Consider the following 276,912-nt stretch of genomic DNA (forward strand, 5'->3'; position numbering starts at 1 on the left):
CTGGCGTCTGTAGAGCCCCACACTTGCTGTGCGGGGAAGGCCTAACAACCCAATCTCTGGGCCTGCCTTTCCTCCCTCAAAGGTGGAGAGCCGGCTCGGCCGCCTTCAAGTTGAAAGTAACATTGGGCTGGGAAGTGCTACCTGGGAAATCAGTTTTCAGGGGCCATAGCAGCTGGGGGCACGTGTATGTGTACAGCCCCGATACTGCCCGGGAACATCAAGGTTCCCTCCACACAGCTCTTCCGTCACTTTAGCTGTGCAGGAGAGAGCTCGCGAAACTAGGCCTTTCTCGGCTCGGGAAGTGAGTGCCTGTTTGCAGGCCTCTTGTACTGGCGTCTGCACAGCCCCACACTTGCTGTGCGAGGGAGGCCTAAAAACCCAATCTCTGGGGCTGCCTTTCCTCCCTCCAAGGAAGACAGCCTGCTCGGCCGCCTTCAAGCTGAAAGTCACATTGGGCTGGGAAGTGCTACATGGGAAATCAGTTTTCAGGGGCCATAGCCGCTGGGTGCTCGTGTATGTGTACAGCCCCGATACTGCCCGGGAACATCAAGGCTCCCTCCACACAGCTCTACCGTCACGTTAGCTCTGCAGGAGAGAGCTCGCGAAACTAGGCCTTTCTTGACTCGGGAAGTGAGGCCCTGGTTGCAGGCCTCTTGTACTAACGTCTGGAGAGCCCCACACTTGTTGTGCGAGGGAGGCCTGAAATCCCACTCTCTGGGGCTGCCTTTCCTCCCTCCAAGGAAGAGAGCCGGCTCGGCCGCCTTCAAGCTGAATGTAACGTTGGGCTGGGAAGTGCTACCTGGCAAATCAGTTTTCAGGGGCCATAGCCGCTGGGTGCACGTGTATGTGTACAGCCCCGATACTGCCCGGGAACATCAAGGTTCCCTCTACACAGCTCTTCCGTAACTTTAGCAGCGCAGGAGAGAGCTCGCGAAACTAGGCCTTTCTTGGCTCGGGAAGTGAGGACCTGCTCGCAGACCAATGGACCGGGCGTTTCCAGAGCTCCACGTTGCCTGCGCGCGGGAGGCCTGAAAACTCACTCTCTGGGGCTGCCTTTCCTCCCTCCAAGGAAGAGAGACGGCTCGGCCGCCTTCAAGCTGAAAGTAACATTGGGCTGGGAAGTGCTACCTGGGAAATCAGTTTTCAGGGGCCATAGCCGCTGGGGGCACGTGTATGTGTACAGCCCCGATACTGCCCGGGAACATCAAGGTTCCCTCCACACAGCTCTTCCGTCACTTTAGCTGTGCAGGAGAGAGCTCGCGAAACTAGGCCTTTCTCGGCTCGGGAAGTGAGTGCCTGTTTGCAGGCCTCTTGTACTGGCGTCTGCACAGCCCCACACTTGCTGTGCGAGGGAGGCCTAAAAACCCAATCTCTGGGGCTGCCTTTCCTCCCTCCAAGGAAGACAGCCTGCTCGGCCGCCTTCAAGCTGAAAGTCACATTGGGCTGGGAAGTGCTACATGGGAAATCAGTTTTCAGGGGCCATAGCCGCTGGGTGCTCGTGTATGTGTACAGCCCCGATACTGCCCGGGAACATCAAGGCTCCCTCCACACAGCTCTACCGTCACGTTAGCTCTGCAGGAGAGAGCTCGCGAAACTAGGCCTTTCTTGACTCGGGAAGTGAGGCCCTGGTTGCAGGCCTCTTGTACTGGCGTCTGCAGAGCCCCACACTTGCTGTGCGAGGGAGGCCTGAAATCCCACTCTCTGGGGCTGCCTTTCCTCCCTCCAAGGAAGAGAGCCGGCTCGGCCGCCTTCAAGCTGAATGTAACGTTGGGCTGGGAAGTGCTACCTGGCAAATCAGTTTTCAGGGGCCATAGCCGCTGGGTGCACGTGTATGTGTACAGCCCCGATACTGCCCGGGAACATCAAGGTTCCCTCTACACAGCTCTTCCGTAACTTTAGCAGCGCAGGAGAGAGCTCGCGAAACTAGGCCTTTCTTGGCTCGGGAAGTGAGGACCTGCTCGCAGACCAATGGACCGGGCGTTTCCAGAACTCCACGTTGCCTGCGCGCGGGAGGCCTGAAAACTCACTCTCTGGGGCTGCCTTTCCTCCCTCCAAGGAAGAGAGACGGCTCGGCCGCCTTCAAGCTGAAAGTAACATTGGGCTGGGAAGTGCTACCTGGGAAATCAGTTTTCAGGGGCCATAGCCGCTGGGTGCACGTGTATGTGTACAGCCCCGATACTGCCCGGGAACATCAAGGTTCCCTCTACACAGCTCTTCCGTCACTTTAGCTGTGCAGGAGAGAGCTCGCGAAACTAGGCCTTTCTTGGCTCGGGAAGTGAGGACCTGCTCGCAGACCAATGGACCGGGCGTTTCCAGAGCTCCACGTTGCCTGCGCGCGGGAGGCCTGAAAACTCACTCTCTGGGGCTGCCTTTCCTCCCTCCAAGGAAGAGAGCCTGCCCGGCCGCCTTCTGGCTGAAAGTCAAATCTGGCTGGGAAGTGGTAGTTGGGAAGTCAGTTTTCAGGGGCAATGTCCGCTAGGTGTACGTGCATGCCTAGGGTTCCCACACTGCCCAGAACACCAAGGTTCCCTCCACACAGCTCTTCCGTCACGTTAGCTCTGCAGGAGAGAGCTCGCGAAACTAGGCCTTTCTCGGCTCGGGAAGTGAGTGCCTGTTTGCAGGCCTCTTGTACTGGCGTCTGCAGAGCCCCACACTTGCTGTGCGAGGGAGGCCTAAAAACCCAATCTCTGGGGCTGCCTTTCCTCCCTCCAAGGAAGACAGCCTGCTCGGCCGCCTGCAAGCTGAAAGTCACATTGGGCTGGGAAATGCTACCTGGGAAGTCAGTTTTCAGGGGCCATGGCCGCTGGCTGCACGTTTACAGCTAGGCCTCCCACACTGCCCGGGAACATCAAGGCTCCCTCCAAACAGCTCTTCCGTCACGTTTGCCCTGCAGGAGAGAGATCGCGAAACTAGGCCTTTCTCGGCTCGGGAAGTGAGTGCCTGTTTGCAGGCCGCTTTTATTGGCGTCTGCAGAGCCCCACACTTGCTGTGCGAGGGAGGCCTAAAAACCCAATCTCTGGGGCTGCCTTTCCTCCCTCCAAGGAAGAGAGCCTGCCCGGCCGCCTTCTGGCTGAAAGTCACATCGGGCTGGCAAGTGCTAGTTGGGAAGTCAGTTTTCAGGGGCAATGGCCGCTGGGTGCACGTGTAAGTGTAGGGTTCCCACACTGTCCAGAACATCAAGGCTCCCTCCACACAGCTCTACCGTCACGTTAGCTCTGCAGCTGAGAGCTCGCGAAACTAGGCCTTTCTCGCCTCGGGAAGTGAGTGCCTGTTTGCAGCCCTCTTGTACTGGCGTCTGTAGAGCCCCACACTTGCTGTGCGGGGAAGGCCTAACAACCCAATCTCTGGGCCTGCCTTTCCTCCCTCAAAGGTGGAGAGCCGGCTCGGCCGCCTTCAAGTTGAAAGTAACATTGGGCTGGGAAGTGCTACCTGGGAAATCAGTTTTCAGGGGCCATAGCCGCTGGGGGCACGTGTATGTGTACAGCCCCGATACTGCCCGGGAACATCAAGGTTCCCTCCACACAGCTCTTCCGTCACTTTAGCTGTGCAGGAGAGAGCTCGCGAAACTAGGCCTTTCTCGGCTCGGGAAGTGAGTGCCTGTTTGCAGGCCTCTTGTACTGGCGTCTGCACAGCCCCACACTTGCTGTGCGAGGGAGGCCTAAAAACCCAATCTCTGGGGCTGCCTTTCCTCCCTCCAAGGAAGACAGCCTGCTCGGCCGCCTTCAAGCTGAAAGTCACATTGGGCTGGGAAGTGCTACATGGGAAATCAGTTTTCAGGGGCCATAGCCGCTGGGTGCTCGTGTATGTGTACAGCCCCGATACTGCCCGGGAACATCAAGGCTCCCTCCACACAGCTCTACCGTCACGTTAGCTCTGCAGGAGAGAGCTCGCGAAACTAGGCCTTTCTTGACTCGGGAAGTGAGGCCCTGGTTGCAGGCCTCTTGTACTAACGTCTGGAGAGCCCCACACTTGTTGTGCGAGGGAGGCCTGAAATCCCACTCTCTGGGGCTGCCTTTCCTCCCTCCAAGGAAGAGAGCCGGCTCGGCCGCCTTCAAGCTGAATGTAACGTTGGGCTGGGAAGTGCTACCTGGCAAATCAGTTTTCAGGGGCCATAGCCGCTGGGTGCACGTGTATGTGTACAGCCCCGATACTGCCCGGGAACATCAAGGTTCCCTCTACACAGCTCTTCCGTAACTTTAGCAGCGCAGGAGAGAGCTCGCGAAACTAGGCCTTTCTTGGCTCGGGAAGTGAGGACCTGCTCGCAGACCAATGGACCGGGCGTTTCCAGAGCTCCACGTTGCCTGCGCGCGGGAGGCCTGAAAACTCACTCTCTGGGGCTGCCTTTCCTCCCTCCAAGGAAGAGAGACGGCTCGGCCGCCTTCAAGCTGAAAGTAACATTGGGCTGGGAAGTGCTACCTGGGAAATCAGTTTTCAGGGGCCATAGCCGCTGGGGGCACGTGTATGTGTACAGCCCCGATACTGCCCGGGAACATCAAGGTTCCCTCCACACAGCTCTTCCGTCACTTTAGCTGTGCAGGAGAGAGCTCGCGAAACTAGGCCTTTCTCGGCTCGGGAAGTGAGTGCCTGTTTGCAGGCCTCTTGTACTGGCGTCTGCACAGCCCCACACTTGCTGTGCGAGGGAGGCCTAAAAACCCAATCTCTGGGGCTGCCTTTCCTCCCTCCAAGGAAGACAGCCTGCTCGGCCGCCTTCAAGCTGAAAGTCACATTGGGCTGGGAAGTGCTACATGGGAAATCAGTTTTCAGGGGCCATAGCCGCTGGGTGCTCGTGTATGTGTACAGCCCCGATACTGCCCGGGAACATCAAGGCTCCCTCCACACAGCTCTACCGTCACGTTAGCTCTGCAGGAGAGAGCTCGCGAAACTAGGCCTTTCTTGACTCGGGAAGTGAGGCCCTGGTTGCAGGCCTCTTGTACTGGCGTCTGCAGAGCCCCACACTTGCTGTGCGAGGGAGGCCTGAAATCCCACTCTCTGGGGCTGCCTTTCCTCCCTCCAAGGAAGAGAGCCGGCTCGGCCGCCTTCAAGCTGAATGTAACGTTGGGCTGGGAAGTGCTACCTGGCAAATCAGTTTTCAGGGGCCATAGCCGCTGGGTGCACGTGTATGTGTACAGCCCCGATACTGCCCGGGAACATCAAGGTTCCCTCTACACAGCTCTTCCGTAACTTTAGCAGCGCAGGAGAGAGCTCGCGAAACTAGGCCTTTCTTGGCTCGGGAAGTGAGGACCTGCTCGCAGACCAATGGACCGGGCGTTTCCAGAACTCCACGTTGCCTGCGCGCGGGAGGCCTGAAAACTCACTCTCTGGGGCTGCCTTTCCTCCCTCCAAGGAAGAGAGACGGCTCGGCCGCCTTCAAGCTGAAAGTAACATTGGGCTGGGAAGTGCTACCTGGGAAATCAGTTTTCAGGGGCCATAGCCGCTGGGTGCACGTGTATGTGTACAGCCCCGATACTGCCCGGGAACATCAAGGTTCCCTCTACACAGCTCTTCCGTCACTTTAGCTGTGCAGGAGAGAGCTCGCGAAACTAGGCCTTTCTTGGCTCGGGAAGTGAGGACCTGCTCGCAGACCAATGGACCGGGCGTTTCCAGAGCTCCACGTTGCCTGCGCGCGGGAGGCCTGAAAACTCACTCTCTGGGGCTGCCTTTCCTCCCTCCAAGGAAGAGAGCCTGCCCGGCCGCCTTCTGGCTGAAAGTCAAATCTGGCTGGGAAGTGGTAGTTGGGAAGTCAGTTTTCAGGGGCAATGTCCGCTAGGTGTACGTGCATGCCTAGGGTTCCCACACTGCCCAGAACACCAAGGTTCCCTCCACACAGCTCTTCCGTCACGTTAGCTCTGCAGGAGAGAGCTCGCGAAACTAGGCCTTTCTCGGCTCGGGAAGTGAGTGCCTGTTTGCAGGCCTCTTGTACTGGCGTCTGCAGAGCCCCACACTTGCTGTGCGAGGGAGGCCTAAAAACCCAATCTCTGGGGCTGCCTTTCCTCCCTCCAAGGAAGACAGCCTGCTCGGCCGCCTGCAAGCTGAAAGTCACATTGGGCTGGGAAATGCTACCTGGGAAGTCAGTTTTCAGGGGCCATGGCCGCTGGCTGCACGTTTACAGCTAGGCCTCCCACACTTCCCGGGAACATCAAGGCTCCCTCCAAACAGCTCTTCCGTCACGTTTGCCCTGCAGGAGAGAGATCGCGAAACTAGGCCTTTCTCGGCTCGGGAAGTGAGTGCCTGTTTGCAGGCCGCTTTTATTGGCGTCTGCAGAGCCCCACACTTGCTGTGCGAGGGAGGCCTAAAAACCCAATCTCTGGGGCTGCCTTTCCTCCCTCCAAGGAAGAGAGCCTGCCCGGCCGCCTTCTGGCTGAAAGTCACATCGGGCTGGCAAGTGCTAGTTGGGAAGTCAGTTTTCAGGGGCAATGGCCGCTGGGTGCACGTGTAAGTGTAGGGTTCCCACACTGTCCAGAACATCAAGGCTCCCTCCACACAGCTCTACCGTCACGTTAGCTCTGCAGCTGAGAGCTCGCGAAACTAGGCCTTTCTCGCCTCGGGAAGTGAGTGCCTGTTTGCAGCCCTCTTGTACTGGCGTCTGTAGAGCCCCACACTTGCTGTGCGGGGAAGGCCTAACAACCCAATCTCTGGGCCTGCCTTTCCTCCCTCAAAGGTGGAGAGCCGGCTCGGCCGCCTTCAAGTTGAAAGTAACATTGGGCTGGGAAGTGCTACCTGGGAAATCAGTTTTCAGGGGCCATAGCCGCTGGGGGCACGTGTATGTGTACAGCCCCGATACTGCCCGGGAACATCAAGGTTCCCTCCACACAGCTCTTCCGTCACTTTAGCTGTGCAGGAGAGAGCTCGCGAAACTAGGCCTTTCTCGGCTCGGGAAGTGAGTGCCTGTTTGCAGGCCTCTTGTACTGGCGTCTGCACAGCCCCACACTTGCTGTGCGAGGGAGGCCTAAAAACCCAATCTCTGGGGCTGCCTTTCCTCCCTCCAAGGAAGACAGCCTGCTCGGCCGCCTGCAAGCTGAAAGTCACATTGGGCTGAGAAATGCTACCTGGGAAGTCAGTTTTCAGGGGCCATGGCCGCTGGCTGCACGTTTACAGCTAGGCCTCCCACACTGCCCGGGAACATCAAGGCTCCCTCCAAACAGCTCTTCCGTCACGTTTGCCGTGCAAGAGAGAGATCGCGAAACTAGGCCTTTCTCGGCTCGGGAAGTGAGTGCCTGTTTGCAGGCCGCTTGTATTGGCGTCTGCAGAGCCCCACACTTGCTGTGCGAGGGAGGCCTAAAAACCCAATCTCTGGGGCTGCCTTTCCTCCCTCCAAGGAAGACAGCCTGCTCGGCCGCCTTCAAGCTGAAAGTCACATTGGGCTGGGAAGTGCTACATGGGAAATCAGTTTTCAGGGGCCATAGCCGCTGGGTGCTCGTGTATGTGTACAGCCCCGATACTGCCCGGGAACATCAAGGCTCCCTCCACACAGCTCTACCGTCACGTTAGCTCTGCAGGAGAGAGCTCGCGAAACTAGGCCTTTCTTGACTCGGGAAGTGAGGCCCTGGTTGCAGGCCTCTTGTACTGGCGTCTGCAGAGCCCCACACTTGCTGTGCGAGGGAGGCCTGAAATCCCACTCTCTGGGGCTGCCTTTCCTCCCTCCAAGGAAGAGAGCCGGCTCGGCCGCCTTCAAGCTGAATGTAACGTTGGGCTGGGAAGTGCTACCTGGCAAATCAGTTTTCAGGGGCCATAGCCGCTGGGTGCACGTGTATGTGTACAGCCCCGATACTGCCCGGGAACATCAAGGTTCCCTCTACACAGCTCTTCCGTAACTTTAGCAGCGCAGGAGAGAGCTCGCGAAACTAGGCCTTTCTTGGCTCGGGAAGTGAGGACCTGCTCGCAGACCAATGGACCGGGCGTTTCCAGAACTCCACGTTGCCTGCGCGCGGGAGGCCTGAAAACTCACTCTCTGGGGCTGCCTTTCCTCCCTCCAAGGAAGAGAGACGGCTCGGCCGCCTTCAAGCTGAAAGTAACATTGGGCTGGGAAGTGCTACCTGGGAAATCAGTTTTCAGGGGCCATAGCCGCTGGGTGCACGTGTATGTGTACAGCCCCGATACTGCCCGGGAACATCAAGGTTCCCTCTACACAGCTCTTCCGTCACTTTAGCTGTGCAGGAGAGAGCTCGCGAAACTAGGCCTTTCTTGGCTCGGGAAGTGAGGACCTGCTCGCAGACCAATGGACCGGGCGTTTCCAGAGCTCCACGTTGCCTGCGCGCGGGAGGCCTGAAAACTCACTCTCTGGGGCTGCCTTTCCTCCCTCCAAGGAAGAGAGCCTGCCCGGCCGCCTTCTGGCTGAAAGTCAAATCTGGCTGGGAAGTGGTAGTTGGGAAGTCAGTTTTCAGGGGCAATGTCCGCTAGGTGTACGTGCATGCCTAGGGTTCCCACACTGCCCAGAACACCAAGGTTCCCTCCACACAGCTCTTCCGTCACGTTAGCTCTGCAGGAGAGAGCTCGCGAAACTAGGCCTTTCTCGGCTCGGGAAGTGAGTGCCTGTTTGCAGGCCTCTTGTACTGGCGTCTGCAGAGCCCCACACTTGCTGTGCGAGGGAGGCCTAAAAACCCAATCTCTGGGGCTGCCTTTCCTCCCTCCAAGGAAGACAGCCTGCTCGGCCGCCTGCAAGCTGAAAGTCACATTGGGCTGGGAAATGCTACCTGGGAAGTCAGTTTTCAGGGGCCATGGCCGCTGGCTGCACGTTTACAGCTAGGCCTCCCACACTGCCCGGGAACATCAAGGCTCCCTCCAAACAGCTCTTCCGTCACGTTTGCCCTGCAGGAGAGAGATCGCGAAACTAGGCCTTTCTCGGCTCGGGAAGTGAGTGCCTGTTTGCAGGCCGCTTTTATTGGCGTCTGCAGAGCCCCACACTTGCTGTGCGAGGGAGGCCTAAAAACCCAATCTCTGGGGCTGCCTTTCCTCCCTCCAAGGAAGAGAGCCTGCCCGGCCGCCTTCTGGCTGAAAGTCACATCGGGCTGGCAAGTGCTAGTTGGGAAGTCAGTTTTCAGGGGCAATGGCCGCTGGGTGCACGTGTAAGTGTAGGGTTCCCACACTGTCCAGAACATCAAGGCTCCCTCCACACAGCTCTACCGTCACGTTAGCTCTGCAGCTGAGAGCTCGCGAAACTAGGCCTTTCTCGCCTCGGGAAGTGAGTGCCTGTTTGCAGCCCTCTTGTACTGGCGTCTGTAGAGCCCCACACTTGCTGTGCGGGGAAGGCCTAACAACCCAATCTCTGGGCCTGCCTTTCCTCCCTCAAAGGTGGAGAGCCGGCTCGGCCGCCTTCTAGTTGAAAGTAACATTGGGCTGGGAAGTGCTACCTGGGAAATCAGTTTTCAGGGGCCATAGCCGCTGGGGGCACGTGTATGTGTACAGCCCCGATACTGCCCGGGAACATCAAGGTTCCCTCCACACAGCTCTTCCGTCACTTTAGCTGTGCAGGAGAGAGCTCGCGAAACTAGGCCTTTCTCGGCTCGGGAAGTGAGTGCCTGTTTGCAGGCCTCTTGTACTGGCGTCTGCACAGCCCCACACTTGCTGTGCGAGGGAGGCCTAAAAACCCAATCTCTGGGGCTGCCTTTCCTCCCTCCAAGGAAGACAGCCTGCTCGGCCGCCTTCAAGCTGAAAGTCACATTGGGCTGGGAAGTGCTACATGGGAAATCAGTTTTCAGGGGCCATAGCCGCTGGGTGCTCGTGTATGTGTACAGCCCCGATACTGCCCGGGAACATCAAGGCTCCCTCCACACAGCTCTACCGTCACGTTAGCTCTGCAGGAGAGAGCTCGCGAAACTAGGCCTTTCTTGACTCGGGAAGTGAGGCCCTGGTTGCAGGCCTCTTGTACTGGCGTCTGCAGAGCCCCACACTTGCTGTGCGAGGGAGGCCTGAAATCCCACTCTCTGGGGCTGCCTTTCCTCCCTCCAAGGAAGAGAGCCGGCTCGGCCGCCTTCAAGCTGAATGTAACGTTGGGCTGGGAAGTGCTACCTGGCAAATCAGTTTTCAGGGGCCATAGCCGCTGGGTGCACGTGTATGTGTACAGCCCCGATACTGCCCGGGAACATCAAGGTTCCCTCTACACAGCTCTTCCGTAACTTTAGCAGCGCAGGAGAGAGCTCGCGAAACTAGGCCTTTCTTGGCTCGGGAAGTGAGGACCTGCTCGCAGACCAATGGACCGGGCGTTTCCAGAACTCCACGTTGCCTGCGCGCGGGAGGCCTGAAAACTCACTCTCTGGGGCTGCCTTTCCTCCCTCCAAGGAAGAGAGACGGCTCGGCCGCCTTCAAGCTGAAAGTAACATTGGGCTGGGAAGTGCTACCTGGGAAATCAGTTTTCAGGGGCCATAGCCGCTGGGTGCACGTGTATGTGTACAGCCCCGATACTGCCCGGGAACATCAAGGTTCCCTCTACACAGCTCTTCCGTCACTTTAGCTGTGCAGGAGAGAGCTCGCGAAACTAGGCCTTTCTTGGCTCGGGAAGTGAGGACCTGCTCGCAGACCAATGGACCGGGCGTTTCCAGAGCTCCACGTTGCCTGCGCGCGGGAGGCCTGAAAACTCACTCTCTGGGGCTGCCTTTCCTCCCTCCAAGGAAGAGAGCCTGCCCGGCCGCCTTCTGGCTGAAAGTCAAATCTGGCTGGGAAGTGGTAGTTGGGAAGTCAGTTTTCAGGGGCAATGTCCGCTAGGTGTACGTGCATGCCTAGGGTTCCCACACTGCCCAGAACACCAAGGTTCCCTCCACACAGCTCTTCCGTCACGTTAGCTCTGCAGGAGAGAGCTCGCGAAACTAGGCCTTTCTCGGCTCGGGAAGTGAGTGCCTGTTTGCAGGCCTCTTGTACTGGCGTCTGCAGAGCCCCACACTTGCTGTGCGAGGGAGGCCTAAAAACCCAATCTCTGGGGCTGCCTTTCCTCCCTCCAAGGAAGACAGCCTGCTCGGCCGCCTGCAAGCTGAAAGTCACATTGGGCTGGGAAATGCTACCTGGGAAGTCAGTTTTCAGGGGCCATGGCCGCTGGCTGCACGTTTACAGCTAGGCCTCCCACACTGCCCGGGAACATCAAGGCTCCCTCCAAACAGCTCTTCCGTCACGTTTGCCCTGCAGGAGAGAGATCGCGAAACTAGGCCTTTCTCGGCTCGGGAAGTGAGTGCCTGTTTGCAGGCCGCTTTTATTGGCGTCTGCAGAGCCCCACACTTGCTGTGCGAGGGAGGCCTAAAAACCCAATCTCTGGGGCTGCCTTTCCTCCCTCCAAGGAAGAGAGCCTGCCCGGCCGCCTTCTGGCTGAAAGTCACATCGGGCTGGCAAGTGCTAGTTGGGAAGTCAGTTTTCAGGGGCAATGGCCGCTGGGTGCACGTGTAAGTGTAGGGTTCCCACACTGTCCAGAACATCAAGGCTCCCTCCACACAGCTCTACCGTCACGTTAGCTCTGCAGCTGAGAGCTCGCGAAACTAGGCCTTTCTCGCCTCGGGAAGTGAGTGCCTGTTTGCAGCCCTCTTGTACTGGCGTCTGTAGAGCCCCACACTTGCTGTGCGGGGAAGGCCTAACAACCCAATCTCTGGGCCTGCCTTTCCTCCCTCAAAGGTGGAGAGCCGGCTCGGCCGCCTTCAAGTTGAAAGTAACATTGGGCTGGGAAGTGCTACCTGGGAAATCAGTTTTCAGGGGCCATAGCCGCTGGGGGCACGTGTATGTGTACAGCCCCGATACTGCCCGGGAACATCAAGGTTCCCTCCACACAGCTCTTCCGTCACTTTAGCTGTGCAGGAGAGAGCTCGCGAAACTAGGCCTTTCTCGGCTCGGGAAGTGAGTGCCTGTTTGCAGGCCTCTTGTACTGGCGTCTGCACAGCCCCACACTTGCTGTGCGAGGGAGGCCTAAAAACCCAATCTCTGGGGCTGCCTTTCCTCCCTCCAAGGAAGACAGCCTGCTCGGCCGCCTTCAAGCTGAAAGTCACATTGGGCTGGGAAGTGCTACATGGGAAATCAGTTTTCAGGGGCCATAGCCGCTGGGTGCTCGTGTATGTGTACAGCCCCGATACTGCCCGGGAACATCAAGGCTCCCTCCACACAGCTCTACCGTCACGTTAGCTCTGCAGGAGAGAGCTCGCGAAACTAGGCCTTTCTTGACTCGGGAAGTGAGGCCCTGGTTGCAGGCCTCTTGTACTAACGTCTGGAGAGCCCCACACTTGTTGTGCGAGGGAGGCCTGAAATCCCACTCTCTGGGGCTGCCTTTCCTCCCTCCAAGGAAGAGAGCCGGCTCGGCCGCCTTCAAGCTGAATGTAACGTTGGGCTGGGAAGTGCTACCTGGCAAATCAGTTTTCAGGGGCCATAGCCGCTGGGTGCACGTGTATGTGTACAGCCCCGATACTGCCCGGGAACATCAAGGTTCCCTCTACACAGCTCTTCCGTAACTTTAGCAGCGCAGGAGAGAGCTCGCGAAACTAGGCCTTTCTTGGCTCGGGAAGTGAGGACCTGCTCGCAGACCAATGGACCGGGCGTTTCCAGAGCTCCACGTTGCCTGCGCGCGGGAGGCCTGAAAACTCACTCTCTGGGGCTGCCTTTCCTCCCTCCAAGGAAGAGAGACGGCTCGGCCGCCTTCAAGCTGAAAGTAACATTGGGCTGGGAAGTGCTACCTGGGAAATCAGTTTTCAGGGGCCATAGCCGCTGGGGGCACGTGTATGTGTACAGCCCCGATACTGCCCGGGAACATCAAGGTTCCCTCCACACAGCTCTTCCGTCACTTTAGCTGTGCAGGAGAGAGCTCGCGAAACTAGGCCTTTCTCGGCTCGGGAAGTGAGTGCCTGTTTGCAGGCCTCTTGTACTGGCGTCTGCACAGCCCCACACTTGCTGTGCGAGGGAGGCCTAAAAACCCAATCTCTGGGGCTGCCTTTCCTCCCTCCAAGGAAGACAGCCTGCTCGGCCGCCTTCAAGCTGAAAGTCACATTGGGCTGGGAAGTGCTACATGGGAAATCAGTTTTCAGGGGCCATAGCCGCTGGGTGCTCGTGTATGTGTACAGCCCCGATACTGCCCGGGAACATCAAGGCTCCCTCCACACAGCTCTACCGTCACGTTAGCTCTGCAGGAGAGAGCTCGCGAAACTAGGCCTTTCTTGACTCGGGAAGTGAGGCCCTGGTTGCAGGCCTCTTGTACTGGCGTCTGCAGAGCCCCACACTTGCTGTGCGAGGGAGGCCTGAAATCCCACTCTCTGGGGCTGCCTTTCCTCCCTCCAAGGAAGAGAGCCGGCTCGGCCGCCTTCAAGCTGAATGTAACGTTGGGCTGGGAAGTGCTACCTGGCAAATCAGTTTTCAGGGGCCATAGCCGCTGGGTGCACGTGTATGTGTACAGCCCCGATACTGCCCGGGAACATCAAGGTTCCCTCTACACAGCTCTTCCGTAACTTTAGCAGCGCAGGAGAGAGCTCGCGAAACTAGGCCTTTCTTGGCTCGGGAAGTGAGGACCTGCTCGCAGACCAATGGACCGGGCGTTTCCAGAACTCCACGTTGCCTGTGCGCGGGAGGCCTGAAAACTCACTCTCTGGGGCTGCCTTTCCTCCCTCCAAGGAAGAGAGACGGCTCGGCCGCCTTCAAGCTGAAAGTAACATTGGGCTGGGAAGTGCTACCTGGGAAATCAGTTTTCAGGGGCCATAGCCGCTGGGTGCACGTGTATGTGTACAGCCCCGATACTGCCCGGGAACATCAAGGTTCCCTCTACACAGCTCTTCCGTCACTTTAGCTGTGCAGGAGAGAGGTCGCGAAACTAGGCCTTTCTTGGCTCGGGAAGTGAGGACCTGCTCGCAGACCAATGGACCGGGCGTTTCCAGAGCTCCACGTTGCCTGCGCGCGGGAGGCCTGAAAACTCACTCTCTGGGGCTGCCTTTCCTCCCTCCAAGGAAGAGAGCCTGCCCGGCCGCCTTCTGGCTGAAAGTCAAATCTGGCTGGGAAGTGGTAGTTGGGAAGTCAGTTTTCAGGGGCAATGTCCGCTAGGTGTACGTGCATGCCTAGGGTTCCCACACTGCCCAGAACACCAAGGTTCCCTCCACACAGCTCTTCCGTCACGTTAGCTCTGCAGGAGAGAGCTCGCGAAACTAGGCCTTTCTCGGCTCGGGAAGTGAGTGCCTGTTTGCAGGCCTCTTGTACTGGCGTCTGCAGAGCCCCACACTTGCTGTGCGAGGGAGGCCTAAAAACCCAATCTCTGGGGCTGCCTTTCCTCCCTCCAAGGAAGACAGCCTGCTCGGCCGCCTGCAAGCTGAAAGTCACATTGGGCTGGGAAATGCTACCTGGGAAGTCAGTTTTCAGGGGCCATGGCCGCTGGCTGCACGTTTACAGCTAGGCCTCCCACACTGCCCGGGAACATCAAGGCTCCCTCCAAACAGCTCTTCCGTCACGTTTGCCCTGCAGGAGAGAGATCGCGAAACTAGGCCTTTCTCGGCTCGGGAAGTGAGTGCCTGTTTGCAGGCCGCTTTTATTGGCGTCTGCAGAGCCCCACACTTGCTGTGCCAGGGAGGCCTAAAAACCCAATCTCTGGGGCTGCCTTTCCTCCCTCCAAGGAAGAGAGCCTGCCCGGCCGCCTTCTGGCTGAAAGTCACATCGGGCTGGCAAGTGCTACTTGGGAAGTCAGTTTTCAGGGGCAATGGCCGCTGGGTGCACGTGTAAGTGTAGGGTTCCCACACTGTCCAGAACATCAAGGCTCCCTCCACACAGCTCTACCGTCACGTTAGCTCTGCAGCTGAGAGCTCGCGAAACTAGGCCTTTCTCGCCTCGGGAAGTGAGTGCCTGTTTGCAGCCCTCTTGTACTGGCGTCTGTAGAGCCCCACACTTGCTGTGCGGGGAAGGCCTAACAACCCAATCTCTGGGCCTGCCTTTCCTCCCTCAAAGGTGGAGAGCCGGCTCGGCCGCCTTCAAGTTGAAAGTAACATTGGGCTGGGAAGTGCTACCTGGGAAATCAGTTTTCAGGGGCCATAGCCGCTGGGGGCACGTGTATGTGTACAGCCCCGATACTGCCCGGGAACATCAAGGTTCCCTCCACACAGCTCTTCCGTCACTTTAGCTGTGCAGGAGAGAGCTCGCGAAACTAGGCCTTTCTCGGCTCGGGAAGTGAGTGCCTGTTTGCAGGCCTCTTGTACTGGCGTCTGCACAGCCCCACACTTGCTGTGCGAGGGAGGCCTAAAAACCCAATCTCTGGGGCTGCCTTTCCTCCCTCCAAGGAAGACAGCCTGCTCGGCCGCCTTCAAGCTGAAAGTCACATTGGGCTGGGAAGTGCTACATGGGAAATCAGTTTTCAGGGGCCATAGCCGCTGGGTGCTCGTGTATGTGTACAGCCCCGATACTGCCCGGGAACATCAAGGCTCCCTCCACACAGCTCTACCGTCACGTTAGCTCTGCCGGAGAGAGCTCGCGAAACTAGGCCTTTCTTGACTCGGGAAGTGAGGCCCTGGTTGCAGGCCTCTTGTACTAACGTCTGGAGAGCCCCACACTTGTTGTGCGAGGGAGGCCTGAAATCCCACTCTCTGGGGCTGCCTTTCCTCCCTCCAAGGAAGAGAGCCGGCTCGGCCGCCTTCAAGCTGAATGTAACGTTGGGCTGGGAAGTGCTACCTGGCAAATCAGTTTTCAGGGGCCATAGCCGCTGGGTGCACGTGTATGTGTACAGCCCCGATACTGCCCGGGAACATCAAGGTTCCCTCTACACAGCTCTTCCGTAACTTTAGCAGCGCAGGAGAGAGCTCGCGAAACTAGGCCTTTCTTGGCTCGGGAAGTGAGGACCTGCTCGCAGACCAATGGACCGGGCGTTTCCAGAGCTCCACGTTGCCTGCGCGCGGGAGGCCTGAAAACTCACTCTCTGGGGCTGCCTTTCCTCCCTCCAAGGAAGAGAGACGGCTCGGCCGCCTTCAAGCTGAAAGTAACATTGGGCTGGGAAGTGCTACCTGGGAAATCAGTTTTCAGGGGCCATAGCCGCTGGGGGCACGTGTATGTGTACAGCCCCGATACTGCCCGGGAACATCAAGGTTCCCTCCACACAGCTCTTCCGTCACTTTAGCTGTGCAGGAGAGAGCTCGCGAAACTAGGCCTTTCTCGGCTCGGGAAGTGAGTGCCTGTTTGCAGGCCTCTTGTACTGGCGTCTGCACAGCCCCACACTTGCTGTGCGAGGGAGGCCTAAAAACCCAATCTCTGGGGCTGCCTTTCCTCCCTCCAAGGAAGACAGCCTGCTCGGCCGCCTTCAAGCTGAACGTCACATTGGGCTGGGAAGTGCTACATGGGAAATCAGTTTTCAGGGGCCATAGCCGCTGGGTGCTCGTGTATGTGTACAGCCCCGATACTGCCCGGGAACATCAAGGCTCCCTCCACACAGCTCTACCGTCACGTTAGCTCTGCAGGAGAGAGCTCGCGAAACTAGGCCTTTCTTGACTCGGGAAGTGAGGCCCTGGTTGCAGGCCTCTTGTACTGGCGTCTGCAGAGCCCCACACTTGCTGTGCGAGGGAGGCCTGAAATCCCACTCTCTGGGGCTGCCTTTCCTCCCTCCAAGGAAGAGAGCCGGCTCGGCCGCCTTCAAGCTGAATGTAACGTTGGGCTGGGAAGTGCTACCTGGCAAATCAGTTTTCAGGGGCCATAGCCGCTGGGTGCACGTGTATGTGTACAGCCCCGATACTGCCCGGGAACATCAAGGTTCCCTCTACACAGCTCTTCCGTAACTTTAGCAGCGCAGGAGAGAGCTCGCGAAACTAGGCCTTTCTTGGCTCGGGAAGTGAGGACCTGCTCGCAGACCAATGGACCGGGCGTTTCCAGAACTCCACGTTGCCTGCGCGCGGGAGGCCTGAAAACTCACTCTCTGGGGCTGCCTTTCCTCCCTCCAAGGAAGAGAGACGGCTCGGCCGCCTTCAAGCTGAAAGTAACATTGGGCTGGGAAGTGCTACCTGGGAAATCAGTTTTCAGGGGCCATAGCCGCTGGGTGCACGTGTATGTGTACAGCCCCGATACTGCCCGGGAACATCAAGGTTCCCTCTACACAGCTCTTCCGTCACTTTAGCTGTGCAGGAGAGAGGTCGCGAAACTAGGCCTTTCTTGGCTCGGGAAGTGAGGACCTGCTCGCAGACCAATGGACCGGGCGTTTCCAGAGCTCCACGTTGCCTGCGCGCGGGAGGCCTGAAAACTCACTCTCTGGGGCTGCCTTTCCTCCCTCCAAGGAAGAGAGCCTGCCCGGCCGCCTTCTGGCTGAAAGTCAAATCTGGCTGGGAAGTGGTAGTTGGGAAGTCAGTTTTCAGGGGCAATGTCCGCTAGGTGTACGTGCATGCCTAGGGTTCCCACACTGCCCAGAACACCAAGGTTCCCTCCACACAGCTCTTCCGTCACGTTAGCTCTGCAGGAGAGAGCTCGCGAAACTAGGCCTTTCTCGGCTCGGGAAGTGAGTGCCTGTTTGCAGGCCTCTTGTACTGGCGTCTGCAGAGCCCCACACTTGCTGTGCGAGGGAGGCCTAAAAACCCAATCTCTGGGGCTGCCTTTCCTCCCTCCAAGGAAGACAGCCTGCTCGGCCGCCTGCAAGCTGAAAGTCACATTGGGCTGGGAAATGCTACCTGGGAAGTCAGTTTTCAGGGGCCATGGCCGCTGGCTGCACGTTTACAGCTAGGCCTCCCACACTGCCCGGGAACATCAAGGCTCCCTCCAAACAGCTCTTCCGTCACGTTTGCCCTGCAGGAGAGAGATCGCGAAACTAGGCCTTTCTCGGCTCGGGAAGTGAGTGCCTGTTTGCAGGCCGCTTTTATTGGCGTCTGCAGAGCCCCACACTTGCTGTGCCAGGGAGGCCTAAAAACCCAATCTCTGGGGCTGCCTTTCCTCCCTCCAAGGAAGAGAGCCTGCCCGGCCGCCTTCTGGCTGAAAGTCACATCGGGCTGGCAAGTGCTACTTGGGAAGTCAGTTTTCAGGGGCAATGGCCGCTGGGTGCACGTGTAAGTGTAGGGTTCCCACACTGTCCAGAACATCAAGGCTCCCTCCACACAGCTCTACCGTCACGTTAGCTCTGCAGCTGAGAGCTCGCGAAACTAGGCCTTTCTCGCCTCGGGAAGTGAGTGCCTGTTTGCAGCCCTCTTGTACTGGCGTCTGTAGAGCCCCACACTTGCTGTGCGGGGAAGGCCTAACAACCCAATCTCTGGGCCTGCCTTTCCTCCCTCAAAGGCGGAGAGCCGGCTCGGCCGCCTTCAAGTTGAAAGTAACATTGGGCTGGGAAGTGCTACCTGGGAAATCAGTTTTCAGGGGCCATAGCCGCTGGGGGCACGTGTATGTGTACAGCCCCGATACTGCCCGGGAACATCAAGGTTCCCTCCACACAGCTCTTCCGTCACTTTAGCTGTGCAGGAGAGAGCTCGCGAAACTAGGCCTTTCTCGGCTCGGGAAGTGAGTGCCTGTTTGCAGGCCTCTTGTACTGGCGTCTGCACAGCCCCACACTTGCTGTGCGAGGGAGGCCTAAAAACCCAATCTCTGGGGCTGCCTTTCCTCCCTCCAAGGAAGACAGCCTGCTCGGCCGCCTTCAAGCTGAAAGTCACATTGGGCTGGGAAGTGCTACATGGGAAATCAGTTTTCAGGGGCCATAGCCGCTGGGTGCTCGTGTATGTGTACAGCCCCGATACTGCCCGGGAACATCAAGGCTCCCTCCACACAGCTCTACCGTCACGTTAGCTCTGCAGGAGAGAGCTCGCGAAACTAGGCCTTTCTTGACTCGGGAAGTGAGGCCCTGGTTGCAGGCCTCTTGTACTGGCGTCTGCAGAGCCCCACACTTGCTGTGCGAGGGAGGCCTGAAATCCCACTCTCTGGGGCTGCCTTTCCTCCCTCCAAGGAAGAGAGCCGGCTCGGCCGCCTTCAAGCTGAATGTAACGTTGGGCTGGGAAGTGCTACCTGGCAAATCAGTTTTCAGGGGCCATAGCCGCTGGGTGCACGTGTATGTGTACAGCCCCGATACTGCCCGGGAACATCAAGGTTCCCTCTACACAGCTCTTCCGTAACTTTAGCAGCGCAGGAGAGAGCTCGCGAAACTAGGCCTTTCTTGGCTCGGGAAGTGAGGACCTGCTCGCAGACCAATGGACCGGGCGTTTCCAGAACTCCACGTTGCCTGCGCGCGGGAGGCCTGAAAACTCACTCTCTGGGGCTGCCTTTCCTCCCTCCAAGGAAGAGAGACGGCTCGGCCGCCTTCAAGCTGAAAGTAACATTGGGCTGGGAAGTGCTACCTGGGAAATCAGTTTTCAGGGGCCATAGCCGCTGGGTGCACGTGTATGTGTACAGCCCCGATACTGCCCGGGAACATCAAGGTTCCCTCTACACAGCTCTTCCGTCACTTTAGCTGTGCAGGAGAGAGCTCGCGAAACTAGGCCTTTCTTGGCTCGGGAAGTGAGGACCTGCTCGCAGACCAATGGACCGGGCGTTTCCAGAGCTCCACGTTGCCTGCGCGCGGGAGGCCTGAAAACTCACTCTCTGGGGCTGCCTTTCCTCCCTCCAAGGAAGAGAGCCTGCCCGGCCGCCTTCTGGCTGAAAGTCAAATCTGGCTGGGAAGTGGTAGTTGGGAAGTCAGTTTTCAGGGGCAATGTCCGCTAGGTGTACGTGCATGCCTAGGGTTCCCACACTGCCCAGAACACCAAGGTTCCCTCCACACAGCTCTTCCGTCACGTTAGCTCTGCAGGAGAGAGCTCGCGAAACTAGGCCTTTCTCGGCTCGGGAAGTGAGTGCCTGTTTGCAGGCCTCTTGTACTGGCGTCTGCAGAGCCCCACACTTGCTGTGCGAGGGAGGCCTAAAAACCCAATCTCTGGGGCTGCCTTTCCTCCCTCCAAGGAAGACAGCCTGCTCGGCCGCCTGCAAGCTGAAAGTCACATTGGGCTGGGAAATGCTACCTGGGAAGTCAGTTTTCAGGGGCCATGGCCGCTGGCTGCACGTTTACAGCTAGGCCTCCCACACTGCCCGGGAACATCAAGGCTCCCTCCAAACAGCTCTTCCGTCACGTTTGCCCTGCAGGAGAGAGATCGCGAAACTAGGCCTTTCTCGGCTCTGGAAGTGAGTGCCTGTTTGCAGGCCGCTTTTATTGGCGTCTGCAGAGCCCCACACTTGCTGTGCGAGGGAGGCCTAAAAACCCAATCTCTGGGGCTGCCTTTCCTCCCTCCAAGGAAGAGAGCCTGCCCGGCCGCCTTCTGGCTGAAAGTCACATCGGGCTGGCAAGTGCTAGTTGGGAAGTCAGTTTTCAGGGGCAATGGCCGCTGGGTGCACGTGTAAGTGTAGGGTTCCCACACTGTCCAGAACATCAAGGCTCCCTCCACACAGCTCTACCGTCACGTTAGCTCTGCAGCTGAGAGCTCGCGAAACTAGGCCTTTCTCGCCTCGGGAAGTGAGTGCCTGTTTGCAGCCCTCTTGTACTGGAGTCTGTAGAGCCCCACACTTGCTGTGCGGGGAAGGCCTAACAACCCAATCTCTGGGCCTGCCTTTCCTCCCTCAAAGGTGGAGAGCCGGCTCGGCCGCCTTCAAGTTGAAAGTAACATTGGGCTGGGAAGTGCTACCTGGGAAATCAGTTTTCAGGGGCCATAGCCGCTGGGGGCACGTGTATGTGTACAGCCCCGATACTGCCCGGGAACATCAAGGTTCCCTCCACACAGCTCTTCCGTCACTTTAGCTGTGCAGGAGAGAGCTCGCGAAACTAGGCCTTTCTCGGCTCGGGAAGTGAGTGCCTGTTTGCAGGCCTCTTGTACTGGCGTCTGCACAGCCCCACACTTGCTGTGCGAGGGAGGCCTAAAAACCCAATCTCTGGGGCTGCCTTTCCTCCCTCCAAGGAAGACAGCCTGCTCGGCCGCCTTCAAGCTGAAAGTCACATTGGGCTGGGAAGTGCTACATGGGAAATCAGTTTTCAGGGGCCATAGCCGCTGGGTGCTCGTGTATGTGTACAGCCCCGATACTGCCCGGGAACATCAAGGCTCCCTCCACACAGCTCTACCGTCACGTTAGCTCTGCAGGAGAGAGCTCGCGAAACTAGGCCTTTCTTGACTCGGGAAGTGAGGCCCTGGTTGCAGGCCTCTTGTACTAACGTCTGGAGAGCCCCACACTTGTTGTGCGAGGGAGGCCTGAAATCCCACTCTCTGGGGCTGCCTTTCCTCCCTCCAAGGAAGAGAGCCGGCTCGGCCGCCTTCAAGCTGAATGTAACGTTGGGCTGGGAAGTGCTACCTGGCAAATCAGTTTTCAGGGGCCATAGCCGCTGGGTGCACGTGTATGTGTACAGCCCCGATACTGCCCGGGAACATCAAGGTTCCCTCTACACAGCTCTTCCGTAACTTTAGCAGCGCAGGAGAGAGCTCGCGAAACTAGGCCTTTCTTGGCTCGGGAAGTGAGGACCTGCTCGCAGACCAATGGACCGGGCGTTTCCAGAGCTCCACGTTGCCTGCGCGCGGGAGGCCTGAAAACTCACTCTCTGGGGCTGCCTTTCCTCCCTCCAAGGAAGAGAGACGGCTCGGCCGCCTTCAAGCTGAAAGTAACATTGGGCTGGGAAGTGCTACCTGGGAAATCAGTTTTCAGGGGCCATAGCCGCTGGGGGCACGTGTATGTGTACAGCCCCGATACTGCCCGGGAACATCAAGGTTCCCTCCACACAGCTCTTCCGTCACTTTAGCTGTGCAGGAGAGAGCTCGCGAAACTAGGCCTTTCTCGGCTCGGGAAGTGAGTGCCTGTTTGCAGGCCTCTTGTACTGGCGTCTGCACAGCCCCACACTTGCTGTGCGAGGGAGGCCTAAAAACCCAATCTCTGGGGCTGCCTTTCCTCCCTCCAAGGAAGACAGCCTGCTCGGCCGCCTTCAAGCTGAAAGTCACATTGGGCTGGGAAGTGCTACATGGGAAATCAGTTTTCAGGGGCCATAGCCGCTGGGTGCTCGTGTATGTGTACAGCCCCGATACTGCCCGGGAACATCAAGGCTCCCTCCACACAGCTCTACCGTCACGTTAGCTCTGCAGGAGAGAGCTCGCGAAACTAGGCCTTTCTTGACTCGGGAAGTGAGGCCCTGGTTGCAGGCCTCTTGTACTGGCGTCTGCAGAGCCCCACACTTGCTGTGCGAGGGAGGCCTGAAATCCCACTCTCTGGGGCTGCCTTTCCTCCCTCCAAGGAAGAGAGCCGGCTCGGCCGCCTTCAAGCTGAATGTAACGTTGGGCTGGGAAGTGCTACCTGGCAAATCAGTTTTCAGGGGCCATAGCCGCTGGGTGCACGTGTATGTGTACAGCCCCGATACTGCCCGGGAACATCAAGGTTCCCTCTACACAGCTCTTCCGTAACTTTAGCAGCGCAGGAGAGAGCTCGCGAAACTAGGCCTTTCTTGGCTCGGGAAGTGAGGACCTGCTCGCAGACCAATGGACCGGGCGTTTCCAGAACTCCACGTTGCCTGCGCGCGGGAGGCCTGAAAACTCACTCTCTGGGGCTGCCTTTCCTCCCTCCAAGGAAGAGAGACGGCTCGGCCGCCTTCAAGCTGAAAGTAACATTGGGCTGGGAAGTGCTACCTGGGAAATCAGTTTTCAGGGGCCATAGCCGCTGGGTACACGTGTATGTGTACAGCCCCGATACTGCCCGGGAACATCAAGGTTCCCTCTACACAGCTCTTCCGTCACTTTAGCTGTGCAGGAGAGAGGTCGCGAAACTAGGCCTTTCTTGGCTCGGGAAGTGAGGACCTGCTCGCAGACCAATGGACCGGGCGTTTCCAGAGCTCCACGTTGCCTGCGCGCGGGAGGCCTGAAAACTCACTCTCTGGGGCTGCCTTTCCTCCCTCCAAGGAAGAGAGCCTGCCCGGCCGCCTTCTGGCTGAAAGTCAAATCTGGCTGGGAAGTGGTAGTTGGGAAGTCAGTTTTCAGGGGCAATGTCCGCTAGGTGTACGTGCATGCCTAGGGTTCCCACACTGCCCAGAACACCAAGGTTCCCTCCACACAGCTCTTCCGTCACGTTAGCTCTGCAGGAGAGAGCTCGCGAAACTAGGCCTTTCTCGGCTCGGGAAGTGAGTGCCTGTTTGCAGGCCTCTTGTACTGGCGTCTGCAGAGCCCCACACTTGCTGTGCGAGGGAGGCCTAAAAACCCAATCTCTGGGGCTGCCTTTCCTCCCTCCAAGGAAGACAGCCTGCTCGGCCGCCTGCAAGCTGAAAGTCACATTGGGCTGGGAAATGCTACCTGGGAAGTCAGTTTTCAGGGGCCATGGCCGCTGGCTGCACGTTTACAGCTAGGCCTCCCACACTGCCCGGGAACATCAAGGCTCCCTCCAAACAGCTCTTCCGTCACGTTTGCCCTGCAGGAGAGAGATCGCGAAACTAGGCCTTTCTCGGCTCTGGAAGTGAGTGCCTGTTTGCAGGCCGCTTTTATTGGCGTCTGCAGAGCCCCACACTTGCTGTGCCAGGGAGGCCTAAAAACCCAATCTCTGGGGCTGCCTTTCCTCCCTCCAAGGAAGAGAGCCTGCCCGGCCGCCTTCTGGCTGAAAGTCACATCGGGCTGGCAAGTGCTACTTGGGAAGTCAGTTTTCAGGGGCAATGGCCGCTGGGTGCACGTGTAAGTGTAGGGTTCCCACACTGTCCAGAACATCAAGGCTCCCTCCACACAGCTCTACCGTCACGTTAGCTCTGCAGCTGAGAGCTCGCGAAACTAGGCCTTTCTCGCCTCGGGAAGTGAGTGCCTGTTTGCAGCCCTCTTGTACTGGCGTCTGTAGAGCCCCACACTTGCTGTGCGGGGAAGGCCTAACAACCCAATCTCTGGGCCTGCCTTTCCTCCCTCAAAGGCGGAGAGCCGGCTCGGCCGCCTTCAAGTTGAAAGTAACATTGGGCTGGGAAGTGCTACCTGGGAAATCAGTTTTCAGGGGCCATAGCCGCTGGGGGCACGTGTATGTGTACAGCCCCGATACTGCCCGGGAACATCAAGGTTCCCTCCACACAGCTCTTCCGTCACTTTAGCTGTGCAGGAGAGAGCTCGCGAAACTAGGCCTTTCTCGGCTCGGGAAGTGAGTGCCTGTTTGCAGGCCTCTTGTACTGGCGTCTGCACAGCCCCACACTTGCTGTGCGAGGGAGGCCTAAAAACCCAATCTCTGGGGCTGCCTTTCCTCCCTCCAAGGAAGACAGCCTGCTCGGCCGCCTTCAAGCTGAAAGTCACATTGGGCTGGGAAGTGCTACATGGGAAATCAGTTTTCAGGGGCCATAGCCGCTGGGTGCTCGTGTATGTGTACAGCCCCGATACTGCCCGGGAACATCAAGGCTCCCTCCACACAGCTCTACCGTCACGTTAGCTCTGCAGGAGAGAGCTCGCGAAACTAGGCCTTTCTTGACTCGGGAAGTGAGGCCCTGGTTGCAGGCCTCTTGTACTAACGTCTGGAGAGCCCCACACTTGTTGTGCGAGGGAGGCCTGAAATCCCACTCTCTGGGGCTGCCTTTCCTCCCTCCAAGGAAGAGAGCCGGCTCGGCCGCCTTCAAGCTGAATGTAACGTTGGGCTGGGAAGTGCTACCTGGCAAATCAGTTTTCAGGGGCCATAGCCGCTGGGTGCACGTGTATGTGTACAGCCCCGATACTGCCCGGGAACATCAAGGCTCCCTCCACACAGCTCTACCGTCACGTTAGCTCTGCAGGAGAGAGCTCGCGAAACTAGGCCTTTCTTGGCTCGGGAAGTGAGGACCTGCTCGCAGACCAATGGACCGGGCGTTTCCAGAGCTCCACGTTGCCTGCGCGCGGGAGGCCTGAAAACTCACTCTCTGGGGCTGCCTTTCCTCCCTCCAAGGAAGAGAGACGGCTCGGCCGCCTTCAAGCTGAAAGTAACATTGGGCTGGGAAGTGCTACCTGGGAAATCAGTTTTCAGGGGCCATAGCCGCTGGGGGCACGTGTATGTGTACAGCCCCGATACTGCCCGGGAACATCAAGGTTCCCTCCACACAGCTCTTCCGTCACTTTAGCTGTGCAGGAGAGAGCTCGCGAAACTAGGCCTTTCTCGGCTCGGGAAGTGAGTGCCTGTTTGCAGGCCTCTTGTACTGGCGTCTGCACAGCCCCACACTTGCTGTGCGAGGGAGGCCTAAAAACCCAATCTCTGGGGCTGCCTTTCCTCCCTCCAAGGAAGACAGCCTGCTCGGCCGCCTTCAAGCTGAAAGTCACATTGGGCTGGGAAGTGCTACATGGGAAATCAGTTTTCAGGGGCCATAGCCGCTGGGTGCTCGTGTATGTGTACAGCCCCGATACTGCCCGGGAACATCAAGGCTCCCTCCACACAGCTCTACCGTCACGTTAGCTCTGCAGGAGAGAGCTCGCGAAACTAGGCCTTTCTTGACTCGGGAAGTGAGGCCCTGGTTGCAGGCCTCTTGTACTGGCGTCTGCAGAGCCCCACACTTGCTGTGCGAGGGAGGCCTGAAATCCCACTCTCTGGGGCTGCCTTTCCTCCCTCCAAGGAAGAGAGCCGGCTCGGCCGCCTTCAAGCTGAATGTAACGTTGGGCTGGGAAGTGCTACCTGGCAAATCAGTTTTCAGGGGCCATAGCCGCTGGGTGCACGTGTATGTGTACAGCCCCGATACTGCCCGGGAACATCAAGGTTCCCTCTACACAGCTCTTCCGTAACTTTAGCAGCGCAGGAGAGAGCTCGCGAAACTAGGCCTTTCTTGGCTCGGGAAGTGAGGACCTGCTCGCAGACCAATGGACCGGGCGTTTCCAGAACTCCACGTTGCCTGCGCGCGGGAGGCCTGAAAACTCACTCTCTGGGGCTGCCTTTCCTCCCTCCAAGGAAGAGAGACGGCTCGGCCGCCTTCAAGCTGAAAGTAACATTGGGCTGGGAAGTGCTACCTGGGAAATCAGTTTTCAGGGGCCATAGCCGCTGGGTGCACGTGTATGTGTACAGCCCCGATACTGCCCGGGAACATCAAGGTTCCCTCTACACAGCTCTTCCGTCACTTTAGCTGTGCAGGAGAGAGGTCGCGAAACTAGGCCTTTCTTGGCTCGGGAAGTGAGGACCTGCTCGCAGACCAATGGACCGGGCGTTTCCAGAGCTCCACGTTGCCTGCGCGCGGGAGGCCTGAAAACTCACTCTCTGGGGCTGCCTTTCCTCCCTCCAAGGAAGAGAGCCTGCCCGGCCGCCTTCTGGCTGAAAGTCAAATCTGGCTGGGAAGTGGTAGTTGGGAAGTCAGTTTTCAGGGGCAATGTCCGCTAGGTGTACGTGCATGCCTAGGGTTCCCACACTGCCCAGAACACCAAGGTTCCCTCCACACAGCTCTTCCGTCACGTTAGCTCTGCAGGAGAGAGCTCGCGAAACTAGGCCTTTCTCGGCTCGGGAAGTGAGTGCCTGTTTGCAGGCCTCTTGTACTGGCGTCTGCAGAGCCCCACACTTGCTGTGCGAGGGAGGCCTAAAAACCCAATCTCTGGGGCTGCCTTTCCTCCCTCCAAGGAAGACAGCCTGCTCGGCCGCCTGCAAGCTGAAAGTCACATTGGGCTGGGAAATGCTACCTGGGAAGTCAGTTTTCAGGGGCCATGGCCGCTGGCTGCACGTTTACAGCTAGGCCTCCCACACTGCCCGGGAACATCAAGGCTCCCTCCAAACAGCTCTTCCGTCACGTTTGCCCTGCAGGAGAGAGATCGCGAAACTAGGCCTTTCTCGGCTCGGGAAGTGAGTGCCTGTTTGCAGGCCGCTTTTATTGGCGTCTGCAGAGCCCCACACTTGCTGTGCCAGGGAGGCCTAAAAACCCAATCTCTGGGGCTGCCTTTCCTCCCTCCAAGGAAGAGAGCCTGCCCGGCCGCCTTCTGGCTGAAAGTCACATCGGGCTGGCAAGTGCTACTTGGGAAGTCAGTTTTCAGGGGCAATGGCCGCTGGGTGCACGTGTAAGTGTAGGGTTCCCACACTGTCCAGAACATCAAGGCTCCCTCCACACAGCTCTACCGTCACGTTAGCTCTGCAGCTGAGAGCTCGCGAAACTAGGCCTTTCTCGCCTCGGGAAGTGAGTGCCTGTTTGCAGCCCTCTTGTACTGGCGTCTGTAGAGCCCCACACTTGCTGTGCGGGGAAGGCCTAACAACCCAATCTCTGGGCCTGCCTTTCCTCCCTCAAAGGCGGAGAGCCGGCTCGGCCGCCTTCAAGTTGAAAGTAACATTGGGCTGGGAAGTGCTACCTGGGAAATCAGTTTTCAGGGGCCATAGCCGCTGGGGGCACGTGTATGTGTACAGCCCCGATACTGCCCGGGAACATCAAGGTTCCCTCCACACAGCTCTTCCGTCACTTTAGCTGTGCAGGAGAGAGCTCGCGAAACTAGGCCTTTCTCGGCTCGGGAAGTGAGTGCCTGTTTGCAGGCCTCTTGTACTGGCGTCTGCACAGCCCCACACTTGCTGTGCGAGGGAGGCCTAAAAACCCAATCTCTGGGGCTGCCTTTCCTCCCTCCAAGGAAGACAGCCTGCTCGGCCGCCTTCAAGCTGAAAGTCACATTGGGCTGGGAAGTGCTACATGGGAAATCAGTTTTCAGGGGCCATAGCCGCTGGGTGCTCGTGTATGTGTACAGCCCCGATACTGCCCGGGAACATCAAGGCTCCCTCCACACAGCTCTACCGTCACGTTAGCTCTGCAGGAGAGAGCTCGCGAAACTAGGCCTTTCTTGACTCGGGAAGTGAGGCCCTGGTTGCAGGCCTCTTGTACTAACGTCTGGAGAGCCCCACACTTGTTGTGCGAGGGAGGCCTGAAATCCCACTCTCTGGGGCTGCCTTTCCTCCCTCCAAGGAAGAGAGCCGGCTCGGCCGCCTTCAAGCTGAATGTAACGTTGGGCTGGGAAGTGCTACCTGGCAAATCAGTTTTCAGGGGCCATAGCCGCTGGGTGCACGTGTATGTGTACAGCCCCGATACTGCCCGGGAACATCAAGGTTCCCTCTACACAGCTCTTCCGTAACTTTAGCAGCGCAGGAGAGAGCTCGCGAAACTAGGCCTTTCTTGGCTCGGGAAGTGAGGACCTGCTCGCAGACCAATGGACCGGGCGTTTCCAGAGCTCCACGTTGCCTGCGCGCGGGAGGCCTGAAAACTCACTCTCTGGGGCTGCCTTTCCTCCCTCCAAGGAAGAGAGACGGCTCGGCCGCCTTCAAGCTGAAAGTAACATTGGGCTGGGAAGTGCTACCTGGGAAATCAGTTTTCAGGGGCCATAGCCGCTGGGTGCACGTGTATGTGTACAGCCCCGATACTGCCCGGGAACATCAAGGTTCCCTCCACACAGCTCTTCCGTCACTTTAGCTGTGCAGGAGAGAGCTCGCGAAACTAGGCCTTTCTCGGCTCGGGAAGTGAGTGCCTGTTTGCAGGCCTCTTGTACTGGCGTCTGCACAGCCCCACACTTGCTGTGCGAGGGAGGCCTAAAAACCCAATCTCTGGGGCTGCCTTTCCTCCCTCCAAGGAAGACAGCCTGCTCGGCCGCCTTCAAGCTGAAAGTCACATTGGGCTGGGAAGTGCTACATGGGAAATCAGTTTTCAGGGGCCATAGCCGCTGGGTGCTCGTGTATGTGTACAGCCCCGATACTGCCCGGGAACATCAAGGCTCCCTCCACACAGCTCTACCGTCACGTTAGCTCTGCAGGAGAGAGCTCGCGAAACTAGGCCTTTCTTGACTCGGGAAGTGAGGCCCTGGTTGCAGGCCTCTTGTACTGGCGTCTGCAGAGCCCCACACTTGCTGTGCGAGGGAGGCCTGAAATCCCACTCTCTGGGGCTGCCTTTCCTCCCTCCAAGGAAGAGAGCCGGCTCGGCCGCCTTCAAGCTGAATGTAACGTTGGGCTGGGAAGTGCTACCTGGCAAATCAGTTTTCAGGGGCCATAGCCGCTGGGTGCACGTGTATGTGTACAGCCCCGATACTGCCCGGGAACATCAAGGTTCCCTCTACACAGCTCTTCCGTAACTTTAGCAGCGCAGGAGAGAGCTCGCGAAACTAGGCCTTTCTTGGCTCGGGAAGTGAGGACCTGCTCGCAGACCAATGGACCGGGCGTTTCCAGAACTCCACGTTGCCTGCGCGCGGGAGGCCTGAAAACTCACTCTCTGGGGCTGCCTTTCCTCCCTCCAAGGAAGAGAGACGGCTCGGCCGCCTTCAAGCTGAAAGTAACATTGGGCTGGGAAGTGCTACCTGGGAAATCAGTTTTCAGGGGCCATAGCCGCTGGGTGCACGTGTATGTGTACAGCCCCGATACTGCCCGGGAACATCAAGGTTCCCTCTACACAGCTCTTCCGTCACTTTAGCTGTGCAGGAGAGAGGTCGCGAAACTAGGCCTTTCTTGGCTCGGGAAGTGAGGACCTGCTCGCAGACCAATGGACCGGGCGTTTCCAGAGCTCCACGTTGCCTGCGCGCGGGAGGCCTGAAAACTCACTCTCTGGGGCTGCCTTTCCTCCCTCCAAGGAAGAGAGCCTGCCCGGCCGCCTTCTGGCTGAAAGTCAAATCTGGCTGGGAAGTGGTAGTTGGGAAGTCAGTTTTCAGGGGCAATGTCCGCTAGGTGTACGTGCATGCCTAGGGTTCCCACACTGCCCAGAACACCAAGGTTCCCTCCACACAGCTCTTCCGTCACGTTAGCTCTGCAGGAGAGAGCTCGCGAAACTAGGCCTTTCTCGGCTCGGGAAGTGAGTGCCTGTTTGCAGGCCTCTTGTACTGGCGTCTGCACAGCCCCACACTTGCTGTGCGAGGGAGGCCTAAAAACCCAATCTCTGGGGCTGCCTTTCCTCCCTCCAAGGAAGACAGCCTGCTCGGCCGCCTTCAAGCTGAAAGTCACATTGGGCTGGGAAGTGCTACATGGGAAATCAGTTTTCAGGGGCCATAGCCGCTGGGTGCTCGTGTATGTGTACAGCCCCGATACTGCCCGGGAACATCAAGGCTCCCTCCACACAGCTCTACCGTCACGTTAGCTCTGCAGGAGAGAGCTCGCGAAACTAGGCCTTTCTTGACTCGGGAAGTGAGGCCCTGGTTGCAGGCCTCTTGTACTAACGTCTGGAGAGCCCCACACTTGTTGTGCGAGGGAGGCCTGAAATCCCACTCTCTGGGGCTGCCTTTCCTCCCTCCAAGGAAGAGAGCCGGCTCGGCCGCCTTCAAGCTGAATGTAACGTTGGGCTGGGAAGTGCTACCTGGCAAATCAGTTTTCAGGGGCCATAGCCGCTGGGTGCACGTGTATGTGTACAGCCCCGATACTGCCCGGGAACATCAAGGTTCCCTCTACACAGCTCTTCCGTAACTTTAGCAGCGCAGGAGAGAGCTCACGAAACTAGGCCTTTCTTGGCTCGGGAAGTGAGGACCTGCTCGCAGACCAATGGACCGGGCGTTTCCAGAGCTCCACGTTGCCTGCGCGCGGGAGGCCTGAAAACTCACTCTCTGGGGCTGCCTTTCCTCCCTCCAAGGAAGAGAGACGGCTCGGCCGCCTTCAAGCTGAAAGTAACATTGGGCTGGGAAGTGCTACCTGGGAAATCAGTTTTCAGGGGCCATAGCCGCTGGGGGCACGTGTATGTGTACAGCCCCGATACTGCCCGGGAACATCAAGGTTCCCTCCACACAGCTCTTCCGTCACTTTAGCTGTGCAGGAGAGAGCTCGCGAAACTAGGCCTTTCTCGGCTCGGGAAGTGAGTGCCTGTTTGCAGGCCTCTTGTACTGGCGTCTGCACAGCCCCACACTTGCTGTGCGAGGGAGGCCTAAAAACCCAATCTCTGGGGCTGCCTTTCCTCCCTCCAAGGAAGACAGCCTGCTCGGCCGCCTTCAAGCTGAACGTCACATTGGGCTGGGAAGTGCTACATGGGAAATCAGTTTTCAGGGGCCATAGCCGCTGGGTGCTCGTGTATGTGTACAGCCCCGATACTGCCCGGGAACATCAAGGCTCCCTCCACACAGCTCTACCGTCACGTTAGCTCTGCAGGAGAGAGCTCGCGAAACTAGGCCTTTCTTGACTCGGGAAGTGAGGCCCTGGTTGCAGGCCTCTTGTACTGGCGTCTGCAGAGCCCCACACTTGCTGTGCGAGGGAGGCCTGAAATCCCACTCTCTGGGGCTGCCTTTCCTCCCTCCAAGGAAGAGAGCCGGCTCGGCCGCCTTCAAGCTGAATGTAACGTTGGGCTGGGAAGTGCTACCTGGCAAATCAGTTTTCAGGGGCCATAGCCGCTGGGTGCACGTGTATGTGTACAGCCCCGATACTGCCCGGGAACATCAAGGTTCCCTCTACACAGCTCTTCCGTAACTTTAGCAGCGCAGGAGAGAGCTCGCGAAACTAGGCCTTTCTTGGCTCGGGAAGTGAGGACCTGCTCGCAGACCAATGGACCGGGCGTTTCCAGAACTCCACGTTGCCTGCGCGCGGGAGGCCTGAAAACTCACTCTCTGGGGCTGCCTTTCCTCCCTCCAAGGAAGAGAGACGGCTCGGCCGCCTTCAAGCTGAAAGTAACATTGGGCTGGGAAGTGCTACCTGGGAAATCAGTTTTCAGGGGCCATAGCCGCTGGGTGCACGTGTATGTGTACAGCCCCGATACTGCCCGGGAACATCAAGGTTCCCTCTACACAGCTCTTCCGTCACTTTAGCTGTGCAGGAGAGAGGTCGCGAAACTAGGCCTTTCTTGGCTCGGGAAGTGAGGACCTGCTCGCAGACCAATGGACCGGGCGTTTCCAGAGCTCCACGTTGCCTGCGCGCGGGAGGCCTGAAAACTCACTCTCTGGGGCTGCCTTTCCTCCCTCCAAGGAAGAGAGCCTGCCCGGCCGCCTTCTGGCTGAAAGTCAAATCTGGCTGGGAAGTGGTAGTTGGGAAGTCAGTTTTCAGGGGCAATGTCCGCTAGGTGTACGTGCATGCCTAGGGTTCCCACACTGCCCAGAACACCAAGGTTCCCTCCACACAGCTCTTCCGTCACGTTAGCTCTGCAGGAGAGAGCTCGCGAAACTAGGCCTTTCTCGGCTCGGGAAGTGAGTGCCTGTTTGCAGGCCTCTTGTACTGGCGTCTGCAGAGCCCCACACTTGCTGTGCGAGGGAGGCCTAAAAACCCAATCTCTGGGGCTGCCTTTCCTCCCTCCAAGGAAGACAGCCTGCTCGGCCGCCTGCAAGCTGAAAGTCACATTGGGCTGGGAAATGCTACCTGGGAAGTCAGTTTTCAGGGGCCATGGCCGCTGGCTGCACGTTTACAGCTAGGCCTCCCACACTGCCCGGGAACATCAAGGCTCCCTCCAAACAGCTCTTCCGTCACGTTTGCCCTGCAGGAGAGAGATCGCGAAACTAGGCCTTTCTCGGCTCGGGAAGTGAGTGCCTGTTTGCAGGCCGCTTTTATTGGCGTCTGCAGAGCCCCACACTTGCTGTGCCAGGGAGGCCTAAAAACCCAATCTCTGGGGCTGCCTTTCCTCCCTCCAAGGAAGAGAGCCTGCCCGGCCGCCTTCTGGCTGAAAGTCACATCGGGCTGGCAAGTGCTACTTGGGAAGTCAGTTTTCAGGGGCAATGGCCGCTGGGTGCACGTGTAAGTGTAGGGTTCCCACACTGTCCAGAACATCAAGGCTCCCTCCACACAGCTCTACCGTCACGTTAGCTCTGCAGCTGAGAGCTCGCGAAACTAGGCCTTTCTCGCCTCGGGAAGTGAGTGCCTGTTTGCAGCCCTCTTGTACTGGCGTCTGTAGAGCCCCACACTTGCTGTGCGGGGAAGGCCTAACAACCCAATCTCTGGGCCTGCCTTTCCTCCCTCAAAGGCGGAGAGCCGGCTCGGCCGCCTTCAAGTTGAAAGTAACATTGGGCTGGGAAGTGCTACCTGGGAAATCAGTTTTCAGGGGCCATAGCCGCTGGGGGCACGTGTATGTGTACAGCCCCGATACTGCCCGGGAACATCAAGGTTCCCTCCACACAGCTCTTCCGTCACTTTAGCTGTGCAGGAGAGAGCTCGCGAAACTAGGCCTTTCTCGGCTCGGGAAGTGAGTGCCTGTTTGCAGGCCTCTTGTACTGGCGTCTGCACAGCCCCACACTTGCTGTGCGAGGGAGGCCTAAAAACCCAATCTCTGGGGCTGCCTTTCCTCCCTCCAAGGAAGACAGCCTGCTCGGCCGCCTTCAAGCTGAAAGTCACATTGGGCTGGGAAGTGCTACATGGGAAATCAGTTTTCAGGGGCCATAGCCGCTGGGTGCTCGTGTATGTGTACAGCCCCGATACTGCCCGGGAACATCAAGGCTCCCTCCACACAGCTCTACCGTCACGTTAGCTCTGCAGGAGAGAGCTCGCGAAACTAGGCCTTTCTTGACTCGGGAAGTGAGGCCCTGGTTGCAGGCCTCTTGTACTAACGTCTGGAGAGCCCCACACTTGTTGTGCGAGGGAGGCCTGAAATCCCACTCTCTGGGGCTGCCTTTCCTCCCTCCAAGGAAGAGAGCCGGCTCGGCCGCCTTCAAGCTGAATGTAACGTTGGGCTGGGAAGTGCTACCTGGCAAATCAGTTTTCAGGGGCCATAGCCGCTGGGTGCACGTGTATGTGTACAGCCCCGATACTGCCCGGGAACATCAAGGTTCCCTCTACACAGCTCTTCCGTAACTTTAGCAGCGCAGGAGAGAGCTCGCGAAACTAGGCCTTTCTTGGCTCGGGAAGTGAGGACCTGCTCGCAGACCAATGGACCGGGCGTTTCCAGAGCTCCACGTTGCCTGCGCGCGGGAGGCCTGAAAACTCACTCTCTGGGGCTGCCTTTCCTCCCTCCAAGGAAGAGAGACGGCTCGGCCGCCTTCAAGCTGAAAGTAACATTGGGCTGGGAAGTGCTACCTGGGAAATCAGTTTTCAGGGGCCATAGCCGCTGGGTGCACGTGTATGTGTACAGCCCCGATACTGCCCGGGAACATCAAGGTTCCCTCCACACAGCTCTTCCGTCACTTTAGCTGTGCAGGAGAGAGCTCGCGAAACTAGGCCTTTCTCGGCTCGGGAAGTGAGTGCCTGTTTGCAGGCCTCTTGTACTGGCGTCTGCACAGCCCCACACTTGCTGTGCGAGGGAGGCCTAAAAACCCAATCTCTGGGGCTGCCTTTCCTCCCTCCAAGGAAGACAGCCTGCTCGGCCGCCTTCAAGCTGAAAGTCACATTGGGCTGGGAAGTGCTACATGGGAAATCAGTTTTCAGGGGCCATAGCCGCTGGGTGCTCGTGTATGTGTACAGCCCCGATACTGCCCGGGAACATCAAGGCTCCCTCCACACAGCTCTACCGTCACGTTAGCTCTGCAGGAGAGAGCTCGCGAAACTAGGCCTTTCTTGACTCGGGAAGTGAGGCCCTGGTTGCAGGCCTCTTGTACTGGCGTCTGCAGAGCCCCACACTTGCTGTGCGAGGGAGGCCTGAAATCCCACTCTCTGGGGCTGCCTTTCCTCCCTCCAAGGAAGAGAGCCGGCTCGGCCGCCTTCAAGCTGAATGTAACGTTGGGCTGGGAAGTGCTACCTGGCAAATCAGTTTTCAGGGGCCATAGCCGCTGGGTGCACGTGTATGTGTACAGCCCCGATACTGCCCGGGAACATCAAGGTTCCCTCTACACAGCTCTTCCGTAACTTTAGCAGCGCAGGAGAGAGCTCGCGAAACTAGGCCTTTCTTGGCTCGGGAAGTGAGGACCTGCTCGCAGACCAATGGACCGGGCGTTTCCAGAACTCCACGTTGCCTGCGCGCGGGAGGCCTGAAAACTCACTCTCTGGGGCTGCCTTTCCTCCCTCCAAGGAAGAGAGACGGCTCGGCCGCCTTCAAGCTGAAAGTAACATTGGGCTGGGAAGTGCTACCTGGGAAATCAGTTTTCAGGGGCCATAGCCGCTGGGTGCACGTGTATGTGTACAGCCCCGATACTGCCCGGGAACATCAAGGTTCCCTCTACACAGCTCTTCCGTCACTTTAGCTGTGCAGGAGAGAGGTCGCGAAACTAGGCCTTTCTTGGCTCGGGAAGTGAGGACCTGCTCGCAGACCAATGGACCGGGCGTTTCCAGAGCTCCACGTTGCCTGCGCGCGGGAGGCCTGAAAACTCACTCTCTGGGGCTGCCTTTCCTCCCTCCAAGGAAGAGAGCCTGCCCGGCCGCCTTCTGGCTGAAAGTCAAATCTGGCTGGGAAGTGGTAGTTGGGAAGTCAGTTTTCAGGGGCAATGTCCGCTAGTTGTACGTGCATGCCTAGGGTTCCCACACTGCCCAGAACACCAAGGTTCCCTCCACACAGCTCTTCCGTCACGTTAGCTCTGCAGGAGAGAGCTCGCGAAACTAGGCCTTTCTCGGCTCGGGAAGTGAGTGCCTGTTTGCAGGCCTCTTGTACTGGCGTCTGCACAGCCCCACACTTGCTGTGCGAGGGAGGCCTAAAAACCCAATCTCTGGGGCTGCCTTTCCTCCCTCCAAGGAAGACAGCCTGCTCGGCCGCCTGCAAGCTGAAAGTCACATTGGGCTGGGAAATGCTACCTGGGAAGTCAGTTTTCAGGGGCCATGGCCGCTGGCTGCACGTTTACAGCTAGGCCTCCCACACTGCCCGGGAACATCAAGGCTCCCTCCAAACAGCTCTTCCGTCACGTTTGCCCTGCAGGAGAGAGATCGCGAAACTAGGCCTTTCTCGGCTCGGGAAGTGAGTGCCTGTTTGCAGGCCGCTTTTATTGGCGTCTGCAGAGCCCCACACTTGCTGTGCGAGGGAGGCCTAAAAACCCAATCTCTGGGGTTGCCTTTCCTCCCTCCAAGGAAGAGAGCCTGCCCGGCCGCCTTCTGGCTGAAAGTCACATCGGGCTGGCAAGTGCTACTTGGGAAGTCAGTTTTCAGGGGCAATGGCCGCTGGGTGCACGTGTAAGTGTAGGGTTCCCACACTGTCCAGAACATCAAGGCTCCCTCCACACAGCTCTACCGTCACGTTAGCTCTGCAGCTGAGAGCTCGCGAAACTAGGCCTTTCTCGCCTCGGGAAGTGAGTGCCTGTTTGCAGCCCTCTTGTACTGGCGTCTGTAGAGCCCCACACTTGCTGTGCGGGGAAGGCCTAACAACCCAATCTCTGGGCCTGCCTTTCCTCCCTCAAAGGTGGAGAGCCGGCTCGGCCGCCTTCAAGTTGAAAGTAACATTGGGCTGGGAAGTGCTACCTGGGAAATCAGTTTTCAGGGGCCATAGCCGCTGGGGGCACGTGTATGTGTACAGCCCCGATACTGCCCGGGAACATCAAGGTTCCCTCCACACAGCTCTTCCGTCACTTTAGCTGTGCAGGAGAGAGCTCGCGAAACTAGGCCTTTCTCGGCTCGGGAAGTGAGTGCCTGTTTGCAGGCCTCTTGTACTGGCGTCTGCACAGCCCCACACTTGCTGTGCGAGGGAGGCCTAAAAACCCAATCTCTGGGGCTGCCTTTCCTCCCTCCAAGGAAGACAGCCTGCTCGGCCGCCTTCAAGCTGAAAGTCACATTGGGCTGGGAAGTGCTACATGGGAAATCAGTTTTCAGGGGCCATAGCCGCTGGGTGCTCGTGTATGTGTACAGCCCCGATACTGCCCGGGAACATCAAGGCTCCCTCCACACAGCTCTACCGTCACGTTAGCTCTGCAGGAGAGAGCTCGCGAAACTAGGCCTTTCTTGACTCGGGAAGTGAGGCCCTGGTTGCAGGCCTCTTGTACTAACGTCTGGAGAGCCCCACACTTGTTGTGCGAGGGAGGCCTGAAATCCCACTCTCTGGGGCTGCCTTTCCTCCCTCCAAGGAAGAGAGCCGGCTCGGCCGCCTTCAAGCTGAATGTAACGTTGGGCTGGGAAGTGCTACCTGGCAAATCAGTTTTCAGGGGCCATAGCCGCTGGGTGCACGTGTATGTGTACAGCCCCGATACTGCCCGGGAACATCAAGGTTCCCTCTACACAGCTCTTCCGTAACTTTAGCAGCGCAGGAGAGAGCTCGCGAAACTAGGCCTTTCTTGGCTCGGGAAGTGAGGACCTGCTCGCAGACCAATGGACCGGGCGTTTCCAGAGCTCCACGTTGCCTGCGCGCGGGAGGCCTGAAAACTCACTCTCTGGGGCTGCCTTTCCTCCCTCCAAGGAAGAGAGACGGCTCGGCCGCCTTCAAGCTGAAAGTAACATTGGGCTGGGAAGTGCTACCTGGGAAATCAGTTTTCAGGGGCCATAGCCGCTGGGTGCACGTGTATGTGTACAGCCCCGATACTGCCCGGGAACATCAAGGTTCCCTCCACACAGCTCTTCCGTCACTTTAGCTGTGCAGGAGAGAGCTCGCGAAACTAGGCCTTTCTCGGCTCGGGAAGTGAGTGCCTGTTTGCAGGCCTCTTGTACTGGCGTCTGCAGAGCCCCACACTTGCTGTGCGAGGGAGGCCTAAAAACCCAATCTCTGGGGCTGCCTTTCCTCCCTCCAAGGAAGACAGCCTGCTCGGCCGCCTGCAAGCTGAAAGTCACATTGGGCTGGGAAATGCTACCTGGGAAGTCAGTTTTCAGGGGCCATGGCCGCTGGCTGCACGTTTACAGCTAGGCCTCCCACACTGCCCGGGAACATCAAGGCTCCCTCCAAACAGCTCTTCCGTCACGTTTGCCCTGCAGGAGAGAGATCGCGAAACTAGGCCTTTCTCGGCTCGGGAAGTGAGTGCCTGTTTGCAGGCCGCTTTTATTGGCGTCTGCAGAGCCCCACACTTGCTGTGCGAGGGAGGCCTAAAAACCCAATCTCTGGGGCTGCCTTTCCTCCCTCCAAGGAAGAGAGCCTGCCCGGCCGCCTTCTGGCTGAAAGTCACATCGGGCTGGCAAGTGCTAGTTGGGAAGTCAGTTTTCAGGGGCAATGGCCGCTGGGTGCACGTGTAAGTGTAGGGTTCCCACACTGTCCAGAACATCAAGGCTCCCTCCACACAGCTCTACCGTCACGTTAGCTCTGCAGCTGAGAGCTCGCGAAACTAGGCCTTTCTCGCCTCGGGAAGTGAGTGCCTGTTTGCAGCCCTCTTGTACTGGCGTCTGTAGAGCCCCACACTTGCTGTGCGGGGAAGGCCTAACAACCCAATCTCTGGGCCTGCCTTTCCTCCCTCAAAGGTGGAGAGCCGGCTCGGCCGCCTTCAAGTTGAAAGTAACATTGGGCTGGGAAGTGCTACCTGGGAAATCAGTTTTCAGGGGCCATAGCCGCTGGGGGCACGTGTATGTGTACAGCCCCGATACTGCCCGGGAACATCAAGGTTCCCTCCACACAGCTCTTCCGTCACTTTAGCTGTGCAGGAGAGAGCTCGCGAAACTAGGCCTTTCTCGGCTCGGGAAGTGAGTGCCTGTTTGCAGGCCTCTTGTACTGGCGTCTGCACAGCCCCACACTTGCTGTGCGAGGGAGGCCTAAAAACCCAATCTCTGGGGCTGCCTTTCCTCCCTCCAAGGAAGACAGCCTGCTCGGCCGCCTTCAAGCTGAAAGTCACATTGGGCTGGGAAGTGCTACATGGGAAATCAGTTTTCAGGGGCCATAGCCGCTGGGTGCTCGTGTATGTGTACAGCCCCGATACTGCCCGGGAACATCAAGGCTCCCTCCACACAGCTCTACCGTCACGTTAGCTCTGCAGGAGAGAGCTCGCGAAACTAGGCCTTTCTTGACTCGGGAAGTGAGGCCCTGGTTGCAGGCCTCTTGTACTAACGTCTGGAGAGCCCCACACTTGTTGTGCGAGGGAGGCCTGAAATCCCACTCTCTGGGGCTGCCTTTCCTCCCTCCAAGGAAGAGAGCCGGCTCGGCCGCCTTCAAGCTGAATGTAACGTTGGGCTGGGAAGTGCTACCTGGCAAATCAGTTTTCAGGGGCCATAGCCGCTGGGTGCACGTGTATGTGTACAGCCCCGATACTGCCCGGGAACATCAAGGTTCCCTCTACACAGCTCTTCCGTAACTTTAGCAGCGCAGGAGAGAGCTCGCGAAACTAGGCCTTTCTTGGCTCGGGAAGTGAGGACCTGCTCGCAGACCAATGGACCGGGCGTTTCCAGAGCTCCACGTTGCCTGCGCGCGGGAGGCCTGAAAACTCACTCTCTGGGGCTGCCTTTCCTCCCTCCAAGGAAGAGAGACGGCTCGGCCGCCTTCAAGCTGAAAGTAACATTGGGCTGGGAAGTGCTACCTGGGAAATCAGTTTTCAGGGGCCATAGCCGCTGGGTGCACGTGTATGTGTACAGCCCCGATACTGCCCGGGAACATCAAGGTTCCCTCCACACAGCTCTTCCGTCACTTTAGCTGTGCAGGAGAGAGCTCGCGAAACTAGGCCTTTCTCGGCTCGGGAAGTGAGTGCCTGTTTGCAGGCCTCTTGTACTGGCGTCTGCACAGCCCCACACTTGCTGTGCGAGGGAGGCCTAAAAACCCAATCTCTGGGGCTGCCTTTCCTCCCTCCAAGGAAGACAGCCTGCTCGGCCGCCTTCAAGCTGAAAGTCACATTGGGCTGGGAAGTGCTACATGGGAAATCAGTTTTCAGGGGCCATAGCCGCTGGGTGCTCGTGTATGTGTACAGCCCCGATACTGCCCGGGAACATCAAGGCTCCCTCCACACAGCTCTACCGTCACGTTAGCTCTGCAGGAGAGAGCTCGCGAAACTAGGCCTTTCTTGACTCGGGAAGTGAGGCCCTGGTTGCAGGCCTCTTGTACTGGCGTCTGCAGAGCCCCACACTTGCTGTGCGAGGGAGGCCTGAAATCCCACTCTCTGGGGCTGCCTTTCCTCCCTCCAAGGAAGAGAGCCGGCTCGGCCGCCTTCAAGCTGAATGTAACGTTGGGCTGGGAAGTGCTACCTGGCAAATCAGTTTTCAGGGGCCATAGCCGCTGGGTGCACGTGTATGTGTACAGCCCCGTTACTGCCCGGGAACATCAAGGTTCCCTCTACACAGCTCTTCCGTAACTTTAGCAGCGCAGGAGAGAGCTCGCGAAACTAGGCCTTTCTTGGCTCGGGAAGTGAGGACCTGCTCGCAGACCAATGGACCGGGCGTTTCCAGAACTCCACGTTGCCTGCGCGGGAGGCCTGAAAACTCACTCTCTGGGGCTGCCTTTCCTCCCTCCAAGGAAGAGAGACGGCTCGGCCGCCTTCAAGCTGAAAGTAACATTGGGCTGGGAAGTGCTACCTGGGAAATCAGTTTTCAGGGGCCATAGCCGCTGGGTGCACGTGTATGTGTACAGCCCCGATACTGCCCGGGAACATCAAGGTTCCCTCTACACAGCTCTTCCGTCACTTTAGCTGTGCAGGAGAGAGGTCGCGAAACTAGGCCTTTCTTGGCTCGGGAAGTGAGGACCTGCTCGCAGACCAATGGACCGGGCGTTTCCAGAGCTCCACGTTGCCTGCGCGCGGGAGGCCTGAAAACTCACTCTCTGGGGCTGCCTTTCCTCCCTCCAAGGAAGAGAGCCTGCCCGGCCGCCTTCTGGCTGAAAGTCAAATCTGGCTGGGAAGTGGTAGTTGGGAAGTCAGTTTTCAGGGGCAATGTCCGCTAGGTGTACGTGCATGCCTAGGGTTCCCACACTGCCCAGAACACCAAGGTTCCCTCCACACAGCTCTTCCGTCACGTTAGCTCTGCACGAGAGAGCTCGCGAAACTAGGCCTTTCTCGGCTCGGGAAGTGAGTGCCTGTTTGCAGGCCTCTTGTACTGGCGTCTGCAGAGCCCCACACTTGCTGTGCGAGGGAGGCCTAAAAACCCAATCTCTGGGGCTGCCTTTCCTCCCTCCAAGGAAGACAGCCTGCTCGGCCGCCTGCAAGCTGAAAGTCACATTGGGCTGGGAAATGCTACCTGGGAAGTCAGTTTTCAGGGGCCATGGCCGCTGGCTGCACGTTTACAGCTAGGCCTCCCACACTGCCCGGGAACATCAAGGCTCCCTCCAAACAGCTCTTCCGTCACGTTTGCCCTGCAGGAAAGAGATCGCGAAACTAGGCCTTTCTCGGCTCGGGAAGTGAGTGCCTGTTTGCAGGCCGCTTTTATTGGCGTCTGCAGAGCCCCACACTTGCTGTGCGAGGGAGGCCTAAAAACCCAATCTCTGGGGCTGCCTTTCCTCCCTCCAAGGAAGAGAGCCTGCCCGGCCGCCTTCTGGCTGAAAGTCACATCGGGCTGGCAAGTGCTAGTTGGGAAGTCAGTTTTCAGGGGCAATGGCCGCTGGGTGCACGTGTAAGTGTAGGGTTCCCACACTGTCCAGAACATCAAGGCTCCCTCCACACAGCTCTTCCGTCACTTTAGCTGTGCAGGAGAGAGCTCGCGAAACTAGGCCTTTCTCGGCTCGGGAAGTGTGTGCCTGTTTGCAGCCCTCTTGTACTGGCGTCTGCACAGCCCCACACTTGCTGTGCGAGGGAGGCCTAAAAACCTAATCTCTGGGGCTGCCTTTCCTCCCTCCAAGGAAGACAGCCTGCTCGGCCGCCTTCAAGCTGAAAGTCACATTGGGCTGGGAAGTGCTACATGGGAAATCAGTTTTCAGGGGCCATAGCCGCTGGGTGCACGTGTATGTGTACAGCCCCGATACTGCCCGGGAACATCAAGGCTCCCTCCACACAGCTCTACCGTCACGTTAGCTCTGCAGGAGAGAGCTCGCGAAACTAGGCCTTTCTTGACTCGGGAAGTGAGGCCCTGGTTGCAGGCCTCTTGTACTAACGTCTGGAGAGCCCCACACTTGCTGTGCGAGGGAGGCCTGAAATCCCACTCTCTGGGGCTGCCTTTCCTCCCTCCAAGGAAGAGAGCCTGCCCGGCCGCCTTCTGCCTGAAAGTCACATCGGGCTGGCAAGTGCTAGTTGGGAAGTCAGTTTTCAGGGGCAATGGCCGCTGGGTGCACGTGTATGTGTAGGGTTCCCACACTGTCCAGAACATCAAGGCTCCCTCCACACAGCTCTACCGTCACGTTAGCTCTGCAGCTGAGAGCACGCGAAACTAGGCCTTTCTCGCCTCGGGAAGTGAGTGCCTGTTTGCAGCCCTCTTGTACTGGCGTCTGTAGAGCCCCACACTTGCTGTGCGGGGAAGGCCTAAAAACCCAATCTCTGGGCCTGCCTTTCCTCCCTCAAAGGAGGAGAGCCGGCTCGGCCGCCTTCAAGTTGAAAGTAACATTGGGCTGGGAAGTGCTACCTGGGAAATCAGTTTTCAGGGGCCATAGCCGCTGGGGGCACGTGTATGTGTACAGCCCCGATACTGCCCGGGAACATCAAGGTTCCCTCCACACAGCTCTTCCGTCACTTTAGCTGTGCAGGAGAGAGCTCGCGAAACTAGGCCTTTCTCGGCTCGGGAAGTGAGTGCCTGTTTGCAGGCCTCTTGTACTGGCAGGCGTCTGCACAGCCCCACACTTGCTGTGCGAGGGAGGCCTAAAAACCCAATCTCTGGGGCTGCCTTTCCTCCCTCCAAGGAAGACAGCCTGCTCGGCCGCCTTCAAGCTGAAAGTCACATTGGGCTGGGAAGTGCTACATGGGAAATCAGTTTTCAGGGGCCATAGCCGCTGGGTGCTCGTGTATGTGTACAGCCCCGATACTGCCCGGGAACATCAAGGCTCCCTCCCCACAGCTCTACCGTCACGTTAGCTCTGGAGGAGAGAGCTCGCGAAACTAGGCCTTTCTCGGCTCGGGAAGTGAGTGCCTGTTTGCAGGCCGCTTGTATTGGCGTCTGCAGAGCCCCACACTTGCTGTGCGAGGGAGGCCTAAAAACCCAATCTCTGGGGCTGCCTTTCCTCCCTCCAAGGAAGAGAGCCTGCCCGGCCGCCTTCTGCCTGAAAGTCACATCGGGCTGGCAAGTGCTAGTTGGGAAGTCAGTTTTCAGGGGCAATGGCCGCTGGGTGCACGTGTAAGTGTAGGGTTCCCACACTGTCCAGAACATCAAGGCTCCCTCCACACAGCTCTACCATCACGTTAGCTCTGCAGCTGAGAGCTCGCGAAACTAGGCCTTTCTCGCCTCGGGAAGTGAGTGCCTGTTTGCAGCCCTCTTGTACTGGCGTCTGTAGAGCCCCACACTTGCTGTGCGGGGAAGGCCTAAAAACCCAATCTCTGGGCCTGCCTTTCCTCCCTCAAAGGAGGAGAGCCGGCTCGGCCGCCTTCAAGTTGAAAGTAACATTGGGCTGGGAAGTGCTACCTGGGAAATCAGTTTTCAGGGGCCATAGCCGCTGGGGGCACGTGTATGTGTACAGCCCCGATACTGCCCGGGAACATCAAGGTTCCCTCCACACAGCTCTTCCGTCACTTTAGCTGTGCAGGAGAGAGCTCGCGAAACTAGGCCTTTCTCGGCTCGGGAAGTGAGTGCCTGTTTGCAGGCCGCTTGTATTGGCGTCTGCAGAGCCCCACACTTGCTGTGCGAGGGAGGCCTAAAAACCCAATCTCTGGGGCTGCCTTTCCTCCCTCCAAGGAAGACAGCCTGCTCGGCCGCTTTCAAGTTGAAAGTAACATTGGGCTGGGAAGTGCTACATGGGAAATCAGTTTTCAGGGGCCATAGCCGCTGGGTGCACGTGTATGTGTACAGCCCCGATACTGCCCGGGAACATCAAGGTTCCCTCCACACAGCTCTTCCATCACTTTAGCTGTGCAGGAGAGAGCTCGCGAAACTAGGCCTTTCTTGGCTCGGGAAGTGAGGACCTGCTCGCAGACCAATGGACCGGGCGTTTCCAGAGCTCCACGTTGCCTGCGCGCGGGAGGCCTGAAAACTCACTCTCTGGGGCTGCCTTTCCTCCCTCCAAGGAAGAGAGCCTGCCCGGCCGCCTTCTGGCTGAAAGTCAAATCTGGCTGGGAAGTGGTAGTTGGGAAGTCAGTTTTCAGGGGCAATGTCCGCTAGGTGTACGTGCATGCCTAGGGTTCCCACACTGCCCAGAACACCAAGGTTCCCTCCACACAGCTCTTCCGTCACGTTAGCTCTGCAGGAGAGAGCTCGCGAAACTAGGCCTTTCTCGGCTCGGGAAGTGAGTGCCTGTTTGCAGGCCTCTTGTACTGGCGTCTGCAGAGCCCCACACTTGCTGTGCGAGGGAGGCCTAAAAACCCAATCTCTGGGGCTGCCTTTCCTCCCTCCAAGGAAGACAGCCTGCTCGGCCGCCTGCAAGCTGAAAGTCACATTGGGCTGGGAAATGCTACCTGGGAAGTCAGTTTTCAGGGGCCATGGCCGCTGGCTGCACGTTTACAGCTAGGCCTCCCACACTGCCCGGGAACATCAAGGCTCCCTCCAAACAGCTCTTCCGTCACGTTTGCCCTGCAGGAGAGAGATCGCGAAACTAGGCCTTTCTCGGCTCGGGAAGTGAGTGCCTGTTTGCAGGCCTCTTGTACTGGCGTCTGCAGAGCCCCACACTTGCTGTGCGAGGGAGGCCTAAAAACCCAATCTCTGGGGCTGCCTTTCCTCCCTCCAAGGAAGAGAGCCTGCCCGGCCGCCTTCTGGCTGAAAGTCACATCGGGCTGGCAAGTGCTAGTTGGGAAGTCAGTTTTCAGGGGCAATGGCCGCTGGGTGCACGTGTAAGTGTAGGGTTCCCACACTGTCCAGAACATCAAGGCTCCCTCCACACAGCTCTACCGTCACGTTAGCTCTGCAGCTGAGAGCTCGCGAAACTAGGCCTTTCTCGCCTCGGGAAGTGAGTGCCTGTTTGCAGCCCTCTTGTACTGGCGTCTGTAGAGCCCCACACTTGCTGTGCGGGGAAGGCCTAAAAACCCAATCTCTGGGCCTGCCTTTCCTCCCTCAAAGGAGGAGAGCCGGCTCGGCCGCCTTCAAGTTGAAAGTAACATTGGGCTGGGAAGTGCTACCTGGGAAATCAGTTTTCAGGGGCCATAGCCGCTGGGGGCACGTGTATGTGTACAGCCCCGATACTGCCCGGGAACATCAAGGTTCCCTCCACACAGCTCTTCCGTCACTTTAGCTGTGCAGGAGAGAGCTCGCGAAACTAGGCCTTTCTCGGCTCGGGAAGTGAGTGCCTGTTTGCAGGCCTCTTGTACTGGCGTCTGCAGAGCCCCACACTTGCTGTGCGAGGGAGGCCTAAAAACCCAATGTCTGGGGCTGCCTTTCCTCCCTCCAAGGAAGACAGCCTGCTCGGCCTCTTTCAAGCTGAAAGTCACATTGGGCTGGGAAGTGCTACATGGGAAATCAGTTTTCAGGGGCCATAGCCGCTGGGTGCTCGTGTATGTGTACAGCCCCGATACTGCACGGGAACATCAAGGCTCCCTCCACACAGCTCTACCGTCACGTTAGCTCTGCAGGAGAGAGCTCGCGAAACTAGGCCTTACATGACTCGGGAAGTGTGGCCCTGGTTGCAGGCCTCTTGTACTAACGTCTGGAGAGCCCCACACTTGCTGTGCGAGGGAGGCCTGAAATCCCACTCTCTGGGGCTGCCTTTCCTCCCTCCAAGGAAGAGAGCCGGCTCGGCCGCCTTCAAGCTGAAAGTCACATTGGGCTGGGAAGTGCTACCTGGCAAATCAGTTTTCAGGGGCCATAGCCGCTGGGTGCAGTGTATGTGTACAGCCCCGATACTGCCCGGGAACATCAAGGTTCCCTCTACACAGCTCTTCCGTCACTTTAGCTGTGCAGGAGAGAGCTCGCGAAACTAGGCCTTTCTTGGTTCGGGAAGTGAGGACCTGCTCGCAGACCAATGGACCGGGCGTTTCCAGAGCTCCACGTTGCCTGCGCGCGGGAGGCCTCAAAACTCACTCTCTGGGGCTGCCTTTCCTCCCTCCAAGGAAGAGAGTCTGCCCGGCCGCCTTCTGGCTGAAAGTCACATCGGGCTGGCAAGTGCTAGTTGGGAAGTCAGTTTTCAGGGGCAATGGCCGCTGGGTGCACGTGTAAGTGCAGGGTTCCCACACTGTCCAGAACATCAAGGCTCCCTCCACTCAGCTCTACCGTCACGTTAGCTCTGCAGCTGAGAGCTCGCGAAACTAGGCCTTTCTCGCCTCGGGAAGTGAGTGCCTGTTTGCAGCCCTCTTGTACTGGCGTCTGTAGAGCCCCACACTTGCTGTGCGGGGAAGGCCTAAAAACCCAATCTCTGGGCCTGCCTTTCCTCCCTCAAAGGAGGAGAGCCGGCTCGGCCGCCTTCAAGGTGAAAGTAACATTGGGCTGGGAAGTGCTAGTTGAGAAGTCAGTTTTCAGGGGCAATGGCCGCTGGGTGCACGTGTAAGTGTAAGGTTCCCACACTATCCAGAACATCAAGGCTCCCTCCACTCAGCTCTACCGTCACGTTAGCTCTGCAGCTGAGAGCTCGCGAAACTAGGCCTTTCTCGCCTCGGGAAGTGAGTGCCTGTTTGCAGCCCTCTTGTACTGGCGTTACAGAGAGCCCCACACTTGCTGTGCGGGGAAGGCCTAAAAACCCAATCTCTGGGCCTGCCTTTCCTCCCTCAAAGGAGGAGAGCCGGCTCGGCCGCCTTCAAGGTGAAAGTAACATTGGGCTGGGAAGTGCTACCTGGGAAATCAGTTTTCAGGGGCCATAGCCGCTGGGGGCACGTGTATGTGTACAGCCCCGATACTGCCCGGGAACATCAAGGTTCCCTCCACACAGCTCTTCCGTCACTTTAGCTGTGCAGGAGAGAGCTCGCGAAACTAGGCCTTTCTCGGCTCGGGAAGTGAGTGCCTGTTTGCAGGCCTCTTGTACTGGCGTCTGCAGAGCCCCACACTTGCTGTGCGAGGGAGGCCTAAAAACCCAATCTCTGGGGCTGCCTTTCCTCCCTCCAAGGAAGACAGCCTGCTCGGCCGCTTTCAAGTTGAAAGTAACATTGGGCTTTGAAGTGCTACCTGGGAAATCAGTTTTCAGGGGCCATAGCCGCTGGGTGCACGTGTATGTGTACAGCCCCGATACTGCCCGGGAACATCAAGGTTCCCTCCACACAGCTCTTCCGTCACTTTAGCTGTGCAGGAGAGAGCTCGCGAAACTAGGCCTTTCTTGGCTCGGGAAGTGAGGACCTGCTCGCAGACCAATGGACCGGGCGTTTCCAGAGCTCCACGTTGCCTGCGCGCGGGAGGCCTGAAAACTCACTCTCTGGGGCTGCCTTTCCTCCCTCCAAGGAAGAGAGCCTGCCCGGCCGCCTTCTGGCTGAAAGTCAAATCTGGCTGGGATGTGGTAGTTGGGAAGTCAGTTTTCAGGGGCAATGTCCGCTAGGTGTACGTGCATGCCTAGGGTTCCCACACTGCCCAGAACACCAAGGTTCCCTCCACACAGCTCTTCCGTCACGTTAGCTCTGCAGGAGAGAGCTCGCGAAACTAGGCCTTTCTCGGCTCGGGAAGTGAGTGCCTGTTTGCAGGCCTCTTGTACTGGCGTCTGCAGAGCCCCACACTTGCTGTGCGAGGGAGGCCTAAAAACCCAATCTCTGGGGCTGCCTTTCCTCCCTCCAAGGAAGACAGCCTGCTCGGCCGCCTGCAAGCTGAAAGTCACATTGGGCTGGGAAATGCTACCTGGGAAGTCAGTTTTCAGGGGCCATGACCGCTGGCTGCACGTTTACAGCTAGGCCTCCCACACTGCCCGGGAACATCAAGGCTCCCTCCAAACAGCTCTTCCGTCACGTTTGCCCTGCAGGAGAGAGATCGCGAAACTAGGCCTTTCTCGGCTCGGGAAGTGAGTGCCTGTTTGCAGGCCGCTTGTATTGGCGTCTGCAGAGCCCCACACTTGCTGTGCGAGGGAGGCCTAAAAACCCAATCTCTGGGGCTGCCTTTCCTCCCTCCAAGGAAGAGAGCCTGCCCGGCCGCCTTCTGCCTGAAAGTCACATCGGGCTGGCAAGTGCTAGTTGGGAAGTCAGTTTTCAGGGGCAATGGCCGCTGGGTGCACGTGTAAGTGTAGGGTTCCCACACTATCCAGAACATCAAGGCTCCCTCCACACAGCTCTACCGTCACGTTAGCTCTGCAGCTGAGAGCTCGCGAAACTAGGCCTTTCTCGCCTCTGGAAGTGAGTGCCTGTTTGCAGCCCTCTTGTACTGGCGTTACAGAGAGCCCCACACTTGCTGTGCGGGGAAGGCCTAAAAACCCAATCTCTGGGGCTGCCTTTCCTCCCTCAAAGGAGGAGAGCCGGCTCGGCCGCCTTCAAGGTGAAAGTAACATTGGGCTGGGAAGTGCTACCTGGGAAATCAGTTTTCAGGGGCCATAGCCGCTGGGTGCACGTGTATGTGTACAGCCCCGATACTGCCCGGGAACATCAAGGTTCCCTCCACACAGCTCTTCCGTCACTTTAGCTGTGCAGGAGAGAGCTCGCGAAACTAGGCCTTTCTTGGCTCGGGAAGTGAGGACCTGCTCGCAGACCAATGGACCGGGCGTTTCCAGAGCTCCACGTTGCCTGCGCGCGGGAGGCCTGAAAACTCACTCTCTGGGGCTGCCTTTCCTCCCTCCAAGGAAGAGAGCCTGCCCGGCCGCCTTCTGGCTGAAAGTCAAATCTGGCTGGGAAGTGGTAGTTGGGAAGTCAGTTTTCAGGGGCAATGTCCGCTAGGTGTACGTGCATGCCTAGGGTTCCCACACTGCCCAGAACACCAAGGTTCCCTCCACACAGCTCTTCCGTCACGTTAGCTCTGCAGGAGAGAGCTCGCGAAACTAGGCCTTTCTCGGCTCGGGAAGTGAGTGCCTGTTTGCAGGCCTCTTGTACTGGCGTCTGCAGAGCCCCACACTTGCTGTGCGAGGGAGGCCTAAAAACCCAATCTCTGGGGCTGCCTTTCCTCCCTCCAAGGAAGACAGCCTGCTCGGCCGCCTGCAAGCTGAAAGTCACATTGGGCTGGGAAATGCTACCTGGGAAGTCAGTTTTCAGGGGCCATGGCCGCTGGCTGCACGTTTACAGCTAGGCCTCCCACACTGCCCGGGAACATCAAGGCTCCCTCCAAACAGCTCTTCCGTCACGTTTGCCCTGCAGGAGAGAGATCGCGAAACTAGGCCTTTCTCGGCTCGGGAAGTGAGTGCCTGTTTGCAGGCCGCTTGTATTGGCGTCTGCAGAGCCCCACACTTGCTGTGCGAGGGAGGCCTAAAAACCCAATCTCTGGGGCTGCCTTTCCTCCCTCCAAGGAAGAGAGCCTGCCCGGCCGCCTTCTGGCTGAAAGTCACATCGGGCTGGCAAGTGCTAGTTGGGAAGTCAGTTTTCAGGGGCAATGGCCGCTGGGTGCACGTGTAAGTGTAGGGTTCCCACACTGTCCAGAACATCAAGGCTCCCTCCACACAGCTCTACCGTCACGTTAGCTCTGCAGCTGAGAGCTCGCGGAACTAGGCCTTTCTCGCCTCGGGAAGTGAGTGCCTGTTTGCAGCCCTCTTGTACTGGCGTCTGTAGAGCCCCACACTTGCTGTGCGGGGAAGGCCTAAAAACCCAATCTCTGGGCCTGCCTTTCCTCCCTCAAAGGAGGAGAGCCGGCTCGGCCGCCTTCAAGTTGAAAGTAACATTGGGCTGGGAAGTGCTACCTGGGAAATCAGTTTTCAGGGGCCATAGCCGCTGGGGGCACGTGTATGTGTACAGCCCCGATACTGCCCGGGAACATCAAGGTTCCCTCCACACAGCTCTTCCGTCACTTTAGCTGTGCAGGAGAGAGCTCGCGAAACTAGGCCTTTCTCGGCTCGGGAAGTGAGTGCCTGTTTGCAGGCCTCTTGTACTGGCGTCTGCAGAGCCCCACACTTGCTGTGCGAGGGAGGCCTAAAAACCCAATCTCTGGGGCTGCCTTTCCTCCCTCCAAGGAAGACAGCCTGCTCGGCCGCTTTCAAGCTGAAAGTCACATTGGGCTGGGAAGTGCTACATGGGAAATCAGTTTTCAGGGGCCATAGCCGCTGGGTGCTCGTGTATGTGTACAGCCCCGATACTGCCTGGGAACATCAAGGCTCCCTCCACACAGCTCTACCGTCACGTTAGCTCTGCCGGAGAGAGCTCGCGAAACTAGGCCTTACTTGACTCGGGAAGTGAGGCCCTGGTTGCAGGCCTCTTGTACTAACGTCTGGAGAGCCCCACACTTGCTGTGCGAGGGAGGCCTGAAATCCCACTCTCTGGGGCTGCCTTTCCTCCCTCCAAGGAAGAGAGTCGGCTCGGCCGCCTTCAAGCTGAAAGTCACATTGGGCTGGGAAGTGCTACCTGGCAAATCAGTTTTCAGGGGCCATAGCCGCTGGGTGCACGTGTATGTCTACCGCCCCGATACTGCCCGGGAACATCAAGGTTCCCTCTACACAGCTCTTCCGTCACTTTAGCTGTGCAGGAGAGAGCTCGCGAAACTAGGCCTTTCTTGGTTCGGGAAGTGAGGACGTGCTCGCAGACCAATGGACCGGGCGTTTCCAGAGCTCCTCGTTGCCTTCGCGCGGGAGGGCTGAAAACTCACTCTCTGGGGCTGCCTTTCCTCCCTCCAAGGAAGAGAGCCTGCCCGGCCGCCTTCAGGCTGAAAGTCAAATCTGGCTGGGAAGTGGTAATTGGGAAGTCAGTTTTCAGGGGCAATGTCCGCTAGGTGTACGTGCATGCCTAGGGTTCCCACACTGCCCAGAACACCAAGGTTCCCTCCACACAGCTCTTCCGTCACGTTAGCTCTGCAGGAGAGAGCTCGCGAAACTAGGCCTTTCTCGGCTCGGGAAGTGAGTGCCTGTTTGCAGGCCTCTTGTACTGGCGTCTGCAGAGCCCCACACTTGCTGTGCGAGGGAGGCCTAAAAACCCAATCTCTGGGGCTGCCTTTCCTCCCTCCAAGGAAGACAGCCTGCTCGGCCGCCTGCAAGCTGAAAGTCACATTGGGCTGGGAAATGCTACCTGGGAAGTCAGTTTTCAGGGGCCATGGCCGCTGGCTGCACGTTTACAGCTCGGCCTCCCACACTGCCCGGGAACATCAAGGCTCCCTCCAAACAGCTCTTCCTTCACGTTTGCCCTGCAGGAGAGAGATCGCGAAACTAGGCCTTTCTCGGCTCGGGAAGTGAGTGCCTGTTTGCAGGCCGCTTGTATTGGCGTCTGCAGAGCCCCACACTTGCTGTGCGAGGGAGGCCTAAAAACCCAATCTCTGGGGCTGCCTTTCCTCCCTCCAAGGAAGAGAGCCTGCCCGGCCGCCTTCTGGCTGAAAGTCACATTGGGCTGGCAAGTGCTAGGTGGGAAGTCAGTTTTCAGGGGCAATGGCCGCTGGGTGCACGTGTAAGTGTATGGTTCCCACACTGTCCAGAACATCAAGGTTCCCTCCATACAGCTCTACCGTCACGTTAGCTCTGCAGCTGAGAGCTCGCGAAACTAGGCCTTTCTCGCCTCGGGAAGTGAGTGCCTGTTTGCAGCCCTCTTGTACTGGCGTCTGTAGAGCCCCACACTTGCTTTGCGGGGAAGGCCTAAAAACCCAATCTCTGGGCCTGCCTTTCCTCCCTCAAAGGAGGAGAGCCGGCTCGGCCGCCTTCAAGGTGAAAGTAACATTGGGCTGGGAAGTGCTACCTGGGAAATCAGTTTTCAGGGGCCATAGCCGCTGGGGGCACGTGTATGTGTACAGCCCCGATACTGCCCAGGAACATCAAGGTTCCCTCCACACAGCTCTTCCGTCACTTTAGCTGTGCAGGAGAGAGCTCGCGAAACTAGGCCTTTCTCGGCTCGGGAAGTGAGTGCCTGTTTGCAGGCCTCTTGTACTGGCGTCTGCACAGCCCCACACTTGCTGTGCGAGGGAGGCCTAAAAACCCAATCTCTGGGGCTGCCTTTCCTCCCTCCAAGGAAGACAGCCTGCTCGGCCGCCTTCAAGCTGAAAGTCACATTGGGCTGGGAAGTGCTACATGGGAAATCAGTTTTCAGGGGCCATAGCCGCTGGGTGCTCGTGTATGTGTACAGCCCCGATACTGCCCGGGAACATCAAGGCTCCCTCCACACAGCTCTACCGTCACGTTAGCTCTGCAGGAGAGAGCTCGCGAAACTAGGCCTTTCTTGACTCGGGAAGTGAGGCCCTGGTTGCAGGCCTCTTGTACTAACGTCTGGAGAGCCCCACACTTGCTGTGCGAGGGAGGCCTGAAATCCCACTCTCTGGGGCTGCCTTTCCTCCCTCCAAGGAAGAGCGCCGGCTCGGCCGCCTTCAAGCTGAAAGTCACATTGGGCTGGGAAGTGCTACCTGGCAAATCAGTTTTCAGGGGCCATAGCCGCTGGGTGCACGTGTATGTGTAGAGCCCCGATACTGCCCGGGAACATCAAGGTTCCCTCTACACAGCTCTTCCGTCACTTTAGCTGTGCAGGAGAGAGCTCGCGAAACTAGGCCTTTCTTGGCTCGGGAAGTGAGGACCTGCTCGCAGACCAATGGACCGGGCGTTTCCAGAGCTCCACGTTGCCTGCGCGCGGGAGGCCTGAAAACTCACTCTCTGGGGCTGCCTTTCCTCCCTCCAAGGAAGAGAGCCTGCCCGGCCGCCTTCTGGCTGAAAGTCAAATCTGGCTGGGAAGTGGTAGTTGGGAAGTCAGTTTTCAGGGGCAATGTCCGCTAGGTGTACGTGCATGCCTAGGGTTCCCACACTGCCCAGAACACCAAGGTTCCCTCCACACAGCTCTTCCGTCACGTTAGCTCTGCAGGAGAGAGCTCGCGAAACTAGGCCTTTCTCGGCTCGGGAAGTGAGTGCCTGTTTGCAGGCCTCTTGTACTGGCGTCTGCAGAGCCCCACACTTGCTGTGCGAGGGAGGCCTAAAAACCCAATCTCTGGGGCTGCCTTTCCTCCCTCCAAGGAAGACAGCCTGCTCGGCCGCCTGCAAGCTGAAAGTCACATTGGGCTGGGAAATGCTACCTGGGAAGTCAGTTTTCAGGGGCCATGGCCGCTGGCTGCACGTTTACAGCTAGGCCTCCCACACTGCCCGGGAACATCAAGGCTCCCTCCAAACAGCTCTTCCGTCACGTTTGCCCTGCAGGAGAGAGATCGCGAAACTAGGCCTTTCTCGGCTCGGGAAGTGAGTGCCTGTTTGCAGGCCGCTTTTATTGGCGTCTGCAGAGCCCCACACTTGCTGTGCGAGGGAGGCCTAAAAACCCAATCTCTGGGGCTGCCTTTCCTCCCTCCAAGGAAGAGAGCCTGCCCGGCCGCCTTCTGGCTGAAAGTCACATCGGGCTGGCAAGTGCTAGTTGGGAAGTCAGTTTTCAGGGGCAATGGCCGCTGGGTGCACGTGTAAGTGTAGGGTTCCCACACTGTCCAGAACATCAAGGCTCCCTCCACACAGCTCTACCGTCACGTTAGCTCTGCAGCTGAGAGCTCGCGAAACTAGGCCTTTCTCGCCTCGGGAAGTGAGTGCCTGTTTGCAGCCCTCTTGTACTGGCGTCTGTAGAGCCCCACACTTGCTGTGCGGGGAAGGCCTAAAAACCCAATCTCTGGGCCTGCCTTTCCTCCCTCAAAGGAGGAGAGCCGGCTCGGCCGCCTTCAAGTTGAAAGTAACATTGGGCTGGGAAGTGCTACCTGGGAAATCAGTTTTCAGGGGCCATAGCCGCTGGGGGCACGTGTATGTGTACAGCCCCGATACTGCCCGGGAACATCAAGGTTCCCTCCACACAGCTCTTCCGTCACTTTAGCTGTGCAGGAGAGAGCTCGCGAAACTAGGCCTTTCTCGGCTCGGGAAGTGAGTGCCTGTTTGCAGGCCTCTTGTACTGGCGTCTGCAGAGCCCCACACTTGCTGTGCGAGGGAGGCCTAAAAACCCAATCTCTGGGGCTGCCTTTCCTCCCTCCAAGGAAGACAGCCTGCTCGGCCGCTTTCAAGCTGAAAGTCACATTGGGCTGGGAAGTGCTACATGGGAAATCAGTTTTCAGGGGCCATAGCCGCTGGGTGCTCGTGTATGTGTACAGCCCCGATACTGCCTGGGAACATCAAGGCTCCCTCCACACAGCTCTACCGTCACGTTAGCTCTGCCGGAGAGAGCTCGCGAAACTAGGCCTTACTTGACTCGGGAAGTGAGGCCCTGGTTGCAGGCCTCTTGTACTAACGTCTGGAGAGCCCCACACTTGCTGTGCGAGGGAGGCCTGAAATCCCACTCTCTGGGGCTGCCTTTCCTCCCTCCAAGGAAGAGAGTCGGCTCGGCCGCCTTCAAGCTGAAAGTCACATTGGGCTGGGAAGTGCTACCTGGCAAATCAGTTTTCAGGGGCCATAGCCGCTGGGTGCACGTGTATGTGTACCGCCCCGATACTGCCCGGGAACATCAAGGTTCCCTCTACACAGCTCTTCCGTCACTTTAGCTGTGCAGGAGAGAGCTCGCGAAACTAGGCCTTTCTTGGTTCGGGAAGTGAGGACGTGCTCGCAGACCAATGGACCGGGCGTTTCCAGAGCTCCTCGTTGCCTTCGCGCGGGAGGGCTGAAAACTCACTCTCTGGGGCTGCCTTTCCTCCCTCCAAGGAAGAGAACCTGCCCGGCCACCTTCAGGCTGAAAGTCAAATCTGGCTGGGAAGTGGTAATTGGGAAGTCAGTTTTCAGGGGCAATGTCCGCTAGGTGTACGTGCATGCCTAGGGTTCCCACACTGCCCAGAACACCAAGGTTCCCTCCACACAGCTCTTCCGTCACGTTAGCTCTGCAGGAGAGAGCTCGCGAAACTAGGCCTTTCTCGGCTCGGGAAGTGAGTGCCTGTTTGCAGGCCTCTTGTATTGGCGTCTGCAGAGCCCCACACTTGCTGTGCGAGGGAGGCCTAAAAACCCAATCTCTGGGGCTGCCTTTCCTCCCTCCAAGGAAGAGAGCCTGCCCGGCCGCCTTCTGGCTGAAAGTCACATTGGGCTGGCAAGTGCTAGGTGGGAAGTCAGTTTTCAGGGGCAATGGCCGCTGGGTGCACGTGTAAGTGTAGGGTTCCCACACTGTCCAGAACATCAAGGTTCCCTCCACACAGCTCTACCGTCACGTTAGCTCTGCAGCTGAGAGCTCGCGAAACTAGGCCTTTCTCGCCTCGGGAAGTGAGTGCCTGTTTGCAGCCCTCTTGTACTGGCGTCTGTAGAGCCCCACACTTGCTGTGCGGGGAAGGCCTAAAAACCCAATCTCTGGGCCTGCCTTTCCTCCCTCAAAGGAGGAGAGCCGGCTCGGCCGCCTTCAAGTTGAAAGTAACATTGGGCTGGGAAGTGCTACCTGGGAAATCAGTTTTCAGGGGCCATAGCCGCTGGGGGAACGTGTATGTGTACAGCCCCGATACTGCCCGGGAACATCAAGGTTCCCTCCACACAGCTCTTCCGTCACTTTAGCTGTGCAGGAGAGAGCTCGCGAAACTAGGCCTTTCTCGGCTCGGGAAGTGAGTGCCTGTTTGCAGGCCTCTTGTACTGGCGTCTGCACAGCCCCACACTTGCTGTGCGAGGGAGGCCTAAAAACCCAATCTCTGGGGCTGCCTTTCCTCCCTCCAAGGAAGACAGCCTGCTCGGCCGCCTTCAAGCTGAAAGTCACATTGGGCTGGGAAGTGCTACATGGGAAATCAGTTTTCAGGGGCCATAGCCGCTGGGTGCTCGTGTATGTGTACAGCCCCGATACTGCCCGGGAACATCAAGGCTCCCTCCACACAGCTCTACCGTCACGTTAGCTCTGCAGGAGAGAGCTCGCGAAACTAGGCCTTTCTTGACTCGGGAAGTGAGGCCCTGGTTGCAGGCCTCTTGTACTAACGTCTGGAGAGCCCCACACTTGTTGTGCGCGGGAGGCCTGAAATCCCACTCTCTGGGGCTGCCTTTCCTCCCTCCAAGGAAGAGAGCCGGCTCGGCCGCCTTCAAGCTGAAAGTCACATTGGGCTGGGAAGTGCTACCTGGCAAATCAGTTTTCAGGGGCCATAGCCGCTGGGTGCACGTGTATGTGTACAGCCCCGATACTGCCCGGGAACATCAAGGTTCCCTCTACACAGCTCTTCCGTCACTTTAGCTGTGCAGGAGAGAGCTCGCGAAACTAGGCCTTTCTTGGCTCGGGAAGTGAGGACCTGCTCACAGACTAATGGACCGGGCGTTTCCAGAGCTCCACGTTGCCTGCGCGCGGGAGGCCTGAAAACTCACTCTCTGGGGCTGCCTTTCCTCCCTCCAAGGAAGAGAGCCTGCCCGGCCGCCTTCTGGCTGAAAGTCAAATCTGGCTGGGAAGTGGTAGTTGGGAAGTCAGTTTTCAGGGGCAATGTCCGCTAGGTGTACGTGCATGCCTAGGGTTCCCACACTGCCCAGAACACCAAGGTTCCCTCCACACAGCTCTTCCTTCACGTTAGCTCTGCAGGAGAGAGCTCGCGAAACTAGGCCTTTCTCGCCTCGGGAAGTGAGTGCCTGTTTGCAGCCCTCTTGTACTGGCGTCTGTAGAGCCCCACACTTGCTGTGCGGGGAAGGCCTAAAAACCCAATCTCTGGGCCTGCCTTTCCTCCCTCAAAGGAGGAGAGCCGGCTCGGCCGCCTTCAAGTTGAAAGTAACATTGGGCTGGGAAGTGCTACCTGGGAAATCAGTTTTCAGGGGCCATAGCCGCTGGGGGAACGTGTATGTGTACAGCCCCGATACTGCCCGGGAACATCAAGGTTCCCTCCACACAGCTCTTCCGTCACTTTAGCTGTGCAGGAGAGAGCTCGCGAAACTAGGCCTTTCTCGGCTCGGGAAGTGAGTGCCTGTTTGCAGGCCTCTTGTACTGGCGTCTGCACAGCCCCACACTTGCTGTGCGAGGGAGGCCTAAAAACCTAATCTCTGGGGCTGCCTTTCCTCCCTCCAAGGAAGACAGCCTGCTCGGCCGCCTTCAAGCTGAAAGTCACATTGGGCTGGGAAGTGCTACATGGGAAATCAGTTTTCAGGGGCCATAGCCGCTGGGTGCTCGTGTATGTGTACAGCCCCGATACTGCCCGGGAACATCAAGGCTCCCTCCACACAGCTCTACAGTCACGTTAGCTCTGCAGGAGAGAGCTCGCGAAACTAGGCCTTTCTTGACTCGGGAAGTGAGGCCCTGGTTGCAGGCCTCTTGTACTAACGTCTGGAGAGCCCCACACTTGCTGTGCGAGGGAGGCCTGAAATCCCACTCTCTGGGGCTGCCTTTCCTCCCTCCAAGGAAGAGAGCCGGCTCGGCCGCCTTCAAGCTGAATGTAACGTTGGGCTGGGAAGTGCTACCTGGCAAATCAGTTTTCAGGGGCCATAGCCGCTGGGTGCACGTGTATGTGTACAGCCCCGATACTGCCCGGGAACATCAAGGTTCCCTCTACACAGCTCTTCCGTAACTTTAGCAGCGCAGGAGAGAGCTCGCGAAACTAGGCCTTTCTTGGCTCGGGAAGTGAGGACCTGCTCGCAGACCAATGGACCGGGCGTTTCCAGAGCTCCACGTTGCCTGCACGCGGGAGGCCTGAAAACTCACTCTCTGGGGCTGCCTTTCCTCCCTCCAAGGAAGAGAGACGGCTCGGCCGCCTTCAAGCTGAAAGTAACATTGGGCTGGGAAGTGCTACCTGGGAAATCAGTTTTCAGGGGCCATAGCCGCTGGGTGCACGTGTATGTGTAGAGCCCCGATACTGCCCGGGAACATCAAGGTTCCCTCTACACAGCTCTTCCGTCACTTTAGCTGTGCAGGAGAGAGCTCGCGAAACTATGCCTTTCTTGGCTCGGGAAGTGAGGACCTGCTCGCAGACCAATGGACCGGGCGTTTCCAGAGCTCCACGTTGCCTGCGCGCGGGAGGCCTGAAAACTCACTCTCTGGGGCTGCCTTTCCTCCCTCCAAGGAAGAGAGCCTGCCCGGCCGCCTTCTGGCTGAAAGTCAAATCTGGCTGGGAAGTGGTAGTTGGGAAGTCAGTTTTCAGGGGCAATGTCCGCTAGGTGTACGTGCATGCCTAGGGTTCCCACACTGCCCAGAACACCAAGGTTCCCTCCACACAGCTCTTCCGTCACGTTAGCTGTGCAGGAGAGAGCTCGCGAAACTAGGCCTTTCTCGGCTCGGGAAGTGAGTGCCTGTTTGCAGGCCTCTTGTATTGGCGTCTGCAGAGCCCCACACTTGCTGTGGGAGGGAGGCCTAAAAACCCAATCTCTGGGGCTGCCTTTCCTCCCTCCAAGGAAGAGAGCCTGCCCGGCCGCCTTCTGGCTGAAAGTCACATTGGGCTGGCAAGTGCTAGGTGGGAAGTCAGTTTTCAGGGGCAATGGCCGCTGGGTGCACGTGTAAGTGTATGGTTCCCACACTGTCCAGAACATCAAGGTTCCCTCCATACAGCTCTACCGTCACGTTAGCTCTGCAGCTGAGAGCTCGCGAAACTAGGCCTTTCTCGCCTCGGGAAGTGAGTGCCTGTTTGCAGCCCTCTTGTACTGGCGTCTGTAGAGCCCCACACTTGCTGTGCGGGGAAGGCCTAAAAACCCAATCTCTGGGCCTGCCTTTCCTCCCTCAAAGGAGGAGAGCCGGCTCGGCCGCCTTCAAGGTGAAAGTAACATTGGGCTGGGAAGTGCTACCTGGGAAATCAGTTTTCAGGGGCCATAGCCGCTGGGGGCACGTGTATGTGTACAGCCCCGATACTGCCCAGGAACATCAAGGTTCCCTCCACACAGCTCTTCCGTCACTTTAGCTGTGCAGGAGAGAGCTCGCGAAACTAGGCCTTTCTCGGCTCGGGAAGTGAGTGCCTGTTTGCAGGCCTCTTGTACTGGCGTCTGCACAGCCCCACACTTGCTGTGCGAGGGAGGCCTAAAAACCCAATCTCTGGGGCTGCCTTTCCTCCCTCCAAGGAAGACAGCCTGCTCGGCCGCCTTCAAGCTGAAAGTCACATTGGGCTGGGAAGTGCTACATGGGAAATCAGTTTTCAGGGGCCATAGCCGCTGGGTGCTCGTGTATGTGTACAGCCCCGATACTGCCCGGGAACATCAAGGCTCCCTCCACACAGCTCTACCGTCACGTTAGCTCTGCAGGAGAGAGCTCGCGAAACTAGGCCTTTCTTGACTCGGGAAGTGAGGCCCTGGTTGCAGGCCTCTTGTACTAACGTCTGGAGAGCCCCACACTTGCTGTGCGAGGGAGGCCTGAAATCCCACTCTCTGGGGCTGCCTTTCCTCCCTCCAAGGAAGAGCGCCGGCTCGGCCGCCTTCAAGCTGAAAGTCACATTGGGCTGGGAAGTGCTACCTGGCAAATCAGTTTTCAGGGGCCATAGCCGCTGGGTGCACGTGTATGTGTACAGCCCCGATACTGCCCGGGAACATCAAGGTTCCCTCTACACACCTCTTCCGTCACTTTAGCTGTGCAGGAGAGAGCTCGCGAAACTAGGCCTTTCTTGGCTCGGGAAGTGAGGACCTGCTCGCAGACCAATGGACCGGGCGTTTCCAGAGCTCCACGTTGCCTGCGCGCGGGAGGCCTGAAAACTCACTCTCTGGGGCTGCCTTTCCTCCCTCCAAGGAAGAGAGCCTGCCCGGCCGCCTTCTGGCTGAAAGTCAAATCTGGCTGGGAAGTGGTAGTTGGGAAGTCAGTTTTCAGGGGCAATGTCCGCTAGGTGTACGTGCATGCCTAGGGTTCCCACACTGCCCAGAACACCAAGGTTCCCTCCACACAGCTCTTCCGTCACGTTAGCTGTGCAGGAGAGAGCTCGCGAAACTAGGCCTTTCTCGGCTCGGGAAGTGAGTGCCTGTTTGCAGGCCTCTTGTATTGGCGTCTGCAGAGCCCCACACTTGCTGTGCGAGGGAGGCCTAAAAACCCAATCTCTGGGGCTGCCTTTCCTCCCTCCAAGGAAGAGAGCCTGCCCGGCCGCCTTCTGGCTGAAAGTCACATTGGGCTGGCAAGTGCTAGGTGGGAAGTCAGTTTTCAGGGGCAATGGCCGCTGGGTGCACGTGTAAGTGTATGGTTCCCACACTGTCCAGAACATCAAGGTTCCCTCCATACAGCTCTACCGTCACGTTAGCTCTGCAGCTGAGAGCTCGCGAAACTAGGCCTTTCTCGCCTCGGGAAGTGAGTGCCTGTTTGCAGCCCTCTTGTACTGGCGTCTGTAGAGCCCCACACTTGCTGTGCGGGGAAGGCCTAAAAACCCAATCTCTGGGCCTGCCTTTCCTCCCTCAAAGGAGGAGAGCCGGCTCGGCCGCCTTCAAGTTGAAAGTAACATTGGGCTGGGAAGTGCTACCTGGGAAATCAGTTTTCAGGGGCCATAGCCGCTGGGGGAACGTGTATGTGTACAGCCCCGATACTGCCCGGGAACATCAAGGTTCCCTCCACACAGCTCTTCCGTCACTTTAGCTGTGCAGGAGAGAGCTCGCGAAACTAGGCCTTTCTCGGCTCGGGAAGTGAGTGCCTGTTTGCAGGCCTCTTGTACTGGCGTCTGCACAGCCCCACACTTGCTGTGCGAGGGAGGCCTAAAAACCTAATCTCTGGGGCTGCCTTTCCTCCCTCCAAGGAAGACAGCCTGCTCGGCCGCCTTCAAGCTGAAAGTCACATTGGGCTGGGAAGTGCTACATGGGAAATCAGTTTTCAGGGGCCATAGCCGCTGGGTGCTCGTGTATGTGTACAGCCCCGATACTGCCCGGGAACATCAAGGCTCCCTCCACACAGCTCTACAGTCACGTTAGCTCTGCAGGAGAGAGCTCGCGAAACTAGGCCTTTCTTGACTCGGGAAGTGAGGCCCTGGTTGCAGGCCTCTTGTACTAACGTCTGGAGAGCCCCACACTTGCTGTGCGAGGGAGGCCTGAAATCCCACTCTCTGGGGCTGCCTTTCCTCCCTCCAAGGAAGAGAGCCGGCTCGGCCGCCTTCAAGCTGAATGTAACGTTGGGCTGGGAAGTGCTACCTGGCAAATCAGTTTTCAGGGGCCATAGCCGCTGGGTGCACGTGTATGTGTACAGCCCCGATACTGCCCGGGAACATCAAGGTTCCCTCTACACAGCTCTTCCGTAACTTTAGCAGCGCAGGAGAGAGCTCGCGAAACTAGGCCTTTCTTGGCTCGGGAAGTGAGGACCTGCTCGCAGACCAATGGACCGGGCGTTTCCAGAGCTCCACGTTGCCTGCACGCGGGAGGCCTGAAAACTCACTCTCTGGGGCTGCCTTTCCTCCCTCCAAGGAAGAGAGACGGCTCGGCCGCCTTCAAGCTGAAAGTAACATTGGGCTGGGAAGTGCTACCTGGGAAATCAGTTTTCAGGGGCCATAGCCGCTGGGTGCACGTGTATGTGTAGAGCCCCGATACTGCCCGGGAACATCAAGGTTCCCTCTACACAGCTCTTCCGTCACTTTAGCTGTGCAGGAGAGAGCTCGCGAAACTATGCCTTTCTTGGCTCGGGAAGTGAGGACCTGCTCGCAGACCAATGGACCGGGCGTTTCCAGAGCTCCACGTTGCCTGCGCGCGGGAGGCCTGAAAACTCACTCTCTGGGGCTGCCTTTCCTCCCTCCAAGGAAGAGAGCCTGCCCGGCCGCCTTCTGGCTGAAAGTCAAATCTGGCTGGGAAGTGGTAGTTGGGAAGTCAGTTTTCAGGGGCAATGTCCGCTAGGTGTACGTGCATGCCTAGGGTTCCCACACTGCCCAGAACACCAAGGTTCCCTCCACACAGCTCTTCCGTCACGTTAGCTGTGCAGGAGAGAGCTCGCGAAACTAGGCCTTTCTCGGCTCGGGAAGTGAGTGCCTGTTTGCAGGCCTCTTGTATTGGCGTCTGCAGAGCCCCACACTTGCTGTGGGAGGGAGGCCTAAAAACCCAATCTCTGGGGCTGCCTTTCCTCCCTCCAAGGAAGAGAGCCTGCCCGGCCGCCTTCTGGCTGAAAGTCACATTGGGCTGGCAAGTGCTAGGTGGGAAGTCAGTTTTCAGGGGCAATGGCCGCTGGGTGCACGTGTAAGTGTATGGTTCCCACACTGTCCAGAACATCAAGGTTCCCTCCATACAGCTCTACCGTCACGTTAGCTCTGCAGCTGAGAGCTCGCGAAACTAGGCCTTTCTCGCCTCGGGAAGTGAGTGCCTGTTTGCAGCCCTCTTGTACTGGCGTCTGTAGAGCCCCACACTTGCTGTGCTGGGAAGGCCTAAAAACCCAATCTCTGGGCCTGCCTTTCCTCCCTCAAAGGAGGAGAGCCGGCTCGGCCGCCTTCAAGGTGAAAGTAACATTGGGCTGGGAAGTGCTACCTGGGAAATCAGTTTTCAGGGGCCATAGCCGCTGGGGGCACGTGTATGTGTACAGCCCCGATACTGCCCGGGAACATCAAGGTTCCCTCCACACAGCTCTTCCGTCACTTTAGCTGTGCAGGAGAGAGCTCGCGAAACTAGGCCTTTCTCGGCTCGGGAAGTGAGTGCCTGTTTGCAGGCCTCTTGTACTGGCGTCTGCACAGCCCCACACTTGCTGTGCGAGGGAGGCCTAAAAACCCAATCTCTGGGGCTGCCTTTCCTCCCTCCAAGGAAGACAGCCTGCTCGGCCGCCTTCAAGCTGAAAGTCACATTGGGCTGGGAAGTGCTACATGGGAAATCAGTTTTCAGGGGCCATAGCCGCTGGGTGCTCGTGTATGTGTACAGCCCCGATACTGCCCGGGAACATCAAGGCTCCCTCCACACAGCTCTACCGTCACGTTAGCTCTGCAGGAGAGAGCTCGCGAAACTAGGCCTTTCTTGACTCGGGAAGTGAGGCCCTGGTTGCAGGCCTCTTGTACTAACGTCTGGAGAGCCCCACACTTGCTGTGCGAGGGAGGCCTGAAATCCCACTCTCTGGGGCTGCCTTTCCTCCCTCCAAGGAAGAGCGCCGGCTCGGCCGCCTTCAAGCTGAAAGTCACATTGGGCTGGGAAGTGCTACCTGGCAAATCAGTTTTCAGGGGCCATAGCCGCTGGGTGCACGTGTATGTGTACAGCCCCGATACTGCCCGGGAACATCAAGGTTCCCTCTACACAGCTCTTCCGTCACTTTAGCTGTGCAGGAGAGAGCTCGCGAAACTATGCCTTTCTTGGCTCGGGAAGTGAGGACCTGCTCGCAGACCAATGGACCGGGCGTTTCCAGAGCTCCACGTTGCCTGCGCGCGGGAGGCCTGAAAACTCACTCTCTGGGGCTGCCTTTCCTCCCTCCAAGGAAGAGAGCCTGCCCGGCCGCCTTCTGGCTGAAAGTCAAATCTGGCTGGGAAGTGGTAGTTGGGAAGTCAGTTTTCAGGGGCAATGTCCGCTAGGTGTACGTGCATGCCTAGGGTTCCCACACTGCCCAGAACACCAAGGTTCCCTCCACACAGCTCTTCCGTCACGTTAGCTGTGCAGGAGAGAGCTCGCGAAACTAGGCCTTTCTCGGCTCGGGAAGTGAGTGCCTGTTTGCAGGCCTCTTGTATTGGCGTCTGCAGAGCCCCACACTTGCTGTGGGAGGGAGGCCTAAAAACCCAATCTCTGGGGCTGCCTTTCCTCCCTCCAAGGAAGAGAGCCTGCCCGGCCGCCTTCTGGCTGAAAGTCACATTGGGCTGGCAAGTGCTAGGTGGGAAGTCAGTTTTCAGGGGCAATGGCCGCTGGGTGCACGTGTAAGTGTATGGTTCCCACACTGTCCAGAACATCAAGGTTCCCTCCATACAGCTCTACCGTCACGTTAGCTCTGCAGCTGAGAGCTCGCGAAACTAGGCCTTTCTCGCCTCGGGAAGTGAGTGCCTGTTTGCAGCCCTCTTGTACTGGCGTCTGTAGAGCCCCACACTTGCTGTGCTGGGAAGGCCTAAAAACCCAATCTCTGGGCCTGCCTTTCCTCCCTCAAAGGAGGAGAGCCGGCTCGGCCGCCTTCAAGGTGAAAGTAACATTGGGCTGGGAAGTGCTACCTGGGAAATCAGTTTTCAGGGGCCATAGCCGCTGGGGGCACGTGTATGTGTACAGCCCCGATACTGCCCGGGAACATCAAGGTTCCCTCTACACAGCTCTTCCGTAACTTTAGCAGCGCAGGAGAGAGCTCGCGAAACTAGGCCTTTCTTGGCTCGGGAAGTGAGGACCTGCTCGCAGACCAATGGACCGGGCGTTTCCAGAGCTCCACGTTGCCTGCGCGCGGGAGGCCTGAAAACTCACTCTCTGGGGCTGCCTTTCCTCCCTCCAAGGAAGAGAGACGGCTCGGCCGCCTTCAAGCTGAAAGTAACATTGGGCTGGGAAGTGCTACCTGGGAAATCAGTTTTCAGGGGCCATAGCCGCTGGGTGCACGTGTATGTGTACAGCCCCGATACTGCCCGGGAACATCAAGGTTCCCTCCACACAGCTCTTCCGTCACTTTAGCTGTGCAGGAGAGAGCTCGCGAAACTAGGCCTTTCTCGGCTCGGGAAGTGAGTGCCTGTTTGCAGGCCTCTTGTACTGGCGTCTGCACAGCCCCACACTTGCTGTGCGAGGGAGGCCTAAAAACCCAATCTCTGGGGCTGCCTTTCCTCCCTCCAAGGAAGACAGCCTGCTCGGCCGCCTTCAAGCTGAAAGTCACATTGGGCTGGGAAGTGCTACATGGGAAATCAGTTTTCAGGGGCCATAGCCGCTGGGTGCTCGTGTATGTGTACAGCCCCGATACTGCCCGGGAACATCAAGGCTCCCTCCACACAGCTCTACCGTCACGTTAGCTCTGCAGGAGAGAGCTCGCGAAACTAGGCCTTTCTTGACTCGGGAAGTGAGGCCCTGGTTGCAGGCCTCTTGTACTGCCGTCTGCAGAGCCCCACACTTGCTGTGCGAGGGAGGCCTGAAATCCCACTCTCTGGGGCTGCCTTTCCTCCCTCCAAGGAAGAGAGCCGGCTCGGCCGCCTTCAAGCTGAATGTAACGTTGGGCTGGGAAGTGCTACCTGGCAAATCAGTTTTCAGGGGCCATAGCCGCTGGGTGCACGTGTATGTGTACAGCCCCGATACTGCCCGGGAACATCAAGGTTCCCTCTACACAGCTCTTCCGTAACTTTAGCAGCGCAGGAGAGAGCTCGCGAAACTAGGCCTTTCTTGGCTCGGGAAGTGAGGACCTGCTCGCAGACCAATGGACCGGGCGTTTCCAGAACTCCACGTTGCCTGCGCGCGGGAGGCCTGAAAACTCACTCTCTGGGGCTGCCTTTCCTCCCTCCAAGGAAGAGAGACGGCTCGGCCGCCTTCAAGCTGAAAGTAACATTGGGCTGGGAAGTGCTACCTGGGAAATCAGTTTTCAGGGGCCATAGCCGCTGGGTGCACGTGTATGTGTACAGCCCCGATACTGCCCGGGAACATCAAGGTTCCCTCTACACAGCTCTTCCGTCACTTTAGCTGTGCAGGAGAGAGCTCGCGAAACTAGGCCTTTCTTGGCTCGGGAAGTGAGGACCTGCTCGCAGACCAATGGACCGGGCGTTTCCAGAGCTCCACGTTGCCTGCGCGCGGGAGGCCTGAAAACTCACTCTCTGGGGCTGCCTTTCCTCCCTCCAAGGAAGAGAGCCTGCCCGGCCGCCTTCTGGCTGAAAGTCAAATCTGGCTGGGAAGTGGTAGTTGGGAAGTCAGTTTTCAGGGGCAATGTCCGCTAGGTGTACGTGCATGCCTAGGGTTCCCACACTGCCCAGAACACCAAGGTTCCCTCCACACAGCTCTTCCGTCACGTTAGCTGTGCAGGAGAGAGCTCGCGAAACTAGGCCTTTCTCGGCTCGGGAAGTGAGTGCCTGTTTGCAGGCCTCTTGTACTGGCGTCTGCAGAGCCCCACACTTGCTGTGCGAGGGAGGCCTAAAAACCCAATCTCTGGGGCTGCCTTTCCTCCCTCCAAGGAAGACAGCCTGCTCGGCCGCCTGCAAGCTGAAAGTCACATTGGGCTGGGAAATGCTACCTGGGAAGTCAGTTTTCAGGGGCCATGGCCGCTGGCTGCACGTTTACAGCTAGGCCTCCCACACTGCCCGGGAACATCAAGGCTCCCTCCAAACAGCTCTTCCGTCACGTTTGCCCTGCAGGAGAGAGATCGCGAAACTAGGCCTTTCTCGGCTCGGGAAGTGAGTGCCTGTTTGCAGGCCGCTTTTATTGGCGTCTGCAGAGCCCCACACTTGCTGTGCCAGGGAGGCCTAAAAACCCAATCTCTGGGGCTGCCTTTCCTCCCTCCAAGGAAGAGAGCCTGCCCGGCCGCCTTCTGGCTGAAAGTCACATCGGGCTGGCAAGTGCTAGTTGGGAAGTCAGTTTTCAGGGGCAATGGCCGCTGGGTGCACGTGTAAGTGTAGGGTTCCCACACTGTCCAGAACATCAAGGCTCCCTCCACACAGCTCTACCGTCACGTTAGCTCTGCAGCTGAGAGCTCGCGAAACTAGGCCTTTCTCGCCTCGGGAAGTGAGTGCCCGTTTGCAGCCCTCTTGTACTGGCGTCTGTAGAGCCCCACACTTGCTGTGCGGGGAAGGCCTAACAACCCAATCTCTGGGCCTGCCTTTCCTCCCTCAAAGGTGGAGAGCCGGCTCGGCCGCCTTCAAGTTGAAAGTAACATTGGGCTGGGAAGTGCTACCTGGGAAATCAGTTTTCAGGGGCCATAGCCGCTGGGGGCACGTGTATGTGTACAGCCCCGATACTGCCCGGGAACATCAAGGTTCCCTCCACACAGCTCTTCCGTCACTTTAGCTGTGCAGGAGAGAGCTCGCGAAACTAGGCCTTTCTCGGCTCGGGAAGTGAGTGCCTGTTTGCAGGCCTCTTGTACTGGCGTCTGCACAGCCCCACACTTGCTGTGCGAGGGAGGCCTAAAAACCCAATCTCTGGGGCTGCCTTTCCTCCCTCCAAGGAAGACAGCCTGCTCGGCCGCCTTCAAGCTGAAAGTCACATTGGGCTGGGAAGTGCTACATGGGAAATCAGTTTTCAGGGGCCATAGCCGCTGGGTGCTCGTGTATGTGTACAGCCCCGATACTGCCCGGGAACATCAAGGCTCCCTCCACACAGCTCTACCGTCACGTTAGCTCTGCAGGAGAGAGCTCGCGAAACTAGGCCTTTCTTGACTCGGGAAGTGAGGCCCTGGTTGCAGGCCTCTTGTACTGCCGTCTGCAGAGCCCCACACTTGCTGTGCGAGGGAGGCCTGAAATCCCACTCTCTGGGGCTGCCTTTCCTCCCTCCAAGGAAGAGAGCCGGCTCGGCCGCCTTCAAGCTGAATGTAACGTTGGGCTGGGAAGTGCTACCTGGCAAATCAGTTTTCAGGGGCCATAGCCGCTGGGTGCACGTGTATGTGTACAGCCCCGATACTGCCCGGGAACATCAAGGTTCCCTCTACACAGCTCTTCCGTAACTTTAGCAGCGCAGGAGAGAGCTCGCGAAACTAGGCCTTTCTTGGCTCGGGAAGTGAGGACCTGCTCGCAGACCAATGGACCGGGCGTTTCCAGAACTCCACGTTGCCTGCGCGCGGGAGGCCTGAAAACTCACTCTCTGGGGCTGCCTTTCCTCCCTCCAAGGAAGAGAGACGGCTCGGCCGCCTTCAAGCTGAAAGTAACATTGGGCTGGGAAGTGCTACCTGGGAAATCAGTTTTCAGGGGCCATAGCCGCTGGGTGCACGTGTATGTGTACAGCCCCGATACTGCCCGGGAACATCAAGGTTCCCTCTACACAGCTCTTCCGTCACTTTAGCTGTGCAGGAGAGAGCTCGCGAAACTAGGCCTTTCTTGGCTCGGGAAGTGAGGACCTGCTCGCAGACCAATGGACCGGGCGTTTCCAGAGCTCCACGTTGCCTGCGCGCGGGAGGCCTGAAAACTCACTCTCTGGGGCTGCCTTTCCTCCCTCCAAGGAAGAGAGCCTGCCCGGCCGCCTTCTGGCTGAAAGTCACATCGGGCTGGCAAGTGCTAGTTGGGAAGTCAGTTTTCAGGGGCAATGGCCGCTGGGTGCACGTGTAAGTGTAGGGTTCCCACACTGTCCAGAACATCAAGGCTCCCTCCACACAGCTCTACCGTCACGTTAGCTCTGCAGCTGAGAGCTCGCGAAACTAGGCCTTTCTCGCCTCGGGAAGTGAGTGCCCGTTTGCAGCCCTCTTGTACTGGCGTCTGTAGAGCCCCACACTTGCTGTGCGGGGAAGGCCTAACAACCCAATCTCTGGGCCTGCCTTTCCTCCCTCAAAGGTGGAGAGCCGGCTCGGCCGCCTTCAAGTTGAAAGTAACATTGGGCTGGGAAGTGCTACCTGGGAAATCAGTTTTCAGGGGCCATAGCCGCTGGGGGCACGTGTATGTGTACAGCCCCGATACTGCCCGGGAACATCAAGGTTCCCTCCACACAGCTCTTCCGTCACTTTAGCTGTGCAGGAGAGAGCTCGCGAAACTAGGCCTTTCTCGGCTCGGGAAGTGAGTGCCTGTTTGCAGGCCTCTTGTACTGGCGTCTGCACAGCCCCACACTTGCTGTGCGAGGGAGGCCTAAAAACCCAATCTCTGGGGCTGCCTTTCCTCCCTCCAAGGAAGACAGCCTGCTCGGCCGCCTTCAAGCTGAAAGTCACATTGGGCTGGGAAGTGCTACATGGGAAATCAGTTTTCAGGGGCCATAGCCGCTGGGTGCTCGTGTATGTGTACAGCCCCGATACTGCCCGGGAACATCAAGGCTCCCTCCACACAGCTCTACCGTCACGTTAGCTCTGCAGGAGAGAGCTCGCGAAACTAGGCCTTTCTTGACTCGGGAAGTGAGGCCCTGGTTGCAGGCCTCTTGTACTAACGTCTGGAGAGCCCCACACTTGTTGTGCGAGGGAGGCCTGAAATCCCACTCTCTGGGGCTGCCTTTCCTCCCTCCAAGGAAGAGAGCCGGCTCGGCCGCCTTCAAGCTGAATGTAACGTTGGGCTGGGAAGTGCTACCTGGCAAATCAGTTTTCAGGGGCCATAGCCGCTGGGTGCACGTGTATGTGTACAGCCCCGATACTGCCCGGGAACATCAATGTTCCCTCTACACAGCTCTTCCGTAACTTTAGCAGCGCAGGAGAGAGCTCGCGAAACTAGGCCTTTCTTGGCTCGGGAAGTGAGGACCTGCTCGCAGACCAATGGACCGGGCGTTTCCAGAGCTCCACGTTGCCTGCGCGCGGGAGGCCTGAAAACTCACTCTCTGGGGCTGCCTTTCCTCCCTCCAAGGAAGAGAGACGGCTCGGCCGCCTTCAAGCTGAAAGTAACATTGGGCTGGGAAGTGCTACCTGGGAAATCAGTTTTCAGGGGCCATAGCCGCTGGGTGCACGTGTATGTGTACAGCCCCGATACTGTCCGGGAACATCAAGGTTCCCTCCACACAGCTCTTCCGTCACTTTAGCTGTGCAGGAGGGAGCTCGCGAAACTAGGCCTTTCTCGGCTCGGGAAGTGAGTGCCTGTTTGCAGGCCTCTTGTACTGGCGTCTGCACAGCCCCACACTTGCTGTGCGAGGGAGGCCTAAAAACCCAATCTCTGGGGCTGCCTTTCCTCCCTCCAAGGAAGACAGCCTGCTCGGCCGCCTTCAAGCTGAAAGTCACATTGGGCTGGGAAGTGCTACATGGGAAATCAGTTTTCAGGGGCCATAGCCGCTGGGTGCTCGTGTATGTGTACAGCCCCGATACTGCCCGGGAACATCAAGGCTCCCTCCACACAGCTCTACCGTCACGTTAGCTCTGCAGGAGAGAGCTCGCGAAACTAGGCCTTTCTTGACTCAGGAAGTGAGGCCCTGGTTGCAGGCCTCTTGTACTAACGTCTGGAGAGCCCCACACTTGCTGTGCGAGGGAGGCCTGAAATCCCACTCTCTGGGGCTGCCTTTCCTCCCTCCAAGGAAGAGAGCCGGCTCGGCCGCCTTCAAGCTGAATGTAACGTTGGGCTGGGAAGTGCTACCTGGCAAATCAGTTTTCAGGGGCCATAGCCGCTGGGTGCACGTGTATGTGTACAGCCCCGATACTGCCCGGGAACATCAAGGTTCCCTCTGCACAGCTCTTCCGTAACTTTAGCAGCGCAGGAGAGAGCTCGCGAAACTAGGCCTTTCTTGGCTCGGGAAGTGAGGACCTGCTCGCAGACCAATGGACCGGGCGTTTCCAGAGCTCCACGTTGCCTGCACGCGGGAGGCCTGAAAACTCACTCTTTGGGGCTGCCTTTCCTCCCTCCAAGGAAGAGAGACGGCTCGGCCGCCTTCAAGCTGAAAGTAACATTGGGCTGGGAAGTGCTACCTGGGAAATCAGTTTTCAGGGGCCATAGCCGCTGGGTGCACGTGTATGTGTACAGCCCCGATACTGCCCGGGAACATCAAGGTTCCCTCTACACAGCTCTTCCGTCACTTTAGCTGTGCAGGAGAGAGCTCGCGAAACTAGGCCTTTCTTGGCTCGGGAAGTGAGGACCTGCTCGCAGACCAATGGACCGGGCGTTTCCAGAGCTCCACGTTGCCTGCGCGCGGGAGGCCTGAAAACTCACTCTCTGGGGCTGCCTTTCCTCCCTCCAAGGAAGAGAGCCTGCCCGGCCGCCTTCTGGCTGAAAGTCAAATCTGGCTGGGAAGTGGTAGTTGGGAAGTCAGTTTTCAGGGGCAATGTCCGCTAGGTGTACGTGCATGCCTAGGGTTCCCACACTGCCCAGAACACCAAGGTTCCCTCCACACAGCTCTTCCGTCACGTTAGCTCTGCAGGAGAGAGCTCGCGAAACTAGGCCTTTCTCGGCTCGGGAAGTGAGTGCCTGTTTGCAGGCCTCTTGTACTGGCGTCTGCAGAGCCCCACACTTGCTGTGCGAGGGAGGCCTAAAAACCCAATCTCTGGGGCTGCCTTTCCTCCCTCCAAGGAAGACAGCCTGCTCGGCCGCCTGCAAGCTGAAAGTCACATTGGGCTGGGAAATGCTACCTGGGAAGTCAGTTTTCAGGGGCCATGGCCGCTGGCTGCACGTTTACAGCTAGGCCTCCCACACTGCCCGGGAACATCAAGGCTCCCTCCAAACAGCTCTTCCGTCACGTTTGCCCTGCAGGAGAGAGATCGCGAAACTAGGCCTTTCTCGGCTCGGGAAGTGAGTGCCTGTTTGCAGGCCGCTTGTATTGGCGTCTGCAGAGCCCCACACTTGCTGTGCGAGGGAGGCCTAAAAACCCAATCTCTGGGGCTGCCTTTCCTCCCTCCAAGGAAGAGAGCCTGCCCGGCCGCCTTCTGGCTGAAAGTCACATTGGGCTGGCAAGTGCTAGGTGGGAAGTCAGTTTTCAGGGGCAATGGCCGCTGGGTGCACGTGTAAGTGTATGGTTCCCACACTGTCCAGAACATCAAGGTTCCCTCCATACAGCTCTACCGTCACGTTAGCTCTGCAGCTGAGAGCTCGCGAAACTAGGCCTTTCTCGCCTCGGGAAGTGAGTGCCTGTTTGCAGCCCTCTTGTACTGGCGTCTGTAGAGCCCCACACTTGCTGTGCGGGGAAGGCCTAAAAACCCAATCTCTGGGCCTGCCTTTCCTCCCTCAAAGGAGGAGAGCCGGCTCGGCCGCCTTCAAGGTGAAAGTAACATTGGGCTGGGAAGTGCTACCTGGGAAATCAGTTTTCAGGGGCCATAGTCGATGGGGGCACGTGTATGTGTACAGCCCCGATACTGCCCAGGAACATCAAGGTTCCCTCCACACAGCTCTTCCGTCACTTTAGCTGTGCAGGAGAGAGCTCGCGAAACTAGGCCTTTCTCGGCTCGGGAAGTGAGTGCCTGTTTGCAGGCCTCTTGTACTGGCGTCTGCACAGCCCCACACTTGCTCTGCGAGGGAGGCCTAAAAACCCAATCTCTGGGGCTGCCTTTCCTCCCTCCAAGGAAGACAGCCTGCTCGGCCGCCTTCAAGCTGAAAGTCACATTGGGCTGGGAAGTGCTACATGGGAAATCAGTTTTCAGGGGCCATAGCCGCTGGGTGCTCGTGTATGTGTACAGCCCCGATACTGCCCGGGAACATCAAGGCTCCCTCCACACAGCTCTACCGTCACGTTAGCTCTGCAGGAGAGAGCTCGCGAAACTAGGCCTTTCTTGACTCGGGAAGTGAGGCCCTGGTTGCAGGCCTCTTGTACTAACGTCTGGAGAGCCCCACACTTGCTGTGCGAGGGAGGCCTGAAATCCCACTCTCTGGGGCTGCCTTTCCTCCCTCCAAGGAAGAGCGCCGGCTCGGCCGCCTTCAAGCTGAAAGTCACATTGGGCTGGGAAGTGCTACCTGGCAAATCAGTTTTCAGGGGCCATAGCCGCTGGGTGCACGTGTATGTGTACAGCCCCGATACTGCCCGGGAACATCAAGGTTCCCTCTACACACCTCTTCCGTCACTTTAGCTGTGCAGGAGAGAGCTCGCGAAACTAGGCCTTTCTTGGCTCGGGAAGTGAGGACCTGCTCGCAGACCAATGGACCGGGCGTTTCCAGAGCTCCACGTTGCCTGCGCGCGGGAGGCCTGAAAACTCACTCTCTGGGGCTGCCTTTCCTCCCTCCAAGGAAGAGAGCCTGCCCGGCCGCCTTCTGGCTGAAAGTCAAATCTGGCTGGGAAGTGGTAGTTGGGAAGTCAGTTTTCAGGGGCAATGTCCGCTAGGTGTACGTGCATGCCTAGGGTTCCCACACTGCCCAGAACACCAAGGTTCCCTCCACACAGCTCTTCCGTCACGTTAGCTGTGCAGGAGAGAGCTCGCGAAACTAGGCCTTTCTCGGCTCGGGAAGTGAGTGCCTGTTTGCAGGCCTCTTGTATTGGCGTCTGCAGAGCCCCACACTTGCTGTGCGAGGGAGGCCTAAAAACCCAATCTCTGGGGCTGCCTTTCCTCCCTCCAAGGAAGAGAGCCTGCCGGGCCGCCTTCTGGCTGAAAGTCACATTGGGCTGGCAAGTGCTAGGTGGGAAGTCAGTTTTCAGGGGCAATGGCCGCTGGGTGCACGTGTAAGTGTATGGTTCCCACACTGTCCAGAACATCAAGGTTCCCTCCATACAGCTCTACCGTCACGTTAGCTCTGCAGCTGAGAGCTCGCGAAACTAGGCCTTTCTCGCCTCGGGAAGTGAGTGCCTGTTTGCAGCCCTCTTGTACTGGCGTCTGTAGAGCCCCACACTTGCTGTGCGGGGAAGGCCTAAAAACCCAATCTCTGGGCCTGCCTTTCCTCCCTCAAAGGAGGAGAGCCGGCTCGGCCGCCTTCAAGGTGAAAGTAACATTGGGCTGGGAAGTGCTACCTGGGAAATCAGTTTTCAGGGGCCATAGCCGCTGGGGGCACGTGTATGTGTACAGCCCCGATACTGCCCGGGAACATCAAGGTTCCCTCCACACAGCTCTTCCGTCACTTTAGCTGTGCAGGAGAGAGCTCGCGAAACTAGGCCTTTCTCGGCTCGGGAAGTGAGTGCCTGTTTGCAGGCCTCTTGTACTGGCGTCTGCACAGCCCCACACTTGCTGTGCGAGGGAGGCCTAAAAACCCAATCTCTGGGGCTGCCTTTCCTCCCTCCAAGGAAGACAGCCTGCTCGGCCGCCTTCAAGCTGAAAGTCACATTGGGCTGGGAAGTGCTACATGGGAAATCAGTTTTCAGGGGCCATAGCCGCTGGGTGCTCGTGTATGTGTACAGCCCCGATACTGCCCGGGAACATCAAGGCTCCCTCCACACAGCTCTACCGTCACGTTAGCTCTGCAGGAGAGAGCTCGCGAAACTAGGCCTTTCTTGACTCGGGAAGTGAGGCCCTGGTTGCAGGCCTCTTGTACTAACGTCTGGAGAGCCCCACACTTGCTGTGCGAGGGAGGCCTGAAATCCCACTCTCTGGGGCTGCCTTTCCTCCCTCCAAGGAAGAGAGCCGGCTCGGCCGCCTTCAAGCTGAATGTAACGTTGGGCTGGGAAGTGCTACCTGGCAAATCAGTTTTCAGGGGCCATAGCCGCTGGGTGCACGTGTATGTGTACAGCCCCGATACTGCCCGGGAACATCAAGGTTCCCTCTGCACAGCTCTTCCGTAACTTTAGCAGCGCAGGAGAGAGCTCGCGAAACTAGGCCTTTCTTGGCTCGGGAAGTGAGGACCTGCTCGCAGACCAATGGACCGGGCGTTTCCAGAGCTCCACGTTGCCTGCACGCGGGAGGCCTGAAAACTCACTCTCTGGGGCTGCCTTTCCTCCCTCCAAGGAAGAGAGACGGCTCGGCCGCCTTCAAGCTGAAAGTAACATTGGGCTGGGAAGTGCTACCTGGGAAATCAGTTTTCAGGGGCCATAGCCGCTGGGTGCACGTGTATGTGTACAGCCCCGATACTGCCCGGGAACATCAAGGTTCCCTCTACACAGCTCTTCCGTCACTTTAGCTGTGCAGGAGAGAGCTCGCGAAACTAGGCCTTTCTTGGCTCGGGAAGTGAGGACCTGCTCGCAGACCAATGGACCGGGCGTTTCCAGAGCTCCACGTTGCCTGCGCGCGGGAGGCCTGAAAACTCACTCTCTGGGGCTGCCTTTCCTCCCTCCAAGGAAGAGAGCCTGCCCGGCCGCCTTCTGGCTGAAAGTCAAATCTGGCTGGGAAGTGGTAGTTGGGAAGTCAGTTTTCAGGGGCAATGTCCGCTAGGTGTACGTGCATGCCTAGGGTTCCCACACTGCCCAGAACACCAAGGTTCCCTCCACACAGCTCTTCCGTCACGTTAGCTCTGCAGGAGAGAGCTCGCGAAACTAGGCCTTTCTCGGCTCGGGAAGTGAGTGCCTGTTTGCAGGCCTCTTGTACTGGCGTCTGCAGAGCCCCACACTTGCTGTGCGAGGGAGGCCTAAAAACCCAATCTCTGGGGCTGCCTTTCCTCCCTCCAAGGAAGACAGCCTGCTCGGCCGCCTGCAAGCTGAAAGTCACATTGGGCTGGGAAATGCTACCTGGGAAGTCAGTTTTCAGGGGCCATGGCCGCTGGCTGCACGTTTACAGCTAGGCCTCCCACACTGCCCGGGAACATCAAGGCTCCCTCCAAACAGCTCTTCCGTCACGTTTGCCCTGCAGGAGAGAGATCGCGAAACTAGGCCTTTCTCGGCTCGGGAAGTGAGTGCCTGTTTGCAGGCCGCTTGTATTGGCGTCTGCAGAGCCCCACACTTGCTGTGCGAGGGAGGCCTAAAAACCCAATCTCTGGGGCTGCCTTTCCTCCCTCCAAGGAAGAGAGCCTGCCCGGCCGCCTTCTGGCTGAAAGTCACATTGGGCTGGCAAGTGCTAGGTGGGAAGTCAGTTTTCAGGGGCAATGGCCGCTGGGTGCACGTGTAAGTGTATGGTTCCCACACTGTCCAGAACATCAAGGTTCCCTCCATACAGCTCTACCGTCACGTTAGCTCTGCAGCTGAGAGCTCGCGAAACTAGGCCTTTCTCGCCTCGGGAAGTGAGTGCCTGTTTGCAGCCCTCTTGTACTGGCGTCTGTAGAGCCCCACACTTGCTCTGCGGGGAAGGCCTAAAAACCCAATCTCTGGGCCTGCCTTTCCTCCCTCAAAGGAGGAGAGCCGGCTCGGCCGCCTTCAAGGTGAAAGTAACATTGGGCTGGGAAGTGCTACCTGGGAAATCAGTTTTCAGGGGCCATAGCCGCTGGGGGCACGTGTATGTGTACAGCCCCGATACTGCCCAGGAACATCAAGGTTCCCTCCACACAGCTCTTCCGTCACTTTAGCTGTGCAGGAGAGAGCTCGCGAAACTAGGCCTTTCTCGGCTCGGGAAGTGAGTGCCTGTTTGCAGGCCTCTTGTACTGGCGTCTGCACAGCCCCACACTTGCTGTGCGAGGGAGGCCTAAAAACCCAATCTCTGGGGCTGCCTTTCCTCCCTCCAAGGAAGACAGCCTGCTCGGCCGCCTTCAAGCTGAAAGTCACATTGGGCTGGGAAGTGCTACATGGGAAATCAGTTTTCAGGGGCCATAGCCGCTGGGTGCTCGTGTATGTGTACAGCCCCGATACTGCCCGGGAACATCAAGGCTCCCTCCACACAGCTCTACCGTCACGTTAGCTCTGCAGGAGAGAGCTCGCGAAACTAGGCCTTTCTTGACTCGGGAAGTGAGGCCCTGGTTGCAGGCCTCTTGTACTAACGTCTGGAGAGCCCCACACTTGCTGTGCGAGGGAGGCCTGAAATCCCACTCTCTGGGGCTGCCTTTCCTCCCTCCAAGGAAGAGCGCCGGCTCGGCCGCCTTCAAGCTGAAAGTCACATTGGGCTGGGAAGTGCTACCTGGCAAATCAGTTTTCAGGGGCCATAGCCGCTGGGTGCACGTGTATGTGTACAGCCCCGATACTGCCCGGGAACATCAAGGTTCCCTCTACACACCTCTTCCGTCACTTTAGCTGTGCAGGAGAGAGCTTGCGAAACTAGGCCTTTCTTGGCTCGGGAAGTGAGGACCTGCTCGCAGACCAATGGACCGGGCGTTTCCAGAGCTCCACGTTGCCTGCGCGCGGGAGGCCTGAAAACTCACTCTCTGGGGCTGCCTTTCCTCCCTCCAAGGAAGAGAGCCTGCCCGGCCGCCTTCTGGCTGAAAGTCAAATCTGGCTGGGAAGTGGTAGTTGGGAAGTCAGTTTTCAGGGGCAATGTCCGCTAGGTGTACGTGCATGCCTAGGGTTCCCACACTGCCCAGAACACCAAGGTTCCCTCCACACAGCTCTTCCGTCACGTTAGCTCTGCAGGAGAGAGCTCGCGAAACTAGGCCTTTCTCGGCTCGGGAAGTGAGTGCCTGTTTGCAGGCCTCTTGTATTGGCGTCTGCAGAGCCCCACACTTGCTGTGCGAGGGAGGCCTAAAAACCCAATCTCTGGGGCTGCCTTTCCTCCCTCCAAGGAAGAGAGCCTGCCCGGCCGCCTTCTGGCTGAAAGTCACATTGGGCTGGCAAGTGCTAGGTGGGAAGTCAGTTTTCAGGGGCAATGGCCGCTGGGTGCACGTGTAAGTGTATGGTTCCCACACTGTCCAGAACATCAAGGTTCCCTCCATACAGCTCTACCGTCACGTTAGCTCTGCAGCTGAGAGCTCGCGAAACTAGGCCTTTCTCGCCTCGGGAAGTGAGTGCCTGTTTGCAGCCCTCTTGTACTGGCGTCTGTAGAGCCCGACACTTGCTGTGCGGGGAAGGCCTAAAAACCCAATCTCTGGGCCTGCCTTTCCTCCCTCAAAGGAGGAGAGCCGGCTCGGCCGCCTTCAAGCTGAAAGTAACATTGGGCTGGGAAGTGCTACCTGGGAAATCAGTTTTCAGGGGCCATAGCCGCTGGGGGCACGTGTATGTGTACAGCCCCGATACTGCCCGGGAACATCAAGGTTCCCTCCACACAGCTCTTCTGTCACTTTAGCTGTGCAGGAGAGAGCTCGCGAAACTAGGCCTTTCTCGGCTCGGGAAGTGAGTGCCTGTTTGCAGGCCTCTTGTACTGGCGTCTGCACAGCCCCACACTTGCTGTGCGAGGGAGGCCTAAAAACCCAATCTCTGGGGCTGCCTTTCCTCCCTCCAAGGAAGACAGCCTGCTCGGCCGCCTTCAAGCTGAAAGTCACATTGGGCTGGGAAGTGCTACATGGGAAATCAGTTTTCAGGGGCCATAGCCGCTGGGTGCTCGTGTATGTGTACAGCCCCGATACTGCCCGGGAACATCAAGGCTCCCTCCACACAGCTCTACCGTCACGTTAGCTCTGCAGGAGAGAGCTCGCGAAACTAGGCCTTTCTTGACTCGGGAAGTGAGGCCCTGGTTGCAGGCCTCTTGTACTAACGTCTGGAGAGCCCCACACTTGCTGTGCGAGGGAGGCCTGAAATCCCACTCTCTGGGGCTGTCTTTCCTCCCTCCAAGGAAGAGAGCCGGCTCGGCCGCCTTCAAGCTGAATGTAACGTTGGGCTGGGAAGTGCTACCTGGCAAATCAGTTTTCAGGGGCCATAGCCGCTGGGTGCACGTGTATGTGTACAGCCCCGATACTGCCCGGGAACATCAAGGTTCCCTCTACACAGCTCTTCCGTAACTTTAGCAGCGCAGGAGAGAGCTCGCGAAACTAGGCCTTTCTTGGCTCGGGAAGTGAGGACCTGCTCGCAGACCAATGGACCGGGCGTTTCCAGAGCTCCACGTTGCCTGCGCGCGGGAGGCCTGAAAACTCACTCTCTGGGGCTGCCTTTCCTCCCTCCAAGGAAGACAGACGGCTCGGCCGCCTTCAAGCTGAAAGTAACATTGGGCTGGGAAGTGCTACCTGGGAAATCAGTTTTCAGGGGCCATAGCCGCTGGGTGCACGTGTATGTGTACAGCCCCGATACTGCTCGGGAACATCAAGGTTCCCTCCACACAGCTCTTCCGTCACTTTAGCTGTGCAGGAGGGAGCTCGCGAAACTAGGCCTTTCTCGGCTCGGGAAGTGAGTGCCTGTTTGCAGGCCTCTTGTACTGGCGTCTGCACAGCCCCACACTTGCTGTGCGAGGGAGGCCTAAAAACCCAATCTCTGGGGCTGCCTTTCCTCCCTCAAAGGAGGAGAGCCGGCTCGGCCGCCTTCAAGTTGAAAGTAACATTGGGCTGGGAAGTGCTACCTGGGAAATCAGTTTTCAGGGGCCATAGCCGCTGGGGGAACGTGTATGTGTACAGCCCCGATACTGCCTGGGAACATCAAGGCTCCCTCCACACAGCTCTACCGTCACGTTAGCTCTGCAGGAGAGAGCTCGCGAAACTAGGCCTTTCTTGACTCGGGAAGTGAGGCCCTGGTTGCAGGCCACTTGTACTAACGTCTGGAGAGCCCCACACTTGCTTTGCGAGGGAGGCCTGAAATCCCACTCTCTGGGGCTGCCTTTCCTCCCTCCAAGGAAGAGAGCCGGCTCGGCCGCCTTCAAGCTGAAAGTCACATTGGGCTGGGAAGTGCTACCTGGCAAATCAGTTTTCAGGGGCCATAGCCGCTGGGTGCACGTGTATGTGTACAGCCCCGATACTGCCCGGGAACATCAAGGTTCCCTCTACACAGCTCTTCCGTCACTTTAGCTGTGCAGGAGAGAGCTCGCGAAACTAGGCCTTTCTTGGCTCGGGAAGTGAGGACCTGCTCACAGACCAATGGACCGGGCGTTTCCAGAGCTCCACGTTGCCTGCGCGCGGGAGGCCTGAAAACTCACTCTCTGGGGCTGCCTTTCCTCCCTCCAAGGAAGAGAGCCTGCCCGGCCGCCTTCTGGCTGAAAGTCAAATCTGGCTGGGAAGTGGTAGTTGGGAAGTCAGTTTTCAGGGGCAATGTCCGCTAGGTGTACGTGCATGCCTAGGGTTCCCACACTGCCCAGAACACCAAGGTTCCCTCCACACAGCTCTTCCTTCACGTTAGCTCTGCAGGAGAGAGCTCGCGAAACTAGGCCTTTCTCGCCTCGGGAAGTGAGTGCCTGTTTGCAGCCCTCTTGTACTGGCGTCTGTAGAGCCCCACACTTGCTGTGCGGGGAAGGCCTAAAAACCCAATCTCTGGGCCTGCCTTTCCTCCCTCAAAGGAGGAGAGCCGGCTCGGCCGCCTTCAAGTTGAAAGTAACATTGGGCTGGGAAGTGCTACCTGGGAAATCAGTTTTCAGGGGCCATAGCCGCTGGGGGAACGTGTATGTGTACAGCCCCGATACTGCCCGGGAACATCAAGGTTCCCTCCACACAGCTCTTCCGTCAATTTAGCTGTGCAGGAGAGAGCTCGCGAAACTAGGCCTTTCTCGGCTCGGGAAGTGAGTGCCTGTTTGCAGGCCTCTTGTACTGGCGTCTGCACAGCCCCACACTTGCTGTGCGAGGGAGGCCTAAAAACCTAATCTCTGGGGCTGCCTTTCCTCCCTCCAAGGAAGACAGCCTGCTCGGCCGCCTTCAAGCTGAAAGTTACATTGGGCTGGGAAGTGCTACATGGGAAATCAGTTTTCAGGGGCCATAGCCGCTGGGTGCTCGTGTATGTGTACAGCCCCGATACTGCCCGGGAACATCAAGGCTCCCTCCACACAGCTCTACAGTCACGTTAGCTCTGCAGGAGAGAGCTCGCGAAACTAGGCCTTTCTTGACTCGGGAAGTGAGGCCCTGGTTGCAGGCCTCTTGTACTAACGTCTGGAGAGCCCCACACTTGCTGTGCGAGGGAGGCCTGAAATCCCACTCTCTGGGGCTGCCTTTCCTCCCTCCAAGGAAGAGAGCCGGCTCGGCCGCCTTCAAGCTGAATGTAACGTTGGGCTGGGAAGTGCTACCTGGCAAATCAGTTTTCAGGGGCCATAGCCGCTGGGTGCACGTGTATGTGTACAGCCCCGATACTGCCCGGGAACATCAAGGTTCCCTCTACACAGCTCTTCCGTAACTTTAGCAGCGCAGGAGAGAGCTCGCGAAACTAGGCCTTTCTTGGCTCGGGAAGTGAGGACCTGCTCGCAGACCAATGGACCGGGCGTTTCCAGAGCTCCACGTTGCCTGCACGCGGGAGGCCTGAAAACTCACTCTCTGGGGCTGCCTTTCCTCCCTCCAAGGAAGAGAGACGGCTCGGCCGCCTTCAAGCTGAAAGTAACATTGGGCTGGGAAGTGCTACCTGGGAAATCAGTTTTCAGGGGCCATAGCCGCTGGGTGCACGTGTATGTGTAGAGCCCCGATACTGCCCGGGAACATCAAGGTTCCCTCTACACAGCTCTTCCGTCACTTTAGCTGTGCAGGAGAGAGCTCGCGAAACTATGCCTTTCTTGGCTCGGGAAGTGAGGACCTGCTCGCAGACCAATGGACCGGGCGTTTCCAGAGCTCCACGTTGCCTGCGCGCGGGAGGCCTGAAAACTCACTCTCTGGGGCTGCCTTTCCTCCCTCCAAGGAAGAGAGCCTGCCCGGCCGCCTTCTGGCTGAAAGTCAAATCTGGCTGGGAAGTGGTAGTTGGGAAGTCAGTTTTCAGGGGCAATGTCCGCTAGGTGTACGTGCATGCCTAGGGTTCCCACACTGCCCAGAACACCAAGGTTCCCTCCACACAGCTCTTCCGTCACGTTAGCTCTGCAGGAGAGAGCTCGCGAAACTAGGCCTTTCTCGGCTCGGGAAGTGAGTGCCTTTTTGCAGGCCTCTTGTACTGGCGTCTGCAGAGCCCCACACTTGCTGTGCGAGGGAGGCCTAAAAACCCAATCTCTGGGGCTGCCTTTCCTCCCTCCAAGGAAGACAGCCTGCTCGGCCGCCTGCAAGCTGAAAGTCACATTGGGCTGGGAAATGCTACCTGGGAAGTCAGTTTTCAGGGGCCATGGCCGCTGGCTGCACGTTTACAGCTAGGCCTCCCACACTGCCCGGGAACATCAAGGCTCCCTCCAAACAGCTCTTCCGTCACGTTTGCCCTGCAGGAGAGAGATCGCGAAACTAGGCCTTTCTCGGCTCGGGAAGTGAGTGCCTGTTTGCAGGCCGCTTTTATTGGCGTCTGCAGAGCCCCACACTTGCTGTGCGAGGGAGGCCTAAAAACCCAATCTCTGGGGCTGCCTTTCCTCCCTCCAAGGAAGAGAGCCTGCCCGGCCGCCTTCTGGCTGAAAGTCACATCGGGCTGGCAAGTGCTAGTTGGGAAGTCAGTTTTCAGGGGCAATGGCCGCTGGGTGCACGTGTAAGTGTAGGGTTCCCACACTGTCCAGAACATCAAGGCTCCCTCCACACAGCTCTACCGTCACGTTAGCTCTGCAGCTGAGAGCTCGCGAAACTAGGCCTTTCTCGCCTCGGGAAGTGAGTGCCTGTTTGCAGCCCTCTTGTACTGGCGTCTGTAGAGCCCCACACTTGCTGTGCGGGGAAGGCCTAAAAACCCAATCTCTGGGCCTGCCTTTCCTCCCTCAAAGGAGGAGAGCCGGCTCGGCCGCCTTCAAGTTGAAAGTAACATTGGGCTGGGAAGTGCTACCTGGGAAATCAGTTTTCAGGGGCCATAGCCGCTGGGGGCACGTGTATGTGTACAGCCCCGATACTGCCTGGGAACATCAAGGCTCCCTCCACACAGCTCTACCGTCACGTTAGCTCTGCCGGAGAGAGCTCGCGAAACTAGGCCTTACTTGACTCGGGAAGTGAGGCCCTGGTTGCCGGCCTCTTGTACTAACGTCTGGAGAGCCCCACACTTGCTGTGCGAGGGAGGCCTGAAATCCCACTCTCTGGGGCTGCCTTTCCTCCCTCCAAGGAAGAGAGTCGGCTCGGCCGCCTTCAAGCTGAAAGTCACATTGGGCTGGGAAGTGCTACCTGGCAAATCAGTTTTCAGGGGCCATAGCCGCTGGGTGCACGTGTATGTCTACCGCCCCGATACTGCCCGGGAACATCAAGGTTCCCTCTACACAGCTCTTCCGTCACTTTAGCTGTGCAGGAGAGAGCTCGCGAAACTAGGCCTTTCTCGGCTCGGGAAGTGAGTGCCTGTTTGCAGGCCTCTTGTACTGGCGTCTGCACAGCCCCACACTTGCTGTGCGAGGGAGGCCTAAAAACCCAATCTCTGGGGCTGCCTTTCCTCCCTCCAAGGAAGACAGCCTGCTCGGCCGCTTTCAAGCTGAAAGTCACATTGGGCTGGGAAGTGCTACATGGGAAATCAGTTTTCAGGGGCCATAGCCGCTGGGTGCTCGTGTATGTGTACAGCCCCGATACTGCCTGGGAACATCAAGGCTCCCTCCACACAGCTCTACCGTCACGTTAGCTCTGCCGGAGAGAGCTCGCGAAACTAGGCCTTACTTGACTCGGGAAGTGAGGCCCTGGTTGCAGGCCTCTTGTACTAACGTCTGGAGAGCCCCACACTTGTTGTGCGAGGGAGGCCTGAAATCCCACTCTCTGGGGCTGCCTTTCCTCCCTCCAAGGAAGAGAGCCGGCTCGGCCGCCTTCAAGCTGAATGTAACGTTGGGCTGGGAAGTGCTACCTGGCAAATCAGTTTTCAGGGGCCATAGCCGCTGGGTGCACGTGTATGTGTACAGCCCCGATACTGCCCGGGAACATCAAGGTTCCCTCTACACAGCTCTTCCGTAACTTTAGCAGCGCAGGAGAGAGCTCGCGAAACTAGGCCTTTCTTGGCTCGGGAAGTGAGGACCTGCTCGCAGACCAATGGACCGGGCGTTTCCAGAGCTCCACGTTGCCTGCGCGCGGGAGGCCTGAAAACTCACTCTCTGGGGCTGCCTTTCCTCCCTCCAAGGTAGAGAGACGGCTCGGCCGCCTTCAAGCTGAAAGTAACATTGGGCTGGGAAGTGCTACCTGGGAAATCAGTTTTCAGGGGCCATAGCCGCTGGGTGCACGTGTATGTGTACAGCCCCGATACTGCCCGGGAACATCAAGGTTCCCTCCACACAGCTCTTCCGTCACTTTAGCTGTGCAGGAGGGAGCTCGCGAAACTAGGCCTTTCTCGGCTCGGGAAGTGAGTGCCTGTTTGCAGGCCTCTTGTACTGGCGTCTGCACAGCCCCACACTTGCTGTGCGAGGGAGGCCTAAAAACCCAATCTCTGGGGCTGCCTTTCCTCCCTCCAAGGAAGACAGCCTGCTCGGCCGCCTTCAAGCTGAAAGTCACATTGGGCTGGGAAGTGCTACATGGGAAATCAGTTTTCAGGGGCCATAGCCGCTGGGTGCTCGTGTATGTGTACAGCCCCGATACTGCCCGGGAACATCAAGGCTCCCTCCACACAGCTCTACCGTCACGTTAGCTCTGCAGGAGAGAGCTCGCGAAACTAGGCCTTTCTTGACTCGGGAAGTGAGGCCCTGGTTGCAGGCCTCTTGTACTAACGTCTGGAGAGCCCCACACTTGCTGTGCGAGGGAGGCCTGAAATCCCACTCTCTGGGGCTGCCTTTCCTCCCTCCAAGGAAGAGAGCCGGCTCGGCCGCCTTCAAGCTGAATGTAACGTTGGGCTGGGAAGTGCTACCTGGCAAATCAGTTTTCAGGGGCCATAGCCGCTGGGTGCACGTGTATGTGTACAGCCCCGATACTGCCCGGGAACATCAAGGTTCCCTCTACACAGCTCTTCCGTAACTTTAGCAGCGCAGGAGAGAGCTCGCGAAACTAGGCCTTTCTTGGCTCGGGAAGTGACGACCTGCTCGCAGACCAATGGACCGGGCGTTTCCAGAGCTCCACGTTGCCTGCGCGCGGGAGGCCTGAAAACTCACTCTCTGGGGCTGCCTTTCCTCCCTCCAAGGAAGAGAGACGGCTCGGCCGCCTTCAAGCTGAAAGTAACATTGGGCTGGGAAGTGCTACCTGGGAAATCAGTTTTCAGGGGCCATAGCCGCTGGGTGCACGTGTATGTGTACAGCCCCGATACTGCCCGGGAACATCAAGGTTCCCTCCACACAGCTCTTCCGTCACTTTAGCTGTGCAGGAGAGAGCTCGCGAAACTAGGCCTTTCTCGGCTCGGGAAGTGAGTGCCTGTTTGCAGGCCTCTTGTACTGGCGTCTGCACAGCCCCACACTTGCTGTGCGAGGGAGGCCTAAAAACCCAATCTCTGGGGCTGCCTTTCCTCCCTCCAAGGAAGACAGCCTGCTCGGCCGCCTTCAAGCTGAAAGTCACATTGGGCTGGGAAGTGCTACATGGGAAATCAGTTTTCAGGGGCCATAGCCGCTGGGTGCTCGTGTATGTGTACAGCCCCGATACTGCCCGGGAACATCAAGGCTCCCTCCACACAGCTCTACCGTCACGTTAGCTCTGCAGGAGAGAGCTCGCGAAACTAGGCCTTTCTTGACTCGGGAAGTGAGGCCCTGGTTGCAGGCCTCTTGTACTGGCGTCTGCAGAGCCCCACACTTGCTGTGCGAGGGAGGCCTGAAATCCCACTCTCTGGGGCTGCCTTTCCTCCCTCCAAGGAAGAGAGCCGGCTCGGCCGCCTTCAAGCTGAATGTAACGTTGGGCTGGGAAGTGCTACCTGGCAAATCAGTTTTCAGGGGCCATAGCCGCTGGGTGCACGTGTATGTGTACAGCCCCGATACTGCCCGGGAACATCAAGGTTCCCTCTACACAGCTCTTCCGTAACTTTAGCAGCGCAGGAGAGAGCTCGCGAAACTAGGCCTTTCTTGGCTCGGGAAGTGAGGACCTGCTCGCAGACCAATGGACCGGGCGTTTCCAGAACTCCACGTTGCCTGCGCGCGGGAGGCCTGAAAACTCACTCTCTGGGGCTGCCTTTCCTCCCTCCAAGGAAGAGAGACGGCTCGGCCGCCTTCAAGCTGAAAGTAACATTGGGCTGGGAAGTGCTACCTGGGAAATCAGTTTTCAGGGGCCATAGCCGCTGGGTGCACGTGTATGTGTACAGCCCCGATACTGCCCGGGAACATCAAGGTTCCCTCTACACAGCTCTTCCGTCACTTTAGCTGTGCAGGAGAGAGGTCGCGAAACTAGGCCTTTCTTGGCTCGGGAAGTGAGGACCTGCTCGCAGACCAATGGACCGGGCGTTTCCAGAGCTCCACGTTGCCTGCGCGCGGGAGGCCTGAAAACTCACTCTCTGGGGCTGCCTTTCCTCCCTCCAAGGAAGAGAGCCTGCCCGGCCGCCTTCTGGCTGAAAGTCAAATCTGGCTGGGAAGTGGTAGTTGGGAAGTCAGTTTTCAGGGGCAATGTCCGCTAGGTGTACGTGCATGCCTAGGGTTCCCACACTGCCCAGAACACCAAGGTTCCCTCCACACAGCTCTTCCGTCACGTTAGCTCTGCAGGAGAGAGCTCGCGAAACTAGGCCTTTCTCGGCTCGGGAAGTGAGTGCCTGTTTGCAGGCCTCTTGTACTGGCGTCTGCAGAGCCCCACACTTGCTGTGCGAGGGAGGCCTAAAAACCCAATCTCTGGGGCTGCCTTTCCTCCCTCCAAGGAAGACAGCCTGCTCGGCCGCCTGCAAGCTGAAAGTCACATTGGGCTGAGAAATGCTACCTGGGAAGTCAGTTTTCAGGGGCCATGGCCGCTGGCTGCACGTTTACAGCTAGGCCTCCCACACTGCCCGGGAACATCAAGGCTCCCTCCAAACAGCTCTTCCGTCACGTTTGCCCTGCAGGAGAGAGATCGCGAAACTAGGCCTTTCTCGGCTCGGGAAGTGAGTGCCTGTTTGCAGGCCGCTTTTATTGGCGTCTGCAGAGCCCCACACTTGCTGTGCGAGGGAGGCCTAAAAACCCAATCTCTGGGGCTGCCTTTCCTCCCTCCAAGGAAGAGAGCCTGCCCGGCCGCCTTCTGGCTGAAAGTCACATCGGGCTGGCAAGTGCTAGTTGGGAAGTCAGTTTTCAGGGGCAATGGCCGCTGGGTGCACGTGTAAGTGTAGGGTTCCCACACTGTCCAGAACATCAAGGCTCCCTCCACACAGCTCTACCGTCACGTTAGCTCTGCAGCTGAGAGCTCGCGAAACTAGGCCTTTCTCGCCTCGGGAAGTGAGTGCCTGTTTGCAGCCCTCTTGTACTGGCGTCTGTAGAGCCCCACACTTGCTGTGCGGGGAAGGCCTAACAACCCAATCTCTGGGCCTGCCTTTCCTCCCTCAAAGGTGGAGAGCCGGCTCGGCCGCCTTCAAGTTGAAAGTAACATTGGGCTGGGAAGTGCTACCTGGGAAATCAGTTTTCAGGGGCCATAGCCGCTGGGGGCACGTGTATGTGTACAGCCCCGATACTGCCCGGGAACATCAAGGTTCCCTCCACACAGCTCTTCCGTCACTTTAGCTGTGCAGGAGAGAGCTCGCGAAACTAGGCCTTTCTCGGCTCGGGAAGTGAGTGCCTGTTTGCAGGCCTCTTGTACTGGCGTCTGCACAGCCCCACACTTGCTGTGCGAGGGAGGCCTAAAAACCCAATCTCTGGGGCTGCCTTTCCTCCCTCCAAGGAAGACAGCCTGCTCGGCCGCCTTCAAGCTGAAAGTCACATTGGGCTGGGAAGTGCTACATGGGAAATCAGTTTTCAGGGGCCATAGCCGCTGGGTGCTCGTGTATGTGTACAGCCCCGATACTGCCCGGGAACATCAAGGCTCCCTCCACACAGCTCTACCGTCACGTTAGCTCTGCAGGAGAGAGCTCGCGAAACTAGGCCTTTCTTGACTCGGGAAGTGAGGCCCTGGTTGCAGGCCTCTTGTACTAACGTCTGGAGAGCCCCACACTTGCTGTGCGAGGGAGGCCTGAAATCCCACTCTCTGGGGCTGCCTTTCCTCCCTCCAAGGAAGAGAGCCGGCTCGGCCGCCTTCAAGCTGAATGTAACGTTGGGCTGGGAAGTGCTACCTGGCAAATCAGTTTTCAGGGGCCATAGCCGCTGGGTGCACGTGTATGTGTACAGCCCCGATAGTGCCCGGGAACATCAAGGTTCCCTCTACACAGCTCTTCCGTAACTTTAGCAGCGCAGGAGAGAGCTCGCGAAACTAGGCCTTTCTTGGCTCGGGAAGTGAGGACCTGCTCGCAGACCAATGGACCGGGCGTTTCCAGAGCTCCACGTTGCCTGCGCGCGGGAGGCCTGAAAACTCACTCTCTGGGGCTGCCTTTCCTCCCTCCAAGGAAGAGAGACGGCTCGGCCGCCTTCAAGCTGAAAGTAACATTGGGCTGGGAAGTGCTACCTGGGAAATCAGTTTTCAGGGGCCATAGCCGCTGGGTGCACGTGTATGTGTACAGCCCCGATACTGCCCGGGAACATCAAGGTTCCCTCCACACAGCTCTTCCGTCACTTTAGCTGTGCAGGAGAGAGCTCGCGAAACTAGGCCTTTCTCGGCTCGGGAAGTGAGTGCCTGTTTGCAGGCCTCTTGTACTGGCGTCTGCACAGCCCCACACTTGCTGTGCGAGGGAGGCCTAAAAACCCAATCTCTGGGGCTGCCTTTCCTCCCTCCAAGGAAGACAGCCTGCTCGGCCGCCTTCAAGCTGAAAGTCACATTGGGCTGGGAAGTGCTACATGGGAAATCAGTTTTCAGGGGCCATAGCCGCTGGGTGCTCGTGTATGTGTACAGCCCCGATACTGCCCGGGAACATCAAGGCTCCCTCCACACAGCTCTACCGTCACGTTAGCTCTGCAGGAGAGAGCTCGCGAAACTAGGCCTTTCTTGACTCGGGAAGTGAGGCCCTGGTTGCAGGCCTCTTGTACTGGCGTCTGCAGAGCCCCACACTTGCTGTGCGAGGGAGGCCTGAAATCCCACTCTCTGGGGCTGCCTTTCCTCCCTCCAAGGAAGAGAGCCGGCTCGGCCGCCTTCAAGCTGAATGTAACGTTGGGCTGGGAAGTGCTACCTGGCAAATCAGTTTTCAGGGGCCATAGCCGCTGGGTGCACGTGTATGTGTACAGCCCCGTTACTGCCCGGGAACATCAAGGTTCCCTCTACACAGCTCTTCCGTAACTTTAGCAGCGCAGGAGAGAGCTCGCGAAACTAGGCCTTTCTTGGCTCGGGAAGTGAGGACCTGCTCGCAGACCAATGGACCGGGCGTTTCCAGAACTCCACGTTGCCTGCGCGCGGGAGGCCTGAAAACTCACTCTCTGGGGCTGCCTTTCCTCCCTCCAAGGAAGAGAGACGGCTCGGCCGCCTTCAAGCTGAAAGTAACATTGGGCTGGGAAGTGCTACCTGGGAAATCAGTTTTCAGGGGCCATAGCCGCTGGGTGCACGTGTATGTGTACAGCCCCGATACTGCCCGGGAACATCAAGGTTCCCTCTACACAGCTCTTCCGTCACTTTAGCTGTGCAGGAGAGAGGTCGCGAAACTAGGCCTTTCTTGGCTCGGGAAGTGAGGACCTGCTCGCAGACCAATGGACCGGGCGTTTCCAGAGCTCCACGTTGCCTGCGCGCGGGAGGCCTGAAAACTCACTCTCTGGGGCTGCCTTTCCTCCCTCCAAGGAAGAGAGCCTGCCCGGCCGCCTTCTGGCTGAAAGTCAAATCTGGCTGGGAAGTGGTAGTTGGGAAGTCAGTTTTCAGGGGCAATGTCCGCTAGGTGTACGTGCATGCCTAGGGTTCCCACACTGCCCAGAACACCAAGGTTCCCTCCACACAGCTCTTCCGTCACGTTAGCTCTGCAGGAGAGAGCTCGCGAAACTAGGCCTTTCTCGGCTCGGGAAGTGAGTGCCTGTTTGCAGGCCTCTTGTACTGGCGTCTGCAGAGCCCCACACTTGCTGTGCGAGGGAGGCCTAAAAACCCAATCTCTGGGGCTGCCTTTCCTCCCTCCAAGGAAGACAGCCTGCTCGGCCGCCTGCAAGCTGAAAGTCACATTGGGCTGGGAAATGCTACCTGGGAAGTCAGTTTTCAGGGGCCATGGCCGCTGGCTGCACGTTTACAGCTAGGCCTCCCACACTGCCCGGGAACATCAAGGCTCCCTCCAAACAGCTCTTCCGTCACGTTTGCCCTGCAGGAGAGAGATCGCGAAACTAGGCCTTTCTCGGCTCGGGAAGTGAGTGCCTGTTTGCAGGCCGCTTGTATTGGCGTCTGCAGAGCCCCACACTTGCTGTGCGAGGGAGGCCTAAAAACCCAATCTCTGGGGCTGCCTTTCCTCCCTCCAAGGAAGAGAGCCTGCCCGGCCGCCTTCTGGCTGAAAGTCACATCGGGCTGGCAAGTGCTAGTTGGGAAGTCAGTTTTCAGGGGCAATGGCCGCTGGGTGCACGTGTAAGTGTAGGGTTCCCACACTGTCCAGAACATCAAGGCTCCCTCCACACAGCTCTACCGTCACGTTAGCTCTGCAGCTGAGAGCTCGCGAAACTAGGCCTTTCTCGCCTCGGGAAGTGAGTGCCTGTTTGCAGCCCTCTTGTACTGGCGTCTGTAGAGCCCCACACTTGCTGTGCGGGGAAGGCCTAACAACCCAATCTCTGGGCCTGCCTTTCCTCCCTCAAAGGTGGAGAGCCGGCTCGGCCGCCTTCAAGTTGAAAGTAACATTGGGCTGGGAAGTGGTACCTGGGAAATCAGTTTTCAGGGGCCATAGCCGCTGGGGGCACGTGTATGTGTACAGCCCCGATACTGCCCGGGAACATCAAGGTTCCCTCCACACAGCTCTTCCGTCACTTTAGCTGTGCAGGAGAGAGCTCGCGAAACTAGGCCTTTCTCGGCTCGGGAAGTGAGTGCCTGTTTGCAGGCCTCTTGTACTGGCGTCTGCACAGCCCCACACTTGCTGTGCGAGGGAGGCCTAAAAACCCAATCTCTGGGGCTGCCTTTCCTCCCTCCAAGGAAGACAGCCTGCTCGGCCGCCTTCAAGCTGAAAGTCACATTGGGCTGGGAAGTGCTACATGGGAAATCAGTTTTCAGGGGCTATAGCCGCTGGGTGCTCGTGTATGTGTACAGCCCCGATACTGCCCGGGAACATCAAGGCTCCCTCCACACAGCTCTACCGTCACGTTAGCTCTGCAGGAGAGAGCTCGCGAAACTAGGCCTTTCTTGACTCGGGAAGTGAGGCCCTGGTTGCAGGCCTCTTGTACTAACGTCTGGAGAGCCCCACACTTGTTGTGCGAGGGAGGCCTGAAATCCCACTCTCTGGGGCTGCCTTTCCTCCCTCCAAGGAAGAGAGCCGGCTCGGCCGCCTTCAAGCTGAATGTAACGTTGGGCTGGGAAGTGCTACCTGGCAAATCAGTTTTCAGGGGCCATAGCCGCTGGGTGCACGTGTATGTGTACAGCCCCGATACTGCCCGGGAACATCAAGGTTCCCTCTACACAGCTCTTCCGTAACTTTAGCAGCGCAGGAGAGAGCTCGCGAAACTAGGCCTTTCTTGGCTCGGGAAGTGAGGACCTGCTCGCAGACCAATGGACCGGGCGTTTCCAGAGCTCCACGTTGCCTGCGCGCGGGAGGCCTGAAAACTCACTCTCTGGGGCTGCCTTTCCTCCCTCCAAGGAAGAGAGACGGCTCGGCCGCCTTCAAGCTGAAAGTAACATTGGGCTGGGAAGTGCTACCTGGGAAATCAGTTTTCAGGGGCCATAGCCGCTGGGTGCACGTGTATGTGTACAGCCCCGATACTGCCCGGGAACATCAAGGTTCCCTCCACACAGCTCTTCCGTCACTTTAGCTGTGCAGGAGAGAGCTCGCGAAACTAGGCCTTTCTCGGCTCGGGAAGTGAGTGCCTGTTTGCAGGCCTCTTGTACTGGCGTCTGCACAGCCCCACACTTGCTGTGCGAGGGAGGCCTAAAAACCCAATCTCTGGGGCTGCCTTTCCTCCCTCCAAGGAAGACAGCCTGCTCGGCCGCCTTCAAGCTGAAAGTCACATTGGGCTGGGAAGTGCTACATGGGAAATCAGTTTTCAGGGGCCATAGCCGCTGGGTGCTCGTGTATGTGTACAGCCCCGATACTTCCCGGGAACATCAAGGCTCCCTCCACACAGCTCTACCGTCACGTTAGCTCTGCAGGAGAGAGCTCGCGAAACTAGGCCTTTCTTGACTCGGGAAGTGAGGCCCTGGTTGCAGGCCTCTTGTACTGGCGTCTGTAGAGCCCCACACTTGCTGTGCGAGGGAGGCCTGAAATCCCACTCTCTGGGGCTGCCTTTCCTCCCTCCAAGGAAGAGAGCCGGCTCGGCCGCCTTCAAGCTGAATGTAACGTTGGGCTGGGAAGTGCTACCTGGCAAATCAGTTTTCAGGGGCCATAGCCGCTGGGTGCACGTGTATGTGTACAGCCCCGATACTGCCCGGGAACATCAAGGTTCCCTCTACACAGCTCTTCCGTAACTTTAGCAGCGCAGGAGAGAGCTCGCGAAACTAGGCCTTTCTTGGCTCGGGAAGTGAGGACCTGCTCGCAGTCCAATGGACCGGGCGTTTCCAGAACTCCACGTTGCCTGCGCGCGGGAGGCCTGAAAACTCACTCTCTGGGGCTGCCTTTCCTCCCTCCAAGGAAGAGAGACGGCTCGGCCGCCTTCAAGCTGAAAGTAACATTGGGCTGGGAAGTGCTACCTGGGAAATCAGTTTTCAGGGGCCATAGCCGCTGGGTGCACGTGTATGTGTACAGCCCCGATACTGCCCGGGAACATCAAGGTTCCCTCTACACAGCTCTTCCGTCACTTTAGCTGTGCAGGAGAGAGGTCGCGAAACTAGGCCTTTCTTGGCTCGGGAAGTGAGGACCTGCTCGCAGACCAATGGACCGGGCGTTTCCAGAGCTCCACGTTGCCTGCGCGCGGGAGGCCTGAAAACTCACTCTCTGGGGCTGCCTTTCCTCCCTCCAAGGAAGAGAGCCTGCCCGGCCGCCTTCTGGCTGAAAGTCAAATCTGGCTGGGAAGTGGTAGTTGGGAAGTCAGTTTTCAGGGGCAATGTCCGCTAGGTGTACGTGCATGCCTAGGGTTCCCACACTGCCCAGAACACCAAGGTTCCCTCCACACAGCTCTTCCGTCACGTTAGCTCTGCAGGAGAGAGCTCGCGAAACTAGGCCTTTCTCGGCTCGGGAAGTGAGTGCCTGTTTGCAGGCCTCTTGTACTGGCGTCTGCAGAGCCCCACACTTGCTGTGCGAGGGAGGCCTAAAAACCCAATCTCTGGGGCTGCCTTTCCTCCCTCCAAAGAAGACAGCCTGCTCGGCCGCCTGCAAGCTGAAAGTCACATTGGGCTGGGAAATGCTACCTGGGAAGTCAGTTTTCAGGGGCCATGGCCGCTGGCTGCACGTTTACAGCTAGGCCTCCCACACTGCCCGGGAACATCAAGGCTCCCTCCAAACAGCTCTTCCATCACGTTTGCCCTGCAGGAGAGAGATCGCGAAACTAGGCCTTTCTCGGCTCGGGAAGTGAGTGCCTGTTTGCAGGCCGCTTTTATTGGCGTCTGCAGAGCCCCACACTTGCTGTGCGAGGGAGGCCTAAAAACCCAATCTCTGGGGCTGCCTTTCCTCCCTCCAAGGAAGAGAGCCTGCCCGGCCGCCTTCTGGCTGAAAGTCACATCGGGCTGGCAAGTGCTAGTTGGGAAGTCAGTTTTCAGGGGCAATGGCCGCTGGGTGCACGTGTAAGTGTAGGGTTCCCACACTGTCCAGAACATCAAGGCTCCCTCCACACAGCTCTACCGTCACGTTAGCTCTGCAGCTGAGAGCTCGCGAAACTAGGCCTTTCTCGCCTCGGGAAGTGAGTGCCTGTTTGCAGCCCTCTTGTACTGGCGTCTGTAGAGCCCCACACTTGCTGTGCGGGGAAGGCCTAAAAACCCAATCTCTGGGCCTGCCTTTCCTCCCTCAAAGGTGGAGAGCCGGCTCGGCCGCCTTCAAGTTGAAAGTAACATTGGGCTGGGAAGTGCTACCTGGGAAATCAGTTTTCAGGGGCCATAGCCGCTGGGGGCACGTGTATGTGTACAGCCCCGATACTGCCCGGGAACATCAAGGTTCCCTCTACACAGCTCTTCCGTAACTTTAGCAGCGCAGGAGAGAGCTCGCGAAACTAGGCCTTTCTTGGCTCGGGAAGTGAGGACCTGCTCGCAGACCAATGGACCGGGCGTTTCCAGAGCTCCACGTTGCCTGCGCGCGGGAGGCCTGAAAACTCACTCTCTGGGGCTGCCTTTCCTCCCTCCAAGGAAGAGAGACGGCTCGGCCGCCTTCAAGCTGAAAGTAACATTGGGCTGGGAAGTGCTACCTGGGAAATCAGTTTTCAGGGGCCATAGCCGCTGGGTGCACGTGTATGTGTACAGCCCCGATACTGCCCGGGAACATCAAGGTTCCCTCCACACAGCTCTTCCGTCACTTTAGCTGTGCAGGAGAGAGCTCGCGAAACTAGGCCTTTCTCGGCTCGGGAAGTGAGTGCCTGTTTGCAGGCCTCTTGTACTGGCGTCTGCACAGCCCCACACTTGCTGTGCGAGGGAGGCCTAAAAACCCAATCTCTGGGGCTGCCTTTCCTCCCTCCAAGGAAGACAGCCTGCTCGGCCGCCTTCAAGCTGAAAGTCACATTGGGCTGGGAAGTGCTACATGGGAAATCAGTTTTCAGGGGCCATAGCCGCTGGGTGCTCGTGTATGTGTACAGCCCCGATACTGCCCGGGAACATCAAGGCTCCCTCCACACAGCTCTACCGTCACGTTAGCTCTGCAGGAGAGAGCTCGCGAAACTAGGCCTTTCTTGACTCGGGAAGTGAGGCCCTGGTTGCAGGCCTCTTGTACTGGCGTCTGCAGAGCCCCACACTTGCTGTGCGAGGGAGGCCTGAAATCCCACTCTCTGGGGCTGCCTTTCCTCCCTCCAAGGAAGAGAGCCGGCTCGGCCGCCTTCAAGCTGAATGTAACGTTGGGCTGGGAAGTGCTACCTGGCAAATCAGTTTTCAGGGGCCATAGCCGCTGGGTGCACGTGTATGTGTACAGCCCCGATACTGCCCGGGAACATCAAGGTTCCCTCTACACAGCTCTTCCGTAACTTTAGCAGCGCAGGAGAGAGCTCGCGAAACTAGGCCTTTCTTGGCTCGGGAAGTGAGGACCTGCTCGCAGACCAATGGACCGGGCGTTTCCAGAGCTCCACGTTGCCTGCACGCGGGAGGCCTGAAAACTCACTCTCTGGGGCTGCCTTTCCTCCCTCCAAGGAAGAGAGACGGCTCGGCCGCCTTCAAGCTGAAAGTAACATTGGGCTGGGAAGTGCTACCTGGGAAATCAGTTTTCAGGGGCCATAGCCGCTGGGTGCACGTGTATGTGTACAGCCCCGATACTGCCCGGGAACATCAAGGTTCCCTCTACACAGCTCTTCCGTCACTTTAGCTGTGCAGGAGAGAGCTCGCGAAACTAGGCCTTTCTTGGCTCGGGAAGTGAGGACCTGCTCGCAGACCAATGGACCGGGCGTTTCCAGAGCTCCACGTTGCCTGCGTGCGGGAGGCCTGAAAACTCACTCTCTGGGGCTGCCTTTCCTCCCTCCAAGGAAGAGAGCCTGCCCGGCCGCCTTCTGGCTGAAAGTCAAATCTGGCTGGGAAGTGGTAGTTGGGAAGTCAGTTTTCAGGGGCAATGTCCGCTAGGTGTACGTGCATGCCTAGGGTTCCCACACTGCCCAGAACACCAAGGTTCCCTCCACACAGCTCTTCCGTCACGTTAGCTCTGCAGGAGAGAGCTCGCGAAACTAGGCCTTTCTCGGCTCGGGAAGTGAGTGCCTGTTTGCAGGCCTCTTGTACTGGCGTCTGCAGAGCCCCACACTTGCTGTGCGAGGGAGGCCTAAAAACCCAATCTCTGGGGCTGCCTTTCCTCCCTCCAAGGAAGACAGCCTGCTCGGCCGCCTGCAAGCTGAAAGTCACATTGGGCTGGGAAATGCTACCTGGGAAGTCAGTTTTCAGGGGCCATGGCAGCTGGCTGCACGTTTACAGCTAGGCCTCCCACACTGCCCGGGAACATCAAGGCTCCCTCCAAACAGCTCTTCCGTCACGTTTGCCCTGCAGGAGAGAGATCGCGAAACTAGGCCTTTCTCGGCTCGGGAAGTGAGTGCCTGTTTGCAGGCCGCTTGTATTGGCGTCTGCAGAGCCCCACACTTGCTGTGCGAGGGAGGCCTAAAAACCCAATCTCTGGGGCTGCCTTTCCTCCCTCCAAGGAAGAGAGCCTGCCCGGCCGCCTTCTGGCTGAAAGTCACATTGGGCTGGCAAGTGCTAGGTGGGAAGTCAGTTTTCAGGGGCAATGGCCGCTGGGTGCACGTGTAAGTGTATGGTTCCCACACTGTCCAGAACATCAAGGTTCCCTCCATACAGCTCTACCGACACGTTAGCTCTGCAGCTGAGAGCTCGCGAAACTAGGCCTTTCTCGCCTCGGGAAGTGAGTGCCTGTTTGCAGCCCTCTTGTACTGGCGTCTGTAGAGCCCCACACTTGCTGTGCGGGGAAGGCCTAAAAACCCAATCTCTGGGCCTGCCTTTCCTCCCTCAAAGGAGGAGAGCCGGCTCGGCCGCCTTCAAGGTGAAAGTAACATTGGGCTGGGAAGTGCTACCTGGGAAATCAGTTTTCAGGGGCCATAGCCGCTGGGGGCACGTGTATGTGTACAGCCCCGATACTGCCCAGGAACATCAAGGTTCCCTCCACACAGCTCTTCCGTCACTTTAGCTGTGCAGGAGAGAGCTCGCGAAACTAGGCCTTTCTCGGCTCGGGAAGTGAGTGCCTGTTTGCAGGCCTCTTGTACTGGCGTCTGCACAGCCCCACACTTGCTGTGCGAGGGAGGCCTAAAAACCCAATCTCTGGGGCTGCCTTTCCTCCCTCCAAGGAAGACAGCCTGCTCGGCCGCCTTCAAGCTGAAAGTCACATTGGGCTGGGAAGTGCTACATGGGAAATCAGTTTTCAGGGGCCATAGCCGCTGGGTGCTCGTGTATGTGTACAGCCCCGATACTGCCCGGGAACATCAAGGCTCCCTCCACACAGCTCTACCGTCACGTTAGCGCTGCAGGAGAGAGCTCGCGAAACTAGGCCTTTCTTGACTCGGGAAGTGAGGCCCTGGTTGCAGGCCTCTTGTACTAACGTCTGGAGAGCCCCACACTTGCTGTGCGAGGGAGGCCTGAAATCCCACTCTCTGGGGCTGCCTTTCCTCCCTCCAAGGAAGAGAGACGGCTCGGCCGCCTTCAAGCTGAAAGTAACATTGGGCTGGGAAGTGCTACCTGGGAAATCAGTTTTCAGGGGCCATAGCCGCTGGGTGCACGTGTATGTGTACAGCCCCGATACTGCCCGGGAACATCAAGGTTCCCTCTACACAGCTCTTCCGTCACTTTAGCTGTGCAGGAGAGAGGTCGCGAAACTAGGCCTTTCTTGGCTCGGGAAGTGAGGACCTGCTCGCAGACCAATGGACCGGGCGTTTCCAGAACTCCACGTTGCCTGCGCGCGGGAGGCCTGAAAACTCACTCTCTGGGGCTGCCTTTCCTCCCTCCAAGGAAGAGAGACGGCTCGGCCGCCTTCAAGCTGAAAGTAACATTGGGCTGGGAAGTGCTACCTGGGAAATCAGTTTTCAGGGGCCATAGCCGCTGGGTGCACGTGTATGTGTACAGCCCCGATACTGCCCGGGAACATCAAGGTTCCCTCTACACAGCTCTTCCGTCACTTTAGCTGTGCAGGAGAGAGGTCGCGAAACTAGGCCTTTCTTGGCTCGGGAAGTGAGGACCTGCTCGCAGACCAATGGACCGGGCGTTTCCAGAGCTCCACGTTGCCTGCGCGCGGGAGGCCTGAAAACTCACTCTCTGGGGCTGCCTTTCCTCCCTCCAAGGAAGAGAGCCTGCCCGGCCGCCTTCTGGCTGAAAGTCAAATCTGGCTGGGAAGTGGTAGTTGGGAAGTCAGTTTTCAGGGGCAATGTCCGCTAGGTGTACGTGCATGCCTAGGGTTCCCACACTGCCCAGAACACCAAGGTTCCCTCCACACAGCTCTTCCGTCACGTTAGCTCTGCAGGAGAGAGCTCGCGAAACTAGGCCTTTCTCGGCTCTGGAAGTGAGTGCCTGTTTGCAGGCCTCTTGTACTGGCGTCTGCAGAGCCCCACACTTGCTGTGCGAGGGAGGCCTAAAAACCCAATCTCTGGGGCTGCCTTTCCTCCCTCCAAGGAAGACAGCCTGCTCGGCCGCCTGCAAGCTGAAAGTCACATTGGGCTGGGAAATGCTACCTGGGAAGTCAGTTTTCAGGGGCCATGGCCGCTGGCTGCACGTTTACAGCTAGGCCTCCCACACTGCCCGGGAACATCAAGGCTCCCTCCAAACAGCTCTTCCGTCACGTTTGCCCTGCAGGAGAGAGATCGCGAAACTAGGCCTTTCTCGGCTCGGGAAGTGAGTGCCTGTTTGCAGGCCGCTTGTATTGGCGTCTGCAGAGCCCCACACTTGCTGTGCGAGGGAGGCCTAAAAACCCAATCTCTGGGGCTGCCTTTCCTCCCTCCAAGGAAGAGAGCCTGCCCGGCCGCCTTCTGGCTGAAAGTCACATCGGGCTGGCAAGTGCTAGTTGGGAAGTCAGTTTTCAGGGGCAATGGCCGCTGGGTGCACGTGTAAGTGTAGGGTTCCCACACTGTCCAGAACATCAAGGCTCCCTCCACACAGCTCTACCGTCACGTTAGCTCTGCAGCTGAGAGCTCGCGAAACTAGGCCTTTCTCGCCTCGGGAAGTGAGTGCCTGTTTGCAGCCCTCTTGTACTGGCGTCTGTAGAGCCCCACACTTGCTGTGCGGGGAAGGCCTAACAACCCAATCTCTGGGCCTGCCTTTCCTCCCTCAAAGGTGGAGAGCCGGCTCGGCCGCCTTCAAGTTGAAAGTAACATTGGGCTGGGAAGTGGTACCTGGGAAATCAGTTTTCAGGGGCCATAGCCGCTGGGGGCACGTGTATGTGTACAGCCCCGATACTGCCCGGGAACATCAAGGTTCCCTCCACACAGCTCTTCCGTCACTTTAGCTGTGCAGGAGAGAGCTCGCGAAACTAGGCCTTTCTCGGCTCGGGAAGTGAGTGCCTGTTTGCAGGCCTCTTGTACTGGCGTCTGCACAGCCCCACACTTGCTGTGCGAGGGAGGCCTAAAAACCCAATCTCTGGGGCTGCCTTTCCTCCCTCCAAGGAAGACAGCCTGCTCGGCCGCCTTCAAGCTGAAAGTCACATTGGGCTGGGAAGTGCTACATGGGAAATCAGTTTTCAGGGGCTATAGCCGCTGGGTGCTCGTGTATGTGTACAGCCCCGATACTGCCCGGGAACATCAAGGCTCCCTCCACACAGCTCTACCGTCACGTTAGCTCTGCAGGAGAGAGCTCGCGAAACTAGGCCTTTCTTGACTCGGGAAGTGAGGCCCTGGTTGCAGGCCTCTTGTACTAACGTCTGGAGAGCCCCACACTTGTTGTGCGAGGGAGGCCTGAAATCCCACTCTCTGGGGCTGCCTTTCCTCCCTCCAAGGAAGAGAGCCGGCTCGGCCGCCTTCAAGCTGAATGTAACGTTGGGCTGGGAAGTGCTACCTGGCAAATCAGTTTTCAGGGGCCATAGCCGCTGGGTGCACGTGTATGTGTACAGCCCCGATACTGCCCGGGAACATCAAGGTTCCCTCTACACAGCTCTTCCGTAACTTTAGCAGCGCAGGAGAGAGCTCGCGAAACTAGGCCTTTCTTGGCTCGGGAAGTGAGGACCTGCTCGCAGACCAATGGACCGGGCGTTTCCAGAGCTCCACGTTGCCTGCGCGCGGGAGGCCTGAAAACTCACTCTCTGGGGCTGCCTTTCCTCCCTCCAAGGAAGAGAGACGGCTCGGCCGCCTTCAAGCTGAAAGTAACATTGGGCTGGGAAGTGCTACCTGGGAAATCAGTTTTCAGGGGCCATAGCCGCTGGGTGCACGTGTATGTGTACAGCCCCGATACTGCCCGGGAACATCAAGGTTCCCTCCACACAGCTCTTCCGTCACTTTAGCTGTGCAGGAGAGAGCTCGCGAAACTAGGCCTTTCTCGGCTCGGGAAGTGAGTGCCTGTTTGCAGGCCTCTTGTACTGGCGTCTGCACAGCCCCACACTTGCTGTGCGAGGGAGGCCTAAAAACCCAATCTCTGGGGCTGCCTTTCCTCCCTCCAAGGAAGACAGCCTGCTCGGCCGCCTTCAAGCTGAAAGTCACATTGGGCTGGGAAGTGCTACATGGGAAATCAGTTTTCAGGGGCCATAGCCGCTGGGTGCTCGTGTATGTGTACAGCCCCGATACTTCCCGGGAACATCAAGGCTCCCTCCACACAGCTCTACCGTCACGTTAGCTCTGCAGGAGAGAGCTCGCGAAACTAGGCCTTTCTTGACTCGGGAAGTGAGGCCCTGGTTGCAGGCCTCTTGTACTGGCGTCTGCAGAGCCCCACACTTGCTGTGCGAGGGAGGCCTGAAATCCCACTCTCTGGGGCTGCCTTTCCTCCCTCCAAGGAAGAGAGCCGGCTCGGCCGCCTTCAAGCTGAATGTAACGTTGGGCTGGGAAGTGCTACCTGGCAAATCAGTTTTCAGGGGCCATAGCCGCTGGGTGCACGTGTATGTGTACAGCCCCGATACTGCCCGGGAACATCAAGGTTCCCTCTACACAGCTCTTCCGTAACTTTAGCAGCGCAGGAGAGAGCTCGCGAAACTAGGCCTTTCTTGGCTCGGGAAGTGAGGACCTGCTCGCAGTCCAATGGACCGGGCGTTTCCAGAACTCCACGTTGCCTGCGCGCGGGAGGCCTGAAAACTCACTCTCTGGGGCTGCCTTTCCTCCCTCCAAGGAAGAGAGACGGCTCGGCCGCCTTCAAGCTGAAAGTAACATTGGGCTGGGAAGTGCTACCTGGGAAATCAGTTTTCAGGGGCCATAGCCGCTGGGTGCACGTGTATGTGTACAGCCCCGATACTGCCCGGGAACATCAAGGTTCCCTCTACACAGCTCTTCCGTCACTTTAGCTGTGCAGGAGAGAGGTCGCGAAACTAGGCCTTTCTTGGCTCGGGAAGTGAGGACCTGCTCGCAGACCAATGGACCGGGCGTTTCCAGAGCTCCACGTTGCCTGCGCGCGGGAGGCCTGAAAACTCACTCTCTGGGGCTGCCTTTCCTCCCTCCAAGGAAGAGAGCCTGCCCGGCCGCCTTCTGGCTGAAAGTCAAATCTGGCTGGGAAGTGGTAGTTGGGAAGTCAGTTTTCAGGGGCAATGTCCGCTAGGTGTACGTGCATGCCTAGGGTTCCCACACTGCCCAGAACACCAAGGTTCCCTCCACACAGCTCTTCCGTCACGTTAGCTCTGCAGGAGAGAGCTCGCGAAACTAGGCCTTTCTCGGCTCGGGAAGTGAGTGCCTGTTTGCAGGCCTCTTGTACTGGCGTCTGCAGAGCCCCACACTTGCTGTGCGAGGGAGGCCTAAAAACCCAATCTCTGGGGCTGCCTTTCCTCCCTCCAAAGAAGACAGCCTGCTCGGCCGCCTGCAAGCTGAAAGTCACATTGGGCTGGGAAATGCTACCTGGGAAGTCAGTTTTCAGGGGCCATGGCCGCTGGCTGCACGTTTACAGCTAGGCCTCCCACACTGCCCGGGAACATCAAGGCTCCCTCCAAACAGCTCTTCCATCACGTTTGCCCTGCAGGAGAGAGATCGCGAAACTAGGCCTTTCTCGGCTCGGGAAGTGAGTGCCTGTTTGCAGGCCGCTTTTATTGGCGTCTGCAGAGCCCCACACTTGCTGTGCGAGGGAGGCCTAAAAACCCAATCTCTGGGGCTGCCTTTCCTCCCTCCAAGGAAGAGAGCCTGCCCGGCCGCCTTCTGGCTGAAAGTCACATCGGGCTGGCAAGTGCTAGTTGGGAAGTCAGTTTTCAGGGGCAATGGCCGCTGGGTGCACGTGTAAGTGTAGGGTTCCCACACTGTCCAGAACATCAAGGCTCCCTCCACACAGCTCTACCGTCACGTTAGCTCTGCAGCTGAGAGCTCGCGAAACTAGGCCTTTCTCGCCTCGGGAAGTGAGTGCCTGTTTGCAGCCCTCTTGTACTGGCGTCTGTAGAGCCCCACACTTGCTGTGCGGGGAAGGCCTAAAAACCCAATCTCTGGGCCTGCCTTTCCTCCCTCAAAGGTGGAGAGCCGGCTCGGCCGCCTTCAAGTTGAAAGTAACATTGGGCTGGGAAGTGCTACCTGGGAAATCAGTTTTCAGGGGCCATAGCCGCTGGGGGCACGTGTATGTGTACAGCCCCGATACTGCCCGGGAACATCAAGGTTCCCTCTACACAGCTCTTCCGTAACTTTAGCAGCGCAGGAGAGAGCTCGCGAAACTAGGCCTTTCTTGGCTCGGGAAGTGAGGACCTGCTCGCAGACCAATGGACCGGGCGTTTCCAGAGCTCCACGTTGCCTGCGCGCGGGAGGCCTGAAAACTCACTCTCTGGGGCTGCCTTTCCTCCCTCCAAGGAAGAGAGACGGCTCGGCCGCCTTCAAGCTGAAAGTAACATTGGGCTGGGAAGTGCTACCTGGGAAATCAGTTTTCAGGGGCCATAGCCGCTGGGTGCACGTGTATGTGTACAGCCCCGATACTGCCCGGGAACATCAAGGTTCCCTCCACACAGCTCTTCCGTCACTTTAGCTGTGCAGGAGAGAGCTCGCGAAACTAGGCCTTTCTCGGCTCGGGAAGTGAGTGCCTGTTTGCAGGCCTCTTGTACTGGCGTCTGCACAGCCCCACACTTGCTGTGCGAGGGAGGCCTAAAAACCCAATCTCTGGGGCTGCCTTTCCTCCCTCCAAGGAAGACAGCCTGCTCGGCCGCCTTCAAGCTGAAAGTCACATTGGGCTGGGAAGTGCTACATGGGAAATCAGTTTTCAGGGGCCATAGCCGCTGGGTGCTCGTGTATGTGTACAGCCCCGATACTGCCCGGGAACATCAAGGCTCCCTCCACACAGCTCTACCGTCACGTTAGCTCTGCAGGAGAGAGCTCGCGAAACTAGGCCTTTCTTGACTCGGGAAGTGAGGCCCTGGTTGCAGGCCTCTTGTACTGGCGTCTGCAGAGCCCCACACTTGCTGTGCGAGGGAGGCCTGAAATCCCACTCTCTGGGGCTGCCTTTCCTCCCTCCAAGGAAGAGAGCCGGCTCGGCCGCCTTCAAGCTGAATGTAACGTTGGGCTGGGAAGTGCTACCTGGCAAATCAGTTTTCAGGGGCCATAGCCGCTGGGTGCACGTGTATGTGTACAGCCCCGATACTGCCCGGGAACATCAAGGTTCCCTCTACACAGCTCTTCCGTAACTTTAGCAGCGCAGGAGAGAGCTCGCGAAACTAGGCCTTTCTTGGCTCGGGAAGTGAGGACCTGCTCGCAGACCAATGGACCGGGCGTTTCCAGAGCTCCACGTTGCCTGCACGCGGGAGGCCTGAAAACTCACTCTCTGGGGCTGCCTTTCCTCCCTCCAAGGAAGAGAGACGGCTCGGCCGCCTTCAAGCTGAAAGTAACATTGGGCTGGGAAGTGCTACCTGGGAAATCAGTTTTCAGGGGCCATAGCCGCTGGGTGCACGTGTATGTGTACAGCCCCGATACTGCCCGGGAACATCAAGGTTCCCTCTACACAGCTCTTCCGTCACTTTAGCTGTGCAGGAGAGAGCTCGCGAAACTAGGCCTTTCTTGGCTCGGGAAGTGAGGACCTGCTCGCAGACCAATGGACCGGGCGTTTCCAGAGCTCCACGTTGCCTGCGTGCGGGAGGCCTGAAAACTCACTCTCTGGGGCTGCCTTTCCTCCCTCCAAGGAAGAGAGCCTGCCCGGCCGCCTTCTGGCTGAAAGTCAAATCTGGCTGGGAAGTGGTAGTTGGGAAGTCAGTTTTCAGGGGCAATGTCCGCTAGGTGTACGTGCATGCCTAGGGTTCCCACACTGCCCAGAACACCAAGGTTCCCTCCACACAGCTCTTCCGTCACGTTAGCTCTGCAGGAGAGAGCTCGCGAAACTAGGCCTTTCTCGGCTCGGGAAGTGAGTGCCTGTTTGCAGGCCTCTTGTACTGGCGTCTGCAGAGCCCCACACTTGCTGTGCGAGGGAGGCCTAAAAACCCAATCTCTGGGGCTGCCTTTCCTCCCTCCAAGGAAGACAGCCTGCTCGGCCGCCTGCAAGCTGAAAGTCACATTGGGCTGGGAAATGCTACCTGGGAAGTCAGTTTTCAGGGGCCATGGCAGCTGGCTGCACGTTTACAGCTAGGCCTCCCACACTGCCCGGGAACATCAAGGCTCCCTCCAAACAGCTCTTCCGTCACGTTTGCCCTGCAGGAGAGAGATCGCGAAACTAGGCCTTTCTCGGCTCGGGAAGTGAGTGCCTGTTTGCAGGCCGCTTGTATTGGCGTCTGCAGAGCCCCACACTTGCTGTGCGAGGGAGGCCTAAAAACCCAATCTCTGGGGCTGCCTTTCCTCCCTCCAAGGAAGAGAGCCTGCCCGGCCGCCTTCTGGCTGAAAGTCACATTGGGCTGGCAAGTGCTAGGTGGGAAGTCAGTTTTCAGGGGCAATGGCCGCTGGGTGCACGTGTAAGTGTATGGTTCCCACACTGTCCAGAACATCAAGGTTCCCTCCATACAGCTCTACCGACACGTTAGCTCTGCAGCTGAGAGCTCGCGAAACTAGGCCTTTCTCGCCTCGGGAAGTGAGTGCCTGTTTGCAGCCCTCTTGTACTGGCGTCTGTAGAGCCCCACACTTGCTGTGCGGGGAAGGCCTAAAAACCCAATCTCTGGGCCTGCCTTTCCTCCCTCAAAGGAGGAGAGCCGGCTCGGCCGCCTTCAAGGTGAAAGTAACATTGGGCTGGGAAGTGCTACCTGGGAAATCAGTTTTCAGGGGCCATAGCCGCTGGGGGCACGTGTATGTGTACAGCCCCGATACTGCCCAGGAACATCAAGGTTCCCTCCACACAGCTCTTCCGTCACTTTAGCTGTGCAGGAGAGAGCTCGCGAAACTAGGCCTTTCTCGGCTCGGGAAGTGAGTGCCTGTTTGCAGGCCTCTTGTACTGGCGTCTGCACAGCCCCACACTTGCTGTGCGAGGGAGGCCTAAAAACCCAATCTCTGGGGCTGCCTTTCCTCCCTCCAAGGAAGACAGCCTGCTCGGCCGCCTTCAAGCTGAAAGTCACATTGGGCTGGGAAGTGCTACATGGGAAATCAGTTTTCAGGGGCCATAGCCGCTGGGTGCTCGTGTATGTGTACAGCCCCGATACTGCCCGGGAACATCAAGGCTCCCTCCACACAGCTCTACCGTCACGTTAGCGCTGCAGGAGAGAGCTCGCGAAACTAGGCCTTTCTTGACTCGGGAAGTGAGGCCCTGGTTGCAGGCCTCTTGTACTAACGTCTGGAGAGCCCCACACTTGCTGTGCGAGGGAGGCCTGAAATCCCACTCTCTGGGGCTGCCTTTCCTCCCTCCAAGGAAGAGCGCCGGCTCGGCCGCCTTCAAGCTGAAAGTCACATTGGGCTGGGAAGTGCTACCTGGCAAATCAGTTTTCAGGGGCCATAGCCGCTGGGTGCACGTGTATGTGTAGAGCCCCGATACTGCCCGGGAACATCAAGGTTCCCTCTACACAGCTCTTCCGTCACTTTAGCTGTGCAGGAGAGAGCTCGCGAAACTATGCCTTTCTTGGCTCGGGAAGTGAGGACCTGCTCGCAGACCAATGGACCGGGCGTTTCCAGAGCTCCACGTTGCCTGCGCGCGGGAGGCCTGAAAACTCACTCTCTGGGGCTGCCTTTCCTCCCTCCAAGGAAGAGAGCCTGCCCGGCCGCCTTCTGGCTGAAAGTCAAATCTGGCTGGGAAGTGGTAGTTGGGAAGTCAGTTTTCAGGGGCAATGTCCGCTAGGTGTACGTGCATGCCTAGGGTTCCCACACTGCCCAGAACACCAAGGTTCCCTCCACACAGCTCTTCCGTCACGTTAGCTCTGCAGGAGAGAGCTCGCGAAACTAGGCCTTTCTCGGCTCGGGAAGTGAGTGCCTGTTTGCAGGCCTCTTGTACTGGCGTCTGCAGAGCCCCACACTTGCTGTGCGAGGGAGGCCTAAAAACCCAATCTCTGGGGCTGCCTTTCCTCCCTCCAAGGAAGACAGCCTGCTCGGCCGCCTGCAAGCTGAAAGTCACATTGGGCTGGGAAATGCTACCTGGGAAGTCAGTTTTCAGGGGCCATGGCCGCTGGCTGCACGTTTACAGCTAGGACTCCCACACTGCCCGGGAACATCAAGGCTCCCTCCAAACAGCTCTTCCGTCACGTTTGCCCTGCAGGAGAGAGATCGCGAAACTAGGCCTTTCTCGGCTCGGGAAGTGAGTGCCTGTTTGCAGGCCGCTTTTATTGGCGTCTGCAGAGCCCCACACTTGCTGTGCGAGGGAGGCCTAAAAACCCAATCTCTGGGGCTGCCTTTCCTCCCTCCAAGGAAGAGAGCCTGCCCGGCCGCCTTCTGGCTGAAAGTCACATCGGGCTGGCAAGTGCTAGTTGGGAAGTCAGTTTTCAGGGGCAATGGCCGCTGGGTGCACGTGTAAGTGTAGGGTTCCCACACTGTCCAGAACATCAAGGCTCCCTCCACACAGCTCTACCGTCACGTTAGCTCTGCAGCTGAGAGCTCGCGAAACTAGGCCTTTCTCGCCTCGGGAAGTGAGTGCCTGTTTGCAGCCCTCTTGTACTGGCGTCTGTAGAGCCCCACACTTGCTGTGCGGGGAAGGCCTAAAAACCCAATCTCTGGGCCTGCCTTTCCTCCCTCAAAGGAGGAGAGCCGGCTCGGCCGCCTTCAAGTTGAAAGTAACATTGGGCTGGGAAGTGCTACCTGGGAAATCAGTTTTCAGGGGCCATAGCCGCTGGGGGCACGTGTATGTGTACAGCCCCGATACTGCCCGGGAACATCAAGGTTCCCTCCACACAGCTCTTCCGTCACTTTAGCTGTGCAGGAGAGAGCTCGCGAAACTAGGCCTTTCTCGGCTCGGGAAGTGAGTGCCTGTTTGCAGGCCTCTTGTACTGGCGTCTGCACAGCCCCACACTTGCTGTGCGAGGGAGGCCTAAAAACCCAATCTCTGGGGCTGCCTTTCCTCCCTCCAAGGAAGACAGCCTGCTCGGCCGCTTTCAAGCTGAAAGTCACATTGGGCTGGGAAGTGCTACATGGGAAATCAGTTTTCAGGGGCCATAGCCGCTGGGTGCTCGTGTATGTGTACAGCCCCGATACTGCCTGGGAACATCAAGGCTCCCTCCACACAGCTCTACCGTCACGTTAGCTCTGCCGGAGAGAGCTCGCGAAACTAGGCCTTACTTGACTCGGGAAGTGAGGCCCTGGTTGCAGGCCTCTTGTACTAACGTCTGGAGAGCCCCACACTTGCTGTGCGAGGGAGGCCTGAAATCCCACTCTCTGGGGCTGCCTTTCCTCCCTCCAAGGAAGAGAGTCGGCTCGGCCGCCTTCAAGCTGAAAGTCACATTGGGCTGGGAAGTGCTACCTGGCAAATCAGTTTTCAGGGGCCATAGCCGCTGGGTGCACGTGTATGTGTACCGCCCCGATACTGCCCGGGAACATCAAGGTTCCCTCTACACAGCTCTTCCGTCACTTTAGCTGTGCAGGAGAGAGCTCGCGAAACTAGGCCTTTCTTGGTTCGGGAAGTGAGGACGTGCTCGCAGACCAATGGACCGGGCGTTTCCAGAGCTCCTCGTTGCCTTCGCGCGGGAGGGCTGAAAACTCACTCTCTGGGGCTGCCTTTCCTCCCTCCAAGGAAGAGAGCCTGCCCGGCCGCCTTCAGGCTGAAAGTCAAATCTGGCTGGGAAGTGGTAATTGGGAAGTCAGTTTTCAGGGGCAATGTCCGCTAGGTGTACGTGCATGCCTAGGGTTCCCACACTGCCCAGAACACCAAGGTTCCCTCCACACAGCTCTTCCGTCACGTTAGCTCTGCAGGAGAGAGCTCGCGAAACTAGGCCTTTCTCGGCTCGGGAAGTGAGTGCCTGTTTGCAGGCCTCTTGTATTGGCGTCTGCAGAGCCCCACACTTGCTGTGCGAGGGAGGCCTAAAAACCCAATCTCTGGGGCTGCCTTTCCTCCCTCCAAGGAAGAGAGCCTGCCCGGCCGCCTTCTGGCTGAAAGTCACATTGGGCTGGCAAGTGCTAGGTGGGAAGTCAGTTTTCAGGGGCAATGGCCGCTGGGTGCACGTGTAAGTGTAGGGTTCCCACACTGTCCAGAACATCAAGGTTCCCTCCACACAGCTCTACCGTCACGTTAGCTCTGCAGCTGAGAGCTCGCGAAACTAGGCCTTTCTCGCCTCGGGAAGTGAGTGCCTGTTTGCAGCCCTCTTGTACTGGCGTCTGTAGAGCCCCACACTTGCTGTGCGGGGAAGGCCTAAAAACCCAATCTCTGGGCCTGCCTTTCCTCCCTCAAAGGAGGAGAGCCGGCTCGGCCGCCTTCAAGGTGAAAGTAACATTGGGCTGGGAAGTGCTACCTGGGAAATCAGTTTTCAGGGGCCATAGCCGCTGGGTGTTCGTGTATGTGTACAGCCCCGATACTGCCCGGCAACATCAAGGCTCCCTCCACACAGCTCTACCGTCACGTTAGCTCTGCAGGAGAGAGCTCGCGAAACTAGGCCTTTCTTGACTCGGGAAGTGAGGCCCTGGTTGCAGGCCTCTTGTACTAACGTCTGGAGAGCCCCACACTTGCTGTGCGAGGGAGGCCTGAAATCCCACTCTCTGGGGCTGCCTTTCCTCCCTCCAAGGAAGAGAGCCGGCTCGGCCGCCTTCAAGCTGAATGTAACGTTGGGCTGGGAAGTGCTACCTGGCAAATCAGTTTTCAGGGGCCATAGCCGCTGGGTGCACGTGTATGTGTACAGCCCCGATACTGCCCGGGAACATCAAGGTTCCCTCTGCACAGCTCTTCCGTAACTTTAGCAGCGCAGGAGAGAGCTCGCGAAACTAGGCCTTTCTTGGCTCGGGAAGTGAGGACCTGCTCGCAGACCAATGGACCGGGCGTTTCCAGAGCTCCACGTTGCCTGCACGCGGGAGGCCTGAAAACTCACTCTCTGGGGCTGCCTTTCCTCCCTCCAAGGAAGAGAGACGGCTCGGCCGCCTTCAAGCTGAAAGTAACATTGGGCTGGGAAGTGCTACCTGGGAAATCAGTTTTCAGGGGCCATAGCCGCTGGGTGCACGTGTATGTGTACAGCCCCGATACTGCCCGGGAACATCAAGGTTCCCTCTACACAGCTCTTCCGTCACTTTAGCTGTGCAGGAGAGAGCTCGCGAAACTAGGCCTTTCTTGGCTCGGGAAGTGAGGACCTGCTCGCAGACCAATGGACCGGGCGTTTCCAGAGCTCCACGTTGCCTGCGCGCGGCAGGCCTGAAAACTCACTCTCTGGGGCTGCCTTTCCTCCCTCCAAGGAAGAGAGCCTGCCCGGCCGCCTTCTGGCTGAAAGTCAAATCTGGCTGGGAAGTGGTAGTTGGGAAGTCAGTTTTCAGGGGCAATGTCCGCTAGTTGTACGTGCATGCCTAGGGTTCCCACACTGCCCAGAACACCAAGGTTCCCTCCACACAGCTCTTCCGTCACGTTAGCTCTGCAGGAGAGAGCTCGCGAAACTAGGCCTTTCTCGGCTCGGGAAGTGAGTGCCTGTTTGCAGGCCTCTTGTACTGGCGTCTGCAGAGCCCCACACTTGCTGTGCGAGGGAGGCCTAAAAACCCAATCTCTGGGGCTGCCTTTCCTCCCTCCAAGGAAGACAGCCTGCTCGGCCGCCTGCAAGCTGAAAGTCACATTGGGCTGGGAAATGCTACCTGGGAAGTCAGTTTTCAGGGGCCATGGCCGCTGGCTGCACGTTTACAGCTAGGCCTCCCACACTGCCCGAGAACATCAAGGCTCCCTCCAAACAGCTCTTCCGTCACGTTTGCCCTGCAGGAGAGAGATCGCGAAACTAGGCCTTTCTCGGCTCGGGAAGTGAGTGCCTGTTTGCAGGCCGCTTGTATTGGCGTCTGCAGAGCCCCACACTTGCTGTGCGAGGGAGGCCTAAAAACCCTATCTCTGGGGCTGCCTTTCCTCCCTCCAAGGAAGAGAGCCTGCCCGGCCGCCTTCTGGCTGAAAGTCACATTGGGCTGGCAAGTGCTAGGTGGGAAGTCAGTTTTCAGGGGCAATGGCCGCTGGGTGCACGTGTAAGTGTATGGTTCCCACACTGTCCAGAACATCAAGGTTCCCTCCATACAGCTCTACCGTCACGTTAGCTCTGCAGCTGAGAGCTCGCGAAACTAGGCCTTTCTCGCCTCGGGAAGTGAGTGCCTGTTTGCAGCCCTCTTGTACTGGCGTCTGTAGAGCCCCACACTTGCTGTGCGGGGAAGGCCTAAAAACCCAATCTCTGGGCCTGCCTTTCCTCCCTCAAAGGAGGAGAGCCGGCTCGGCCGCCTTCAAGGTGAAAGTAACATTGGGCTGGGAAGTGCTACCTGGGAAATCAGTTTTCAGGGGCCATAGCCGCTGGGGGCACGTGTATGTGTACAGCCCCGATACTGCCCAGGAACATCAAGGTTCCCTCCACACAGCTCTTCCGTCACTTTAGCTGTGCAGGAGAGAGCTCGCGAAACTAGGCCTTTCTCGGCTCGGGAAGTGAGTGCCTGTTTGCAGGCCTCTTGTACTGGCGTCTGCACAGCCCCACACTTGCTGTGCGAGGGAGGCCTAAAAACCCAAACTCTGGGGCTGCCTTTCCTCCCTCCAAGGAAGACAGCCTGCTCGGCCGCCTTCAAGCTGAAAGTCACATTGGGCTGGGAAGTGCTACATGGGAAATCAGTTTTCAGGGGCCATAGCCGCTGGGTGCTCGTGTATGTGTACAGCCCCGATACTGCCCGGGAACATCAAGGCTCCCTCCACACAGCTCTACCGTCACGTTAGCTCTGCAGGAGAGAGCTCGCGAAACTAGGCCTTTCTTGGCTCGGGAAGTGAGGACCTGCTCGCAGACCAATGGACCGGGCGTTTCCAGAGCTCCACGTTGCCTGCGCGCGGGAGGCCTGAAAACTCACTCTCTGGGGCTGCCTTTCCTCCCTCCAAGGAAGAGAGCCTGCCCGGCCGCCTTCTGGCTGAAAGTCAAATCTGGCTGGGAAGTGGTAGTTGGGAAGTCAGTTTTCAGGGGCAATGTCCGCTAGGTGTACGTGCATGCCTAGGGTTCCCACACTGCCCAGAACACCAAGGTTCCCTCCACACAGCTCTTCCGTCACGTTAGCTCTGCAGGAGAGAGCTCGCGAAACTAGGCCTTTCTCGGCTCGGGAAGTGAGTGCCTGTTTGCAGGCCTCTTGTATTGGCGTCTGCAGAGCCCCACACTTGCTGTGCGAGGGAGGCCTAAAAACCCAATCTCTGGGGCTGCCTTTCCTCCCTCCAAGGAAGAGAGCCTGCCCGGCCGCCTTCTGGCTGAAAGTCACATTGGGCTGGCAAGTGCTAGGTGGGAAGTCAGTTTTCAGGGGCAATGGCCGCTGGGTGCACGTGTAAGTGTATGGTTCCCACACTGTCCAGAACATCAAGGTTCCCTCCATACAGCTCTACCGTCACGTTAGCTCTGCAGCTGAGAGCTCGCGAAACTAGGCCTTTCTCGCCTCGGGAAGTGAGTGCCTGTTTGCAGCCCTCTTGTACTGGCGTCTGTAGAGCCCCACACTTGCTGTGCGGGGAAGGCCTAAAAACCCAATCTCTGGGCCTGCCTTTCCTCCCTCAAAGGAGGAGAGCCGGCTCGGCCGCCTTCAAGGTGAAAGTAACATTAGGCTGGGAAGTGCTACCTGGGAAATCAGTTTTCAGGGGCCATAGCCGCTGGGGGAACGTGTATGTGTACAGCCCCGATACTGCCCGGGAACATCAAGGTTCCCTCCACACAGCTCTTCCGTCACTTTAGCTGTGCAGGAGAGAGCTCGCGAAACTAGGCCTTTCTCGGCTCGGGAAGTGAGTGCCTGTTTGCAGGCCTCTTGTACTGGCGTCTGCAGAGCCCCACACTTGCTGTGCGAGGGAGGCCTAAAAACCCAATCTCTGGGGCTGCCTTTCCTCCCTCCAAGGAAGACAGCCTGCTCGGCCGCCTGCAAGCTGAAAGTCACATTGGGCTGGGAAGTGCTACCTGGGAAGTCAGTTTTCAGGGGCCATGGCCGCTGGCTGCACGTTTACAGCTAGGCCTCCCACACTGCCCGGGAACATCAAGGCTCCCTCCAAACAGCTCTTCCGTCACGTTTGCCCTGCAGGAGAGAGATCGCGAAACTAGGCCTTTCTCGGCTCGGGAAGTGAGTGCCTGTTTGCAGGCCGCTTGTATTGGCGTCTGCAGAGCCCCACACTTGCTGTGCGAGGGAGGCCTAAAAACCCAATCTCTGGGGCTGCCTTTCCTCCCTCCAAGGAAGAGAGCCTGCCCGGCCGCCTTCTGGCTGAAAGTCACATTGGGCTGGCAAGTGCTAGGTGGGAAGTCAGTTTTCAGGGGCAATGGCCGCTGGGTGCACGTGTAAGTGTATGGTTCCCACACTGTCCAGAACATCAAGGTTCCCTCCATACAGCTCTACCGTCACGTTAGCTCTGCAGCTGAGAGCTCGCGAAACTAGGCCTTTCTCGCCTCGGGAAGTGAGTGCCTGTTTGCAGCCCTCTTGTACTGGCGTCTGTAGAGCCCCACACTTGCTGTGCGGGGAAGGCCTAAAAACCCAATCTCTGGGCCTGCCTTTCCTCCCTCAAAGGAGGAGAGCCGGCTCGGCCGCCTTCAAGGTGAAAGTAACATTGGGCTGGGAAGTGCTACCTGGGAAATCAGTTTTCAGGGGCCATAGCCGCTGGGGGCACGTGTATGTGTACAGCCCCGATACTGCCCAGGAACATCAAGGTTCCCTCCACACAGCTCTTCCGTCACTTTAGCTGTGCAGGAGAGAGCTCGCGAAACTAGGCCTTTCTCGGCTCGGGAAGTGAGTGCCTGTTTGCAGGCCTCTTGTACTGGCGTCTGCACAGCCCCACACTTGCTGTGCGAGGGAGGCCTAAAAACCCAATCTCTGGGGCTGCCTTTCCTCCCTCCAAGGAAGACAGCCTGCTCGGCCGCCTTCAAGCTGAAAGTCACATTGGGCTGGGAAGTGCTACATGGGAAATCAGTTTTCAGGGGCCATAGCCGCTGGGTGCTCGTGTATGTGTACAGCCCCGATACTGCCCGGGAACATCAAGGCTCCCTCCACACAGCTCTACCGTCACGTTAGCTCTGCAGGAGAGAGCTCGCGAAACTAGGCCTTTCTTGACTCGGGAAGTGAGGCCCTGGTTGCAGGCCTCTTGTACTAACGTCTGGAGAGCCCCACACTTGCTGTGCGAGGGAGGCCTGAAATCCCACTCTCTGGGGCTGCCTTTCCTCCCTCCAAGGAAGAGCGCCGGCTCGGCCGCCTTCAAGCTGAAAGTCACATTGGGCTGGGAAGTGCTACCTGGCAAATCAGTTTTCAGGGGCCATAGCCGCTGGGTGCACGTGTATGTGTACAGCCCCGATACTGCCCGGGAACATCAAGGTTCCCTCTACACAGCTCTTCCGTCACTTTAGCTGTGCAGGAGAGAGCTCGCGAAACTATGCCTTTCTTGGCTCGGGAAGTGAGGACCTGCTCGCAGACCAATGGACCGGGCGTTTCCAGAGCTCCACGTTGCCTGCGCGCGGGAGGCCTGAAAACTCACTCTCTGGGGCTGCCTTTCCTCCCTCCAAGGAAGAGAGCCTGCCCGGCCGCCTTCTGGCTGAAAGTCAAATCTGGCTGGGAAGTGGTAGTTGGGAAGTCAGTTTTCAGGGGCAATGTCCGCTAGGTGTACGTGCATGCCTAGGGTTCCCACACTGCCCAGAACACCAAGGTTCCCTCCACACAGCTCTTCCGTCACGTTAGCTCTGCAGGAGAGAGCTCGCGAAACTAGGCCTTTCTCGGCTCGGGAAGTGAGTGCCTGTTTGCAGGCCGCTTGTATTGGCGTCTGCAGAGCCCCACACTTGCTGTGCGAGGGAGGCCTAAAAACCCAATCTCTGGGGCTGCCTTTCCTCCCTCCAAGGAAGAGAGCCTGCCCGGCCGCCTTCTGGCTGAAAGTCACATCGGGCTGGCAAGTGCTAGTTGGGAAGTCAGTTTTCAGGGGCAATGGCCGCTGGGTGCACGTGTAAGTGTAGGGTTCCCACACTGTCCAGAACATCAAGGCTCCCTCCACACAGCTCTACCGTCACGTTAGCTCTGCAGCTGAGAGCTCGCGAAACTAGGCCTTTCTCGCCTCGGGAAGTGAGTGCCTGTTTGCAGCCCTCTTGTACTGGCGTCTGTAGAGCCCCACACTTGCTGTGCGGGGAAGGCCTAAAAACCCAATCTCTGGGCCTGCCTTTCCTCCCTCAAAGGTGGAGAGCCGGCTCGGCCGCCTTCAAGTTGAAAGTAACATTGGGCTGGGAAGTGCTACCTGGGAAATCAGTTTTCAGGGGCCATAGCCGCTGGGGGCACGTGTATGTGTACAGCCCCGATACTGCCCGGGAACATCAAGGTTCCCTCTACACAGCTCTTCCGTAACTTTAGCAGCGCAGGAGAGAGCTCGCGAAACTAGGCCTTTCTTGGCTCGGGAAGTGAGGACCTGCTCGCAGACCAATGGACCGGGCGTTTCCAGAGCTCCACGTTGCCTGCGCGCGGGAGGCCTGAAAACTCACTCTCTGGGGCTGCCTTTCCTCCCTCCAAGGAAGAGAGACGGCTCGGCCGCCTTCAAGCTGAAAGTAACATTGGGCTGGGAAGTGCTACCTGGGAAATTAGTTTTCAGGGGCCATAGCCGCTGGGTGCACGTGTATGTGTACAGCCCCGATACTGCCCGGGAACATCAAGGTTCCCTCCACACAGCTCTTCCGTCACTTTAGCTGTGCAGGAGAGAGCTCGCGAAACTAGGCCTTTCTCGGCTCGGGAAGTGAGTGCCTGTTTGCAGGCCTCTTGTACTGGCGTCTGCACAGCCCCACACTTGCTGTGCGAGGGAGGCCTAAAAACCCAATCTCTGGGGCTGCCTTTCCTCCCTCCAAGGAAGACAGCCTGCTCGGCCGCCTTCAAGCTGAAAGTCACATTGGGCTGGGAAGTGCTACATGGGAAATCAGTTTTCAGGGGCCATAGCCGCTGGTTGCTCGTGTATGTGTACAGCCCCGATACTGCCCGGGAACATCAAGGCTCCCTCCACACAGCTCTACCGTCACGTTAGCTCTGCAGGAGAGAGCTCGCGAAACTAGGCCTTTCTTGACTCGGGAAGTGAGGCCCTGGTTGCAGGCCTCTTGTACTGGCGTCTGCAGAGCCCCACACTTGCTGTGCGAGGGAGGCCTGAAATCCCACTCTCTGGGGCTGCCTTTCCTCCCTCCAAGGAAGAGAGCCGGCTCGGCCGCCTTCAAGCTGAATGTAACGTTGGGCTGGGAAGTGCTACCTGGCAAATCAGTTTTCAGGGGCCATAGCCGCTGGGTGCACGTGTATGTGTACAGCCCCGATACTGCCCGGGAACATCAAGGTTCCCTCTACACAGCTCTTCCGTAACTTTAGCAGCGCAGGAGAGAGCTCGCGAAACTAGGCCTTTCTTGGCTCGGGAAGTGAGGACCTGCTCGCAGACCAATGGACCGGGCGTTTCCAGAACTCCACGTTGCCTGCGCGCGGGAGGCCTGAAAACTCACTCTCTGGGGCTGCCTTTCCTCCCTCCAAGGAAGAGAGACGGCTCGGCCGCCTTCAAGCTGAAAGTAACATTGGGCTGGGAAGTGCTACCTGGGAAATCAGTTTTCAGGGGCCATAGCCGCTGGGTGCACGTGTATGTGTACAGCCCCGATACTGCCCGGGAACATCAAGGTTCCCTCTACACAGCTCTTCCGTCACTTTAGCTGTGCAGGAGAGAGGTCGCGAAACTAGGCCTTTCTTGGCTCGGGAAGTGAGGACCTGCTCGCAGACCAATGGACCGGGCGTTTCCAGAGCTCCACGTTGCCTGCACGCGGGAGGCCTGAATACTCACTCTCTGGGGCTGCCTTTCCTCCCTCCAAGGAAGAGAGCCTGCCCGGCCGCCTTCTGGCTGAAAGTCAAATCTGGCTGGGAAGTGGTAGTTGGGAAGTCAGTTTTCAGGGGCAATGTCCGCTAGGTGTACGTGCATGCCTAGGGTTCCCACACTGCCCAGAACACCAAGGTTCCCTCCACACAGCTCTTCCGTCACGTTAGCTCTGCAGGAGAGAGCTCGCGAAACTAGGCCTTTCTCGGCTCGGGAAGTGAGTGCCTGTTTGCAGGCCTCTTGTACTGGCGTCTGCACAGCCCCACACTTGCTGTGCGAGGGAGGCCTAAAAACCCAATCTCTGGGGCTGCCTTTCCTCCCTCCAAGGAAGACAGCCTGCTCGGCCGCCTGCAAGCTGAAAGTCACATTGGGCTGGGAAATGCTACCTGGGAAGTCAGTTTTCAGGGGCCATGGCCGCTGGCTGCACGTTTACAGCTAGGCCTCCCACACTGCCCGGGAACATCAAGGCTCCCTCCAAACAGCTCTTCCGTCACGTTTGCCCTGCAGGAGAGAGATCGCGAAACTAGGCCTTTCTCGGCTCGGGAAGTGAGTGCCTGTTTGCAGGCCGCTTGTATTGGCGTCTGCAGAGCCCCACACTTGCTGTGCGAGGGAGGCCTAAAAACCCAATCTCTGGGGCTGCCTTTCCTCCCTCCAAGGAAGACAGCCTGCTCGGCCGCCTTCAAGCTGAAAGTCACATTGGGCTGGGAAGTGCTACATGGGAAATCAGTTTTCAGGGGCCATAGCCGCTGGGTGCTCGTGTATGTGTACAGCCCCGATACTGCCCGGGAACATCAAGGCTCCCTCCACACAGCTCTACCGTCACGTTAGCTCTGCAGGAGAGAGCTCGCGAAACTAGGCCTTTCTTGACTCGGGAAGTGAGGCCCTGGTTGCAGGCCTCTTGTACTAACGTCTGGAGAGCCCCACACTTGCTGTGCGAGGGAGGCCTGAAATCCCACTCTCTGGGGCTGCCTTTCCTCCCTCCAAGGAAGAGCGCCGGCTCGGCCGCCTTCAAGCTGAAAGTCACATTGGGATGGGAAGTGCTACCTGGCAAATCAGTTTTCAGGGGCCATAGCCGCTGGGTGCACGTGTATGTGTAGAGCCCCGATACTGCCCGGGAACATCAAGGTTCCCTCTACACAGCTCTTCCGTCACTTTAGCTGTGCAGGAGAGAGCTCGCGAAACTATGCCTTTCTTGGCTCGGGAAGTGAGGACCTGCTCGCAGACCAATGGACCGGGCGTTTCCAGAGCTCCACGTTGCCTGCGCGCGGGAGGCCTGAAAACTCACTCTCTGGGGCTGCCTTTCCTCCCTCCAAGGAAGAGAGCCTGCCCGGCCGCCTTCTGGCTGAAAGTCAAATCTGGCTGGGAAGTGGTAGTTGGGAAGTCAGTTTTCAGGGGCAATGTCCGCTAGGTGTACGTGCATGCCTAGGGTTCCCACACTGCCCAGAACACCAAGGTTCCCTCCACACAGCTCTTCCGTCACGTTAGCTCTGCAGGAGAGAGCTCGCGAAACTAGGCCTTTCTCGGCTCGGGAAGTGAGTGCCTGTTTGCAGGCCTCTTGTACTGGCGTCTGCAGAGCCCCACACTTGCTGTGCGAGGGAGGCCTAAAAACCCAATCTCTGGGGCTGCCTTTCCTCCTTCCAAGGAAGACAGCCTGCTCGGCCGCCTGCAAGCTGAAAGTCACATTGGGCTGGGAAATGCTACCTGGGAAGTCAGTTTTCAGGGGCCATGGCCGCTGGCTGCACGTTTACAGCTAGGCCTCCCACACTGCCCGGGAACATCAAGGCTCCCTCCAAACAGCTCTTCCGTCACGTTTGCCCTGCAGGAGAGAGATCGCGAAACTAGGCCTTTCTCGGCTCGGGAAGTGAGTGCCTGTTTGCAGGCCGCTTGTATTGGCGTCTGCAGAGCCCCACACTTGCTGTGCGAGGGAGGCCTAAAAACCCAATCTCTGGGGCTGCCTTTCCTCCCTCCAAGGAAGAGAGCCTGCCCGGCCGCCTTCTGGCTGAAAGTCACATCGGGCTGGCAAGTGCTAGTTGGGAAGTCAGTTTTCAGGGGCAATGGCCGCTGGGTGCACGTGTAAGTGTAGGGTTCCCACACTGTCCAGAACATCAAGGCTCCCTCCACACAGCTCTACCGTCACGTTAGCTCTGCAGCTGAGAGCTCGCGAAACTAGGCCTTTCTCGCCTCGGGAAGTGAGTGCCTGTTTGCAGCCCTCTTGTACTGGCGTCTGTAGAGCCCCACACTTGCTGTGCGGGGAAGGCCTAAAAACCCAATCTCTGGGCCTGCCTTTCCTCCCTCAAAGGAGGAGAGCCGGCTCGGCCGCCTTCAAGTTGAAAGTAACATTGGGCTGGGAAGTGCTACCTGGGAAATCAGTTTTCAGGGGCCATAGCCGCTGGGGGCACGTGTATGTGTACAGCCCCGATACTGCCCGGGAACATCAAGGTTCCCTCCACACAGCTCTTCCGTCACTTTAGCTGTGCAGGAGAGAGCTCGCGAAACTAGGCCTTTCTCGGCTCGGGAAGTGAGTGCCTGTTTGCAGGCCTCTTGTCCTGGCGTCTGCAGAGCCCCACACTTGCTGTGCGAGGGAGGCCTAAAAACCCAATCTCTGGGGCTGCCTTTCCTCCCTCCAAGGAAGACAGCCTGCTCGGCCGCTTTCAAGCTGAAAGTCACATTGGGCTGGGAAGTGCTACATGGGAAATCAGTTTTCAGGGGCCATAGCCGCTGGGTGCTCGTGTATGTGTACAGCCCCGATACTGCCTGGGAACATCAAGGCTCCCTCCACACAGCTCTACCGTCACGTTAGCTCTGCCGGAGAGAGCTCGCGAAACTAGGCCTTACTTGACTCGGGAAGTGAGGCCCTGGTTGCAGGCCTCTTGTACTAACGTCTGGAGAGCCCCACACTTGCTGTGCGAGGGAGGCCTGAAATCCCACTCTCTGGGGCTGCCTTTCCTCCCTCCAAGGAAGAGAGTCGGCTCGGCCGCCTTCAAGCTGAAAGTCACATTGGGCTGGGAAGTGCTACCTGGCAAATCAGTTTTCAGGGGCCATAGCCGCTGGGTGCACGTGTATGTGTACCGCCCCGATACTGCCCGGGAACATCAAGGTTCCCTCTACACAGCTCTTCCGTCACTTTAGCTGTGCAGGAGAGAGCTCGCGAAACTAGGCCTTTCTTGGTTCGGGAAGTGAGGACGTGCTCGCAGACCAATGGACCGGGCGTTTCCAGAGCTCCTCGTTGCCTTCGCGCGGGAGGGCTGAAAACTCACTCTCTGGGGCTGCCTTTCCTCCCTCCAAGGAAGAGAGCCTGCCCGGCCGCCTTCAGGCTGAAAGTCCAATCTGGCTGGGAAGTGGTAATTGGGAAGTCAGTTTTCAGGGGCAATGTCCGCTAGGTGTACGTGCATGCCTAGGGTTCCCACACTGCCCAGAACACCAAGGTTCCCTCCACACAGCTCTTCCGTCACGTTAGCTCTGCAGGAGAGAGCTCGCGAAACTAGGCCTTTCTCGGCTCGGGAAGTGAGTGCCTGTTTGCAGGCCTCTTGTATTGGCGTCTGCAGAGCCCCACACTTGCTGTGCGAGGGAGGCCTAAAAACCCAATCTCTGGGGCTGCCTTTCCTCCCTCCAAGGAAGAGAGCCTGCCCGGCCGCCTTCTGGCTGAAAGTCACATTGGGCTGGCAAGTGCTAGGTGGGAAGTCAGTTTTCAGGGGCAATGGCCGCTGGGTGCACGTGTAAGTGTAGGGTTCCCACACTGTCCAGAACATCAAGGTTCCCTCCACACAGCTCTACCGTCACGTTAGCTCTGCAGCTGAGAGCTCGCGAAACTAGGCCTTTCTCGCCTCGGGAAGTGAGTGCCTGTTTGCAGCCCTCTTGTACTGGCGTCTGTAGAGCCCCACACTTGCTGTGCGGGGAAGGCCTAAAAACCCAATCTCTGGGCCTGCCTTTCCTCCCTCAAAGGAGGAGAGCCGGCTCGGCCGCCTTCAAGTTGAAAGTAACATTGGGCTGGGAAGTGCTACCTGGGAAATCAGTTTTCAGGGGCCATAGCCGCTGGGGGAACGTGTATGTGTACAGCCCCGATACTGCCCGGGAACATCAAGGTTCCCTCCACACAGCTCTTCCGTCACTTTAGCTGTGCAGGAGAGAGCTCGCGAAACTAGGCCTTTCTCGGCTCGGGAAGTGAGTGCCTGTTTGCAGGCCTCTTGTACTGGCGTCTGCACAGCCCCACACTTGCTGTGCGAGGGAGGCCTAAAAACCCAATCTCTGGGGCTGCCTTTCCTCCCTCCAAGGAAGACAGCCTGCTCGGCCGCCTTCAAGCTGAAAGTCACATTGGGCTGGGAAGTGCTACATGGGAAATCAGTTTTCAGGGGCCATAGCCGCTGGGTGCTCGTGTATGTGTACAGCCCCGATACTGCCCGGGAACATCAAGGCTCCCTCCACACAGCTCTACCGTCACGTTAGCTCTGCAGGAGAGAGCTCGCGAAACTAGGCCTTTCTTGACTCGGGAAGTGAGGCCCTGGTTGCAGGCCTCTTGTACTAACGTCTGGAGAGCCCCACACTTGCTGTGCGAGGGAGGCCTGAAATCCCACTCTCTGGGGCTGCCTTTCCTCCCTCCAAGGAAGAGAGCCGGCTCGGCCGCCTTCAAGCTGAAAGTCACATTGGGCTGGGAAGTGCTACCTGGCAAATCAGTTTTCAGGGGCCATAGCCGCTGGGTGCACGTGTATGTGTACAGCCCCGATACTGCCCGGGAACATCAAGGTTCCCTCTACACAGCTCTTCCGTCACTTTAGCTGTGCAGGAGAGAGCTCGCGAAACTAGGCCTTTCTTGGCTCGGGAAGTGAGGACCTGCTCACAGACCAATGGACCGGGCGTTTCCAGAGCTCCTCGTTGCCTTCGCGCGGGAGGGCTGAAAACTCACTCTCTGGGGCTGCCTTTCCTCCCTCCAAGGAAGAGAGCCTGCCCGGCCGCCTTCAGGCTGAAAGTCAAATCTGGCTGGGAAGTGGTAATTGGGAAGTCAGTTTTCAGGGGCAATGTCCGCTAGGTGTACGTGCATGCCTAGGGTTCCCACACTGCCCAGAACACCAAGGTTCCCTCCACACAGCTCTTCCGTCACGTTAGCTCTGCAGGAGAGAGCTCGCGAAACTAGGCCTTTCTCGGCTCGGGAAGTGAGTGCCTGTTTGCAGGCCTCTTGTATTGGCGTCTGCAGAGCCCCACACTTGCTGTGCGAGGGAGGCCTAAAAACCCAATCTCTGGGGCTGCCTTTCCTCCCTCCAAGGAAGAGAGCCTGCCCGGCCGCCTTCTGGCTGAAAGTCACATTGGGCTGGCAAGTGCTAGGTGGGAAGTCAGTTTTCAGGGGCAATGGCCGCTGGGTGCACGTGTAAGTGTAGGGTTCCCACACTGTCCAGAACATCAAGGTTCCCTCCACACAGCTCTACCGTCACGTTAGCTCTGCAGCTGAGAGCTCGCGAAACTAGGCCTTTCTCGCCTCGGGAAGTGAGTGCCTGTTTGCAGCCCTCTTGTACTGGCGTCTGTAGAGCCCCACACTTGCTGTGCGGGGAAGGCCTAAAAACCCAATCTCTGGGCCTGCCTTTCCTCCCTCAAAGGAGGAGAGCCGGCTCGGCCGCCTTCAAGTTGAAAGTAACATTGGGCTGGGAAGTGCTACCTGGGAAATCAGTTTTCAGGGGCCATAGCCGCTGGGGGAACGTGTATGTGTACAGCCCCGATACAGCCCGGGAACATCAAGGTTCCCTCCACACAGCTCTTCCGTCACTTTAGCTGTGCAGGAGAGAGCTCGCGAAACTAGGCCTTTCTCGGCTCGGGAAGTGAGTGCCTGTTTGCAGGCCTCTTGTACTGGCGTCTGCACAGCCCCACACTTGCTGTGCGAGGGAGGCCTAAAAACCCAATCTCTGGGGCTGCCTTTCCTCCCTCCAAGGAAGACAGCCTGCTCGGCCGCCTTCAAGCTGAAAGTCACATTGGGCTGGGAAGTGCTACATGGGAAATCAGTTTTCAGGGGCCATAGCCGCTGGGTGCTCGTGTATGTGTACAGCCCCGATACTGCCCGGGAACATCAAGGCTCCCTCCACACAGCTCTACCGTCACGTTAGCTCTGCAGGAGAGAGCTCGCGAAACTAGGCCTTTCTTGACTCGGGAAGTGAGGCCCTGGTTGCAGGCCTCTTGTACTAACGTCTGGAGAGCCCCACACTTGCTGTGCGAGGGAGGCCTGAAATCCCACTCTCTGGGGCTGCCTTTCCTCCCTCCAAGGAAGAGAGCCGGCTCGGCCGCCTTCAAGCTGAAAGTCACATTGGGCTGGGAAGTGCTACCTGGCAAATCAGTTTTCAGGGGCCATAGCCGCTGGGTGCACGTGTATGTGTACAGCCCCGATACTGCCCGGGAACATCAAGGTTCCCTCTACACAGCTCTTCCGTCACTTTAGCTGTGCAGGAGAGAGCTCGCGAAACTAGGCCTTTCTTGGCTCGGGAAGTGAGGACCTGCTCACAGACCAATGGACCGGGCGTTTCCAGAGCTCCACGTTGCCTGCGCGCGGGAGGCCTGAAAACTCACTCTCTGGGGCTGCCTTTCCTCCCTCCAAGGAAGAGAGCCTGCCCGGCCGCCTTCTGGCTGAAAGTCAAATCTGGCTGGGAAGTGGTAGTTGGGAAGTCAGTTTTCAGGGGCAATGTCCGCTAGGTGTACGTGCATGCCTAGGGTTCCCACACTGCCCAGAACACCAAGGTTCCCTCCACACAGCTCTTCCTTCACGTTAGCTCTGCAGGAGAGAGCTCGCGAAACTAGGCCTTTCTCGCCTCGGGAAGTGAGTGCCTGTTTGCAGCCCTCTTGTACTGGCGTCTGTAGAGCCCCACACTTGCTGTGCGGGGAAGGCCTAAAAACCCAATCTCTGGGCCTGCCTTTCCTCCCTCAAAGGAGGAGAGCCGGCTCGGCCGCCTTGAAGTTGAAAGTAACATTGGGCTGGGAAGTGCTACCTGGGAAATCAGTTTTCAGGGGCCATAGCCGCTGGGGGAACGTGTATGTGTACAGCCCCGATACTGCCCGGGAACATCAAGGTTCCCTCCACACAGCTCTTCCGTCACTTTAACTGTGCAGGAGAGAGCTCGCGAAACTAGGCCTTTCTCGGCTCGGGAAGTGAGTGCCTGTTTGCAGGCCTCTTGTACTGGCGTCTGCACAGCCCCACACTTGCTGTGCGAGGGAGGCCTAAAAACCTAATCTCTGGGGCTGCCTTTCCTCCCTCCAAGGAAGACAGCCTGCTCGGCCGCCTTCAAGCTGAAAGTCACATTGGGCTGGGAAGTGCTACATGGGAAATCAGTTTTCAGGGGCCATAGCCGCTGGGTGCTCGTGTATGTGTACAGCCCCGATACTGCCCGGGAACATCAAGGCTCCCTCCACACAGCTCTACAGTCACGTTAGCTCTGCAGGAGAGAGCTCGCGAAACTAGGCCTTTCTTGACTCGGGAAGTGAGGCCCTGGTTGCAGGCCTCTTGTACTAACGTCTGGAGAGCCCCACACTTGCTGTGCGAGGGAGGCCTGAAATCCCACTCTCTGGGGCTGCCTTTCCTCCCTCCAAGGAAGAGAGACGGCTCGGCCGCCTTCAAGCTGAAAGTAACATTGGGCTGGGAAGTGCTACCTGGGAAATCAGTTTTCAGGGGCCATAGCCGCTGGGTGCACGTGTATGTGTACAGCCCCGATACTGCCCGGGAACATCAAGGTTCCCTCTACACAGCTCTTCCGTCACTTTAGCTGTGCAGGAGAGAGCTCGCGAAACTATGCCTTTCTTGGCTCGGGAAGTGAGGACCTGCTCGCAGACCAATGGACCGGGCGTTTCCAGAGCTCCACGTTGCCTGCGCGCGGGAGGCCTGAAAACTCACTCTCTGGGGCTGCCTTTCCTCCCTCCAAGGAAGAGAGCCTGCCCGGCCGCCTTCTGGCTGAAAGTCAAATCTGGCTGGGAAGTGGTAGTTGGGAAGTCAGTTTTCAGGGGCAATGTCCGCTAGGTGTACGTGCATGCCTAGGGTTCCCACACTGCCCAGAACACCAAGGTTCCCTCCACACAGCTCTTCCGTCACGTTAGCTCTGCAGGAGAGAGCTCGCGAAACTAGGCCTTTCTCGGCTCGGGAAGTGAGTGCCTGTTTGCAGGCCTCTTGTACTGGCGTCTGCAGAGCCCCACACTTGCTGTGCGAGGGAGGCCTAAAAACCCAATCTCTGGGGCTGCCTTTCCTCCCTCCAAGGAAGACAGCCTGCTCGGCCGCCTGCAAGCTGAAAGTCACATTGGGCTGGGAAATGCTACCTGGGAAGTCAGTTTTCAGGGGCCATGGCCGCTGGCTGCACGTTTACAGCTAGGCCTCCCACACTGCCCGGGAACATCAAGGCTCCCTCCAAACAGCTCTTCTGTCACGTTTGCCCTGCAGGAGAGAGATCGCGAAACTAGGCCTTTCTCGGCTCGGGAAGTGAGTGCCTGTTTGCAGGCCGCTTCTATTGGCGTCTGCAGAGCCCCACACTTGCTGTGCGAGGGAGGCCTAAAAACCCAATCTCTGGGGCTGCCTTTCCTCCCTCCAAGGAAGAGAGCCTGCCCGGCCGCCTTCTGGCTGAAAGTCACATCGGGCTGGCAAGTGCTAGTTGGGAAGTCAGTTTTCAGGGGCAAGGGCCGCTGGGTGCACGTGTAAGTGTAGGGTTCCCACACTGTCCAGAACATCAAGGCTCCCTCCACACAGCTCTACCGTCACGTTAGCTCTGCAGCTGAGAGCTCGCGAAACTAGGCCTTTCTCGCCTCGGGAAGTGAGTGCCTGTTTGCAGCCCTCTTGTACTGGCGTCTGTAGAGCCCCACACTTGCTGTGCGGGGAAGGCCTAACAACCCAATCTCTGGGCCTGCCTTTCCTCCCTCAAAGGTGGAGAGCCGGCTCGGCCGCCTTCAAGTTGAAAGTAACATTGGGCTGGGAAGTGCTACCTGGGAAATCAGTTTTCAGGGGCCATAGCCGTTGGGGGCACGTGTATGTGTACAGCCCCGATACTGCCCGGGAACATCAAGGTTCCCTCCACACAGCTCTTCCGTCACTTTAGCTGTGCAGGAGAGAGCTCGCGAAACTAGGCCTTTCTCGGCTCGGGAAGTGAGTGCCTGTTTGCAGGCCTCTTGTACTGGCGTCTGCACAGCCCCACACTTGCTGTGCGAGGGAGGCCTAAAAACCCAATCTCTGGGGCTGCCTTTCCTCCCTCCAAGGAAGACAGCCTGCTCGGCCGCCTTCAAGCTGAAAGTCACATTGGGCTGGGAAGTGCTACATGGGAAATCAGTTTTCAGGGGCCATAGCCGCTGGGTGCTCGTGTATGTGTACAGCCCCGATACTGCCCGGGAACATCAAGGCTCCCTCCACACAGCTCTACCGTCACGTTAGCTCTGCAGGAGAGAGCTCGCGAAACTAGGCCTTTCTTGACTCGGGAAGTGAGGCCCTGGTTGCAGGCCTCTTGTACTGGCGTCTGCAGAGCCCCACACTTGCTGTGCGAGGGAGGCCTGAAATCCCACTCTCTGGGGCTGCCTTTCCTCCCTCCAAGGAAGAGAGCCGGCTCGGCCGCCTTCAAGCTGAATGTAACGTTGGGCTGGGAAGTGCTACCTGGCAAATCAGTTTTCAGGGGCCATAGCCGCTGGGTGCACGTGTATGTGTACAGCCCCGATACTGCCCGGGAACATCAAGGTTCCCTCTACACAGCTCTTCCGTAACTTTAGCAGCGCAGGAGAGAGCTCGCGAAACTAGGCCTTTCTTGGCTCGGGAAGTGAGGACCTGCTCGCAGACCAATGGACCGGGCGTTTCCAGAACTCCACGTTGCCTGCGCGCGGGAGGCCTGAAAACTCAGTCTCTGGGGCTGCCTTTCCTCCCTCCAAGGAAGAGAGACGGCTCGGCCGCCTTCAAGCTGAAAGTAACATTGGGCTGGGAAGTGCTACCTGGGAAATCAGTTTTCAGGGGCCATAGCCGCTGGGTGCACGTGTATGTGTAGAGCCCCGATACTGCCCGGGAACATCAAGGTTCCCTCTACACAGCTCTTCCGTCACTTTAGCTGTGCAGGAGAGAGCTCGCGAAACTATGCCTTTCTTGGCTCGGGAAGTGAGGACCTGCTCGCAGACCAATGGACCGGGCGTTTCCAGAGCTCCACGTTGCCTGCGCGCGGGAGGCCTGAAAACTCACTCTCTGGGGCTGCCTTTCCTCCCTCCAAGGAAGAGAGCCTGCCCGGCCGCCTTCTGGCTGAAAGTCAAATCTGGCTGGGAAGTGGTAGTTGGGAAGTCAGTTTTCAGGGGCAATGTCCGCTAGGTGTACGTGCATGCCTAGGGTTCCCACACTGCCCAGAACACCAAGGTTCCCTCCACACAGCTCTTCCGTCACGTTAGCTCTGCAGGAGAGAGCTCGCGAAACTAGGCCTTTCTCGGCTCGGGAAGTGAGTGCCTGTTTGCAGGCCTCTTGTACTGGCGTCTGCAGAGCCCCACACTTGCTGTGCGAGGGAGGCCTAAAAACCCAATCTCTGGGGCTGCCTTTCCTCCCTCCAAGGAAGACAGCCTGCTCGGCCGCCTGCAAGCTGAAAGTCACATTGGGCTGGGAAATGCTACCTGGGAAGTCAGTTTTCAGGGGCCATGGCCGCTGGCTGCACGTTTACAGCTAGGCCTCCCACACTGCCCGGGAACATCAAGGCTCCCTCCAAACAGCTCTTCCGTCACGTTTGCCCTGCAGGAGAGAGATCGCGAAACTAGGCCTTTCTCGGCTCGGGAAGTGAGTGCCTGTTTGCAGGCCGCTTTTATTGGCGTCTGCAGAGCCCCACACTTGCTGTGCGAGGGAGGCCTAAAAACCCAATCTCTGGGGCTGCCTTTCCTCCCTCCAAGGAAGAGAGCCTGCCCGGCCGCCTTCTGGCTGAAAGTCACATCGGGCTGGCAAGTGCTAGTTGGGAAGTCAGTTTTCAGGGGCAATGGCCGCTGGGTGCACGTGTAAGTGTAGGGTTCCCACACTGTCCAGAACATCAAGGCTCCCTCCACACAGCTCTACCGTCACGTTAGCTCTGCAGCTGAGAGCTCGCGAAACTAGGCCTTTCTCGCCTCGGGAAGTGAGTGCCTGTTTGCAGCCCTCTTGTACTGGCGTCTGTAGAGCCCCACACTTGCTGTGCGGGGAAGGCCTAAAAACCCAATCTCTGGGCCTGCCTTTCCTCCCTCAAAGGAGGAGAGCCGGCTCGGCCGCCTTCAAGTTGAAAGTAACATTGGGCTGGGAAGTGCTACCTGGGAAATCAGTTTTCAGGGGCCATAGCCGCTGGGGGCACGTGTATGTGTACAGCCCCGATACTGCCCGGGAACATCAAGGTTCCCTCCACACAGCTCTTCCGTCACTTTAGCTGTGCAGGAGAGAGCTCGCGAAACTAGGCCTTTCTCGGCTCGGGAAGTGAGTGCCTGTTTGCAGGCCTCTTGTACTGGCGTCTGCACAGCCCCACACTTGCTGTGCGAGGGAGGCCTAAAAACCCAATCTCTGGGGCTGCCTTTCCTCCCTCCAAGGAAGACAGCCTGCTCGGCCGCTTTCAAGCTGAAAGTCACATTGGGCTGGGAAGTGCTACATGGGAAATCAGTTTTCAGGGGCCATAGCCGCTGGGTGCTCGTGTATGTGTACAGCCCCGATACTGCCTGGGAACATCAAGGCTCCCTCCACACAGCTCTACCGTCACGTTAGCTCTGCCGGAGAGAGCTCGCGAAACTAGGCCTTACTTGACTCGGGAAGTGAGGCCCTGGTTGCAGGCCTCTTGTACTAACGTCTGGAGAGCCCCACACTTGCTGTGCGAGGGAGGCCTGAAATCCCACTCTCTGGGGCTGCCTTTCCTCCCTCCAAGGAAGAGAGTCGGCTCGGCCGCCTTCAAGCTGAAAGTCACATTGGGCTGGGAAGTGCTACCTGGCAAATCAGTTTTCAGGGGCCATAACCGCTGGGTGCACGTGTATGTCTACCGCCCCGATACTGCCCGGGAACATCAAGGTTCCCTCTACACAGCTCTTCCGTCACTTTAGCTGTGCAGGAGAGAGCTCGCGAAACTAGGCCTTTCTTGGTTCGGGAAGTGAGGACGTGCTCGCAGACCAATGGACCGGGCGTTTCCAGAGCTCATCGTTGCCTTCGCGCGGGAGGGCTGAAAACTCACTCTCTGGGGCTGCCTTTCCTCCCTCCAAGGAAGAGAGCCTGCCCGGCCGCCTTCAGGCTGAAAGTCAAATCTGGCTGGGAAGTGGTAATTGGGAAGTCAGTTTTCAGGGGCAATGTCCGCTAGGTGTACGTGCATGCCTAGGGTTCCCACACTGCCCAGAACACCAAGGTTCCCTCCACACAGCTCTTCCGTCACGTTAGCTCTGCAGGAGAGAGCTCGCGAAACTAGGCCTTTCTCGGCTCGGGAAGTGAGTGCCTGTTTGCAGGCCTCTTGTATTGGCGTCTGCAGAGCCCCACACTTGCTGTGCGAGGGAGGCCTAAAAACCCAATCTCTGGGGCTGCCTTTCCTCCCTCCAAGGAAGAGAGCCTGCCCGGCCGCCTTCTGGCTGAAAGTCACATTGGGCTGGCAAGTGCTAGGTGGGAAGTCAGTTTTCAGGGGCAATGGCCGCTGGGTGCACGTGTAAGTGTAGGGTTCCCACACTGTCCAGAACATCAAGGTTCCCTCCACACAGCTCTACCGTCACGTTAGCTCTGCAGCTGAGAGCTCGCGAAACTAGGCCTTTCTCGCCTCGGGAAGTGAGTGCCTGTTTGCAGCCCTCTTGTACTGGCGTCTGTAGAGCCCCACACTTGCTGTGCGGGGAAGGCCTAAAAACCCAATCTCTGGGCCTGCCTTTCCTCCCTCAAAGGAGGAGAGCCGGCTCGGCCGCCTTCAAGGTGAAAGTAACATTGGGCTGGGAAGTGCTACCTGGGAAATCAGTTTTCAGGGGCCATAGCCGCTGGGGGAACGTGTATGTGTACAGCCCCGATACTGCCCGGGAACATCAAGGTTCCCTCCACACAGCTCTTCCGTCACTTTAGCTGTGCAGGAGAGAGCTCGCGAAACTAGGCCTTTCTCGGCTCGGGAAGTGAGTGCCTGTTTGCAGGCCTCTTGTACTGGCGTCTGCACAGCCCCACACTTGCTGTGCGAGGGAGGCCTAAAAACCCAATCTCTGGGGCTGCCTTTCCTCCCTCCAAGGAAGACAGCCTGCTCGGCCGCCTTCAAGCTGAAAGTCACATTGGGCTGGGAAGTGCTACATGGGAAATCAGTTTTCAGGGGCCATAGCCTCTGGGTGCTCGTGTATGTGTACAGCCCCGATACTGCCCGGGAACATCAAGGTTCCCTCTGCACAGCTCTTCCGTAACTTTAGCAGCGCAGGAGAGAGCTCGCGAAACTAGGCCTTTCTTGGCTCGGGAAGTGAGGACCTGCTCGCAGACCAATGGACCGGGCGTTTCCAGAGCTCCACGTTGCCTGCACGCGGGAGGCCTGAAAACTCACTCTCTGGGGCTGCCTTTCCTCCCTCCAAGGAAGAGAGACGGCTCGGCCGCCTTCAAGCTGAAAGTAACATTGGGCTGGGAAGTGCTACCTGGGAAATCAGTTTTCAGGGGCCATAGCCGCTGGGTGCACGTGTATGTGTACAGCCCCGATACTGCCCGGGAACATCAAGGTTCCCTCTACACAGCTCTTCCGTCACTTTAGCTGTGCAGGAGAGAGCTCGCGAAACTAGGCCTTTCTTGGCTCGGGAAGTGAGGACCTGCTCGCAGACCAATGGACCGGGCGTTTCCAGAGCTCCACGTTGCCTGCGCGCGGGAGGCCTGAAAACTCACTCTCTGGGGCTGCCTTTCCTCCCTCCAAGGAAGAGAGCCTGCCCGGCCGCCTTCTGGCTGAAAGTCAAATCTGGCTGGGAAGTGGTAGTTGGGAAGTCAGTTTTCAGGGGCAATGTCCGCTAGGTGTACGTGCATGCCTAGGGTTCCCACACTGCCCAGAACACCAAGGTTCCCTCCACACAGCTCTTCCGTCACGTTAGCTCTGCAGGAGAGAGCTCGCGAAACTAGGCCTTTCTCGGCTCGGGAAGTGAGTGCCTGTTTGCAGGCCTCTTGTACTGGCGTCTGCAGAGCCCCACACTTGCTGTGCGAGGGAGGCCTAAAAACCCAATCTCTGGGGCTGCCTTTCCTCCCTCCAAGGAAGACAGCCTGCTCGGCCGCCTGCAAGCTGAAAGTCACATTGGGCTGGGAAATGCTACCTGGGAAGTCAGTTTTCAGGGGCCATGGCCGCTGGCTGCACGTTTACAGCTAGGCCTCCCACACTGCCCGGGAACATCAAGGCTCCCTCCAAACAGCTCTTCCGTCACGTTTGCCCTGCAGGAGAGAGATCGCGAAACTAGGCCTTTCTCGCCTCGGGAAGTGAGTGCCTGTTTGCAGGCCTCTTGTACTGGCGTCTGCACAGCCCCACACTTGCTGTGCGAGGGAGGCCTAAAAACCCAATCTCTGGGGCTGCCTTTCCTCCCTCCAAGGAAGACAGCCTGCTCGGCCGCCTTCAAGCTGAAAGTCACATTGGGCTGGGAAGTGCTACATGGGAAATCAGTTTTCAGGGGCCATAGCCGCTGGGTGCTCGTGTATGTGTACAGCCCCGATACTGCCCGGGAACATCAAGGCTCCCTCCACACAGCTCTACCGTCACGTTAGCTCTGCAGGAGAGAGCTCGCGAAACTAGGCCTTTCTTGACTCGGGAAGTGAGGCCCTGGTTGCAGGCCTCTTGTACTAACGTCTGGAGAGCCCCACACTTGCTGTGCGAGGGAGGCCTGAAATCCCACTCTCTGGGGCTGCCTTTCCTCCCTCCAAGGAAGAGAGCCGGCTCGGCCGCCTTCAAGCTGAATGTAACGTTGGGCTGGGAAGTGCTACCTGGCAAATCAGTTTTCAGGGGCCATAGCCGCTGGGTGCACGTGTATGTGTACAGCCCCGATACTGCCCGGGAACATCAAGGTTCCCTCTACACAGCTCTTCCGTAACTTTAGCAGCGCAGGAGAGAGCTCGCGAAACTAGGCCTTTCTTGGCTCGGGAAGTGAGGACCTGCTCGCAGACCAATGGACCGGGCGTTTCCAGAACTCCACGTTGCCTGCGCGCGGGAGGCCTGAAAACTCACTCTCTGGGGCTGCCTTTCCTCCCTCCAAGGAAGAGAGACGGCTCGGCCGCCTTCAAGCTGAAAGTAACATTGGGCTGGGAAGTGCTACCTGGGAAATCAGTTTTCAGGGGCCATAGCCGCTGGGTGCACGTGTATGTGTACAGCCCCGATACTGCCCGGGAACATCAAGGTTCCCTCTACACAGCTCTTCCGTCACTTTAGCTGTGCAGGAGAGAGGTCGCGAAACTAGGCCTTTCTTGGCTCGGGAAGTGAGGACCTGCTCGCAGACCAATGGACCGGGCGTTTCCAGAGCTCCACGTTGCCTGCGCGCGGGAGGCCTGAAAACTCACTCTCTGGGGCTGCCTTTCCTCCCTCCAAGGAAGAGAGCCTGCCCGGCCGCCTTCTGGCTGAAAGTCAAATCTGGCTGGGAAGTGGTAGTTGGGAAGTCAGTTTTCAGGGGCAATGTCCGCTAGGTGTACGTGCATGCCTAGGGTTCCCACACTGCCCAGAACACCAAGGTTCCCTCCACACAGCTCTTCCGTCACGTTAGCTCTGCAGGAGAGAGCTCGCGAAACTAGGCCTTTCTCGGCTCGGGAAGTGAGTGCCTGTTTGCAGGCCTCTTGTACTGGCGTCTGCAGAGCCCCACACTTGCTGTGCGAGGGAGGCCTAAAAACCCAATCTCTGGGGCTGCCTTTCCTCCCTCCAAGGAAGACAGCCTGCTCGGCCGCCTGCAAGCTGAAAGTCACATTGGGCTGGGAAATGCTACCTGGGAAGTCAGTTTTCAGGGGCCATGGCCGCTGGCTGCACGTTTACAGCTAGGCCTCCCACACTGCCCGGGAACATCAAGGCTCCCTCCAAACAGCTCTTCCGTCACGTTTGCCCTGCAGGAGAGAGATCGCGAAACTAGGCCTTTCTCGGCTCGGGAAGTGAGTGCCTGTTTGCAGGCCGCTTTTATTGGCGTCTGCAGAGCCCCACACTTGCTGTGCGAGGGAGGCCTAAAAACCCAATCTCTGGGGCTGCCTTTCCTCCCTCCAAGGAAGAGAGCCTGCCCGGCCGCCTTCTGGCTGAAAGTCACATCGGGCTGGCAAGTGCTAGTTGGGAAGTCAGTTTTCAGGGGCAATGGCCGCTGGGTGCACGTGTAAGTGTAGGGTTCCCACACTGTCCAGAACATCAAGGCTCCCTCCACACAGCTCTACCGTCACGTTAGCTCTGCAGCTGAGAGCTCGCGAAACTAGGCCTTTCTCGCCTCGGGAAGTGAGTGCCTGTTTGCAGCCCTCTTGTACTGGCGTCTGTAGAGCCCCACACTTGCTGTGCGGGGAAGGCCTAACAACCCAATCTCTGGGCCTGCCTTTCCTCCCTCAAAGGTGGAGAGCCGGGTCGGCCGCCTTCAAGTTGAAAGTAACATTGGGCTGGGAAGTGCTACCTGGGAAATCAGTTTTCAGGGGCCATAGCCGCTGGGGGCACGTGTATGTGTACAGCCCCGATACTGCCCGGGAACATCAAGGTTCCCTCCACACAGCTCTTCCGTCACTTTAGCTGTGCAGGAGAGAGCTCGCGAAACTAGGCCTTTCTCGGCTCGGGAAGTGAGTGCCTGTTTGCAGGCCTCTTGTACTGGCGTCTGCACAGCCCCACACTTGCTGTGCGAGGGAGGCCTAAAAACCCAATCTCTGGGGCTGCCTTTCCTCCCTCCAAGGAAGACAGCCTGCTCGGCCGCCTTCAAGCTGAAAGTCACATTGGGCTGGGAAGTGCTACATGGGAAATCAGTTTTCAGGGGCCATAGCCGCTGGGTGCTCGTGTATGTGTACAGCCCCGATACTGCCCGGGAACATCAAGGCTCCCTCCACACAGCTCTACCGTCACGTTAGCTCTGCAGGAGAGAGCTCGCGAAACTAGGCCTTTCTTGACTCGGGAAGTGAGGCCCTGGTTGCAGGCCTCTTGTACTAACGTCTGGAGAGCCCCACACTTGTTGTGCGAGGGAGGCCTGAAATCCCACTCTCTGGGGCTGCCTTTCCTCCCTCCAAGGAAGAGAGCCGGCTCGGCCGCCTTCAAGCTTAATGTAACGTTGGGCTGGGAAGTGCTACCTGGCAAATCAGTTTTCAGGGGCCATAGCCGCTGGGTGCACGTGTATGTGTACAGCCCCGATACTGCCCGGGAACATCAAGGTTCCCTCTACACAGCTCTTCCGTAACTTTAGCAGCGCAGGAGAGAGCTCGCGAAACTAGGCCTTTCTTGGCTCGGGAAGTGAGGACCTGCTCGCAGACCAATGGACCGGGCGTTTCCAGAGCTCCACGTTGCCTGCGCGCGGGAGGCCTGAAAACTCACTCTCTGGGGCTGCCTTTCCTCCCTCCAAGGAAGAGAGACGGCTCGGCCGCCTTCAAGCTGAAAGTAACATTGGGCTGGGAAGTGCTACCTGGGAAATCAGTTTTCAGGGGCCATAGCCGCTGGGTGCACGTGTATGTGTACAGCCCCGATACTGCCCGGGAACATCAAGGTTCCCTCCACACAGCTCTTCCGTCACTTTAGCTGTGCAGGAGAGAGCTCGCGAAACTAGGCCTTTCTCGGCTCGGGAAGTGAGTGCCTGTTTGCAGGCCTCTTGTACTGGCGTCTGCACAGCCCCACACTTGCTGTGCGAGGGAGGCCTAAAAACCCAATCTCTGGGGCTGCCTTTCCTCCCTCCAAGGAAGACAGCCTGCTCGGCCGCCTTCAAGCTGAAAGTCACATTGGGCTGGGAAGTGCTACATGGGAAATCAGTTTTCAGGGGCCATAGCCGCTGGGTGCTCGTGTATGTGTACAGCCCCGATACTTCCCGGGAACATCAAGGCTCCCTCCACACAGCTCTACCGTCACGTTAGCTCTGCAGGAGAGAGCTCGCGAAACTAGGCCTTTCTTGACTCGGGAAGTGAGGCCCTGGTTGCAGGCCTCTTGTACTGGCGTCTGCAGAGCCCCACACTTGCTGTGCGAGGGAGGCCTGAAATCCCACTCTCTGGGGCTGCCTTTCCTCCCTCCAAGGAAGAGAGCCGGCTCGGCCGCCTTCAAGCTGAATGTAACGTTGGGCTGGGAAGTGCTACCTGGCAAATCAGTTTTCAGGGGCCATAGCCGCTGGGTGCACGTGTATGTGTACAGCCCCGATACTGCCCGGGAACATCAAGGTTCCCTCTACACAGCTCTTCCGTAACTTTAGCAGCGCAGGAGAGAGCTCGCGAAACTAGGCCTTTCTTGGCTCGGGAAGTGAGGACCTGCTCGCAGACCAATGGACCGGGCGTTTCCAGAACTCCACGTTGCCTGCGCGCGGGAGGCCTGAAAACTCACTCTCTGGGGCTGCCTTTCCTCCCTCCAAGGAAGAGAGACGGCTCGGCCGCCTTCAAGCTGAAAGTAACATTGGGCTGGGAAGTGCTACCTGGGAAATCAGTTTTCAGGGGCCATAGCCGCTGGGTGCACGTGTATGTGTACAGCCCCGATACTGCCCGGGAACATCAAGGTTCCCTCTACACAGCTCTTCCGTCACTTTAGCTGTGCAGGAGAGAGGTCGCGAAACTAGGCCTTTCTTGGCTCGGGAAGTGAGGACCTGCTCGCAGACCAATGGACCGGGCGTTTCCAGAGCTCCACGTTGCCTGCGCGCGGGAGGCCTGAAAACTCACTCTCTGGGGCTGCCTTTCCTCCCTCCAAGGAAGAGAGCCTGCCCGGCCGCCTTCTGGCTGAAAGTCAAATCTGGCTGGGAAGTGGTAGTTGGGAAGTCAGTTTTCAGGGGCAATGTCCGCTAGGTGTACGTGCATGCCTAGGGTTCCCACACTGCCCAGAACACCAAGGTTCCCTCCACACAGCTCTTCCGTCACGTTAGCTCTGCAGGAGAGAGCTCGCGAAACTAGGCCTTTCTCGGCTCGGGAAGTGAGTGCCTGTTTGCAGGCCTCTTGTACTGGCGTCTGCAGAGCCCCACACTTGCTGTGCGAGGGAGGCCTAAAAACCCAATCTCTGGGGCTGCCTTTCCTCCCTCCAAGGAAGACAGCCTGCTCGGCCGCCTGCAAGCTGAAAGTCACATTGGGCTGGGAAATGCTACCTGGGAAGTCAGTTTTCAGGGGCCATGGCCGCTGGCTGCACGTTTACAGCTAGGCCTCCCACACTGCCCGGGAACATCAAGGCTCCCTCCAAACAGCTCTTCCGTCACGTTTGCCCTGCAGGAAAGAGATCGCGAAACTAGGCCTTTCTCGGCTCGGGAAGTGAGTGCCTGTTTGCAGGCCGCTTTTATTGGCGTCTGCAGAGCCCCACACTTGCTGTGCGAGGGAGGCCTAAAAACCCAATCTCTGGGGCTGCCTTTCCTCCCTCCAAGGAAGAGAGCCTGCCCGGCCGCCTTCTGGCTGAAAGTCACATCGGGCTGGCAAGTGCTAGTTGGGAAGTCAGTTTTCAGGGGCAATGGCCGCTGGGTGCACGTGTAAGTGTAGGGTTCCCACACTGTCCAGAACATCAAGGCTCCCTCCACACAGCTCTACCGTCACGTTAGCTCTGCAGCTGAGAGCTCGCGAAACTAGGCCTTTCTCGCCTCGGGAAGTGAGTGCCTGTTTGCAGCCCTCTTGTACTGGCGTCTGTAGAGCCCCACACTTGCTGTGCGGGGAAGGCCTAAAAACCCAATCTCTGGGCCTGCCTTTCCTCCCTCAAAGGTGGAGAGCCGGCTCGGCCGCCTTCAAGTTGAAAGTAACATTGGGCTGGGAAGTGCTACCTGGGAAATCAGTTTTCAGGGGCCATAGCCGCTGGGGGCACGTGTATGTGTACAGCCCCGATACTGCCCGGGAACATCAAGGTTCCCTCTACACAGCTCTTCCGTAACTTTAGCAGCGCAGGAGAGAGCTCGCGAAACTAGGCCTTTCTTGGCTCGGGAAGTGAGGACCTGCTCGCAGACCAATGGACCGGGCGTTTCCAGAGCTCCACGTTGCCTGCGCGCGGGAGGCCTGAAAACTCACTCTCTGGGGCTGCCTTTCCTCCCTCCAAGGAAGAGAGACGGCTCGGCCGCCTTCAATGTGAAAGTAACATTGGGCTGGGAAGTGCTACCTGGGAAATCAGTTTTCAGGGGCCATAGCCGCTGGGTGCACGTGTATGTGTACAGCCCCGATACTGCCCGGGAACATCAAGGTTCCCTCCACACAGCTCTTCCGTCACTTTAGCTGTGCAGGAGAGAGCTCGCGAAACTAGGCCTTTCTCGGCTCGGGAAGTGAGTGCCTGTTTGCAGGCCTCTTGTACTGGCGTCTGCACAGCCCCACACTTGCTGTGCGAGGGAGGCCTAAAAACCCAATCTCTGGGGCTGCCTTTCCTCCCTCCAAGGAAGACAGCCTGCTCGGCCGCCTTCAAGCTGAAAGTCACATTGGGCTGGGAAGTGCTACATGGGAAATCAGTTTTCAGGGGCCATAGCCGCTGGGTGCTCGTGTATGTGTACAGCCCCGATACTGCCCGGGAACATCAAGGCTCCCTCCACACAGCTCTACCGTCACGTTAGCTCTGCAGGAGAGAGCTCGCGAAACTAGGCCTTTCTTGACTCGGGAAGTGAGGCCCTGGTTGCAGGCCTCTTGTACTGGCGTCTGCAGAGCCCCACACTTGCTGTGCGAGGGAGGCCTGAAATCCCACTCTCTGGGGCAGCCTTTCCTCCCTCCAAGGAAGAGAGCCGGCTCGGCCGCCTTCAAGCTGAATGTAACGTTTGGCTGGGAAGTGCTACCTGGCAAATCAGTTTTCAGGGGCCATAGCCGCTGGGTGCACGTGTATGTGTACAGCCCCGATACTGCCCGGGAACATCAAGGTTCCCTCTACACAGCTCTTCCGTAACTTTAGCAGCGCAGGAGAGAGCTCGCGAAACTAGGCCTTTCTTGGCTCGGGAAGTGAGGACCTGCTCGCAGACCAATGGACCGGGCGTTTCCAGAACTCCACGTTGCCTGCGCGCGGGAGGCCTGAAAACTCACTCTCTGGGGCTGCCTTTCCTCCCTCCAAGGAAGAGAGACGGCTCGGCCGCCTTCAAGCTGAAAGTAACATTGGGCTGTGAAGTGCTACCTGGGAAATCAGTTTTCAGGGGCCATAGCCGCTGGGTGCACGTGTATGTGTACAGCCCCGATACTGCCCGGGAACATCAAGGTTCCCTCTACACAGCTCTTCCGTCACTTTAGCTGTGCAGGAGAGAGGTCGCGAAACTAGGCCTTTCTTGGCTCGGGAAGTGAGGACCTGCTCGCAGACCAATGGACCGGGCGTTTCCAGAGCTCCACGTTGCCTGCACGCGGGAGGCCTGAAAACTCACTCTCTGGGGCTGCCTTTCCTCCCTCCAAGGAAGAGAGACGGCTCGGCCGCCTTCAAGCTGAAAGTAACATTGGGCTGGGAAGTGCTACCTGGGAAATCAGTTTTCAGGGGCCATAGCCGCTGGGTGCACGTGTATGTGTACAGCCCCGATACTGCCCGGGAACATCAAGGTTCCCTCTACACAGCTCTTCCGTCACTTTAGCTGTGCAGGAGAGAGCTCGCGAAACTAGGCCTTTCTTGGCTCGGGAAGTGAGGACCTGCTCGCAGACCAATGGACCGGGCGTTTCCAGAGCTCCACGTTGCCTGCGCGCGGGAGGCCTGAAAACTCACTCTCTGGGGCTGCCTTTCCTCCCTCCAAGGAAGAGAGCCTGCCCGGCCGCCTTCTGGCTGAAAGTCAAATCTGGCTGGGAAGTGGTAGTTGGGAAGTCAGTTTTCAGGGGCAATGTCCGCTAGGTGTACGTGCATGCCTAGGGTTCCCACACTGCCCAGAACACCAAGGTTCCCTCCACACAGCTCTTCCGTCACGTTAGCTCTGCAGGAGAGAGCTCGCGAAACTAGGCCTTTCTCGGCTCGGGAAGTGAGTGCCTGTTTGCAGGCCTCTTGTACTGGCGTCTGCAGAGCCCCACACTTGCTGTGCGAGGGAGGCCTAAAAACCCAATCTCTGGGGCTGCCTTTCCTCCCTCCAAGGAAGACAGCCTGCTCGGCCGCCTGCAAGCTGAAAGTCACATTGGGCTGGGAAATGCTACCTGGGAAGTCAGTTTTCAGGGGCCATGGCCGCTGGCTGCACGTTTACAGCTAGGCCTCCCACACTGCCCGGGAACATCAAGGCTCCCTCCAAACAGCTCTTCCGTCACGTTTGCCCTGCAGGAGAGAGATCGCGAAACTAGGCCTTTCTCGGCTCGGGAAGTGAGTGCCTGTTTGCAGGCCGCTTTTATTGGCGTCTGCAGAGCCCCACACTTGCTGTGCGAGGGAGGCCTAAAAACCCAATCTCTGGGGCTGCCTTTCCTCCCTCCAAGGAAGAGAGCCTGCCCGGCCGCCTTCTTGCTGAAAGTCACATCGGGCTGGCAAGTAATAGTTGGGAAGTCAGTTTTCAGGGGCAATGGCCGCTGGGTGCACGTGTAAGTGTAGGGTTCCCACACTGTCCAGAACATCAAGGCTCCCTCCACACAGCTCTACCGTCACGTTAGCTCTGCAGCTGAGAGCTCGCGAAACTAGGCCTTTCTCGCCTCGGGAAGTGAGTGCCTGTTTGCAGCCCTCTTGTACTGGCGTCTGTAGAGCCCCACACTTGCTGTGCGGGGAAGGCCTAACAACCCAATCTCTGGGCCTGCCTTTCCTCCCTCAAAGGTGGAGAGCCGGCTCGGCCGCCTTCAAGTTGAAAGTAACATTGGGCTGGGAAGTGCTACCTGGGAAATCAGTTTTCAGGGGCCATAGCCGTTGGGGGCACGTGTATGTGTACAGCCCCGATACTGCCCGGGAACATCAAGGTTCCCTCCACACAGCTCTTCCGTCACTTTAGCTGTGCAGGAGAGAGCTCGCGAAACTAGGCCTTTCTCGGCTCGGGAAGTGAGTGCCTGTTTGCAGGCCTCTTGTACTGGCGTCTGCACAGCCCCACACTTGCTGTGCGAGGGAGGCCTAAAAACCCAATCTCTGGGGCTGCCTTTCCTCCCTCCAAGGAAGACAGCCTGCTCGGCCGCCTTCAAGCTGAAAGTCACATTGGGCTGGGAAGTGCTACATGGGAAATCAGTTTTCAGGGGCCATAGCCGCTGGGTGCTCGTGTATGTGTACAGCCCCGATACTGCCCGGGAACATCAAGGCTCCCTCCACACAGCTCTACCGTCACGTTAGCTCTGCAGGAGAGAGCTCGCGAAACTAGGCCTTTCTTGACTCGGGAAGTGAGGCCCTGGTTGCAGGCCTCTTGTACTGGCGTCTGCAGAGCCCCACACTTGCTGTGCGAGGGAGGCCTGAAATCCCACTCTCTGGGGCTGCCTTTCCTCCCTCCAAGGAAGAGAGCCGGCTCGGCCGCCTTCAAGCTGAATGTAACGTTGGGCTGGGAAGTGCTACCTGGCAAATCAGTTTTCAGGGGCCATAGCCGCTGGGTGCACGTGTATGTGTACAGCCCCGATACTGCCCGGGAACATCAAGGTTCCCTCTACACAGCTCTTCCGTAACTTTAGCAGCGCAGGAGAGAGCTCGCGAAACTAGGCCTTTCTTGGCTCGGGAAGTGAGGACCTGCTCGCAGACCAATGGACCGGGCGTTTCCAGAACTCCACGTTGCCTGCGCGCGGGAGGCCTGAAAACTCAGTCTCTGGGGCTGCCTTTCCTCCCTCCAAGGAAGAGAGACGGCTCGGCCGCCTTCAAGCTGAAAGTAACATTGGGCTGGGAAGTGCTACCTGGGAAATCAGTTTTCAGGGGCCATAGCCGCTGGGTGCACGTGTATGTGTAGAGCCCCGATACTGCCCGGGAACATCAAGGTTCCCTCTACACAGCTCTTCCGTCACTTTAGCTGTGCAGGAGAGAGCTCGCGAAACTATGCCTTTCTTGGCTCGGGAAGTGAGGACCTGCTCGCAGACCAATGGACCGGGCGTTTCCAGAGCTCCACGTTGCCTGCGCGCGGGAGGCCTGAAAACTCACTCTCTGGGGCTGCCTTTCCTCCCTCCAAGGAAGAGAGCCTGCCCGGCCGCCTTCTGGCTGAAAGTCAAATCTGGCTGGGAAGTGGTAGTTGGGAAGTCAGTTTTCAGGGGCAATGTCCGCTAGGTGTACGTGCATGCCTAGGGTTCCCACACTGCCCAGAACACCAAGGTTCCCTCCACACAGCTCTTCCGTCACGTTAGCTCTGCAGGAGAGAGCTCGCGAAACTAGGCCTTTCTCGGCTCGGGAAGTGAGTGCCTGTTTGCAGGCCTCTTGTACTGGCGTCTGCAGAGCCCCACACTTGCTGTGCGAGGGAGGCCTAAAAACCCAATCTCTGGGGCTGCCTTTCCTCCCTCCAAGGAAGACAGCCTGCTCGGCCGCCTGCAAGCTGAAAGTCACATTGGGCTGGGAAATGCTACCTGGGAAGTCAGTTTTCAGGGGCCATGGCCGCTGGCTGCACGTTTACAGCTAGGCCTCCCACACTGCCCGGGAACATCAAGGCTCCCTCCAAACAGCTCTTCCGTCACGTTTGCCCTGCAGGAGAGAGATCGCGAAACTAGGCCTTTCTCGGCTCGGGAAGTGAGTGCCTGTTTGCAGGCCGCTTTTATTGGCGTCTGCAGAGCCCCACACTTGCTGTGCGAGGGAGGCCTAAAAACCCAATCTCTGGGGCTGCCTTTCCTCCCTCCAAGGAAGAGAGCCTGCCCGGCCGCCTTCTGGCTGAAAGTCACATCGGGCTGGCAAGTGCTAGTTGGGAAGTCAGTTTTCAGGGGCAATGGCCGCTGGGTGCACGTGTAAGTGTAGGGTTCCCACACTGTCCAGAACATCAAGGCTCCCTCCACACAGCTCTACCGTCACGTTAGCTCTGCAGCTGAGAGCTCGCGAAACTAGGCCTTTCTCGCCTCGGGAAGTGAGTGCCTGTTTGCAGCCCTCTTGTACTGGCGTCTGTAGAGCCCCACACTTGCTGTGCGGGGAAGGCCTAAAAACCCAATCTCTGGGCCTGCCTTTCCTCCCTCAAAGGAGGAGAGCCGGCTCGGCCGCCTTCAAGTTGAAAGTAACATTGGGCTGGGAAGTGCTACCTGGGAAATCAGTTTTCAGGGGCCATAGCCGCTGGGGGCACGTGTATGTGTACAGCCCCGATACTGCCCGGGAACATCAAGGTTCCCTCCACACAGCTCTTCCGTCACTTTAGCTGTGCAGGAGAGAGCTCGCGAAACTAGGCCTTTCTCGGCTCGGGAAGTGAGTGCCTGTTTGCAGGCCTCTTGTACTGGCGTCTGCACAGCCCCACACTTGCTGTGCGAGGGAGGCCTAAAAACCCAATCTCTGGGGCTGCCTTTCCTCCCTCCAAGGAAGACAGCCTGCTCGGCCGCTTTCAAGCTGAAAGTCACATTGGGCTGGGAAGTGCTACATGGGAAATCAGTTTTCAGGGGCCATAGCCGCTGGGTGCTCGTGTATGTGTACAGCCCCGATACTGCCTGGGAACATCAAGGCTCCCTCCACACAGCTCTACCGTCACGTTAGCTCTGCCGGAGAGAGCTCGCGAAACTAGGCCTTACTTGACTCGGGAAGTGAGGCCCTGGTTGCAGGCCTCTTGTACTAACGTCTGGAGAGCCCCACACTTGCTGTGCGAGGGAGGCCTGAAATCCCACTCTCTGGGGCTGCCTTTCCTCCCTCCAAGGAAGAGAGTCGGCTCGGCCGCCTTCAAGCTGAAAGTCACATTGGGCTGGGAAGTGCTACCTGGCAAATCAGTTTTCAGGGGCCATAACCGCTGGGTGCACGTGTATGTCTACCGCCCCGATACTGCCCGGGAACATCAAGGTTCCCTCTACACAGCTCTTCCGTCACTTTAGCTGTGCAGGAGAGAGCTCGCGAAACTAGGCCTTTCTTGGTTCGGGAAGTGAGGACGTGCTCGCAGACCAATGGACCGGGCGTTTCCAGAGCTCATCGTTGCCTTCGCGCGGGAGGGCTGAAAACTCACTCTCTGGGGCTGCCTTTCCTCCCTCCAAGGAAGAGAGCCTGCCCGGCCGCCTTCAGGCTGAAAGTCAAATCTGGCTGGGAAGTGGTAATTGGGAAGTCAGTTTTCAGGGGCAATGTCCGCTAGGTGTACGTGCATGCCTAGGGTTCCCACACTGCCCAGAACACCAAGGTTCCCTCCACACAGCTCTTCCGTCACGTTAGCTCTGCAGGAGAGAGCTCGCGAAACTAGGCCTTTCTCGGCTCGGGAAGTGAGTGCCTGTTTGCAGGCCTCTTGTATTGGCGTCTGCAGAGCCCCACACTTGCTGTGCGAGGGAGGCCTAAAAACCCAATCTCTGGGGCTGCCTTTCCTCCCTCCAAGGAAGAGAGCCTGCCCGGCCGCCTTCTGGCTGAAAGTCACATTGGGCTGGCAAGTGCTAGGTGGGAAGTCAGTTTTCAGGGGCAATGGCCGCTGGGTGCACGTGTAAGTGTAGGGTTCCCACACTGTCCAGAACATCAAGGTTCCCTCCACACAGCTCTACCGTCACGTTAGCTCTGCAGCTGAGAGCTCGCGAAACTAGGCCTTTCTCGCCTCGGGAAGTGAGTGCCTGTTTGCAGCCCTCTTGTACTGGCGTCTGTAGAGCCCCACACTTGCTGTGCGGGGAAGGCCTAAAAACCCAATCTCTGGGCCTGCCTTTCCTCCCTCAAAGGAGGAGAGCCGGCTCGGCCGCCTTCAAGGTGAAAGTAACATTGGGCTGGGAAGTGCTACCTGGGAAATCAGTTTTCAGGGGCCATAGCCGCTGGGGGAACGTGTATGTGTACAGCCCCGATACTGCCCGGGAACATCAAGGTTCCCTCCACACAGCTCTTCCGTCACTTTAGCTGTGCAGGAGAGAGCTCGCGAAACTAGGCCTTTCTCGGCTCGGGAAGTGAGTGCCTGTTTGCAGGCCTCTTGTACTGGCGTCTGCACAGCCCCACACTTGCTGTGCGAGGGAGGCCTAAAAACCCAATCTCTGGGGCTGCCTTTCCTCCCTCCAAGGAAGACAGCCTGCTCGGCCGCCTTCAAGCTGAAAGTCACATTGGGCTGGGAAGTGCTACATGGGAAATCAGTTTTCAGGGGCCATAGCCTCTGGGTGCTCGTGTATGTGTACAGCCCCGATACTGCCCGGGAACATCAAGGTTCCCTCTGCACAGCTCTTCCGTAACTTTAGCAGCGCAGGAGAGAGCTCGCGAAACTAGGCCTTTCTTGGCTCGGGAAGTGAGGACCTGCTCGCAGACCAATGGACCGGGCGTTTCCAGAGCTCCACGTTGCCTGCACGCGGGAGGCCTGAAAACTCACTCTCTGGGGCTGCCTTTCCTCCCTCCAAGGAAGAGAGACGGCTCGGCCGCCTTCAAGCTGAAAGTAACATTGGGCTGGGAAGTGCTACCTGGGAAATCAGTTTTCAGGGGCCATAGCCGCTGGGTGCACGTGTATGTGTACAGCCCCGATACTGCCCGGGAACATCAAGGTTCCCTCTACACAGCTCTTCCGTCACTTTAGCTGTGCAGGAGAGAGCTCGCGAAACTAGGCCTTTCTTGGCTCGGGAAGTGAGGACCTGCTCGCAGACCAATGGACCGGGCGTTTCCAGAGCTCCACGTTGCCTGCGCGCGGGAGGCCTGAAAACTCACTCTCTGGGGCTGCCTTTCCTCCCTCCAAGGAAGAGAGCCTGCCCGGCCGCCTTCTGGCTGAAAGTCAAATCTGGCTGGGAAGTGGTAGTTGGGAAGTCAGTTTTCAGGGGCAATGTCCGCTAGGTGTACGTGCATGCCTAGGGTTCCCACACTGCCCAGAACACCAAGGTTCCCTCCACACAGCTCTTCCGTCACGTTAGCTCTGCAGGAGAGAGCTCGCGAAACTAGGCCTTTCTCGGCTCGGGAAGTGAGTGCCTGTTTGCAGGCCTCTTGTACTGGCGTCTGCAGAGCCCCACACTTGCTGTGCGAGGGAGGCCTAAAAACCCAATCTCTGGGGCTGCCTTTCCTCCCTCCAAGGAAGACAGCCTGCTCGGCCGCCTGCAAGCTGAAAGTCACATTGGGCTGGGAAATGCTACCTGGGAAGTCAGTTTTCAGGGGCCATGGCCGCTGGCTGCACGTTTACAGCTAGGCCTCCCACACTGCCCGGGAACATCAAGGCTCCCTCCAAACAGCTCTTCCGTCACGTTTGCCCTGCAGGAGAGAGATCGCGAAACTAGGCCTTTCTCGCCTCGGGAAGTGAGTGCCTGTTTGCAGGCCTCTTGTACTGGCGTCTGCACAGCCCCACACTTGCTGTGCGAGGGAGGCCTAAAAACCCAATCTCTGGGGCTGCCTTTCCTCCCTCCAAGGAAGACAGCCTGCTCGGCCGCCTTCAAGCTGAAAGTCACATTGGGCTGGGAAGTGCTACATGGGAAATCAGTTTTCAGGGGCCATAGCCGCTGGGTGCTCGTGTATGTGTACAGCCCCGATACTGCCCGGGAACATCAAGGCTCCCTCCACACAGCTCTACCGTCACGTTAGCTCTGCAGGAGAGAGCTCGCGAAACTAGGCCTTTCTTGACTCGGGAAGTGAGGCCCTGGTTGCAGGCCTCTTGTACTAACGTCTGGAGAGCCCCACACTTGCTGTGCGAGGGAGGCCTGAAATCCCACTCTCTGGGGCTGCCTTTCCTCCCTCCAAGGAAGAGAGCCGGCTCGGCCGCCTTCAAGCTGAATGTAACGTTGGGCTGGGAAGTGCTACCTGGCAAATCAGTTTTCAGGGGCCATAGCCGCTGGGTGCACGTGTATGTGTACAGCCCCGATACTGCCCGGGAACATCAAGGTTCCCTCTACACAGCTCTTCCGTAACTTTAGCAGCGCAGGAGAGAGCTCGCGAAACTAGGCCTTTCTTGGCTCGGGAAGTGAGGACCTGCTCGCAGACCAATGGACCGGGCGTTTCCAGAACTCCACGTTGCCTGCGCGCGGGAGGCCTGAAAACTCACTCTCTGGGGCTGCCTTTCCTCCCTCCAAGGAAGAGAGACGGCTCGGCCGCCTTCAAGCTGAAAGTAACATTGGGCTGGGAAGTGCTACCTGGGAAATCAGTTTTCAGGGGCCATAGCCGCTGGGTGCACGTGTATGTGTACAGCCCCGATACTGCCCGGGAACATCAAGGTTCCCTCTACACAGCTCTTCCGTCACTTTAGCTGTGCAGGAGAGAGGTCGCGAAACTAGGCCTTTCTTGGCTCGGGAAGTGAGGACCTGCTCGCAGACCAATGGACCGGGCGTTTCCAGAGCTCCACGTTGCCTGCGCGCGGGAGGCCTGAAAACTCACTCTCTGGGGCTGCCTTTCCTCCCTCCAAGGAAGAGAGCCTGCCCGGCCGCCTTCTGGCTGAAAGTCAAATCTGGCTGGGAAGTGGTAGTTGGGAAGTCAGTTTTCAGGGGCAATGTCCGCTAGGTGTACGTGCATGCCTAGGGTTCCCACACTGCCCAGAACACCAAGGTTCCCTCCACACAGCTCTTCCGTCACGTTAGCTCTGCAGGAGAGAGCTCGCGAAACTAGGCCTTTCTCGGCTCGGGAAGTGAGTGCCTGTTTGCAGGCCTCTTGTACTGGCGTCTGCAGAGCCCCACACTTGCTGTGCGAGGGAGGCCTAAAAACCCAATCTCTGGGGCTGCCTTTCCTCCCTCCAAGGAAGACAGCCTGCTCGGCCGCCTGCAAGCTGAAAGTCACATTGGGCTGGGAAATGCTACCTGGGAAGTCAGTTTTCAGGGGCCATGGCCGCTGGCTGCACGTTTACAGCTAGGCCTCCCACACTGCCCGGGAACATCAAGGCTCCCTCCAAACAGCTCTTCCGTCACGTTTGCCCTGCAGGAGAGAGATCGCGAAACTAGGCCTTTCTCGGCTCGGGAAGTGAGTGCCTGTTTGCAGGCCGCTTTTATTGGCGTCTGCAGAGCCCCACACTTGCTGTGCGAGGGAGGCCTAAAAACCCAATCTCTGGGGCTGCCTTTCCTCCCTCCAAGGAAGAGAGCCTGCCCGGCCGCCTTCTGGCTGAAAGTCACATCGGGCTGGCAAGTGCTAGTTGGGAAGTCAGTTTTCAGGGGCAATGGCCGCTGGGTGCACGTGTAAGTGTAGGGTTCCCACACTGTCCAGAACATCAAGGCTCCCTCCACACAGCTCTACCGTCACGTTAGCTCTGCAGCTGAGAGCTCGCGAAACTAGGCCTTTCTCGCCTCGGGAAGTGAGTGCCTGTTTGCAGCCCTCTTGTACTGGCGTCTGTAGAGCCCCACACTTGCTGTGCGGGGAAGGCCTAACAACCCAATCTCTGGGCCTGCCTTTCCTCCCTCAAAGGTGGAGAGCCGGGTCGGCCGCCTTCAAGTTGAAAGTAACATTGGGCTGGGAAGTGCTACCTGGGAAATCAGTTTTCAGGGGCCATAGCCGCTGGGGGCACGTGTATGTGTACAGCCCCGATACTGCCCGGGAACATCAAGGTTCCCTCCACACAGCTCTTCCGTCACTTTAGCTGTGCAGGAGAGAGCTCGCGAAACTAGGCCTTTCTCGGCTCGGGAAGTGAGTGCCTGTTTGCAGGCCTCTTGTACTGGCGTCTGCACAGCCCCACACTTGCTGTGCGAGGGAGGCCTAAAAACCCAATCTCTGGGGCTGCCTTTCCTCCCTCCAAGGAAGACAGCCTGCTCGGCCGCCTTCAAGCTGAAAGTCACATTGGGCTGGGAAGTGCTACATGGGAAATCAGTTTTCAGGGGCCATAGCCGCTGGGTGCTCGTGTATGTGTACAGCCCCGATACTGCCCGGGAACATCAAGGCTCCCTCCACACAGCTCTACCGTCACGTTAGCTCTGCAGGAGAGAGCTCGCGAAACTAGGCCTTTCTTGACTCGGGAAGTGAGGCCCTGGTTGCAGGCCTCTTGTACTAACGTCTGGAGAGCCCCACACTTGTTGTGCGAGGGAGGCCTGAAATCCCACTCTCTGGGGCTGCCTTTCCTCCCTCCAAGGAAGAGAGCCGGCTCGGCCGCCTTCAAGCTTAATGTAACGTTGGGCTGGGAAGTGCTACCTGGCAAATCAGTTTTCAGGGGCCATAGCCGCTGGGTGCACGTGTATGTGTACAGCCCCGATACTGCCCGGGAACATCAAGGTTCCCTCTACACAGCTCTTCCGTAACTTTAGCAGCGCAGGAGAGAGCTCGCGAAACTAGGCCTTTCTTGGCTCGGGAAGTGAGGACCTGCTCGCAGACCAATGGACCGGGCGTTTCCAGAGCTCCACGTTGCCTGCGCGCGGGAGGCCTGAAAACTCACTCTCTGGGGCTGCCTTTCCTCCCTCCAAGGAAGAGAGACGGCTCGGCCGCCTTCAAGCTGAAAGTAACATTGGGCTGGGAAGTGCTACCTGGGAAATCAGTTTTCAGGGGCCATAGCCGCTGGGTGCACGTGTATGTGTACAGCCCCGATACTGCCCGGGAACATCAAGGTTCCCTCCACACAGCTCTTCCGTCACTTTAGCTGTGCAGGAGAGAGCTCGCGAAACTAGGCCTTTCTCGGCTCGGGAAGTGAGTGCCTGTTTGCAGGCCTCTTGTACTGGCGTCTGCACAGCCCCACACTTGCTGTGCGAGGGAGGCCTAAAAACCCAATCTCTGGGGCTGCCTTTCCTCCCTCCAAGGAAGACAGCCTGCTCGGCCGCCTTCAAGCTGAAAGTCACATTGGGCTGGGAAGTGCTACATGGGAAATCAGTTTTCAGGGGCCATAGCCGCTGGGTGCTCGTGTATGTCTACAGCCCCGATACTGCCCGGGAACATCAAGGCTCCCTCCACACAGCTCTACCGTCACGTTAGCTCTGCAGGAGAGAGCTCGCGAAACTAGGCCTTTCTTGACTCGGGAAGTGAGGCCCTGGTTGCAGGCCTCTTGTACTGGCGTCTGCAGAGCCCCACACTTGCTGTGCGAGGGAGGCCTGAAATCCCACTCTCTGGGGCTGCCTTTCCTCCCTCCAAGGAAGAGAGCCGGCTCGGCCGCCTTCAAGCTGAATGTAACGTTGGGCTGGGAAGTGCTACCTGGCAAATCAGTTTTCAGGGGCCATAGCCGCTGGGTGCACGTGTATGTGTACAGCCCCGATACTGCCCGGGAACATCAAGGTTCCCTCTACACAGCTCTTCCGTAACTTTAGCAGCGCAGGAGAGAGCTCGCGAAACTAGGCCTTTCTTGGCTCGGGAAGTGAGGACCTGCTCGCAGACCAATGGACCGGGCGTTTCCAGAACTCCACGTTGCCTGCGCGCGGGAGGCCTGAAAACTCACTCTCTGGGGCTGCCTTTCCTCCCTCCAAGGAAGAGAGACGGCTCGGCCGCCTTCAAGCTGAAAGTAACATTGGGCTGGGAAGTGCTACCTGGGAAATCAGTTTTCAGGGGCCATAGCCGCTGGGTGCACGTGTATGTGTACAGCCCCGATACTGCCCGGGAACATCAAGGTTCCCTCTACACAGCTCTTCCGTCACTTTAGCTGTGCAGGAGAGAGGTCGCGAAACTAGGCCTTTCTTGGCTCGGGAAGTGAGGACCTGCTCGCAGACCAATGGACCGGGCGTTTCCAGAGCTCCACGTTGCCTGCGCGCGGGAGGCCTGAAAACTCACTCTCTGGGGCTGCCTTTCCTCCCTCCAAGGAAGAGAGCCTGCCCGGCCGCCTTCTGGCTGAAAGTCAAATCTGGCTGGGAAGTGGTAGTTGGGAAGTCAGTTTTCAGGGGCAATGTCCGCTAGGTGTACGTGCATGCCTAGGGTTCCCACACTGCCCAGAACACCAAGGTTCCCTCCACACAGCTCTTCCGTCACGTTAGCTCTGCAGGAGAGAGCTCGCGAAACTAGGCCTTTCTCGGCTCGGGAAGTGAGTGCCTGTTTGCAGGCCTCTTGTACTGGCGTCTGCAGAGCCCCACACTTGCTGTGCGAGGGAGGCCTAAAAACCCAATCTCTGGGGCTGCCTTTCCTCCCTCCAAGGAAGACAGCCTGCTCGGCCGCCTGCAAGCTGAAAGTCACATTGGGCTGGGAAATGCTACCTGGGAAGTCAGTTTTCAGGGGCCATGGCCGCTGGCTGCACGTTTACAGCTAGGCCTCCCACACTGCCCGGGAACATCAAGGCTCCCTCCAAACAGCTCTTCCGTCACGTTTGCCCTGCAGGAAAGAGATCGCGAAACTAGGCCTTTCTCGGCTCGGGAAGTGAGTGCCTGTTTGCAGGCCGCTTTTATTGGCGTCTGCAGAGCCCCACACTTGCTGTGCGAGGGAGGCCTAAAAACCCAATCTCTGGGGCTGCCTTTCCTCCCTCCAAGGAAGAGAGCCTGCCCGGCCGCCTTCTGGCTGAAAGTCACATCGGGCTGGCAAGTGCTAGTTGGGAAGTCAGTTTTCAGGGGCAATGGCCGCTGGGTGCACGTGTAAGTGTAGGGTTCCCACACTGTCCAGAACATCAAGGCTCCCTCCACACAGCTCTACCGTCACGTTAGCTCTGCAGCTGAGAGCTCGCGAAACTAGGCCTTTCTCGCCTCGGGAAGTGAGTGCCTGTTTGCAGCCCTCTTGTACTGGCGTCTGTAGAGCCCCACACTTGCTGTGCGGGGAAGGCCTAAAAACCCAATCTCTGGGCCTGCCTTTCCTCCCTCAAAGGTGGAGAGCCGGCTCGGCCGCCTTCAAGTTGAAAGTAACATTGGGCTGGGAAGTGCTACCTGGGAAATCAGTTTTCAGGGGCCATAGCCGCTGGGGGCACGTGTATGTGTACAGCCCCGATACTGCCCGGGAACATCAAGGTTCCCTCTACACAGCTCTTCCGTAACTTTAGCAGCGCAGGAGAGAGCTCGCGAAACTAGGCCTTTCTTGGCTCGGGAAGTGAGGACCTGCTCGCAGACCAATGGACCGGGCGTTTCCAGAGCTCCACGTTGCCTGCGCGCGGGAGGCCTGAAAACTCACTCTCTGGGGCTGCCTTTCCTCCCTCCAAGGAAGAGAGACGGCTCGGCCGCCTTCAATGTGAAAGTAACATTGGGCTGGGAAGTGCTACCTGGGAAATCAGTTTTCAGGGGCCATAGCCGCTGGGTGCACGTGTATGTGTACAGCCCCGATACTGCCCGGGAACATCAAGGTTCCCTCCACACAGCTCTTCCGTCACTTTAGCTGTGCAGGAGAGAGCTCGCGAAACTAGGCCTTTCTCGGCTCGGGAAGTGAGTGCCTGTTTGCAGGCCTCTTGTACTGGCGTCTGCACAGCCCCACACTTGCTGTGCGAGGGAGGCCTAAAAACCCAATCTCTGGGGCTGCCTTTCCTCCCTCCAAGGAAGACAGCCTGCTCGGCCGCCTTCAAGCTGAAAGTCACATTGGGCTGGGAAGTGCTACATGGGAAATCAGTTTTCAGGGGCCATAGCCGCTGGGTGCTCGTGTATGTGTACAGCCCCGATACTGCCCGGGAACATCAAGGCTCCCTCCACACAGCTCTACCGTCACGTTAGCTCTGCAGGAGAGAGCTCGCGAAACTAGGCCTTTCTTGACTCGGGAAGTGAGGCCCTGGTTGCAGGCCTCTTGTACTGGCGTCTGCAGAGCCCCACACTTGCTGTGCGAGGGAGGCCTGAAATCCCACTCTCTGGGGCAGCCTTTCCTCCCTCCAAGGAAGAGAGCCGGCTCGGCCGCCTTCAAGCTGAATGTAACGTTTGGCTGGGAAGTGCTACCTGGCAAATCAGTTTTCAGGGGCCATAGCCGCTGGGTGCACGTGTATGTGTACAGCCCCGATACTGCCCGGGAACATCAAGGTTCCCTCTACACAGCTCTTCCGTAACTTTAGCAGCGCAGGAGAGAGCTCGCGAAACTAGGCCTTTCTTGGCTCGGGAAGTGAGGACCTGCTCGCAGACCAATGGACCGGGCGTTTCCAGAACTCCACGTTGCCTGCGCGCGGGAGGCCTGAAAACTCACTCTCTGGGGCTGCCTTTCCTCCCTCCAAGGAAGAGAGACGGCTCGGCCGCCTTCAAGCTGAAAGTAACATTGGGCTGTGAAGTGCTACCTGGGAAATCAGTTTTCAGGGGCCATAGCCGCTGGGTGCACGTGTATGTGTACAGCCCCGATACTGCCCGGGAACATCAAGGTTCCCTCTACACAGCTCTTCCGTCACTTTAGCTGTGCAGGAGAGAGGTCGCGAAACTAGGCCTTTCTTGGCTCGGGAAGTGAGGACCTGCTCGCAGACCAATGGACCGGGCGTTTCCAGAGCTCCACGTTGCCTGCACGCGGGAGGCCTGAAAACTCACTCTCTGGGGCTGCCTTTCCTCCCTCCAAGGAAGAGAGACGGCTCGGCCGCCTTCAAGCTGAAAGTAACATTGGGCTGGGAAGTGCTACCTGGGAAATCAGTTTTCAGGGGCCATAGCCGCTGGGTGCACGTGTATGTGTACAGCCCCGATACTGCCCGGGAACATCAAGGTTCCCTCTACACAGCTCTTCCGTCACTTTAGCTGTGCAGGAGAGAGCTCGCGAAACTAGGCCTTTCTTGGCTCGGGAAGTGAGGACCTGCTCGCAGACCAATGGACCGGGCGTTTCCAGAGCTCCACGTTGCCTGCGCGCGGGAGGCCTGAAAACTCACTCTCTGGGGCTGCCTTTCCTCCCTCCAAGGAAGAGAGCCTGCCCGGCCGCCTTCTGGCTGAAAGTCAAATCTGGCTGGGAAGTGGTAGTTGGGAAGTCAGTTTTCAGGGGCAATGTCCGCTAGGTGTACGTGCATGCCTAGGGTTCCCACACTGCCCAGAACACCAAGGTTCCCTCCACACAGCTCTTCCGTCACGTTAGCTCTGCAGGAGAGAGCTCGCGAAACTAGGCCTTTCTCGGCTCGGGAAGTGAGTGCCTGTTTGCAGGCCTCTTGTACTGGCGTCTGCAGAGCCCCACACTTGCTGTGCGAGGGAGGCCTAAAAACCCAATCTCTGGGGCTGCCTTTCCTCCCTCCAAGGAAGACAGCCTGCTCGGCCGCCTGCAAGCTGAAAGTCACATTGGGCTGGGAAATGCTACCTGGGAAGTCAGTTTTCAGGGGCCATGGCCGCTGGCTGCACGTTTACAGCTAGGCCTCCCACACTGCCCGGGAACATCAAGGCTCCCTCCAAACAGCTCTTCCGTCACGTTTGCCCTGCAGGAGAGAGATCGCGAAACTAGGCCTTTCTCGGCTCGGGAAGTGAGTGCCTGTTTGCAGGCCGCTTTTATTGGCGTCTGCAGAGCCCCACACTTGCTGTGCGAGGGAGGCCTAAAAACCCAATCTCTGGGGCTGCCTTTCCTCCCTCCAAGGAAGAGAGCCTGCCCGGCCGCCTTCTTGCTGAAAGTCACATCGGGCTGGCAAGTAATAGTTGGGAAGTCAGTTTTCAGGGGCAATGGCCGCTGGGTGCACGTGTAAGTGTATGGTTCCCACACTGTCCAGAACATCAAGGCTCCCTCCACACAGCTCTACCGTCACGTTAGCTCTGCAGCTGAGAGCTCGCGAAACTAGGCCTTTCTCGCCTCGGGAAGTGAGTGCCTGTTTGCAGCCCTCTTGTACTGGCGTCTGTAGAGCCCCACACTTGCTGTGCGGGGAAGGCCTAACAACCCAATCTCTGGGCCTGCCTTTCCTCCCTCAAAGGTGGAGAGCCGGCTCGGCCGCCTTCAAGTTGAAAGTAACATTGGGCTGGGAAGTGCTACCTGGGAAATCAGTTTTCAGGGGCCATAGCCGTTGGGGGCACGTGTATGTGTACAGCCCCGATACTGCCCGGGAACATCAAGGTTCCCTCCACACAGCTCTTCCGTCACTTTAGCTGTGCAGGAGAGAGCTCGCGAAACTAGGCCTTTCTCGGCTCGGGAAGTGAGTGCCTGTTTGCAGGCCTCTTGTACTGGCGTCTGCACAGCCCCACACTTGCTGTGCGAGGGAGGCCTAAAAACCCAATCTCTGGGGCTGCCTTTCCTCCCTCCAAGGAAGACAGCCTGCTCGGCCGCCTTCAAGCTGAAAGTCACATTGGGCTGGGAAGTGCTACATGGGAAATCAGTTTTCAGGGGCCATAGCCGCTGGGTGCTCGTGTATGTGTACAGCCCCGATACTGCCCGGGAACATCAAGGCTCCCTCCACACAGCTCTACCGTCACGTTAGCTCTGCAGGAGAGAGCTCGCGAAACTAGGCCTTTCTTGACTCGGGAAGTGAGGCCCTGGTTGCAGGCCTCTTGTACTGGCGTCTGCAGAGCCCCACACTTGCTGTGCGAGGGAGGCCTGAAATCCCACTCTCTGGGGCTGCCTTTCCTCCCTCCAAGGAAGAGAGCCGGCTCGGCCGCCTTCAAGCTGAATGTAACGTTGGGCTGGGAAGTGCTACCTGGCAAATCAGTTTTCAGGGGCCATAGCCGCTGGGTGCACGTGTATGTGTACAGCCCCGATACTGCCCGGGAACATCAAGGTTCCCTCTACACAGCTCTTCCGTAACTTTAGCAGCGCAGGAGAGAGCTCGCGAAACTAGGCCTTTCTTGGCTCGGGAAGTGAGGACCTGCTCGCAGACCAATGGACCGGGCGTTTCCAGAACTCCACGTTGCCTGCGCGCGGGAGGCCTGAAAACTCACTCTCTGGGGCTGCCTTTCCTCCCTCCAAGGAAGAGAGACGGCTCGGCCGCCTTCAAGCTGAAAGTAACATTGGGCTGGGAAGTGCTACCTGGGAAATCAGTTTTCAGGGGCCATAGCCGCTGGGTGCACGTGTATGTGTACAGCCCCGATACTGCCCGGGAACATCAAGGTTCCCTCTACACAGCTCTTCCGTCACTTTAGCTGTGCAGGAGAGAGGTCGCGAAACTAGGCCTTTCTTGGCTCGGGAAGTGAGGACCTGCTCGCAGACCAATGGACCGGGCGTTTCCAGAGCTCCACGTTGCCTGTGCGCGGGAGGCCTGAAAACTCACTCTCTGGGGCTGCCTTTCCTCCCTCCAAGGAAGAGAGCCTGCCCGGCCGCCTTCTGGCTGAAAGTCAAATCTGGCTGGGAAGTGGTAGTTGGGAAGTCAGTTTTCAGGGGCAATGTCCGCTAGGTGTACGTGCATGCCTAGGGTTCCCACACTGCCCAGAACACCAAGGTTCCCTCCACACAGCTCTTCCGTCACGTTAGCTCTGCAGGAGAGAGCTCGCGAAACTAGGCCTTTCTCGGCTCGGGAAGTGAGTGCCTGTTTGCAGGCCTCTTGTACTGGCGTCTGCAGAGCCCCACACTTGCTGTGCGAGGGAGGCCTAAAAACCCAATCTCTGGGGCTGCCTTTCCTCCCTCCAAGGAAGACAGCCTGCTCGGCCGCCTGCAAGCTGAAAGTCACATTGGGCTGGGAAATGCTACCTGGGAAGTCAGTTTTCAGGGGCCATGGCCGCTGGCTGCACGTTTACAGCTAGGCCTCCCACACTGCCCGGGAACATCAAGGCTCCCTCCAAACAGCTCTTCCGTCACGTTTGCCCTGCAGGAGAGAGATCGCGAAACTAGGCCTTTCTCGGCTCGGGAAGTGAGTGCCTGTTTGCAGGCCGCTTTTATTGGCGTCTGCAGAGCCCCACACTTGCTGTGCGAGGGAGGCCTAAAAACCCAATCTCTGGGGCTGCCTTTCCTCCCTCCAAGGAAGAGAGCCTGCCCGGCCGCCTTCTTGCTGAAAGTCACATCGGGCTGGCAAGTAATAGTTGGGAAGTCAGTTTTCAGGGGCAATGGCCGCTGGGTGCACGTGTAAGTGTAGGGTTCCCACACTGTCCAGAACATCAAGGCTCCCTCCACACAGCTCTACCGTCACGTTAGCTCTGCAGCTGAGAGCTCGCGAAACTAGGCCTTTCTCGCCTCGGGAAGTGAGTGCCTGTTTGCAGCCCTCTTGTACTGGCGTCTGTAGAGCCCCACACTTGCTGTGCGGGGAAGGCCTAACAACCCAATCTCTGGGCCTGCCTTTCCTCCCTCAAAGGTGGAGAGCCGGCTCGGCCGCCTTCAAGTTGAAAGTAACATTGGGCTGGGAAGTGCTACCTGGGAAATCAGTTTTCAGGGGCCATAGCCGTTGGGGGCACGTGTATGTGTACAGCCCCGATACTGCCCGGGAACATCAAGGTTCCCTCCACACAGCTCTTCCGTCACTTTAGCTGTGCAGGAGAGAGCTCGCGAAACTAGGCCTTTCTCGGCTCGGGAAGTGAGTGCCTGTTTGCAGGCCTCTTGTACTGGCGTCTGCACAGCCCCACCCTTGCTGTGCGAGGGAGGCCTAAAAACCCAATCTCTGGGGCTGCCTTTCCTCCCTCCAAGGAAGACAGCCTGCTCGGCCGCCTTCAAGCTGAAAGTCACATTGGGCTGGGAAGTGCTACATGGGAAATCAGTTTTCAGGGGCCATAGCCGCTGGGTGCTCGTGTATGTGTACAGCCCCGATACTGCCCGGGAACATCAAGGCTCCCTCCACACAGCTCTACCGTCACGTTAGCTCTGCAGGAGAGAGCTCGCGAAACTAGGCCTTTCTTGACTCGGGAAGTGAGGCCCTGGTTGCAGGCCTCTTGTACTGGCGTCTGCAGAGCCCCACACTTGCTGTGCGAGGGAGGCCTGAAATCCCACTCTCTGGGGCTGCCTTTCCTCCCTCCAAGGAAGAGAGCCGGCTCGGCCGCCTTCAAGCTGAATGTAACGTTGGGCTGGGAAGTGCTACCTGGCAAATCAGTTTTCAGGGGCCATAGCCGCTGGGTGCACGTGTATGTGTACAGCCCCGATACTGCCCGGGAACATCAAGGTTCCCTCTACACAGCTCTTCCGTAACTTTAGCAGCGCAGGAGAGAGCTCGCGAAACTAGGCCTTTCTTGGCTCGGGAAGTGAGGACCTGCTCGCAGACCAATGGACCGGGCGTTTCCAGAACTCCACGTTGCCTGCGCGCGGGAGGCCTGAAAACTCACTCTCTGGGGCTGCCTTTCCTCCCTCCAAGGAAGAGAGACGGCTCGGCCGCCTTCAAGCTGAAAGTAACATTGGGCTGGGAAGTGCTACCTGGGAAATCAGTTTTCAGGGGCCATAGCCGCTGGGTGCACGTGTATGTGTACAGCCCCGATACTGCCCGGGAACATCAAGGTTCCCTCTACACAGCTCTTCCGTCACTTTAGCTGTGCAGGAGAGAGGTCGCGAAACTAGGCCTTTCTTGGCTCGGGAAGTGAGGACCTGCTCGCAGACCAATGGACCGGGCGTTTCCAGAGCTCCACGTTGCCTGCGCGCGGGAGGCCTGAAAACTCACTCTCTGGGGCTGCCTTTCCTCCCTCCAAGGAAGAGAGCCTGCCCGGCCGCCTTCTGGCTGAAAGTCAAATCTGGCTGGGAAGTGGTAGTTGGGAAGTCAGTTTTCAGGGGCAATGTCCGCTAGGTGTACGTGCATGCCTAGGGTTCCCACACTGCCCAGAACACCAAGGTTCCCTCCACACAGCTCTTCCGTCACGTTAGCTCTGCAGGAGAGAGCTCGCGAAACTAGGCCTTTCTCGGCTCGGGAAGTGAGTGCCTGTTTGCAGGCCTCTTGTACTGGCGTCTGCAGAGCCCCACACTTGCTGTGCGAGGGAGGCCTAAAAACCCAATCTCTGGGGCTGCCTTTCCTCCCTCCAAGGAAGACAGCCTGCTCGGCCGCCTGCAAGCTGAAAGTCACATTGGGCTGGGAAATGCTACCTGGGAAGTCAGTTTTCAGGGGCCATGGCCGCTGGCTGCACGTTTACAGCTAGGCCTCCCACACTGCCCGGGAACATCAAGGCTCCCTCCAAACAGCTCTTCCGTCACGTTTGCCCTGCAGGAGAGAGATCGCGAAACTAGGCCTTTCTCGGCTCGGGAAGTGAGTGCCTGTTTGCAGGCCGCTTTTATTGGCGTCTGCAGAGCCCCACACTTGCTGTGCGAGGGAGGCCTAAAAACCCAATCTCTGGGGCTGCCTTTCCTCCCTCCAAGGAAGAGAGCCTGCCCGGCCGCCTTCTTGCTGAAAGTCACATCGGGCTGGCAAGTAATAGTTGGGAAGTCAGTTTTCAGGGGCAATGGCCGCTGGGTGCACGTGTAAGTGTAGGGTTCCCACACTGTCCAGAACATCAAGGCTCCCTCCACACAGCTCTACCGTCACGTTAGCTCTGCAGCTGAGAGCTCGCGAAACTAGGCCTTTCTCGCCTCGGGAAGTGAGTGCCTGTTTGCAGCCCTCTTGTACTGGCGTCTGTAGAGCCCCACACTTGCTGTGCGGGGAAGGCCTAACAACCCAATCTCTGGGCCTGCCTTTCCTCCCTCAAAGGTGGAGAGCCGGCTCGGCCGCCTTCAAGTTGAAAGTAACATTGGGCTGGGAAGTGCTACCTGGGAAATCAGTTTTCAGGGGCCATAGCCGTTGGGGGCACGTGTATGTGTACAGCCCCGATACTGCCCGGGAACATCAAGGTTCCCTCCACACAGCTCTTCCGTCACTTTAGCTGTGCAGGAGAGAGCTCGCGAAACTAGGCCTTTCTCGGCTCGGGAAGTGAGTGCCTGTTTGCAGGCCTCTTGTACTGGCGTCTGCACAGCCCCACACTTGCTGTGCGAGGGAGGCCTAAAAACCCAATCTCTGGGGCTGCCTTTCCTCCCTCCAAGGAAGACAGCCTGCTCGGCCGCCTTCAAGCTGAAAGTCACATTGGGCTGGGAAGTGCTACATGGGAAATCAGTTTTCAGGGGCCATAGCCGCTGGGTGCTCGTGTATGTGTACAGCCCCGATACTGCCCGGGAACATCAAGGCTCCCTCCACACAGCTCTACCGTCACGTTAGCTCTGCAGGAGAGAGCTCGCGAAACTAGGCCTTTCTTGACTCGGGAAGTGAGGCCCTGGTTGCAGGCCTCTTGTACTGGCGTCTGCAGAGCCCCACACTTGCTGTGCGAGGGAGGCCTGAAATCCCACTCTCTGGGGCTGCCTTTCCTCCCTCCAAGGAAGAGAGCCGGCTCGGCCGCCTTCAAGCTGAATGTAACGTTGGGCTGGGAAGTGCTACCTGGCAAATCAGTTTTCAGGGGCCATAGCCGCTGGGTGCACGTGTATGTGTACAGCCCCGATACTTCCCGGGAACATCAAGGTTCCCTCTACACAGCTCTTCCGTAACTTTAGCAGCGCAGGAGAGAGCTCGCGAAACTAGGCCTTTCTTGGCTCGGGAAGTGAGGACCTGCTCGCAGACCAATGGACCGGGCGTTTCCAGAACTCCACGTTGCCTGCGCGCGGGAGGCCTGAAAACTCACTCTCTGGGGCTGCCTTTCCTCCCTCCAAGGAAGAGAGACGGCTCGGCCGCCTTCAAGCTGAAAGTAACATTGGGCTGGGAAGTGCTACCTGGGAAATCAGTTTTCAGGGGCCATAGCCGCTGGGTGCACGTGTATGTGTAGAGCCCCGATACTGCCCGGGAACATCAAGGTTCCCTCTACACAGCTCTTCCGTCACTTTAGCTGTGCAGGAGAGAGCTCGCGAAACTATGCCTTTCTTGGCTCGGGAAGTGAGGACCTGCTCGCAGACCAATGGACCGGGCGTTTCCAGAGCTCCACGTTGCCTGCGCGCGGGAGGCCTGAAAACTCACTCTCTGGGGCTGCCTTTCCTCCCTCCAAGGAAGAGAGCCTGCCCGGCCGCCTTCTGGCTGAAAGTCAAATCTGGCTGGGAAGTGGTAGTTGGGAAGTCAGTTTTCAGGGGCAATGTCCGCTAGGTGTACGTGCATGCCTAGGGTTCCCACACTGCCCAGAACACCAAGGTTCCCTCCACACAGCTCTTCCGTCACGTTAGCTCTGCAGGAGAGAGCTCGCGAAACTAGGCCTTTCTCGGCTCGGGAAGTGAGTGCCTGTTTGCAGGCCTCTTGTACTGGCGTCTGCAGAGCCCCACACTTGCTGTGCGAGGGAGGCCTAAAAACCCAATCTCTGGGGCTGCCTTTCCTCCCTCCAAGGAAGACAGCCTGCTCGGCCGCCTGCAAGCTGAAAGTCACATTGGGCTGGGAAATGCTACCTGGGAAGTCAGTTTTCAGGGGCCATGGCCGCTGGCTGCACGTTTACAGCTAGGCCTCCCACACTGCCCGGGAACATCAAGGCTCCCTCCAAACAGCTCTTCCGTCACGTTTGCCCTGCAGGAGAGAGATCGCGAAACTAGGCCTTTCTCGGCTCGGGAAGTGAGTGCCTGTTTGCAGGCCGCTTTTATTGGCGTCTGCAGAGCCCCACACTTGCTGTGCGAGGGAGGCCTAAAAACCCAATCTCTGGGGCTGCCTTTCCTCCCTCCAAGGAAGAGAGCCTGCCCGGCCGCCTTCTTGCTGAAAGTCACATCGGGCTGGCAAGTAATAGTTGGGAAGTCAGTTTTCAGGGGCAATGGCCGCTGGGTGCACGTGTAAGTGTATGGTTCCCACACTGTCCAGAACATCAAGGCTCCCTCCACACAGCTCTACCGTCACGTTAGCTCTGCAGCTGAGAGCTCGCGAAACTAGGCCTTTCTCGCCTCGGGAAGTGAGTGCCTGTTTGCAGCCCTCTTGTACTGGCGTCTGTAGAGCCCCACACTTGCTGTGCGGGGAAGGCCTAACAACCCAATCTCTGGGCCTGCCTTTCCTCCCTCAAAGGTGGAGAGCCGGCTCGGCCGCCTTCAAGTTGAAAGTAACATTGGGCTGGGAAGTGCTACCTGGGAAATCAGTTTTCAGGGGCCATAGCCGTTGGGGGCACGTGTATGTGTACAGCCCCGATACTGCCCGGGAACATCAAGGTTCCCTCCACACAGCTCTTCCGTCACTTTAGCTGTGCAGGAGAGAGCTCGCGAAACTAGGCCTTTCTCGGCTCGGGAAGTGAGTGCCTGTTTGCAGGCCTCTTGTACTGGCGTCTGCACAGCCCCACACTTGCTGTGCGAGGGAGGCCTAAAAACCCAATCTCTGGGGCTGCCTTTCCTCCCTCCAAGGAAGACAGCCTGCTCGGCCGCCTTCAAGCTGAAAGTCACATTGGGCTGGGAAGTGCTACATGGGAAATCAGTTTTCAGGGGCCATAGCCGCTGGGTGCTCGTGTATGTGTACAGCCCCGATACTGCCCGGGAACATCAAGGCTCCCTCCACACAGCTCTACCGTCACGTTAGCTCTGCAGGAGAGAGCTCGCGAAACTAGGCCTTTCTTGACTCGGGAAGTGAGGCCCTGGTTGCAGGCCTCTTGTACTGGCGTCTGCAGAGCCCCACACTTGCTGTGCGAGGGAGGCCTGAAATCCCACTCTCTGGGGCTGCCTTTCCTCCCTCCAAGGAAGAGAGCCGGCTCGGCCGCCTTCAAGCTGAATGTAACGTTGGGCTGGGAAGTGCTACCTGGCAAATCAGTTTTCAGGGGCCATAGCCGCTGGGTGCACGTGTATGTGTACAGCCCCGATACTGCCCGGGAACATCAAGGTTCCCTCTACACAGCTCTTCCGTAACTTTAGCAGCGCAGGAGAGAGCTCGCGAAACTAGGCCTTTCTTGGCTCGGGAAGTGAGGACCTGCTCGCAGACCAATGGACCGGGCGTTTCCAGAACTCCACGTTGCCTGCGCGCGGGAGGCCTGAAAACTCACTCTCTGGGGCTGCCTTTCCTCCCTCCAAGGAAGAGAGACGGCTCGGCCGCCTTCAAGCTGAAAGTAACATTGGGCTGGGAAGTGCTACCTGGGAAATCAGTTTTCAGGGGCCATAGCCGCTGGGTGCACGTGTATGTGTACAGCCCCGATACTGCCCGGGAACATCAAGGTTCCCTCTACACAGCTCTTCCGTCACTTTAGCTGTGCAGGAGAGAGGTCGCGAAACTAGGCCTTTCTTGGCTCGGGAAGTGAGGACCTGCTCGCAGACCAATGGACCGGGCGTTTCCAGAGCTCCACGTTGCCTGTGCGCGGGAGGCCTGAAAACTCACTCTCTGGGGCTGCCTTTCCTCCCTCCAAGGAAGAGAGCCTGCCCGGCCGCCTTCTGGCTGAAAGTCAAATCTGGCTGGGAAGTGGTAGTTGGGAAGTCAGTTTTCAGGGGCAATGTCCGCTAGGTGTACGTGCATGCCTAGGGTTCCCACACTGCCCAGAACACCAAGGTTCCCTCCACACAGCTCTTCCGTCACGTTAGCTCTGCAGGAGAGAGCTCGCGAAACTAGGCCTTTCTCGGCTCGGGAAGTGAGTGCCTGTTTGCAGGCCTCTTGTACTGGCGTCTGCAGAGCCCCACACTTGCTGTGCGAGGGAGGCCTAAAAACCCAATCTCTGGGGCTGCCTTTCCTCCCTCCAAGGAAGACAGCCTGCTCGGCCGCCTGCAAGCTGAAAGTCACATTGGGCTGGGAAATGCTACCTGGGAAGTCAGTTTTCAGGGGCCATGGCCGCTGGCTGCACGTTTACAGCTAGGCCTCCCACACTGCCCGGGAACATCAAGGCTCCCTCCAAACAGCTCTTCCGTCACGTTTGCCCTGCAGGAGAGAGATCGCGAAACTAGGCCTTTCTCGGCTCGGGAAGTGAGTGCCTGTTTGCAGGCCGCTTTTATTGGCGTCTGCAGAGCCCCACACTTGCTGTGCGAGGGAGGCCTAAAAACCCAATCTCTGGGGCTGCCTTTCCTCCCTCCAAGGAAGAGAGCCTGCCCGGCCGCCTTCTTGCTGAAAGTCACATCGGGCTGGCAAGTAATAGTTGGGAAGTCAGTTTTCAGGGGCAATGGCCGCTGGGTGCACGTGTAAGTGTAGGGTTCCCACACTGTCCAGAACATCAAGGCTCCCTCCACACAGCTCTACCGTCACGTTAGCTCTGCAGCTGAGAGCTCGCGAAACTAGGCCTTTCTCGCCTCGGGAAGTGAGTGCCTGTTTGCAGCCCTCTTGTACTGGCGTCTGTAGAGCCCCACACTTGCTGTGCGGGGAAGGCCTAACAACCCAATCTCTGGGCCTGCCTTTCCTCCCTCAAAGGTGGAGAGCCGGCTCGGCCGCCTTCAAGTTGAAAGTAACATTGGGCTGGGAAGTGCTACCTGGGAAATCAGTTTTCAGGGGCCATAGCCGTTGGGGGCACGTGTATGTGTACAGCCCCGATACTGCCCGGGAACATCAAGGTTCCCTCCACACAGCTCTTCCGTCACTTTAGCTGTGCAGGAGAGAGCTCGCGAAACTAGGCCTTTCTCGGCTCGGGAAGTGAGTGCCTGTTTGCAGGCCTCTTGTACTGGCGTCTGCACAGCCCCACCCTTGCTGTGCGAGGGAGGCCTAAAAACCCAATCTCTGGGGCTGCCTTTCCTCCCTCCAAGGAAGACAGCCTGCTCGGCCGCCTTCAAGCTGAAAGTCACATTGGGCTGGGAAGTGCTACATGGGAAATCAGTTTTCAGGGGCCATAGCCGCTGGGTGCTCGTGTATGTGTACAGCCCCGATACTGCCCGGGAACATCAAGGCTCCCTCCACACAGCTCTACCGTCACGTTAGCTCTGCAGGAGAGAGCTCGCGAAACTAGGCCTTTCTTGACTCGGGAAGTGAGGCCCTGGTTGCAGGCCTCTTGTACTGGCGTCTGCAGAGCCCCACACTTGCTGTGCGAGGGAGGCCTGAAATCCCACTCTCTGGGGCTGCCTTTCCTCCCTCCAAGGAAGAGAGCCGGCTCGGCCGCCTTCAAGCTGAATGTAACGTTGGGCTGGGAAGTGCTACCTGGCAAATCAGTTTTCAGGGGCCATAGCCGCTGGGTGCACGTGTATGTGTACAGCCCCGATACTGCCCGGGAACATCAAGGTTCCCTCTACACAGCTCTTCCGTAACTTTAGCAGCGCAGGAGAGAGCTCGCGAAACTAGGCCTTTCTTGGCTCGGGAAGTGAGGACCTGCTCGCAGACCAATGGACCGGGCGTTTCCAGAACTCCACGTTGCCTGCGCGCGGGAGGCCTGAAAACTCACTCTCTGGGGCTGCCTTTCCTCCCTCCAAGGAAGAGAGACGGCTCGGCCGCCTTCAAGCTGAAAGTAACATTGGGCTGGGAAGTGCTACCTGGGAAATCAGTTTTCAGGGGCCATAGCCGCTGGGTGCACGTGTATGTGTACAGCCCCGATACTGCCCGGGAACATCAAGGTTCCCTCTACACAGCTCTTCCGTCACTTTAGCTGTGCAGGAGAGAGGTCGCGAAACTAGGCCTTTCTTGGCTCGGGAAGTGAGGACCTGCTCGCAGACCAATGGACCGGGCGTTTCCAGAGCTCCACGTTGCCTGCGCGCGGGAGGCCTGAAAACTCACTCTCTGGGGCTGCCTTTCCTCCCTCCAAGGAAGAGAGCCTGCCCGGCCGCCTTCTGGCTGAAAGTCAAATCTGGCTGGGAAGTGGTAGTTGGGAAGTCAGTTTTCAGGGGCAATGTCCGCTAGGTGTACGTGCATGCCTAGGGTTCCCACACTGCCCAGAACACCAAGGTTCCCTCCACACAGCTCTTCCGTCACGTTAGCTCTGCAGGAGAGAGCTCGCGAAACTAGGCCTTTCTCGGCTCGGGAAGTGAGTGCCTGTTTGCAGGCCTCTTGTACTGGCGTCTGCAGAGCCCCACACTTGCTGTGCGAGGGAGGCCTAAAAACCCAATCTCTGGGGCTGCCTTTCCTCCCTCCAAGGAAGACAGCCTGCTCGGCCGCCTGCAAGCTGAAAGTCACATTGGGCTGGGAAATGCTACCTGGGAAGTCAGTTTTCAGGGGCCATGGCCGCTGGCTGCACGTTTACAGCTAGGCCTCCCACACTGCCCGGGAACATCAAGGCTCCCTCCAAACAGCTCTTCCGTCACGTTTGCCCTGCAGGAGAGAGATCGCGAAACTAGGCCTTTCTCGGCTCGGGAAGTGAGTGCCTGTTTGCAGGCCGCTTTTATTGGCGTCTGCAGAGCCCCACACTTGCTGTGCGAGGGAGGCCTAAAAACCCAATCTCTGGGGCTGCCTTTCCTCCCTCCAAGGAAGAGAGCCTGCCCGGCCGCCTTCTTGCTGAAAGTCACATCGGGCTGGCAAGTAATAGTTGGGAAGTCAGTTTTCAGGGGCAATGGCCGCTGGGTGCACGTGTAAGTGTAGGGTTCCCACACTGTCCAGAACATCAAGGCTCCCTCCACACAGCTCTACCGTCACGTTAGCTCTGCAGCTGAGAGCTCGCGAAACTAGGCCTTTCTCGCCTCGGGAAGTGAGTGCCTGTTTGCAGCCCTCTTGTACTGGCGTCTGTAGAGCCCCACACTTGCTGTGCGGGGAAGGCCTAACAACCCAATCTCTGGGCCTGCCTTTCCTCCCTCAAAGGTGGAGAGCCGGCTCGGCCGCCTTCAAGTTGAAAGTAACATTGGGCTGGGAAGTGCTACCTGGGAAATCAGTTTTCAGGGGCCATAGCCGTTGGGGGCACGTGTATGTGTACAGCCCCGATACTGCCCGGGAACATCAAGGTTCCCTCCACACAGCTCTTCCGTCACTTTAGCTGTGCAGGAGAGAGCTCGCGAAACTAGGCCTTTCTCGGCTCGGGAAGTGAGTGCCTGTTTGCAGGCCTCTTGTACTGGCGTCTGCACAGCCCCACACTTGCTGTGCGAGGGAGGCCTAAAAACCCAATCTCTGGGGCTGCCTTTCCTCCCTCCAAGGAAGACAGCCTGCTCGGCCGCCTTCAAGCTGAAAGTCACATTGGGCTGGGAAGTGCTACATGGGAAATCAGTTTTCAGGGGCCATAGCCGCTGGGTGCTCGTGTATGTGTACAGCCCCGATACTGCCCGGGAACATCAAGGCTCCCTCCACACAGCTCTACCGTCACGTTAGCTCTGCAGGAGAGAGCTCGCGAAACTAGGCCTTTCTTGACTCGGGAAGTGAGGCCCTGGTTGCAGGCCTCTTGTACTGGCGTCTGCAGAGCCCCACACTTGCTGTGCGAGGGAGGCCTGAAATCCCACTCTCTGGGGCTGCCTTTCCTCCCTCCAAGGAAGAGAGCCGGCTCGGCCGCCTTCAAGCTGAATGTAACGTTGGGCTGGGAAGTGCTACCTGGCAAATCAGTTTTCAGGGGCCATAGCCGCTGGGTGCACGTGTATGTGTACAGCCCCGATACTTCCCGGGAACATCAAGGTTCCCTCTACACAGCTCTTCCGTAACTTTAGCAGCGCAGGAGAGAGCTCGCGAAACTAGGCCTTTCTTGGCTCGGGAAGTGAGGACCTGCTCGCAGACCAATGGACCGGGCGTTTCCAGAACTCCACGTTGCCTGCGCGCGGGAGGCCTGAAAACTCACTCTCTGGGGCTGCCTTTCCTCCCTCCAAGGAAGAGAGACGGCTCGGCCGCCTTCAAGCTGAAAGTAACATTGGGCTGGGAAGTGCTACCTGGGAAATCAGTTTTCAGGGGCCATAGCCGCTGGGTGCACGTGTATGTGTAGAGCCCCGATACTGCCCGGGAACATCAAGGTTCCCTCTACACAGCTCTTCCGTCACTTTAGCTGTGCAGGAGAGAGCTCGCGAAACTATGCCTTTCTTGGCTCGGGAAGTGAGGACCTGCTCGCAGACCAATGGACCGGGCGTTTCCAGAGCTCCACGTTGCCTGCGCGCGGGAGGCCTGAAAACTCACTCTCTGGGGCTGCCTTTCCTCCCTCCAAGGAAGAGAGCCTGCCCGGCCGCCTTCTGGCTGAAAGTCAAATCTGGCTGGGAAGTGGTAGTTGGGAAGTCAGTTTTCAGGGGCAATGTCCGCTAGGTGTACGTGCATGCCTAGGGTTCCCACACTGCCCAGAACACCAAGGTTCCCTCCACACAGCTCTTCCGTCACGTTAGCTCTGCAGGAGAGAGCTCGCGAAACTAGGCCTTTCTCGGCTCGGGAAGTGAGTGCCTGTTTGCAGGCCTCTTGTACTGGCGTCTGCAGAGCCCCACACTTGCTGTGCGAGGGAGGCCTAAAAACCCAATCTCTGGGGCTGCCTTTCCTCCCTCCAAGGAAGACAGCCTGCTCGGCCGCCTGCAAGCTGAAAGTCACATTGGGCTGGGAAATGCTACCTGGGAAGTCAGTTTTCAGGGGCCATGGCCGCTGGCTGCACGTTTACAGCTAGGCCTCCCACACTGCCCGGGAACATCAAGGCTCCCTCCAAACAGCTCTTCCGTCACGTTTGCCCTGCAGGAGAGAGATCGCGAAACTAGGCCTTTCTCGGCTCGGGAAGTGAGTGCCTGTTTGCAGGCCGCTTTTATTGGCGTCTGCAGAGCCCCACACTTGCTGTGCGAGGGAGGCCTAAAAACCCAATCTCTGGGGCTGCCTTTCCTCCCTCCAAGGAAGAGAGCCTGCCCGGCCGCCTTCTGGCTGAAAGTCACATCGGGCTGGCAAGTGCTAGTTGGGAAGTCAGTTTTCAGGGGCAATGGCCGCTGGGTGCACGTGTAAGTGTAGGGTTCCCACACTGTCCAGAACATCAAGGCTCCCTCCACACAGCTCTACCGTCACGTTAGCTCTGCAGCTGAGAGCTCGCGAAACTAGGCCTTTCTCGCCTCGGGAAGTGAGTGCCTGTTTGCAGCCCTCTTGTACTGGCGTCTGTAGAGCCCCACACTTGCTGTGCGGGGAAGGCCTAACAACCCAATCTCTGGGCCTGCCTTTCCTCCCTCAAAGGTGGAGAGCCGGCTCGGCCGCCTTCAAGTTGAAAGTAACATTGGGCTGGGAAGTGCTACCTGGGAAATCAGTTTTCAGGGGCCATAGCCGCTGGGGGCACGTGTATGTGTACAGCCCCGATACTGCCCGGGAACATCAAGGTTCCCTCCACACAGCTCTTCCGTCACTTTAGCTGTGCAGGAGAGAGCTCGCGAAACTAGGCCTTTCTCGGCTCGGGAAGTGAGTGCCTGTTTGCAGGCCTCTTGTACTGGCGTCTGCACAGCCCCACACTTGCTGTGCGAGAGAGGCCTAAAAACCCAATCTCTGGGGCTGCCTTTCCTCCCTCCAAGGAAGACAGCCTGCTCGGCCGCCTTCAAGCTGAAAGTCACATTGGGCTGGGAAGTGCTACATGGGAAATCAGTTTTCAGGGGCCATAGCCGCTGGGTGCTCGTGTATGTGTACAGCCCCGATACTGCCCGGGAACATCAAGGCTCCCTCCACACAGCTCTACCGTCACGTTAGCTCTGCAGGAGAGAGCTCGCGAAACTAGGCCTTTCTTGACTCGGGAAGTGAGGCCCTGGTTGCAGGCCTCTTGTACTAACGTCTGGAGAGCCCCACACTTGTTGTGCGAGGGAGGCCTGAAATCCCACTCTCTGGGGCTGCCTTTCCTCCCTCCAAGGAAGAGAGCCGGCTCGGCCGCCTTCAAGCTGAATGTAACGTTGGGCTGGGAAGTGCTACCTGGCAAATCAGTTTTCAGGGGCCATAGCCGCTGGGTGCACGTGTATGTGTACAGCCCCGATACTGCCCGGAAACATCAAGGTTCCCTCTACACAGCTCTTCCGTAACTTTAGCAGCGCAGGAGAGAGCTCGCGAAACTAGGCCTTTCTTGGCTCGGGAAGTGAGTGCCTGTTTGCAGCCCTCTTGTACTGGCGTCTGTAGAGCCCCACACTTGCTGTGCGGGGAAGGCCTAAAAACCCAATCTCTGGGCCTGCCTTTCCTCCCTCAAAGGAGGAGAGCCGGCTCGGCCGCCTTCAAGGTGAAAGTAACATTGGGCTGGGAAGTGCTACCTGGGAAATCAGTTTTCAGGGGCCAGAGCCGCTGGGGGAACGTGTATGTGTACAGCCCCGATACTGCCCGGGAACATCAAGGTTCCCTCCACACAGCTCTTCCGTCACTTTAGCTGTGCAGGAGAGAGCTCGCGAAACTAGGCCTTTCTCGGCTCGGGAAGTGAGTGCCTGTTTGCAGGCCTCTTGTACTGGCGTCTGCACAGCCCCACACTTGCTGTGCGAGGGAGGCCTAAAAACCCAATCTCTGGGGCTGCCTTTCCTCCCTCCAAGGAAGACAGCCTGCTCGGCCGCCTTCAAGCTGAAAGTCACATTGGGCTGGGAAGTGCTACATGGGAAATCAGTTTTCAGGGGCCATAGCCGCTGGGTGCTCGTGTATGTGTACAGCCCCGATACTGCCCGGGAACATCAAGGCTCCCTCCACACAGCTCTACCGTCACGTTAGCTCTGCAGGAGAGAGCTCGCGAAACTAGGCCTTTCTTGACTCGGGAAGTGAGGCCCTGGTTGCAGGCCTCTTGTACTAACGTCTGGAGAGCCCCACACTTGCTGTGCGAGGGAGGCCTGAAATCCCACTCTCTGGGGCTGCCTTTCCTCCCTCCAAGGAAGAGAGCCGGCTCGGCCGCCTTCAAGCTGAATGTAACGTTGGGCTGGGAAGTGCTACCTGGCAAATCAGTTTTCAGGGGCCATAGCCGCTGGGTGCACGTGTATGTGTACAGCCCCGATACTGCCCGGGAACATCAAGGTTCCCTCTGCACAGCCCCTCCCTTAACTTTAGCAGCGCAGGAGAGAGCTCGCGAAACTAGGCCTTTCTTGGCTCGGGAAGTGAGGACCTGCTCGCAGACCAATGGACCAGGCGTTTCCAGAGCTCCACGTTGCCTGCACGCGGGAGGCCTGAAAACTCACTCTCTGGGGCTGCCTTTCCTCCCTCCAAGGAAGAGAGACGGCTCGGCCGCCTTCAAGCTGAAAGTAACATTGGGCTGGGAAGTGCTACCTGGGAAATCAGTTTTCAGGGGCCATAGCCGCTGGGTGCACGTGTATGTGTACAGCCCCGATACTGCCCGGGAACATCAAGGTTCCCTCTACACAGCTCTTCCGTCACTTTAGCTGTGCAGGAGAGAGCTCGCGAAACTAGGCCTTTCTTGGCTCGGGAAGTGAGGACCTGCTCGCAGACCAATGGACCGGGCGTTTCCAGAGCTCCACGTTGCCTGCGCGCGGGAGGCCTGAAAACTCACTCTCTGGGGCTGCCTTTCCTCCCTCCAAGGAAGAGAGCCTGCCCGGCCGCCTTCTGGCTGAAAGTCAAATCTGGCTGGGAAGTGGTAGTTGGGAAGTCAGTTTTCAGGGGCAATGTCCGCTAGGTGTACGTGCATGCCTAGGGTTCCCACACTGCCCAGAACACCAAGGTTCCCTCCACACAGCTCTTCCGTCACGTTAGCTGTGCAGGAGAGAGCTCGCGAAACTAGGCCTTTCTCGGCTCGGGAAGTGAGTGCCTGTTTGCAGGCCTCTTGTACTGGCGTCTGCACAGCCCCACACTTGCTGTGCGAGGGAGGCCTAAAAACCCAATCTCTTGGGCTGCCTTTCCTCCCTCCAAGGAAGAGAGCCTGCCCGGCCGCCTTCTGGCTGAAAGTCACATTGGGCTGGCAAGTGCTAGGTGGGAAGTCAGTTTTCAGGGGCAATGGCCTCTGGGTGCACGTGTAAGTGTATGGTTCCCACACTGTCCAGAACATCAAGGTTCCCTCCATACAGCTCTACCGTCACGTTAGCTCTGCAGCTGAGAGCTCGCGAAACTAGGCCTTTCTCGGCTCGGGAAGTGAGTGCCTGTTTGCAGCCCTCTTGTACTGGCGTCTGTAGAGCCCCACACTTGCTGTGCGGGGAAGGCCTAAAAACCCAATCTCTGGGCCTGCCTTTCCTCCCTCAAAGGAGGAGAGCCGGCTCGGCCGCCTTCAAGGTGAAAGTAACATTGGGCTGGGAAGTGCTACCTGGGAAATCAGTTTTCAGGGGCCATAGCCGCTGGGGGCACGTGTATGTGTACAGCCCCGATACTGCCCGGGAACATCAAGGTTCCCTCCACACAGCTCTTCCGTCACTTTAGCTGTGCAGGAGAGAGCTCGCGAAACTAGGCCTTTCTCGGCTCGGGAAGTGAGTGCCTGTTTGCAGGCCTCTTGTACTGGCGTCTGCACAGCCCCACACTTGCTGTGCGAGGGAGGCCTAAAAACCCAATCTCTGGGGCTGCCTTTCCTCCCTCCAAGGAAGACAGCCTGCTCGGCCGCCTTCAAGCTGAAAGTCACATTGGGCTGGGAAGTGCTACATGGGAAATCAGTTTTCAGGGGCCATAGCCGCTGGGTGCTCGTGTATGTGTACAGCCCCGATACTGCCCGGGAACATCAAGGCTCCCTCCACACAGCTCTACCGTCACGTTAGCTCTGCAGGAGAGAGCTCGCGAAACTAGGCCTTTCTTGACTCGGGAAGTGAGGCCCTGGTTGCAGGCCTCTTGTACTAACGTCTGGAGAGCCCCACACTTGCTGTGCGAGGGAGGCCTGAAATCCCACTCTCTGGGGCTGCCTTTCCTCCCTCCAAGGAAGAGAGCCGGCTCGGCCGCCTTCAAGCTGAATGTAACGTTGGGCTGGGAAGTGCTACCTGGCAAATCAGTTTTCAGGGGCCATAGCCGCTGGGTGCACGTGTATGTGTACAGCCCCGATACTGCCCGGGAACATCAAGGTTCCCTCTACACAGCTCTTCCGTAACTTTAGCAGCGCAGGAGAGAGCTCGCGAAACTAGGCCTTTCTTGGCTCGGGAAGTGAGGACCTGCTCGCAGACCAATGGACCGGGCGTTTCCAGAGCTCCACGTTGCCTGCGCGCGGGAGGCCTGAAAACTCACTCTCTGGGGCTGCCTTTCCTCCCTCCAAGGAAGAGAGACGGCTCGGCCGCCTTCAAGCTGAAAGTAACATTGGGCTGGGAAGTGCTACCTGGGAAATCAGTTTTCAGGGGCCATAGCCGCTGGGTGCACGTGTATGTGTACAGCCCCGATACTGCCCGGGAACATCAAGGTACCCTCCACACAGTTCTTCCGTCACTTTAGCTGTGCAGGAGAGAGCTCGCGAAACTAGGCCTTTCTCGGCTCGGGAAGTGAGTGCCTGTTTGCAGGCCTCTTGTACTGGCGTCTGCACAGCCCCACACTTGCTGTGCGAGGGAGGCCTAAGAACCCAATCTCTGGGGCTGCCTTTCCTCCCTCCAAGGAAGACAGCCTGCTCGGCCGCCTTCAAGCTGAAAGTCACATTGGGCTGGGAAGTGCTACATGGGAAATCAGTTTTCAGGGGCCATAGCCGCTGGGTGCTCGTGTATGTGTACAGCCCCGATACTGCCCGGGAACATCAAGGCTCCCTCCACACAGCTCTACCGTCACGTTAGCTCTGCAGGAGAGAGCTCGCGAAACTAGGCCTTTCTTGACTCGGGAAGTGAGGCCCTGGTTGCAGGCCTCTTGTACTGGCGTCTGCAGAGCCCCACACTTGCTGTGCGAGGGAGGCCTGAAATCCCACTCTCTGGGGCTGCCTTTCCTCCCTCCAAGGAAGAGAGCCGGCTCGGCCGCCTTCAAGCTGAATGTAACGTTGGGCTGGGAAGTGCTACCTGGCAAATCAGTTTTCAGGGGCCATAGCCGCTGGGTGCACGTGTATGTGTACAGCCCCGATACTGCCCGGGAACATCAAGGTTCCCTCTACACAGCTCTTCCGTAACTTTAGCAGCGCAGGAGAGAGCTCGCGAAACTAGGCCTTTCTTGGCTCGGGAAGTGAGGACCTGCTCGCAGACCAATGGACCGGGCGTTTCCAGAACTCCACGTTGCCTGCGCGCGGGAGGCCTGAAAACTCACTCTCTGGGGCTGCCTTTCCTCCCTCCAAGGAAGAGAGACGGCTCGGCCGCCTTCAAGCTGAAAGTAACATTGGGCTGGGAAGTGCTACCTGGGAAATCAGTTTTCAGGGGCCATAGCCGCTGGGTGCACGTGTATGTGTACAGCCCCGATACTGCCCGGGAACATCAAGGTTCCCTCTACACAGCTCTTCCGTCACTTTAGCTGTGCAGGAGAGAGGTCGCGAAACTAGGCCTTTCTTGGCTCGGGAAGTGAGGACCTGCTCGCAGACCAATGGACCGGGCGTTTCCAGAGCTCCACGTTGCCTGCGCGCGGGAGGCCTGAAAACTCACTCTCTGGGGCTGCCTTTCCTCCCTCCAAGGAAGAGAGCCTGCCCGGCCGCCTTCTGGCTGAAAGTCAAATCTGGCTGGGAAGTGGTAGTTGGGAAGTCAGTTTTCAGGGGCAATGTCCGCTAGGTGTACGTGCATGCCTAGGGTTCCCACACTGCCCAGAACACCAAGGTTCCCTCCACACAGCTCTTCCGTCACGTTAGCTCTGCAGGAGAGAGCTCGCGAAACTAGGCCTTTCTCGGCTCGGGAAGTGAGTGCCTGTTTGCAGGCCTCTTGTACTGGCGTCTGCAGAGCCCCACACTTGCTGTGCGAGGGAGGCCTAAAAACCCAATCTCTGGGGCTGCCTTTCCTCCCTCCAAGGAAGACAGCCTGCTCGGCCGCCTGCAAGCTGAAAGTCACATTGGGCTGGGAAATGCTACCTGGGAAGTCAGTTTTCAGGGGCCATGGCCGCTGGCTGCACGTTTACAGCTAGGCCTCCCACACTGCCCGGGAACATCAAGGCTCCCTCCAAACAGCTCTTCCGTCACGTTTGCCCTGCAGGAGAGAGATCGCGAAACTAGGCCTTTCTCGGCTCGGGAAGTGAGTGCCTGTTTGCAGGCCGCTTTTATTGGCGTCTGCAGAGCCCCACACTTGCTGTGCGAGGGAGGCCTAAAAACCCAATCTCTGGGGCTGCCTTTCCTCCCTCCAAGGAAGAGAGCCTGCCCGGCCGCCTTCTGGCTGAAAGTCACATCGGGCTGGCAAGTGCTAGTTGGGAAGTCAGTTTTCAGGGGCAATGGCCGCTGGGTGCACGTGTAAGTGTAGGGTTCCCACACTGTCCAGAACATCAAGGCTCCCTCCACACAGCTCTACCGTCACGTTAGCTCTGCAGCTGAGAGCTCGCGAAACTAGGCCTTTCTCGCCTCGGGAAGTGAGTGCCTGTTTGCAGCCCTCTTGTACTGGCGTCTGTAGAGCCCCACACTTGCTGTGCGGGGAAGGCCTAACAACCCAATCTCTGGGCCTGCCTTTCCTCCCTCAAAGGTGGAGAGCCGGCTCGGCCGCCTTCAAGTTGAAAGTAACATTGGGCTGGGAAGTGCTACCTGGGAAATCAGTTTTCAGGGGCCATAGCCGCTGGGGGCACGTGTATGTGTACAGCCCCGATACTGCCCGGGAACATCAAGGTTCCCTCCACACAGCTCTTCCGTCACTTTAGCTGTGCAGGAGAGAGCTCGCGAAACTAGGCCTTTCTCGGCTCGGGAAGTGAGTGCCTGTTTGCAGGCCTCTTGTACTGGCGTCTGCACAGCCCCACACTTGCTGTGCGAGGGAGGCCTAAAAACCCAATCTCTGGGGCTGCCTTTCCTCCCTCCAAGGAAGACAGCCTGCTCGGCCGCCTTCAAGCTGAAAGTCACATTGGGCTGGGAAGTGCTACATGGGAAATCAGTTTTCAGGGGCCATAGCCGCTGGGTGCTCGTGTATGTGTACAGCCCCGATACTGCCCGGGAACATCAAGGCTCCCTCCACACAGCTCTACCGTCACGTTAGCTCTGCAGGAGAGAGCTCGCGAAACTAGGCCTTTCTTGACTCGGGAAGTGAGGCCCTGGTTGCAGGCCTCTTGTACTAACGTCTGGAGAGCCCCACACTTGTTGTGCGAGGGAGGCCTGAAATCCCACTCTCTGGGGCTGCCTTTCCTCCCTCCAAGGAAGAGAGCCGGCTCGGCCGCCTTCAAGCTGAATGTAACGTTGGGCTGGGAAGTGCTACCTGGCAAATCAGTTTTCAGGGGCCATAGCCGCTGGGTGCACGTGTATGTGTACAGCCCCGATACTGCCCGGGAACATCAAGGTTCCCTCTACACAGCTCTTCCGTAACTTTAGCAGCGCAGGAGAGAGCTCGCGAAACTAGGCCTTTCTTGGCTCGGGAAGTGAGGACCTGCTCGCAGACCAATGGACCGGGCGTTTCCAGAGCTCCACGTTGCCTGCGCGCGGGAGGCCTGAAAACTCACTCTCTGGGGCTGCCTTTCCTCCCTCCAAGGAAGAGAGACGGCTCGGCCGCCTTCAAGCTGAAAGTAACATTGGGCTGGGAAGTGCTACCTGGGAAATCAGTTTTCAGGGGCCATAGCCGCTGGGTGCACGTGTATGTGTACAGCCCCGATACTGCCCGGGAACATCAAGGTTCCCTCCACACAGCTCTTCCGTCACTTTAGCTGTGCAGGAGAGAGCTCGCGAAACTAGGCCTTTCTCGGCTCGGGAAGTGAGTGCCTGTTTGCAGGCCTCTTGTACTGGCGTCTGCACAGCCCCACACTTGCTGTGCGAGGGAGGCCTAAAAACCCAATCTCTGGGGCTGCCTTTCCTCCCTCCAAGGAAGACAGCCTGCTCGGCCGCCTTCAAGCTGAAAGTCACATTGGGCTGGGAAGTGCTACATGGGAAATCAGTTTTCAGGGGCCATAGCCGCTGGGTGCTCGTGTATGTGTACAGCCCCGATACTGCCCGGGAACATCAAGGCTCCCTCCACACAGCTCTACCGTCACGTTAGCTCTGCAGGAGAGAGCTCGCGAAACTAGGCCTTTCTTGACTCGGGAAGTGAGGCCCTGGTTGCAGGCCTCTTGTACTGGCGTCTGCAGAGCCCCACACTTGCTGTGCGAGGGAGGCCTGAAATCCCACTCTCTGGGGCTGCCTTTCCTCCCTCCAAGGAAGAGAGCCGGCTCGGCCGCCTTCAAGCTGAATGTAACGTTGGGCTGGGAAGTGCTACCTGGCAAATCAGTTTTCAGGGGCCATAGCCGCTGGGTGCACGTGTATGTGTACAGCCCCGATACTGCCCGGGAACATCAAGGTTCCCTCTACACAGCTCTTCCGTAACTTTAGCAGCGCAGGAGAGAGCTCGCGAAACTAGGCCTTTCTTGGCTCGGGAAGTGAGGACCTGCTCGCAGACCAATGGACCGGGTGTTTCCAGAACTCCACGTTGCCTGCGCGCGGGAGGCCTGAAAACTCACTCTCTGGGGCTGCCTTTCCTCCCTCCAAGGAAGAGAGACGGCTCGGCCGCCTTCAAGCTGAAAGTAACATTGGGCTGGGAAGTGCTACCTGGGAAATCAGTTTTCAGGGGCCATAGCCGCTGGGTGCACGTGTATGTGTACAGCCCCGATACTGCCCGGGAACATCAAGGTTCCCTCTACACAGCTCTTCCGTCACTTTAGCTGTGCAGGAGAGAGGTCGCGAAACTAGGCCTTTCTTGGCTCGGGAAGTGAGGACCTGCTCGCAGACCAATGGACCGGGCGTTTCCAGAGCTCCACGTTGCCTGCGCGCGGGAGGCCTGAAAACTCACTCTCTGGGGCTGCCTTTCCTCCCTCCAAGGAAGAGAGCCTGCCCGGCCGCCTTCTGGCTGAAAGTCAAATCTGGCTGGGAAGTGGTAGTTGGGAAGTCAGTTTTCAGGGGCAATGTCCGCTAGGTGTACGTGCATGCCTAGGGTTCCCACACTGCCCAGAACACCAAGGTTCCCTCCACACAGCTCTTCCGTCACGTTAGCTCTGCAGGAGAGAGCTCGCGAAACTAGGCCTTTCTCGGCTCGGGAAGTGAGTGCCTGTTTGCAGGCCTCTTGTACTGGCGTCTGCAGAGCCCCACACTTGCTGTGCGAGGGAGGCCTAAAAACCCAATCTCTGGGGCTGCCTTTCCTCCCTCCAAGGAAGACAGCCTGCTCGGCCGCCTGCAAGCTGAAAGTCACATTGGGCTGGGAAATGCTACCTGGGAAGTCAGTTTTCAGGGGCCATGGCCGCTGGCTGCACGTTTACAGCTAGGCCTCCCACACTGCCCGGGAACATCAAGGCTCCCTCCAAACAGCTCTTCCGTCACGTTTGCCCTGCAGGAGAGAGATCGCGAAACTAGGCCTTTCTCGGCTCGGGAAGTGAGTGCCTGTTTGCAGGCCGCTTTTATTGGCGTCTGCAGAGCCCCACACTTGCTGTGCGAGGGAGGCCTAAAAACCCAATCTCTGGGGCTGCCTTTCCTCCCTCCAAGGAAGAGAGCCTGCCCGGCCGCCTTCTGGCTGAAAGTCACATCGGGCTGGCAAGTGCTAGTTGGGAAGTCAGTTTTCAGGGGCAATGGCCGCTGGGTGCACGTGTAAGTGTAGGGTTCCCACACTGTCCAGAACATCAAGGCTCCCTCCACACAGCTCTACCGTCACGTTAGCTCTGCAGCTGAGAGCTCGCGAAACTAGGCCTTTCTCGCCTCGGGAAGTGAGTGCCTGTTTGCAGCCCTCTTGTACTGGCGTCTGTAGAGCCCCACACTTGCTGTGCGGGGAAGGCCTAACAACCCAATCTCTGGGCCTGCCTTTCCTCCCTCAAAGGTGGAGAGCCGGCTCGGCCGCCTTCAAGTTGAAAGTAACATTGGGCTGGGAAGTGCTACCTGGGAAATCAGTTTTCAGGGGCCATAGCCGCTGGGGGCACGTGTATGTGTACAGCCCCGATACTGCCCGGGAACATCAAGGTTCCCTCCACACAGCTCTTCCGTCACTTTAGCTGTGCAGGAGAGAGCTCGCGAAACTAGGCCTTTCTCGGCTCGGGAAGTGAGTGCCTGTTTGCAGGCCTCTTGTACTGGCGTCTGCACAGCCCCACACTTGCTGTGCGAGGGAGGCCTAAAAACCCAATCTCTGGGGCTGCCTTTCCTCCCTCCAAGGAAGACAGCCTGCTCGGCCGCCTTCAAGCTGAAAGTCACATTGGGCTGGGAAGTGCTACATGGGAAATCAGTTTTCAGGGGCCATAGCCGCTGGGTGCTCGTGTATGTGTACAGCCCCGATACTGCCCGGGAACATCAAGGCTCCCTCCACACAGCTCTACCGTCACGTTAGCTCTGCAGGAGAGAGCTCGCGAAACTAGGCCTTTCTTGACTCGGGAAGTGAGGCCCTGGTTGCAGGCCTCTTGTACTGGCGTCTGCAGAGCCCCACACTTGCTGTGCGAGGGAGGCCTGAAATCCCACTCTCTGGGGCTGCCTTTCCTCCCTCCAAGGAAGAGAGCCGGCTCGGCCGCCTTCAAGCTGAATGTAACGTTGGGCTGGGAAGTGCTACCTGGCAAATCAGTTTTCAGGGGCCATAGCCGCTGGGTGCACGTGTATGTGTACAGCCCCGATACTGCCCGGGAACATCAAGGTTCCCTCTACACAGCTCTTCCGTAACTTTAGCAGCGCAGGAGAGAGCTCGCGAAACTAGGCCTTTCTTGGCTCGGGAAGTGAGGACCTGCTCGCAGACCAAAGGACCGGGCGTTTCCAGAACTCCACGTTGCCTGCGCGCGGGAGGCCTGAAAACTCACTCTCTGGGGCTGCCTTTCCTCCCTCCAAGGAAGAGAGACGGCTCGGCCGCCTTCAAGCTGAAAGTAACATTGGGCTGGGAAGTGCTACCTGGGAAATCAGTTTTCAGGGGCCATAGCCGCTGGGTGCACGTGTATGTGTACAGCCCCGATACTGCCCGGGAACATCAAGGTTCCCTCTACACAGCTCTTCCGTCACTTTAGCTGTGCAGGAGAGAGGTCGCGAAACTAGGCCTTTCTTGGCTCGGGAAGTGAGGACCTGCTCGCAGACCAATGGACCGGGCGTTTCCAGAGCTCCACGTTGCCTGCGCGCGGGAGGCCTGAAAACTCACTCTCTGGGGCTGCCTTTCCTCCCTCCAAGGAAGAGAGCCTGCCCGGCCGCCTTCTGGCTGAAAGTCAAATCTGGCTGGGAAGTGGTAGTTGGGAAGTCAGTTTTCAGGGGCAATGTCCGCTAGGTGTACGTGCATGCCTAGGGTTCCCACACTGCCCAGAACACCAAGGTTCCCTCCACACAGCTCTTCCGTCACGTTAGCTCTGCAGGAGAGAGCTCGCGAAACTAGGCCTTTCTCGGCTCGGGAAGTGAGTGCCTGTTTGCAGGCCTCTTGTACTGGCGTCTGCAGAGCCCCACACTTGCTGTGCGAGGGAGGCCTAAAAACCCAATCTCTGGGGCTGCCTTTCCTCCCTCCAAGGAAGACAGCCTGCTCGGCCGCCTGCAAGCTGAAAGTCACATTGGGCTGGGAAATGCTACCTGGGAAGTCAGTTTTCAGGGGCCATGGCCGCTGGCTGCACGTTTACAGCTAGGCCTCCCACACTGCCCGGGAACATCAAGGCTCCCTCCAAACAGCTCTTCCGTCACGTTTGCCCTGCAGGAGAGAGATCGCGAAACTAGGCCTTTCTCGGCTCGGGAAGTGAGTGCCTGTTTGCAGGCCGCTTTTATTGGCGTCTGCAGAGCCCCACACTTGCTGTGCGAGGGAGGCCTAAAAACCCAATCTCTGGGGCTGCCTTTCCTCCCTCCAAGGAAGAGAGCCTGCCCGGCCGCCTTCTGGCTGAAAGTCACATCGGGCTGGCAAGTGCTAGTTGGGAAGTCAGTTTTCAGGGGCAATGGCCGCTGGGTGCACGTGTAAGTGTAGGGTTCCCACACTGTCCAGAACATCAAGGCTCCCTCCACACAGCTCTACCGTCACGTTAGCTCTGCAGCTGAGAGCTCGCGAAACTAGGCCTTTCTCGCCTCGGGAAGTGAGTGCCTGTTTGCAGCCCTCTTGTACTGGCGTCTGTAGAGCCCCACACTTGCTGTGCGGGGAAGGCCTAAAAACCCAATCTCTGGGCCTGCCTTTCCTCCCTCAAAGGAGGAGAGCCGGCTCGGCCGCCTTCAAGGTGAAAGTAACATTGGGCTGGGAAGTGCTACCTGGGAAATCAGTTTTCAGGGGCCATAGCCGCTGGGGGCACGTGTATGTGTACAGCCCCGATACTGCCCGGGAACATCAAGGTTCCCTCCACACAGCTCTTCCGTCACTTTAGCTGTGCAGGAGAGAGCTCGCGAAACTAGGCCTTTCTCGGCTCGGGAAGTGAGTGCCTGTTTGCAGGCCTCTTGTACTGGCGTCTGCACAGCCCCACACTTGCTGTGCGAGGGAGGCCTAAAAACCCAATCTCTGGGGCTGCCTTTCCTCCCTCCAAGGAAGACAGCCTGCTCGGCCGCCTTCAAGCTGAAAGTCACATTGGGCTGGGAAGTGCTACATGGGAAATCAGTTTTCAGGGGCCATAGCCGCTGGGTGCTCGTGTATGTGTACAGCCCCGATACTGCCCGGGAACATCAAGGCTCCCTCCACACAGCTCTACCGTCACGTTAGCTCTGCAGGAGAGAGCTCGCGAAACTAGGCCTTTCTTGACTCGGGAAGTGAGGCCCTGGTTGCAGGCCTCTTGTACTAACGTCTGGAGAGCCCCACACTTGCTGTGCGAGGGAGGCCTGAAATCCCACTCTCTGGGGCTGCCTTTCCTCCCTCCAAGGAAGAGCGCCGGCTCGGCCGCCTTCAAGCTGAAAGTCACATTGGGCTGGGAAGTGCTACCTGGCAAATCAGTTTTCAGGGGCCATAGCCGCTGGGTGCACGTGTATGTGTACAGCCCCGATACTGCCCGGGAACATCAAGGTTCCCTCTACACAGCTCTTCCGTCACTTTAGCTGTGCAGGAGAGAGCTCGCGAAACTAGGCCTTTCTTGGCTCGGGAAGTGAGGACCTGCTCGCAGACCAATGGACCGGGCGTTTCCAGAGCTCCACGTTGCCTGCGCGCGGGAGGCCTGAAAACTCACTCTCTGGGGCTGCCTTTCCTCCCTCCAAGGAAGAGAGCCTGCCCGGCCGCCTTCTGGCTGAAAGTCAAATCTGGCTGGGAAGTGGTAGTTGGGAAGTCAGTTTTCAGGGGCAATGTCCGCTAGGTGTACGTGCATGCCTAGGGTTCCCACACTGCCCAGAACACCAAGGTTCCCTCCACACAGCTCTTCCGTCACGTTAGCTCTGCAGGAGAGAGCTCGCGAAACTAGGCCTTTCTCGGCTCGGGAAGTGAGTGCCTGTTTGCAGGCCTCTTGTATTGGCGTCTGCAGAGCCCCACACTTGCTGTGCGAGGGAGGCCTAAAAACCCAATCTCTGGGGCTGCCTTTCCTCCCTCCAAGGAAGAGAACCTGCCCGGCCGCCTTCTGGCTGAAAGTCACATTGGGCTGGCAAGTGCTAGGTGGGAAGTCAGTTTTCAGGGGCAATGGCCGCTGGGTGCACGTGTAAGTGTATGGTTCCCACACTGTCCAGAACATCAAGGTTCCCTCCATACAGCTATACCGTCACGTTAGCTCTGCAGCTGAGAACTCGCGAAACTAGGCCTTTCTCGCCTCGGGAAGTGAGTGCCTGTTTGCAGCCCTCTTGTACTGGCGTCTGTAGAGCCCCACACTTGCTGTGCGGGGAAGGCCTAAAAACCCAATCTCTGGGCCTGCCTTTCCTCCCTCAAAGGAGGAGAGCCGGCTCGGCCGCCTTCAAGGTGAAAGTAACATTGGGCTGGGAAGTGCTACCTGGGAAATCAGTTTTCAGGGGCCATAGCCGCTGGGGGCACGTGTATGTGTACAGCCCCGATACTGCCCGGGAACATCAAGGTTCCCTCCACACAGCTCTTCCGTCACTTTAGCTGTGCAGGAGAGAGCTCGCGAAACTAGGCCTTTCTCGGCTCGGGAAGTGAGTGCCTGTTTGCAGGCCTCTTGTACTGGCGTCTGCACAGCCCCACACTTGCTGTGCGAGGGAGGCCTAAAAACCCAATCTCTGGGGCTGCCTTTCCTCCCTCCAAGGAAGACAGCCTGCTCGGCCGCCTTCAACCTGAAAGTCACATTGGGCTGGGAAGTGCTACATGGGAAATCAGTTTTCAGGGGCCATAGCCGCTGGGTGCTCGTGTATGTGTACAGCCCCGATACTGCCCGGGAACATCAAGGCTCCCTCCACGCAGCTCTACCGTCACGTTAGCTCTGCAGGAGAGAGCTCGCGAAACTAGGCCTTTCTTGACTCGGGAAGTGAGGCCCTGGTTGCAGGCCTCTTGTACTAACGTCTGGAGAGCCCCACACTTGCTGTGCGAGGGAGGCCTGAAATCCCACTCTCTGGGGCTGCCTTTCCTCCCTCCAAGGAAGAGAGCCGGCTCGGCCGCCTTCAAGCTGAATGTAACGTTGGGCTGGGAAGTGCTACCTGGCAAATCAGTTTTCAGGGGCCATAGCCGCTGGGTGCACGTGTATGTGTACAGCCCCGATACTGCCCGGGAACATCAAGGTTCCCTCTACACAGCTCTTCCGTAACTTTAGCAGCGCAGGAGAGAGCTCGCGAAACTAGGCCTTTCTTGGCTCGGGAAGTGAGGACCTGCTCGCAGACCAATGGACCGGGCGTTTCCAGAGCTCCACGTTGCCTGCGCGCGGGAGGCCTGAAAACTCACTCTCTGGGGCTGCCTTTCCTCCCTCCAAGGAAGAGAGACGGCTCGGCCGCCTTCAAGCTGAAAGTAACATTGGGCTGGGAAGTGCTACCTGGGAAATCAGTTTTCAGGGGCCATAGCCGCTGGGTGCACGTGTATGTGTACAGCCCCGATACTGCCCGGGAACATCAAGGTTCCCTCCACACAGCTCTTCCGTCACTTTAGCTGTGCAGGAGGGAGCTCGCGAAACTAGGCCTTTCTCGGCTCGGGAAGTGAGTGCCTGTTTGCAGGCCTCTTGTACTGGCGTCTGCACAGCCCCACACTTGCTGTGCGAGGGAGGCCTAAAAACCCAATCTCTGGGGCTGCCTTTCCTCCCTCCAAGGAAGACAGCCTGCTCGGCCGCCTTCAAGCTGAAAGTCACATTGGGCTGGGAAGTGCTACATGGGAAATCAGTTTTCAGGGGCCATAGCCGCTGGGTGCTCGTGTATGTGTACAGCCCCGATACTGCCCGGGAACATCAAGGCTCCCTCCACACAGCTCTACCGTCACGTTAGCTCTGCAGGAGAGAGCTCGCGAAACTAGGCCTTTCTTGACTCGGGAAGTGAGGCCCTGGTTGCAGGCCTCTTGTACTGGCGTCTGCAGAGCCCCACACTTGCTGTGCGAGGGAGGCCTGAAATCCCACTCTCTGGGGCTGCCTTTCCTCCCTCCAAGGAAGAGAGCCGGCTCGGCCGCCTTCAAGCTGAATGTAACGTTGGGCTGGGAAGTGCTACCTGGCAAATCAGTTTTCAGGGGCCATAGCCGCTGGGTGCACGTGTATGTGTACAGCCCCGATACTGCCCGGGAACATCAAGGTTCCCTCTACACAGCTCTTCCGTAACTTTAGCAGCGCAGGAGAGAGCTCGCGAAACTAGGCCTTTCTTGGCTCGGGAAGTGAGGACCTGCTCGCAGACCAATGGACCGGGCGTTTCCAGAACTCCACGTTGCCTGCGCGCGGGAGGCCTGAAAACTCACTCTCTGGGGCTGCCTTTCCTCCCTCCAAGGAAGAGAGACGGCTCGGCCGCCTTCAAGCTGAAAGTAACATTGGGCTGGGAAGTGCTACCTGGGAAATCAGTTTTCAGGGGCCATAGCCGCTGGGTGCACGTGTATGTGTACAGCCCCGATACTGCCCGGGAACATCAAGGTTCCCTCTACACAGCTCTTCCGTCACTTTAGCTGTGCAGGAGAGAGGTCGCGAAACTAGGCCTTTCTTGGCTCGGGAAGTGAGGACCTGCTCGCAGACCAATGGACCGGGCGTTTCCAGAGCTCCACGTTGCCTGCGCGCGGGAGGCCTGAAAACTCACTCTCTGGGGCTGCCTTTCCTCCCTCCAAGGAAGAGAGCCTGCCCGGCCGCCTTCTGGCTGAAAGTCAAATCTGGCTGGGAAGTGGTAGTTGGGAAGTCAGTTTTCAGGGGCAATGTCCGCTAGGTGTACGTGCATGCCTAGGGTTCCCACACTGCCCAGAACACCAAGGTTCCCTCCACACAGCTCTTCCGTCACGTTAGCTCTGCAGGAGAGAGCTCGCGAAACTAGGCCTTTCTCGGCTCGGGAAGTGAGTGCCTGTTTGCAGGCCTCTTGTACTGGCGTCTGCAGAGCCCCACACTTGCTGTGCGAGGGAGGCCTAAAAACCCAATCTCTGGGGCTGCCTTTCCTCCCTCCAAGGAAGACAGCCTGCTCGGCCGCCTGCAAGCTGAAAGTCACATTGGGCTGGGAAATGCTACCTGGGAAGTCAGTTTTCAGGGGCCATGGCCGCTGGCTGCACGTTTACAGCTAGGCCTCCCACACTGCCCGGGAACATCAAGGCTCCCTCCAAACAGCTCTTCCGTCACGTTTGCCCTGCAGGAGAGAGATCGCGAAACTAGGCCTTTCTCGGCTCGGGAAGTGAGTGCCTGTTTGCAGGCCGCTTTTATTGGCGTCTGCAGAGCCCCACACTTGCTGTGCGAGGGAGGCCTAAAAACCCAATCTCTGGGGCTGCCTTTCCTCCCTCCAAGGAAGAGAGCCTGCCCGGCCGCCTTCTGGCTGAAAGTCACATCGGGCTGGCAAGTGCTAGTTGGGAAGTCAGTTTTCAGGGGCAATGGCCGCTGGGTGCACGTGTAAGTGTAGGGTTCCCACACTGTCCAGAACATCAAGGCTCCCTCCACACAGCTCTACCGTCACGTTAGCTCTGCAGCTGAGAGCTCGCGAAACTAGGCCTTTCTCGCCTCGGGAAGTGAGTGCCTGTTTGCAGCCCTCTTGTACTGGCGTCTGTAGAGCCCCACACTTGCTGTGCGGGGAAGGCCTAACAACCCAATCTCTGGGCCTGCCTTTCCTCCCTCAAAGGTGGAGAGCCGGCTCGGCCGCCTTCAAGCTGAAAGTAACATTGGGCTGGGAAGTGCTACCTGGGAAATCAGTTTTCAGGGGCCATAGCCGCTGGGTGCACGTGTATGTGTACAGCCCCGATACTGCCCGGGAACATCAAGGTTCCCTCCACACAGCTCTTCCGTCACTTTAGCTGTGCAGGAGAGAGCTCGCGAAACTAGGCCTTTCTCGGCTCGGGAAGTGAGTGCCTGTTTGCAGGCCTCTTGTACTGGCGTCTGCACAGCCCCACACTTGCTGTGCGAGGGAGGCCTAAAAACCCAATCTCTGGGGCTGCCTTTCCTCCCTCCAAGGAAGACAGCCTGCTCGGCCGCCTTCAAGCTGAAAGTCACATTGGGCTGGGAAGTGCTACATGGGAAATCAGTTTTCAGGGGCCATAGCCGCTGGGTGCTCGTGTATGTGTACAGCCCCGATACTGCCCGGGAACATCAAGGCTCCCTCCACACAGCTCTACCGTCACGTTAGCTCTGCAGGAGAGAGCTCGCGAAACTAGGCCTTTCTTGACTCGGGAAGTGAGGCCCTGGTTGCAGGCCTCTTGTACTAACGTCTGGAGAGCCCCACACTTGTTGTGCGAGGGAGGCCTGAAATCCCACTCTCTGGGGCTGCCTTTCCTCCCTCCAAGGAAGAGAGCCGGCTCGGCCGCCTTCAAGCTGAATGTAACGTTGGGCTGGGAAGTGCTACCTGGCAAATCAGTTTTCAGGGGCCATAGCCGCTGGGTGCACGTGTATGTGTACAGCCCCGATACTGCCCGGGAACATCAAGGTTCCCTCTACACAGCTCTTCCGTAACTTTAGCAGCGCAGGAGAGAGCTCGCGAAACTAGGCCTTTCTTGGCTCGGGAAGTGAGGACCTGCTCGCAGACCAATGGACCGGGCGTTTCCAGAGCTCCACGTTGCCTGCGCGCGGGAGGCCTGAAAACTCACTCTCTGGGGCTGCCTTTCCTCCCTCCAAGGAAGAGAGACGGCTCGGCCGCCTTCAAGCTGAAAGTAACATTGGGCTGGGAAGTGCTACCTGGGAAATCAGTTTTCAGGGGCCATAGCCGCTGGGTGCACGTGTATGTGTACAGCCCCGATACTGCCCGGGAACATCAAGGTTCCCTCCACACAGCTCTTCCGTCACTTTAGCTGTGCAGGAGAGAGCTCGCGAAACTAGGCCTTTCTCGGCTCGGGAAGTGAGTGCCTGTTTGCAGGCCTCTTGTACTGGCGTCTGCACAGCCCCACACTTGCTGTGCGAGGGAGGCCTAAAAACCCAATCTCTGGGGCTGCCTTTCCTCCCTCCAAGGAAGACAGCCTGCTCGGCCGCCTTCAAGCTGAAAGTCACATTGGGCTGGGAAGTGCTACATGGGAAATCAGTTTTCAGGGGCCATAGCCGCTGGGTGCTCGTGTATGTGTACAGCCCCGATACTGCCCGGGAACATCAAGGCTCCCTCCACACAGCTCTACCGTCACGTTAGCTCTGCAGGAGAGAGCTCGCGAAACTAGGCCTTTCTTGACTCGGGAAGTGAGGCCCTGGTTGCAGGCCTCTTGTACTGGCGTCTGCAGAGCCCCACACTTGCTGTGCGAGGGAGGCCTGAAATCCCACTCTCTGGGGCTGCCTTTCCTCCCTCCAAGGAAGAGAGCCGGCTCGGCCGCCTTCAAGCTGAATGTAACGTTGGGCTGGGAAGTGCTACCTGGCAAATCAGTTTTCAGGGGCCATAGCCGCTGGGTGCACGTGTATGTGTACAGCCCCGATACTGCCCGGGAACATCAAGGTTCCCTCTACACAGCTCTTCCGTAACTTTAGCAGCGCAGGAGAGAGCTCGCGAAACTAGGCCTTTCTTGGCTCGGGAAGTGAGGACCTGCTCGCAGACCAATGGACCGGGCGTTTCCAGAACTCCACGTTGCCTGCGCGCGGGAGGCCTGAAAACTCACTCTCTGGGGCTGCCTTTCCTCCCTCCAAGGAAGAGAGACGGCTCGGCCGCCTTCAAGCTGAAAGTAACATTGGGCTGGGAAGTGCTACCTGGGAAATCAGTTTTCAGGGGCCATAGCCGCTGGGTGCACGTGTATGTGTACAGCCCCGATACTGCCCGGGAACATCAAGGTTCCCTCCACACAGCTCTTCCGTCACTTTAGCTGTGCAGGAGAGAGCTCGCGAAACTAGGCCTTTCTTGGCTCGGGAAGTGAGGACCTGCTCGCAGACCAATGGACCGGGCGTTTCCAGAGCTCCACGTTGCCTGCGCGCGGGAGGCCTGAAAACTCACTCTCTGGGGCTGCCTTTCCTCCCTCCAAGGAAGAGAGCCTGCCCGGCCGCCTTCTGGCTGAAAGTCAAATCTGGCTGGGAAGTGGTAGTTGGGAAGTCAGTTTTCAGGGGCAATGTCCGCTAGGTGTACGTGCATGCCTAGGGTTCCCACACTGCCCAGAACACCAAGGTTCCCTCCACACAGCTCTTCCGTCACGTTAGCTCTGCAGGAGAGAGCTCGCGAAACTAGGCCTTTCTCGGCTCGGGAAGTGAGTGCCTGTTTGCAGGCCTCTTGTACTGGCGTCTGCAGAGCCCCACACTTGCTGTGCGAGGGAGGCCTAAAAACCCAATCTCTGGGGCTGCCTTTCCTCCCTCCAAGGAAGACAGCCTGCTCGGCCGCCTGCAAGCTGAAAGTCACATTGGGCTGGGAAATGCTACCTGGGAAGTCAGTTTTCAGGGGCCATGGCCGCTGGCTGCACGTTTACAGCTAGGCCTCCCACACTGCCCGGGAACATCAAGGCTCCCTCCAAACAGCTCTTCCGTCACGTTTGCCCTGCAGGAGAGAGATCGCGAAACTAGGCCTTTCTCGGCTCGGGAAGTGAGTGCCTGTTTGCAGGCCGCTTTTATTGGCGTCTGCAGAGCCCCACACTTGCTGTGCGAGGGAGGCCTAAAAACCCAATCTCTGGGGCTGCCTTTCCTCCCTCCAAGGAAGAGAGCCTGCCCGGCCGCCTTCTGGCTGAAAGTCACATCGGGCTGGCAAGTGCTAGTTGGGAAGTCAGTTTTCAGGGGCAATGGCCGCTGGGTGCACGTGTAAGTGTAGGGTTCCCACACTGTCCAGAACATCAAGGCTCCCTCCACACAGCTCTACCGTCACGTTAGCTCTGCAGCTGAGAGCTCGCGAAACTAGGCCTTTCTCGCCTCGGGAAGTGAGTGCCTGTTTGCAGCCCTCTTGTACTGGCGTCTGTAGAGCCCCACACTTGCTGTGCGGGGAAGGCCTAACAACCCAATCTCTGGGCCTGCCTTTCCTCCCTCAAAGGTGGAGAGCCGGCTCGGCCGCCTTCAAGCTGAAAGTAACATTGGGCTGGGAAGTGCTACCTGGGAAATCAGTTTTCAGGGGCCATAGCCGCTGGGTGCACGTGTATGTGTACAGCCCCGATACTGCCCGGGAACATCAAGGTTCCCTCCACACAGCTCTTCCGTCACTTTAGCTGTGCAGGAGAGAGCTCGCGAAACTAGGCCTTTCTCGGCTCGGGAAGTGAGTGCCTGTTTGCAGGCCTCTTGTACTGGCGTCTGCACAGCCCCACACTTGCTGTGCGAGGGAGGCCTAAAAACCCAATCTCTGGGGCTGCCTTTCCTCCCTCCAAGGAAGACAGCCTGCTCGGCCGCCTTCAAGCTGAAAGTCACATTGGGCTGGGAAGTGCTACATGGGAAATCAGTTTTCAGGGGCCATAGCCGCTGGGTGCTCGTGTATGTCTACAGCCCCGATACTGCCCGGGAACATCAAGGCTCCCTCCACACAGCTCTACCGTCACGTTAGCTCTGCAGGAGAGAGCTCGCGAAACTAGGCCTTTCTTGACTCGGGAAGTGAGGCCCTGGTTGCAGGCCTCTTGTACTGGCGTCTGCAGAGCCCCACACTTGCTGTGCGAGGGAGGCCTGAAATCCCACTCTCTGGGGCTGCCTTTCCTCCCTCCAAGGAAGAGAGCCGGCTCGGCCGCCTTCAAGCTGAATGTAACGTTGGGCTGGGAAGTGCTACCTGGCAAATCAGTTTTCAGGGGCCATAGCCGCTGGGTGCACGTGTATGTGTACAGCCCCGATACTGCCCGGGAACATCAAGGTTCCCTCTACACAGCTCTTCCGTAACTTTAGCAGCGCAGGAGAGAGCTCGCGAAACTAGGCCTTTCTTGGCTCGGGAAGTGAGGACCTGCTCGCAGACCAATGGACCGGGCGTTTCCAGAACTCCACGTTGCCTGCGCGCGGGAGGCCTGAAAACTCACTCTCTGGGGCTGCCTTTCCTCCCTCCAAGGAAGAGAGACGGCTCGGCCGCCTTCAAGCTGAAAGTAACATTGGGCTGGGAAGTGCTACCTGGGAAATCAGTTTTCAGGGGCCATAGCCGCTGGGTGCACGTGTATGTGTACAGCCCCGATACTGCCCGGGAACATCAAGGTTCCCTCTACACAGCTCTTCCGTCACTTTAGCTGTGCAGGAGAGAGGTCGCGAAACTAGGCCTTTCTTGGCTCGGGAAGTGAGGACCTGCTCGCAGACCAATGGACCGGGCGTTTCCAGAGCTCCACGTTGCCTGCGCGCGGGAGGCCTGAAAACTCACTCTCTGGGGCTGCCTTTCCTCCCTCCAAGGAAGAGAGCCTGCCCGGCCGCCTTCTGGCTGAAAGTCAAATCTGGCTGGGAAGTGGTAGTTGGGAAGTCAGTTTTCAGGGGCAATGTCCGCTAGGTGTACGTGCATGCCTAGGGTTCCCACACTGCCCAGAACACCAAGGTTCCCTCCACACAGCTCTTCCGTCACGTTAGCTCTGCAGGAGAGAGCTCGCGAAACTAGGCCTTTCTCGGCTCGGGAAGTGAGTGCCTGTTTGCAGGCCTCTTGTACTGGCGTCTGCAGAGCCCCACACTTGCTGTGCGAGGGAGGCCTAAAAACCCAATCTCTGGGGCTGCCTTTCCTCCCTCCAAGGAAGACAGCCTGCTCGGCCGCCTGCAAGCTGAAAGTCACATTGGGCTGGGAAATGCTACCTGGGAAGTCAGTTTTCAGGGGCCATGGCCGCTGGCTGCACGTTTACAGCTAGGCCTCCCACACTGCCCGGGAACATCAAGGCTCCCTCCAAACAGCTCTTCCGTCACGTTTGCCCTGCAGGAGAGAGATCGCGAAACTAGGCCTTTCTCGGCTCGGGAAGTGAGTGCCTGTTTGCAGGCCGCTTTTATTGGCGTCTGCAGAGCCCCACACTTGCTGTGCGAGGGAGGCCTAAAAACCCAATCTCTGGGGCTGCCTTTCCTCCCTCCAAGGAAGAGAGCCTGCCCGGCCGCCTTCTGGCTGAAAGTCACATCGGGCTGGCAAGTGCTAGTTGGGAAGTCAGTTTTCAGGGGCAATGGCCGCTGGGTGCACGTGTAAGTGTAGGGTTCCCACACTGTCCAGAACATCAAGGCTCCCTCCACACAGCTCTACCGTCACGTTAGCTCTGCAGCTGAGAGCTCGCGAAACTAGGCCTTTCTCGCCTCGGGAAGTGAGTGCCTGTTTGCAGCCCTCTTGTACTGGCGTCTGTAGAGCCCCACACTTGCTGTGCGGGGAAGGCCTAACAACCCAATCTCTGGGCCTGCCTTTCCTCCCTCAAAGGTGGAGAGCCGGCTCGGCCGCCTTCAAGCTGAAAGTAACATTGGGCTGGGAAGTGCTACCTGGGAAATCAGTTTTCAGGGGCCATAGCCGCTGGGTGCACGTGTATGTGTACAGCCCCGATACTGCCCGGGAACATCAAGGTTCCCTCCACACAGCTCTTCCGTCACTTTAGCTGTGCAGGAGAGAGCTCGCGAAACTAGGCCTTTCTTGGCTCGGGAAGTGAGGACCTGCTCGCAGACCAATGGACCGGGCGTTTCCAGAGCTCCACGTTGCCTGCGCGCGGGAGGCCTGAAAACTCACTCTCTGGGGCTGCCTTTCCTCCCTCCAAGGAAGAGAGACGGCTCGGCCGCCTTCAAGCTGAAAGTAACATTGGGCTGGGAAGTGCTACCTGGGAAATCAGTTTTCAGGGGCCATAGCCGCTGGGTGCACGTGTATGTGTACAGCCCCGATACTGCCCGGGAACATCAAGGTTCCCTCCACACAGCTCTTCCGTCACTTTAGCTGTGCAGGAGAGAGCTCGCGAAACTAGGCCTTTCTCGGCTCGGGAAGTGAGTGCCTGTTTGCAGGCCTCTTGTACTGGCGTCTGCACAGCCCCACACTTGCTGTGCGAGGGAGGCCTAAGAACCCAATCTCTGGGGCTGCCTTTCCTCCCTCCAAGGAAGACAGCCTGCTCGGCCGCCTTCAAGCTGAAAGTCACATTGGGCTGGGAAGTGCTACATGGGAAATCAGTTTTCAGGGGCCATAGCCGCTGGGTGCTCGTGTATGTGTACAGCCCCGATACTGCCCGGGAACATCAAGGCTCCCTCCACACAGCTCTACCGTCACGTTAGCTCTGCAGGAGAGAGCTCGCGAAACTAGGCCTTTCTTGACTCGGGAAGTGAGGCCCTGGTTGCAGGCCTCTTGTACTGGCGTCTGCAGAGCCCCACACTTGCTGTGCGAGGGAGGCCTGAAATCCCACTCTCTGGGGCTGCCTTTCCTCCCTCCAAGGAAGAGAGCCGGCTCGGCCGCCTTCAAGCTGAATGTAACGTTGGGCTGGGAAGTGCTACCTGGCAAATCAGTTTTCAGGGGCCATAGCCGCTGGGTGCACGTGTATGTGTACAGCCCCGATACTGCCCGGGAACATCAAGGTTCCCTCTACACAGCTCTTCCGTAACTTTAGCAGCGCAGGAGAGAGCTCGCGAAACTAGGCCTTTCTTGGCTCGGGAAGTGAGGACCTGCTCGCAGACCAATGGACCGGGCGTTTCCAGAACTCCACGTTGCCTGCGCGCGGGAGGCCTGAAAACTCACTCTCTGGGGCTGCCTTTCCTCCCTCCAAGGAAGAGAGACGGCTCGGCCGCCTTCAAGCTGAAAGTAACATTGGGCTGGGAAGTGCTACCTGGGAAATCAGTTTTCAGGGGCCATAGCCGCTGGGTGCACGTGTATGTGTACAGCCCCGATACTGCCCGGGAACATCAAGGTTCCCTCTACACAGCTCTTCCGTCACTTTAGCTGTGCAGGAGAGAGGTCGCGAAACTAGGCCTTTCTTGGCTCGGGAAGTGAGGACCTGCTCGCAGACCAATGGACCGGGCGTTTCCAGAGCTCCACGTTGCCTGCGCGCGGGAGGCCTGAAAACTCACTCTCTGGGGCTGCCTTTCCTCCCTCCAAGGAAGAGAGCCTGCCCGGCCGCCTTCTGGCTGAAAGTCAAATCTGGCTGGGAAGTGGTAGTTGGGAAGTCAGTTTTCAGGGGCAATGTCCGCTAGGTGTACGTGCATGCCTAGGGTTCCCACACTGCCCAGAACACCAAGGTTCCCTCCACACAGCTCTTCCGTCACGTTAGCTCTGCAGGAGAGAGCTCGCGAAACTAGGCCTTTCTCGGCTCGGGAAGTGAGTGCCTGTTTGCAGGCCTCTTGTACTGGCGTCTGCAGAGCCCCACACTTGCTGTGCGAGGGAGGCCTAAAAACCCAATCTCTGGGGCTGCCTTTCCTCCCTCCAAGGAAGACAGCCTGCTCGGCCGCCTGCAAGCTGAAAGTCACATTGGGCTGGGAAATGCTACCTGGGAAGTCAGTTTTCAGGGGCCATGGCCGCTGGCTGCACGTTTACAGCTAGGCCTCCCACACTGCCCGGGAACATCAAGGCTCCCTCCAAACAGCTCTTCCGTCACGTTTGCCCTGCAGGAGAGAGATCGCGAAACTAGGCCTTTCTCGGCTCGGGAAGTGAGTGCCTGTTTGCAGGCCGCTTTTATTGGCGTCTGCAGAGCCCCACACTTGCTGTGCGAGGGAGGCCTAAAAACCCAATCTCTGGGGCTGCCTTTCCTCCCTCCAAGGAAGAGAGCCTGCCCGGCCGCCTTCTGGCTGAAAGTCACATCGGGCTGGCAAGTGCTAGTTGGGAAGTCAGTTTTCAGGGGCAATGGCCGCTGGGTGCACGTGTAAGTGTAGGGTTCCCACACTGTCCAGAACATCAAGGCTCCCTCCACACAGCTCTACCGTCACGTTAGCTCTGCAGCTGAGAGCTCGCGAAACTAGGCCTTTCTCGCCTCGGGAAGTGAGTGCCTGTTTGCAGCCCTCTTGTACTGGCGTCTGTAGAGCCCCACACTTGCTGTGCGGGGAAGGCCTAACAACCCAATCTCTGGGCCTGCCTTTCCTCCCTCAAAGGTGGAGAGCCGGCTCGGCCGCCTTCAAGCTGAAAGTAACATTGGGCTGGGAAGTGCTACCTGGGAAATCAGTTTTCAGGGGCCATAGCCGCTGGGTGCACGTGTATGTGTACAGCCCCGATACTGCCCGGGAACATCAAGGTTCCCTCCACACAGCTCTTCCGTCACTTTAGCTGTGCAGGAGAGAGCTCGCGAAACTAGGCCTTTCTTGGCTCGGGAAGTGAGGACCTGCTCGCAGACCAATGGACCGGGCGTTTCCAGAGCTCCACGTTGCCTGCGCGCGGGAGGCCTGAAAACTCACTCTCTGGGGCTGCCTTTCCTCCCTCCAAGGAAGAGAGACGGCTCGGCCGCCTTCAAGCTGAAAGTAACATTGGGCTGGGAAGTGCTACCTGGGAAATCAGTTTTCAGGGGCCATAGCCGCTGGGTGCACGTGTATGTGTACAGCCCCGATACTGCCCGGGAACATCAAGGTTCCCTCCACACAGCTCTTCCGTCACTTTAGCTGTGCAGGAGAGAGCTCGCGAAACTAGGCCTTTCTCGGCTCGGGAAGTGAGTGCCTGTTTGCAGGCCTCTTGTACTGGCGTCTGCACAGCCCCACACTTGCTGTGCGAGGGAGGCCTAAGAACCCAATCTCTGGGGCTGCCTTTCCTCCCTCCAAGGAAGACAGCCTGCTCGGCCGCCTTCAAGCTGAAAGTCACATTGGGCTGGGAAGTGCTACATGGGAAATCAGTTTTCAGGGGCCATAGCCGCTGGGTGCTCGTGTATGTGTACAGCCCCGATACTGCCCGGGAACATCAAGGCTCCCTCCACACAGCTCTACCGTCACGTTAGCTCTGCAGGAGAGAGCTCGCGAAACTAGGCCTTTCTTGACTCGGGAAGTGAGGCCCTGGTTGCAGGCCTCTTGTACTGGCGTCTGCAGAGCCCCACACTTGCTGTGCGAGGGAGGCCTGAAATCCCACTCTCTGGGGCTGCCTTTCCTCCCTCCAAGGAAGAGAGCCGGCTCGGCCGCCTTCAAGCTGAATGTAACGTTGGGCTGGGAAGTGCTACCTGGCAAATCAGTTTTCAGGGGCCATAGCCGCTGGGTGCACGTGTATGTGTACAGCCCCGATACTGCCCGGGAACATCAAGGTTCCCTCTACACAGCTCTTCCGTAACTTTAGCAGCGCAGGAGAGAGCTCGCGAAACTAGGCCTTTCTTGGCTCGGGAAGTGAGGACCTGCTCGCAGACCAATGGACCGGGCGTTTCCAGAACTCCACGTTGCCTGCGCGCGGGAGGCCTGAAAACTCACTCTCTGGGGCTGCCTTTCCTCCCTCCAAGGAAGAGAGACGGCTCGGCCGCCTTCAAGCTGAAAGTAACATTGGGCTGGGAAGTGCTACCTGGGAAATCAGTTTTCAGGGGCCATAGCCGCTGGGTGCACGTGTATGTGTACAGCCCCGATACTGCCCGGGAACATCAAGGTTCCCTCTACACAGCTCTTCCGTCACTTTAGCTGTGCAGGAGAGAGCTCGCGAAACTAGGCCTTTCTTGGCTCGGGAAGTGAGGACCTGCTCGCAGACCAATGGACCGGGCGTTTCCAGAGCTCCACGTTGCCTGCGCGCGGGAGGCCTGAAAACTCACTCTCTGGGGCTGCCTTTCCTCCCTCCAAGGAAGAGAGCCTGCCCGGCCGCCTTCTGGCTGAAAGTCAAATCTGGCTGGGAAGTGGTAGTTGGGAAGTCAGTTTTCAGGGGCAATGTCCGCTAGGTGTACGTGCATGCCTAGGGTTCCCACACTGCCCAGAACACCAAGGTTCCCTCCACACAGCTCTACCGTCACGTTAGCTCTGCAGGAGAGAGCTCGCGAAACTAGGCCTTTCTCGGCTCGGGAAGTGAGTGCCTGTTTGCAGGCCTCTTGTACTGGCGTCTGCAGAGCCCCACACTTGCTGTGCGAGGGAGGCCTAAAAACCCAATCTCTGGGGCTGCCTTTCCTCCCTCCAAGGAAGACAGCCTGCTCGGCCGCCTGCAAGCTGAAAGTCACATTGGGCTGGGAAATGCTACCTGGGAAGTCAGTTTTCAGGGGCCATGGCCGCTGGCTGCACGTTTACAGCTAGGCCTCCCACACTGCCCGGGAACATCAAGGCTCCCTCCAAACAGCTCTTCCGTCACGTTTGCCCTGCAGGAGAGAGATCGCGAAACTAGGCCTTTCTCGGCTCGGGAAGTGAGTGCCTGTTTGCAGGCCGCTTTTATTGGCGTCTGCAGAGCCCCACACTTGCTGTGCGAGGGAGGCCTAAAAACCCAATCCCTGGGGCTGCCTTTCCTCCCTCCAAGGAAGAGAGCCTGCCCGGCCGCCTTCTGGCTGAAAGTCACATCGGGCTGGCAAGTGCTAGTTGGGAAGTCAGTTTTCAGGGGCAATGGCCGCTGGGTGCACGTGTAAGTGTAGGGTTCCCACACTGTCCAGAACATCAAGGCTCCCTCCACACAGCTCTACCGTCACGTTAGCTCTGCAGCTGAGAGCTCGCGAAACTAGGCCTTTCTCGCCTCGGGAAGTGAGTGCCTGTTTGCAGCCCTCTTGTACTGGCGTCTGTAGAGCCCCACACTTGCTGTGCGGGGAAGGCCTAACAACCCAATCTCTGGGCCTGCCTTTCCTCCCTCAAAGGTGGAGAGCCGGCTCGGCCGCCTTCAAGCTGAAAGTAACATTGGGCTGGGAAGTGCTACCTGGGAAATCAGTTTTCAGGGGCCATAGCCGCTGGGTGCACGTGTATGTGTACAGCCCCGATACTGCCCGGGAACATCAAGGTTCCCTCCACACAGCTCTTCCGTCACTTTAGCTGTGCAGGAGAGAGCTCGCGAAACTAGGCCTTTCTCGGCTCGGGAAGTGAGTGCCTGTTTGCAGGCCTCTTGTACTGGCGTCTGCACAGCCCCACACTTGCTGTGCGAGGGAGGCCTAAAAACCCAATCTCTGGGGCTGCCTTTCCTCCCTCCAAGGAAGACAGCCTGCTCGGCCGCCTTCAAGCTGAAAGTCACATTGGGCTGGGAAGTGCTACATGGGAAATCAGTTTTCAGGGGCCATAGCCGCTGGGTGCTCGTGTATGTCTACAGCCCCGATACTGCCCGGGAACATCAAGGCTCCCTCCACACAGCTCTACCGTCACGTTAGCTCTGCAGGAGAGAGCTCGCGAAACTAGGCCTTTCTTGACTCGGGAAGTGAGGCCCTGGTTGCAGGCCTCTTGTACTGGCGTCTGCAGAGCCCCACACTTGCTGTGCGAGGGAGGCCTGAAATCCCACTCTCTGGGGCTGCCTTTCCTCCCTCCAAGGAAGAGAGCCGGCTCGGCCGCCTTCAAGCTGAATGTAACGTTGGGCTGGGAAGTGCTACCTGGCAAATCAGTTTTCAGGGGCCATAGCCGCTGGGTGCACGTGTATGTGTACAGCCCCGATACTGCCCGGGAACATCAAGGTTCCCTCTACACAGCTCTTCCGTAACTTTAGCAGCGCAGGAGAGAGCTCGCGAAACTAGGCCTTTCTTGGCTCGGGAAGTGAGGACCTGCTCGCAGACCAATGGACCGGGCGTTTCCAGAACTCCACGTTGCCTGCGCGCGGGAGGCCTGAAAACTCACTCTCTGGGGCTGCCTTTCCTCCCTCCAAGGAAGAGAGACGGCTCGGCCGCCTTCAAGCTGAAAGTAACATTGGGCTGGGAAGTGCTACCTGGGAAATCAGTTTTCAGGGGCCATAGCCGCTGGGTGCACGTGTATGTGTACAGCCCCGATACTGCCCGGGAACATCAAGGTTCCCTCTACACAGCTCTTCCGTCACTTTAGCTGTGCAGGAGAGAGGTCGCGAAACTAGGCCTTTCTTGGCTCGGGAAGTGAGGACCTGCTCGCAGACCAATGGACCGGGCGTTTCCAGAGCTCCACGTTGCCTGCGCGCGGGAGGCCTGAAAACTCACTCTCTGGGGCTGCCTTTCCTCCCTCCAAGGAAGAGAGCCTGCCCGGCCGCCTTCTGGCTGAAAGTCAAATCTGGCTGGGAAGTGGTAGTTGGGAAGTCAGTTTTCAGGGGCAATGTCCGCTAGGTGTACGTGCATGCCTAGGGTTCCCACACTGCCCAGAACACCAAGGTTCCCTCCACACAGCTCTTCCGTCACGTTAGCTCTGCAGGAGAGAGCTCGCGAAACTAGGCCTTTCTCGGCTCGGGAAGTGAGTGCCTGTTTGCAGGCCTCTTGTACTGGCGTCTGCAGAGCCCCACACTTGCTGTGCGAGGGAGGCCTAAAAACCCAATCTCTGGGGCTGCCTTTCCTCCCTCCAAGGAAGACAGCCTGCTCGGCCGCCTGCAAGCTGAAAGTCACATTGGGCTGGGAAATGCTACCTGGGAAGTCAGTTTTCAGGGGCCATGGCCGCTGGCTGCACGTTTACAGCTAGGCCTCCCACACTGCCCGGGAACATCAAGGCTCCCTCCAAACAGCTCTTCCGTCACGTTTGCCCTGCAGGAGAGAGATCGCGAAACTAGGCCTTTCTCGGCTCGGGAAGTGAGTGCCTGTTTGCAGGCCGCTTTTATTGGCGTCTGCAGAGCCCCACACTTGCTGTGCGAGGGAGGCCTAAAAACCCAATCTCTGGGGCTGCCTTTCCTCCCTCCAAGGAAGAGAGCCTGCCCGGCCGCCTTCTGGCTGAAAGTCACATCGGGCTGGCAAGTGCTAGTTGGGAAGTCAGTTTTCAGGGGCAATGGCCGCTGGGTGCACGTGTAAGTGTAGGGTTCCCACACTGTCCAGAACATCAAGGCTCCCTCCACACAGCTCTACCGTCACGTTAGCTCTGCAGCTGAGAGCTCGCGAAACTAGGCCTTTCTCGCCTCGGGAAGTGAGTGCCTGTTTGCAGCCCTCTTGTACTGGCGTCTGTAGAGCCCCACACTTGCTGTGCGGGGAAGGCCTAACAACCCAATCTCTGGGCCTGCCTTTCCTCCCTCAAAGGTGGAGAGCCGGCTCGGCCGCCTTCAAGCTGAAAGTAACATTGGGCTGGGAAGTGCTACCTGGGAAATCAGTTTTCAGGGGCCATAGCCGCTGGGTGCACGTGTATGTGTACAGCCCCGATACTGCCCGGGAACATCAAGGTTCCCTCCACACAGCTCTTCCGTCACTTTAGCTGTGCAGGAGAGAGCTCGCGAAACTAGGCCTTTCTCGGCTCGGGAAGTGAGTGCCTGTTTGCAGGCCTCTTGTACTGGCGTCTGCACAGCCCCACACTTGCTGTGCGAGGGAGGCCTAAAAACCCAATCTCTGGGGCTGCCTTTCCTCCCTCCAAGGAAGACAGCCTGCTCGGCCGCCTTCAAGCTGAAAGTCACATTGGGCTGGGAAGTGCTACATGGGAAATCAGTTTTCAGGGGCCATAGCCGCTGGGTGCTCGTGTATGTCTACAGCCCCGATACTGCCCGGGAACATCAAGGCTCCCTCCACACAGCTCTACCGTCACGTTAGCTCTGCAGGAGAGAGCTCGCGAAACTAGGCCTTTCTTGACTCGGGAAGTGAGGCCCTGGTTGCAGGCCTCTTGTACTGGCGTCTGCAGAGCCCCACACTTGCTGTGCGAGGGAGGCCTGAAATCCCACTCTCTGGGGCTGCCTTTCCTCCCTCCAAGGAAGAGAGCCGGCTCGGCCGCCTTCAAGCTGAATGTAACGTTGGGCTGGGAAGTGCTACCTGGCAAATCAGTTTTCAGGGGCCATAGCCGCTGGGTGCACGTGTATGTGTACAGCCCCGATACTGCCCGGGAACATCAAGGTTCCCTCTACACAGCTCTTCCGTAACTTTAGCAGCGCAGGAGAGAGCTCGCGAAACTAGGCCTTTCTTGGCTCGGGAAGTGAGGACCTGCTCGCAGACCAATGGACCGGGCGTTTCCAGAACTCCACGTTGCCTGCGCGCGGGAGGCCTGAAAACTCACTCTCTGGGGCTGCCTTTCCTCCCTCCAAGGAAGAGAGACGGCTCGGCCGCCTTCAAGCTGAAAGTAACATTGGGCTGGGAAGTGCTACCTGGGAAATCAGTTTTCAGGGGCCATAGCCGCTGGGTGCACGTGTATGTGTACAGCCCCGATACTGCCCGGGAACATCAAGGTTCCCTCTACACAGCTCTTCCGTCACTTTAGCTGTGCAGGAGAGAGGTCGCGAAACTAGGCCTTTCTTGGCTCGGGAAGTGAGGACCTGCTCGCAGACCAATGGACCGGGCGTTTCCAGAGCTCCACGTTGCCTGCGCGCGGGAGGCCTGAAAACTCACTCTCTGGGGCTGCCTTTCCTCCCTCCAAGGAAGAGAGCCTGCCCGGCCGCCTTCTGGCTGAAAGTCAAATCTGGCTGGGAAGTGGTAGTTGGGAAGTCAGTTTTCAGGGGCAATGTCCGCTAGGTGTACGTGCATGCCTAGGGTTCCCACACTGCCCAGAACACCAAGGTTCCCTCCACACAGCTCTTCCGTCACGTTAGCTCTGCAGGAGAGAGCTCGCGAAACTAGGCCTTTCTCGGCTCGGGAAGTGAGTGCCTGTTTGCAGGCCTCTTGTACTGGCGTCTGCAGAGCCCCACACTTGCTGTGCGAGGGAGGCCTAAAAACCCAATCTCTGGGGCTGCCTTTCCTCCCTCCAAGGAAGACAGCCTGCTCGGCCGCCTGCAAGCTGAAAGTCACATTGGGCTGGGAAATGCTACCTGGGAAGTCAGTTTTCAGGGGCCATGGCCGCTGGCTGCACGTTTACAGCTAGGCCTCCCACACTGCCCGGGAACATCAAGGCTCCCTCCAAACAGCTCTTCCGTCACGTTTGCCCTGCAGGAGAGAGATCGCGAAACTAGGCCTTTCTCGGCTCGGGAAGTGAGTGCCTGTTTGCAGGCCGCTTTTATTGGCGTCTGCAGAGCCCCACACTTGCTGTGCGAGGGAGGCCTAAAAACCCAATCTCTGGGGCTGCCTTTCCTCCCTCCAAGGAAGAGAGCCTGCCCGGCCGCCTTCTGGCTGAAAGTCACATCGGGCTGGCAAGTGCTAGTTGGGAAGTCAGTTTTCAGGGGCAATGGCCGCTGGGTGCACGTGTAAGTGTAGGGTTCCCACACTGTCCAGAACATCAAGGCTCCCTCCACACAGCTCTACCGTCACGTTAGCTCTGCAGCTGAGAGCTCGCGAAACTAGGCCTTTCTCGCCTCGGGAAGTGAGTGCCTGTTTGCAGCCCTCTTGTACTGGCGTCTGTAGAGCCCCACACTTGCTGTGCGGGGAAGGCCTAACAACCCAATCTCTGGGCCTGCCTTTCCTCCCTCAAAGGTGGAGAGCCGGCTCGGCCGCCTTCAAGTTGAAAGTAACATTGGGCTGGGAAGTGCTACCTGGGAAATCAGGTTTCAGGGGCCATAGCCGCTGGGGGCACGTGTATGTGTACAGCCCCGATACTGCCCGGGAACATCAAGGTTCCCTCCACACAGCTCTTCCGTCACTTTAGCTGTGCAGGAGAGAGCTCGCGAAACTAGGCCTTTCTCGGCTCGGGAAGTGAGTGCCTGTTTGCAGGCCTCTTGTACTGGCGTCTGCACAGCCCCACACTTGCTGTGCGAGGGAGGCCTAAAAACCCAATCTCTGGGGCTGCCTTTCCTCCCTCCAAGGAAGACAGCCTGCTCGGCCGCCTTCAAGCTGAAAGTCACATTGGGCTGGGAAGTGCTACATGGGAAATCAGTTTTCAGGGGCCATAGCCGCTGGGTGCTCGTGTATGTGTACAGCCCCGATACTGCCCGGGAACATCAAGGCTCCCTCCACACAGCTCTACCGTCACGTTAGCTCTGCAGGAGAGAGCTCGCGAAACTAGGCCTTTCTTGACTCGGGAAGTGAGGCCCTGGTTGCAGGCCTCTTGTACTGGCGTCTGCAGAGCCCCACACTTGCTGTGCGAGGGAGGCCTGAAATCCCACTCTCTGGGGCTGCCTTTCCTCCCTCCAAGGAAGAGAGCCGGCTCGGCCGCCTTCAAGCTGAATGTAACGTTGGGCTGGGAAGTGCTACCTGGCAAATCAGTTTTCAGGGGCCATAGCCGCTGGGTGCACGTGTATGTGTACAGCCCCGATACTGCCCGGGAACATCAAGGTTCCCTCTACACAGCTCTTCCGTAACTTTAGCAGCGCAGGAGAGAGCTCGCGAAACTAGGCCTTTCTTGGCTCGGGAAGTGAGGACCTGCTCGCAGACCAATGGACCGGGCGTTTCCAGAACTCCACGTTGCCTGCGCGCGGGAGGCCTGAAAACTCACTCTCTGGGGCTGCCTTTCCTCCCTCCAAGGAAGAGAGACGGCTCGGCCGCCTTCAAGCTGAAAGTAACATTGGGCTGGGAAGTGCTACCTGGGAAATCAGTTTTCAGGGGCCATAGCCGCTGGGTGCACGTGTATGTGTACAGCCCCGATACTGCCCGGGAACATCAAGGTTCCCTCTACACAGCTCTTCCGTCACTTTAGCTGTGCAGGAGAGAGGTCGCGAAACTAGGCCTTTCTTGGCTCGGGAAGTGAGGACCTGCTCGCAGACCAATGGACCGGGCGTTTCCAGAGCTCCACGTTGCCTGCGCGCGGGAGGCCTGAAAACTCACTCTCTGGGGCTGCCTTTCCTCCCTCCAAGGAAGAGAGCCTGCCCGGCCGCCTTCTGGCTGAAAGTCAAATCTGGCTGGGAAGTGGTAGTTGGGAAGTCAGTTTTCAGGGGCAATGTCCGCTAGGTGTACGTGCATGCCTAGGGTTCCCACACTGCCCAGAACACCAAGGTTCCCTCCACACAGCTCTTCCGTCACGTTAGCTCTGCAGGAGAGAGCTCGCGAAACTAGGCCTTTCTCGGCTCGGGAAGTGAGTGCCTGTTTGCAGGCCTCTTGTACTGGCGTCTGCAGAGCCCCACACTTGCTGTGCGAGGGAGGCCTAAAAACCCAATCTCTGGGGCTGCCTTTCCTCCCTCCAAGGAAGACAGCCTGCTCGGCCGCCTGCAAGCTGAAAGTCACATTGGGCTGGGAAATGCTACCTGGGAAGTCAGTTTTCAGGGGCCATGGCCGCTGGCTGCACGTTTACAGCTAGGCCTCCCACACTGCCCGGGAACATCAAGGCTCCCTCCAAACAGCTCTTCCGTCACGTTTGCCCTGCAGGAGAGAGATCGCGAAACTAGGCCTTTCTCGGCTCGGGAAGTGAGTGCCTGTTTGCAGGCCGCTTTTATTGGCGTCTGCAGAGCCCCACACTTGCTGTGCGAGGGAGGCCTAAAAACCCAATCTCTGGGGCTGCCTTTCCTCCCTCCAAGGAAGAGAGCCTGCCCGGCCGCCTTCTGGCTGAAAGTCACATCGGGCTGGCAAGTGCTAGTTGGGAAGTCAGTTTTCAGGGGCAATGGCCGCTGGGTGCACGTGTAAGTGTAGGGTTCCCACACTGTCCAGAACATCAAGGCTCCCTCCACACAGCTCTACCGTCACGTTAGCTCTGCAGCTGAGAGCTCGCGAAACTAGGCCTTTCTCGCCTCGGGAAGTGAGTGCCTGTTTGCAGCCCTCTTGTACTGGCGTCTGTAGAGCCCCACACTTGCTGTGCGGGGAAGGCCTAACAACCCAATCTCTGGGCCTGCCTTTCCTCCCTCAAAGGTGGAGAGCCGGCTCGGCCGCCTTCAAGTTGAAAGTAACATTGGGCTGGGAAGTGCTACCTGGGAAATCAGGTTTCAGGGGCCATAGCCGCTGGGGGCACGTGTATGTGTACAGCCCCGATACTGCCCGGGAACATCAAGGTTCCCTCCACACAGCTCTTCCGTCACTTTAGCTGTGCAGGAGAGAGCTCGCGAAACTAGGCCTTTCTCGGCTCGGGAAGTGAGTGCCTGTTTGCAGGCCTCTTGTACTGGCGTCTGCACAGCCCCACACTTGCTGTGCGAGGGAGGCCTAAAAACCCAATCTCTGGGGCTGCCTTTCCTCCCTCCAAGGAAGACAGCCTGCTCGGCCGCCTTCAAGCTGAAAGTCACATTGGGCTGGGAAGTGCTACATGGGAAATCAGTTTTCAGGGGCCATAGCCGCTGGGTGCTCGTGTATGTGTACAGCCCCGATACTGCCCGGGAACATCAAGGCTCCCTCCACACAGCTCTACCGTCACGTTAGCTCTGCAGGAGAGAGCTCGCGAAACTAGGCCTTTCTTGACTCGGGAAGTGAGGCCCTGGTTGCAGGCCTCTTGTACTAACGTCTGGAGAGCTCCACACTTGTTGTGCGAGGGAGGCCTGAAATCCCACTCTCTGGGGCTGCCTTTCCTCCCTCCAAGGAAGAGAGCCGGCTCGGCCGCCTTCAAGCTGAATGTAACGTTGGGCTGGGAAGTGCTACCTGGCAAATCAGTTTTCAGGGGCCATAGCCGCTGGGTGCACGTGTATGTGTACAGCCCCGATACTGCCCGGGAACATCAAGGTTCCCTCTACACAGCTCTTCCGTAACTTTAGCAGCGCAGGAGAGAGCTCGCGAAACTAGGCCTTTCTTGGCTCGGGAAGTGAGGACCTGCTCGCAGACCAATGGACCGGGCGTTTCCAGAGCTCCACGTTGCCTGCGCGCGGGAGGCCTGAAAACTCACTCTCTGGGGCTGCCTTTCCTCCCTCCAAGGAAGAGAGACGGCTCGGCCGCCTTCAAGCTGAAAGTAACATTGGGCTGGGAAGTGCTACCTGGGAAATCAGTTTTCAGGGGCCATAGCCGCTGGGTGCACGTGTATGTGTACAGCCCCGATACTGCCCGGGAACATCAAGGTTCCCTCCACACAGCTCTTCCGTCACTTTAGCTGTGCAGGAGAGAGCTCGCGAAACTAGGCCTTTCTCGGCTCGGGAAGTGAGTGCCTGTTTGCAGGCCTCTTGTACTGGCGTCTGCACAGCCCCACACTTGCTGTGCGAGGGAGGCCTAAAAACCCAATCTCTGGGGCTGCCTTTCCTCCCTCCAAGGAAGACAGCCTGCTCGGCCGCCTTCAAGCTGAAAGTCACATTGGGCTGGGAAGTGCTACATGGGAAATCAGTTTTCAGGGGCCATAGCCGCTGGGTGCTCGTGTATGTGTACAGCCCCGATACTGCCCGGGAACATCAAGGCTCCCTCCACACAGCTCTACCGTCACGTTAGCTCTGCAGGAGAGAGCTCGCGAAACTAGGCCTTTCTTGACTCGGGAAGTGAGGCCCTGGTTGCAGGCCTCTTGTACTGGCGTCTGCAGAGCCCCACACTTGCTGTGCGAGGGAGGCCTGAAATCCCACTCTCTGGGGCTGCCTTTCCTCCCTCCAAGGAAGAGAGCCGGCTCGGCCGCCTTCAAGCTGAATGTAACGTTGGGCTGGGAAGTGCTACCTGGCAAATCAGTTTTCAGGGGCCATAGCCGCTGGGTGCACGTGTATGTGTACAGCCCCGATACTGCCCGGGAACATCAAGGTTCCCTCTACACAGCTCTTCCGTAACTTTAGCAGCGCAGGAGAGAGCTCGCGAAACTAGGCCTTTCTTGGCTCGGGAAGTGAGGACCTGCTCGCAGACCAATGGACCGGGCGTTTCCAGAACTCCACGTTGCCTGCGCGCGGGAGGCCTGAAAACTCACTCTCTGGGGCTGCCTTTCCTCCCTCCAAGGAAGAGAGACGGCTCGGCCGCCTTCAAGCTGAAAGTAACATTGGGCTGGGAAGTGCTACCTGGGAAATCAGTTTTCAGGGGCCATAGCCGCTGGGTGCACGTGTATGTGTACAGCCCCGATACTGCCCGGGAACATCAAGGTTCCCTCTACACAGCTCTTCCGTCACTTTAGCTGTGCAGGAGAGAGGTCGCGAAACTAGGCCTTTCTTGGCTCGGGAAGTGAGGACCTGCTCGCAGACCAATGGACCGGGCGTTTCCAGAGCTCCACGTTGCCTGCGCGCGGGAGGCCTGAAAACTCACTCTCTGGGGCTGCCTTTCCTCCCTCCAAGGAAGAGAGCCTGCCCGGCCGCCTTCTGGCTGAAAGTCAAATCTGGCTGGGAAGTGGTAGTTGGGAAGTCAGTTTTCAGGGGCAATGTCCGCTAGGTGTACGTGCATGCCTAGGGTTCCCACACTGCCCAGAACACCAAGGTTCCCTCCACACAGCTCTTCCGTCACGTTAGCTCTGCAGGAGAGAGCTCGCGAAACTAGGCCTTTCTCGGCTCGGGAAGTGAGTGCCTGTTTGCAGGCCTCTTGTACTGGCGTCTGCAGAGCCCCACACTTGCTGTGCGAGGGAGGCCTAAAAACCCAATCTCTGGGGCTGCCTTTCCTCCCTCCAAGGAAGACAGCCTGCTCGGCCGCCTGCAAGCTGAAAGTCACATTGGGCTGGGAAATGCTACCTGGGAAGTCAGTTTTCAGGGGCCATGGCCGCTGGCTGCACGTTTACAGCTAGGCCTCCCACACTGCCCGGGAACATCAAGGCTCCCTCCAAACAGCTCTTCCGTCACGTTTGCCCTGCAGGAGAGAGATCGCGAAACTAGGCCTTTCTCGGCTCGGGAAGTGAGTGCCTGTTTGCAGGCCGCTTTTATTGGCGTCTGCAGAGCCCCACACTTGCTGTGCGAGGGAGGCCTAAAAACCCAATCTCTGGGGCTGCCTTTCCTCCCTCCAAGGAAGAGAGCCTGCCCGGCCGCCTTCTGGCTGAAAGTCACATCGGGCTGGCAAGTGCTAGTTGGGAAGTCAGTTTTCAGGGGCAATGGCCGCTGGGTGCACGTGTAAGTGTAGGGTTCCCACACTGTCCAGAACATCAAGGCTCCCTCCACACAGCTCTACCGTCACGTTAGCTCTGCAGCTGAGAGCTCGCGAAACTAGGCCTTTCTCGCCTCGGGAAGTGAGTGCCTGTTTGCAGCCCTCTTGTACTGGCGTCTGTAGAGCCCCACACTTGCTGTGCGGGGAAGGCCTAACAACCCAATCTCTGGGCCTGCCTTTCCTCCCTCAAAGGTGGAGAGCCGGCTCGGCCGCCTTCAAGTTGAAAGTAACATTGGGCTGGGAAGTGCTACCTGGGAAATCAGTTTTCAGGGGCCATAGCCGCTGGGGGCACGTGTATGTGTACAGCCCCGATACTGCCCGGGAACATCAAGGTTCCCTCCACACAGCTCTTCCGTCACTTTAGCTGTGCAGGAGAGAGCTCGCGAAACTAGGCCTTTCTCGGCTCGGGAAGTGAGTGCCTGTTTGCAGGCCTCTTGTACTGGCGTCTGCACAGCCCCACACTTGCTGTGCGAGGGAGGCCTAAAAACCCAATCTCTGGGGCTGCCTTTCCTCCCTCCAAGGAAGACAGCCTGCTCGGCCGCCTTCAAGCTGAAAGTCACATTGGGCTGGGAAGTGCTACATGGGAAATCAGTTTTCAGGGGCCATAGCCGCTGGGTGCTCGTGTATGTGTACAGCCCCGATACTGCCCGGGAACATCAAGGCTCCCTCCACACAGCTCTACCGTCACGTTAGCTCTGCAGGAGAGAGCTCGCGAAACTAGGCCTTTCTTGACTCGGGAAGTGAGGCCCTGGTTGCAGGCCTCTTGTACTAACGTCTGGAGAGCCCCACACTTGTTGTGCGAGGGAGGCCTGAAATCCCACTCTCTGGGGCTGCCTTTCCTCCCTCCAAGGAAGAGAGCCGGCTCGGCCGCCTTCAAGCTGAATGTAACGTTGGGCTGGGAAGTGCTACCTGGCAAATCAGTTTTCAGGGGCCATAGCCGCTGGGTGCACGTGTATGTGTACAGCCCCGATACTGCCCGGGAACATCAAGGTTCCCTCTACACAGCTCTTCCGTAACTTTAGCAGCGCAGGAGAGAGCTCGCGAAACTAGGCCTTTCTTGGCTCGGGAAGTGAGGACCTGCTCGCAGACCAATGGACCGGGCGTTTCCAGAGCTCCACGTTGCCTGCGCGCGGGAGGCCTGAAAACTCACTCTCTGGGGCTGCCTTTCCTCCCTCCAAGGAAGAGAGACGGCTCGGCCGCCTTCAAGCTGAAAGTAACATTGGGCTGGGAAGTGCTACCTGGGAAATCAGTTTTCAGGGGCCATAGCCGCTGGGTGCACGTGTATGTGTACAGCCCCGATACTGCCCGGGAACATCAAGGTTCCCTCCACACAGCTCTTCCGTCACTTTAGCTGTGCAGGAGAGAGCTCGCGAAACTAGGCCTTTCTCGGCTCGGGAAGTGAGTGCCTGTTTGCAGGCCTCTTGTACTGGCGTCTGCACAGCCCCACACTTGCTGTGCGAGGGAGGCCTAAAAACCCAATCTCTGGGGCTGCCTTTCCTCCCTCCAAGGAAGACAGCCTGCTCGGCCGCCTTCAAGCTGAAAGTCACATTGGGCTGGGAAGTGCTACATGGGAAATCAGTTTTCAGGGGCCATAGCCGCTGGGTGCTCGTGTATGTGTACAGCCCCGATACTGCCCGGGAACATCAAGGCTCCCTCCACACAGCTCTACCGTCACGTTAGCTCTGCAGGAGAGAGCTCGCGAAACTAGGCCTTTCTTGACTCGGGAAGTGAGGCCCTGGTTGCAGGCCTCTTGTACTGGCGTCTGCAGAGCCCCACACTTGCTGTGCGAGGGAGGCCTGAAATCCCACTCTCTGGGGCTGCCTTTCCTCCCTCCAAGGAAGAGAGCCGGCTCGGCCGCCTTCAAGCTGAATGTAACGTTGGGCTGGGAAGTGCTACCTGGCAAATCAGTTTTCAGGGGCCATAGCCGCTGGGTGCACGTGTATGTGTACAGCCCCGATACTGCCCGGGAACATCAAGGTTCCCTCTACACAGCTCTTCCGTAACTTTAGCAGCGCAGGAGAGAGCTCGCGAAACTAGGCCTTTCTTGGCTCGGGAAGTGAGGACCTGCTCGCAGACCAATGGACCGGGCGTTTCCAGAACTCCACGTTGCCTGCGCGCGGGAGGCCTGAAAACTCACTCTCTGGGGCTGCCTTTCCTCCCTCCAAGGAAGAGAGACGGCTCGGCCGCCTTCAAGCTGAAAGTAACATTGGGCTGGGAAGTGCTACCTGGGAAATCAGTTTTCAGGGGCCATAGCCGCTGGGTGCACGTGTATGTGTACAGCCCCGATACTGCCCGGGAACATCAAGGTTCCCTCTACACAGCTCTTCCGTCACTTTAGCTGTGCAGGAGAGAGGTCGCGAAACTAGGCCTTTCTTGGCTCGGGAAGTGAGGACCTGCTCGCAGACCAATGGACCGGGCGTTTCCAGAGCTCCACGTTGCCTGCGCGCGGGAGGCCTGAAAACTCACTCTCTGGGGCTGCCTTTCCTCCCTCCAAGGAAGAGAGCCTGCCCGGCCGCCTTCTGGCTGAAAGTCAAATCTGGCTGGGAAGTGGTAGTTGGGAAGTCAGTTTTCAGGGGCAATGTCCGCTAGGTGTACGTGCATGCCTAGGGTTCCCACACTGCCCAGAACACCAAGGTTCCCTCCACACAGCTCTTCCGTCACGTTAGCTCTGCAGGAGAGAGCTCGCGAAACTAGGCCTTTCTCGGCTCGGGAAGTGAGTGCCTGTTTGCAGGCCTCTTGTACTGGCGTCTGCAGAGCCCCACACTTGCTGTGCGAGGGAGGCCTAAAAACCCAATCTCTGGGGCTGCCTTTCCTCCCTCCAAGGAAGACAGCCTGCTCGGCCGCCTGCAAGCTGAAAGTCACATTGGGCTGGGAAATGCTACCTGGGAAGTCAGTTTTCAGGGGCCATGGCCGCTGGCTGCACGTTTACAGCTAGGCCTCCCACACTGCCCGGGAACATCAAGGCTCCCTCCAAACAGCTCTTCTGTCACGTTTGCCCTGCAGGAGAGAGATCGCGAAACTAGGCCTTTCTCGGCTCGGGAAGTGAGTGCCTGTTTGCAGGCCGCTTTTATTGGCGTCTGCAGAGCCCCACACTTGCTGTGCGAGGGAGGCCTAAAAACCCAATCTCTGGGGCTGCCTTTCCTCCCTCCAAGGAAGAGAGCCTGCCCGGCCGCCTTCTGGCTGAAAGTCACATCGGGCTGGCAAGTGCTAGTTGGGAAGTCAGTTTTCAGGGGCAATGGCCGCTGGGTGCACGTGTAAGTGTAGGGTTCCCACACTGTCCAGAACATCAAGGCTCCCTCCACACAGCTCTACCGTCACGTTAGCTCTGCAGCTGAGAGCTCGCGAAACTAGGCCTTTCTCGCCTCGGGAAGTGAGTGCCTGTTTGCAGCCCTCTTGTACTGGCGTCTGTAGAGCCCCACACTTGCTGTGCGGGGAAGGCCTAACAACCCAATCTCTGGGCCTGCCTTTCCTCCCTCAAAGGTGGAGAGCCGGCTCGGCCGCCTTCAAGTTGAAAGTAACATTGGGCTGGGAAGTGCTACCTGGGAAATCAGGTTTCAGGGGCCATAGCCGCTGGGGGCACGTGTATGTGTACAGCCCCGATACTGCCCGGGAACATCAAGGTTCCCTCCACACAGCTCTTCCGTCACTTTAGCTGTGCAGGAGAGAGCTCGCGAAACTAGGCCTTTCTCGGCTCGGGAAGTGAGTGCCTGTTTGCAGGCCTCTTGTACTGGCGTCTGCACAGCCCCACACTTGCTGTGCGAGGGAGGCCTAAAAACCCAATCTCTGGGGCTGCCTTTCCTCCCTCCAAGGAAGACAGCCTGCTCGGCCGCCTTCAAGCTGAAAGTCACATTGGGCTGGGAAGTGCTACATGGGAAATCAGTTTTCAGGGGCCATAGCCGCTGGGTGCTCGTGTATGTGTACAGCCCCGATACTGCCCGGGAACATCAAGGCTCCCTCCACACAGCTCTACCGTCACGTTAGCTCTGCAGGAGAGAGCTCGCGAAACTAGGCCTTTCTTGACTCGGGAAGTGAGGCCCTGGTTGCAGGCCTCTTGTACTGGCGTCTGCAGAGCCCCACACTTGCTGTGCGAGGGAGGCCTGAAATCCCACTCTCTGGGGCTGCCTTTCCTCCCTCCAAGGAAGAGAGCCGGCTCGGCCGCCTTCAAGCTGAATGTAACGTTGGGCTGGGAAGTGCTACCTGGCAAATCAGTTTTCAGGGGCCATAGCCGCTGGGTGCACGTGTATGTGTACAGCCCCGATACTGCCCGGGAACATCAAGGTTCCCTCTACACAGCTCTTCCGTAACTTTAGCAGCGCAGGAGAGAGCTCGCGAAACTAGGCCTTTCTTGGCTCGGGAAGTGAGGACCTGCTCGCAGACCAATGGACCGGGCGTTTCCAGAACTCCACGTTGCCTGCGCGCGGGAGGCCTGAAAACTCACTCTCTGGGGCTGCCTTTCCTCCCTCCAAGGAAGAGAGACGGCTCGGCCGCCTTCAAGCTGAAAGTAACATTGGGCTGGGAAGTGCTACCTGGGAAATCAGTTTTCAGGGGCCATAGCCGCTGGGTGCACGTGTATGTGTACAGCCCCGATACTGCCCGGGAACATCAAGGTTCCCTCTACACAGCTCTTCCGTCACTTTAGCTGTGCAGGAGAGAGGTCGCGAAACTAGGCCTTTCTTGGCTCGGGAAGTGAGGACCTGCTCGCAGACCAATGGACCGGGCGTTTCCAGAGCTCCACGTTGCCTGCGCGCGGGAGGCCTGAAAACTCACTCTCTGGGGCTGCCTTTCCTCCCTCCAAGGAAGAGAGCCTGCCCGGCCGCCTTCTGGCTGAAAGTCAAATCTGGCTGGGAAGTGGTAGTTGGGAAGTCAGTTTTCAGGGGCAATGTCCGCTAGGTGTACGTGCATGCCTAGGGTTCCCACACTGCCCAGAACACCAAGGTTCCCTCCACACAGCTCTTCCGTCACGTTAGCTCTGCAGGAGAGAGCTCGCGAAACTAGGCCTTTCTCGGCTCGGGAAGTGAGTGCCTGTTTGCAGGCCTCTTGTACTGGCGTCTGCAGAGCCCCACACTTGCTGTGCGAGGGAGGCCTAAAAACCCAATCTCTGGGGCTGCCTTTCCTCCCTCCAAGGAAGACAGCCTGCTCGGCCGCCTGCAAGCTGAAAGTCACATTGGGCTGGGAAATGCTACCTGGGAAGTCAGTTTTCAGGGGCCATGGCCGCTGGCTGCACGTTTACAGCTAGGCCTCCCACACTGCCCGGGAACATCAAGGCTCCCTCCAAACAGCTCTTCCGTCACGTTTGCCCTGCAGGAGAGAGATCGCGAAACTAGGCCTTTCTCGGCTCGGGAAGTGAGTGCCTGTTTGCAGGCCGCTTTTATTGGCGTCTGCAGAGCCCCACACTTGCTGTGCGAGGGAGGCCTAAAAACCCAATCTCTGGGGCTGCCTTTCCTCCCTCCAAGGAAGAGAGCCTGCCCGGCCGCCTTCTGGCTGAAAGTCACATCGGGCTGGCAAGTGCTAGTTGGGAAGTCAGTTTTCAGGGGCAATGGCCGCTGGGTGCACGTGTAAGTGTAGGGTTCCCACACTGTCCAGAACATCAAGGCTCCCTCCACACAGCTCTACCGTCACGTTAGCTCTGCAGCTGAGAGCTCGCGAAACTAGGCCTTTCTCGCCTCGGGAAGTGAGTGCCTGTTTGCAGCCCTCTTGTACTGGCGTCTGTAGAGCCCCACACTTGCTGTGCGGGGAAGGCCTAACAACCCAATCTCTGGGCCTGCCTTTCCTCCCTCAAAGGTGGAGAGCCGGCTCGGCCGCCTTCAAGTTGAAAGTAACATTGGGCTGGGAAGTGCTACCTGGGAAATCAGTTTTCAGGGGCCATAGCCGCTGGGGGCACGTGTATGTGTACAGCCCCGATACTGCCCGGGAACATCAAGGTTCCCTCCACACAGCTCTTCCGTCACTTTAGCTGTGCAGGAGAGAGCTCGCGAAACTAGGCCTTTCTCGGCTCGGGAAGTGAGTGCCTGTTTGCAGGCCTCTTGTACTGGCGTCTGCACAGCCCCACACTTGCTGTGCGAGGGAGGCCTAAAAACCCAATCTCTGGGGCTGCCTTTCCTCCCTCCAAGGAAGACAGCCTGCTCGGCCGCCTTCAAGCTGAAAGTCACATTGGGCTGGGAAGTGCTACATGGGAAATCAGTTTTCAGGGGCCATAGCCGCTGGGTGCTCGTGTATGTGTACAGCCCCGATACTGCCCGGGAACATCAAGGCTCCCTCCACACAGCTCTACCGTCACGTTAGCTCTGCAGGAGAGAGCTCGCGAAACTAGGCCTTTCTTGACTCGGGAAGTGAGGCCCTGGTTGCAGGCCTCTTGTACTAACGTCTGGAGAGCCCCACACTTGTTGTGCGAGGGAGGCCTGAAATCCCACTCTCTGGGGCTGCCTTTCCTCCCTCCAAGGAAGAGAGCCGGCTCGGCCGCCTTCAAGCTGAATGTAACGTTGGGCTGGGAAGTGCTACCTGGCAAATCAGTTTTCAGGGGCCATAGCCGCTGGGTGCACGTGTATGTGTACAGCCCCGATACTGCCCGGGAACATCAAGGTTCCCTCTACACAGCTCTTCCGTAACTTTAGCAGCGCAGGAGAGAGCTCGCGAAACTAGGCCTTTCTTGGCTCGGGAAGTGAGGACCTGCTCGCAGACCAATGGACCGGGCGTTTCCAGAGCTCCACGTTGCCTGCGCGCGGGAGGCCTGAAAACTCACTCTCTGGGGCTGCCTTTCCTCCCTCCAAGGAAGAGAGACGGCTCGGCCGCCTTCAAGCTGAAAGTAACATTGGGCTGGGAAGTGCTACCTGGGAAATCAGTTTTCAGGGGCCATAGCCGCTGGGTGCACGTGTATGTGTACAGCCCCGATACTGCCCGGGAACATCAAGGTTCCCTCCACACAGCTCTTCCGTCACTTTAGCTGTGCAGGAGAGAGCTCGCGAAACTAGGCCTTTCTCGGCTCGGGAAGTGAGTGCCTGTTTGCAGGCCTCTTGTACTGGCGTCTGCACAGCCCCACACTTGCTGTGCGAGGGAGGCCTAAAAACCCAATCTCTGGGGCTGCCTTTCCTCCCTCCAAGGAAGACAGCCTGCTCGGCCGCCTTCAAGCTGAAAGTCACATTGGGCTGGGAAGTGCTACATGGGAAATCAGTTTTCAGGGGCCATAGCCGCTGGGTGCTCGTGTATGTGTACAGCCCCGATACTGCCCGGGAACATCAAGGCTCCCTCCACACAGCTCTACCGTCACGTTAGCTCTGCAGGAGAGAGCTCGCGAAACTAGGCCTTTCTTGACTCGGGAAGTGAGGCCCTGGTTGCAGGCCTCTTGTACTGGCGTCTGCAGAGCCCCACACTTGCTGTGCGAGGGAGGCCTGAAATCCCACTCTCTGGGGCTGCCTTTCCTCCCTCCAAGGAAGAGAGCCGGCTCGGCCGCCTTCAAGCTGAATGTAACGTTGGGCTGGGAAGTGCTACCTGGCAAATCAGTTTTCAGGGGCCATAGCCGCTGGGTGCACGTGTATGTGTACAGCCCCGATACTGCCCGGGAACATCAAGGTTCCCTCTACACAGCTCTTCCGTAACTTTAGCAGCGCAGGAGAGAGCTCGCGAAACTAGGCCTTTCTTGGCTCGGGAAGTGAGGACCTGCTCGCAGACCAATGGACCGGGCGTTTCCAGAACTCCACGTTGCCTGCGCGCGGGAGGCCTGAAAACTCACTCTCTGGGGCTGCCTTTCCTCCCTCCAAGGAAGAGAGACGGCTCGGCCGCCTTCAAGCTGAAAGTAACATTGGGCTGGGAAGTGCTACCTGGGAAATCAGTTTTCAGGGGCCATAGCCGCTGGGTGCACGTGTATGTGTACAGCCCCGATACTGCCCGGGAACATCAAGGTTCCCTCTACACAGCTCTTCCGTCACTTTAGCTGTGCAGGAGAGAGGTCGCGAAACTAGGCCTTTCTTGGCTCGGGAAGTGAGGACCTGCTCGCAGACCAATGGACCGGGCGTTTCCAGAGCTCCACGTTGCCTGCGCGCGGGAGGCCTGAAAACTCACTCTCTGGGGCTGCCTTTCCTCCCTCCAAGGAAGAGAGCCTTCCCGGTCGCCTTCTGGCTGAAAGTCAAATCTGGCTGGGAAGTGGTAGTTGGGAAGTCAGTTTTCAGGGGCAATGTCCGCTAGGTGTACGTGCATGCCTAGGGTTCCCACACTGCCCAGAACACCAAGGTTCCCTCCACACAGCTCTTCCGTCACGTTAGCTCTGCAGGAGAGAGCTCGCGAAACTAGGCCTTTCTCGGCTCGGGAAGTGAGTGCCTGTTTGCAGGCCTCTTGTACTGGCGTCTGCAGAGCCCCACACTTGCTGTGCGAGGGAGGCCTAAAAACCCAATCTCTGGGGCTGCCTTTCCTCCCTCCAAGGAAGACAGCCTGCTCGGCCGCCTGCAAGCTGAAAGTCACATTGGGCTGGGAAATGCTACCTGGGAAGTCAGTTTTCAGGGGCCATGGCCGCTGGCTGCACGTTTACAGCTAGGCCTCCCACACTGCCCGGGAACATCAAGGCTCCCTCCAAACAGCTCTTCCGTCACGTTTGCCCTGCAGGAGAGAGATCGCGAAACTAGGCCTTTCTCGGCTCGGGAAGTGAGTGCCTGTTTGCAGGCCGCTTTTATTGGCGTCTGCAGAGCCCCACACTTGCTGTGCGAGGGAGGCCTAAAAACCCAATCTCTGGGGCTGCCTTTCCTCCCTCCAAGGAAGAGAGCCTGCCCGGCCGCCTTCTGGCTGAAAGTCACATCGGGCTGGCAAGTGCTAGTTGGGAAGTCAGTTTTCAGGGGCAATGGCCGCTGGGTGCACGTGTAAGTGTAGGGTTCCCACACTGTCCAGAACATCAAGGCTCCCTCCACACAGCTCTACCGTCACGTTAGCTCTGCAGCTGAGAGCTCGCGAAACTAGGCCTTTCTCGCCTCGGGAAGTGAGTGCCTGTTTGCAGCCCTCTTGTACTGGCGTCTGTAGAGCCCCACACTTGCTGTGCGGGGAAGGCCTAACAACCCAATCTCTGGGCCTGCCTTTCCTCCCTCAAAGGTGGAGAGCCGGCTCGGCCGCCTTCAAGTTGAAAGTAACATTGGGCTGGGAAGTGCTACCTGGGAAATCAGTTTTCAGGGGCCATAGCCGCTGGGGGCACGTGTATGTGTACAGCCCCGATACTGCCCGGGAACATCAAGGTTCCCTCCACACAGCTCTTCCGTCACTTTAGCTGTGCAGGAGAGAGCTCGCGAAACTAGGCCTTTCTCGGCTCGGGAAGTGAGTGCCTGTTTGCAGGCCTCTTGTACTGGCGTCTGCACAGCCCCACACTTGCTGTGCGAGGGAGGCCTAAAAACCCAATCTCTGGGGCTGCCTTTCCTCCCTCCAAGGAAGACAGCCTGCTCGGCCGCCTTCAAGCTGAAAGTCACATTGGGCTGGGAAGTGCTACATGGGAAATCAGTTTTCAGGGGCCATAGCCGCTGGGTGCTCGTGTATGTGTACAGCCCCGATACTGCCCGGGAACATCAAGGCTCCCTCCACACAGCTCTACCGTCACGTTAGCTCTGCAGGAGAGAGCTCGCGAAACTAGGCCTTTCTTGACTCGGGAAGTGAGGCCCTGGTTGCAGGCCTCTTGTACTGGCGTCTGCAGAGCCCCACACTTGCTGTGCGAGGGAGGCCTGAAATCCCACTCTCTGGGGCTGCCTTTCCTCCCTCCAAGGAAGAGAGCCGGCTCGGCCGCCTTCAAGCTGAATGTAACGTTGGGCTGGGAAGTGCTACCTGGCAAATCAGTTTTCAGGGGCCATAGCCGCTGGGTGCACGTGTATGTGTACAGCCCCGATACTGCCCGGGAACATCAAGGTTCCCTCTACACAGCTCTTCCGTAACTTTAGCAGCGCAGGAGAGAGCTCGCGAAACTAGGCCTTTCTTGGCTCGGGAAGTGAGGACCTGCTCGCAGACCAATGGACCGGGCGTTTCCAGAACTCCACGTTGCCTGCGCGCGGGAGGCCTGAAAACTCACTCTCTGGGGCTGCCTTTCCTCCCTCCAAGGAAGAGAGACGGCTCGGCCGCCTTCAAGCTGAAAGTAACATTGGGCTGGGAAGTGCTACCTGGGAAATCAGTTTTCAGGGGCCATAGCCGCTGGGTGCACGTGTATGTGTACAGCCCCGATACTGCCCGGGAACATCAAGGTTCCCTCTACACAGCTCTTCCGTCACTTTAGCTGTGCAGGAGAGAGGTCGCGAAACTAGGCCTTTCTTGGCTCGGGAAGTGAGGACCTGCTCGCAGACCAATGGACCGGGCGTTTCCAGAGCTCCACGTTGCCTGCGCGCGGGAGGCCTGAAAACTCACTCTCTGGGGCTGCCTTTCCTCCCTCCAAGGAAGAGAGCCTGCCCGGCCGCCTTCTGGCTGAAAGTCAAATCTGGCTGGGAAGTGGTAGTTGGGAAGTCAGTTTTCAGGGGCAATGTCCGCTAGGTGTACGTGCATGCCTAGGGTTCCCACACTGCCCAGAACACCAAGGTTCCCTCCACACAGCTCTTCCGTCACGTTAGCTCTGCAGGAGAGAGCTCGCGAAACTAGGCCTTTCTCGGCTCGGGAAGTGAGTGCCTGTTTGCAGGCCTCTTGTACTGGCGTCTGCAGAGCCCCACACTTGCTGTGCGAGGGAGGCCTAAAAACCCAATCTCTGGGGCTGCCTTTCCTCCCTCCAAGGAAGACAGCCTGCTCGGCCGCCTGCAAGCTGAAAGTCACATTGGGCTGGGAAATGCTACCTGGGAAGTCAGTTTTCAGGGGCCATGGCCGCTGGCTGCACGTTTACAGCTAGGCCTCCCACACTGCCCGGGAACATCAAGGCTCCCTCCAAACAGCTCTTCCGTCACGTTTGCCCTGCAGGAGAGAGATCGCGAAACTAGGCCTTTCTCGGCTCGGGAAGTGAGTGCCTGTTTGCAGGCCGCTTTTATTGGCGTCTGCAGAGCCCCACACTTGCTGTGCGAGGGAGGCCTAAAAACCCAATCTCTGGGGCTGCCTTTCCTCCCTCCAAGGAAGAGAGCCTGCCCGGCCGCCTTCTGGCTGAAAGTCACATCGGGCTGGCAAGTGCTAGTTGGGAAGTCAGTTTTCAGGGGCAATGGCCGCTGGGTGCACGTGTAAGTGTAGGGTTCCCACACTGTCCAGAACATCAAGGCTCCCTCCACACAGCTCTACCGTCACGTTAGCTCTGCAGCTGAGAGCTCGCGAAACTAGGCCTTTCTCGCCTCGGGAAGTGAGTGCCTGTTTGCAGCCCTCTTGTACTGGCGTCTGTAGAGCCCCACACTTGCTGTGCGGGGAAGGCCTAACAACCCAATCTCTGGGCCTGCCTTTCCTCCCTCAAAGGTGGAGAGCCGGCTCGGCCGCCTTCAAGTTGAAAGTAACATTGGGCTGGGAAGTGCTACCTGGGAAATCAGTTTTCAGGGGCCATAGCCGCTGGGGGCACGTGTATGTGTACAGCCCCGATACTGCCCGGGAACATCAAGGTTCCCTCCACACAGCTCTTCCGTCACTTTAGCTGTGCAGGAGAGAGCTCGCGAAACTAGGCCTTTCTCGGCTCGGGAAGTGAGTGCCTGTTTGCAGGCCTCTTGTACTGGCGTCTGCACAGCCCCACACTTGCTGTGCGAGGGAGGCCTAAAAACCCAATCTCTGGGGCTGCCTTTCCTCCCTCCAAGGAAGACAGCCTGCTCGGCCGCCTTCAAGCTGAAAGTCACATTGGGCTGGGAAGTGCTACATGGGAAATCAGTTTTCAGGGGCCATAGCCGCTGGGTGCTCGTGTATGTGTACAGCCCCGATACTGCCCGGGAACATCAAGGCTCCCTCCACACAGCTCTACCGTCACGTTAGCTCTGCAGGAGAGAGCTCGCGAAACTAGGCCTTTCTTGACTCGGGAAGTGAGGCCCTGGTTGCAGGCCTCTTGTACTAACGTCTGGAGAGCCCCACACTTGTTGTGCGAGGGAGGCCTGAAATCCCACTCTCTGGGGCTGCCTTTCCTCCCTCCAAGGAAGAGAGCCGGCTCGGCCGCCTTCAAGCTGAATGTAACGTTGGGCTGGGAAGTGCTACCTGGCAAATCAGTTTTCAGGGGCCATAGCCGCTGGGTGCACGTGTATGTGTACAGCCCCGATACTGCCCGGGAACATCAAGGTTCCCTCTACACAGCTCTTCCGTAACTTTAGCAGCGCAGGAGAGAGCTCGCGAAACTAGGCCTTTCTTGGCTCGGGAAGTGAGGACCTGCTCGCAGACCAATGGACCGGGCGTTTCCAGAGCTCCACGTTGCCTGCGCGCGGGAGGCCTGAAAACTCACTCTCTGGGGCTGCCTTTCCTCCCTCCAAGGAAGAGAGACGGCTCGGCCGCCTTCAAGCTGAAAGTAACATTGGGCTGGGAAGTGCTACCTGGGAAATCAGTTTTCAGGGGCCATAGCCGCTGGGTGCACGTGTATGTGTACAGCCCCGATACTGCCCGGGAACATCAAGGTTCCCTCCACACAGCTCTTCCGTCACTTTAGCTGTGCAGGAGAGAGCTCGCGAAACTAGGCCTTTCTCGGCTCGGGAAGTGAGTGCCTGTTTGCAGGCCTCTTGTACTGGCGTCTGCACAGCCCCACACTTGCTGTGCGAGGGAGGCCTAAAAACCCAATCTCTGGGGCTGCCTTTCCTCCCTCCAAGGAAGACAGCCTGCTCGGCCGCCTTCAAGCTGAAAGTCACATTGGGCTGGGAAGTGCTACATGGGAAATCAGTTTTCAGGGGCCATAGCCGCTGGGTGCTCGTGTATGTGTACAGCCCCGATACTGCCCGGGAACATCAAGGCTCCCTCCACACAGCTCTACCGTCACGTTAGCTCTGCAGGAGAGAGCTCGCGAAACTAGGCCTTTCTTGACTCGGGAAGTGAGGCCCTGGTTGCAGGCCTCTTGTACTGGCGTCTGCAGAGCCCCACACTTGCTGTGCGAGGGAGGCCTGAAATCCCACTCTCTGGGGCTGCCTTTCCTCCCTCCAAGGAAGAGAGCCGGCTCGGCCGCCTTCAAGCTGAATGTAACGTTGGGCTGGGAAGTGCTACCTGGCAAATCAGTTTTCAGGGGCCATAGCCGCTGGGTGCACGTGTATGTGTACAGCCCCGATACTGCCCGGGAACATCAAGGTTCCCTCTACACAGCTCTTCCGTAACTTTAGCAGCGCAGGAGAGAGCTCGCGAAACTAGGCCTTTCTTGGCTCGGGAAGTGAGGACCTGCTCGCAGACCAATGGACCGGGCGTTTCCAGAACTCCACGTTGCCTGCGCGCGGGAGGCCTGAAAACTCACTCTCTGGGGCTGCCTTTCCTCCCTCCAAGGAAGAGAGACGGCTCGGCCGCCTTCAAGCTGAAAGTAACATTGGGCTGGGAAGTGCTACCTGGGAAATCAGTTTTCAGGGGCCATAGCCGCTGGGTGCACGTGTATGTGTACAGCCCCGATACTGCCCGGGAACATCAAGGTTCCCTCTACACAGCTCTTCCGTCACTTTAGCTGTGCAGGAGAGAGGTCGCGAAACTAGGCCTTTCTTGGCTCGGGAAGTGAGGACCTGCTCGCAGACCAATGGACCGGGCGTTTCCAGAGCTCCACGTTGCCTGCGCGCGGGAGGCCTGAAAACTCACTCTCTGGGGCTGCCTTTCCTCCCTCCAAGGAAGAGAGCCTTCCCGGTCGCCTTCTGGCTGAAAGTCAAATCTGGCTGGGAAGTGGTAGTTGGGAAGTCAGTTTTCAGGGGCAATGTCCGCTAGGTGTACGTGCATGCCTAGGGTTCCCACACTGCCCAGAACACCAAGGTTCCCTCCACACAGCTCTTCCGTCACGTTAGCTCTGCAGGAGAGAGCTCGCGAAACTAGGCCTTTCTCGGCTCGGGAAGTGAGTGCCTGTTTGCAGGCCTCTTGTACTGGCGTCTGCAGAGCCCCACACTTGCTGTGCGAGGGAGGCCTAAAAACCCAATCTCTGGGGCTGCCTTTCCTCCCTCCAAGGAAGACAGCCTGCTCGGCCGCCTGCAAGCTGAAAGTCACATTGGGCTGGGAAATGCTACCTGGGAAGTCAGTTTTCAGGGGCCATGGCCGCTGGCTGCACGTTTACAGCTAGGCCTCCCACACTGCCCGGGAACATCAAGGCTCCCTCCAAACAGCTCTTCCGTCACGTTTGCCCTGCAGGAGAGAGATCGCGAAACTAGGCCTTTCTCGGCTCGGGAAGTGAGTGCCTGTTTGCAGGCCGCTTTTATTGGCGTCTGCAGAGCCCCACACTTGCTGTGCGAGGGAGGCCTAAAAACCCAATCTCTGGGGCTGCCTTTCCTCCCTCCAAGGAAGAGAGCCTGCCCGGCCGCCTTCTGGCTGAAAGTCACATCGGGCTGGCAAGTGCTAGTTGGGAAGTCAGTTTTCAGGGGCAATGGCCGCTGGGTGCACGTGTAAGTGTAGGGTTCCCACACTGTCCAGAACATCAAGGCTCCCTCCACACAGCTCTACCGTCACGTTAGCTCTGCAGCTGAGAGCTCGCGAAACTAGGCCTTTCTCGCCTCGGGAAGTGAGTGCCTGTTTGCAGCCCTCTTGTACTGGCGTCTGTAGAGCCCCACACTTGCTGTGCGGGGAAGGCCTAACAACCCAATCTCTGGGCCTGCCTTTCCTCCCTCAAAGGTGGAGAGCCGGCTCGGCCGCCTTCAAGTTGAAAGTAACATTGGGCTGGGAAGTGCTACCTGGGAAATCAGTTTTCAGGGGCCATAGCCGCTGGGGGCACGTGTATGTGTACAGCCCCGATACTGCCCGGGAACATCAAGGTTCCCTCCACACAGCTCTTCCGTCACTTTAGCTGTGCAGGAGAGAGCTCGCGAAACTAGGCCTTTCTCGGCTCGGGAAGTGAGTGCCTGTTTGCAGGCCTCTTGTACTGGCGTCTGCACAGCCCCACACTTGCTGTGCGAGGGAGGCCTAAAAACCCAATCTCTGGGGCTGCCTTTCCTCCCTCCAAGGAAGACAGCCTGCTCGGCCGCCTTCAAGCTGAAAGTCACATTGGGCTGGGAAGTGCTACATGGGAAATCAGTTTTCAGGGGCCATAGCCGCTGGGTGCTCGTGTATGTGTACAGCCCCGATACTGCCCGGGAACATCAAGGCTCCCTCCACACAGCTCTACCGTCACGTTAGCTCTGCAGGAGAGAGCTCGCGAAACTAGGCCTTTCTTGACTCGGGAAGTGAGGCCCTGGTTGCAGGCCTCTTGTACTGGCGTCTGCAGAGCCCCACACTTGCTGTGCGAGGGAGGCCTGAAATCCCACTCTCTGGGGCTGCCTTTCCTCCCTCCAAGGAAGAGAGCCGGCTCGGCCGCCTTCAAGCTGAATGTAACGTTGGGCTGGGAAGTGCTACCTGGGAAATCAGTTTTCAGGGGCCATAGCCGCTGGGTGCACGTGTATGTGTACAGCCCCGATACTGCCCGGGAACATCAAGGTTCCCTCTACACAGCTCTTCCGTAACTTTAGCAGCGCAGGAGAGAGCTCGCGAAACTAGGCCTTTCTTGGCTCGGGAAGTGAGGACCTGCTCGCAGACCAATGGACCGGGCGTTTCCAGAACTCCACGTTGCCTGCGCGCGGGAGGCCTGAAAACTCACTCTCTGGGGCTGCCTTTCCTCCCTCCAAGGAAGAGAGACGGCTCGGCCGCCTTCAAGCTGAAAGTAACATTGGGCTGGGAAGTGCTACCTGGGAAATCAGTTTTCAGGGGCCATAGCCGCTGGGTGCACGTGTATGTGTACAGCCCCGATACTGCCCGGGAACATCAAGGTTCCCTCTACACAGCTCTTCCGTCACTTTAGCTGTGCAGGAGAGAGGTCGCGAAACTAGGCCTTTCTTGGCTCGGGAAGTGAGGACCTGCTCGCAGACCAATGGACCGGGCGTTTCCAGAGCTCCACGTTGCCTGCGCGCGGGAGGCCTGAAAACTCACTCTCTGGGGCTGCCTTTCCTCCCTCCAAGGAAGAGAGCCTGCCCGGCCGCCTTCTGGCTGAAAGTCAAATCTGGCTGGGAAGTGGTAGTTGGGAAGTCAGTTTTCAGGGGCAATGTCCGCTAGGTGTACGTGCATGCCTAGGGTTCCCACACTGCCCAGAACACCAAGGTTCCCTCCACACAGCTCTTCCGTCACGTTAGCTCTGCAGGAGAGAGCTCGCGAAACTAGGCCTTTCTCGGCTCGGGAAGTGAGTGCCTGTTTGCAGGCCTCTTGTACTGGCGTCTGCAGAGCCCCACACTTGCTGTGCGAGGGAGGCCTAAAAACCCAATCTCTGGGGCTGCCTTTCCTCCCTCCAAGGAAGACAGCCTGCTCGGCCGCCTGCAAGCTGAAAGTCACATTGGGCTGGGAAATGCTACCTGGGAAGTCAGTTTTCAGGGGCCATGGCCGCTGGCTGCACGTTTACAGCTAGGCCTCCCACACTGCCCGGGAACATCAAGGCTCCCTCCAAACAGCTCTTCCGTCACGTTTGCCCTGCAGGAGAGAGATCGCGAAACTAGGCCTTTCTCGGCTCGGGAAGTGAGTGCCTGTTTGCAGGCCGCTTTTATTGGCGTCTGCAGAGCCCCACACTTGCTGTGCGAGGGAGGCCTAAAAACCCAATCTCTGGGGCTGCCTTTCCTCCCTCCAAGGAAGAGAGCCTGCCCGGCCGCCTTCTGGCTGAAAGTCACATCGGGCTGGCAAGTGCTAGTTGGGAAGTCAGTTTTCAGGGGCAATGGCCGCTGGGTGCACGTGTAAGTGTAGGGTTCCCACACTGTCCAGAACATCAAGGCTCCCTCCACACAGCTCTACCGTCACGTTAGCTCTGCAGCTGAGAGCTCGCGAAACTAGGCCTTTCTCGCCTCGGGAAGTGAGTGCCTGTTTGCAGCCCTCTTGTACTGGCGTCTGTAGAGCCCCACACTTGCTGTGCGGGGAAGGCCTAACAACCCAATCTCTGGGCCTGCCTTTCCTCCCTCAAAGGTGGAGAGCCGGCTCGGCCGCCTTCAAGTTGAAAGTAACATTGGGCTGGGAAGTGCTACCTGGGAAATCAGTTTTCAGGGGCCATAGCCGCTGGGGGCACGTGTATGTGTACAGCCCCGATACTGCCCGGGAACATCAAGGTTCCCTCCACACAGCTCTTCCGTCACTTTAGCTGTGCAGGAGAGAGCTCGCGAAACTAGGCCTTTCTCGGCTCGGGAAGTGAGTGCCTGTTTGCAGGCCTCTTGTACTGGCGTCTGCACAGCCCCACACTTGCTGTGCGAGGGAGGCCTAAAAACCCAATCTCTGGGGCTGCCTTTCCTCCCTCCAAGGAAGACAGCCTGCTCGGCCGCCTTCAAGCTGAAAGTCACATTGGGCTGGGAAGTGCTACATGGGAAATCAGTTTTCAGGGGCCATAGCCGCTGGGTGCTCGTGTATGTGTACAGCCCCGATACTGCCCGGGAACATCAAGGCTCCCTCCACACAGCTCTACCGTCACGTTAGCTCTGCAGGAGAGAGCTCGCGAAACTAGGCCTTTCTTGACTCGGGAAGTGAGGCCCTGGTTGCAGGCCTCTTGTACTAACGTCTGGAGAGCCCCACACTTGTTGTGCGAGGGAGGCCTGAAATCCCACTCTCTGGGGCTGCCTTTCCTCCCTCCAAGGAAGAGAGCCGGCTCGGCCGCCTTCAAGCTGAATGTAACGTTGGGCTGGGAAGTGCTACCTGGCAAATCAGTTTTCAGGGGCCATAGCCGCTGGGTGCACGTGTATGTGTACAGCCCCGATACTGCCCGGGAACATCAAGGTTCCCTCTACACAGCTCTTCCGTAACTTTAGCAGCGCAGGAGAGAGCTCGCGAAACTAGGCCTTTCTTGGCTCGGGAAGTGAGGACCTGCTCGCAGACCAATGGACCGGGCGTTTCCAGAGCTCCACGTTGCCTGCGCGCGGGAGGCCTGAAAACTCACTCTCTGGGGCTGCCTTTCCTCCCTCCAAGGAAGAGAGACGGCTCGGCCGCCTTCAAGCTGAAAGTAACATTGGGCTGGGAAGTGCTACCTGGGAAATCAGTTTTCAGGGGCCATAGCCGCTGGGTGCACGTGTATGTGTACAGCCCCGATACTGCCCGGGAACATCAAGGTTCCCTCCACACAGCTCTTCCGTCACTTTAGCTGTCAGGAGAGAGCTCGCGAAACTAGGCCTTTCTCGGCTCGGGAAGTGAGTGCCTGTTTGCAGGCCTCTTGTACTGGCGTCTGCACAGCCCCACACTTGCTGTGCGAGGGAGGCCTAAAAACCCAATCTCTGGGGCTGCCTTTCCTCCCTCCAAGGAAGACAGCCTGCTCGGCCGCCTTCAAGCTGAAAGTCACATTGGGCTGGGAAGTGCTACATGGGAAATCAGTTTTCAGGGGCCATAGCCGCTGGGTGCTCGTGTATGTGTACAGCCCCGATACTGCCCGGGAACATCAAGGCTCCCTCCACACAGCTCTACCGTCACGTTAGCTCTGCAGGAGAGAGCTCGCGAAACTAGGCCTTTCTTGACTCGGGAAGTGAGGCCCTGGTTGCAGGCCTCTTGTACTGGCGTCTGCAGAGCCCCACACTTGCTGTGCGAGGGAGGCCTGAAATCCCACTCTCTGGGGCTGCCTTTCCTCCCTCCAAGGAAGAGAGCCGGCTCGGCCGCCTTCAAGCTGAATGTAACGTTGGGCTGGGAAGTGCTACCTGGCAAATCAGTTTTCAGGGGCCATAGCCGCTGGGTGCACGTGTATGTGTACAGCCCCGATACTGCCCGGGAACATCAAGGTTCCCTCTACACAGCTCTTCCGTAACTTTAGCAGCGCAGGAGAGAGCTCGCGAAACTAGGCCTTTCTTGGCTCGGGAAGTGAGGACCTGCTCGCAGACCAATGGACCGGGCGTTTCCAGAACTCCACGTTGCCTGCGCGCGGGAGGCCTGAAAACTCACTCTCTGGGGCTGCCTTTCCTCCCTCCAAGGAAGAGAGACGGCTCGGCCGCCTTCAAGCTGAAAGTAACATTGGGCTGGGAAGTGCTACCTGGGAAATCAGTTTTCAGGGGCCATAGCCGCTGGGTGCACGTGTATGTGTACAGCCCCGATACTGCCCGGGAACATCAAGGTTCCCTCTACACAGCTCTTCCGTCACTTTAGCTGTGCAGGAGAGAGGTCGCGAAACTAGGCCTTTCTTGGCTCGGGAAGTGAGGACCTGCTCGCAGACCAATGGACCGGGCGTTTCCAGAGCTCCACGTTGCCTGCGCGCGGGAGGCCTGAAAACTCACTCTCTGGGGCTGCCTTTCCTCCCTCCAAGGAAGAGAGCCTGCCCGGCCGCCTTCTGGCTGAAAGTCAAATCTGGCTGGGAAGTGGTAGTTGGGAAGTCAGTTTTCAGGGGCAATGTCCGCTAGGTGTACGTGCATGCCTAGGGTTCCCACACTGCCCAGAACACCAAGGTTCCCTCCACACAGCTCTTCCGTCACGTTAGCTCTGCAGGAGAGAGCTCGCGAAACTAGGCCTTTCTCGGCTCGGGAAGTGAGTGCCTGTTTGCAGGCCTCTTGTACTGGCGTCTGCAGAGCCCCACACTTGCTGTGCGAGGGAGGCCTAAAAACCCAATCTCTGGGGCTGCCTTTCCTCCCTCCAAGGAAGACAGCCTGCTCGGCCGCCTGCAAGCTGAAAGTCACATTGGGCTGGGAAATGCTACCTGGGAAGTCAGTTTTCAGGGGCCATGGCCGCTGGCTGCACGTTTACAGCTAGGCCTCCCACACTGCCCGGGAACATCAAGGCTCCCTCCAAACAGCTCTTCCGTCACGTTTGCCCTGCAGGAGAGAGATCGCGAAACTAGGCCTTTCTCGGCTCGGGAAGTGAGTGCCTGTTTGCAGGCCGCTTTTATTGGCGTCTGCAGAGCCCCACACTTGCTGTGCGAGGGAGGCCTAAAAACCCAATCTCTGGGGCTGCCTTTCCTCCCTCCAAGGAAGAGAGCCTGCCCGGCCGCCTTCTGGCTGAAAGTCACATCGGGCTGGCAAGTGCTAGTTGGGAAGTCAGTTTTCAGGGGCAATGGCCGCTGGGTGCACGTGTAAGTGTAGGGTTCCCACACTGTCCAGAACATCAAGGCTCCCTCCACACAGCTCTACCGTCACGTTAGCTCTGCAGCTGAGAGCTCGCGAAACTAGGCCTTTCTCGCCTCGGGAAGTGAGTGCCTGTTTGCAGCCCTCTTGTACTGGCGTCTGTAGAGCCCCACACTTGCTGTGCGGGGAAGGCCTAACAACCCAATCTCTGGGCCTGCCTTTCCTCCCTCAAAGGTGGAGAGCCGGCTCGGCCGCCTTCAAGTTGAAAGTAACATTGGACTGGGAAGTGCTACCTGGGAAATCAGTTTTCAGGGGCCATAGCCGCTGGGGGCACGTGTATGTGTACAGCCCCGATACTGCCCGGGAACATCAAGGTTCCCTCCACACAGCTCTTCCGTCACTTTAGCTGTGCAGGAGAGAGCTCGCGAAACTAGGCCTTTCTCGGCTCGGGAAGTGAGTGCCTGTTTGCAGGCCTCTTGTACTGGCGTCTGCACAGCCCCACACTTGCTGTGCGAGGGAGGCCTAAAAACCCAATCTCTGGGGCTGCCTTTCCTCCCTCCAAGGAAGACAGCCTGCTCGGCCGCCTTCAAGCTGAAAGTCACATTGGGCTGGGAAGTGCTACATGGGAAATCAGTTTTCAGGGGCCATAGCCGCTGGGTGCTCGTGTATGTGTACAGCCCCGATACTGCCCGGGAACATCAAGGCTCCCTCCACACAGCTCTACCGTCACGTTAGCTCTGCAGGAGAGAGCTCGCGAAACTAGGCCTTTCTTGACTCGGGAAGTGAGGCCCTGGTTGCAGGCCTCTTGTACTAACGTCTGGAGAGCCCCACACTTGTTGTGCGAGGGAGGCCTGAAATCCCACTCTCTGGGGCTGCCTTTCCTCCCTCCAAGGAAGAGAGCCGGCTCGGCCGCCTTCAAGCTGAATGTAACGTTGGGCTGGGAAGTGCTACCTGGCAAATCAGTTTTCAGGGGCCATAGCCGCTGGGTGCACGTGTATGTGTACAGCCCCGATACTGCCCGGGAACATCAAGGTTCCCTCTACACAGCTCTTCCGTAACTTTAGCAGCGCAGGAGAGAGCTCGCGAAACTAGGCCTTTCTTGGCTCGGGAAGTGAGGACCTGCTCGCAGACCAATGGACCGGGCGTTTCCAGAGCTCCACGTTGCCTGCGCGCGGGAGGCCTGAAAACTCACTCTCTGGGGCTGCCTTTCCTCCCTCCAAGGAAGAGAGACGGCTCGGCCGCCTTCAAGCTGAAAGTAACATTGGGCTGGGAAGTGCTACCTGGGAAATCAGTTTTCAGGGGCCATAGCCGCTGGGTGCACGTGTATGTGTACAGCCCCGATACTGCCCGGGAACATCAAGGTTCCCTCCACACAGCTCTTCCGTCACTTTAGCTGTGCAGGAGAGAGCTCGCGAAACTAGGCCTTTCTCGGCTCGGGAAGTGAGTGCCTGTTTGCAGGCCTCTTGTACTGGCGTCTGCACAGCCCCACACTTGCTGTGCGAGGGAGGCCTAAAAACCCAATCTCTGGGGCTGCCTTTCCTCCCTCCAAGGAAGACAGCCTGCTCGGCCGCCTTCAAGCTGAAAGTCACATTGGGCTGGGAAGTGCTACATGGGAAATCAGTTTTCAGGGGCCATAGCCGCTGGGTGCTCGTGTATGTGTACAGCCCCGATACTGCCCGGGAACATCAAGGCTCCCTCCACACAGCTCTACCGTCACGTTAGCTCTGCAGGAGAGAGCTCGCGAAACTAGGCCTTTCTTGACTCGGGAAGTGAGGCCCTGGTTGCAGGCCTCTTGTACTGGCGTCTGCAGAGCCCCACACTTGCTGTGCGAGGGAGGCCTGAAATCCCACTCTCTGGGGCTGCCTTTCCTCCCTCCAAGGAAGAGAGCCGGCTCGGCCGCCTTCAAGCTGAATGTAACGTTGGGCTGGGAAGTGCTACCTGGCAAATCAGTTTTCAGGGGCCATAGCCGCTGGGTGCACGTGTATGTGTACAGCCCCGATACTGCCCGGGAACATCAAGGTTCCCTCTACACAGCTCTTCCGTAACTTTAGCAGCGCAGGAGAGAGCTCGCGAAACTAGGCCTTTCTTGGCTCGGGAAGTGAGGACCTGCTCGCAGACCAATGGACCGGGCGTTTCCAGAACTCCACGTTGCCTGCGCGCGGGAGGCCTGAAAACTCACTCTCTGGGGCTGCCTTTCCTCCCTCCAAGGAAGAGAGACGGCTCGGCCGCCTTCAAGCTGAAAGTAACATTGGGCTGGGAAGTGCTACCTGGGAAATCAGTTTTCAGGGGCCATAGCCGCTGGGTGCACGTGTATGTGTACAGCCCCGATACTGCCCGGGAACATCAAGGTTCCCTCTACACAGCTCTTCCGTCACTTTAGCTGTGCAGGAGAGAGGTCGCGAAACTAGGCCTTTCTTGGCTCGGGAAGTGAGGACCTGCTCGCAGACCAATGGACCGGGCGTTTCCAGAGCTCCACGTTGCCTGCGCGCGGGAGGCCTGAAAACTCACTCTCTGGGGCTGCCTTTCCTCCCTCCAAGGAAGAGAGCCTGCCCGGCCGCCTTCTGGCTGAAAGTCAAATCTGGCTGGGAAGTGGTAGTTGGGAAGTCAGTTTTCAGGGGCAATGTCCGCTAGGTGTACGTGCATGCCTAGGGTTCCCACACTGCCCAGAACACCAAGGTTCCCTCCACACAGCTCTTCCGTCACGTTAGCTCTGCAGGAGAGAGCTCGCGAAACTAGGCCTTTCTCGGCTCGGGAAGTGAGTGCCTGTTTGCAGGCCTCTTGTACTGGCGTCTGCAGAGCCCCACACTTGCTGTGCGAGGGAGGCCTAAAAACCCAATCTCTGGGGCTGCCTTTCCTCCCTCCAAGGAAGACAGCCTGCTCGGCCGCCTGCAAGCTGAAAGTCACATTGGGCTGGGAAATGCTACCTGGGAAGTCAGTTTTCAGGGGCCATGGCCGCTGGCTGCACGTTTACAGCTAGGCCTCCCACACTGCCCGGGAACATCAAGGCTCCCTCCAAACAGCTCTTCCGTCACGTTTGCCCTGCAGGAGAGAGATCGCGAAACTAGGCCTTTCTCGGCTCGGGAAGTGAGTGCCTGTTTGCAGGCCGCTTTTATTGGCGTCTGCAGAGCCCCACACTTGCTGTGCGAGGGAGGCCTAAAAACCCAATCTCTGGGGCTGCCTTTCCTCCCTCCAAGGAAGAGAGCCTGCCCGGCCGCCTTCTGGCTGAAAGTCACATCGGGCTGGCAAGTGCTAGTTGGGAAGTCAGTTTTCAGGGGCAATGGCCGCTGGGTGCACGTGTAAGTGTAGGGTTCCCACACTGTCCAGAACATCAAGGCTCCCTCCACACAGCTCTACCGTCACGTTAGCTCTGCAGCTGAGAGCTCGCGAAACTAGGCCTTTCTCGCCTCGGGAAGTGAGTGCCTGTTTGCAGCCCTCTTGTACTGGCGTCTGTAGAGCCCCACACTTGCTGTGCGGGGAAGGCCTAACAACCCAATCTCTGGGCCTGCCTTTCCTCCCTCAAAGGTGGAGAGCCGGCTCGGCCGCCTTCAAGTTGAAAGTAACATTGGGCTGGGAAGTGCTACCTGGGAAATCAGTTTTCAGGGGCCATAGCCGCTGGGGGCACGTGTATGTGTACAGCCCCGATACTGCCCGGGAACATCAAGGTTCCCTCCACACAGCTCTTCCGTCACTTTAGCTGTGCAGGAGAGAGCTCGCGAAACTAGGCCTTTCTCGGCTCGGGAAGTGAGTGCCTGTTTGCAGGCCTCTTGTACTGGCGTCTGCACAGCCCCACACTTGCTGTGCGAGGGAGGCCTAAAAACCCAATCTCTGGGGCTGCCTTTCCTCCCTCCAAGGAAGACAGCCTGCTCGGCCGCCTTCAAGCTGAAAGTCACATTGGGCTGGGAAGTGCTACATGGGAAATCAGTTTTCAGGGGCCATAGCCGCTGGGTGCTCGTGTATGTGTACAGCCCCGATACTGCCCGGGAACATCAAGGCTCCCTCCACACAGCTCTACCGTCACGTTAGCTCTGCAGGAGAGAGCTCGCGAAACTAGGCCTTTCTTGACTCGGGAAGTGAGGCCCTGGTTGCAGGCCTCTTGTACTGGCGTCTGCAGAGCCCCACACTTGCTGTGCGAGGGAGGCCTGAAATCCCACTCTCTGGGGCTGCCTTTCCTCCCTCCAAGGAAGAGAGCCGGCTCGGCCGCCTTCAAGCTGAATGTAACGTTGGGCTGGGAAGTGCTACCTGGCAAATCAGTTTTCAGGGGCCATAGCCGCTGGGTGCACGTGTATGTGTACAGCCCCGATACTGCCCGGGAACATCAAGGTTCCCTCTACACAGCTCTTCCGTAACTTTAGCAGCGCAGGAGAGAGCTCGCGAAACTAGGCCTTTCTTGGCTCGGGAAGTGAGGACCTGCTCGCAGACCAATGGACCGGGCGTTTCCAGAACTCCACGTTGCCTGCGCGCGGGAGGCCTGAAAACTCACTCTCTGGGGCTGCCTTTCCTCCCTCCAAGGAAGAGAGACGGCTCGGCCGCCTTCAAGCTGAAAGTAACATTGGGCTGGGAAGTGCTACCTGGGAAATCAGTTTTCAGGGGCCATAGCCGCTGGGTGCACGTGTATGTGTACAGCCCCGATACTGCCCGGGAACATCAAGGTTCCCTCTACACAGCTCTTCCGTCACTTTAGCTGTGCAGGAGAGAGGTCGCGAAACTAGGCCTTTCTTGGCTCGGGAAGTGAGGACCTGCTCGCAGACCAATGGACCGGGCGTTTCCAGAGCTCCACGTTGCCTGCGCGCGGGAGGCCTGAAAACTCACTCTCTGGGGCTGCCTTTCCTCCCTCCAAGGAAGAGAGCCTGCCCGGCCGCCTTCTGGCTGAAAGTCAAATCTGGCTGGGAAGTGGTAGTTGGGAAGTCAGTTTTCAGGGGCAATGTCCGCTAGGTGTACGTGCATGCCTAGGGTTCCCACACTGCCCAGAACACCAAGGTTCCCTCCACACAGCTCTTCCGTCACGTTAGCTCTGCAGGAGAGAGCTCGCGAAACTAGGCCTTTCTCGGCTCGGGAAGTGAGTGCCTGTTTGCAGGCCTCTTGTACTGGCGTCTGCAGAGCCCCACACTTGCTGTGCGAGGGAGGCCTAAAAACCCAATCTCTGGGGCTGCCTTTCCTCCCTCCAAGGAAGACAGCCTGCTCGGCCGCCTGCAAGCTGAAAGTCACATTGGGCTGGGAAATGCTACCTGGGAAGTCAGTTTTCAGGGGCCATGGCCGCTGGCTGCACGTTTACAGCTAGGCCTCCCACACTGCCCGGGAACATCAAGGCTCCCTCCAAACAGCTCTTCCGTCACGTTTGCCCTGCAGGAGAGAGATCGCGAAACTAGGCCTTTCTCGGCTCGGGAAGTGAGTGCCTGTTTGCAGGCCGCTTTTATTGGCGTCTGCAGAGCCCCACACTTGCTGTGCGAGGGAGGCCTAAAAACCCAATCTCTGGGGCTGCCTTTCCTCCCTCCAAGGAAGAGAGCCTGCCCGGCCGCCTTCTGGCTGAAAGTCACATCGGGCTGGCAAGTGCTAGTTGGGAAGTCAGTTTTCAGGGGCAATGGCCGCTGGGTGCACGTGTAAGTGTAGGGTTCCCACACTGTCCAGAACATCAAGGCTCCCTCCACACAGCTCTACCGTCACGTTAGCTCTGCAGCTGAGAGCTCGCGAAACTAGGCCTTTCTCGCCTCGGGAAGTGAGTGCCTGTTTGCAGCCCTCTTGTACTGGCGTCTGTAGAGCCCCACACTTGCTGTGCGGGGAAGGCCTAACAACCCAATCTCTGGGCCTGCCTTTCCTCCCTCAAAGGTGGAGAGCCGGCTCGGCCGCCTTCAAGTTGAAAGTAACATTGGACTGGGAAGTGCTACCTGGGAAATCAGTTTTCAGGGGCCATAGCCGCTGGGGGCACGTGTATGTGTACAGCCCCGATACTGCCCGGGAACATCAAGGTTCCCTCCACACAGCTCTTCCGTCACTTTAGCTGTGCAGGAGAGAGCTCGCGAAACTAGGCCTTTCTCGGCTCGGGAAGTGAGTGCCTGTTTGCAGGCCTCTTGTACTGGCGTCTGCACAGCCCCACACTTGCTGTGCGAGGGAGGCCTAAAAACCCAATCTCTGGGGCTGCCTTTCCTCCCTCCAAGGAAGACAGCCTGCTCGGCCGCCTTCAAGCTGAAAGTCACATTGGGCTGGGAAGTGCTACATGGGAAATCAGTTTTCAGGGGCCATAGCCGCTGGGTGCTCGTGTATGTGTACAGCCCCGATACTGCCCGGGAACATCAAGGCTCCCTCCACACAGCTCTACCGTCACGTTAGCTCTGCAGGAGAGAGCTCGCGAAACTAGGCCTTTCTTGACTCGGGAAGTGAGGCCCTGGTTGCAGGCCTCTTGTACTGGCGTCTGCAGAGCCCCACACTTGCTGTGCGAGGGAGGCCTGAAATCCCACTCTCTGGGGCTGCCTTTCCTCCCTCCAAGGAAGAGAGCCGGCTCGGCCGCCTTCAAGCTGAATGTAACGTTGGGCTGGGAAGTGCTACCTGGCAAATCAGTTTTCAGGGGCCATAGCCGCTGGGTGCACGTGTATGTGTACAGCCCCGATACTGCCCGGGAACATCAAGGTTCCCTCTACACAGCTCTTCCGTAACTTTAGCAGCGCAGGAGAGAGCTCGCGAAACTAGGCCTTTCTTGGCTCGGGAAGTGAGGACCTGCTCGCAGACCAATGGACCGGGCGTTTCCAGAACTCCACGTTGCCTGCGCGCGGGAGGCCTGAAAACTCACTCTCTGGGGCTGCCTTTCCTCCCTCCAAGGAAGAGAGACGGCTCGGCCGCCTTCAAGCTGAAAGTAACATTGGGCTGGGAAGTGCTACCTGGGAAATCAGTTTTCAGGGGCCATAGCCGCTGGGTGCACGTGTATGTGTACAGCCCCGATACTGCCCGGGAACATCAAGGTTCCCTCTACACAGCTCTTCCGTCACTTTAGCTGTGCAGGAGAGAGGTCGCGAAACTAGGCCTTTCTTGGCTCGGGAAGTGAGGACCTGCTCGCAGACCAATGGACCGGGCGTTTCCAGAGCTCCACGTTGCCTGCGCGCGGGAGGCCTGAAAACTCACTCTCTGGGGCTGCCTTTCCTCCCTCCAAGGAAGAGAGCCTGCCCGGCCGCCTTCTGGCTGAAAGTCAAATCTGGCTGGGAAGTGGTAGTTGGGAAGTCAGTTTTCAGGGGCAATGTCCGCTAGGTGTACGTGCATGCCTAGGGTTCCCACACTGCCCAGAACACCAAGGTTCCCTCCACACAGCTCTTCCGTCACGTTAGCTCTGCAGGAGAGAGCTCGCGAAACTAGGCCTTTCTCGGCTCGGGAAGTGAGTGCCTGTTTGCAGGCCTCTTGTACTGGCGTCTGCAGAGCCCCACACTTGCTGTGCGAGGGAGGCCTAAAAACCCAATCTCTGGGGCTGCCTTTCCTCCCTCCAAGGAAGACAGCCTGCTCGGCCGCCTGCAAGCTGAAAGTCACATTGGGCTGGGAAATGCTACCTGGGAAGTCAGTTTTCAGGGGCCATGGCCGCTGGCTGCACGTTTACAGCTAGGCCTCCCACACTGCCCGGGAACATCAAGGCTCCCTCCAAACAGCTCTTCCGTCACGTTTGCCCTGCAGGAGAGAGATCGCGAAACTAGGCCTTTCTCGGCTCGGGAAGTGAGTGCCTGTTTGCAGGCCGCTTTTATTGGCGTCTGCAGAGCCCCACACTTGCTGTGCGAGGGAGGCCTAAAAACCCAATCTCTGGGGCTGCCTTTCCTCCCTCCAAGGAAGAGAGCCTGCCCGGCCGCCTTCTGGCTGAAAGTCACATCGGGCTGGCAAGTGCTAGTTGGGAAGTCAGTTTTCAGGGGCAATGGCCGCTGGGTGCACGTGTAAGTGTAGGGTTCCCACACTGTCCAGAACATCAAGGCTCCCTCCACACAGCTCTACCGTCACGTTAGCTCTGCAGCTGAGAGCTCGCGAAACTAGGCCTTTCTCGCCTCGGGAAGTGAGTGCCTGTTTGCAGCCCTCTTGTACTGGCGTCTGTAGAGCCCCACACTTGCTGTGCGGGGAAGGCCTAACAACCCAATCTCTGGGCCTGCCTTTCCTCCCTCAAAGGTGGAGAGCCGGCTCGGCCGCCTTCAAGTTGAAAGTAACATTGGGCTGGGAAGTGCTACCTGGGAAATCAGTTTTCAGGGGCCATAGCCGCTGGGGGCACGTGTATGTGTACAGCCCCGATACTGCCCGGGAACATCAAGGTTCCCTCCACACAGCTCTTCCGTCACTTTAGCTGTGCAGGAGAGAGCTCGCGAAACTAGGCCTTTCTCGGCTCGGGAAGTGAGTGCCTGTTTGCAGGCCTCTTGTACTGGCGTCTGCACAGCCCCACACTTGCTGTGCGAGGGAGGCCTAAAAACCCAATCTCTGGGGCTGCCTTTCCTCCCTCCAAGGAAGACAGCCTGCTCGGCCGCCTTCAAGCTGAAAGTCACATTGGGCTGGGAAGTGCTACATGGGAAATCAGTTTTCAGGGGCCATAGCCGCTGGGTGCTCGTGTATGTGTACAGCCCCGATACTGCCCGGGAACATCAAGGCTCCCTCCACACAGCTCTACCGTCACGTTAGCTCTGCAGGAGAGAGCTCGCGAAACTAGGCCTTTCTTGACTCGGGAAGTGAGGCCCTGGTTGCAGGCCTCTTGTACTGGCGTCTGCAGAGCCCCACACTTGCTGTGCGAGGGAGGCCTGAAATCCCACTCTCTGGGGCTGCCTTTCCTCCCTCCAAGGAAGAGAGCCGGCTCGGCCGCCTTCAAGCTGAATGTAACGTTGGGCTGGGAAGTGCTACCTGGCAAATCAGTTTTCAGGGGCCATAGCCGCTGGGTGCACGTGTATGTGTACAGCCCCGATACTGCCCGGGAACATCAAGGTTCCCTCTACACAGCTCTTCCGTAACTTTAGCAGCGCAGGAGAGAGCTCGCGAAACTAGGCCTTTCTTGGCTCGGGAAGTGAGGACCTGCTCGCAGACCAATGGACCGGGCGTTTCCAGAACTCCACGTTGCCTGCGCGCGGGAGGCCTGAAAACTCACTCTCTGGGGCTGCCTTTCCTCCCTCCAAGGAAGAGAGACGGCTCGGCCGCCTTCAAGCTGAAAGTAACATTGGGCTGGGAAGTGCTACCTGGGAAATCAGTTTTCAGGGGCCATAGCCGCTGGGTGCACGTGTATGTGTACAGCCCCGATACTGCCCGGGAACATCAAGGTTCCCTCTACACAGCTCTTCCGTCACTTTAGCTGTGCAGGAGAGAGGTCGCGAAACTAGGCCTTTCTTGGCTCGGGAAGTGAGGACCTGCTCGCAGACCAATGGACCGGGCGTTTCCAGAGCTCCACGTTGCCTGCGCGCGGGAGGCCTGAAAACTCACTCTCTGGGGCTGCCTTTCCTCCCTCCAAGGAAGAGAGCCTGCCCGGCCGCCTTCTGGCTGAAAGTCAAATCTGGCTGGGAAGTGGTAGTTGGGAAGTCAGTTTTCAGGGGCAATGTCCGCTAGGTGTACGTGCATGCCTAGGGTTCCCACACTGCCCAGAACACCAAGGTTCCCTCCACACAGCTCTTCCGTCACGTTAGCTCTGCAGGAGAGAGCTCGCGAAACTAGGCCTTTCTCGGCTCGGGAAGTGAGTGCCTGTTTGCAGGCCTCTTGTACTGGCGTCTGCAGAGCCCCACACTTGCTGTGCGAGGGAGGCCTAAAAACCCAATCTCTGGGGCTGCCTTTCCTCCCTCCAAGGAAGACAGCCTGCTCGGCCGCCTGCAAGCTGAAAGTCACATTGGGCTGGGAAATGCTACCTGGGAAGTCAGTTTTCAGGGGCCATGGCCGCTGGCTGCACGTTTACAGCTAGGCCTCCCACACTGCCCGGGAACATCAAGGCTCCCTCCAAACAGCTCTTCCGTCACGTTTGCCCTGCAGGAGAGAGATCGCGAAACTAGGCCTTTCTCGGCTCGGGAAGTGAGTGCCTGTTTGCAGGCCGCTTTTATTGGCGTCTGCAGAGCCCCACACTTGCTGTGCGAGGGAGGCCTAAAAACCCAATCTCTGGGGCTGCCTTTCCTCCCTCCAAGGAAGAGAGCCTGCCCGGCCGCCTTCTGGCTGAAAGTCACATCGGGCTGGCAAGTGCTAGTTGGGAAGTCAGTTTTCAGGGGCAATGGCCGCTGGGTGCACGTGTAAGTGTAGGGTTCCCACACTGTCCAGAACATCAAGGCTCCCTCCACACAGCTCTACCGTCACGTTAGCTCTGCAGCTGAGAGCTCGCGAAACTAGGCCTTTCTCGCCTCGGGAAGTGAGTGCCTGTTTGCAGCCCTCTTGTACTGGCGTCTGTAGAGCCCCACACTTGCTGTGCGGGGAAGGCCTAACAACCCAATCTCTGGGCCTGCCTTTCCTCCCTCAAAGGTGGAGAGCCGGCTCGGCCGCCTTCAAGTTGAAAGTAACATTGGGCTGGGAAGTGCTACCTGGGAAATCAGTTTTCAGGGGCCATAGCCGCTGGGGGCACGTGTATGTGTACAGCCCCGATACTGCCCGGGAACATCAAGGTTCCCTCCACACAGCTCTTCCGTCACTTTAGCTGTGCAGGAGAGAGCTCGCGAAACTAGGCCTTTCTCGGCTCGGGAAGTGAGTGCCTGTTTGCAGGCCTCTTGTACTGGCGTCTGCACAGCCCCACACTTGCTGTGCGAGGGAGGCCTAAAAACCCAATCTCTGGGGCTGCCTTTCCTCCCTCCAAGGAAGACAGCCTGCTCGGCCGCCTTCAAGCTGAAAGTCACATTGGGCTGGGAAGTGCTACATGGGAAATCAGTTTTCAGGGGCCATAGCCGCTGGGTGCTCGTGTATGTGTACAGCCCCGATACTGCCCGGGAACATCAAGGCTCCCTCCACACAGCTCTACCGTCACGTTAGCTCTGCAGGAGAGAGCTCGCGAAACTAGGCCTTTCTTGACTCGGGAAGTGAGGCCCTGGTTGCAGGCCTCTTGTACTAACGTCTGGAGAGCCCCACACTTGTTGTGCGAGGGAGGCCTGAAATCCCACTCTCTGGGGCTGCCTTTCCTCCCTCCAAGGAAGAGAGCCGGCTCGGCCGCCTTCAAGCTGAATGTAACGTTGGGCTGGGAAGTGCTACCTGGCAAATCAGTTTTCAGGGGCCATAGCCGCTGGGTGCACGTGTATGTGTACAGCCCCGATACTGCCCGGGAACATCAAGGTTCCTTCTACACAGCTCTTCCGTAACTTTAGCAGCGCAGGAGAGAGCTCGCGAAACTAGGCCTTTCATGGCTCGGGAAGTGAGGACCTGCTCGCAGACCAATGGACCGGGCGTTTCCAGAGCTCCACGTTGCCTGCGCGCGGGAGGCCTGAAAACTCACTCTCTGGGGCTGCCTTTCCTCCCTCCAAGGAAGAGAGACGGCTCGGCCGCCTTCAAGCTGAAAGTAACATTGGGCTGGGAAGTGCTACCTGGGAAATCAGTTTTCAGGGGCCATAGCCGCTGGGTGCACGTGTATGTGTACAGCCCCGATACTGCCCGGGAACATCAAGGTTCCCTCCACACAGCTCTTCCGTCACTTTAGCTGTGCAGGAGAGAGCTCGCGAAACTAGGCCTTTCTCGGCTCGGGAAGTGAGTGCCTGTTTGCAGGCCTCTTGTACTGGCGTCTGCACAGCCCCACACTTGCTGTGCGAGGGAGGCCTAAAAACCCAATCTCTGGGGCTGCCTTTCCTCCCTCCAAGGAAGACAGCCTGCTCGGCCGCCTTCAAGCTGAAAGTCACATTGGGCTGGGAAGTGCTACATGGGAAATCAGTTTTCAGGGGCCATAGCCGCTGGGTGCTCGTGTATGTGTACAGCCCCGATACTGCCCGGGAACATCAAGGCTCCCTCCACACAGCTCTACCGTCACGTTAGCTCTGCAGGAGAGAGCTCGCGAAACTAGGCCTTTCTTGACTCGGGAAGTGAGGCCCTGGTTGCAGGCCTCTTGTACTGGCGTCTGCAGAGCCCCACACTTGCTGTGCGAGGGAGGCCTGAAATCCCACTCTCTGGGGCTGCCTTTCCTCCCTCCAAGGAAGAGAGCCGGCTCGGCCGCCTTCAAGCTGAATGTAACGTTGGGCTGGGAAGTGCTACCTGGCAAATCAGTTTTCAGGGGCCATAGCCGCTGGGTGCACGTGTATGTGTACAGCCCCGATACTGCCCGGGAACATCAAGGTTCCCTCTACACAGCTCTTCCGTAACTTTAGCAGCGCAGGAGAGAGCTCGCGAAACTAGGCCTTTCTTGGCTCGGGAAGTGAGGACCTGCTCGCAGACCAATGGACCGGGCGTTTCCAGAACTCCACGTTGCCTGCGCGCGGGAGGCCTGAAAACTCACTCTCTGGGGCTGCCTTTCCTCCCTCCAAGGAAGAGAGACGGCTCGGCCGCCTTCAAGCTGAAAGTAACATTGGGCTGGGAAGTGCTACCTGGGAAATCAGTTTTCAGGGGCCATAGCCGCTGGGTGCACGTGTATGTGTACAGCCCCGATACTGCCCGGGAACATCAAGGTTCCCTCTACACAGCTCTTCCGTCACTTTAGCTGTGCAGGAGAGAGGTCGCGAAACTAGGCCTTTCTTGGCTCGGGAAGTGAGGACCTGCTCGCAGACCAATGGACCGGGCGTTTCCAGAGCTCCACGTTGCCTGCGCGCGGGAGGCCTGAAAACTCACTCTCTGGGGCTGCCTTTCCTCCCTCCAAGGAAGAGAGCCTGCCCGGCCGCCTTCTGGCTGAAAGTCAAATCTGGCTGGGAAGTGGTAGTTGGGAAGTCAGTTTTCAGGGGCAATGTCCGCTAGGTGTACGTGCATGCCTAGGGTTCCCACACTGCCCAGAACACCAAGGTTCCCTCCACACAGCTCTTCCGTCACGTTAGCTCTGCAGGAGAGAGCTCGCGAAACTAGGCCTTTCTCGGCTCGGGAAGTGAGTGCCTGTTTGCAGGCCTCTTGTACTGGCGTCTGCAGAGCCCCACACTTGCTGTGCGAGGGAGGCCTAAAAACCCAATCTCTGGGGCTGCCTTTCCTCCCTCCAAGGAAGACAGCCTGCTCGGCCGCCTGCAAGCTGAAAGTCACATTGGGCTGGGAAATGCTACCTGGGAAGTCAGTTTTCAGGGGCCATGGCCGCTGGCTGCACGTTTACAGCTAGGCCTCCCACACTGCCCGGGAACATCAAGGCTCCCTCCAAACAGCTCTTCCGTCACGTTTGCCCTGCAGGAGAGAGATCGCGAAACTAGGCCTTTCTCGGCTCGGGAAGTGAGTGCCTGTTTGCAGGCCGCTTTTATTGGCGTCTGCAGAGACCCACACTTGCTGTGCGAGGGAGGCCTAAAAACCCAATCTCTGGGGCTGCCTTTCCTCCCTCCAAGGAAGAGAGCCTGCCCGGCCGCCTTCTGGCTGAAAGTCACATCGGGCTGGCAAGTGCTAGTTGGGAAGTCAGTTTTCAGGGGCAATGGCCGCTGGGTGCACGTGTAAGTGTAGGGTTCCCACACTGTCCAGAACATCAAGGCTCCCTCCACACAGCTCTACCGTCACGTTAGCTCTGCAGCTGAGAGCTCGCGAAACTAGGCCTTTCTCGCCTCGGGAAGTGAGTGCCTGTTTGCAGCCCTCTTGTACTGGCGTCTGTAGAGCCCCACACTTGCTGTGCGGGGAAGGCCTAACAACCCAATCTCTGGGCCTGCCTTTCCTCCCTCAAAGGTGGAGAGCCGGCTCGGCCGCCTTCAAGTTGAAAGTAACATTGGGCTGGGAAGTGCTACCTGGGAAATCAGTTTTCAGGGGCCATAGCCGCTGGGGGCACGTGTATGTGTACAGCCCCGATACTGCCCGGGAACATCAAGGTTCCCTCCACACAGCTCTTCCGTCACTTTAGCTGTGCAGGAGAGAGCTCGCGAAACTAGGCCTTTCTCGGCTCGGGAAGTGAGTGCCTGTTTGCAGGCCTCTTGTACTGGCGTCTGCACAGCCCCACACTTGCTGTGCGAGGGAGGCCTAAAAACCCAATCTCTGGGGCTGCCTTTCCTCCCTCCAAGGAAGACAGCCTGCTCGGCCGCCTTCAAGCTGAAAGTCACATTGGGCTGGGAAGTGCTACATGGGAAATCAGTTTTCAGGGGCCATAGCCGCTGGGTGCTCGTGTATGTGTACAGCCCCGATACTGCCCGGGAACATCAAGGCTCCCTCCACACAGCTCTACCGTCACGTTAGCTCTGCAGGAGAGAGCTCGCGAAACTAGGCCTTTCTTGACTCGGGAAGTGAGGCCCTGGTTGCAGGCCTCTTGTACTGGCGTCTGCAGAGCCCCACACTTGCTGTGCGAGGGAGGCCTGAAATCCCACTCTCTGGGGCTGCCTTTCCTCCCTCCAAGGAAGAGAGCCGGCTCGGCCGCCTTCAAGCTGAATGTAACGTTGGGCTGGGAAGTGCTACCTGGCAAATCAGTTTTCAGGGGCCATAGCCGCTGGGTGCACGTGTATGTGTACAGCCCCGATACTGCCCGGGAACATCAAGGTTCCCTCTACACAGCTCTTCCGTAACTTTAGCAGCGCAGGAGAGAGCTCGCGAAACTAGGCCTTTCTTGGCTCGGGAAGTGAGGACCTGCTCGCAGACCAATGGACCGGGCGTTTCCAGAACTCCACGTTGCCTGCGCGCGGGAGGCCTGAAAACTCACTCTCTGGGGCTGCCTTTCCTCCCTCCAAGGAAGAGAGACGGCTCGGCCGCCTTCAAGCTGAAAGTAACATTGGGCTGGGAAGTGCTACCTGGGAAATCAGTTTTCAGGGGCCATAGCCGCTGGGTGCACGTGTATGTGTACAGCCCCGATACTGCCCGGGAACATCAAGGTTCCCTCTACACAGCTCTTCCGTCACTTTAGCTGTGCAGGAGAGAGCTCGCGAAACTAGGCCTTTCTTGGCTCGGGAAGTGAGGACCTGCTCGCAGACCAATGGACCGGGCGTTTCCAGAGCTCCACGTTGCCTGCGCGCGGGAGGCCTGAAAACTCACTCTCTGGGGCTGCCTTTCCTCCCTCCAAGGAAGAGAGCCTGCCCGGCCGCCTTCTGGCTGAAAGTCAAATCTGGCTGGGAAGTGGTAGTTGGGAAGTCAGTTTTCAGGGGCAATGTCCGCTAGGTGTACGTGCATGCCTAGGGTTCCCACACTGCCCAGAACACCAAGGTTCCCTCCACACAGCTCTTCCGTCACGTTAGCTCTGCAGGAGAGAGCTCGCGAAACTAGGCCTTTCTCGGCTCGGGAAGTGAGTGCCTGTTTGCAGGCCTCTTGTACTGGCGTCTGCAGAGCCCCACACTTGCTGTGCGAGGGAGGCCTAAAAACCCAATCTCTGGGGCTGCCTTTCCTCCCTCCAAGGAAGACAGCCTGCTCGGCCGCCTGCAAGCTGAAAGTCACATTGGGCTGGGAAATGCTACCTGGGAAGTCAGTTTTCAGGGGCCATGGCCGCTGGCTGCACGTTTACAGCTAGGCCTCCCACACTGCCCGGGAACATCAAGGCTCCCTCCAAACAGCTCTTCCGTCACGTTTGCCCTGCAGGAGAGAGATCGCGAAACTAGGCCTTTCTCGGCTCGGGAAGTGAGTGCCTGTTTGCAGGCCGCTTTTATTGGCGTCTGCAGAGCCCCACACTTGCTGTGCGAGGGAGGCCTAAAAACCCAATCTCTGGGGCTGCCTTTCCTCCCTCCAAGGAAGAGAGCCTGCCCGGCCGCCTTCTGGCTGAAAGTCACATCGGGCTGGCAAGTGCTAGTTGGGAAGTCAGTTTTCAGGGGCAATGGCCGCTGGGTGCACGTGTAAGTGTAGGGTTCCCACACTGTCCAGAACATCAAGGCTCCCTCCACACAGCTCTACCGTCACGTTAGCTCTGCAGCTGAGAGCTCGCGAAACTAGGCCTTTCTCGCCTCGGGAAGTGAGTGCCTGTTTGCAGCCCTCTTGTACTGGCGTCTGTAGAGCCCCACACTTGCTGTGCGGGGAAGGCCTAACAACCCAATCTCTGGGCCTGCCTTTCCTCCCTCAAAGGTGGAGAGCCGGCTCGGCCGCCTTCAAGTTGAAAGCAACATTGGGCTGGGAAGTGCTACCTGGGAAATCAGTTTTCAGGGGCCATAGCCGCTGGGGGCACGTGTATGTGTACAGCCCCGATACTGCCCGGGAACATCAAGGTTCCCTCCACACAGCTCTTCCGTCACTTTAGCTGTGCAGGAGAGAGCTCGCGAAACTAGGCCTTTCTCGGCTCGGGAAGTGAGTGCCTGTTTGCAGGCCTCTTGTACTGGCGTCTGCACAGCCCCACACTTGCTGTGCGAGGGAGGCCTAAAAACCCAATCTCTGGGGCTGCCTTTCCTCCCTCCAAGGAAGACAGCCTGCTCGGCCGCCTTCAAGCTGAAAGTCACATTGGGCTGGGAAGTGCTACATGGGAAATCAGTTTTCAGGGGCCATAGCCGCTGGGTGCTCGTGTATGTGTACAGCCCCGATACTGCCCGGGAACATCAAGGCTCCCTCCACACAGCTCTACCGTCACGTTAGCTCTGCAGGAGAGAGCTCGCGAAACTAGGCCTTTCTTGATTCGGGAAGTGAGGCCCTGGTTGCAGGCCTCTTGTACTAACGTCTGGAGAGCCCCACACTTGTTGTGCGAGGGAGGCCTGAAATCCCACTCTCTGGGGCTGCCTTTCCTCCCTCCAAGGAAGAGAGCCGGCTCGGCCGCCTTCAAGCTGAATGTAACGTTGGGCTGGGAAGTGCTACCTGGCAAATCAGTTTTCAGGGGCCATAGCCGCTGGGTGCACGTGTATGTGTACAGCCCCGATACTGCCCGGGAACATCAAGGTTCCCTCTACACAGCTCTTCCGTAACTTTAGCAGCGCAGGAGAGAGCTCGCGAAACTAGGCCTTTCTTGGCTCGGGAAGTGAGGACCTGCTCGCAGACCAATGGACCGGGCGTTTCCAGAGCTCCACGTTGCCTGCGGGCGGGAGGCCTGAAAACTCACTCTCTGGGGCTGCCTTTCCTCCCTCCAAGGAAGAGAGACGGCTCGGCCGCCTTCAAGCTGAAAGTAACATTGGGCTGGGAAGTGCTACCTGGGAAATCAGTTTTCAGGGGCCATAGCCGCTGGGTGCACGTGTATGTGTACAGCCCCGATACTGCCCGGGAACATCAAGGTTCCCTCCACACAGCTCTTCCGTCACTTTAGCTGTGCAGGAGGGAGCTCGCGAAACTAGGCCTTTCTCGGCTCGGGAAGTGAGTGCCTGTTTGCAGGCCTCTTGTACTGGCGTCTGCACAGCCCCACACTTGCTGTGCGAGGGAGGCCTAAAAACCCAATCTCTGGGGCTGCCTTTCCTCCCTCCAAGGAAGACAGCCTGCTCGGCCGCCTTCAAGCTGAAAGTCACATTGGGCTGGGAAGTGCTACATGGGAAATCAGTTTTCAGGGGCCATAGCCGCTGGGTGCTCGTGTATGTGTACAGCCCCGATACTGCCCGGGAACATCAAGGCTCCCTCCACACAGCTCTACCGTCACGTTAGCTCTGCAGGAGAGAGCTCGCGAAACTAGGCCTTTCTTGACTCGGGAAGTGAGGCCCTGGTTGCAGGCCTCTTGTACTGGCGTCTGCAGAGCCCCACACTTGCTGTGCGAGGGAGGCCTGAAATCCCACTCTCTGGGGCTGCCTTTCCTCCCTCCAAGGAAGAGAGCCGGCTCGGCCGCCTTCAAGCTGAATGTAACGTTGGGCTGGGAAGTGCTACCTGGCAAATCAGTTTTCAGGGGCCATAGCCGCTGGGTGCACGTGTATGTGTACAGCCCCGATACTGCCCGGGAACATCAAGGTTCCCTCTACACAGCTCTTCCGTAACTTTAGCAGCGCAGGAGAGAGCTCGCGAAACTAGGCCTTTCTTGGCTCGGGAAGTGAGGACCTGCTCGCAGACCAATGGACCGGGCGTTTCCAGAACTCCACGTTGCCTGCGCGCGGGAGGCCTGAAAACTCACTCTCTGGGGCTGCCTTTCCTCCCTCCAAGGAAGAGAGACGGCTCGGCCGCCTTCAAGCTGAAAGTAACATTGGGCTGGGAAGTGCTACCTGGGAAATCAGTTTTCAGGGGCCATAGCCGCTGGGTGCACGTGTATGTGTACAGCCCCGATACTGCCCGGGAACATCAAGGTTCCCTCCACACAGCTCTTCCGTCACTTTAGCTGTGCAGGAGAGAGCTCGCGAAACTAGGCCTTTCTCGGCTCGGGAAGTGAGTGCCTGTTTGCAGGCCTCTTGTACTGGCGTCTGCAGAGCCCCACACTTGGTGTGCGAGGGAGGCCTAAAAACCCAATCTCTGGGGCTGCCTTTCCTCCCTCCAAGGAAGACAGCCTGCTCGGCCGCTTTCAAGCTGAAAGTCACATTGGGCTGGGAAGTGCTACATGGGAAATCAGTTTTCAGGGGCCATAGCCGCTGGGTGCTCGTGTATGTGTACAGCCCCGATACTGCCTGGGAACATCAAGGCTCCCTCCACACAGCTCTACCGTCACGTTAGCTCTGCCGGAGAGAGCTCGCGAAACTAGGCCTTACTTGACTCGGGAAGTGAGGCCCTGGTTGCAGGCCTCTTGTACTAACGTCTGGAGAGCCCCACACTTGCTGTGCGAGGGAGGCCTGAAATCCCACTCTCTGGGGCTGCCTTTCCTCCCTCCAAGGAAGAGAGTCGGCTCGGCCGCCTTCAAGCTGAAAGTCACATTGGGCTGGGAAGTGCTACCTGGCAAATCAGTTTTCAGGGGCCATAGCCGCTGGGTGCACGTGTATGTGTACCGCCCCGATACTGCCCGGGAACATCAAGGTTCCCTCTACACAGCTCTTCCGTCACTTTAGCTGTGCAGGAGAGAGCTCGCGAAACTAGGCCTTTCTTGGTTCGGGAAGTGAGGACGTGCTCGCAGACCAATGGACCGGGCGTTTCCAGAGCTCCTCGTTGCCTTCGCGCGGGAGGGCTGAAAACTCACTCTCTGGGGCTGCCTTTCCTCCCTCCAAGGAAGAGAGCCTGCCCGGCCGCCTTCAGGCTGAAAGTCAAATCTGGCTGGGAAGTGGTAATTGGGAAGTCAGTTTTCAGGGGCAATGTCCGCTAGGTGTACGTGCATGCCTAGGGTTCCCACACTGCCCAGAACACCAAGGTTCCCTCCACACAGCTCTTCCGTCACGTTAGCTCTGCAGGAGAGAGCTCGCGAAACTAGGCCTTTCTCGGCTCGGGAAGTGAGTGCCTGTTTGCAGGCCTCTTGTATTGGCGTCTGCAGAGCCCCACACTTGCTGTGCGAGGGAGGCCTAAAAACCCAATCTCTGGGGCTGCCTTTCCTCCCTCCAAGGAAGAGAGCCTGCCCGGCCGCCTTCTGGCTGAAAGTCACATTGGGCTGGCAAGTGCTAGGTGGGAAGTCAGTTTTCAGGGGCAATGGCCGCTGGGTGCACGTGTAAGTGTAGGGTTCCCACACTGTCCAGAACATCAAGGTTCCCTCCACACAGCTCTACCGTCACGTTAGCTCTGCAGCTGAGAGCTCGCGAAACTAGGCCTTTCTCGCCTCGGGAAGTGAGTGCCTGTTTGCAGCCCTCTTGTACTGGCGTCTGTAGAGCCCCACACTTGCTGTGCGGGGAAGGCCTAAAAACCCAATCTCTGGGCCTGCCTTTCCTCCCTCAAAGGAGGAGAGCCGGCTCGGCCGCCTTCAAGCTGAAAGTAACATTGGGCTGGGAAATGCTACCTGGGAAATCAGTTTTCAGGGGCCATAGCCGCTGGGGGAACGTGTATGTGTACAGCCCCGATACTGCCCGGGAACATCAAGGTTCCCTCCACACAGCTCTTCCGTCACTTTAGCTGTGCAGGAGAGAGCTCGCGAAACTAGGCCTTTCTCGGCTCGGGAAGTGAGTGCCTGTTTGCAGGCCTCTTGTACTGGCGTCTGCACAGCCCCACACTTGCTGTGCGAGGGAGGCCTAAAAACCCAATCTCTGGGGCTGCCTTTCCTCCCTCCAAGGAAGACAGCCTGCTCGGCCGCCTTCAAGCTGAAAGTCACATTGGGCTGGGAAGTGCTACATGGGAAATCAGTTTTCAGGGGCCATAGCCGCTGGGTGCTCGAGTATGTGTACAGCCCCGATACTGCCCGGGAACATCAAGGCTCCCTCCACACAGCTCTACCGTCACGTTAGCTCTGCAGGAGAGAGCTCGCGAAACTAGGCCTTTCTTGACTCGGGAAGTGAGGCCCTGGTTGCAGGCCTCTTGTACTGGCGTCTGCAGAGCCTCACACTTGCTGTGCGAGGGAGGCCTGAAATCCCACTCTCTGGGGCTGCCTTTCCTCCCTCCAAGGAAGAGAGCCGGCTCGGCCGCCTTCAAGCTGAATGTAACGTTGGGCTGGGAAGTGCTACCTGGCAAATCAGTTTTCAGGGGCCATAGCCGCTGGGTGCACGTGTATGTGTACAGCCCCGATACTGCCCGGGAACATCAAGGTTCCCTCTACACAGCTCTTCCGTAACTTTAGCAGCGCAGGAGAGAGCTCGCGAAACTAGGCCTTTCTTGGCTCGGGAAGTGAGGACCTGCTCGCAGACCAATGGACCGGGCGTTTCCAGAACTCCACGTTGCCTGCGCGCGGGAGGCCTGAAAACTCACTCTCTGGGGCTGCCTTTCCTCCCTCCAAGGAAGAGAGACGGCTCGGCCGCCTTCAAGCTGAAAGTAACATTGGGCTGGGAAGTGCTACCTGGGAAATCAGTTTTCAGGGGCCATAGCCGCTGGGTGCACGTGTATGTGTACAGCCCCGATACTGCCCGGGAACATCAAGGTTCCCTCCACACAGCTCTTCCGTCACTTTAGCTGTGCAGGAGAGAGCTCGCGAAACTAGGCCTTTCTCGGCTCGGGAAGTGAGTGCCTGTTTGCAGGCCTCTTGTACTGGCGTCTGCAGAGCCCCACACTTGGTGTGCGAGGGAGGCCTAAAAACCCAATCTCTGGGGCTGCCTTTCCTCCCTCCAAGGAAGACAGCCTGCTCGGCTGCTTTCAAGCTGAAAGTCACATTGGGCTGGGAAGTGCTACATGGGAAATCAGTTTTCAGGGGCCATAGCCGCTGGGTGCTCGTGTATGTGTACAGCCCCGATACTGCCTGGGAACATCAAGGCTCCCTCCACACAGCTCTACCGTCACGTTAGCTCTGCCGGAGAGAGCTCGCGAAACTAGGCCTTACTTGACTCGGGAAGTGAGGCCCTGGTTGCAGGCCTCTTGTACTAACGTCTGGAGAGCCCCACACTTGCTGTGCGAGGGAGGCCTGAAATCCCACTCTCTGGGGCTGCCTTTCCTCCCTCCAAGGAAGAGAGTCGGCTCGGCCGCCTTCAAGCTGAAAGTCACATTGGGCTGGGAAGTGCTACCTGGCAAATCAGTTTTCAGGGGCCATAGCCGCTGGGTGCACGTGTATGTGTACCGCCCCGATACTGCCCGGGAACATCAAGGTTCCCTCTACACAGCTCTTCCGTCACTTTAGCTGTGCAGGAGAGAGCTCGCGAAACTAGGCCTTTCTTGGTTCGGGAAGTGAGGACGTGCTCGCAGACCAATGGACCGGGCGTTTCCAGAGCTCCTCGTTGCCTTCGCGCGGGAGGGCTGAAAACTCACTCTCTGGGGCTGCCTTTCCTCCCTCCAAGGAAGAGAGCCTGCCCGGCCGCCTTCAGGCTGAAAGTCAAATCTGGCTGGGAAGTGGTAATTGGGAAGTCAGTTTTCAGGGGCAATGTCCGCTAGGTGTACGTGCATGCCTAGGGTTCCCACACTGCCCAGAACACCAAGGTTCCCTCCACACAGCTCTTCCGTCACGTTAGCTCTGCAGGAGAGAGCTCGCGAAACTAGGCCTTTCTCGGCTCGGGAAGTGAGTGCCTGTTTGCAGGCCTCTTGTATTGGCGTCTGCAGAGCCCCACACTTGCTGTGCGAGGGAGGCCTAAAAACCCAATCTCTGGGGCTGCCTTTCCTCCCTCCAAGGAAGAGAGCCTGCCCGGCCGCCTTCTGGCTGAAAGTCACATTGGGCTGGCAAGTGCTAGGTGGGAAGTCAGTTTTCAGGGGCAATGGCCGCTGGGTGCACGTGTAAGTGTAGGGTTCCCACACTGTCCAGAACATCAAGGTTCCCTCCACACAGCTCTACCGTCACGTTAGCTCTGCAGCTGAGAGCTCGCGAAACTAGGCCTTTCTCGCCTCGGGAAGTGAGTGCCTGTTTGCAGCCCTCTTGTACTGGCGTCTGTAGAGCCCCACACTTGCTGTGCGGGGAAGGCCTAAAAACCCAATCTCTGGGCCTGCCTTTCCTCCCTCAAAGGAGGAGAGCCGGCTCGGCCGCCTTCAAGGTGAAAGTAACATTGGGCTGGGAAATGCTACCTGGGAAATCAGTTTTCAGGGGCCATAGCCGCTGGGGGAACGTGTATGTGTACAGCCCCGATACTGCCCGGGAACATCAAGGTTCCCTCCACACAGCTCTTCCGTCACTTTAGCTGTGCAGGAGAGAGCTCGCGAAACTAGGCCTTTCTTGACTCGGGAAGTGAGGCCCTGGTTGCAGGCCTCTTGTACTAACGTCTGGAGAGCCCCACACTTGCTGTGCGAGGGAGGCCTGAAATCCCACTCTCTGGGGCTGCCTTTCCTCCCTCCAAGGAAGAGAGCCGGCTCGGCCGCCTTCAAGCTGAATGTAACGTTGGGCTGGGAAGTGCTACCTGGCAAATCAGTTTTCAGGGGCCATAGCCGCTGGGTGCACGTGTATGTGTACAGCCCCGATACTGCCCGGGAACATCAAGGTTCCCTCTGCACAGCTCTTCCGTAACTTTAGCAGCGCAGGAGAGAGCTCGCGAAACTAGGCCTTTCTTGGCTCGGGAAGTGAGGACCTGCTCGCAGACCAATGGACCGGGCGTTTCCAGAGCTCCACGTTGCCTGCACGCGGGAGGCCTGAAAACTCACTCTCTGGGGCTGCCTTTCCTCCCTCCAAGGAAGAGAGACGGCTCGGCCGCCTTCAAGCTGAAAGTAACATTGGGCTGGGAAGTGCTACCTGGGAAATCAGTTTTCAGGGGCCATAGCCGCTGGGTGCACGTGTATGTGTACAGCCCCGATACTGCCCGGGAACATCAAGGTTCCCTCTACACAGCTCTTCCGTCACTTTAGCTGTGCAGGAGAGAGCTCGCGAAACTAGGCCTTTCTTGGCTCGGGAAGTGAGGACCTGCTCGCAGACCAATGGACCGGGCGTTTCCAGAGCTCCACGTTGCCTGCGCGCGGGAGGCCTGAAAACTCACTCTCTGGGGCTGCCTTTCCTCCCTCCAAGGAAGAGAGCCTGCCCGGCCGCCTTCTGGCTGAAAGTCAAATCTGGCTGGGAAGTGGTAGTTGGGAAGTCAGTTTTCAGGGGCAATGTCCGCTAGGTGTACGTGCATGCCTAGGGTTCCCACACTGCCCAGAACACCAAGGTTCCCTCCACACAGCTCTTCCGTCACGTTAGCTCTGCAGGAGAGAGCTCGCGAAACTAGGCCTTTCTCGGCTCGGGAAGTGAGTGCCTGTTTGCAGGCCTCTTGTACTGGCGTCTGCAGAGCCCCACACTTGCTGTGCGAGGGAGGCCTAAAAACCCAATCTCTGGGGCTGCCTTTCCTCCCTCCAAGGAAGACAGCCTGCTCGGCCGCCTGCAAGCTGAAAGTCACATTGGGCTGGGAAATGCTACCTGGGAAGTCAGTTTTCAGGGGCCATGGCCGCTGGCTGCACGTTTACAGCTAGGCCTCCCACACTGCCCGGGAACATCAAGGCTCCCTCCAAACAGCTCTTCCGTCACGTTTGCCCTGCAGGAGAGAGATCGCGAAACTAGGCCTTTCTCGGCTCGGGAAGTGAGTGCCTGTTTGCAGGCCGCTTTTATTGGCGTCTGCAGAGCCCCACACTTGCTGTGCGAGGGAGGCCTAAAAACCCAATCTCTGGGGCTGCCTTTCCTCCCTCCAAGGAAGAGAGCCTGCCCGGCCGCCTTCTGGCTGAAAGTCACATCGGGCTGGCAAGTGCTAGTTGGGAAGTCAGTTTTCAGGGGCAATGGCCGCTGGGTGCACGTGTAAGTGTAGGGTTCCCACACTGTCCAGAACATCAAGGCTCCCTCCACACAGCTCTACCGTCACGTTAGCTCTGCAGCTGAGAGCTCGCGAAACTAGGCCTTTCTCGCCTCGGGAAGTGAGTGCCTGTTTGCAGCCCTCTTGTACTGGCGTCTGTAGAGCCCCACACTTGCTGTGCGGGGAAGGCCTAACAACCCAATCTCTGGGCCTGCCTTTCCTCCCTCAAAGGTGGAGAGCCGGCTCGGCCGCCTTCAAGTTGAAAGTAACATTGGGCTGGGAAGTGCTACCTGGGAAATCAGTTTTCAGGGGCCATAGCCGCTGGGGGCACGTGTATGTGTACAGCCCCGATACTGCCCGGGAACATCAAGGTTCCCTCCACACAGCTCTTCCGTCACTTTAGCTGTGCAGGAGAGAGCTCGCGAAACTAGGCCTTTCTCGGCTCGGGAAGTGAGTGCCTGTTTGCAGGCCTCTTGTACTGGCGTCTGCACAGCCCCACACTTGCTGTGCGAGGGAGGCCTAAAAACCCAATCTCTGGGGCTGCCTTTCCTCCCTCCAAGGAAGACAGCCTGCTCGGCCGCCTTCAAGCTGAAAGTCACATTGGGCTGGGAAGTGCTACATGGGAAATCAGTTTTCAGGGGCCATAGCCGCTGGGTGCTCGTGTATGTGTACAGCCCCGATACTGCCCGGGAACATCAAGGCTCCCTCCACACAGCTCTACCGTCACGTTAGCTCTGCAGGAGAGAGCTCGCGAAACTAGGCCTTTCTTGACTCGGGAAGTGAGGCCCTGGTTGCAGGCCTCTTGTACTAACGTCTGGAGAGCCCCACACTTGTTGTGCGAGGGAGGCCTGAAATCCCACTCTCTGGGGCTGCCTTTCCTCCCTCCAAGGAAGAGAGCCGGCTCGGCCGCCTTCAAGCTGAATGTAACGTTGGGCTGGGAAGTGCTACCTGGCAAATCAGTTTTCAGGGGCCATAGCCGCTGGGTGCACGTGTATGTGTACAGCCCCGATACTGCCCGGGAACATCAAGGTTCCCTCTACACAGCTCTTCCGTAACTTTAGCAGCGCAGGAGAGAGCTCGCGAAACTAGGCCTTTCTTGGCTCGGGAAGTGAGGACCTGCTCGCAGACCAATGGACCGGGCGTTTCCAGAGCTCCACGTTGCCTGCGCGCGGGAGGCCTGAAAACTCACTCTCTGGGGCTGCCTTTCCTCCCTCCAAGGAAGAGAGACGGCTCGGCCGCCTTCAAGCTGAAAGTAACATTGGGCTGGGAAGTGCTACCTGGGAAATCAGTTTTCAGGGGCCATAGCCGCTGGGTGCACGTGTATGTGTACAGCCCCGATACTGCCCGGGAACATCAAGGTTCCCTCCACACAGCTCTTCCGTCACTTTAGCTGTGCAGGAGAGAGCTCGCGAAACTAGGCCTTTCTCGGCTCGGGAAGTGAGTGCCTGTTTGCAGGCCTCTTGTACTGGCGTCTGCACAGCCCCACACTTGCTGTGCGAGGGAGGCCTAAAAACCCAATCTCTGGGGCTGCCTTTCCTCCCTCCAAGGAAGACAGCCTGCTCGGCCGCCTTCAAGCTGAAAGTCACATTGGGCTGGGAAGTGCTACATGGGAAATCAGTTTTCAGGGGCCATAGCCGCTGGGTGCTCGTGTATGTGTACAGCCCCGATACTGCCCGGGAACATCAAGGCTCCCTCCACACAGCTCTACCGTCACGTTAGCTCTGCAGGAGAGAGCTCGCGAAACTAGGCCTTTCTTGACTCGGGAAGTGAGGCCCTGGTTGCAGGCCTCTTGTACTGGCGTCTGCAGAGCCCCACACTTGCTGTGCGAGGGAGGCCTGAAATCCCACTCTCTGGGGCTGCCTTTCCTCCCTCCAAGGAAGAGAGCCGGCTCGGCCGCCTTCAAGCTGAATGTAACGTTGGGCTGGGAAGTGCTACCTGGCAAATCAGTTTTCAGGGGCCATAGCCGCTGGGTGCACGTGTATGTGTACAGCCCCGATACTGCCCGGGAACATCAAGGTTCCCTCTACACAGCTCTTCCGTAACTTTAGCAGCGCAGGAGAGAGCTCGCGAAACTAGGCCTTTCTTGGCTCGGGAAGTGAGGACCTGCTCGCAGACCAATGGACCGGGCGTTTCCAGAACTCCACGTTGCCTGCGCGCGGGAGGCCTGAAAACTCACTCTCTGGGGCTGCCTTTCCTCCCTCCAAGGAAGAGAGACGGCTCGGCCGCCTTCAAGCTGAAAGTAACATTGGGCTGGGAAGTGCTACCTGGGAAATCAGTTTTCAGGGGCCATAGCCGCTGGGTGCACGTGTATGTGTACAGCCCCGATACTGCCCGGGAACATCAAGGTTCCCTCTACATAGCTCTTCCGTCACTTTAGCTGTGCAGGAGAGAGGTCGCGAAACTAGGCCTTTCTTGGCTCGGGAAGTGGGGACCTGCTCGCAGACCAATGGACCGGGCGTTTCCAGAGCTCCACGTTGCCTGCGCGCGGGAGGCCTGAAAACTCACTCTCTGGGGCTGCCTTTCCTCCCTCCAAGGAAGAGAGCCTGCCCGGCCGCCTTCTGGCTGAAAGTCAAATCTGGCTGGGAAGTGGTAGTTGGGAAGTCAGTTTTCAGGGGCAATGTCCGCTAGGTGTACGTGCATGCCTAGGGTTCCCACACTGCCCAGAACACCAAGGTTCCCTCCACACAGCTCTTCCGTCACGTTAGCTCTGCAGGAGAGAGCTCGCGAAACTAGGCCTTTCTCGGCTCGGGAAGTGAGTGCCTGTTTGCAGGCCTCTTGTACTGGCGTCTGCAGAGCCCCACACTTGCTGTGCGAGGGAGGCCTAAAAACCCAATCTCTGGGGCTGCCTTTCCTCCCTCCAAGGAAGACAGCCTGCTCGGCCGCCTGCAAGCTGAAAGTCACATTGGGCTGGGAAATGCTACCTGGGAAGTCAGTTTTCAGGGGCCATGGCCGCTGGCTGCACGTTTACAGCTAGGCCTCCCACACTGCCCGGGAACATCAAGGCTCCCTCCAAACAGCTCTTCCGTCACGTTTGCCCTGCAGGAGAGAGATCGCGAAACTAGGCCTTTCTCGGCTCGGGAAGTGAGTGCCTGTTTGCAGGCCGCTTTTATTGGCGTCTGCAGAGCCCCACACTTGCTGTGCGAGGGAGGCCTAAAAACCCAATCTCTGGGGCTGCCTTTCCTCCCTCCAAGGAAGAGAGCCTGCCCGGCCGCCTTCTGGCTGAAAGTCACATCGGGCTGGCAAGTGCTAGTTGGGAAGTCAGTTTTCAGGGGCAATGGCCGCTGGGTGCACGTGTAAGTGTAGGGTTCCCACACTGTCCAGAACATCAAGGCTCCCTCCACACAGCTCTACCGTCACGTTAGCTCTGCAGCTGAGAGCTCGCGAAACTAGGCCTTTCTCGCCTCGGGAAGTGAGTGCCTGTTTGCAGCCCTCTTGTACTGGCGTCTGTAGAGCCCCACACTTGCTGTGCGGGGAAGGCCTAACAACCCAATCTCTGGGCCTGCCTTTCCTCCCTCAAAGGTGGAGAGCCGGCTCGGCCGCCTTCAAGTTGAAAGTAACATTGGGCTGGGAAGTGCTACCTGGGAAATCAGTTTTCAGGGGCCATAGCCGCTGGGGGCACGTGTATGTGTACAGCCCCGATACTGCCCGGGAACATCAAGGTTCCCTCCACACAGCTCTTCCGTCACTTTAGCTGTGCAGGAGAGAGCTCGCGAAACTAGGCCTTTCTCGGCTCGGGAAGTGAGTGCCTGTTTGCAGGCCTCTTGTACTGGCGTCTGCACAGCCCCACACTTGCTGTGCGAGGGAGGCCTAAAAACCCAATCTCTGGGGCTGCCTTTCCTCCCTCCAAGGAAGACAGCCTGCTCGGCCGCCTTCAAGCTGAAAGTCACATTGGGCTGGGAAGTGCTACATGGGAAATCAGTTTTCAGGGGCCATAGCCGCTGGGTGCTCGTGTATGTGTACAGCCCCGATACTGCCCGGGAACATCAAGGCTCCCTCCACACAGCTCTACCGTCACGTTAGCTCTGCAGGAGAGAGCTCGCGAAACTAGGCCTTTCTTGACTCGGGAAGTGAGGCCCTGGTTGCAGGCCTCTTGTACTGGCGTCTGCAGAGCCCCACACTTGCTGTGCGAGGGAGGCCTGAAATCCCACTCTCTGGGGCTGCCTTTCCTCCCTCCAAGGAAGAGAGCCGGCTCGGCCGCCTTCAAGCTGAATGTAACGTTGGGCTGGGAAGTGCTACCTGGCAAATCAGTTTTCAGGGGCCATAGCCGCTGGGTGCACGTGTATGTGTACAGCCCCGATACTGCCCGGGAACATCAAGGTTCCCTCTACACAGCTCTTCCGTAACTTTAGCAGCGCAGGAGAGAGCTCGCGAAACTAGGCCTTTCTTGGCTCGGGAAGTGAGGACCTGCTCGCAGACCAATGGACCGGGCGTTTCCAGAGCTCCACGTTGCCTGCGCGCGGGAGGCCTGAAAACTCACTCTCTGGGGCTGCCTTTCCTCCCTCCAAGGAAGAGAGACGGCTCGGCCGCCTTCAAGCTGAAAGTAACATTGGGCTGGGAAGTGCTACCTGGGAAATCAGTTTTCAGGGGCCATAGCCGCTGGGTGCACGTGTATGTGTACAGCCCCGATACTGCCCGGGAACATCAAGGTTCCCTCTACACAGCTCTTCCGTCACTTTAGCTGTGCAGGAGAGAGGTCGCGAAACTAGGCCTTTCTTGGCTCGGGAAGTGAGGACCTGCTCGCAGACCAATGGACCGGGTGTTTCCAGAGCTCCACGTTGCCTGCGCGCGGGAGGCCTGAAAACTCACTCTCTGGGGCTGCCTTTCCTCCCTCCAAGGAAGAGAGCCTGCCCGGCCGCCTTCTGGCTGAAAGTCAAATCTGGCTGGGAAGTGGTAGTTGGGAAGTCAGTTTTCAGGGGCAATGTCCGCTAGGTGTACGTGCATGCCTAGGGTTCCCACACTGCCCAGAACACCAAGGTTCCCTCCACACAGCTCTTCCGTCACGTTAGCTCTGCAGGAGAGAGCTCGCGAAACTAGGCCTTTCTCGGCTCGGGAAGTGAGTGCCTGTTTGCAGGCCTCTTGTACTGGCGTCTGCAGAGCCCCACACTTGCTGTGCGAGGGAGGCCTAAAAACCCAATCTCTGGGGCTGCCTTTCCTCCCTCCAAGGAAGACAGCCTGCTCGGCCGCCTGCAAGCTGAAAGTCACATTGGGCTGGGAAATGCTACCTGGGAAGTCAGTTTTCAGGGGCCATGGCCGCTGGCTGCACGTTTACAGCTAGGCCTCCCACACTGCCCGGGAACATCAAGGCTCCCTCCAAACAGCTCTTCCGTCACGTTTGCCCTGCAGGAGAGAGATCGCGAAACTAGGCCTTTCTCGGCTCGGGAAGTGAGTGCCTGTTTGCAGGCCGCTTTTATTGGCGTCTGCAGAGCCCCACACTTGCTGTGCGAGGGAGGCCTAAAAACCCAATCTCTGGGGCTGCCTTTCCTCCCTCCAAGGAAGAGAGCCTGCCCGGCCGCCTTCTGGCTGAAAGTCACATCGGGCTGGCAAGTGCTAGTTGGGAAGTCAGTTTTCAGGGGCAATGGCCGCTGGGTGCACGTGTAAGTGTAGGGTTCCCACACTGTCCAGAACATCAAGGCTCCCTCCACACAGCTCTACCGTCACGTTAGCTCTGCAGCTGAGAGCTCGCGAAACTAGGCCTTTCTCGCCTCGGGAAGTGAGTGCCTGTTTGCAGCCCTCTTGTACTGGCGTCTGTAGAGCCCCACACTTGCTGTGCGGGGAAGGCCTAACAACCCAATCTCTGGGCCTGCCTTTCCTCCCTCAAAGGTGGAGAGCCGGCTCGGCCGCCATCAAGTTGAAAGTAACATTGGGCTGGGAAGTGCTACCTGGGAAATCAGTTTTCAGGGGCCATAGCCGCTGGGGGCACGTGTATGTGTACAGCCCCGATACTGCCCGGGAACATCAAGGTTCCCTCCACACAGCTCTTCCGTCACTTTAGCTGTGCAGGAGAGAGCTCGCGAAACTAGGCCTTTCTCGGCTCGGGAAGTGAGTGCCTGTTTGCAGGCCTCTTGTACTGGCGTCTGCACAGCCCCACACTTGCTGTGCGAGGGAGGCCTAAAAACCCAATCTCTGGGGCTGCCTTTCCTCCCTCCAAGGAAGACAGCCTGCTCGGCCGCCTTCAAGCTGAAAGTCACATTGGGCTGGGAAGTGCTACATGGGAAATCAGTTTTCAGGGGCCATAGCCGCTGGGTGCTCGTGTATGTGTACAGCCCCGATACTGCCCGGGAACATCAAGGCTCCCTCCACACAGCTCTACCGTCATGTTAGCTCTGCAGGAGAGAGCTCGCGAAACTAGGCCTTTCTTGACTCGGGAAGTGAGGCCCTGGTTGCAGGCCTCTTGTACTAACGTCTGGAGAGCCCCACACTTGTTGTGCGAGGGAGGCCTGAAATCCCACTCTCTGGGGCTGCCTTTCCTCCCTCCAAGGAAGAGAGCCGGCTCGGCCGCCTTCAAGCTGAATGTAACGTTGGGCTGGGAAGTGCTACCTGGCAAATCAGTTTTCAGGGGCCATAGCCGCTGGGTGCACGTGTATGTGTACAGCCCCGATACTGCCCGGGAACATCAAGGTTCCCTCTACACAGCTCTTCCGTAACTTTAGCAGCGCAGGAGAGAGCTCGCGAAACTAGGCCTTTCTTGGCTCGGGAAGTGAGGACCTGCTCGCAGACCAATGGACCGGGCGTTTCCAGAGCTCCACGTTGCCTGCGCGCGGGAGGCCTGAAAACTCACTCTCTGGGGCTGCCTTTCCTCCCTCCAAGGAAGAGAGACGGCTCGGCCGCCTTCAAGCTGAAAGTAACATTGGGCTGGGAAGTGCTACCTGGGAAATCAGTTTTCCGGGGCCATAGCCGCTGGGTGCACGTGTATGTGTACAGCCCCGATACTGCCCGGGAACATCAAGGTTCCCTCCACACAGCTCTTCCGTCACTTTAGCTGTGCAGGAGAGAGCTCGCGAAACTAGGCCTTTCTCGGCTCGGGAAGTGAGTGCCTGTTTGCAGGCCTCTTGTACTGGCGTCTGCACAGCCCCACACTTGCTGTGCGAGGGAGGCCTAAAAACCCAATCTCTGGGGCTGCCTTTCCTCCCTCCAAGGAAGACAGCCTGCTCGGCCGCCTTCAAGCTGAAAGTCACATTGGGCTGGGAAGTGCTACATGGGAAATCAGTTTTCAGGGGCCATAGCCGCTGGGTGCTCGTGTATGTGTACAGCCCCGATACTGCCCGGGAACATCAAGGCTCCCTCCACACAGCTCTACCGTCACGTTAGCTCTGCAGGAGAGAGCTCGCGAAACTAGGCCTTTCTTGACTCGGGAAGTGAGGCCCTGGTTGCAGGCCTCTTGTACTGGCGTCTGCAGAGCCCCACACTTGCTGTGCGAGGGAGGCCTGAAATCCCACTCTCTGGGGCTGCCTTTCCTCCCTCCAAGGAAGAGAGCCGGCTCGGCCGCCTTCAAGCTGAATGTAACGTTGGGCTGGGAAGTGCTACCTGGCAAATCAGTTTTCAGGGGCCATAGCCGCTGGGTGCACGTGTATGTGTACAGCCCCGATACTGCCCGGGAACATCAAGGTTCCCTCTACACAGCTCTTCCGTAACTTTAGCAGCGCAGGAGAGAGCTCGCGAAACTAGGCCTTTCTTGGCTCGGGAAGTGAGGACCTGCTCGCAGACCAATGGACCGGGCGTTTCCAGAACTCCACGTTGCCTGCGCGCGGGAGGCCTGAAAACTCACTCTCTGGGGCTGCCTTTCCTCCCTCCAAGGAAGAGAGACGGCTCGGCCGCCTTCAAGCTGAAAGTAACATTGGGATGGGAAGTGCTACCTGGGAAATCAGTTTTCAGGGGCCATAGCCGCTGGGGGCACGTGTATGTGTACAGCCCCGATACTGCCCGGGAACATCAAGGTTCCCTCCACACAGCTCTTCCGTCACTTTAGCTGTGCAGGAGAGAGCTCGCGAAACTAGGCCTTTCTCGGCTCGGGAAGTGAGTGCCTGTTTGCAGGCCTCTTGTACTGGCGTCTGCACAGCCCCACACTTGCTGTGCGAGGGAGGCCTAAAAACCCAATCTCTGGGGCTGCCTTTCCTCCCTCCAAGGAAGACAGCCTGCTCGGCCGCCTTCAAGCTGAAAGTCACATTGGGCTGGGAAGTGCTACATGGGAAATCAGTTTTCAGGGGCCATAGCCGCTGGGTGCTCGTGTATGTGTACAGCCCCGATACTGCCCGGGAACATCAAGGCTCCCTCCACACAGCTCTACCGTCACGTTAGCTCTGCAGGAGAGAGCTCGCGAAACTAGGCCTTTCTTGACTCGGGAAGTGAGGCCCTGGTTGCAGGCCTCTTGTACTAACGTCTGGAGAGCCCCACACTTGTTGTGCGAGGGAGGCCTGAAATCCCACTCTCTGGGGCTGCCTTTCCTCCCTCCAAGGAAGAGAGCCGGCTCGGCCGCCTTCAAGCTGAATGTAACGTTGGGCTGGGAAGTGCTACCTGGCAAATCAGTTTTCAGGGGCCATAGCCGCTGGGTGCACGTGTATGTGTACAGCCCCGATACTGCCCGGGAACATCAAGGTTCCCTCTACACAGCTCTTCCGTAACTTTAGCAGCGCAGGAGAGAGCTCGCGAAACTAGGCCTTTCTTGGCTCGGGAAGTGAGGACCTGCTCGCAGACCAATGGACCGGGCGTTTCCAGAGCTCCACGTTGCCTGCGCGCGGGAGGCCTGAAAACTCACTCTCTGGGGCTGCCTTTCCTCCCTCCAAGGAAGAGAGACGGCTCGGCCGCCTTCAAGCTGAAAGTAACATTGGGCTGGGAAGTGCTACCTGGGAAATCAGTTTTCAGGGGCCATAGCCGCTGGGTGCACGTGTATGTGTACAGCCCCGATACTGCCCGGGAACATCAAGGTTCCCTCCACACAGCTCTTCCGTCACTTTAGCTGTGCAGGAGAGAGCTCGCGAAACTAGGCCTTTCTCGGCTCGGGAAGTGAGTGCCTGTTTGCAGGCCTCTTGTACTGGCGTCTGCACAGCCCCACACTTGCTGTGCGAGGGAGGCCTAAAAACCCAATCTCTGGGGCTGCCTTTCCTCCCTCCAAGGAAGACAGCCTGCTCGGCCGCCTTCAAGCTGAAAGTCACATTGGGCTGGGAAGTGCTACATGGGAAATCAGTTTTCAGGGGCCATAGCCGCTGGGTGCTCGTGTATGTGTACAGCCCCGATACTGCCCGGGAACATCAAGGCTCCCTCCACACAGCTCTACCGTCACGTTAGCTCTGCAGGAGAGAGCTCGCGAAACTAGGCCTTTCTTGACTCGGGAAGTGAGGCCCTGGTTGCAGGCCTCTTGTACTGGCGTCTGCAGAGCCCCACACTTGCTGTGCGAGGGAGGCCTGAAATCCCACTCTCTGGGGCTGCCTTTCCTCCCTCCAAGGAAGAGAGCCGGCTCGGCCGCCTTCAAGCTGAATGTAACGTTGGGCTGGGAAGTGCTACCTGGCAAATCAGTTTTCAGGGGCCATAGCCGCTGGGTGCACGTGTATGTGTACAGCCCCGATACTGCCCGGGAACATCAAGGTTCCCTCTACACAGCTCTTCCGTAACTTTAGCAGCGCAGGAGAGAGCTCGCGAAACTAGGCCTTTCTTGGCTCGGGAAGTGAGGACCTGCTCGCAGACCAATGGACCGGGCGTTTCCAGAACTCCACGTTGCCTGCGCGCGGGAGGCCTGAAAACTCACTCTCTGGGGCTGCCTTTCCTCCCTCCAAGGAAGAGAGACGGCTCGGCCGCCTTCAAGCTGAAAGTAACATTGGGCTGGGAAGTGCTACCTGGGAAATCAGTTTTCAGGGGCCATAGCCGCTGGGTGCACGTGTATGTGTACAGCCCCGATACTGCCCGGGAACATCAAGGTTCCCTCTACACAGCTCTTCCGTCACTTTAGCTGTGCAGGAGAGAGCTCGCGAAACTAGGCCTTTCTTGGCTCGGGAAGTGAGGACCTGCTCGCAGACCAATGGACCGGGCGTTTCCAGAGCTCCACGTTGCCTGCGCGCGGGAGGCCTGAAAACTCACTCTCTGGGGCTGCCTTTCCTCCCTCCAAGGAAGAGAGCCTGCCCGGCCGCCTTCTGGCTGAAAGTCAAATCTGGCTGGGAAGTGGTAGTTGGGAAGTCAGTTTTCAGGGGCAATGTCCGCTAGGTGTACGTGCATGCCTAGGGTTCCCACACTGCCCAGAACACCAAGGTTCCCTCCACACAGCTCTTCCGTCACGTTAGCTCTGCAGGAGAGAGCTCGCGAAACTAGGCCTTTCTCGGCTCGGGAAGTGAGTGCCTGTTTGCAGGCCTCTTGTACTGGCGTCTGCAGAGCCCCACACTTGCTGTGCGAGGGAGGCCTAAAAACCCAATCTCTGGGGCTGCCTTTCCTCCCTCCAAGGAAGACAGCCTGCTCGGCCGCCTGCAAGCTGAAAGTCACATTGGGCTGGGAAATGCTACCTGGGAAGTCAGTTTTCAGGGGCCATGGCCGCTGGCTGCACGTTTACAGCTAGGCCTCCCACACTGCCCGGGAACATCAAGGCTCCCTCCAAACAGCTCTTCCGTCACGTTTGCCCTGCAGGAGAGAGATCGCGAAACTAGGCCTTTCTCGGCTCGGGAAGTGAGTGCCTGTTTGCAGGCCGCTTTTATTGGCGTCTGCAGAGCCCCACACTTGCTGTGCGAGGGAGGCCTAAAAACCCAATCTCTGGGGCTGCCTTTCCTCCCTCCAAGGAAGAGAGCCTGCCCGGCCGCCTTCTGGCTGAAAGTCACATCGGGCTGGCAAGTGCTAGTTGGGAAGTCAGTTTTCAGGGGCAATGGCCGCTGGGTGCACGTGTAAGTGTAGGGTTCCCACACTGTCCAGAACATCAAGGCTCCCTCCACACAGCTCTACCGTCACGTTAGCTCTGCAGCTGAGAGCTCGCGAAACTAGGCCTTTCTCGCCTCGGGAAGTGAGTGCCTGTTTGCAGCCCTCTTGTACTGGCGTCTGTAGAGCCCCACACTTGCTGTGCGGGGAAGGCCTAACAACCCAATCTCTGGGCCTGCCTTTCCTCCCTCAAAGGTGGAGAGCCGGCTCGGCCGCCTTCAAGTTGAAAGTAACATTGGGCTGGGAAGTGCTACCTGGGAAATCAGTTTTCAGGGGCCATAGCCGCTGGGGGCACGTGTATGTGTACAGCCCCGATACTGCCCGGGAACATCAAGGTTCCCTCCACACAGCTCTTCCGTCACTTTAGCTGTGCAGGAGAGAGCTCGCGAAACTAGGCCTTTCTCGGCTCGGGAAGTGAGTGCCTGTTTGCAGGCCTCTTGTACTGGCGTCTGCACAGCCCCACACTTGCTGTGCGAGGGAGGCCTAAAAACCCAATCTCTGGGGCTGCCTTTCCTCCCTCCAAGGAAGACAGCCTGCTCGGCTGCCTTCAAGCTGAAAGTCACATTGGGCTGGGAAGTGCTACATGGGAAATCAGTTTTCAGGGGCCATAGCCGCTGGGTGCTCGTGTATGTGTACAGCCCCGATACTGCCCGGGAACATCAAGGCTCCCTCCACACAGCTCTACCGTCACGTTAGCTCTGCAGGAGAGAGCTCGCGAAACTAGGCCTTTCTTGACTCGGGAAGTGAGGCCCTGGTTGCAGGCCTCTTGTACTAACGTCTGGAGAGCCCCACACTTGTTGTGCGAGGGAGGCCTGAAATCCCACTCTCTGGGGCTGCCTTTCCTCCCTCCAAGGAAGAGAGCCGGCTCGGCCGCCTTCAAGCTGAATGTAACGTTGGGCTGGGAAGTGCTACCTGGCAAATCAGTTTTCAGGGGCCATAGCCGCTGGGTGCACGTGTATGTGTACAGCCCCGATACTGCCCGGGAACATCAAGGTTCCCTCTACACAGCTCTTCCGTAACTTTAGCAGCGCAGGAGAGAGCTCGCGAAACTAGGCCTTTCTTGGCTCGGGAAGTGAGGACCTGCTCGCAGACCAATGGACCGGGCGTTTCCAGAGCTCCACGTTGCCTGCGCGCGGGAGGCCTGAAAACTCACTCTCTGGGGCTGCCTTTCCTCCCTCCAAGGAAGAGAGACGGCTCGGCCGCCTTCAAGCTGAAAGTAACATTGGGCTGGGAAGTGCTACCTGGGAAATCAGTTTTCAGGGGCCATAGCCGCTGGGGGCACGTGTATGTGTACAGCCCCGATACTGCCCGGGAACATCAAGGTTCCCTCCACACAGCTCTTCCGTCACTTTAGCTGTGCAGGAGAGAGCTCGCGAAACTAGGCCTTTCTCGGCTCGGGAAGTGAGTGCCTGTTTGCAGGCCTCTTGTACTGGCGTCTGCACAGCCCCACACTTGCTGTGCGAGGGAGGCCTAAAAACCCAATCTCTGGGGCTGCCTTTCCTCCCTCCAAGGAAGACAGCCTGCTCGGCCGCCTTCAAGCTGAAAGTCACATTGGGCTGGGAAGTGCTACATGGGAAATCAGTTTTCAGGGGCCATAGCCGCTGGGTGCTCGTGTATGTGTACAGCCCCGATACTGCCCGGGAACATCAAGGCTCCCTCCACACAGCTCTACCGTCACGTTAGCTCTGCAGGAGAGAGCTCGCGAAACTAGGCCTTTCTTGACTCGGGAAGTGAGGCCCTGGTTGCAGGCCTCTTGTACTGGCGTCTGCAGAGCCCCACACTTGCTGTGCGAGGGAGGCCTGAAATCCCACTCTCTGGGGCTGCCTTTCCTCCCTCCAAGGAAGAGAGCCGGCTCGGCCGCCTTCAAGCTGAATGTAACGTTGGGCTGGGAAGTGCTACCTGGCAAATCAGTTTTCAGGGGCCATAGCCGCTGGGTGCACGTGTATGTGTACAGCCCCGATACTGCCCGGGAACATCAAGGTTCCCTCTACACAGCTCTTCCGTAACTTTAGCAGCGCAGGAGAGAGCTCGCGAAACTAGGCCTTTCTTGGCTCGGGAAGTGAGGACCTGCTCGCAGACCAATGGACCGGGCGTTTCCAGAGCTCCACGTTGCCTGCGCGCGGGAGGCCTGAAAACTCACTCTCTGGGGCTGCCTTTCCTCCCTCCAAGGAAGAGAGCCTGCCCGGCCGCCTTCTGGCTGAAAGTCAAATCTGGCTGGGAAGTGGTAGTTGGGAAGTCAGTTTTCAGGGGCAATGTCCGCTAGGTGTACGTGCATGCCTAGGGTTCCCACACTGCCCAGAACACCAAGGTTCCCTCCACACAGCTCTTCCGTCACGTTAGCTCTGCAGGAGAGAGCTCGCGAAACTAGGCCTTTCTCGGCTCGGGAAGTGAGTGCCTGTTTGCAGGCCTCTTGTACTGGCGTCTGCAGAGCCCCACACTTGCTGTGCGAGGGAGGCCTAAAAACCCAATCTCTGGGGCTGCCTTTCCTCCCTCCAAGGAAGACAGCCTGCTCGGCCGCCTGCAAGCTGAAAGTCACATTGGGCTGGGAAATGCTACCTGGGAAGTCAGTTTTCAGGGGCCATGGCCGCTGGCTGCACGTTTACAGCTAGGCCTCCCACACTGCCCGGGAACATCAAGGCTCCCTCCAAACAGCTCTTCCGTCACGTTTGCCCTGCAGGAGAGAGATCGCGAAACTAGGCCTTTCTCGGCTCGGGAAGTGAGTGCCTGTTTGCAGGCCGCTTTTATTGGCGTCTGCAGAGCCCCACACTTGCTGTGCGAGGGAGGCCTAAAAACCCAATCTCTGGGGCTGCCTTTCCTCCCTCCAAGGAAGAGAGCCTGCCCGGCCGCCTTCTGGCTGAAAGTCACATCGGGCTGGCAAGTGCTAGTTGGGAAGTCAGTTTTCAGGGGCAATGGCCGCTGGGTGCACGTGTAAGTGTAGGGTTCCCACACTGTCCAGAACATCAAGGCTCCCTCCACACAGCTCTACCGTCACGTTAGCTCTGCAGCTGAGAGCTCGCGAAACTAGGCCTTTCTCGCCTCGGGAAGTGAGTGCCTGTTTGCAGCCCTCTTGTACTGGCGTCTGTAGAGCCCCACACTTGCTGTGCGGGGAAGGCCTAACAACCCAATCTCTGGGCCTGCCTTTCCTCCCTCAAAGGTGGAGAGCCGGCTCGGCCGCCTTCAAGTTGAAAGTAACATTGGGCTGGGAAGTGCTACCTGGGAAATCAGTTTTCAGGGGCCATAGCCGCTGGGGGCACGTGTATGTGTACAGCCCCGATACTGCCCGGGAACATCAAGGTTCCCTCCACACAGCTCTTCCGTCACTTTAGCTGTGCAGGAGAGAGCTCGCGAAACTAGGCCTTTCTCGGCTCGGGAAGTGAGTGCCTGTTTGCAGGCCTCTTGTACTGGCGTCTGCACAGCCCCACACTTGCTGTGCGAGGGAGGCCTAAAAACCCAATCTCTGGGGCTGCCTTTCCTCCCTCCAAGGAAGACAGCCTGCTCGGCCGCCTTCAAGCTGAAAGTCACATTGGGCTGGGAAGTGCTACATGGGAAATCAGTTTTCAGGGGCCATAGCCGCTGGGTGCTCGTGTATGTGTACAGCCCCGATACTGCCCGGGAACATCAAGGCTCCCTCCACACAGCTCTACCGTCACGTTAGCTCTGCAGGAGAGAGCTCGCGAAACTAGGCCTTTCTTGACTCGGGAAGTGAGGCCCTGGTTGCAGGCCTCTTGTACTGGCGTCTGCAGAGCCCCACACTTGCTGTGCGAGGGAGGCCTGAAATCCCACTCTCTGGGGCTGCCTTTCCTCCCTCCAAGGAAGAGAGCCGGCTCGGCCGCCTTCAAGCTGAATGTAACGTTGGGCTGGGAAGTGCTACCTGGCAAATCAGTTTTCAGGGGCCATAGCCGCTGGGTGCACGTGTATGTGTACAGCCCCGATACTGCCCGGGAACATCAAGGTTCCCTCTACACAGCTCTTCCGTAACTTTAGCAGCGCAGGAGAGAGCTCGCGAACCTAGGCCTTTCTTGGCTCGGGAAGTGAGGACCTGCTCGCAGACCAATGGACCGGGCGTTTCCAGAACTCCACGTTGCCTGCGCGCGGGAGGCCTGAAAACTCACTCTCTGGGGCTGCCTTTCCTCCCTCCAAGGAAGAGAGACGGCTCGGCCGCCTTCAAGCTGAAAGTAACATTGGGCTGGGAAGTGCTACCTGGGAAATCAGTTTTCAGGGGCCATAGCCGCTGGGTGCACGTGTATGTGTACAGCCCCGATACTGCCCGGGAACATCAAGGTTCCCTCTACACAGCTCTTCCGTCACTTTAGCTGTGCAGGAGAGAGCTCGCGAAACTAGGCCTTTCTTGGCTCGGGAAGTGAGGACCTGCTCGCAGACCAATGGACCGGGCGTTTCCAGAGCTCCACGTTGCCTGCGCGCGGGAGGCCTGAAAACTCACTCTCTGGGGCTGCCTTTCCTCCCTCCAAGGAAGAGAGCCTGCCCGGCCGCCTTCTGGCTGAAAGTCAAATCTGGCTGGGAAGTGGTAGTTGGGAAGTCAGTTTTCAGGGGCAATGTCCGCTAGGTGTACGTGCATGCCTAGGGTTCCCACACTGCCCAGAACACCAAGGTTCCCTCCACACAGCTCTTCCGTCACGTTAGCTCTGCAGGAGAGAGCTCGCGAAACTAGGCCTTTCTCGGCTCGGGAAGTGAGTGCCTGTTTGCAGGCCTCTTGTACTGGCGTCTGCAGAGCCCCACACTTGCTGTGCGAGGGAGGCCTAAAAACCCAATCTCTGGGGCTGCCTTTCCTCCCTCCAAGGAAGACAGCCTGCTCGGCCGCCTGCAAGCTGAAAGTCACATTGGGCTGGGAAATGCTACCTGGGAAGTCAGTTTTCAGGGGCCATGGCCGCTGGCTGCACGTTTACAGCTAGGCCTCCCACACTGCCCGGGAACATCAAGGCTCCCTCCAAACAGCTCTTCCGTCACGTTTGCCCTGCAGGAGAGAGATCGCGAAACTAGGCCTTTCTCGGCTCGGGAAGTGAGTGCCTGTTTGCAGGCCGCTTTTATTGGCGTCTGCAGAGCCCCACACTTGCTGTGCGAGGGAGGCCTAAAAACCCAATCTCTGGGGCTGCCTTTCCTCCCTCCAAGGAAGAGAGCCTGCCCGGCCGCCTTCTGGCTGAAAGTCACATCGGGCTGGCAAGTGCTAGTTGGGAAGTCAGTTTTCAGGGGCAATGGCCGCTGGGTGCACGTGTAAGTGTAGGGTTCCCACACTGTCCAGAACATCAAGGCTCCCTCCACACAGCTCTACCGTCACGTTAGCTCTGCAGCTGAGAGCTCGCGAAACTAGGCCTTTCTCGCCTCGGGAAGTGAGTGCCTGTTTGCAGCCCTCTTGTACTGGCGTCTGTAGAGCCCCACACTTGCTGTGCGGGGAAGGCCTAACAACCCAATCTCTGGGCCTGCCTTTCCTCCCTCAAAGGTGGAGAGCCGGCTCGGCCGCCTTCAAGTTGAAAGTAACATTGGGCTGGGAAGTGCTACCTGGGAAATCAGTTTTCAGGGGCCATAGCCGCTGGGGGCACGTGTATGTGTACAGCCCCGATACTGCCCGGGAACATCAAGGTTCCCTCCACACAGCTCTTCCGTCACTTTAGCTGTGCAGGAGAGAGCTCGCGAAACTAGGCCTTTCTCGGCTCGGGAAGTGAGTGCCTGTTTGCAGGCCTCTTGTACTGGCGTCTGCACAGCCCCACACTTGCTGTGCGAGGGAGGCCTAAAAACCCAATCTCTGGGGCTGCCTTTCCTCCCTCCAAGGAAGACAGCCTGCTCGGCCGCCTTCAAGCTGAAAGTCACATTGGGCTGGGAAGTGCTACATGGGAAATCAGTTTTCAGGGGCCATAGCCGCTGGGTGCTCGTGTATGTGTACAGCCCCGATACTGCCCGGGAACATCAAGGCTCCCTCCACACAGCTCTACCGTCACGTTAGCTCTGCAGGAGAGAGCTCGCGAAACTAGGCCTTTCTTGACTCGGGAAGTGAGGCCCTGGTTGCAGGCCTCTTGTACTAACGTCTGGAGAGCCCCACACTTGTTGTGCGAGGGAGGCCTGAAATCCCACTCTCTGGGGCTGCCTTTCCTCCCTCCAAGGAAGAGAGCCGGCTCGGCCGCCTTCAAGCTGAATGTAACGTTGGGCTGGGAAGTGCTACCTGGCAAATCAGTTTTCAGGGGCCATAGCCGCTGGGTGCACGTGTATGTGTACAGCCCCGATACTGCCCGGGAACATCAAGGTTCCCTCTACACAGCTCTTCCGTAACTTTAGCAGCGCAGGAGAGAGCTCGCGAAACTAGGCCTTTCTTGGCTCGGGAAGTGAGGACCTGCTCGCAGACCAATGGACCGGGCGTTTCCAGAGCTCCACGTTGCCTGCGCGCGGGAGGCCTGAAAACTCACTCTCTGGGGCTGCCTTTCCTCCCTCCAAGGAAGAGAGACGGCTCGGCCGCCTTCAAGCTGAAAGTAACATTGGGCTGGGAAGTGCTACCTGGGAAATCAGTTTTCAGGAGCCATAGCCGCTGGGGGCACGTGTATGTGTACAGCCCCGATACTGCCCGGGAACATCAAGGTTCCCTCCACACAGCTCTTCCGTCACTTTAGCTGTGCAGGAGAGAGCTCGCGAAACTAGGCCTTTCTCGGCTCGGGAAGTGAGTGCCTGTTTGCAGGCCTCTTGTACTGGCGTCTGCACAGCCCCACACTTGCTGTGCGAGGGAGGCGTAAAAACCCAATCTCTGGGGCTGCCTTTCCTCCCTCCAAGGAAGACAGCCTGCTCGGCCGCCTTCAAGCTGAAAGTCACATTGGGCTGGGAAGTGCTACATGGGAAATCAGTTTTCAGGGGCCATAGCCGCTGGGTGCTCGTGTATGTGTACAGCCCCGATACTGCCCGGGAACATCAAGGCTCCCTCCACACAGCTCTACCGTCACGTTAGCTCTGCAGGAGAGAGCTCGCGAAACTAGGCCTTTCTTGACTCGGGAAGTGAGGCCCTGGTTGCAGGCCTCTTGTACTGGCGTCTGCAGAGCCCCACACTTGCTGTGCGAGGGAGGCCTGAAATCCCACTCTCTGGGGCTGCCTTTCCTCCCTCCAAGGAAGAGAGCCGGCTCGGCCGCCTTCAAGCTGAATGTAACGTTGGGCTGGGAAGTGCTACCTGGCAAATCAGTTTTCAGGGGCCATAGCCGCTGGGTGCACGTGTATGTGTACAGCCCCGATACTGCCCGGGAACATCAAGGTTCCCTCTACACAGCTCTTCCGTAACTTTAGCAGCGCAGGAGAGAGCTCGCGAAACTAGGCCTTTCTTGGCTCGGGAAGTGAGGACCTGCTCGCAGACCAATGGACCGGGCGTTTCCAGAACTCCACGTTGCCTGCGCGCGGGAGGCCTGAAAACTCACTCTCTGGGGCTGCCTTTCCTCCCTCCAAGGAAGAGAGCCTGCCCGGCCGCCTTCTGGCTGAAAGTCAAATCTGGCTGGGAAGTGGTAGTTGGGAAGTCAGTTTTCAGGGGCAATGTCCGCTAGGTGTACGTGCATGCCTAGGGTTCCCACACTGCCCAGAACACCAAGGTTCCCTCCACACAGCTCTTCCGTCACGTTAGCTCTGCAGGAGAGAGCTCGCGAAACTAGGCCTTTCTCGGCTCGGGAAGTGAGTGCCTGTTTGCAGGCCTCTTGTACTGGCGTCTGCACAGCCCCACACTTGCTGTGCGAGGGAGGCCTAAAAACCCAATCTCTGGGGCTGCCTTTCCTCCCTCCAAGGAAGACAGCCTGCTCGGCCGCCTGCAAGCTGAAAGTCACATTGGGCTGGGAAATGCTACCTGGGAAGTCAGTTTTCAGGGGCCATGGCCGCTGGCTGCACGTTTACAGCTAGGCCTCCCACACTGCCCGGGAACATCAAGGCTCCCTCCAAACAGCTCTTCCGTCACGTTTGCCCTGCAGGAGAGAGATCGCGAAACTAGGCCTTTCTCGGCTCGGGAAGTGAGTGCCTGTTTGCAGGCCGCTTTTATTGGCGTCTGCAGAGCCCCACACTTGCTGTGCGAGGGAGGCCTAAAAACCCAATCTCTGGGGTTGCCTTTCCTCCCTCCAAGGAAGAGAGCCTGCCCGGCCGCCTTCTGGCTGAAAGTCACATCGGGCTGGCAAGTGCTACTTGGGAAGTCAGTTTTCAGGGGCAATGGCCGCTGGGTGCACGTGTAAGTGTAGGGTTCCCACACTGTCCAGAACATCAAGGCTCCCTCCACACAGCTCTACCGTCACGTTAGCTCTGCAGCTGAGAGCTCGCGAAACTAGGCCTTTCTCGCCTCGGGAAGTGAGTGCCTGTTTGCAGCCCTCTTGTACTGGCGTCTGTAGAGCCCCACACTTGCTGTGCGGGGAAGGCCTAACAACCCAATCTCTGGGCCTGCCTTTCCTCCCTCAAAGGTGGAGAGCCGGCTCGGCCGCCTTCAAGTTGAAAGTAACATTGGGCTGGGAAGTGCTACCTGGGAAATCAGTTTTCAGGGGCCATAGCCGCTGGGGGCACGTGTATGTGTACAGCCCCGATACTGCCCGGGAACATCAAGGTTCCCTCCACACAGCTCTTCCGTCACTTTAGCTGTGCAGGAGAGAGCTCGCGAAACTAGGCCTTTCTCGGCTCGGGAAGTGAGTGCCTGTTTGCAGGCCTCTTGTACTGGCGTCTGCACAGCCCCACACTTGCTGTGCGAGGGAGGCCTAAAAACCCAATCTCTGGGGCTGCCTTTCCTCCCTCCAAGGAAGACAGCCTGCTCGGCCGCCTTCAAGCTGAAAGTCACATTGGGCTGGGAAGTGCTACATGGGAAATCAGTTTTCAGGGGCCATAGCCGCTGGGTGCTCGTGTATGTGTACAGCCCCGATACTGCCCGGGAACATCAAGGCTCCCTCCACACAGCTCTACCGTCACGTTAGCTCTGCAGGAGAGAGCTCGCGAAACTAGGCCTTTCTTGACTCGGGAAGTGAGGCCCTGGTTGCAGGCCTCTTGTACTAACGTCTGGAGAGCCCCACACTTGTTGTGCGAGGGAGGCCTGAAATCCCACTCTCTGGGGCTGCCTTTCCTCCCTCCAAGGAAGAGAGCCGGCTCGGCCGCCTTCAAGCTGAATGTAACGTTGGGCTGGGAAGTGCTACCTGGCAAATCAGTTTTCAGGGGCCATAGCCGCTGGGTGCACGTGTATGTGTACAGCCCCGATACTGCCCGGGAACATCAAGGTTCCCTCTACACAGCTCTTCCGTAACTTTAGCAGCGCAGGAGAGAGCTCGCGAAACTAGGCCTTTCTTGGCTCGGGAAGTGAGGACCTGCTCGCAGACCAATGGACCGGGCGTTTCCAGAGCTCCACGTTGCCTGCGCGCGGGAGGCCTGAAAACTCACTCTCTGGGGCTGCCTTTCCTCCCTCCAAGGAAGAGAGACGGCTCGGCCGCCTTCAAGCTGAAAGTAACATTGGGCTGGGAAGTGCTACCTGGGAAATCAGTTTTCAGGGGCCATAGCCGCTGGGTGCACGTGTATGTGTACAGCCCCGATACTGCCCGGGAACATCAAGGTTCCCTCCACACAGCTCTTCCGTCACTTTAGCTGTGCAGGAGAGAGCTCGCGAAACTAGGCCTTTCTCGGCTCGGGAAGTGAGTGCCTGTTTGCAGGCCTCTTGTACTGGCGTCTGCACAGCCCCACACTTGCTGTGCGAGGGAGGCCTAAAAACCCAATCTCTGGGGCTGCCTTTCCTCCCTCCAAGGAAGACAGCCTGCTCGGCCGCCTTCAAGCTGAAAGTCACATTGGGCTGGGAAGTGCTACATGGGAAATCAGTTTTCAGGGGCCATAGCCGCTGGGTGCTCGTGTATGTGTACAGCCCCGATACTGCCCGGGAACATCAAGGCTCCCTCCACACAGCTCTACCGTCACGTTAGCTCTGCAGGAGAGAGCTCGCGAAACTAGGCCTTTCTTGACTCGGGAAGTGAGGCCCTGGTTGCAGGCCTCTTGTACTGGCGTCTGCAGAGCCCCACACTTGCTGTGCGAGGGAGGCCTGAAATCCCACTCTCTGGGGCTGCCTTTCCTCCCTCCAAGGAAGAGAGCCGGCTCGGCCGCCTTCAAGCTGAATGTAACGTTGGGCTGGGAAGTGCTACCTGGCAAATCAGTTTTCAGGGGCCATAGCCGCTGGGTGCACGTGTATGTGTACAGCCCCGATACTGCCCGGGAACATCAAGGTTCCCTCTACACAGCTCTTCCGTAACTTTAGCAGCGCAGGAGAGAGCTCGCGAAACTAGGCCTTTCTTGGCTCGGGAAGTGAGGACCTGCTCGCAGACCAATGGACCGGGCGTTTCCAGAACTCCACGTTGCCTGCGCGCGGGAGGCCTGAAAACTCACTCTCTGGGGCTGCCTTTCCTCCCTCCAAGGAAGAGAGACGGCTCGGCCGCCTTCAAGCTGAAAGTAACATTGGGCTGGGAAGTGCTACCTGGGAAATCAGTTTTCAGGGGCCATAGCCGCTGGGTGCACGTGTATGTGTACAGCCCCGATACTGCCCGGGAACATCAAGGTTCCCTCTACACAGCTCTTCCGTCACTTTAGCTGTGCAGGAGAGAGGTCGCGAAACTAGGCCTTTCTTGGCTCGGGAAGTGAGGACCTGCTCGCAGACCAATGGACCGGGCGTTTCCAGAGCTCCACGTTGCCTGCGCGCGGGAGGCCTGAAAACTCACTCTCTGGGGCTGCCTTTCCTCCCTCCAAGGAAGAGAGCCTGCCCGGCCGCCTTCTGGCTGAAAGTCAAATCTGGCTGGGAAGTGGTAGTTGGGAAGTCAGTTTTCAGGGGCAATGTCCGCTAGGTGTACGTGCATGCCTAGGGTTCCCACACTGCCCAGAACACCAAGGTTCCCTCCACACAGCTCTTCCGTCACGTTAGCTCTGCAGGAGAGAGCTCGCGAAACTAGGCCTTTCTCGGCTCGGGAAGTGAGTGCCTGTTTGCAGGCCTCTTGTACTGGCGTCTGCAGAGCCCCACACTTGCTGTGCGAGGGAGGCCTAAAAACCCAATCTCTGGGGCTGCCTTTCCTCCCTCCAAGGAAGACAGCCTGCTCGGCCGCCTGCAAGCTGAAAGTCACATTGGGCTGGGAAATGCTACCTGGGAAGTCAGTTTTCAGGGGCCATGGCCGCTGGCTGCACGTTTACAGCTAGGCCTCCCACACTGCCCGGGAACATCAAGGCTCCCTCCAAACAGCTCTTCCGTCACGTTTGCCCTGCAGGAGAGAGATCGCGAAACTAGGCCTTTCTCGGCTCGGGAAGTGAGTGCCTGTTTGCAGGCCGCTTTTATTGGCGTCTGCAGAGCCCCACACTTGCTGTGCGAGGGAGGCCTAAAAACCCAATCTCTGGGGCTGCCTTTCCTCCCTCCAAGGAAGAGAGCCTGCCCGGCCGCCTTCTGGCTGAAAGTCACATCGGGCTGGCAAGTGCTAGTTGGGAAGTCAGTTTTCAGGGGCAATGGCCGCTGGGTGCACGTGTAAGTGTAGGGTTCCCACACTGTCCAGAACATCAAGGCTCCCTCCACACAGCTCTACCGTCACGTTAGCTCTGCAGCTGAGAGCTCGCGAAACTAGGCCTTTCTCGCCTCGGGAAGTGAGTGCCTGTTTGCAGCCCTCTTGTACTGGCGTCTGTAGAGCCCCACACTTGCTGTGCGGGGAAGGCCTAACAACCCAATCTCTGGGCCTGCCTTTCCTCCCTCAAAGGTGGAGAGCCGGCTCGGCCGCCTTCAAGTTGAAAGTAACATTGGGCTGGGAAGTGCTACCTGGGAAATCAGTTTTCAGGGGCCATAGCCGCTGGGGGCACGTGTATGTGTACAGCCCCGATACTGCCCGGGAACATCAAGGTTCCCTCCACACAGCTCTTCCGTCACTTTAGCTGTGCAGGAGAGAGCTCGCGAAACTAGGCCTTTCTCGGCTCGGGAAGTGAGTGCCTGTTTGCAGGCCTCTTGTACTGGCGTCTGCACAGCCCCACACTTGCTGTGCGAGGGAGGCCTAAAAACCCAATCTCTGGGGCTGCCTTTCCTCCCTCCAAGGAAGACAGCCTGCTCGGCCGCCTTCAAGCTGAAAGTCACATTGGGCTGGGAAGTGCTACATGGGAAATCAGTTTTCAGGGGCCATAGCCACTGGGTGCTCGTGTATGTGTACAGCCCCGATACTGCCCGGGAACATCAAGGCTCCCTCCACACAGCTCTACCGTCACGTTAGCTCTGCAGGAGAGAGCTCGCGAAACTAGGCCTTTCTTGACTCGGGAAGTGAGGCCCTGGTTGCAGGCCTCTTGTACTGGCGTCTGCAGAGCCCCACACTTGCTGTGCGAGGGAGGCCTGAAATCCCACTCTCTGGGGCTGCCTTTCCTCCCTCCAAGGAAGAGAGCCGGCTCGGCCGCCTTCAAGCTGAATGTAACGTTGGGCTGGGAAGTGCTACCTGGCAAATCAGTTTTCAGGGGCCATAGCCGCTGGGTGCACGTGTATGTGTACAGCCCCGATACTGCCCGGGAACATCAAGGTTCCCTCTACACAGCTCTTCCGTAACTTTAGCAGCGCAGGAGAGAGCTCGCGAAACTAGGCCTTTCTTGGCTCGGGAAGTGAGGACCTGCTCGCAGACCAATGGACCGGGCGTTTCCAGAACTCCACGTTGCCTGCGCGCGGGAGGCCTGAAAACTCACTCTCTGGGGCTGCCTTTCCTCCCTCCAAGGAAGAGAGACGGCTCGGCCGCCTTCAAGCTGAAAGTAACATTGGGCTGGGAAGTGCTACCTGGGAAATCAGTTTTCAGGGGCCATAGCCGCTGGGTGCACGTGTATGTGTACAGCCCCGATACTGCCCGGGAACATCAAGGTTCCCTCTACACAGCTCTTCCGTCACTTTAGCTGTGCAGGAGAGAGGTCGCGAAACTAGGCCTTTCTTGGCTCGGGAAGTGAGGACCTGCTCGCAGACCAATGGACCGGGCGTTTCCAGAGCTCCACGTTGCCTGCGCGCGGGAGGCCTGAAAACTCACTCTCTGGGGCTGCCTTTCCTCCCTCCAAGGAAGAGAGCCTGCCCGGCCGCCTTCTGGCTGAAAGTCAAATCTGGCTGGGAAGTGGTAGTTGGGAAGTCAGTTTTCAGGGGCAATGTCCGCTAGGTGTACGTGCATGCCTAGGGTTCCCACACTGCCCAGAACACCAAGGTTCCCTCCACACAGCTCTTCCGTCACGTTAGCTCTGCAGGAGAGAGCTCGCGAAACTAGGCCTTTCTCGGCTCGGGAAGTGAGTGCCTGTTTGCAGGCCTCTTGTACTGGCGTCTGCAGAGCCCCACACTTGCTGTGCGAGGGAGGCCTAAAAACCCAATCTCTGGGGCTGCCTTTCCTCCCTCCAAGGAAGACAGCCTGCTCGGCCGCCTGCAAGCTGAAAGTCACATTGGGCTGGGAAATGCTACCTGGGAAGTCAGTTTTCAGGGGCCATGGCCGCTGGCTGCACGTTTACAGCTAGGCCTCCCACACTGCCCGGGAACATCAAGGCTCCCTCCAAACAGCTCTTCCGTCACGTTTGCCCTGCAGGAGAGAGATCGCGAAACTAGGCCTTTCTCGGCTCGGGAAGTGAGTGCCTGTTTGCAGGCCGCTTTTATTGGCGTCTGCAGAGCCCCACACTTGCTGTGCGAGGGAGGCCTAAAAACCCAATCTCTGGGGCTGCCTTTCCTCCCTCCAAGGAAGAGAGCCTGCCCGGCCGCCTTCTGGCTGAAAGTCACATCGGGCTGGCAAGTGCTAGTTGGGAAGTCAGTTTTCAGGGGCAATGGCCGCTGGGTGCACGTGTAAGTGTAGGGTTCCCACACTGTCCAGAACATCAAGGCTCCCTCCACACAGCTCTACCGTCACGTTAGCTCTGCAGCTGAGAGCTCGCGAAACTAGGCCTTTCTCGCCTCGGGAAGTGAGTGCCTGTTTGCAGCCCTCTTGTACTGGCGTCTGTAGAGCCCCACACTTGCTGTGCGGGGAAGGCCTAACAACCCAATCTCTGGGCCTGCCTTTCCTCCCTCAAAGGTGGAGAGCCGGCTCGGCCGCCTTCAAGTTGAAAGTAACATTGGGCTGGGAAGTGCTACCTGGGAAATCAGTTTTCAGGGGCCATAGCCGCTGGGGGCACGTGTATGTGTACAGCCCCGATACTGCCCGGGAACATCAAGGTTCCCTCCACACAGCTCTTCCGTCACTTTAGCTGTGCAGGAGAGAGCTCGCGAAACTAGGCCTTTCTCGGCTCGGGAAGTGAGTGCCTGTTTGCAGGCCTCTTGTACTGGCGTCTGCACAGCCCCACACTTGCTGTGCGAGGGAGGCCTAAAAACCCAATCTCTGGGGCTGCCTTTCCTCCCTCCAAGGAAGACAGCCTGCTCGGCCGCCTTCAAGCTGAAAGTCACATTGGGCTGGGAAGTGCTACATGGGAAATCAGTTTTCAGGGGCCATAGCCGCTGGGTGCTCGTGTATGTGTACAGCCCCGATACTGCCCGGGAACATCAAGGCTCCCTCCACACAGCTCTACCGTCACGTTAGCTCTGCAGGAGAGAGCTCGCGAAACTAGGCCTTTCTTGACTCGGGAAGTGAGGCCCTGGTTGCAGGCCTCTTGTACTGGCGTCTGCAGAGCCCCACACTTGCTGTGCGAGGGAGGCCTGAAATCCCACTCTCTGGGGCTGCCTTTCCTCCCTCCAAGGAAGAGAGCCGGCTCGGCCGCCTTCAAGCTGAATGTAACGTTGGGCTGGGAAGTGCTACCTGGCAAATCAGTTTTCAGGGGCCATAGCCGCTGGGTGCACGTGTATGTGTACAGCCCCGATACTGCCCGGGAACATCAAGGTTCCCTCTACACAGCTCTTCCGTAACTTTAGCAGCGCAGGAGAGAGCTCGCGAAACTAGGCCTTTCTTGGCTCGGGAAGTGAGGACCTGCTCGCAGACCAATGGACCGGGCGTTTCCAGAACTCCACGTTGCCTGCGCGCGGGAGGCCTGAAAACTCACTCTCTGGGGCTGCCTTTCCTCCCTCCAAGGAAGAGAGACGGCTCGGCCGCCTTCAAGCTGAAAGTAACATTGGGCTGGGAAGTGCTACCTGGGAAATCAGTTTTCAGGGGCCATAGCCGCTGGGTGCACGTGTATGTGTACAGCCCCGATACTGCCCGGGAACATCAAGGTTCCCTCTACACAGCTCTTCCGTCACTTTAGCTGTGCAGGAGAGAGGTCGCGAAACTAGGCCTTTCTTGGCTCGGGAAGTGAGGACCTGCTCGCAGACCAATGGACCGGGCGTTTCCAGAGCTCCACGTTGCCTGCGCGCGGGAGGCCTGAAAACTCACTCTCTGGGGCTGCCTTTCCTCCCTCCAAGGAAGAGAGCCTGCCCGGCCGCCTTCTGGCTGAAAGTCAAATCTGGCTGGGAAGTGGTAGTTGGGAAGTCAGTTTTCAGGGGCAATGTCCGCTAGGTGTACGTGCATGCCTAGGGTTCCCACACTGCCCAGAACACCAAGGTTCCCTCCACACAGCTCTTCCGTCACGTTAGCTCTGCAGGAGAGAGCTCGCGAAACTAGGCCTTTCTCGGCTCGGGAAGTGAGTGCCTGTTTGCAGGCCTCTTGTACTGGCGTCTGCAGAGCCCCACACTTGCTGTGCGAGGGAGGCCTAAAAACCCAATCTCTGGGGCTGCCTTTCCTCCCTCCAAGGAAGACAGCCTGCTCGGCCGCCTGCAAGCTGAAAGTCACATTGGGCTGGGAAATGCTACCTGGGAAGTCAGTTTTCAGGGGCCATGGCCGCTGGCTGCACGTTTACAGCTAGGCCTCCCACACTGCCCGGGAACATCAAGGCTCCCTCCAAACAGCTCTTCCGTCACGTTTGCCCTGCAGGAGAGAGATCGCGAAACTAGGCCTTTCTCGGCTCGGGAAGTGAGTGCCTGTTTGCAGGCCGCTTTTATTGGCGTCTGCAGAGCCCCACACTTGCTGTGCGAGGGAGGCCTAAAAACCCAATCTCTGGGGCTGCCTTTCCTCCCTCCAAGGAAGAGAGCCTGCCCGGCCGCCTTCTGGCTGAAAGTCACATCGGGCTGGCAAGTGCTAGTTGGGAAGTCAGTTTTCAGGGGCAATGGCCGCTGGGTGCACGTGTAAGTGTAGGGTTCCCACACTGTCCAGAACATCAAGGCTCCCTCCACACAGCTCTACCGTCACGTTAGCTCTGCAGCTGAGAGCTCGCGAAACTAGGCCTTTCTCGCCTCGGGAAGTGAGTGCCTGTTTGCAGCCCTCTTGTACTGGCGTCTGTAGAGCCCCACACTTGCTGTGCGGGGAAGGCCTAACAACCCAATCTCTGGGCCTGCCTTTCCTCCCTCAAAGGTGGAGAGCCGGCTCGGCCGCCTTCAAGTTGAAAGTAACATTGGGCTGGGAAGTGCTACCTGGGAAATCAGTTTTCAGGGGCCATAGCCGCTGGGGGCACGTGTATGTGTACAGCCCCGATACTGCCCGGGAACATCAAGGTTCCCTCCACACAGCTCTTCCGTCACTTTAGCTGTGCAGGAGAGAGCTCGCGAAACTAGGCCTTTCTCGGCTCGGGAAGTGAGTGCCTGTTTGCAGGCCTCTTGTACTGGCGTCTGCACAGCCCCACACTTGCTGTGCGAGGGAGGCCTAAAAACCCAATCTCTGGGGCTGCCTTTCCTCCCTCCAAGGAAGACAGCCTGCTCGGCCGCCTTCAAGCTGAAAGTCACATTGGGCTGGGAAGTGCTACATGGGAAATCAGTTTTCAGGGGCCATAGCCGCTGGGTGCTCGTGTATGTGTACAGCCCCGATACTGCCCGGGAACATCAAGGCTCCCTCCACACAGCTCTACCGTCACGTTAGCTCTGCAGGAGAGAGCTCGCGAAACTAGGCCTTTCTTGACTCGGGAAGTGAGGCCCTGGTTGCAGGCCTCTTGTACTAACGTCTGGAGAGCCCCACACTTGTTGTGCGAGGGAGGCCTGAAATCCCACTCTCTGGGGCTGCCTTTCCTCCCTCCAAGGAAGAGAGCCGGCTCGGCCGCCTTCAAGCTGAATGTAACGTTGGGCTGGGAAGTGCTACCTGGCAAATCAGTTTTCAGGGGCCATAGCCGCTGGGTGCACGTGTATGTGTACAGCCCCGATACTGCCCGGGAACATCAAGGTTCCCTCTACACAGCTCTTCCGTAACTTTAGCAGCGCAGGAGAGAGCTCGCGAAACTAGGCCTTTCTTGGCTCGGGAAGTGAGGACCTGCTCGCAGACCAATGGACCGGGCGTTTCCAGAGCTCCACGTTGCCTGCGCGCGGGAGGCCTGAAAACTCACTCTCTGGGGCTGCCTTTCCTCCCTCCAAGGAAGAGAGACGGCTCGGCCGCCTTCAAGCTGAAAGTAACATTGGGCTGGGAAGTGCTACCTGGGAAATCAGTTTTCAGGGGCCATAGCCGCTGGGTGCACGTGTATGTGTACAGCCCCGATACTGCCCGGGAACATCAAGGTTCCCTCCACACAGCTCTTCCGTCACTTTAGCTGTGCAGGAGAGAGCTCGCGAAACTAGGCCTTTCTCGGCTCGGGAAGTGAGTGCCTGTTTGCAGGCCTCTTGTACTGGCGTCTGCACAGCCCCACACTTGCTGTGCGAGGGAGGCCTAAAAACCCAATCTCTGGGGCTGCCTTTCCTCCCTCCAAGGAAGACAGCCTGCTCGGCCGCCTTCAAGCTGAAAGTCACATTGGGCTGGGAAGTGCTACATGGGAAATCAGTTTTCAGGGGCCATAGCCGCTGGGTGCTCGTGTATGTGTACAGCCCCGATACTGCCCGGGAACATCAAGGCTCCCTCCACACAGCTCTACCGTCACGTTAGCTCTGCAGGAGAGAGCTCGCGAAACTAGGCCTTTCTTGACTCGGGAAGTGAGGCCCTGGTTGCAGGCCTCTTGTACTGGCGTCTGCAGAGCCCCACACTTGCTGTGCGAGGGAGGCCTGAAATCCCACTCTCTGGGGCTGCCTTTCCTCCCTCCAAGGAAGAGAGCCGGCTCGGCCGCCTTCAAGCTGAATGTAACGTTGGGCTGGGAAGTGCTACCTGGCAAATCAGTTTTCAGGGGCCATAGCCGCTGGGTGCACGTGTATGTGTACAGCCCCGATACTGCCCGGGAACATCAAGGTTCCCTCTACACAGCTCTTCCGTAACTTTAGCAGCGCAGGAGAGAGCTCGCGAAACTAGGCCTTTCTTGGCTCGGGAAGTGAGGACCTGCTCGCAGACCAATGGACCGGGCGTTTCCAGAACTCCACGTTGCCTGCGCGCGGGAGGCCTGAAAACTCACTCTCTGGGGCTGCCTTTCCTCCCTCCAAGGAAGAGAGACGGCTCGGCCGCCTTCAAGCTGAAAGTAACATTGGGCTGGGAAGTGCTACCTGGGAAATCAGTTTTCAGGGGCCATAGCCGCTGGGTGCACGTGTATGTGTACAGCCCCGATACTGCCCGGGAACATCAAGGTTCCCTCTACACAGCTCTTCCGTCACTTTAGCTGTGCAGGAGAGAGGTCGCGAAACTAGGCCTTTCTTGGCTCGGGAAGTGAGGACCTGCTCGCAGACCAATGGACCGGGCGTTTCCAGAGCTCCACGTTGCCTGCGCGCGGGAGGCCTGAAAACTCACTCTCTGGGGCTGCCTTTCCTCCCTCCAAGGAAGAGAGCCTGCCCGGCCGCCTTCTGGCTGAAAGTCAAATCTGGCTGGGAAGTGGTAGTTGGGAAGTCAGTTTTCAGGGGCAATGTCCGCTAGGTGTACGTGCATGCCTAGGGTTCCCACACTGCCCAGAACACCAAGGTTCCCTCCACACAGCTCTTCCGTCACGTTAGCTCTGCAGGAGAGAGCTCGCGAAACTAGGCCTTTCTCGGCTCGGGAAGTGAGTGCCTGTTTGCAGGCCTCTTGTACTGGCGTCTGCAGAGCCCCACACTTGCTGTGCGAGGGAGGCCTAAAAACCCAATCTCTGGGGCTGCCTTTCCTCCCTCCAAGGAAGACAGCCTGCTCGGCCGCCTGCAAGCTGAAAGTCACATTGGGCTGGGAAATGCTACCTGGGAAGTCAGTTTTCAGGGGCCATGGCCGCTGGCTGCACGTTTACAGCTAGGCCTCCCACACTGCCCGGGAACATCAAGGCTCCCTCCAAACAGCTCTTCCGTCACGTTTGCCCTGCAGGAGAGAGATCGCGAAACTAGGCCTTTCTCGGCTCGGGAAGTGAGTGCCTGTTTGCAGGCCGCTTTTATTGGCGTCTGCAGAGCCCCACACTTGCTGTGCGAGGGAGGCCTAAAAACCCAATCTCTGGGGCTGCCTTTCCTCCCTCCAAGGAAGAGAGCCTGCCCGGCCGCCTTCTGGCTGAAAGTCACATCGGGCTGGCAAGTGCTAGTTGGGAAGTCAGTTTTCAGGGGCAATGGCCGCTGGGTGCACGTGTAAGTGTAGGGTTCCCACACTGTCCAGAACATCAAGGCTCCCTCCACACAGCTCTACCGTCACGTTAGCTCTGCAGCTGAGAGCTCGCGAAACTAGGCCTTTCTCGCCTCGGGAAGTGAGTGCCTGTTTGCAGCCCTCTTGTACTGGCGTCTGTAGAGCCCCACACTTGCTGTGCGGGGAAGGCCTAACAACCCAATCTCTGGGCCTGCCTTTCCTCCCTCAAAGGTGGAGAGCCGGCTCGGCCGCCTTCAAGTTGAAAGTAACATTGGGCTGGGAAGTGCTACCTGGGAAATCAGTTTTCAGGGGCCATAGCCGCTGGGGGCACGTGTATGTGTACAGCCCCGATACTGCCCGGGAACATCAAGGTTCCCTCCACACAGCTCTTCCGTCACTTTAGCTGTGCAGGAGAGAGCTCGCGAAACTAGGCCTTTCTCGGCTCGGGAAGTGAGTGCCTGTTTGCAGGCCTCTTGTACTGGCGTCTGCACAGCCCCACACTTGCTGTGCGAGGGAGGCCTAAAAACCCAATCTCTGGGGCTGCCTTTCCTCCCTCCAAGGAAGACAGCCTGCTCGGCCGCCT

Source organism: Giraffa tippelskirchi, chromosome X (genome assembly GCF_054371585.1).
Source record: "Giraffa tippelskirchi isolate mGirTip1 chromosome X, T2T-mGirTip1v1.2.pri, whole genome shotgun sequence".
NCBI classification, from domain to species: domain Eukaryota; kingdom Metazoa; phylum Chordata; class Mammalia; order Artiodactyla; family Giraffidae; genus Giraffa; species Giraffa tippelskirchi.